Source organism: Podarcis bocagei (assembly GCF_964188305.1).
Source record: "Podarcis bocagei genome assembly, chromosome: 7".
Classification (NCBI taxonomy): Eukaryota; Metazoa; Chordata; class Lepidosauria; order Squamata; family Lacertidae; genus Podarcis; species Podarcis bocagei.
The window spans coordinates 83485832-83767620 of record NC_138132.1 but is presented as its reverse complement, the minus strand read 5'-3'; the positions used below and the strand labels follow the sequence as shown (position 1 = coordinate 83767620).

General features: G+C 48.0%; 10 protein-coding genes, 1 long non-coding RNA gene and 1 pseudogene across 24 annotated transcripts; 2 read left to right on the top strand and 10 right to left on the bottom strand.

The window, feature by feature from the left end:
- Positions 1–6344: 6344 nt before the first annotated feature.
- ZBTB17 (zinc finger and BTB domain containing 17) lies at positions 6345–26703 on the top strand. Its single transcript, XM_081202986.1, has 15 exons — positions 6345–6506; positions 8185–8391; positions 10595–10783; positions 12628–12792; positions 14392–14505; positions 14832–15094; positions 16508–16650; positions 17926–18226; positions 18350–18437; positions 19896–20012; positions 21397–21517; positions 22372–22502; positions 23466–23681; positions 24320–24409; positions 26158–26703. Exons 2-15 carry the CDS (start codon positions 8187–8189, stop codon positions 26427–26429), a joined length of 2415 nt encoding a protein of 804 aa, XP_081059112.1. The 5' UTR covers positions 6345–6506; positions 8185–8186; the 3' UTR covers positions 26430–26703.
- On the bottom strand, positions 10928–12304 carry LOC308591500 (small nuclear ribonucleoprotein E pseudogene; annotated as a pseudogene). The gene is made up of 2 exons: positions 12295–12304; positions 10928–11462 (listed from the first exon to the last, which is right to left on the bottom strand). The product of its transcript is annotated as a small nuclear ribonucleoprotein E pseudogene (transcript).
- Positions 26704–28022: 1319 nt separating the features above from the next.
- Positions 28023–98501, bottom strand: SPEN (spen family transcriptional repressor). Of its 4 annotated transcripts, none has more exons than XM_081202861.1 (15): positions 98228–98501; positions 80711–81031; positions 77076–77552; positions 52081–52241; positions 51142–51342; positions 50361–50512; positions 48335–48460; positions 47708–47821; positions 46596–46709; positions 41120–41220; positions 32536–40414; positions 30811–31224; positions 30122–30316; positions 29618–29776; positions 28023–29199 (listed from the first exon to the last, which is right to left on the bottom strand). In XM_081202861.1, exons 1-15 carry the CDS (start codon positions 98308–98310, stop codon positions 29068–29070), a joined length of 10629 nt encoding a protein of 3542 aa, XP_081058987.1. In that variant the 5' UTR covers positions 98311–98501; the 3' UTR covers positions 28023–29067. The 4 variants fall into 4 exon arrangements, with proteins under 4 accessions (XP_081058987.1, XP_081058989.1, XP_081058988.1 ...); XM_081202863.1 differs by lacking the exon at positions 98228–98501 and adding an exon at positions 96415–96584; XM_081202862.1 differs by lacking the exon at positions 46596–46709.
- Positions 98502–114666: 16165 nt separating this feature from the next.
- On the bottom strand, positions 114667–123830 carry FBLIM1 (filamin binding LIM protein 1). 3 transcript variants are annotated; one of them, XM_081203176.1, is made up of 8 exons: positions 123618–123830; positions 120033–120279; positions 118994–119157; positions 118258–118369; positions 117577–117746; positions 116262–116440; positions 115948–116065; positions 114667–114826 (listed from the first exon to the last, which is right to left on the bottom strand). In XM_081203176.1, the coding sequence occupies exons 2-8, from the start codon at positions 120271–120273 to the stop codon at positions 114713–114715; spliced, it is 1098 nt and encodes a 365-aa protein (XP_081059302.1). In that variant the 5' UTR covers positions 120274–120279; positions 123618–123830; the 3' UTR covers positions 114667–114712. The 3 variants fall into 3 exon arrangements, with proteins under 3 accessions (XP_081059302.1, XP_081059303.1, XP_081059301.1); XM_081203177.1 differs by lacking the exon at positions 123618–123830 and adding an exon at positions 121032–121324; XM_081203175.1 differs by lacking the exon at positions 123618–123830 and adding an exon at positions 120909–121042.
- Positions 123831–128459: 4629 nt separating this feature from the next.
- Positions 128460–137283, bottom strand: TMEM82 (transmembrane protein 82). The gene is made up of 6 exons (XM_081203133.1): positions 136932–137283; positions 136780–136852; positions 134694–134868; positions 133277–133685; positions 129889–130076; positions 128460–128910 (listed from the first exon to the last, which is right to left on the bottom strand). The coding sequence occupies exons 1-6, from the start codon at positions 137266–137268 to the stop codon at positions 128809–128811; spliced, it is 1284 nt and encodes a 427-aa protein (XP_081059259.1). The 5' UTR covers positions 137269–137283; the 3' UTR covers positions 128460–128808.
- Positions 137284–148243: 10960 nt separating this feature from the next.
- Positions 148244–156469, bottom strand: SLC25A34 (solute carrier family 25 member 34). 2 transcript variants are annotated; one of them, XM_081202682.1, is made up of 5 exons: positions 155735–156425; positions 153692–153757; positions 149830–149982; positions 149087–149221; positions 148244–148655 (listed from the first exon to the last, which is right to left on the bottom strand). In XM_081202682.1, the coding sequence occupies exons 1-5, from the start codon at positions 156191–156193 to the stop codon at positions 148479–148481; spliced, it is 990 nt and encodes a 329-aa protein (XP_081058808.1). In that variant the 5' UTR covers positions 156194–156425; the 3' UTR covers positions 148244–148478. The 2 variants fall into 2 exon arrangements, with proteins under 2 accessions (XP_081058808.1, XP_081058807.1); XM_081202681.1 differs by lacking the exon at positions 148244–148655 and adding an exon at positions 148693–148918 and having other exon boundaries at positions 149069–149221; positions 155735–156469.
- A 3510-nt stretch (positions 156470–159979) lies between these two features.
- Positions 159980–195537, bottom strand: PLEKHM2 (pleckstrin homology and RUN domain containing M2). 2 transcript variants are annotated; one of them, XM_081203492.1, is made up of 20 exons: positions 194979–195530; positions 186800–186906; positions 185368–185477; positions 184035–184134; positions 183189–183276; positions 181393–181579; positions 179048–179107; positions 177091–177328; positions 173920–174690; positions 172479–172548; positions 172030–172120; positions 170445–170509; positions 169171–169259; positions 167909–168041; positions 167005–167195; positions 166631–166696; positions 166366–166525; positions 165416–165595; positions 164165–164281; positions 159980–161471 (listed from the first exon to the last, which is right to left on the bottom strand). In XM_081203492.1, the coding sequence occupies exons 1-20, from the start codon at positions 195039–195041 to the stop codon at positions 161334–161336; spliced, it is 3024 nt and encodes a 1007-aa protein (XP_081059618.1). In that variant the 5' UTR covers positions 195042–195530; the 3' UTR covers positions 159980–161333. The 2 variants fall into 2 exon arrangements, with proteins under 2 accessions (XP_081059618.1, XP_081059619.1); XM_081203493.1 differs by lacking the exon at positions 179048–179107 and having other exon boundaries at positions 194979–195537.
- On the top strand, positions 161372–165060 carry LOC308592209. Its single transcript, XR_014010441.1, has 3 exons — positions 161372–161503; positions 162789–163598; positions 164817–165060. It is a non-coding gene; the product is annotated as an uncharacterized lncRNA (long non-coding RNA).
- A 7605-nt stretch (positions 195538–203142) lies between the features above and the next one.
- Positions 203143–218895, bottom strand: DDI2 (DNA damage inducible 1 homolog 2). 2 transcript variants are annotated; one of them, XM_081203774.1, is made up of 10 exons: positions 218634–218895; positions 214472–214601; positions 213091–213348; positions 212099–212225; positions 211346–211473; positions 210843–210971; positions 210002–210105; positions 208638–208827; positions 206729–206792; positions 205004–205141 (listed from the first exon to the last, which is right to left on the bottom strand). In XM_081203774.1, the coding sequence occupies exons 1-9, from the start codon at positions 218769–218771 to the stop codon at positions 206776–206778; spliced, it is 1221 nt and encodes a 406-aa protein (XP_081059900.1). In that variant the 5' UTR covers positions 218772–218895; the 3' UTR covers positions 205004–205141; positions 206729–206775. The 2 variants fall into 2 exon arrangements, with proteins under 2 accessions (XP_081059899.1, XP_081059900.1); XM_081203773.1 differs by lacking the exon at positions 206729–206792 and having other exon boundaries at positions 203143–205141.
- A 2037-nt stretch (positions 218896–220932) lies between these two features.
- Positions 220933–240496, bottom strand: DDOST (dolichyl-diphosphooligosaccharide--protein glycosyltransferase non-catalytic subunit). Its single transcript, XM_081203128.1, has 11 exons — positions 240273–240496; positions 238198–238308; positions 237606–237692; positions 236242–236345; positions 235333–235427; positions 233929–234022; positions 231705–231853; positions 230358–230505; positions 230143–230263; positions 222165–222271; positions 220933–221432 (listed from the first exon to the last, which is right to left on the bottom strand). The coding sequence occupies exons 1-11, from the start codon at positions 240463–240465 to the stop codon at positions 221283–221285; spliced, it is 1359 nt and encodes a 452-aa protein (XP_081059254.1). The 5' UTR covers positions 240466–240496; the 3' UTR covers positions 220933–221282.
- A 452-nt stretch (positions 240497–240948) lies between these two features.
- On the bottom strand, positions 240949–249376 carry SH2D5 (SH2 domain containing 5). The gene is made up of 10 exons (XM_081203131.1): positions 249244–249376; positions 248719–248852; positions 247401–247481; positions 247015–247089; positions 246586–246732; positions 245956–246204; positions 245348–245522; positions 243812–243917; positions 243047–243206; positions 240949–242419 (listed from the first exon to the last, which is right to left on the bottom strand). The coding sequence occupies exons 2-10, from the start codon at positions 248818–248820 to the stop codon at positions 242198–242200; spliced, it is 1317 nt and encodes a 438-aa protein (XP_081059257.1). The 5' UTR covers positions 248821–248852; positions 249244–249376; the 3' UTR covers positions 240949–242197.
- Positions 249377–254224: 4848 nt separating this feature from the next.
- Positions 254225–277034, bottom strand: HP1BP3 (heterochromatin protein 1 binding protein 3). 5 transcript variants are annotated; one of them, XM_081203072.1, is made up of 14 exons: positions 276884–277018; positions 274599–274838; positions 270291–270468; positions 269708–269810; positions 268530–268683; positions 268013–268172; positions 261377–261520; positions 260721–260801; positions 260031–260188; positions 258433–258523; positions 258131–258290; positions 256282–256393; positions 255593–255718; positions 254225–255443 (listed from the first exon to the last, which is right to left on the bottom strand). In XM_081203072.1, the coding sequence occupies exons 3-14, from the start codon at positions 270375–270377 to the stop codon at positions 255140–255142; spliced, it is 1680 nt and encodes a 559-aa protein (XP_081059198.1). In that variant the 5' UTR covers positions 270378–270468; positions 274599–274838; positions 276884–277018; the 3' UTR covers positions 254225–255139. The 5 variants fall into 5 exon arrangements, with proteins under 5 accessions (XP_081059198.1, XP_081059199.1, XP_081059197.1 ...); XM_081203073.1 differs by having other exon boundaries at positions 274585–274835; positions 276884–277007; XM_081203071.1 differs by having other exon boundaries at positions 274599–274835; positions 276884–277007.
- Between the last annotated feature and the right edge of the window lie 4755 nt (positions 277035–281789).

Here is a 281789-nt window from a genome sequence, read left to right as displayed (position 1 = left end):
CCACTGTCTCTCAGACCTTGTGGGGGGCTGGACTATATTTTGGGGGGCAAAATGAATGAATTCCTATGCCCCAAAAATAACCCAGAGGTGCATTTGAAATAAAAGAGCACATTCTACTCATGTAAAAACACGCTGATTCCCGGACCGTACGCGGGCTGGATTTAGAAGGCGATTGGGCCGGATCCGGCCCCCCCGGGTCTTAGTTTGCCTACCCATGGCTTAGGTGATACTGATGGCTTGCAAAATCCCTTGCCAGCCCAGGAACACACCATAAATGGGAGCTTCCCATAAGCAGAAGAATAAAAAAGCGAATATTGTAGAAATCAGAGTTGCTGGGGAATGATGGATCTGGGAGCAAACGTCTTTCTCAGTTTGTGGACCCTGGGGAAAAAAGGGGGAGTGAGGTGGAGATGTCCGTCCTTGATGCTCTGTCCCATGTAGGCCGAGGGCCAACGGCCTGAGAAGCGAGAGGGGCGGAAGGAGTGAGTCACTCTCTGGAAATAGCTGCCCTGACAAAAGACAGGCACTACTAGCTGGGAGGTCAGCTGCCCGCCTGTGCCTGGCTTGTCCACGGGCAGCGACAGGGTGGGCAGTAACCACATCCCAGTCAGAGCCACCTTGCCCTTTGGGCAGAAGACAGACAGAAGTCTCCCCCTTGGTGTGAATGGCACCAGGGGACTTCTGCCCAATGGCCCAACACAGCTACAGTTTATTCCCATTCTGTCCTGGCTCCATTCATGGCTGTTGGAAGTCCATCCCAACCCACCCAGCTGAGGAACACACAAAGTTCAGATCAGAGTCAACCCTGACCCCAGCCCAATGCAATTCGGAGACCTGGGAGGCAGCAGAGCAATCCTAGCTCCAGAATATGACTCGAGTGAGTGAGCCCAACTGCATACTCTAAGAATGTGGGAAGGAAGGAAGAAGCCAAGGGGATAAATTAGTAGCTGGCCTCAACTGGCCGTGGTCAGCATTTGAATAGCAAGACCACATTCCTGATTCCTGGTGCACAAAGTATTTTAACCGATAACAGAATGTAAGAGGAGTTCAGAGCTGCTAATTGCATCCAACAGCACACAAACAAATTTAAAGCCATAATTTAAAGCAGCCGCAACTGAAACAGAAAACAATTAGCAATGCAAATCTTTATGAACAGGGTCACTTGCACCCTGAAGGTCCTTAGAAATAAAAAACAGGTCTCATAGCTGGGGCTCAATTAAAAGAGGGGAGGGTGGGTGGGTGGGTGGGTGAGGGAGCCATATTGGGAGGGGGGTGTTTCACAAGCAGGACACTACAAAAAAACCACGTTTTTTGGGGAGGGGGGTGGTAGGATATCTAGGGAGAAAAAACCGTTGTCTTTTGGGGAACAAATTCCAGGGCAGGTGGTTGTGTGAGTCTGGGGCAGTCAAAACAGTGGCAAGGGTCTGGTGGCACCTCAGTGGGTTGGATGGTTTTATTTCGCAACTGGTTTATTTTGCAAGGAGACTCGCTGTTCGCTCTTGGGGACGAGATCCGAGGAAGACCTTGTTTGTGAGCTGAAGTGTGTCACGTTGACAGTTGCCATTAGGAAAACAATTCAAAAGATTCTAGAGCTGCAAATGAACCAAGAGGTGACACTTCTGCCCCTCACTGAAGTTCCTCTGACTTCCTGACAATTTACGGAAGCGTGGCCCTGGCCCTGTTGCCCCTTCCTTGGTCCAAGGCAAGACACAGCAATAGGCAGCTGTGGGGTGCAGTGGGGACACAAAGCTGCCTATGTAAGTCCTCTTCTGCATGGGAAGGGGGGGGGAATCCCCACACATAGAAATGAGGACAGTGGGGACCATATCAGGCTGGAATCCTAAAGCGCTCCATTTCAAAGTGCAAGGATTTGTTTTGATTTGCTGGTGGGGGTGGCAGGAAGCCGGCTGACTCATCTAACATCTATCCCCAACCCAGATGTTTTGGTGTCTAACAGTGTCCTGGAGGGTGCAATTCTGGGAGGCTGATCTAGCGGTTGGTCACACATGGCTGGAAGGGAAGTGTGCCCACCGGCCATTTCATTCTGTGAGGATGCCTCCTGAACTGCCTGGCAGGCGCCAAGAGAGATACCCCCTTGCTCTGAGGGCACCGCATTAAATAAAGATGGTTCCCCCTGGAACATTTGACTCGGCCAAAATGTGTGGGATTTGTGGGGGGGGGGGATGGGACGTGGGGAGGTCAGTGCACTTGCATAAGACTTTGGCCGGCCTCCCTAGTGGACAGGGCAGGTGAGAAAGAGCTGGCCTGTGTTTTGTCTGCAAAACAAGCCGCCGGCGCCTAGTGTTTGGCTCTGGGATGGGTCTGTTTATAGTAACACCAGGCACTCTTGGCATTGTGTTGGTGCAACAGGGAGAGGAGTGTAGAGGTCACCGTGTCCTCTCCCTTTCTGGAGGGGGGGGGACTGTCAGGAGAGGCAACAGCCTGCCATAATGGCACCAGAAAGGGAATCTACCTGGCCATCACAAAGGCTCCACAAAGCGGGAGAGGGCATTCGGGGCATGATTGTCTCAACCAGGAGTCAGCAAACTTTTTCAGCAGGGGGACAGTCCACTGTCCCTCAGACCTTGTGGGGGGCCGGACTATATTTTTAGGTGGGCAAAATGAACGAATTCCTTTTTTTTAAAAAAAAGATATTTATTAAAGTTTCAACATATTACAAAAATAAGCAAAAAAAGAAAGAAGAAATAAAAAAAATGAAAATACAAGATAAAAACAATTAAAAAACAGATTTAGTCTTTCCATGTCTTATCTTTCATTTGCTTGTTTCCCCGACCTCCTCACACCTCCCTTTTTTGTATTCCAGTTCAAATTAGTTAATTCAGCAAATCCTTTCCCTCTTTGATTTTATCTTAATCTTTTATCTTAAAATATAATAACTTTAAATTATCACCTGTTAACAATCCATTTTTACATATTTCTTTTAACATTGCTGCTAAAAACCACTTAACTTCAATCCAACATCATTCTAACATTCATTAATTTAGCAGTATTTCTGTAAATAGTCTTTAAATTTCTTCCAATCTTCTTCCACCGACTCTTCTCCCTGGTCTCGGATTCTGCCAGTCATTTCCGCCAGTTCCATATAGTCCATCACCTTCATCTGCCCAAAATGAACGAATTCCTATGCCCCACAAATAACCCAGAGGTGCATTTGAAATAAAAGCATACATTCTATTCATGTAAAAACACCAGGCAGGCCCCACAAATAACCCAGAGATGCATTTTAAATAAAAGGGCACATTCTACTCATGTAAAAACACGCTGATTCCCGGACCGTCCATGGGCCGGATTTGGAAGGCGATTGGGCCGGATCTGGCCCCCGGGCCTTAGTTTGCCTACCCACGGTCTCAACATTTGAATGTTCCACAGGTTAGCCAGGGTTTTGACTGGAGCTCCAGCTCCATCAGTCCCAAAATCACTCAGAGCCATCTGGAAACCCATTGGATCAATCAGCCTCTGAGGCGGCACACTGCGGAGTCCACCCAACTCCTCTGCAGAGGGCAAAGGGTACTGAAAGCCGAAATCTCAGCAGGAAGTGATCGGACCATGACAAGTTACTGATGTTAACACCCTCCCACACACTTTCCAATCACCTGATCGGTTGAGAAAACAAGGTCCAGAGTGTGGTCTGTCACATGCATTGGCCTGGTGACATGTTGGGACAGCAGCCCCATAATTATCATGGCAGCCATGAAGTCCTGAGCCACCCCAGAGCCAGACACCTGGCCTTAGATACTGAAGTCCTCTGAAAGCAGCAGACTGGGAGTCCTCCTTTGTGCCTCCAAGACCAGCTCTGTCAGCTCAGGCAGGGAGACTGCTGGGCAGCAAGGTGGGCGCTAAACAAACAGAATCCTCAATTGGTCCAATTGCCCAGTGCCAGGAACACACACACTATATCCCCCACAAATGGACAGAGAGCCAGGTGAGAGAGAGGATCACTAAAGACCACAGCACTTCCTGCTCCCCAACTCTCAACTCTTCCTTTTCCCCCCAATAAATTTTTATTATTTTCTTTACACAATCATTCTTATAGTACATTAATCAACATATAAACCTTTTTGCTCTGCCGAGCTTGCGACTTCCCTCCTTCGCTTCAGCTGGTATCCCTTAACAAATCCAAGCACGTATTTTAACTTTTTACCTCTTATCTACATTGTAGGAATTACTTCAGTCCTGCTAGTGTCTTTAAATTTTTACAGTTATCCTTTAAGTATACAATAAATCTACTCCAACTGTCCTGGAATTTCTGACCATCCTGATCCCGAATCCTGCTGGTCAGTTTGGCTAACTCCGCATAGTCCCTCATTTTCGCCTGCCACTCTGCAATAGTAGGCATTTCTTGTGATTTCCAGTTTAGGGCCAACAAAGTCCTCGCAGCAGCTGTACAAAAATAATCTTTGGTCTGATTTCTTAATCTCCTTTCCCATCAAGCCAAGCAAAAAAGCTTCTGGCTTTTTAGGGAAAGTATATTTTAATATTTTCTTTAGTTCGTTATAAATTGACTCCCAAAATGTCTTTACTTTATCACAAGTCCACCACATGTGACAGAATTCTGCATCCACTCCATCCAACATTTTTTGCCCCTCATCCTATACATTTTTGCCAGCTTTACACAGGTGGGCACAGCTGATACAGAGCAGATCAGCCTCCTCAATTGTAATATGATCGTGGATGAGTAGGGTCTTACTCAGAGCCAGGCTGGCATTCAGCAACCGCAACCGCATACCCAAGCATGGCACAGCATCAAAGGAAGGCTCCTCCTGAGGATGAGACGAGGCGCCGCGGCCATTGAAGCTTTGCGGTGCTGAGCAATGACTCCTGATGATGTATGCCCAACACGTGTCACACACATGATGTCACAGGTTCAGGTCACACGGCTTGGCCCCTCCAGTAGATAGATAGATAGGTAATACTTTATTCGGCTATAAGACCACCAGGTAAAACCAATCAGTAAATAAAATAGCATTTTACATTTTAAAATATCAACTAAAATATTTCAACGCATAATCTCCTTCACATTACATACAGTCTCTAGGTGCACCATATTGTGGCCTTGAATATAAAGATGGTGGATAGAGTTTACTAGATTTTAATAGTCATGCAGCATTCCATGAAGTCTTTTATATGAAAGAACAGAATTCAGGAATCTTACAACCTGTAATGTTCTATAAGAGTCAATAATCTAGAGTAGATAGGCTAGATGTAAATCAGGTGGTTTAGCAACAGTTTCCAAAATGATTGAACTCAGAATCCTTGATCGGGGAACAATATATAAAGGACAATTAAACAAGATATGATGAAGGGATTCTATTGATTTGTTGTCACATGCGCATAAAACAGAGGTTTTACCGTGGCCCCTCCAGTCTTCGGCCCAAGGTGGTACTTCTGGCTGGCACTAACTGCCTATGCCTGGTGCCCCTTACCTGGCCTGCCCCTGCCCCAAAACCATATCTTCCCCTGCCCTGAACCACTGTGATTGTGTCTCTCCTGCTCTCCCCAGCTCTTCTAATCTGAGATCAACCTATGTTCCTTAATTTAAAAAAAAAAAACAACCTCCAAATTTAAAAACACAGAAGTTCAATCAGCTTAAAACAATTTAAAACATTTAGACAGTCAGGATCACAACAACCACCACCTCTCTAAACAATACCCCAGCCCTTGTGATCATTCTGCTGTTGTCCAGCATTACGCCAGTTGTTTGTCCATTATACCGATAGTATTTACCTACCTGCCTAGCTGGAAAGTTTACTTTAAACAGCATTCTCTTTATCTTAGTCCTCCCTCCCTCTCTTTCTCTTGAAACTTCTTGTTTGCTGGCGGAAAATGAAGAGTGGAGCAAAAGGTGGCGAAAGGAAAAGAAAGTGTGGGGGACAAGAAAAAGGAACAAAGAAATGGAAAGAAGAAGAATGCATGGGCGAAAAAATATTTTTTAAAAAAAATGGAATTAAAAAATTGATGTTAGTTTTTTCACTGCGATTATTGCAGCCGTTCGGGGGGATGGGATTGTTTCAAAAAAGTGGTGAACAAATAGCAGTCGATCATGATGATCAATAATCAATAACAATAGGAAGAGGAAAATGTGAGGGGGAAAGAGCAAAAGAAGAAATGAATGGGCGCAGAAGCAGGCAACGGGTCCCCCTCAATCTCTGCGGTTCCCTAACCCCCGGAGAAACTGCGCTGCCTCTAGTGCTTGTCCCTGCCTCTGGTGTCATGGCGCCCAAGAGACGCTGCGGAGCCGCTGGCGTCACGTGCCAGCCGTTCCTTTGCCCCCGCACCTTTTCCGCCAGCGAGACTGGACGCGCCATGCACGCAAAGCGAAAGAGGGGGGGAAAATGCGCGTCGAGAAAGAGGGCGGTGGCTACGGAGACGCCGCTTCCGCCCGGGCCCAAGATGGCGGCGCCCTTTGTCTGTTCCGTGTCACTCTGAGCGCCGCCGCCGCCGCCGCCGCCGCCGCCCGGGATTATGTGACGCGCGCCGGAGAGCAGGTGCGGGGAGGTTGGGGGGGCAGGGGGAGGGTTCGTGGAAGGGGAGGGGCCGGGAAGGGGAGGGACCGGAAGGCAGCCGGGGTGGGGGGCTGCCTGTCAGGGGGAGGGGGCTGCTAGCCAGCAGGTGGGGGAATTGAGGGGGCCGGGGGCTGCCTGTAAAGGGGGAGCGGGGAGCTAATGAGGGGCATTGAAAGAGGCGGCAATCTGGGGGGGTTGGGGGGCCGGAGGGGAGAAGAAACAAGCAGGGGGGCAATAGGGGTGTGTGCGGTGGGGGATCGAGGTTAAGGGGGCGTCCAGGAAAGCGAGCAGTGGAAGGGGGAGAGGAGGAAGGGGATAACTGAGGGCGCTGCCCGCCTGTGGAGGCCAATTGCCCCCCCAACACACACACACACACAGCCGAGTGTCAGGTGCTTCTGAGGGTGAGGAAATTCAGGTCAGTAACATTTGTATTGTGTTTGGAAATACAATTTGGAATTTAAAAAAAGAAAAAAAGAAATGTGGGGTGGTGGGACTTACTAGTTCAGGGTGGGGGAGAGACACAAAGGTCCGGTTAGGATTATTTCTTGTGCCCCTTTTTTCCAGTGAGGGGCAGGAAGCTTGTGACAGTTTACTTGGGGGTTCAAAGCGTATTCGGGTGAGGGGAAGGGGCTGTTGCTCAGTGGTTGGAGCATGGCATGCAGAACGCCCCAGGTTCAGTCCCTGCTGGCAGCATCTCCAGGGAGGGCTGGGACAGAGACCCTTGCTTGAAAACCAACCGGGAGAGCCTTTGCTGCCTGTCCACTTTCTGCGTTGTAGTGGTGGGGCAGGTGATGGGTGCTCTTAATGGGGTGGGATGGGGAGTTTGGCCCCATGAAGGAGGAGATTGAAGGTGTTGGAGGAGGGGAGCTGGGTACAAGTCCCACCTGGGCCCCAGGACCAAGGAAATAAGTCACCTCAGCCTGTCTGAGTGTCTGTAAAATGGGAACAAGCTGATTTGCCTCATTTTGGGATTATATAATTTGTGAAACTTTAATAAATATCTTTTTTTAAAAAAATATTTGCCTCATCTTGAGAGCAGCAACACTTAAGGGCAGCAGAGCCCTTTGCAAATACACATCCTAGAAAAAGAGGATATATCTGGAAGGGTCAGCCTGTGTGGAGTGACAGCTGTCAGACTTCTTCAGATGTGCCTCAGGATTAGTGTGTTGATTTGCTGCAGGGGGATCCGGCCTCGCTTTTGCTGGGCTGTTCCTGGAAAGGAGGGAGATGCCCTATACTGAATCCCGTTGTTGTTCCATCTAGCTCAATACTGTCTACACTGACTGCTAGCAGTTTTCCAGCATTTCAGGCAGGAGTATCTCTCAGCCTTACCTGGAGGCGCCACTGTGGATTGAACCTGGGGCCTTCTGCATGCCAAGCAGGTGCTCTCCAACAGAGCTAAGCCCCATCCCCTTCTGTTGTGCAGAAGTGGTTGTCAACAGAATTGTAAAGTTGGAAGGTACCCCTGAGGGTCATCTAGTCCAACCCCCTGCAATTGCAGGTATCAAAACGCAAACATCCATGACAGATGGTGAAGGCTTGGAACTGCAAACTGCTTTTCTTCGGCTGGGCAGGGCATGATTCGTGGGGCAGAGGGAAGCCTGTCTAGTCAGAGGAGGGGCATCTTTGCTCAACGGCCTCCTGTCTCTTCCCCCCGCAGCCATGGATTTCCCTCAGCACAGCAAGCAGGTGCTGGAGCAGCTGAACCAGCAGCGGCAACTGGGCCTGCTGTGCGATTGCACCTTTGTGGTGGATGGCATCGACTTCAAGGCCCACAAGGCAGTGCTGGCGGCCTGCAGCGAATACTTCAGGATGCTCTTTGTGGACCAGAAGGACGTCGTGCACCTGGACATCAGCAACGCGGCAGGTGGGCCCAGCGGCGGATGGGGTTGCGGGATATTATCCCGTGCCTGAATGGTCTGTGAAATGCAGGCTTGAGGGAAATGACTAGCTGGCCAGGATAACTGTTGCAAGGGGCCCAAATGACCACCAGGCCCTGAAGCAGCCAGCCTAGGTTATGCAGGTGTCCCACAGGAAGGGGCCTGCAGAGCTGATGGATTGCATTATATCCAGCCTTTGTCTCTAAGGAGCTCAAGGTGGTTTGCATGGTTCCCCCCTCCTCAATTAATCACCACAACAGCCCTAGGTTAGGCTGAGAGGCAGTGACTGGCCCCTAGGGAGAGTGAGAGCTTTATGAATGAGCAGAGATTTGAACCCTGGCTCCTCCCAGAGTCCAGTCCAAGTCTCTTAACGAGTACAGGTAAGTCAAGCAAGGTGAGTCCAGAGTGAATGGCTCCAGGTGAGTCGAGCAAGGGACCCACGTTGCACTCCCCATGCAAGGCAAACAGCAGCAGGCCCCCTTCTGAAAACTATGGGGCAAGTTGTACCCTCCCACCTCTGGGCCAGAGATCCAAGGCAGAGTCAGGCTTGAGCAAAAACCACCTTGGGGGAAGTATGACTGGGCCCTGGCGGTGCCTCTGGGCCACCCAGTACCCTGTCCCCCGATGTCCCTCCTGCACCCCCGGAAAAGTAGCAGTGGGTGCCTCCTTAGTCCCCAGAAGGAGCCTAGAGATTTCTTTGAAGTTTCGAGGCGGCATATAAATTAAAAGGTAAAGGTAAAAGGACCCCTGACCATTAGGTCCAGTCGTGACCAACTCTGGGGTTGCGGCGCTCATCTTGCTTTATTGGCTGAGGGAGCCGGCGTACAGCTTCTGGGTCATGTGGCCAGCATGACTAAGCCACTTCTGGCGAACAAGAGCAGCGCACGGAAACGCCGTTTACCTTCCCGCCGGAGTGGTACCTATTTATCTACTTGCACCTTGAGGTGCTTTCGAACTGCTAGGTTGGTAGGAGCAGGGACCGAGCAACGGGAGCTCACCCCATCACGGGGATTCGAACCGCCAACCTTCTGATCAGCAAGTCTTAGGCTCTGTGGTTTAACCCTCAGCGCCACCCATGTCCCACCATATAAGTTACTTAATAAATAAATACAGAATTAAAATAAATAAAATTGGATACTAAACCACAAAATATAATTTTATTTTGTAAAACAACGTAACCTCCATGTGTGTGTGTATGTCATGTGCGACACAGGACTGGGTCTGATTTCTTCACATTAATCTGCATGAACGAGACATGTCCCCCCCACCCCCCCACTCCATCCAGTTTAGGTGGGAATAAGTCATAGAAAGGGAAGAGAAAAATGGCTAGGGTGGGTGGGGAATATGGGGTGTTTCTTGCCTTTACTGTTTTCATTTTTAGCTTTGTAAAACTATGAGATTCAGTTTTTAAAAGAAGAGTGTGCAGAGGAAGGTTCTGGCAAACTTCTGGCTTTTTCCCATGATGGCTCCTTCATGATGGCTTTCTATTTTTTTAAATCAAATTCTTTTAAATTGTTGGTGCCCCTGGTTTGCGGATGCCTTAAACCAGTGGTAGGTAACCTGAGGCCCGGGGGCTGGATGCGGCCCAATCGCCTTCTCAATCCAACCTGCGGACGGTCCGGGAATCGGCATGTTTTTACATGAGTAGAATGTGTGCTTTTATTTAAAATTCACCTCTGGGTTATTTGTGGGGCCTGCATGGTGTTTTTACACGAGTAGAATGTGTGCTTTTATTTCAAATGCCTCTCTGGGTTATTTGTGGGGCATAGGAATTCGTTCACCCCCCCCAAAAAAAAATACAGTCCAGCTCCTCTCCTTGCAACGTCTGAGCGGCCGTGGACCGGCCTACGGCTGAAAAAGTTTGCTGACCCCTGCCTTAAACTATGTGCTCAATTTGCCTGTTGGGCCATCCAGCCCTTGGCACTAGGGTTCACTCTGCCTTACTTGCAGTTGGGGGAAGTCCATGATGGTCTGTCATAAGAACATAAGCAGAACCATTGGCCGATCTAGTCCTGCCTCCTGCCAGCCACGCACCTATGGGAAGCCTGCGAGCTGGAATTCTCGCACATGAGCAGTTCTCCCCTCCTGTGGTTCCCAGAAACGGGCATCCACAAGCATTGCTGCCTCCCACTGTGGAAGGCAGAGCAGAGCCATTGTCCTGCGCTGACTGCCTGTCCATGCCTGTTCCAGGTCTCGAGCAGGTGCTAGAGTTCATGTACACATCCAAACTGAACCTGAGCCTGGAGAACGTGGAGGACGTCTTGGCTGTGGCCGGCTTCCTTCAGATGCAGGAGATCATCAGCGCTTGCAACTCCCTGAGGACTCTGTCGGCACCGGCAGAAACTGCAGTGGACAGCCCGGGAGACCCCCCGACAGCTGGTATGGGGCTGTGGTTGTAATTGTGTGAGCAGGGAGGTAACGGGGGGCACTGCTCTAGATTTCTGGGCGATCCCTGGTTAGATCTCTGGAGATTGGTCCATGAGCCCCAAAAGGGGGTCTCAGTCAAATATGTATTTATATTTGAACAAAAAGTTTTATTTATAAAGAACTACAATTCAACACCAATGTAGAAAAGCTATTGAAAATTATGCAAGCATGAATTAAGTAACTGGCTTCATTCTTCACTTTTCAGACACCAATGGTAGAATTGGGAGTGATACCATTAAACCACTGCATATTTTCTTCTATAGGTTTAAAGATTAAAATAATAAGCAGAACAGACTCGGTAGCTATTTCTAGTTATAAGCACTCAGTAGAAGAGTAATATTGTCTCCTTTTAACATGACTCGACCCAGCTGTTTCCTTGATTTTGTCTTGGAGTGAATCTCCTCAGAAACATCCAGAACCAAGTTCATATATTCATAAAATCCAATAATAGAGCCTTCTATCCTCATGTTCACCTGTTCATACAGCCACACCTGAATTCTGGACCTATTCTGTAGGTATCTGAAGGTGATGTTGATGGGCTGCACCATCACTTTCTGCACCTTCTGACCTTGCCTGCGGTACGCCACGGCCGGCAGCTGGGCTGGGAACGACTCCTGACAGGACGAGCCGACTTAGGCAGGACGGGGCAGCCAACGGTCAACTCCTCTCCCTCCTCGCTTTATCCCTTCCGAATATTTATTTTTGTTGTTGTTGTTATGATTATTGGAAGTGGAAGGGAACCCATGTATCATTTAGTCCAGCCCCCTACAATGCAGGGATCTCAGCTAAAGCTGAGATGGCCACACAGCCTCTACTTAAAAACTGTGCTGGACTTGTAACACAGGGTAAAGGAGTATTGGGAAATAATTTATAATGAATTGGAGGGGGAAATGTAAAAGTACCTTTCCAAAAAAATCAGAATCCTTCTTGTTGAGGATAATTCAGATGGAAATTCCCAGGTGTCGATAAAGACTATTTACGTATGCCACTCCCGTGTTTTGTTAGCCCCAAAATGGAAAACGAGAGAGGTCCCACCCAAAGAAGAATGGCAACTTAAACTGATAGAATATACACAGCTTGCAGATTTAACTTATAGAATAAGAGAACAAGAAGAACATACGTTTAAAGATGATTGGAAAATGTTTATTGAATATATGGGTGAAAAATTGTGTACATTTAAAAACGCTGGCAGTATTAGATAAATTCAACAGTGTAGATAATTTTTGATGGATCTAACAATGGAATACTGAATGGTTTAGCTTATGTAAAATATGCAGAGATTTATGGTATGTAAATTGAACCATGGAAAGAGAAGAAGGGAAGTTGTTGATTTAAGGTTGTTTAAATGAATATTCTAATATGTAAAATAGAAAAGCTTAATAAAAATTATACAAAAAACAAAAATCACCTGCCAAGGAAGGGGAGTTCTCTCAACTGTTCTTCATAAAGCTTGGTTTCCAGACCCTTGATCATCTTGGCAGGGCATAATACAGCCGCTGCATCACACAGCTGTAGGGAGACCCCTAACCTTGGCCTGATCCAGCAGGGCATTCCTCACCCTTCTCTCCCGCAGCACCTCCTCAAGTTCTTGCCACCTTGGCCTGATCCAGCAGGGCATTCCTCACCCTTCTCTCCCGCAGCACCTCCTCAAGTTCTTGTCATCATGGCAGCCCTTGTGCCCATTGTGCAGATGGGGTAAGTGGGTGGGGGCTCAGCATCTGGTAGCAGAGCTGCTCTCCTGGGGTCACAGCTGAGAGGAGCCTGTCCGAGTTGGTTTTGGCCCCTCTCTTTCCTAGGGCAGGAGAAAACGGCTGGTGGGGGTAAAGAGGCGACAGAGACCCCCCGGGATCTGGAGGAGACCCCACAGCCCCCACCTAGCAGCATCCAGAAGGAGGCGGCCATGGATCCCACACAGGAACAAGAGGAGGAGGAGGCTGAATGTGCAGCTGGCAAGGGCTCAGGTAGGCACCGGGAACCAGGGGTCTTGGATAGAGCCGGACTTAAATGTGTAAATCATATTTGTCTGCATTGTGGTATTTTCACAATCTGCCCTGGAACGGTTTAGTGAAGGGCACAAACAGTAAATAAGCAAATGAAAACTTTCGCTCAGTTGAAACACTCCTGCTTGGTCCTTGGAAGGTAAAAGGAAGCTCCGGGGACAGCTGGGAGGCGCAGCGCGTCTTCCCGCTGTCCCCAGACCTGGTCTGCAGGCGGGCGGCGGGGAGAAGAGCGCTTCTCCCCGCTGCCGGCCCCACAAGCGCCTGGGGGGGAAATAAATTTTTTTAAATTTATTTCCCCCCCAAAAAACTTGGTGCGTCCTATGGGCCGGTGCGTCCTATGGGGCGAAAAATACGGTAAAAGGAGGTGGACAACAAGTAAGGATTTATTATGTTTTCAGAATGTATTGGAAAATTTATATAGAAAGGTTTATTGTTTTGTGTACATTCGATTGTAAGATAAAATGTATGCAAAGGGACTTGACAGGAAGTCAAAGTTGAAAAGATTTTGGAAGATGTAAGGGGGAAAATAATTACTTTCATTATTATCATTTTGGGTGTGGGTGTCTGCACATACGTGTGTTTTTGTATGGAATGTTTGGGAGGAAATAAGACGGTAAATAACAAATAACAAACTAAATATTGATGTATGTAATTTTTATTTCTTAATTATATTTAGTGGTAGTATGGTTGTATTGTTTTCTGTAACATAGAATCATTCAATAAAAAATATTAAAAAGAAAGAAAGAAAGCTCTCAGAACAAAACCTAAAAATCTGTTTTGAAACCTTGGGTGCCTTGCCTGATGCAGTGAAATGGGCCAAAAATCCAAGTAGAGCTTATTTTAAGATGCTTCAAAAGTTTCTTACAGAGAATAAAAAGGTCCCACAAAGGCCATCTAGTCCAACCCCCTGCAATGCAGGAATCGCAGCCCAGTGATCCGTGTGCAGGACAGCATTCCCTCACAACCTGATTCCCTCCAGATGTGTTGGGTGCTGTAGTCCAAAACATCTGGAGGGCAGCAGGCTGGGGAAGGCTGGTGTGGGATCTGAAGACCAAGAGGAGGAAATTCAAACTAAATCTTTAGGAAGACTGTATTACTCAGCGAGAGCCAGTGTGGTGTAGTGGTTAAGAGCGGTAGTCTCGTAATCTGGTGAACCGGGTTCGCGTCTCCGCTCCTCCACATGCAGCTGCTGGGTGACCTTGGACCAGTCACACTTCTCTGAAGTCTCTCAGCCCCACTCACCTCACAGAGTGTTTGTTGTGGGGGAGGAAGGGAAAGGAGAATGTTAGCCGCTTTGAGACTCCTTAAAGGGAGTGAAAGGCGGGATATCAAATCCAAACTCCAAAACTCTTCTTTCATGAGGTCTAGCACCTTGGGTGGGACTTGATTTTAACATCTGCAGCAGGCTCCGTCTGATAGTCCAGGGTGTTTGTTTCCTTCTCTCCCCCATCAAATCCGGCCCTGCTTCCTGTTCCCTCTCTCTGAATTGTTGCCCCTTATCCCCTTGGCTGTTGGTCACTAGCGCTGAGGGGTATGTGACCAACTCCTCTCTTTTTTCAGCTGTGGAAGATGACGTCTCCTCCCCAATGCCCGAGACCTCGCAGACGGAAGACTCCTCCCCTGGGGAAAGCAGCGTTGCCCCAAAACTCGCCCTTTCGAGGGCTGCAGAGGATGGTGAGTGGCAACAGCAGCAGGGCGGAAAGCCTTTCCTGGGTGCTTGTGAGGGTGATCTCTGTGGGGGGGGGGAGGCATCGCTTGGGCATCCTTCTGTTGGGGAGGGGACTGTACGTTGCAAGATCCCGATCCTTAGCAGAGGGTCAGGCTAGATGCCCTCCAGAAACACCGCCCGCCTTGCTGATTTTGTGAATGTAATCCAGGAGGGTACAGGGGGAAGGGTTTTTGGGGAGGCAGCGGCAGCCGCCTAGACACTGTTGGCTCCCACAAGATGGCGTCTAGCGCAGGTGGCCCACTCGACTGCTTCTTTCTCTCTGTTTCTCTAGCTGAGCCCTCTGACCTGAAGCTGCCCTCTGAGATGGAGGTAGAGCTGGAAGGCAAGGGCGAGGGGACAGTGCCGCCGGAGGCCGAGGTACCTTCCCAGGCCCATGATGCCCAGCTGGCCAACGGCAACTCCCAGGATGAGGAAGAGTCGGGGGGCACGGACTCCGGGGGAGAGAACTCAGGGGAGGCCCGGCTTCTGCGCTCGGGGACCTACAGCGACAGGACCGAGTCCAAGACCTACGGGTCAGTCACCCACAAGTGCGAGGTGAGAGATTATCATTTCACGGAATGCATACCATGCTGAGCGCTGGATGGTTGGCCAAAGAGCATCTGTTGCAGCCACCTTTTGCAGCCTAACTTTCTGCAGCTGAAACATGATGTGGCATGGACCTTCTACCCCAGAATGTTTTACTTTGATGTTGAACCAACAATGATAGGACAGGCAAACCATGGTATTTCACTATCAGCCTTAAGTTGTTGGGGGTTTTTGCAACAAAACCTGGGTGCTGTTACCAACCACCTTGAATAGCTCACTGGGCCAATTTTAAGAAAGGCCAGATCCTGTCCTTATGGCCCGGGTGACCTGTATGCTTGATCAGTAGCCACGCTCCTCAGTTGTCTCTCAAGACAGGCAGATGCCAAACAGTAGGACAGATCCTTTATGACACTGAAGAGAAGTAAGAGGCTCTCCAGTTGAGAGTATGGTGGACGAAGGAGCCATTTTAAGTTCAGCAGCAACTTCTTGCATCTTGCCAACGTTACCTGTCCATTTGCTGTTGGACAAGGCCTCCCTATCGGACGCCATGATCACGTGTCACAGGGGGAACTCGGTGTGGAGGGCAGAAACCAACCAGATCAGCTTACGACTGAGCTTGACCTCTACCTGTTGCATCACCCTCCTGACTGGTGTGAACATTTGTAGAATTGCCTCTAATGGCCTGCAGGTGGGTTATCAGTGCCCTTCTACAAGATTACAAGCAATGACTTCAGGCTGGTGTTTCTTTCTTTGAGCCTTTCTCTGGAGTGAAGTAGTAGAGATATATTCTATCTGGCTCACTGCGCACAGAAGAAGGCGACAGTGGTGTGGCGGCAGCTGTGGCGCACAGGCCCAACGCCATATCTGATGCTCCGCAAGCATTATGCATCTTTAATGCATTGTACTCCGTCTTTTTATTAGAAGTGGAAGTCGTACTTGGTTTTCCTAATGTCAGTTCATGACTTCCATCATTTCCATCCTGAGCATCTTTGCTCTTCATTTCCATCAGCAGATATTTAATTTGATGGCATTGATGCATCCTGATTATTTCTGCTTATATTTTCTTGTCTTCTTGTTGCTTCTGCTCTCTGTCTGTTACGCTCAGGCAGACCTGGTGAGCCAATCTGATGGTGCAATCGCTTTTTGATGATTTTTATGCAATTTCACGCACATTTCCCCCCCCCCCCAGGAAAAATAGTAACGCAAGCTTAAAATCATTTAAAATTCCTCATATTTTTTTACATAGTGCTTTACCAAACTAAATTATGTTAACTAAACCACAATAGGTTTTGAATTCCTGAGTCGTGTAACAACTTTTTTAATCACCCCTAATTTTGAAAGTTGGAAAATTCGGCATGCGTCCACTTGCGAGGGGGTGAGGAGACCACTTAAGCCGCCGCCTCCTTCTCTCCCCCCCCCCAGGACTGCGGGAAGGAGTTCACCCACACAGGCAACTTCAAGCGGCACATCCGTATCCACACCGGGGAGAAGCCCTTCACCTGCCGCGAGTGCAGCAAGGCCTTCTCTGACCCGGCAGCCTGCAAGGCGCACGAGAAGACACACAGGTAGGTGGCCAGTGGCCAGCGAGGCTGATCCAGGAGGGGAAGGCATTGCGGTGGGACGGGCAGCCTCATGAAGGAAGAAGAAGAGAAGAGTTTGGATTTGATATCCTGCTTTATCACTACCCGAACGAGTCTCAAAGCGGCTAACATTCTCCTTTCCCTTCCTCCCCCACAACAAACACTCTGTGAGGTGAGTGGGGCTGAGAGACTTCAGAGAAGTGTTACTGGCCCAAGGTCACCCAGCAGCTGCATGTGGAGGAGCAGGGAAGCAAACCTGGTTCACCAGATTACGAGTCCACCACTCTTAACCACTACAGCACACTGAAGGGGCGGAAGGATTCCTGTTGGCAGTCATGGCGGCTGTGTGGTGCCCGTGCTGACAGCTCAGCCTTCCCTGCCCAGCTTCTGTCTGCATAAATGGCGCAAATGCCGACAACGGCCATCCTCCTCCCAGGGTTGTGGGGAGGCTGCATGAGCCTCCGATCTCTTGGTGGGCATTACGAGCAGATCTTCTCGGCTGTAGTTAAACAAAGCTGACGTTTGCACCCAGGACCACCTCCTGCCCGTAAAATCATGATTAGGTAAAGGTAAAGGCACCCCTGACCATTAGGTCCAGTCGTGGCTGACTCGGGTTGCGGCGCTCATCTCGCTTTATTGGCCGAGGGAGCTGGCGTACAGCTTCCGGATCATGTGGCCAGCATGACTGAGCCGCTTCTGGCGAACCAGAGCAGTGCACGGAAATGCCATTTACCTTCCCGCTGGAGTGGTACCTATTTATCTACTTGACTTTGATGTTCTTTCGAACTGCTAGGTTGGCAGGAGCAGGGACCGAGCAACGGGAGCTCACCCCGTCGCGGGGATTCGAACCACCAACCTTCTGATCAGCAAGCCCTAGGCTCTGTGGTTTAGACCACAGCGCCACCTGCGTCCCTTCAAATTTATTAAATTTGTAAACCGCCCAATACCCACAGGTCTCAGGGCGGTTCATAATATGAAATTGCAAGATGAAAACACAAAATACATAATTAAAACAAAAACAACCACAGCCTTTGAGGTGCCAGCCCGTCCTACTAAGCATGAAGCTGTTCTGTAAAACCGCCTTACTGTTGCGCCTCCCTGCAGCAAGGGATTCCATCGGTTAACGGCATCTTTTCTTTCTGCAAAGCTGTCCTTCATTCCCTCTCGCCCACCCTGCATTCTACGCTTCTGTTAGTTGTGGAGTCAGGTGGGCCGGTAGCATCGGTGACCCTTCCCTTTCCCCCGTTCTCCCCCGCCCAGCCCCCTGAAGCCATACAGCTGTGAGGAGTGTGGCAAGAGCTACCGCCTCATCAGCCTGTTGAACCTGCACAAGAAGCGCCACACCGGGGAGGCCAAGTACCGCTGCGAGGACTGCGGCAAGCTCTTCACCACCTCGGGCAACCTGAAGCGCCACCAGCTGGTTCACAGCGGGGAGAAGCCCTACCGGTGTGACTACTGCGGCCGCTCGTTCTCCGACCCCACCTCCAAGATGCGCCACTTGGAGACCCACGACACCCACAAGGAGCACAAGTGCCCCCATTGCGAGAAGAAGTTCAACCAGGTAAGGCTGGGGGGTTGGAGGGCAGCTCTCCTGCTCGGGCTGGGGGGGGGGGTGGAACGCCTGCGGGTGTTTGGGACCACCCCCCAGCCCCTCTCTAAGCCGGTCTCTCGCCTTTGCTGCCAGGTGGGGAACCTCAAGGCCCACTTGAAGATCCACATTGCCGATGGACCCCTCAAGTGCCGGGAGTGCGGAAAGCAGTTCACTACATCAGGTATGTGGCTCTTGGGTGGTCGCCCAGACGGGCTGGGTGGCCCCCGGCCTCCTTTGCCCGCAGCCCGTCTGGGGCCTGTGTCGAGGGAGGTGACCCAGAGCATAGTCTGTTTGCATATCAGAGAGAAACGAGGCAACGTGAACTCACTTGCAGTTCGTCGTTTTGTTAAGGAATCAGAACAGAAAACATCATAATAATAAAATTTTATTTATATCCCGCCCTCCCCAGCCGAAGCCGGGCCCAGAGCGGCTAACAACAGTAAAATAATACAGCATTCTAAAATCAATTCATTATAAAATCAGTTCAAATCAAATTGATGGCAACCATTGGGCTAGAGTTCTATGAGGATTACCAAAGGAGGGGGTCAGACTGCGCCTTGGCCAAAGGCCTGGTGGAACAGCTCTGTCTTGCAGGCCCTGTGGAAAGATGTCAAGTCCCACAGGGCCCTAGTCTCTTGTGACAGAGCGTTCCACCAGATCGGGGCCACAGCCGAAAAAGCCCTGGCTCTGGTTGAGGCCAGCCTAACCTCCCTGTGGCCCAGGACCTCCAAGATGTTTTTGTCTGAAGACCGTAAGGTCCTCCGTAGGACATACCAGGAGGGGCGGTCCTGTAGGTACGAGGGTCCTAGGCCGTATAGGGCTTTAAAGGTTAAAACCAGCACCTTGAACCTGATCCTGTACTCCACCGGGAGCCAGTGCAGCTGGGTGAATGTGATCCTGCAGCGAGGACCCCGTAAGGACTCGGGGACTCCTGAGATATACTCCACTATAGCAAGCAGTTGCTTGGGCTGTCTTGCACCTCCCACTTCGCTCCATTCCCTGTGTTTTGGGCCCCTCTCTGTTTCTATAGCAAAGAGGCTGTCGGCAGAAACACTGGCAGGGGTGAAGCTGCCAAGTCTGACTCCCGTCTTTATTCCGTGTTGGGACACCTGCTCGTTTCCCCCTTTTCACCAGCCTCCAAACTCCCAGCCTCTAGTACCTCCCTGCTCTTCCCCGCCTCTGGGGTGTGTCCAGTTGTCCACCACCAGGAGGCCTGGATCCAAATCCTCTCCCTCGGCGCTTTCCCTGGGGAAAGGCGGTTTCCACCACTCCTCCTGATCTAGCCAGTCTCCATATGTACAGAAATATACAATAATAAGAGTACATTCATTTGTAAAAAAGGAATGTACAATGGGAAAGACAGGAAGTCTAGCGTGTTGGTATGTATATGATTTGGGGGGGGGGTGTTTTTTCTCGTTCTTTTTTTGTTTGCTTGTTTCATTTTCTTTCTAGGTATAAAAAATTTGTATATAATTTTTGTATGCATGTTAGAAATTATAGTAAGTCCTGTAATGTAATATGACAACGTTTACCGATGTAATATAAGAATGTTAACAAATAAATAAAATGCAAATTAAAAAAATAAAAATCTAGCCAGTCTCCGACAGCCTCTCCACATTTCCTTCTCCTTTGCCCACAGGCAACCTCAAGCGACACCTGCGCATCCACAGTGGGGAGAAACCGTACATCTGTGTGCACTGCCAGCGGCAGTTTGCCGACCCGGGAGCTCTGCAGCGCCATGTCCGCATCCACACAGGTGAGTTTGGCCGGGGGGGGGGGTGTGATCAGAGAAGGCGTTGTAGCTGCTCTCTTCCAGCCGGGTGGCTCTCCCAGCCCTGACCTGCTGGGGCTCATAGGATCATAGAGTTCTATGGAGTCAGAAGTGAAGGAGAGTCCGCCGCTTTCCCAGGCCTCTGTCAAACAGCTCTTACTGTTGGAAAATTCTTCCTCGTGTTCAGTTGCAATCTCCTCCCTTGTCATTAGAATCTGTTGGTTCAAGTTACGTGGAAATTCCAGCTAAACATTGTGAGAATGTTAAGGATAGTAGGAAAGGATATATTGAATAAGTATTAGCCTTCCTTCACTCATGCTATGCCCGTCTAATGTTTGTATACACCTTGTCAAGAGTATTTTCTCTCCTTGTTACACACTGCCTTCTGGAAGAAGGTACAGGGTTATAAAGACTAGGACTAGCCACCTGAGAAACAGTTTCTACCCAAACACAATTCTGGTTTTAAACGCAGTATAAGGGGGGGTCTCTATAGGAGTATATTGTATTTAAAAATGGGGTTTCAGAGTTTTTAGGGGGTTTTGAATGTCTTATGTAGATTTTTCAATTTCATTGTTCTGTATGGGACAATGACAATAAAGATATCGTATCGTATCATAAAAAAGTGATGTAGCAGAGCAGATTGCCCTCAATATAGCCGGAAGCTAGTTTGCGAATTCGTTTGAATCTCTTAGTTAAGATTATTACCTGGTGTCCCCTTTAATCCCTCTTAAAAGAATAAAGACAAGAGTCTTTCTGAGCAAAGTAACACAACGTTTACTCAAATTTTAATTCATGATGTGATCCCTGAAAGGCAGGCTTTACTTTAGTGGTTACACAAACAAAGTGTGAGTTAATCTCATAGGGAAACTGAACTCATGAGAGCCAGCAGACAGCGAAATTACATTAAGATAACAAAATGGCTGCAGGAGAGCAGCATGGCAGCAAAAGAACAACAAGAAGAGAGAGAATAAGATGACTGAGAAAATGGCTGCATGACTCGGCTCTTTTATGGAGTCAGCCAGAGCCACGCGCATCGCCCAGGTCCCATGCAGGGGGAGGCTGCTGCAGACCAGTGAAACAGGAAATCACACTGACTGGGTGCCCCCCTGCCTGTGCCCACTCTTGGGAAATAAGGAATGTTGCCCTTGACTGTACCAATGGATTACACCCCACAAACATTAGGAAGATATGGGAGGGACAACCTCGGAAGATTGAACCCTGGACCTTCTGCATGCAAAGTTGGAGCTCGGCCCCTGAGCTGTGGTCCCTTTCCTTAACAATAAATCAAGCTTGTAGTCCTCAAGCCATCCAAGTAGGTGGCCATCCCTGCGCCCCCGTGATGTTACCCTCCCCTCCCTTCTCTCCCCAGGTGAAAAGCCCTGCCAGTGCCTGATCTGTGGCAAGGCCTTCACTCAAGCCAGCTCCCTCATTGCCCATGTGCGCCAGCACACCGGGGAGAAGCCTTACGTCTGCGAGCGCTGCGGCAAGAGGTGGGCCCCTCTCTTGGCTCTTGGCCTGGCCTAGGGAGAGCTTCAGGGTTCAGGGGTCATCTTCATCCATCCTGGGCTGGGGGCTGTGTTTTTGCATGGGGGGAGGAGGCGATCTGTGTACCCTGTGCTAAAACAAAGTATTTGTGTTGAGCTTTTTTTTGGGGGGGGGTTGCTAAACATGGAGGCAGGCGGGAGATTAAACTGGGCCCTCCAATTATTTTATATAGATATATGCTTAGATAGGGACGCGGGTGGCGCTGTGGGTTAAACCACAGAGCCTAAGACTTGCCAATCAGAAGGTTGGCGGTTCGAATCCCCGCGACGGGGTGAGCTCCCATTGCTCGGTCCCTGCTCCTGCCCACCTAGCAGTTCGAAAGCACGTCAAAGTGCAAGTAGATAAATAGGTACCGCTCTGGCGGGAAGGTAAACAGCGTTTCCGTGCGCTGCTCTGGTTCGCCAGAAGCGGCTTAGTCATGCTGGCCACATGACCCGGAAGCTGTACACCGGCTCCCTCAGGCAATAAACCAAGATGAGCGCCGCAACCCCAGAGTCGGCCACGACTGGACCTAATGGTCACGGGTCCCTTTACCTTTTACCTATGCTTAGAGAAGCCTGTCCGAATGCTTAGAAAGTCAAGCTGAATTTTAGCTCGTTTCAGTAGCTTACCTTTTTGGACTATTGTTGAAAGTAAAAGAAAATCTTGTTTCGTATTTTTGCAAACCACTTTGAGGTTTGTTGGTTTGTTTTACAGTCAAGCAGCCTATAAATTCTGTTAAATAAATCCAGGGAAACATTTTGAATACCTAGAAGTCCTGTACACGTTTCAGTTCTGTTTCTGTGCCCCCCCCCCTCAGGTTCGTCCAGTCCAGCCAATTGGCCAACCACATCCGCCACCACGACAACATCCGCCCCCACAAGTGCAGCGTCTGCAATAAGGCCTTCGTGAACGTGGGTGACCTCTCCAAGCACATCATCATCCACACAGGTGAGTCTGGCTGTAGGGAAAGCCCAGGGGCAGCTGCATCCAGCCAGGCCCACTCCGGCCTCCTGTCTGTTAGTGCATCAGCGCCACCCCTTTCTTCAATTCAGCAGAGTTACTCAAAGTCTTCCTGCACAGGAGCATCCGTCCAGCTTTCTCTTGGTAAACTCCCACATCAGGAATAACCACCGTGCCTATCCAGTTCATTCCTTAAATTCTTTATTATTTACATTGCAAGTTGCATATAAAATAAGAAACAGAACTACAGTGGCACCTTGGTTTTTGAACGTCTCCACCGATGAACATTTGGGTTTTCGAACACCATAAACCTGGAAGTAAATGCTTTAGTTTTCAAACACACCTTCAAAGTCGAACATGTTACGTGGCTTCCACTGAGTGCAAGATCCTGAGGCCTGGCTGCTGCCTATTGAGTTTCCGGTTTTCGAATGTTTTGAAACAGTTTTCGATCTTCCATAATGGATTACGTTCAAAAACCGAGGTACCACTGTATATGCAGATCTCTGCACCCTTCAGCTATTTGGCCAGAGAGACAGGCTCACAAACTTTCGCATATTCTGGCAGGCGCACTCCGCCACATGACCTGATAAAGATGCCTGTTGTTACAGAGAATTCTTGTTTTAGCCGTGCTTCAAGGCGGTTTGAAGTTTATTTTGGCAAGACACCAACACTGTCTTCCCGGTGGCCAGCTAGATGCCCCATAGAGAAGCCCACGAGCAGGACCCGAGTGCAAAAGCAGCACCCTCCCCACTTGGTATCCTTTGAGAGCGCAAACTGCCTCAAGACCGTGGAGGTAGAATAGGCACAGCGAGACTGCTATAGTCATGTGCAGAGCAGGGAGTGTTACGCAGTGGTGGGGCCCTGCTGGACCTCTCTGTGGGAGAGGCCAAAGTGAGAGGCAGCCAGCTGGCAGGTTGCTGAGGCCTCTGCACCATCCTGGACCCCCCGCAGGCGAGAAGCCCTTCCTCTGCGACAAGTGCGGCCGCGGCTTCAACCGCGTGGACAACCTCCGCTCTCACGTCAAGACGGTCCATCAGGGCAAGGCCGGGATGAAGGTTCTGGAGCACGGGGAGGGCGACGAGTTCAACATCGTGACCGTGGCGTCCGACGAGATGGTGACTCTGGCCACGGAAGCCCTGGCGGCCACGGCAGTCACACAGCTGACAGGTGAGCAGGAGATCCTGGCCTTGCCATTCTCTTACCTGAGAAGCCTGAGGGAGAACTCGGGTGGGGCTCTCCCCTTAAAAAGGAATGCTTGCAGAACTCACGAGCGCCCCAAGCAATTTGCATTTTCCTCCTCCCTTGCTTTATTCTTTATTATTATTAATCTATTATCCTTGGCAAATAGAGGAGGTTGCAAAAGAGCTGGGAAGCTGAATTTTGAAATCCAAACAAATGAAGCCTTCTGGTTTTCACCCAAAGTTGAATAGTTGTGGGCAGGCTGGCTTTTCTCCTCCTTTGTTCATTGCCTACGCTGAGGAGCAGTGTCTCCAGTGTTTTAAATGGGGACGGGGTGTTTTTCCCGGCTGGAAATGCTGCTGGAAACTGAATGCCTAGGACCAGCCTGCCAAGCAGATGATCTAACACACTGAAGCTACGGCCTCTTCCCTGTCCGTGGAACAATCTTTGCTAGGGTATTTAGTGTCTTCTCCCCCCCCCCCCGCCCCGTATTTCAGTCCCTCCTTAAGCCCTCCCCGCTGCTAGGAAGGGTCCCCACCACAATGCAAAAGGCCCCTCTGCTGGCTTGGGTGACCACGGGGCCTCCATTGTGTGCTGCTCAACTCCCCCGTGATTCTCCTCTGCAGTGGTCCCCGTGGCAGCGCCCGTCACAGCCGACGAGACGGAAGCCTTGAAGGCTGAAATAACAAAGGCTGTGAAGCAAGTGCAGGAAGCAGGTGAGCGTCCATCTGGGAGCGTGTGGGCCACTACCCCTCCCTCCAAAGGAGGCCCTTGGCTCAGCTTTCTTTGTCACAGCTCAGACCTTCGGTAACTGCACAGAACACAAAGCCGGGCTGTTTCTAGAAGCTTGCAGTATAGAAATCTGGCCACAAGGGTGCAGCACCCCAATGCGTGACCAGCTGTTTTATGCTCTTCCCCATTCTTTGGCCTTTCAGGTGATGGGGTTGAGCTTGAAAAGGGATGCAACTCTTACAGTTATCAGAGATGTTGGATTTCTAGAGGGTCTCTTTTTTCCTAGCATCCTTCAGTAATGCAGCAGTGTGTGCCCTCCAGCTGTTTCGGGCTACAGCCCCATCACCCTTTGCTGTTCATCCATGTACCCCTATATAAAAGAGGGAAATAGTAAAAGCCGGCTTTTAAGGTAAAGGGACCCCTGACCATTAGGTCCAGTCATGACCGACTCTGGGGTTGCGGCGCTCATCTTGCTTTATTGGCCGAGGGTCACGTGGCCAGCATGACTAAGCCGCTTCTGGCGAACCAGAGCAGCGCACAGAAACGCCGTTTACCTTCCCGCCAGAGCGGTACCTATTTATCTACTTGCACTTTGAGGTGCTTTCGAACTGCAAGGTTAGCAGGTGCAGGGACCTAGCAATGGGAGCTCACCCTGTCGCGGGGATTCGAACCACTGACCTTCCGATCGGCAAGTCCTAGGCTCTGTGGTGTAACCCACAGCGCCACCCGCGTCCCTGTTCATCCATGTATCCCTGTATAAAAGAGGAAAATACTAAAAGCTGGCTTTTAAATGTACCTAAATACAGGTTCACGGTGGTGGTTTTTAAAAAGGTGCACGTAAAGGAAAAGAACACGTGCTTAGTAACAGTAAGGAGCTTCACTCCTGGATTTACTCGCCTGCAAATAGAAGGGCTTCGGTCGGGGGGGCTTTGCCCTAAATTCACCTCTCCCACCTGCCATGCTGTTGGGTCTGCTTACCCTCCAGCGGGGCAAGAGGTGTGCACAAGTTTTCAAAGTGTACTTTGTTGTCAGGCTCAGTTGCACTAGACCAGGGGTCAGCGAACTTTTTCAGCAGGGGGCCAGTCCACTGTCCCTCAGACCTTGTGGGGGGCCGGACTATAATTTGGAGAGAGAAAAAAGAACAAATTCCTATGCCCCACAAATACCCCAGAGATGCATTATAAATAAAAGCACACATTCTACTCATATAAAAACACACCGATTTTCCGGACTGTCTGCGGGCTGGATTTAGAAGGTGATTGGGCCAGATCCAGCCCCTGGGCCTTAGGTTGCCTACCCATGCACTAGACATTTAAAATGCCGTGCCACTTCAAACAAGTCCTGGCATCCCCAAAATAATCCTGGGAACTGCAGTTCTTTGGTGCTAAGTGTAGTGCAGAGAGCTCCCCCCCCCCCCGAGCTACATTTCTTGAGTGGTTTAACACTTAATAGCTCTTCGCAGGGAACTCTAGGAATTGTAGTCCTGTGGGAGAGCCCTTCCACCTTGTCTCAGCACCTGTGACAAACTACACCTCCCTGGTTTCTTTACGGAAAGCTATGATTTGTAGGATGGGTGGCTGAGGCCGTTTGAAGCGATTCACCCATGGCCCTACTGCTCGGCCTTTCTGTATGACTGTCTCTGGGATGAAGCACTTTCAAAGAAAACAGATGGGACTGACCACCCCGGCTCTCCTGCAATTTGCTGTCTTCTGGCTTTGTCCTGTCTTTCCAGATCCAAACACCCAAATCCTGTACGCTTGCGACTCCTGCGGGGAGAAGTTCCTGGATGCCAACAGCCTGGCCCAGCACGTCCGCATCCACACAGCCCAAGCCCTGGTGATGTTCCAGGCGGACACAGACTTTTACCAGCAGTACGGTGCCCCCACCGCTGCCTGGCAGCCTGAACAGGTCATTCCCTCAGGGGAGCTGCTCTTCCGCACAAGGGATGGCAACGAGGCCCAGCCCACTTCTCTGCCCACAGAGGCCCCACAGACTGCAGAGTGAAGGGAGGGCTGGGTGCGGAGGGGCAAGGGGACCTGTATGGATTGTACTATACGCTGCTGTCGGGGGGGGGGGGCGGCATGTGTGGTTTGGTTTTAAGGTGCTGCTGGCTATTCCCTCCTTGCCCATCCAATGCCTCCAGCTTCACTCACAAGCAGCTATTTTAAGGAGGTGACGATGGTGTTACCAATGTAAAAAAAAATATTATTTCTGTATTTGAGAAGCTCCTGCATCTGTGTTAATATTTAGAAACAAAATAAAGGCCATTATTTTCTAACGTCTGATTCAAAATGCACACTGTTTGGTGGGTATTGTCTCGGCAACTTGTTGAAAAATCCCTTAAGGGTAAAGGGATCCCTGACCATTAGGTCCAGTCGTGACCGACTCTGGGGTTGCGGCGCTCATCTCGCTTTGTTGGCTGAGGGAGCCAGCGTACAGCTTCCAGGTCATGTGGCCAGCATGACTAAGCCGCTTCTGGCGAACCAGAGCAGTGCCCGGAAACGCCATTTACCCTCCCGCTGGAGCGGTACCTATTTATCTACTGCACTTTGACGTGCTTTCGAACTGCTAGGTTGGCAGGAGCAGGGACTGAGCAACGGGAGCTCACCCCGTCGTGGGGATTCGAACCGCCAACCTTTGGATCGGCAGCCCCTAGGCTCTGTGGCTTAACCCACAGCGCCACCCGCGTCCCTTAAAAATCCCTTAGCACTGTATTAAAAGAAAAAGTTTTCTCGTTGTCCAATTATTCGACGAGGTTGAGAAATGAGGAAGCTGGTTGTTGAAAAATGGCAGGTCATCAGTGTTGGGTCTCCTAGAGATTCTCCTCAGCTGCATTTGGTCAATATTTTGGCAGATGCAGGCGGCAGGGTAGAGAAAGATGCTCCAGCTAGGGAAGAGGTGAATTAAAACAACTTTACCAGCCTCATTTATTTATTTTTGAAGCTGGAGATTGAACCCCAGCACTCCCTCTGGCTGACAAAATGGTTTCTCCTTGAACATCTGCTGCTGCTTCTATCTCCATGAGCCGGGGGGTGGTGGTGGATGGGGCGCTTCATTTTGGAACTGGGCTCTGTCACACGGCCTCAAACCATGTAAGGTAAATGCTACAACACCCACATTTCTGCTCCGACGCACTCCAGAAAGGATAATAAGGAGTTAACCCACCCTGAAGCAAAGATATGCTATATTTGCAGAACCTCATGTAATTCCATTTTTTTAAATGGCATCGTTTCTTTGTAGGGTTGGATCCAGACTAAACTGCACTAAAGGCCCCACTGTAATCCACAAGAACGAAGAGCAAACATCCTCAAACCCCACCCCAGTCTTTTTCTCCTACATACACATTTCAAGTGACTGACAGAAAATGCTGAGACACCAGCCGTGGGCTCCATCTCCCGTGACAGGCAAAAGCAGGCTCTGACTGCCTGAAATTAGATACCTGGCATTTTAGGGTTAAGGGTGCTAGTGGGTTTAATAATTTTAAAGTACCAGATGAGAATCAAGCTAGCAGAAGGCAAAGAGGTTGAAAGTACAATCAATAAATAAATTGCGGTCCCGTCCCCTCGCCAGCTGCACACAGCACACCAAAGACTGGAATGTCTTGTATTTTTTAATAAAGTTTGTAATCCAATGGACACACAAAACAAAACGGCGCTGAGAAAACATTTCCATAAATTAATTGTTAGGACGACAAGGACAGGAGGAGGAGGAGGAGGAGATAAAAAGTCTGTACAAGTGTATAACACTTCCACATGTGAAGGAACAGGGAGAGGCGGGTAGGAGGCGGCAATGTCTAAATGAAGCACACTTACAAATGAGTGACAAATACAAAGTCTGAGTATGAAAATAAGATTTTCTCTGAAAACACATTTTTTGGCACAGATTAAAAAAAAGTATGTTGTGGGGATCAGATTTCTTTTTAAAGTCAGTATTATATATTTATATATATATATATATTATATATATATATATATTTCTATGTACACACACCCACAGAGTCCTGCATATCCCACCAGGAAGCGAAATAGTTCTCTCCCTTTTGTGTTTTGCTTTGCTTCAGTGTAAACTGTACATCCCAGATGATGGAGGAGGAAGAGGAGGCAACTGCAGCATTGGGGGAGGGGGGCAGCGCGCGGGGTCATCCGGGAGAAGGAGTGGGGAGACGCATCGTGAAATGCTCCTTGACCCGCAGACTGGAGCGGAAGTTCCCAGGTCCTGCGTTTTCTAAGTCCACAACGCAAGTCCGTGCGTGTATCGAGACATCCACCCTGAACGCCACAACAAATCTTTAACTGTGCAAAGGTCCAAAGTCACTGATTTAGTGCAAAGGCAGTTCTGGTTCCTCCTCCTTTTTTTGTTTTTAAGTTATTTCGTAAGTAAAAAAAAAAATAGCCTTCCTTTCATTCCCCCCACAAGGAGGCACCAGCTCCCAGGACCAGTCTGCCTCATTGAAGTGCCTCAGGTGTCTGTCTTCACTAGAGCAATATGTAAACATACAAGGTAGAATGGCGGCCACTACAAAGCCAGAGTTTCGGGCAGGAGGGTCCAATCCCTTCCGTCCATCCTCCCTTCCTTCGTCATTCACTGTCTCTCTGTTTTTGCTGTAGGGCCTTGGAGAAAGAAGTCCGTAACTGTAAGCCACTCAGACCGATGCAATGACAATCATCAGGTGAGGAGAGATGTTTGAGATACTGGCGAGGAGGTCTGGGGCGAGGCGGGAGAGGTGACTCTCGGAGAACTCACAGGGTGGGAAGATCTGTAGGACGTAGGCAGGCTGGAATAGAGAAAACACAAAGGAGAGGGAAAGGGTGACCACACAAGCTCTCAATGGCCAACACATTCGCCCCAGGCAGGAGCACAAAGGGCAGACCCTCAGCCACTTGTGCTGAAAGGCCTGGGCTCCTGTGATTCGAACTCAACAGGCTCCACCTTGCTGCTGCTTCACAAGTTCAGCTGTGGCATCCCCAAAAGAACAAAGCAAAGCTGGGGAGCGGGAGAGATGTGGTGGGGATGTCTCTCAAGCCTGCCTGGAAGAGCAGGTGTAGACAAGTCTCATTAAGTTCACACAGTGGTGAGGGAAATGCGTTCTGCGTATGCTCAGGCACTGCATTCTAACAACAGCCAAATAAGTCCTCGCATTTAAACACGTTATGGGGAGGAAACAAACCCATCTTTCTCTCCCTTCCCCATACCTGGTTGGAGCCGGGGTTGGGAACGTTGATGATGCCAGCAGCTTGCTTGGCTTGCAGGTAGCTAATGAAGGCTGCCTTGAGCGACTCCGTCTGGTTCACAACATCCTCTTGGTCTCGTCCACAAGGCAAGGCCAGCAGCAGGCAATAGTCGCTCTCCACCTGGAAGGCAGGACAAGACCCCTGAAGAGCACATCTCATGTGAACGTGCTTTGCTGCCCCATCCCTGCATTCCCAAGGAACCAGCGCCATATATTCCAGGCGCCTGCAAAAGCACATCCATCAACACACGTAATTTCATGTGCATTGATGAACAACCCCTGCTTTCCCCACAGGACGCAGCCATGCTCAGTCCTGCAATGTGCAATTCTGCTGCAGATTGAACAGGCCTCTGAAGCCTGGTCTCACAGACGCTTTGAGCGGCTGGAATCCAATGTAGACGTGCCAAGCGGACTCAGCAGGCGCAAGACCCTCCTCAGAAAGGAGCCTCTTGCTCCAGCCATTTACCATCATCCTGCGCGCCACACCCTCCAACTGCGACGCTTCCAGCCTCATGCGCTGAGCAATCCTCAGGGGAGGTCCCCCTTCAGGGGCTGGCAAGGAGCGGTGTGCCAGGACGTTATTGCCGGAGACGAAGTGCAGCTGGACGGCCGCCGTGTCGTTCTTCAAGGCCAGGAGCCCCTGCCAGACAATGGGGTATTTCTGCAAATTGGGGGGTGGGGTGGCGGAGAGAGAGATAATACTTCAGTGTAAATGACGAAAGCCATGGAATAACTGCAAGGAAGCAGGGCAGAGTTGGAGGGGGAGACCTCAGGCCCAGCCACCAAATGCACCCCCAAAACCCATCGTGTTTTTGCCCAGCTGAAATGTATCCTTGCCCCATGCACATTTGCCTCTGGCCCTGCCCATCGGTGACATGCGGCCCCCAGGAAGTTGCCTGGAAGAGAATGCGGCCCTTGGACCAAAAGGATTCCCCACCCCTGGAGGTTTCAACAACTAGGTGCAAGATTGGCGAGTGCCTCCCTGCCAGAGCCCAGCCTCTGTGGCCCACTCAGGGCCCTCCTCCTTCACAACCAGCCCCTCGCTTCCTGCTTGCACCTCCCTTTCCCAACTGAATGTTCATCACCAGGCCTCCCCCCGCCATCTGCACCCCTCCACAACAATAATTCAATCAAAAGCCAGCACAGAAAACTCACGGTCAGCAGCTGGACCATGTCCACCGGTCTCTGGGAAACAGGATGAGGTGCAAGGTCTTGCTTGAGCACCGACTGGGGCTCGGGCCGGGAGAGGGGCAGCCCCGGAGGAGCCCCAGGCCCAGAGGTGGTTGGGATAAAGAGCGCCGGCTTCTGCACTGGGGCCTGATGTGGGGATGGGAGTTCCTGTTTGACAGAGATGGCGACGGGAGACGGGTAGGAGGTCTGGCCTGCGTCCGCCTGGCTGCGCTGAAGGTGCAAGTGGGGGTCGATCTGCTGGACGTGCCGGTTGACAGCCACGGGGTGGTGAGTGGGGTCTGGTCCTGCCGCCTGGGCTCCCTTGGGCTCCTGGGTGTGCTGGGGAGTCTTGCTATGAGCTGGCTGGCTGGGGTGGGTGTGTTCCCCTTCCGGCAGACCCTGAGAGGCACAAAGACAAAATCAGGGCGTGTTGGAGGAAGAGGAAACACTGGTCTGGTCTTGCCTTCCTTGTGCCTGCTCTCTGAAAGAGGGCTCTGGCAGGCAGCAAAGGAGCCGCAAACTCCAAAGCTCTCAGAAACACCACCACACCCTCTCCCCAGAAAAGCAAACTAGCGCAGGTTTATCATTCTAGATTAAAAAAACTTGTGGCTTCTATCCCTAGGGTCTCCAACAATGGCTCCTCCTCAAGGATGTCTGCATGCTCAGCCATAACCTGCCTCTGTGGTGGTGGTTCTGGTTTCCAGAGGAGCCGTCTCTGGTTTCCAGGACCCTGATTTCCAAGCCCCCACATCTGTCGCCACACAGCTACAAATAAAGGACCACTGTAGGACCCCAAAAACACTCCCTGTGACCTGCTACCCTGTGCATCAAATGCTTGTGGTAGCTGCTGCTGGCACACTCCACTTCCTTCTGAGGTACATGCCTCCCAGCCATGCAAGAACTTGCCACACACATCCCAGCTGCATCAATCCCAAAATGTTTTTATACACAAGCCAAGAGCAGGCTTGGAAGCTGGGAGGAGGGGTGGGAACGGAAGACAAAAGGAGGGACTTGCTGGTGGCACTTCACTTCCTTGCCTCAGGCAGCCTGGAAGATGCACACCCTACTCCCAAGGCAGACGGGCAGGCAGAGCAACTCCCAGGCTGCGGAGAGGAAGGAGTCCGATTCTGGGCATGTCAAAGAACAGGAGCCAATTCCCACCTGGGTCTCTTGCAGCAAACACAACAGCCAGTCTTGCAACACAGGGACCCCTAACCTTTTGCGGCCCCAGGGGCACTTTTGATACTGTTGTAGGCACCACAAAATACCGATTTCACAGAAGAAAGAAGGGTGGTGCTCAGAATGCTTCCCTGACCCCAAAACAACTAGATGGGGAAAACTCCACACACCTCAAAAACACAGCAGACAAACCCCCCCAACACACACACACACACACACACACGGGAGGCACAGGAGCCTTAGCATGCACCATGAGAGGAGTTTGAGGGTGCTGTGGGTCAACATCAGGGACCTCAGTTAAAGAGGAACCCACTTCACTAAGCAGCTTGCAATGAACAAGATTTTCTTTTTTGCACACATTTTAGCCCCAACTGAATTTTGCAGACTGCATTTTTCTCAATCACTATGACACCTGGAGACATGGAACCTGGTCCACAAAAGCTTATGAAGCCATCCTAAACGCTACTAATCTCCAAGGTGGTACAAGACGCAGAAGCATCCCACCTATTGATCCCAGTGCCTTTAGCTTACCTGAGAGGGGGTCATACTCCGAGAAGGCAGCCCGATTGGCGATGCCCCGGAAAACTGAGGATGGCCTAGCTGAGCCGCTGGGTGGTAGCTCCTCATGTCCCCGTAGACCGTCCTGTAATCGTGGAAGGAGGTGCCCGCCGGGTGCATGATCTGCACGCCGTGAGGGACGACAACTGGTTGCGTCAGAGGCAGTCCTGGCAGCTGGCCGCTGAGGAGGCGGGGCTCACTGTGGGGGGAGTGAGCCATCTTGACTTCCGAGGCCTTGGGTGCCTCTTTGCCTGACGGGAGAGTCTTTGTGGCGGGAGGCGTCTTCACAGACCTCCCTTCTGGCGTGCGGGACTGCCGGGTTTCTGGGTGGTGGTCGCCTCCCACTGCAGCCATGTGCGGGTGCATCATCATCCGCACGTCCCGGGGCACGTTGTACTGATCAAGCCGAATGCCGGAGGGGTGCAAGCGGTAGTCTGGCTGCATGACGAGCACGTCCGACTGCACGGGGGCGGACCCCCGGCACACCGTGTGGTGGTAGTGCATCTCCTCTTCCGAGGAATGCTGGGAAGACAGAGGTGGCATGACGATCTCTCGGATGGGGGCTGGCTGCGGCGTGCTGGACCGCTGCGGCTGCAGAGCCGCCCTTGGGGAGTGAAGCGCTTCAGGGCGGATGCTGTAAGGCATGCCTGGCAGAGGAGGGGTGTTCATCCTGACCTCTCCTTGCGAGAGGTGCCCCAGGGAGACCGTCTGGGTGACGCTGTGGGGGGGCATGATCACAGACTGCTCGGGGTGCATGCTGGAGATGTATTGAGGCACTGGGATCCCAGGGCAAGGAGACCCCTGGATCCCTAGCATGGAGTTGTTTCCAGACAGGGCTGGGGAAGAAGGGCCGCCCGGATGACAAGCCCTTGGGAAGGGAGACGGAGAGTGCCCGCTTGTCCGTGGAGAGAGGGGCTCCTGCTTTGTGACCCCCAAGTGAGACACCACCCGCTCTGCTGGGGTGCTGGGCCCTGCACTCACATGATTGGCCTCTGGGTGTATCTTGCTAGACAAGGAAGGGTGATGAGGCCCAACCCCGGGGCTCAAGCTCGACGGCTGAAGAGTCTTGGTCTCCACTTTCAGGGCACCTGGGTCTGGAAGCTTTTTGTTGGTGGAAGAAGCAATGCTCTGTGGGAGCACCATCTGGTTGTGGACGAGGATGGATGGAGTGTTGGCAGACTGGGAAAGGACTTTGACTGGCCCCGACTGAGAAGTGGGTGCCTGGACAGAGAGGTGCAGGGGCTCCGATTTTTCCAGGCTGCCCCGTTCCTGCTTAATGGAGGAAAGTACAGGGGAAGGGCTGTACTGCTGAGCTCCCAGAACAAGGGACGATGGGGCTGAGACACTCCCGTACCCCGTTGGCGTCTGAGAGCCCTTTGGGATTGGCTGAGAGGGGCCAAGGGGCTCTTGCTTGATCTGGGACTTGGACACCGACTGCTGGAATTCAATGTCAACTGCGCTTGCTGGGGGGATCTGGCTGATCTTTGCTGTGATCCGCTGCTGGCCTTCTGTCTTCTGCTGGGAATAGCTCAGGAGCACGATTCCTTCTGAGGTGTTGACGCGAAGACCGGGGCTGGACCCTGTCTCCACCGGCCGATCTTCAATTACAGACATGGATCCCGGATGGAACCGGCTGTTGTCATTGGTGCTTGGCCTCTGCTTGTATTTTGGCGAGAGGGCGTTGACTAGGCACGTCTGGGGCGCTTGCTTCACCAGGGTTATCCGCGGGGTTTCCTCGAGGTCAATGCTGTGGGGCATCCTGCTTATCACAGAAGTGGCCTTGGGAGCAATGACAGTGATGACCTTCTCTTTCTCGGTGAAAACTGGGGCCTCTGCAACTGGCGGCTCCAAAGCGTTCATGGCTGGGACAGCTGGCTTCTCTTCTGATCCTGGCCGGACAACCTCTGCTGGAGGGTGCGGAGGATCTTCCTCTAGCAGACGAGGTGAACTCACAGGCTCGGCTAGGGCAGTCGTGACATGCGTTGTTGATGCCACGCTGGTTGCAGAGACGTACTTGGGCTCCATCAATATTTTCCTCAGAGTGCTGGAATTTGTGTCTATATCTGATGCCTTTGTGTCAGGGGGCAGAGCCGGCGGTGGGGTGGAGTGGGCCCGGGCCTCCTCGTGCTTCACAATCCACTCAGTCACCTTTGCTGTGCTGGAGTGAAGGGGGGCAGACCCAGCGGAGACAGGCTTTGCTGCAGCTGAAGATGGGGTTGCTACTGGCAGAGGTGTATTGGGGGTGCCTGGCGGAGGAGTCACTGGAGCACTGTCAGCCCCCGGCTGTAGTTTGAAGGCGCTCTGGCTCACCTCTTCAACAGGAACTGACGGAGATAGCAGGTCCACTGCTTTGGGCGGGGGGATGCTGTCTGCCACAGGAGGTTCTGGAGAAGCCCCCTCCAGGGGTGCAGCCTTGCTGGCATCAGGGGGACCCGGCTGGGAAGCCAGAGGAGAGCTTTTCTCTTGACTCTCTTCCTTCGAGGCTCCTTCTGACTTCCCTTTAACCTCGTTGGCCACTGGAGATTTGCTTTGTATTCGTTCGGGCTCAACAGTCCTCGGTTCTGCTGCTGTATCCCCTTTCTTGCTTGTGCTCCGCTTGCGCCTCGGCCGGGTGGTTTTCTGGCGGCCCCGTTCCTTCCGAGCCATGTCGGCCTCTTGCAAGGTTTCTGCTTCTTGTGCCGAATTGGAGGATTCGCTCACACTCACTTCCGCCTCTTTGGCAGAGTCTGCCTCTGGGGCAGTGCCAGGGCCTGGTGGGGCAGGCGGCTCAACTGAAGTGGCTTCCGACTCCAAGATATTGCTCACGGCTTGATCAGTTTCAGGCTCCATCTCTTCTCGTGCGGGTGGCAGCACCAACGGTTCTGCGGGCATTTCTGATTCGGGTTCGGTAGGATACGTTGGTGGAGCAGGGAAACTTTCGGCCTCTCCAGAGATGTCATAGATGATGGAGCCAATGGCAGCTGCGAGTTCTGTTTCGCTGGCCTGATGAGCAGGCTTGTCCCCGTCTTCCTCCGGGCGAACGTCTGACACTTCAGCCGCCTGTTCCTTGTAGGCTGCAATCGTCTGGCTTTCGGTGAGCTTTGCAATGTTCTCCACGGCCTGCTCCAGTTCGATCTGCTTGGCCAGCTGGTCTGCTTCAGGAGACTGTGTCGACTCACAAGCCAGATCTTTCTCTGCTTCCTGGAAGGGGTCTTCTGCCTCTGTCTTTATGAAATGGGGTGACAATTTGTCTTCCTTCCGGGGACTTTTGTTCTTGGGGGACGATGCCGGCACAGGCTCCGTGTCCTCTTCGCTGGGCCGCAAAGCACCTTTGACTTCATCCACATTAAGCCGGATTTCAACGCTTTTCAAGCTCTTCATCAAGGAGGCTTTATCGACAGCCTTGACATTCCTGGATCTTCCACGTTTGGACTTTGGAGTTCTCTCAGAGACAGGCTTTCTTTCCACAATCTCAACGGTGCAGGCTTCGGGGACATTTTTCTCCAGCTCGACTTCTTTCCTCTCTCGCTTCTGGTCGCTCAGAAGAGGCTCTTTCTCCACCTTGGGTTTGTTACCGTTTTCACTTCCATTCGAGCCTTGGCCAGAGAGGTCAGGGGGCTCTTCTGGCTCCACCAAATTCTCAGCCTTCGACTCGTTCTTCCCCCCTTTCTTGGCTTGAGGAGTGCTGGCTGCTGGAGAGTGGCTGTGTGCCAGCTTCTGGGATCGAGGTGACCTCCACCCCTCCACAGGTTTCGGGACTTCCAACATCTCTTTTGATTCTGCTTCTTCTACCTCAGGGTGGGCTGGTTCAGCCTTCACGGGAGAGACTTCCTCCTCAGGCTTGCGACGGGATTTGGGAGGCCTGCCTCTTCTTGGAGGGGTTGGAGTCAAGGCAGAGTCTGGTGGCTCCCTTTCAACCCTTTTCCTGGTAGATCTGGTGACCTCCAGAGTATCCTTCATAGGCGATGGGCCTTCGTGGTCCCCTGTGGTGGCATAAACTGACCGCACATTCCTGCGCCTTGTCCTGCCCACTGGCAAGCTAGGCTCTGGGTTTTCTGGCTCTGGTGCAGCACTTGGAGATTTAGCAGCGTTTCTCGAAACCTTCTCTGTTTCCACCTTCAGTGCTTCCCCACGGGGAGAGCCCGACCTTTTAAGTTTCTCGCGGTCAATCCTTTCACTCTTCCTTGTGACAGGCTTCTCTGCAACGTTTGCAACCGAAGTCTGGACAGGGTTTTTGGAACGTTTATTCTTGTTCGGCTTCTTATCTTTGATGACAACAAGTGGTTCGGCTTCCATTTCCGTGTCGGAGACTGGAGGCAGGACCTCCACAGCTGGCTCTGCTTTCTGCCCTGCACCAGCCTCAGAGTTCAGAGATGGTGAAACATTTTCTTCTTTCAGCTCAGGCAGTTCCTCGGACCTTGCTGCTGGTTTGAGTGGTGGTGGTGGTGGGATTATTTCAGGTTCTGGATCTGTGCAGATGTCCGCTTGAGAGAAGGAAGATCCGGGCGTGGGTGGCTTTGTGTCCAAATAGGAAGGGTGCACTAGGGATACCGAGTCTTCCTCAGGAGGAGTTGCTGCAGAAAGAGCAGGGTCCTTGTTGCTGTCTATTCCTGGCGGTGCTTCCATATGCTCAGGTGGTTCAGTTTTGACAGCAGCAAGGAGTTCTGGAAGAGGCTTTGGTTCTTCAGCCACAGGACCAAGTTCTAGCAGAGGCTTCTCTTCTCTCAAAGAGGGTGCAATGACTGGCAACTTCTCGTTCGTGACCTTTTCCGGCATGGCTGGCCCTGGTTCTTGGAGTACAAGAGCAGCTGGAAATGGCCCAGCTGAAAGCAGATGCTTATGCTCTGCCACTTTGTCCTCGGGCGCTGCTGCTTCTGGGCTTTTGGGCTGACTCTCCTTCTCCTCCTGCTTTTCTGCTTCTTTGGGCTTCTGGTCTTTCTCCTTTTCTTTTTGTTGCATTCTTGTGAGCTCCACAAACCTGCTGTGGAAGAGAACCACTGGCTCCGGCACAAAGTCTGACATGCCAATGTTCCCATCCAGGGATGCCTGCCGGCCGTACAATCTACCAGAGAGGAAGTCAAGGTCTTCGTCTTTCCTTTCCAAGTGTTGCAGGCGCTTCGAGTCCTGCTCAAAGATGGAGCTGTGCAGGAAGCGCGAAGCAAAGAGCTCCTGCCTCTCTTGCTCATCCTCCTTGTGGTCTTCCTTCTTATCATCCAGCTTCCCTTCAGAATCGGTTCGGATTTTCTTCTTTTTCATATACCACGAGGGGATAGGCCTTGGAGCAGAATCCACTTTCTCTTTGTCCTTATTGTTCCTAAAATTAGCAAATCTCGAGTCCCAATCAAGGAAAGACCAGTTCTCTTCTCTGGAGGATGAGAGAGATTTGGCTCTCTCAAGCAAGGCCTTTGTGTCGGGAGTGATTGTCTTGTCCAATGCAAAGGAATAAAACTTGTTCCTTTCCAAAGAGGTTGGCAGCCTCTCCTCTCGATCACGAAGCTTCTCTTCCCTGTCCCGTAATAAAAAAGACAACCTGGAGCTCTCCAGCAACGAAGGGGGTTTTGGAGAATGGGCTTTATTATCGCCGTCATCATCAGAGTCTGAAGGCACCTCTCCTGGCTCCAGATCCCGTATTGACCGCTTCCTTATGCCATCTCTCTTGACAATGCTGCTTGGGAAGGTGATGTCCACCCTCCCAGGCTCTTGCTTCACTTGGGACTCCCATCGGTTCAATTCCTCCTCACAACTCACAGAAGATAGTTTTATTTTAGCCATTTCTACCATCTGCTCTCTTCGACTGGAGTCGTAGGGGTTAAATTTCAAAGAATCCTCCCTTACAGCCACATTAGAATATGGAGGACCCTTTTCATCCATTTTAGGTGACTCTTTGGTTTCTTTCACAGGCACCAGCCTCGGGGACTCCAGCATCTCCTCATCCTCATGGAGAGGGAAGGGCCTGAGGCTAGGGGAACAGGCCGTCCTTTCAGAGTCCTCGCTCACCTGCCGAGAGCTCCTGTAGTTTCTCTCTCTCTTTGTGCTAATTTCAAAGTCGAAAGCGTCAGAGGATTTCTTCCGCTTGCTGGGAGGAGAGTCGTCTGTCACATCTTGCGGGGGTTTCCCCACTTCATGCACCAGGCTACGCCTCTCATACTCATCAAGGTCTTTCTTTGGGCTGCCAAACTTCTCGTGCTTTGCAATTTCCATTTCCATTTGCTGCTTCAACCTGCGACTCAGCTCCATTTGCTTCCGATAACTCTGTGTGTGATCAATGTCAATGGGAATCTTCTCAATATCGGATGATGGAGGCTTCTCTTGAGCTAGCTTGTGGTCGGGCACTTCATTGGGAAGACTGCAGTAGGTTTTCCATGTGTCCTCTCGCTCGGTTCCTTGGTCATCTAACAGCTGTGTATGCTTGTGCTGCAATTTGATGGAGTTGACCTTCCTTACAGGGATCTCAGGGGCTTCCCCAGGTTCCTCAAGTAGCTCCCCAAGCCTAGCCTGCAGCTCTAAACTGGGCCGTAAACCAATCCCCAGAGAAATACTGGCTGGCTCTTGAGCTTCTTTGGGGCTGGTCACCAAGGCAAGCCTTTCCAGCTTGGTTTTCTTGGATTCCCTTTTAAGAGTCTCTTTCCTCAAGGGCTTTCTCTCAGATTCACTACTTGTTAACTCAATCTGCTTTTTCAAAAACACACGCGCTTCCTCCTCCTCCTGACTACTCCTTTTAAAGTCCATTTTTTGCTTATCTGGCTTGAGGTTTGCATCCGCAAAGCGTCTTTTGCGAGCTTCCAGCTTTTCTAGATCTACTGGGTTAGTCACTTCACTGGGGAGCTCTGCCTTCAGGTGCTTCTTAGGCTTCAGTTTTGCATCCTTCTCGACCACTTCAATGTGACTGGCAAGCACCTTCTCTTTTGGCACTTTCACTCGGGCGGGTTCAAGTTTCAGCTGCTCTGACTTGGTTTGGTCTGCCTGAGAAATCTGCATTTTTTGTTCAAGCAAAGGAGACTTGAGCGTGTCATTTTCTTGCTTCCCACGCAGCTTTTCCAAAGCAGGCTGTTCAATTACTTTCCCTTCCTTTTCCTTGACTCGTGTTAACACGACACATGGCATCAGCTCCAGGCGGTTCTTCGCAGCTCCTTCTTTATCTGCTCTCTCCCGACTCCCTTTGCTGCCGCCTTTGACCTTCTCAGGGGTGGGCTCCCGTTCGGTTTCTGGGTCTGTTTCCGACGACTGAGAGCTGGGAGAATGATTTTTGGCTCTCCGTTTCTGCTTCTCCGCTTTATCCTTCTCAAGTTTTTCTGGTTTCTCCTTCCTCACCAGGCGCTTGTCTTTGTCCGTTCTCTCTTGCTCAAAGGCCCGCTCTTTTTCAGGCTTCTCGCTTTTTGTGTAGCGCTCGAGGCGGGCTTTGTCCAGCTTGTCATAGCGGGGTGGGGAGAGGGAGCTGCAGCTGCCACTCCGCTCCGAGGACCGGCTGTAGATCCTCCGCTCAGAATCGCTCTGCAGCCTCTCTGATTGGGAGGGAGATGCTCCAGGGCTTTGGGGCCGTCGGGAGTGAGCTGGGCTTTGGCTCCTTTCAATGGGCCTCCTTTCATGGTCCCGGTCCCGGTCTGATTCAAATCGCTCCCGCTCCCGTTGCCTGTAACTATACTCTCTTATGTCTTGCTCGTAAGGGTCACCCCTGTAATCTCTGTATTCCCGTGGGTCGTCGTAATACCGTGGGTCGTAATACTCTGCTTGGTAAGGATCCCAGTCAGCATAAAACTCCCTGCTACGGGCTGGATATTCTCTCCGAGGATCTTCTGGATATGTTCCTGGGGTGCGAACAGCCTCATAGTAGGTACGGTCAGCAGCATAGTCGTAAGATCCTCTCCTTTCATCCCTGCCAAACCCAGGAACATAAAAAAGTCAGCTTCTCCCCAGATCAAGACCACCATATACAGCTCGACTACTGTAGCTACAGGTTCAATCAAAAGACAAAAAGAACAGCTATTTTCTAAGCAGGCAGCCGATCCTTTAGTTCAATAGCCCCCACCCCACGTCCCACTGCTAAGAGAGGCTTCAGAGGCTTTTCCTAAGCCATGACCTTCAGCAGGAATGAGGGATGGAAAAAAACCCTTCTGCTCTAAGGCCCTTCAGCTTCCAGCCCAGAATCCCGTAGTCCCTTGCTATATATGGAATGTGTCTGGCAGGGCTGGGCGATATCTGTTGCAGGTGCAATTCTGCACCTTCTCAGGAAGGAAGGCCAACATGGCACAGGTGTTGCAGGTCACTGCAGCAGCTCCCTCATCATCCATGTCTCTTGGTCCAATGTACACCGTGAGACAGCACTCTGGGCCTCTCCCTCAAAATGTCCCCCTGTTGGTTATGAGCTGCAGTCATTTAAACAGAATTGCTACTGGCTGCTAACCCCTTCCTCAACTCACAATGGTATTTTGGATATCCATTGTAAAAATAAAAAAGCCAAAAAGAATTAAAATGACGGCAGGAAAAATGCAAAAAAAATAGAATTATGAATTGCTGGGTAGATCCACCCAACCTCCAGAGACCCATGTTGGGCTGCTGTAAAGACATCAGGGGCACTTGCCTTCTTTCTGCCAGCATTTCATAGAAGTCTCTGATATCTTGACCCGTTTTCTCCATAGATTGATAGAATGACAACTGGCTTTCACGGTTTGCAAAATCCACCTGAAAAACAAGAATTTTTAAAGGCCCGTTACTCCCAATAACACCCAATTATGAAAAAAGGTTCATCATCTGCATTTAAGACACAGGGAAAGGAGAGCAGATCGGTGACATGATTAAAAGTGCCCCCCGCCCTATTAAACCATCAGATGAGGAGAACTTTGCTTGCTGGTGGGGTTTAACGTAGATGCTAGTTTTAATAGAATATGGTACTTCACAGCTTAGATGTGGGTGTGGAAGTATCATAATGCCATACACATTATGAAAAAAGAACAGCAACCATACTGGGCCAATTCAGCAAAAGCCAACCAGATACATCTGAGAATATCATAAGGAAGGTGGGGAAGACAGGGTGCATTTAGCCACTGATAATCTTCAACATGTTAATGTGAGAATGATTTTTCTGTATGATTTTAGTCAAAAGGATCACCAGCTAATCATGAATGCATGTATAACTAGTGAGACGTTGTTCTTGTTCTTGCTGTTACTGTTGCTTTTCCCAAGAACTACAATTAAAATGCCTCTGGTCAATCTTACACAGCAAGCCAAACCCAGAATACTAAATCCACAGATACTAAATCCCCAAATGCACAGAGTATGGCAAACAAGCAAGATGAATTGGAGCTTTTAGCACAGGATAGCAAATATGACCTGGTAGGCATTACTGAAAACTGGTGGCTTGAGACTCATGACAGGAATGTAGGAATTGTAGGGTATAACCTGTTCAAAAGGAATAGACCGAAGAGGAAGAGAGGAACTTCAATTTCTGTGATATTTGTTGAGACTAACTCTGCTAAGAATTCAAGGTCCAACAAATTCCTCCACTGCCTCTCCGACAATTTAATTTCCCAGAAGGTGGAAGAAGCATCAAGGGGATCATCAAGAGGAACTGATCGACAAAGTGGAAGTACAAAGAAACGGGAGAAAGTGATCATGTTCTTCTGACTTTCATGATACAGAGGCAAGGGGAAACTGTGCAGTCGGGGACACACTCTGGATTTGAAAAAGGCCAATTTTTATAAAGCTTAAGGAACTACTGGGTGTGATTCCAACAGTTGCAGGGGGAAAGTCAGGCTGGCTAAAGCTCAGAATGAACTCAGGCTTGCAAAGGAGGTTAGAAATAATTAAAAAGATTTATTTGGCTATGTCCAAAGTAAGAAGAAGAACAAGAAAGTGGTGGATCCTCTCCTTGGAGAAGACAGAGAAAAGGGGGAACTACTCAACACCTACTTTGTCTCTGTCGGCACCCAAGAGGAAAGCGATGCCGAACCTGGTGATAACAGAATAAATGATGTAAGGAGAGAGCTGCGTCCCAAGATAGGAAAAGAGGTATTAGGAAACACCTAGTTACTTTAAATGAATTCAAATCTCCAGGGCCTGATGAGCTGCATCCAAGGGTACTAAAGGAGGTTGTGGATGTAATTTCAGAGCCTTTGTCTATGATCTTTGAGAAATCTTGGAGAACAGGTGAGGTCCCTACAGACTGGAGGTGGGCAAATGTTGTCCCCATCCTTAGAAAGGGGGGAAAGGAAGACCCGGGTAACTGCCAACCGGTGAACTTGAAATCAATGCCAGTGAAGGTTCTAGAACAGATAATTCAACAGTCGGTCATTTAGAAAAGGATGCTGTGATTACTAAGACCTAGCATCCTAGCATGGGTTTCTCAAAAATACCGTATTTTTCGGACTATTGGACGCACCGGTCCATAGGACGCACCTAGATTTGGGGGGGGGGGGAAATAAAGGCCAAAAAAATTTATTCCCCCCCCCGCCAGGCGCGGGGCTGGGGCGGGGAAGCCCGAGCTTCCCCCTCCCCCAGAACGGGACCCAGAGCCATGCCGAAGCTGCGCGCAGCTTCGGCATCGCTCTGGGAGCTTGCGGGGCTGGGGGAGGAGGAAGCCTTCCGCCAGCCTCCAAACCATGTCGGGAGACAGCGGGATGGCGCGCTGCGCCTCTCCCGCTGTCCCCCGAGTTTTCGGGGCTGGGCCAGCCTTCTAACCAAGTCGGGGGACAGCGGGAAGGGTGCGCTGCGCCCCTGCCGCTGTCTCCCGAGTTTGCGGGGCTGGCGACGGGGAGGAGCAGGCTTCTCCCCCCGCCAGCCTTCTAACCAAGTCAGGGGACAGCGGGAATGGCGCGCTGCGCCTCTCCCGCTGTCTCCCGAGTTTGCGGGGCTGGCGACGGGGAGGAGCAAGCTTCTCCCCCCGCCAGCCTTCTAACCAAGTCGGGGGACAGCGGGAAGGGCGCGCTGCGCCTCTCCCGCTGTCCCCCGAGCTTGTGGGGCTGGCGGTGGGGCTCTCCTGAAGCCTGGAGGTTGTGGGGCTGGTGGGGGGGAGAAGCAGGCTTGCTTCTCCCACCCCCAGCCTCCAGATCAGGTCGGGGAATAGCGGGATGGCGGAGCGCTGCCATCCCGCTATTCCCCGACCTGATCTGGAGGTTGTGGGGATGGTGGGGGGGGGGAGAAGCAGGCTTGCTTCTCCCACCCCCAGCCTCCAGATCAGGTCGGGGAATAGCGGGATGGCGGCGCTTCGCCATCCCCCTATCCCCCGAGCTTGTGGGGCTGGGGGGGGGGGGAGAAGCAGGCTTGCTTCTCCCCCCGCCAGCCTCCAGATCAGGTCGGGGAATAGCGGGGTGGCGGCTCTGCGCCTCCCCGCTGTCCCCAGCTTTTGGGTGCAGGCTGCTGCCCGCAAGCCTTGCGAGCCCGCGGGACATCCCGCCGGGCTTGCAAGACTTGGGATAGCTTCCTGAAGCCTGGAGAGCGAGAGGGGTCGGTGCGCACGGACCCCTCTCGCTCTCCAGGCTTCAGCAAAAGCCTGCATTCGCACCATAGGACGCACACACATTTCCCCTTCATTTTTGGAGGGGAAAAAGTGCGTCCTATAGTGCGAAAAATACGGTATGTCATGCCAGACCAACCTGATTTCTTTTTTTTTGATGGAATTACAAACCTGGTGGATCAGAGAAATGCTGTGGACATAGTGTATCTTGATTTCAGTAAGGCTTTTGACTAACCCCCCCCCCCAATATTCTTGCGAGGAAGCTGGTAGAATGTGGGTTGAACAAGGTGGATCTGTAGCTGGTTGACTGACTGAACCCAAAGAGTACTCATTTTTGGTTTCTTGTCATCCTGGAAAAAAGTGACAAGTGGGGTGCTGCAGGGTTCTGTCCTGGGCCTGTTGTTCAACGTCTTTATAAATGACTTGGATGAAGGAATTGAGGGGATGTTCATCAAATTTGCAGATGGCAGAAAACTGGGAGCAGTAGCTAATGCCACAGAAGACAGAATCAAAATTCAAAATGACAGATTGGAGAACTGGGTGCAAGCTAACAAAAATAATTTCAATAGGGATAAATGTAAGGTTCTGCACTTAGACAGAAGAACCAGATGCAAAAATATAGGATGGGGGACACCTGAGTGACTAGCAGTACATGTGAAAAGAATCTAGGGATCTTGGTGGACCACAAGCTTAACATGAGGCAACGGTATGATACAACAGCAAAAAAGGCTGCATCAACAGATGTGTTTAGATCAAGGGAAGTAATAAAAAGGTAAAGGACTCCTGATAGTTAAATCCAGTTGCAAATAACTCTGGGGTTGCGGCGCTCAGTTTTTCCGGGTCATGTGGCCAGCATGACTAAGCCGCTTCTGGCGAACCAGAGCAGCGCACAGAAACGCCGTTTACCTTCCCGCCAGAGTGGTACCTATTTATCTAATTGCACTTTTTGCCGTGCTTTCAAACTGCTAGGTTGGCAGGAGCTGGAATCAAGCAACGGGAGCTCACCCCATCGCGGGGATTCGCACTGCCAACCTTCTGATCGGCAAGCCCAAGAGGCTCAGTGGTTTAGACCACAGCACCACCTGCGTCACAGGGAAGTAATAGTACCACTCTATTCTGCCTTGGTCAGACCAACCCTGGAATACTGTGTCCAGTTCTTGGTGCCACAATTTAAGAAGAATGTTGAAAAGCTGGAACGTGTACAGAGAAGGGCAACTAGGATGATCAAGGGTCTAGAAGCCAAGCCTTATATGAGGGACGGCTGAAGGAGCTAGGTATGTTTCGCATGGAAAAGAGGAGACTGAGAGGAGATATAATTGCAATCTTCAAATATCTAAAGCGTTGTCACATGGAAGCTTGTTTTTTCCTGCTCTGGAAGGTAGGACTCCTACCAATGGCTTCAAGTCACAAAAAAAGGAGATTGAGATCTGACAGTAAGAGATGTTCAACAGTGGAACAGCCTCCCTCGGAAGGTTGTGAACTCTCCTTCCTTGGACGTTTTTAAGCAGAGGTTGGGTGGCCATCTGTCTCGGATGCTTTAGCTGAGGTTCCTGCACTGCAGGGGTCCCTTCCAACTCTATAAATTAGATTCAATAAATCCCTCTCTCAGGAAGTTGAATAAACAATCCTCAAACACCTGTTACAATGTCAAAAAACCCAAACGGCTAATTTTAATCAAAGGTCAGTAATTAAAAGGTTTAAGACGGATGCACCGGAAGACATTCTGTAATACTCCACAGCAACAGGGCAGGCAGACATCAAACTCACTGAAGCCACACAAGCTACAGAACTAACACACAGGAGGCTCAATGTTAAATTCATCCTTTACAATGCACCTTTAAGGTGTTCACCTCTTAGTGCAGTCCCCTGCCCCGCCTACCTCCCCCCCCCCCAAATATATGGTGCCTTCCTGATGGCTGGGGCTGATGTGAGTTGTGGTCCAAAACACTGGGAGGGCACTAGGTTGGGGAGGGCTATCCTACTGAGTGTGCGCAAGCAAGCACCCACCCACACTTCTGACACCAGGCAGGATGTCTTATTTGGAAGCAGATAACCAAGCAAGACAAGAGGAGACGACATTTCAAAGGCCGTCCTGGACAGTGCCCAATGCACCACAAGGACCACATCTTTCCTCTGACGTAGAACTTATCTCCATCTCGGAAAAAGCACCATGGGACACAGCACATGCCTTTACTATGCCCCAAATGGCACAGGCCAGGTGGTCATCGCACCTGGCACATCCATGTACACAAGGCAAGACTCTTGCGCTCAAGGTGATCTCTCCTTGGGAAGGATGCAGTGAGCCAAGAGGGCCAAGGAAATTCTACAGCTGCAGAGATGTTAGCGGCACAAGGTCCAGCAGCCAAAGAACTTAGGAAAGGAGAAGAACTGAGCAAAGCAAATGACAGGAAGGGAAAGGCTGCAAGCAGCAGTTGGAGATGCCCGCACAGCTCCACTCGGCAGGGGGGGGGGACGGGACAATAATCAATCTTAGAAAAACTTTGGCAAAGCATTCTGTGTCATTAAGCAATTCCCCTGTCTGGCCTATTATTTACTATTGGTTATTATCATTACTACTAATCTTTAGGAACTGAATTTTGCAGACCTTAATTTTATTCCCACCGATTTTCCTCCCCTTGGTCTCTTTTACAGCAGCTTGTGCATATTCAATTTCATTGTAGATAACGAGAGCCATGCCTTTTAAGCGGTCAAACACCACCTGTAAGAACAAAAAAACAAAACAAAACCAAAATAAGAGCCTCATCCACAGGACAGAAACGTCAGTCCCAGCAAACAAATGCAACTAGGGGCAGGGAGAATAGATACGGTTACAACACCAAATTTAGAGGCGTTTTCAGCCTTCCCCGCAACAAGGCATCTTGTAAGAGAGACAATAAAAAGGGGTGAAAGGGACTGCTCTAGGTTGAGAATCATGTGGCTTGAGGCATTGGTAGGCCTTTATTTTGTTTTTCTGTATTTTACTTATTTCCCTGCAGTTGCAAATTTTATGCCCGGAGAGTACAAGTTCTGTTTAAAAAAACAGAACAAACCACAGTTTCACTAAGGAGATCAACGTGTGCTGCTTGAGACACAAGGCACCAGCAGGCTCTGTGGAAGTAATGCCAAGAGTTCAAAATCCCACCCACTCCCTGCCTGCAGAGATTATGCAGGAGGCATTCCTGGCTCAAGCTTGTCCAACCCCCCTGCATGATTCATTCATGCAGAGGTGCTACATGACTTTAAGATCAACCTCTGCTCCAGAGATTAAAAGGCAGCTCAGCGCGTGTACCTGAGATACCTGCAAGGGGGAAGAGGCGAGATTAAAGGGGGGAGGCAGGAGAAGTCAGTTGCCTCTGCATTTAGAATGGGAGCCATAAGACAACTTCTGGAGACTAATCTGAGCCCTGTCACTGAAGTGGGCCATGCACCCACAATTTTGCAAAGGGGGGGGCAGGGGAGGAAGAGAAGGTGGGCAGACACACCAAGCACTCTCTGCACACGTTTGGCTTGCCTTAACATGCCATTTCCCCAACTGGAAAAAAGGTGGCGAGAGCTTTGGACCTCTCGGAAGGATAGGCTCAGCCCGGAGAGAGAGAGAAATATAGAGACAGAAGCAGGTCTTCAGGACGGAGCTTGAATGTGGGGTCAGAAAAGAGCAGGTTTATTGAGGAAGGAAGAGAGGAGACCTCTTCGTGCTGCAGAAAGCCTCCCACCTACCTTCACCACAGGACCATAGCGGCAGAAATGTCGCGTTAAATACTGATCCGTCACGTTTGTCGAAAGACCATCCAACCACATGCAGTTGGTGGGCATGCTCTTCCCAAAGCCCAGCTGGACACAAAAGGGCAAAACTTCCAGTCAGTCAAAGAATTCACAATTAAGCTCATTTAACAAGAGCAGGCCTAATTCTAAACTAAGATCCGTAGAGCAGGTGCGAGCAAGTACTAAGCCAGTTTTGGTTTTTTTAAAAGCCAGTTTTAATTAACATAAATTCCAGAAGCTTAAATGGACACAAAGTGTGGCCCCTTCCTATGGCAAGTGAATCAAGTGCAACTTGCAGTCTGTACAGGACAAGGAGCTGGAGAGAAAACTGTGAATGGGCAAGAAAACAAATGCCACCTCCACGCCCATTCAGTTTCCAGGTTCTGCACCAAGATGGTCAAACAACTTTGCCCATTCGTGCCATCTGGAGGGACTGAAAAATCCCAGAAACAATCCAATCTCATCTACAAGCAAACAGAAAGGGCATCTTATCCTTGCTTCACGACTCAAGCTGACAATCACTTAAAACCTCTGGAAACAAAAAACCCCCTCAAAGAGCAGCACTTCTAGGAGAAAATTTACCTTGAGCCGATTATTTCCGAGATATTCCCCATCCATCTTCTTGATCGCTTTACACACACTTGCAATATCACAGTACTGCAGGAATGCATACTGGGGAACCCCATTCACTTTCTTGATGTCAATATCCTGGTGGGGAAGGAAAGCAGTTCACACTGAGAGACAGACTAGGCCACAGGGCACCAAGAGGACTGCTGGTCAAAGAGAACGCCCTGCTAAGGAGGAAGCAGGCTCATAGTTTGGCAGGTTAGCCCTCAGGGATGCAGCTGGACCCCAGTTTAAAGCAGTTGTTGGCAAGTCAAAAACACACACATCCCGCTAAAGCTCAGCAACGTAAGTGGGAGTCTGCAACTGGTGGTCCTAGGTCAAGTATCCACTCACACCTGTGGACTCTCTTTTGCTTCCTAAACCAGCAAGGTCAGGTTGGGGTGTGGAAACAAGTGACAGAAGCAGTTTCCCCTCCTCAGCTTCTTTTTCTAAATGACAATGCCCCCAAACCATTCAGTGTTCCTGTCCTATTTTTATGCTCTTAAAAATACTGCTCATGGAAAACCACAACAATCCACTCTTCCCTCCCTTCCTCATCTTGCAGCTCATTCTAAACCAAGATGACGCACACAATAAAATCCAGATGAACAACAGCAACAATGCAACAACATTGTGATGCTGATTAGTTATCTGAATGCTGGCTTTTGTTTATATATATATATATATATATATATATATATATATATATATATATATTTAGCAACAGCTGAAATCTAAGTAGTGACTAAGATACTCTGGAAATATTTAAAGCCTGTCCTAGAGAAAATTATCTACCTGGGGATTTAATGGGCTTAGGCAGGCAGAAGGATAAACAACATTTTGGCCAGCCTTCACTCTGATGACTAGGAGCCGAGGCAGGCACAATGTTCTCTGAGTAGGACGAGTCATCCTCCCAAGCTAGAAATAGAAGCTGGACACTTTCTATTTTTGCAAAACAACACTCACTTCTGCCTTTGTGAGCAGTGTGTTAGGAGATTCAGGCAAGGAAGGAGACTCCAGCACCTTCAACAAGGACAAGAGGAAAAGATCCAGAGAAGACTTCCATTCCCAGAAGCCTTTGGCTCCAAACAAAGGTGGGGAAGCAAAGACTTGCCCAAAGAGGGGACTTCTCTAACACCAGTCAGTCTTTGTTCTAGTGACATAGCAGCATAGGAGCTTCCAACTTAGGGTGACTGACTTGCCGTGAGCAAGCAATTAAAGCAAAAACAAACAGCCACACCCCTAGGGGTCACTTTTCCATTAATGATGAGGCATTCGCACAACAGTGGATCTGGAACATACCCCACTGCCACGGTCAGTGTGCGCAAATGACAGTCTCTTTTCTCCCGGATGTCTCCTGAGTTTGCATGCAGTGCTTTTCAGGGCATGCAGGTGGGAGATTAAAAGGCCTGGCAACACTCAACCCAGGCAGCTCTCGGTCCTGCTTGCTAACACACTCTCCTTCCCCAATGCCAAACACACAGAAGCGGAAGCAGTTTCTGCTGAACCAGACTTGCATTGTTCAGACAGGGACACGAGTTTAGAAAATGCCTAGTAAGCAAGTGAAAAGGCTCCACCTCTTCAAGACAAAGCGAGAAGAGCTGCGCCCTTCAGGAAGGGAAGTCCCAGGGCTGCACAGCTGCCCCCAGTGCTCTTCCTCCTTGGGCCCTTGTAGGTGGGAAGGGCCAGGCAAGCCTTCTAACCATCTTCCTCAAGTGCCACCTCTTCTTGCACAGCAAAGGAGGCAGTCTCTGACACATGTAGGGCTCAGAGTATTCAGCAGAGCAAACAGGGTTGTTTTCAATGTAAGGTTGTTAAGACATTGCTACCCAGGGATACGGAAGCTGCCTTTCCCCCCTTCCAAATTTATTATTTCTAGATCATGGCTCAATAAGATCCAGTGATACTTATCAGATTAATGGACCTTCAGAGCTTAGAATTAATGAGCTGAAACATGCTTCTCTCTCAAATGAACTGATACAAACACACACACTGTACATACCACTATCCCTCCAAAACGCTGGAAGATGTTGCGAAGGTCATGATATGTGGTGGTTTTTTCTAGATTGCCAATGAACAGAGTTCTCGTTGCCTTTGGGTGGAATTCATCTATTCTTTCATCTAGAGGCCGAAATTCATTCTCGCTCTCTGTTTCTGGAGGCAGGTGATTTAAAAAAAAATTCTTTTAACATTCTGTGGTGTCTTCTCTCTTTAACATTCTGTAGTGTCTAAATCTCTCTACAGTGCCATGTCAGGAGGACTGAGCTTCATCCCACCCCATTTCAAGTGATTATGGATCTAGCAATGCCAGCAAATTAAAGGTCAAAGCAGTCTACCAACTCCTATTCAGTAAGCAGAAACTAAATTCAACAGACGAATCTGGAGGGAAAACTGAAACAAGAGCTCCCGCCCACTTCAATGGGATTTGTGAAGAGGTTCCTGATGGATGGTGCCAATGCACCAAAAATGACCAGCTGGCTAATGTTTTTGTTAGGGCCAACTTAAGCATCGCTAAACCTGAAGAAGAGCCATAGCTCACTGGCAGAGCATCTGCTTTGAAAGCAGAAGGCCCCATGTTCAATTTCCAACAACTCCAAGTTTCCTGTATTCAGTATTTCCTATGTAAAGCAACAGCAAGCTAGCTTTTTCACGAATTTTCTCCATTCTGGAGAACTTAAAAACCAGCTCATGGCCAAACTGTTGTTATTTGGATTTTCCTTTAAGGGGCCAGCACAAGGCTACCTGCCATTTTCAAGGGCCAGCAACAACCTCCTTGTGCTCACCTGGCCCTATCCAGGCAGTCACTTCAATCTGCATGCCAAAGAAGAGTTTCCCTTTGGAAGCATTGAGCGCTTTCTCCTGATCCTCCTGTTGCCGGAAGAACACCAGTCCGTATCGCTCTTCAGAGGCTCCGTGAATCTGCACAGATGTCACCTTCCCGTACTTCTTGAACTCGTGGAATAAACCATCTTTAAGGCTGGTGTCTACACCCCAAGAAGCAAAGCAGAAGATTCATGCTGATGGTTACAGAAGGCACTGTAGCCTTTTTGGAAAACGCAGCACAAAGGTTGCAGTTTGTACTCTTTCGTGTTGGGAGTTTCTATTTTAAAATGTATAGTGTTACATACACACAGAACTGCCACCTGCAGAACAAGCTGCTTGGGTTCACCCTTCTCCCAACCAAACATGCCACCTCTCCTCCCCAATTCCCCTCTTTTCACTGTGAACCATTCCCTGCATAGAGCAATGTGTAGTCTGCACTTGGGAGAAGCCTAGCAGAATCACCCTGGCAGAAGGGTACCTCAATACAACCTCCACAGGTATTGCTCTGTTGCTTCTTGCCCTTTTCCATGATGAGCAGAACCAGAACTGTGCAAATTTGCGCAGTCCTCTTTTGTGCAAAACTGACAAAACTGTGCACAGAATTTTGATTTAAAGGCACATACACAACCCTGTTTTGACTGTTATATATTGTTCACCTGTGGTAGGAAAATTCCATGCACCTTAGATTGATGAACCAGACTGCTTTAAAAAACCCTCTTTCAAAATTAATGCTGCCCCATTTGCAATATGACATATTTTCCACCAGCATTTGCGTCAGCAGTAGCCTACCAATGCAGTTCAAAGCTCATTAAACAGGGCTTTCCAGTGGAATATTATGGGCAGTCACAATATTGCTTTGGTTTAGCATTAATTATGGATGATGCCTCTTTAGCTCTTACCTGTGGAGCGCACTGGAAGATTCTGAACCTTAATCCCAAAACTTTTGCGGGGCTCATCTTTTTCCAGAGATGGAAGCAACTGGGAGGTGGGTGCTGGAACTGCCGTGGATTGAACTGAACGGGCCGGAGACTCGTCGCTTGAGCTGCTGCTGGAGTCACTGCTGTGGAAGGGAAAAAAGAATGCAAAATTCAGCAGAGGGAGGCTGTCAGGTCATTCATTGCCTTGAAACAAAAAGGTGCCCAAGGCCAAATTCTTTTACCCATCAGCAGAAAAGCAGCATATGTATCTGAGAATAGCATGAGGATGCCAACGTCTTCCCTGAAGAATAATCAAGGGTGTGGGAGATGGTTTGTTTTTTGTACCTGGGAAAAACTCAAGGGTCTGGTCATAGGGCAATTAGAAATTTGAGGTCTCTTTTTAGTCCTAAGCAGGGTTGGCATTAACAAAATAATTATGAAACTATCCTGTGATTAAGGAAACCCAATACAGTCAAATAACTGGGGAGTTATATAGACTCTTAAAGTTTATTGTAAATCTGGGCATACTGGTTGCTGCCTGCAAGTTAAACCCAAGATTCCAATGTTTCAATTCACAGGTTTCCTGAATAAAAGTGATTTTTTAATTGTTATAACAATTAATACATTAAATCCAAAAACTAGTCATTCAACTCACGTCTTTCACACTATATACAGGTAACCAAATGTTTACACGAGTTCAGTATGTATACAACTGTGTATACGCGCATCATGCCGAACCCGGAAGTGACCCAGAAACATCATAAAGACATCACTGAAACATCACCAAAAAGGCAGAATGGGGGCAGGGGAGGTCAGAACGAGGCAGGGCAGGGCAGAGCAGAGCAGAGCAGGAATGGGGTGTTTGCAGGATTTTTCAGTGGGTCAATTGTACTCAATTTCACTGGCAGGTTGGGTGCCTCAGAACATAACTCCCACATCATATCTGCTTACAGACAAGCTCATAATTAGGAAATTAATGTTCTGCCTTTTCTGTACATATACAAGGACACAAGGCAAAATGACTTGCCTGAAGAAAAGGGCCACAAACCAACACAAAGTTAGTTGGCAACTAAATGTCCAGAGCTGTCAGAAGACTGTTAATTACTAAACAAAAGTAATGGTTCTCACTGAATTGGTCACGGGGGCACGGAATAAGTCGCACACCCTTTTGGGCATAAGCTTAAAGCCCCAATCATGTGAAAAGGAAAAGGAAGCAGAAGATAAACAAAGATCTTCACAAAGCCAAGCAACTCTACTTGTCTTGGAAAAACTCCCTCCTCACAGCGTCACGTGAACTGGTGCTAACTGCTAATCATGGTGACACCTTGACTATGATAGGCTGATTGGTGCAATGGGTAGGACAGTTTAGAGCACTTCACGGTCAACCTTCCATGAGAAAAGGGGCGTTAGTTAGTTGGGATTAAAACATTGCAGGGTTATGGTTGAAAATTTTGATGGCTCTGAGAGCAGGTAGAGAAGCTAATGGACAGGGAGCCCCGAGGAAAAGAAAGCTATATGAAGGTGCACAGTGGGGAAACAAACATTTAAAATTGCATTTTTAAAATGCCAGTTTAGATGTATGTGTTGGTTTTGTTTTTTGATTAAAATATTGTCGCTTTGAGTTCCCATGGCAAAAAAGTGACTAGTACATTTAATAAGTAAAGAGGAGGAGGAAGAACCTGAAGGTAGAGTAGGAGTGGGGGAATTAAGGCATGAAAGGGCAACAAGGAGAAATTAAATCCCAGGAGGAATTTCACAGTGCTTAAGACAAGTAGAATTTTATTTGGGAGGTGGGAGGAAAACTAGGGAGAATGATCTAAAACAGTGGTTTCCAAACTTCCCACCCACAGTCCACTTGAAAACTGCTGAGCGTCATGGTGGACCGCTTAATGGTTTTTCTGCCTGTTGTTTAGGAACTGTAACACACTGTGCATTACAATTTTATGGAATTCAAACTGTAATACAATAAAATGCAAAATATAAGAAACAAAAGAAGCAAGAGAAATATAATTAAAATCAATATGAGTATTTAATGTGATGGATGTGCCGTCTCATGTCTTCAGCCACATCATGGCATGGATCACCTGAATGAAGTGTGAATGGTCTGTGGACTGCAGTTTGGGAACCCCTGATCTAGAAACATGATAGAGAAAAGAGAGGGAACAAAGTAGACATTGGCCTGAGGAAGTAATGGATGGTAGGGACATGGGAGTTGGAAAGGGAGTGTTAGAGACAGGAGGGTCTGGGTACTTTACACAGGAATAAAGGGAGCAGCCAAGGGGGCATATGGGTGCTTTGCCTATACAGACACATTTCATCAGTTATGACCTCTGCTATCACTGCAGCACTGTGAGCCTGGCAAGCAGAGGGACAGCGACACAAAGACTAAGAAGCAGCAGAGATGGTATGACTGAATTTCACACTAATTTTAAATTACTAGCCAAGTTTCGGTTCAGGTGCCCTGTTAACGGATTCTGCTAAGCACAATTATTTGGTAGTACAGCTCAACTTAAAACTAGGTTGGGTTACCTATCAATGGCATGAAAATTATGGTTTTATGTACAAATGGATGGCATCCGGTGATTCGATACATTAATGAGAGATTATTGTCTTGCGAGAAAGGAATGTCCTGGAAGATCCCATTCCTTTCCAATGGATGACTCATTTCAAGAATAAGATGTATAGCCAACACTCTGGTAGCATCACTGAGCCATGATCACGTCTCTGCCAAAGGCAGGGAGTTCAGGTTGAATGCTTCAGGCATAATGGAATGAGGCCAATAAACCAGCTCCAGTTAGGAAGTAGAATGCAAAATTGCACACATTCCAAGGGTCCAGACCCTCATTCACCTTATATTCAGTGTTCAAAAGACGCTGCTGTGCGCCAGCCAACCAGCTGATCTGTAGAGATGCCTTGTCAATGTTTTATTCTGGATTGCTTTATTTATGGCTTTAATGTGTTGTAACCCACTTTGAGATTTTTTCTTTGAAATACAAAGTGGTATAGAAGAGAAATTAACAACAACAAATTCCATTCAGGAAAAGAAATGTGACTAGACATTCCCTTTGTGGCAACTGTAACCCAGGTTTAAGGTGCCATTATTTGGTGATTAGCTTATATATCTAAGTTTCTAACACGGGTGTTACCAGCAGTTCCTTAAGCTTTTTGAAACTGGCCTTCTTAAAGTCCAGTGCATGTCCAACTACACTCAGTTTTCCCTTGCCTGTGTACAGTGGTACCTCTGGTTACGTACTTAATTCGTTCCAGAGGTCCGTTCTTAACCTGAAGCACCACTTTAGCTAATGGGGCCTCCTGCTGCTGCCGCGCTGCCGGAGCACGATTTCTGTTTTCATCCTGAAGCAAAGTTCTTAACCCGAGGTACTATTTCTAGGTTAGCGGAGTCTGTAACCTGAAGCGTATGTAACCCGAGTACCGCTGTATAATGAAACCCAGGAGGACATAATCACTTCTTCCCAAGGTTCCCTGTACTTTCATTTCTTTCCTTCCTGTTGGTGAGCACCAGGTCAAAGAGAGATGACCTGCTTCTGGGAAACAAAATTGTCAGCGAGGCAACAGAGGAATTTGTTCGACCTTTCATTCTTGGTGGAATTTTAGTTCCAATAGATATTGGATTAACTGAAGTCTGCCATGACTACTATATCTCATCTAAGTCCTCAATCTGGCTTGGAGGTCTATAAGCAGACACCCACAATAAGGTCACTGCTGTTTTCCTCTCCTACAATTTTTACCCATATACTTCCAATCTGCCTTCCATGCTCCAGGTCATGGATTTCTTCACAAGCATAAACATCCTTTATATATGATGCTACTCCTGCTCCTTCCCTGTTTGTTCTATTTCGTTTGAGTTGTACCCCCCAATTTCTACATTCCAGTCATGAGCATAGCTGTCAACGTTTCCCTTTTTTTAAGGGAAATTCCCTTGTTCCGAATAGCATTCCTCACAAGAAAAGGGAAACGTTGACAGCTATGGTCATGAGTCTCATCTCACCAGCTTTCAGTATTAGGTCATGTTTGCCATCCTGTATTAAGAGTTCAAGTTTTTCTTGCTTGTTTTCCATACTCTGGGCATTCATGTAGAGACAACTGAAACCAGGAGTCATTCATTCTCACACTGCTGCCTCTGTCTCCCTCCATTGGGAGTCACCACACATCTCTCCTCTGGGGACTGCAGGAATCGTTCTGTACACTATCTTCCACTTGGTGTGTTCTGAGGCCTGTAACCACTGTACTTGCTCCTCTGGCCATGAACTGGTGTCCGAGGTGAGGATATGGAACTGATTTTTTGGTTCCAGAGACACAGCTTGGCTCCTGACAGTCCTGCTTTTTCGTGTCACGCTCCAATCTCCTGCATCATTTCCCCTCCTACCGCTAGATGGCAATGCTCCTCTGTTCTCACTGTGTGTGTTTTGAATTTAAAAATCACCTGCCACTGGCAGCTTTTCTCTTGCCAGATTTCCCCCTTGCGCCATAAACTGCTTAGGATTTGTTACTCAGGATTTCAAAATACAGTGGATAAATTAAACTCTTGAACACCATACTTTCTGGCTGGTCAAACATATTTGTTCCACCAACTGCTTTGATCCTGCAAATCTGCTCTGGCTGCTGGAAGGAATCAGAGGGGTGGAAAGTGTTCTAGTGGGGGGATCTCTCAAGGTAGGGTTGCCATACATCCGGATTTTCCTGGACATGTATGGGATTCCAATGCCAGAATTAGTGTTGGGGGGGATTTCAGACAATCACCTAAATGTCTGGATTTTTTTAATTTCCCCCCAATAGGCTTAACAATGTTCTCCCACCCCCCAACAAAAAAAAGCTTATCTCAAGGGGACTTCTTACCCTCCCTCCCTCTACTCTACTTTCTGGTTCTTTTTTTATATTCTGTTGTTTGGGTTTGAGTTTAGTTTATTGTATTACTTTGTAGTTTAATCTTGTAAACCTTCATGATAGCGGAAAACAATTTCCTGGTAGCCATGAAACACATAGCAAGAGAAGTACACACAAAAACATAGATGGTGAGCATCTTGTGATGAGGATGGCTTCTTCTGTGAGACATACGTATACCATCCAGAAAGTTTTTTTCTTTTCTAAAAGTTAACAGCATTAACTTTTTTTCAAGCTGCAGGCAGATTCAGTTAGATTGATGGACATTATCATTTCTTTTAATTGTGTCACAGTCCTAAAAATACAGATATAGCTTTGTCCTGGGCCAGACATCATCTAGATTTGATTATCTAGTTCTCAGACTTAGATCATTTTTTCCTAACAGAAATTTGTTCAGACATTGTTTTGTTATCAGAGCTCAAGGAAGAACCCCAATTTATAAACGTTTTACATATTATTTTGATTAAATATTGAAGCACGGTGCCCTTTTCCAGTAGGAATAACTGGAGAGGGTTCCTTAGCCTGGTGCTTTCAGTGGGGGGTTGCCAGCGTGTTGTGTAACAGGCTGCAGTGTCTTCTAGCTTCTCTTTTCAGGGAACAGAGAACAGCAGCAAAAGCGGTCTCTGTTCTGAAATCAGTTTGAAGAAATGCTCATAGTCTGGCTCCTCAAAACAGCGTGCGTGCACGAGAAAAAGACACACACACACACACACACACACACACACACACACACACACACGAGGAGGCATGTTGTGAGAGGCTTGCAGGCATCCTATTACGCTGAATTATTTGCAGAATCTTTCATCTTCTTTGCTGTCACAGGATGAAAATAATGAACTACTGCATGTCAACACACACCCCTTACACAAAGCTAAGCTGTGCCTTATTTGCTAACCGAATAGAATGCCTAGTAAATATTTATGAGAAAAAAAGATATAAAAATTGTGAGAGATTGGTGTAGAAGTAAAAGTATGTATCTGGGAATTTACCATCAGTGTGGAATCTGATTCCTTGTGCAATTGGAAGCCTTCCTGGAAGTGCCCTTTTAGAGGGTAGCCCTATGTCCTATTGCAGAAGCATGGAGGCGGCTAATGATTCAGATTTGTTCAGTTAATTCTCAGTCAGTTGGCAAAATGCTCCCCATCAGTTAACATGAGAGTGCCAAAGACATTTATCTTGAAGATGTGAGTGTTTCTCTGCAGCCATTTTTCATTCCTTTTCACCGATTACACATACAAAATTACAAAGCTACTTTTCTTATTCTAACTCTCAGCAAACAATACATTGTAAATATAAAATACAGAACTCTTATTACAGCTGATGATCATTCAGTCCTGGCTACTCTGAGCCCAAAACCAGGTAAACAGACCCTGCTTAATTAGATCTTCTCAGCAGAATCCGTGACCAGGGAGAAGAGTCGGTGGAAGAGGATTGGAAGAAATTTAAAGACTACTTGCAGAAATACTGTAAAATTAATGAATGTTAAAATGATGTTGGAATGGAAAATAAGTGGTATTGGCAAAAAGACTATTAAGAATATGCAAATATGGATTGACAATGGTTGAAAATACGATAGAGGGCAAGGATTTGCTGAAAGGAATTTTAAATGGGAATACAAAAGGGGAGGTGTGAGGAAGTCAGGAATCAAGTAAATGAACTATAAGATATGAAATACTGATTTTTCTTCTTTTTTAAACTGATTTTTATTTATTCTGTGTTTTGTTTTTGGTATTTTTGTACCCTTTTTCTTTCTCTTTTCTACTATGGCTATTCTTTGTTTTTATCTTTTATGTTTAAATTTTGTAAACTTTTATTGTCTCTAAAATTCTAATAAATATTATAAAAAAAATGATTAGATCTTCTCAGATATATAAACTAATTGCCAAATGTCATCTTAAATCTCGGTTAAAGTCACCACAACAGTATGTCTAGGTGCCATTCTCACCCCGCCCCCCGTGAAACTTCTTGTTGTTAATTTCATTTCAATTCTGCTCAATGTTTTAAAGAAACAATCTCAAAGCAGTTTGCAACACATTAAAACGTCAAATCAAACAATCCAGAATAAAACAAATTCAAGCTTCAAGGGAAATATTTCAGATCCTTCTCTAAGTGACATCTTGCTTTCCCCATATTATTTACCTACTTAATTTATATCGCTGCCCCATAGCAGAAGTATTCTAGAAAGCCAGTGTGATGTAGTGGTTAGATTAGGACACGGGATCAGGGTTCAAATCTCCACACTCAGTCATGAAGCTCAGTCAGAGCCTCTTAACTACCTCACAGGGTCGTTGTAGGGATTAACTGAGGAGGGGAGTGAACCATGTACTCCTTGGGGATAAAGGTGGGATATAAATGCAGTACACAAGCTCTTCTGCTTACCTCCTTAAGAAAGTTATGGCTATTTGACAGTGGAATGGCCTCCACTGGAAGGTGGTGGACACTCCTTCATTGGAGGTTGAATGGCCATCTGTCATGGATGCTTTAGTTGAGATTCCTGCGTGGAAGGGGTATGAACTAGGGGCCCCTCGGGGTGCCTTCTAATAAAATTCTATGATTCTAAGTGCTGTGAGCTGGTGATTACAGGTATCACATTCACTTATCACATTACTACTTCCCACTGTTTTTTCCCTGAGATGTCTCACCCAACCAATATGTCCACTCTGGTGTGCAAGTCAAGAGTCATTTCCAGAAGAACTCGAGGATTACGTACCACAGTAACAAAGAAGATGGGCACTGCCAAATGCAGGTTCTTTCCTTGCATGGGAAAGCATCATTATTTAATAAAAACATGAATTTATACCCAGTTCACCTCTCACTGGAGCTTTGGACTGTGGTTTCTCAAAGGTCTGTAACCCCCTGCCTTTCACGGTAACCTGCCCCCTTTTAAAAGAAAGAAGAAAAACTTAGTTTCAGTGTGGTGCCAGTGTGGTGTAGTGGTTAAGAGCGGTGGACTTGTAATCTGGTGAACCGGGTTCGCGTCTCCGCTCCTCCACCTGCAGCTGCTGGGTGACCTTGGGCCAGTCACACTTCTCTGAAGTCTCTCAGCCCCACTCACCTCACAGAGTGTTTGTTGTGGGGGAGGAAGGGAAAGGAAAATGGGGGACTTCCGGGTTAGCGCGATCGACTAATGGCGGATTCCCTCCGAGCTCCGGAGGGAATCGGCTTGACAGGGGGCTGGGTCTTGCCGTGCCGGCGACACGGGGACCCTTAAAAACCACAGGCACGGAGCCCGTGGACATGGTGACTCGGCGGGCACCGCTAGCGCCCTCCCAACTCGTGAAGGAGCCTTTTTAAAGGCTACGGAACGGGTGCCGGGGAGTGGCGTGGTGCTGTGAGTCTTCTGCTTCCCCTGCCGAGCGAAGCCGCATGCCGTTTGTCAGAGAGCGCTGACTTCTTCCTACCAAAATTTGGACTTAAAATCAAGAGCAACAACCCGTGAGTAATTTGGAAATTGGATTACAAATAATTCGGTTCTGGATTCGGTACGAGCGGGGGAGGTGGAAAAAAAAGGAAGTCCGTCTCCCCCCTATTGTAAACAGTTTAAAGCAAGGATCTGTCATCTAAGGTTGCGAGAAGAATCGTTGTGATTGGATAAAAAATATAAATTCCACGGATTTAAAGGACTAAGCTAATGTGCTGGAGGACAAGAGTTTATTTGTTTGGATCAAGTACCACCTTTCTCAAGCCCAGGAGTAACCCGTGAAAAGAGCCTGCTGAGGATTTACAGAAAACTTTTGACAGCTGTCAAATTAGCTGTCAAAGTTGGGAAAAACTGAAAGCTTAAATTTTAACCGGTTATATTGTTACAAAATATTGAAAGTAAAGAAAGATTGATACAAATAAATCTGACTTTTGGATCGGAAGGGAAAAGAATACAAAGTAACTAGAATCCCTCTAGAGGGGATTCTTGGACATTACAAGAATGGAACTAGGTCGGGAAATACGAGCTGATTTGCAAGAACTTATCTCTCTCGTGGGAAAGCTGCGAGAGATGAGCGAGCAAGGCCATGTTTCGTCTACAAGCCCCATAAAACCGAAGTTAACAGAAAATACACCCATTGAGTTGGAAAGGGACTTGAGGCTCAAAACACAGGCAGCTGAACAAGAAAAGAAACCAAAAATTGAAGAGGAGGAAAAGACACCTGCTGAACAGGAGGAGCAGAAAGAAGGGGTGGCTGAAATGCCACAGAAGATAAAAGAGAGCCGGAGACCTGCCAAGATGAACTCTAATTCGATCAAGATGAAAGCAGGACCATTTGGGACATACAGACTCAAGAAGCAGAGCTGGAGCTCCATCTTTAAACAAGCAGGCATGGCTGGAAGAAGCATGGTCAACACTGAGAAGGTACCTTTTCAACCCTGGATGTTTAGCATGAGAGACTTTCGAAGAAGCCGGCTGAAAGGGACTGAGAGAGATTTGAGAGCCTCGGACATAAGGTTGCCAAGCTAAAAGGATGGACTAATCGGACTTTGGTTTGGGATTGAAACCGGGGAGAAAAGGGTGGGGGTTTAGAAGTCCAAAGGCGGCCTGATTTTCACTTTGCAGTGTAAAAATTATATGTTTTTTATTATTATAAGAATGGGGAATCCGTGGATGGGAATTAAGGACAACTTTAGGAAAGGTATTTTTTCTTTTGTTTTTATATTTCTTGTTTCTTCTTTCATATATGATTAAGGTATATATTTTAAAAATTGTTGAATGAACTAAATTAAGGATAAGGATAATAATGATAAGGCCTAAACTTACTATAGAATCATATTAACAAATCATGGTTAAGCAAATTAACAATTTATGGTTAAGACATTAAGGATAAAAACTTGTTTGAACAAACAACTGGAGTTGGAATACAATAAGGGGAGGTGTGGGGAAGTCATGAAAAGAAGTTATTGAAAATGAGATTTAAAGGGTGGAATCTTTTTTGGTTTTTTGTGTGTTTTCTTTTGTTTTTCTGTTTTGTTTTTTGTAACCTTTTGAAACTTCAATAAAAATTATTTTTTAAAAAAAGGGAAAGGAGAATGTTAGCCGCTTTGAGACTCCTTAGGGTAGTGATAAAGCGGGATATCAAATCCAAATCCAAACACTTAGTTTCAGCATTTGGTTCTCTCAGTCCATTAAGACATCGACTCCACAGGGAAATCTGCTTTCAAACTAAGGGGAGTTACAAAAGCATTATGGGATGTGGCATGGGATGGGGAGGCTTGTCTCATGGGCTAATTGAAGGCCAGTGTTGTGTAGCTGGCAGGTGTCCAATGTATTAATGTTAAACCCTGGTCTTCAGCTCCATTCAAACATGACCTTGGTGGCCTTGGGCTAGTAATTGCTGTAACTAACCTATTTCAGAAGACTGCTGTTAGAAATAACAGCATATGTGTCCCATATCTCTATTTCCAGACCCTCCTACGGGTCAATCACAAAAAAAACCCCACCTCAAATATCCATCCAACTTGGGTTTGCCTAAAGTAGCACTTTGGATCTGTGGGTCAGGGAGTAATTATTCCAGGCCTCCAGGCAACCAACCAAGGAAATTTTTTAAAACTTAAAACTGATCTCTCCCTCAACGCTGCATGCACCCTGCAACACGACTCCCCAGGCTCCCCCTGGCCTGGACCACAAACAACTAACACCAGCAAGTGTCCTAGGAATTTGGGATTTATCCTCCAATATTCTCTTCTCTTCTCACTCTCAGGAATATGTGAAGTGAGGCTAATGATTTGCTGCTACCAAAACTTGAGCTGATAGAACCTGCCATATGTTCACTTTGTGACATGGACTGTGCTTTTCAGGCTAGGTGACACACAAAAAACAGAGTTAAAGCTGCTGAATAGTTAAGTTAGCTTTAGCTCCTTGGTCAAACACCTCTGTTTAGCAACATCTGCAAAACTAAAGCATTACCGTCTTGGAGTACAAGTTAATTAACTCAAACAGCCTCTGAACCTAATAGCTTAGTAAACATGCCAAGAGCACAGGTACCTGAGGTGACCTAGTTTTCTATTAGTGCTGATCTATTAGTGTTGAAAAGGAAAGTGCGAAGATGCTCTCTAGGAAGTTCAGATGTAAAAATAAGGCAGAACTGAGAATAAAACACTCACTTAAACACATGACACATTAAAAGCAACTGTGCTTGCAGGCAAGAGAACACTTTTAAAAGCTGCAAACTGAGCTGCAGAGGAAAGCACTCCACAATCCAGTTTTAATACCACCACACTTTATAACAGCAGGTTAATCAGTTAACTAAATGGGGGGGGACACAGAGGGAAGCACGGAATGGAAACGGTCCCTCCCAAGTCAAGACCAACCAAGCCACAGAGCTTGTTCGGGATTGGGGTGGGGGGGAACCATCTGCAGACCCCCACATTTGTGCAGTCAACCTTTCCGCAACACCCTGGGGTCCATACAAGGTGCCAAACATGCAGTATGAAGATTAGATGCATTCTTTCATTCATTCCATAAATTTTATATACTACATGATTTTGGGGGAGGACAGCGGACCTCAAAGTGGTACATGAACCAAACTGTGCGTTTTCCCCAAGCTGACATACCAGATGGGATTCCTAAGCCTCTCACTTTTCATTTTCAAGTAAAGCAAACTATTAGGGCTTGAACTGCAGAGAGGAACTGAGAGAATATTCTATGTTCTGTGGAAGGTTCAAATTGAGGCCTGGGTGGGGGTGGCTGACAGTGTATGGGAGAGGGAAGAGAAGTTTCCATGCTCCATACCCTCCCTTCACAGTCTTTTCCAGGGCTCCTGCCCCTTATCAATCTTATCCTTGGACGTAACCAAAAAGCCGTAACTAGAAATCAAAAGATAAACTGAACTACTGCACTATCAGCCAAGTAATCTGCAGAAGGATCATAGGCATGAATGCAAATCTACATAATTTCTGGAACTGGTTTTACACATTTCTTTATGACAGAACTTAAGATTTCTTTCTGGCATAGAGCACTAACACAGCTCTAAACTCGGTGTATCATTTTCAATTCCGTTTTCATCAGGAGAGACAGCAAAATTTCCCTGTAATCCCTTAAACTCCAGAAATTCAAGCCCTTCCAAACCGCAAACAGGTTATTAGACTCTGATTCGCTCTTCATATACACTTACTGCCAGGGGGAGGAGGACCAGTGACCTCAGAAGAATTTTATTTACGTGCCTTTCTAATGAAGTCTAATCTGATTAGCCGACACATTGTAAAAGAGCCAATCTCAAGTGATCCAATAATCAACGTTTGTTTTCAGACACACGTAGACAGAAGTAATTACAACTAATTCCTACACACAAGTCCCATCCTTCTCCCAAAGCCTCCATACTTGTATAGGAGACAACACAGTAGAGTGAAATGAAGCATGTGAGACTTTTGAAACAAGATCAGGATCAGCTTTGAGAATTCACCTGTTTCCTTGGCAAGCTACTTAAACCTGAGTTTCTCTACCTGTAGAATGGGAAAAACTGGTGACCTACCTCAGAGGGATACTGGAGAAAAGAATAAGGAAGCGTTAACATCCATCAAGTCTTTGAAACAGAGTGAAATGTAAATTCAGGAAACAAGCAAGCAGCATACAAGAGAATATGGTCTGAAGATCCAACATATCCTTTCATCTAGGCAAACTAACTTTGTCCTCACAACTCTGACCTACATAAGACGGAGGAATCAGCTGGTGGCCATGTGTCACGTCCTACTAGTTAATATTGTCATATGACCGCGTCGATAAACAACTACTGTAATTCCCCCCTAGCTAAAAATAGGCCAGTGCTCAGGCAGAGTCCAGAGATTCTTAGTCAGGTGAGCACAACACACCGGTTTCTTGATTTACATACTGATTAGAAGGCAGCAGTAAAGGACTGGTTAAGCATGTTAATGGCCTCCAAATTTTGGACTTGTGTCTCATAAGCAGAATTTGGAAAACATCCTACAGGTAAACACATGTGCCTTAATTTGAAGTGGGTGGTGAAATACATTTAAGTGTGTTATTTCACCTGATATTCTTGTACAGAATGGCCTTAAAAGAGATATTCAAAATGCTTCCAGTACCCAGATACCAGGTCTTCCTTAGGACTATTATTATTTCAAAAACTCTAGTAGTATTGATTTACATAAGGTGCAACACCAAGCCAAGGGGGGGTGGGGATTACATATGATGGATATCTGGAGTGGGTTGGCAGGGGTTTTAGCAGTTTGTGCTAAAATGTAGAGATGATTTTTAAAAAATAAACAAACCTGTCCCACTCTTTAAAAAAAGTCTTTAAAAACAGAGGATATATGTGTTTTCTGGTTCACTTTATGTTTATACATGATTTGAAGTGTTGTAGTAGCTGCAAGCATGTTTTAAGCTGGAAATCTCTTGCTCATCTCTCACCTCTGCCATGCACTAACTGTGGGGCCTCAGCAAGCCACTCTGATTCAACCATAGTCTGCCTGCCATCTCTAATAGACGGGGAACCTACAGTCCTTCTTTGTGAGCCCACTGGTTCATCTAGATGTGTTGTACCAAAGCTGAGATGTTCTGGGAGCTCTGCAAACACCATCTGGATAGTCAAGTTAACTCTACAATTACTTTAACTGGTAGTTGTTCCAAGAATGAGCTGATATATAATCATATTTACTTGCTTTGATGCTATGCTTATCTCTGGGCCCTGGGATGCTGGGCTCTTGGCCCAGAGAGGGAAGCTATCATTAAGCCTTGGATATTTGCCACCTATGCCCTCACAGGTCAGGTGGTTTGATGGGAGGTTCTGGTCAAATTTGCTTATGCTGTTGTTTGTATAAGTAATGCTTACATTATATAAATTAGCACCTTGTGGACAAATCACAGTAACCTCTCACTTTTGTGGTGTCCGGTCCCAGGTCTGTAAAGCCAGTGAGGCTTTGTAAGCTGCATTGTAAGTTTACACCAGAGGTCGGCAACCTAAGCCCCATGGGCCGGAGGTGGCCCATGAGGGTCCCTTAACCGGCCTATGAGCAACCCCTGAACCGAGCTGCCCGTTCGGTGAGTCCCCGCATGCTGCGCTAAACTGGCACAGCACGGCGCGGGGACTCTCTTCCCTGGCTCCGGAAATCACGTCTGCGCATGTCTGCGATGTCAGAAATCACTTCTGTGCATGCCCAGACGCCGGAAATCACTTCTGTGCAGGCATGATTTCGGGTGCCTGGGTATGCGCAGAAGCAATTTCCAGCGCTGTGGACATGCGCAGGCGCAATTTCCAATGGCACCAGTTCAGCCCACAGAGGATCTCCGCGGGAGTGATCCGGCCCATGCCCAGTAAGCCCTGCTGACCCCTGGTTTACACCTTTCTTTAATAAAGCACTAGAAATGGCCACTCTGGCGTTTTTGACATCCTTGTTTGGTATCCCTGCATCAAACCACTCACTCAGGCTCTCTTTTGGGCCTGCAATTCAGAACACTCAGCAAGTATGGCTTACTCTGACTAGCACCAGCTCTCCTGGAATCTTTCCAGTTCAGCTGCCCAATAAGCTTTCAACTGAATATGATATCAGCTCTCCCAAGATTTCAGACAGAGATTTCCCATACCCCGAATCCTTTTGGTAGAGATGTCAGGTATTAAATCTAGAACTGTGAACATGCAAAACATAATGCTCCACTGCTAATTAGCCATGAAAGCTTGAAATTCGGGTCTCTTGGAAACATCCTTTCTATTTATGACAAGTAGTGCTAAATTCACACCAATATCTGGAACTGAGTTCATCCACAGTCTAATTCCCCAACTGGGAACGTGAGTAACCAAAGCAACCCAAGGTTATGGTCAAACTTTCCAAGAACTTCTGAGAATTGTCTTTCTTCAGCCAGCATAGCAGAAAAGAATCATTCCCAACCCTAAGGCCTGATTTTGAAAACCTGGTGTGAAAACTGAGCAGGTTCAGACAGTATGTCCTTAGAAGTTACTAGCCAGACTCCCTACAAGTTTACAGAAAATTTTTCAACCTGATCACCTGAAGACATTTCCTCATGGGAATCATGTGAGCAGCTATTTACAAAACCCAGGTTCACGTGTTCTGGTGATAAGCAGCAACAGTAGTGATGTGGCACAACCGTTTTTTAGTCTACCAAGCTGTAAAAGTGCTTTTTCCAATATATACACTCATGGGCACCTTATGCACAAATAAAATTTCTAAATGCAAGTAGCAAGCATCCATGCAGAGAACAGCATCCTCCAGATATAGCTATGTGTAGATACATGGACAGCAAATGTCAGACATTACCATTTTGATCAGAGTTGTCCTTGAACAAGGTTTGGGGAAAGCACAGAAGATTGCCACCCACACCTGCTGTTGCATAAACAGCAGCAAAAGACCCAGCAAGAAATGATAGTCATAAGAGCCAGACTGTCACACTATTTATGTATTTATTTAGTGTCTGTCAATGACATGCTAGGCTACGGGACAGGGTTATATTGCCCAAGACCAAACAGTACACTGTTCGTACCAATAGCTCCATTAACTATGAATCCTGAAATCTGGGACCCCCTCCAAACAGGCACAAAAATTTTGCAATCTTTTTGAAGCATGCTCAAAGCATAGTAAGTGATACATCAACCCGGAGCTTGTCATCAACACCATTCAAAATACATCATTCTCCTCCTATTTACTCCAAACTGGTGCCAAACGGTTGCAATTGTTTTGCAGTGCAAAACCCACATTTTGCAGCACTCCAAAAATGAGTAATTGGTACTCAAACCGGGGGTCACAGGTATCACCCAAGAAACCAACACTGTCCAATTCACTCCAAACCACTATCAACATTTTGCAGCTGCTTTGCAGCATTTTGTAGGGCAAACCCTACACTTTGCAGCGCGTGCCCTCCCCCCTCCCCCCTCCCAAAGTACAGTAAGTGATATATCTAACCAAGGCCCCTAGTTAACACCACTCAGAATCCAACAGTCTTGATTTACTCCAAACTGGTGCCAAAGTTCAATCAATGATTTACTCCAAACCTGTGCCATATTTTTGTAATTGTTCTCAGCATTTTGCAGTGCTCTTCCAGAAATTGACGAGAAACAAAAACCTTTATACCCACATTCAACATTCATGTAAACATACATACCAGCACCAGCTGCAAATATCTGCAAATACACATACACATCTACATACACATGGTCAATTATTGAGAAAAGTATTTATTAGCTAAAGTTGTTATCACCAAGACCTGCAAGAAATCCAGAAGTATAATGTGTGGGCAGTAAATGAAATAGACCAGACTGAGGAATGTGGGAGCTTTATATGCACTGATTCATTGTTTTTAAAGCTGTAAGGCACTATTTAGAAATTATAACATAGTGTAAAACTGAGTCTCCAAGAAGATAGCATGTTTCCTGGGAACATCCACTGAAAACGTTTACTGGCTCAGTTGCCAAAATATTTCTGTGTTCCAGTTTCATAAGGTTACAGAAAGATTAGTCCCAAATTTGTATGTTTCTATAAAGGTGTAAATCTGTATATGACAAACGATTTGCCTATTTTTACTGCATAATGACTTCTTGTTCCTTAGGTCACTGTATTCCTCCCACATGTCATCATGTCTCGGAGAATATGCTACATAATGCTCCATGACATTCAGAAGGATTGATTGGCTCCCTCGGAAACGCATAGCACCTCTAAGAACATGTCACACACAGCAAAACAAGTGATGCACTCTCTTAAAATGCCCAAAGTTTTTTTTTTTGGGGGGGGAGGGGGGAATCTATAGACAAAAATAAGTTCTACGGGATTAAAAAAAAATGTACAAAACTTTATAAATCTGAACCATTGGACTCCCAAATCTTCACAAAATTCCTAGAAGAAAAAAATAAATCCAAAATTTAATAAGACTCTTAGCAGAAATCCAAAACAGAAAAATCTCACATTTTCTTCTGAAATTGTTTCTTGACATACTGAATAGAGGCCAAATTCCTGAAACTTGGCATATCTTGTTTATCACAGTCATACCCAAACCACAGAAATAACTTGAACAAGTTGAATTATATAAACCTATTTCATTGATTAATGTGGGTGCTAAATTATTTACAGGCATAATGGTCAGAGGACTTTCAAAAATTTCACCCAACTATGTCCACCATCACCAAGTCAGATTCTTAAGGTCTTCTCTATTAGAAGGATTCAATACAATTTTTTTTAGAGTTAATCACATCCAGAATGTACTGTTTTCTTGATGCTGGGTGCAGTAAAGGGATTTAATGGTTTAAACTGGCAATATATCTTTACAATTCAATGTTCCTTTGGCATTAGTGCATTCTGGGTTGATATGCTTTATAATTTAAACTACTAGTCCACGTTTTGGTGAATGGGGAACTCTCTTCGACATTCCCCATTGGTCAGGGCACAAAGCAGGGCTGCCCACTTTCTCTCCTGCTTTTTACCTTGGTCAAATCTGCTATTAACCACTTTCTAAAATCAGATTTTACCATATGGAAGTAATGGAGACTGAACTTCTACCTTTTGATTCCCTCTTTAGTCCCAATAACTCAACACTTCCTTTCACACAGCAGCCAAATCAGGCTGATTTCCTAGGTGGGAAACAGTGGGATTATATAAACTCAGAGACTTCTACACTAATCAAAAGCTCCTTACAGCTCCAGAATTATTATTTTCAATTGGGAGACAGATAATATGGCTGGTTAGAGGTATACCAGATTATACATTTTCTAAATCAATCAAATATAAAGACTCAAGCATTATGCAGCTTAAAAAGTTTGGAGCATCTACTCAACTCAACCAACTCATCCACTGAGAAAGGTCGTCTCCCACCTATATAAAATCCTCACACAATTGGCTACCCATTCCTCTCACTTCATTAAGACTAAAACAGGGAAAGACTTTGGAGAAAAATTAGAGAAACAACTCTGGGAACAAATTTGGAATAAACTACCATTTGGATTAATCTCAATTAGAACTGGACAATTAAGTCCAGTCGAATTCAACTGTGGGGTGCGGCGCTCATCTCCGCTTTCAGGGCAAGGGAGCCGGTGTTTGTCCACAGACAGCTTTTCCAGGTCATGTGGTCAGCATGACTAGACAGCTTCTGGTTCAACGGAACACCATGATGGAAGGCAGAGCACACAGAAATGCCATTTACCTTCCCACCGCAGCAGTATTGCTTTCAAACTGCTATGTTGGCAAGAGCTGGGACAAAGAGTTCACCCCATCACGCACATTCAAACTGCTGCCCTTATGATCAGCAAGTTCAAGAGGCTCAGTGGTTTAGACCACAGTGCCACCCGTGTCTCTTGGTACACGTGCCTAGAAAGACTATAGAGAAGTGATCATAACACATTCAACCTTTGCTGGCAGAAATGCAATTTACCAGACTCTCTAGTATGTTGTGAACAGCCCTGAGATCTGCAGATGAAGGGTAGTATGCAAATACAAAAATAAATTAACAACACCACCACCACACATGTGGTGGTTTTGCCCAAAAATCATTCGCTTTTCAGGAAAGAAGTTTTTCAAACAAATAATCAAATGATGGGACAATTGCTACAACCAGACCCAAAATTAACCCTATTATCTTACATTTATCGGGGGCAGGGGGAAGACTCACACCTTTTATATGACATGGTGTCCTTTTATTAACTTTGTTAAGACAACAGAACATGGTTTCACCCTCCACTGACTCATGGAACCTTAAGGACTTGACTGCCTTGCTTAGACCGTCTAATACCACCATCAGCTCCTATTTTTCTTTTCTGTACAACTGCTAAGCTCTAGTTTCCTTGTATGGGAATGTTTTGTTACTTGAGATTAAGAATCAATTTAAAAATCAGTTCTCATTGTCCTTCAACTCTGCCACACAGAGTATCAGAGGTTCTTCTGCTAGGATGTTTCCATGCACTTCTTTGGTTGTATACAAACAGTGTGACTTTATCACTTCTAGCACATTGATGATACTCTGGCATGTGTGAATCACCTTCACGTTATCTGTCTTTCCTAGGTATTGTTACTGTATTTGCTTTTCTGTTGAGCATTGCCTTGAATAACATGTGATCCTGGGAATGTTCAGAAATCCTCCCCCACTAGGTTCAGAAGCACATTAAGTAGTCACCTTTTCTTGAACCATTTCTTTCCTATCGTCCTCAATGATCACAGATGTAGTTTGAGCTGCAGCAGCAAGCTTCCTGGTACCCTCTAATGACTGACTATGCCTGAAAATGAAGTCACCCAGATGCACAGGTAGAGTCGTATGTTTGAATTCTGTACACTCGAAATAAGCCTGACTGGAAGCACTGCAGCTGTAACACCACTATACCCATAGAATGGGACCATCACAGCTGTCCACAGTGGAATCAAATGTGAAACCTTGTCTAGAAGCATTTGCTGGTTACTTCTAGTTCCAGAACAACCCTTGTGGCAACAGTATTATTTTATTTCCTTTGCCGTAAGTGTGAAAGCTTCCCAACGGCGCCTTTCTATGGAACCAGAAGACATACCTCACTGCATTCTTCTTACCTCGCTTAACTCACAATCTGCTGGCACGCCTATATCCTTGCCCTCTCCCTCAGTTTCACTCATGACAACAGTGATAATTTTATATGAGGTGTTTGACCTTAAGTAGCAATACTCCTTAGGTAGAAGTGACGAGTAAGGCGTTATGGTCCTCACAGAGTAGGCCATTTTGCCATCAGGTTAATCATGTGTGCTATGTCATTCCTGATGTAGTACTAGGGCAAATTTGGCAATCCCTTATTTTCAATCAAAATCTTAGTACACTCATTCAGGTACTTATTATTATTTTTACTGGGGGAGGAACAGCACCTAGGCATTCTGTTGTGGTGCTCATAACCTAGGTTTAAGGTGCCATTTGGCGATTGGCTTATATTTTGATTGGCATTTCTAACACTGTGTGCCTTGCCTTGCCTTTTAGAGAGGCTTTTGGTGAGGAGTTCAAGGGAAGATCAGTTGTGCAAGCTGCCTACAATTCACACAATCCAATATTATTAAATGACCAGTGTTCTCTCACTTGCTCTGGAGATCTAAAGCCAGAGTTTCAGCTGTGAAAACACTTTTCCAGTTCAAAACTGGTCTTACTGATATCCATAAGGTCAATCCTTTATTCAAATCCTGATAGATGGAGAGTGTGTTTGAGTGGGAGAAGATATAGCTACACTTATTTTAATCTACAGACTGGATCCTGATCTTTCTTAATCTGGATTCTGTCAACGAGGGAGACAAAAGCTTCACTACTCCTCAAACAGCAGATTACAACAGGGGTGTGATCTGAAATGTCTTGTTCAATTTACAAGTGGGAGTGGTGCCTTTCAAAGCCTCCTGTTGGTCATTGTCACTTTAAACATCTGCACTCCAATGCCAAACTAATTTTCTGTGCCTTTAAGTGTCATCACATCTGCCAATGCTGCACAAAAATAAGGCAACATTATTGCCAGCTCCTGGGTACCAGACTTGCATTTGAGTCAGTATCCCAACCCAGAGAATTAGATGCTACAGATTTTGCCAGCTTTATGACAGTTCAGTATTCTCATTCAACTCTATATCCTTTGTAAGAGTAAGGATACATTACAAGAATTCTTGTAATGTATCTAACTTCCTAAGTAGAAACTCTACCATCACAGAACAGAAGAGATACTGGAAAACAAGAATTGTATGTCCCTTTCTAATTCAATGCTACCAATACCATCACTACCACTTTGCAACTCTTTCTGCCAAGAACAAAAACAATAACAATTTTATAGCAATTCTATCTGAGGTACACAACACACAAACTACACAATGATCAAATTAATCAGTTTTCTCGCATTAATTAACTCAAAAGTATCAGGAGTTGAGTGTCATACTATTCCCCCATCAGCCATGAAGTTCACTGAGCAACCTTGGGCCAGTCACTCCCCCTTCACAAATAAAATGGGGAGAATTATGTGTGCAAACCTGAGCTTCATGGAGGAAAGGGGGGGGGCAAAAATAGGATAAATAAAACAAACAAATAAATGTGCTCAGCCAAACCTGAAAAAGAGAAAGTAGAAGATGACAACACTGGGTGAGGGGTGAAGACCTGACAATATAAACAGGTCAATCAGGCAAAAATTCTAACTCTCCACATCAAATAATATTTGGAGTGGGGGTCACATAAACAAGTTCTAAAGTTAGGCCTCCTAGCTCTGGTTGGGGGTTGTTTTGCCCAAGCTCACTACTTTCAACAGCAAAATTCAAAACTGGAAGAAAAAAAGGAAATAAATCTTCAGTCCTTTGCTGCAGAGAAGGCAGCAGGGGCTAATAAAGAGAGAGCGTTTATAATGACTGAACACAAAAGATGAATAAAGCATAGAAGGTGCAACAGTCAGCACTTCAAAAGATGCTGGCTCTTTAGCGTGTGCCTAATTAAAGGTTTTCTGCACTGCTGTGTGCCTCGGAGAGTACACATCCCAGGTTAAAGCAGCCACCCCTTCAAATCCAGGGATCAGCCCTTCCCTTCTAGGGATGGCCAGAGGTCCCTGTCTGTCACAGCGGCTGAGGAGTTGCTTTTTCTCTCAGCTCTCTCCCACAACTTTCTGCTTTGTACAAACAAAACACCAGGCCGGCAGGACCTACATCTAACACAGCCTCTTGGGAGGTGGCACACGGCCAAATCCGACTGGATGATTCCAGTTCAGACTGGTTCTGGGAACACAAACAAGGAGGTCCTTGCACAGTCAACACTATTTGGACACAGCAGCTCCCACAGCATGCAAGGCTGCTCCTCGCTTATCAGCTGTGGAGACCTGAGGCCTGGTTTGCCCACATTTTTCTGGCCACCTTATCTGAGTGGAGGAAGGTGGAATACCAGTGTTTTTCTTTTAATTCGTTTCACTGTAATTATAATTTTTGCTACGCCACACTGGGAACTTGCTAAAGGGTGAGACAGAAATCAAATAAACTCCCTGCAAACATGGCTGATTTGCAAATGCACCTTGACTTAGACCTGTACAAATGAAAACAAAGCCTCAAGACGGAATTATTCAAGAAATGCTTTTGAATGCAAAGCATCTGAATGAACAATGGTCTTGGGTCCTGTCCTCCTGAAAGATTTTCAGATGAGATCTTCACACAGGAACAGAACATCCTAGCAAGCAGCCTTGAAAAGAAAGGCTCAACACAGACACACAAATCAACATGCCTGATAGCTACACTCCACACTGCTGAAGAGTAGGGGACAGCTTAAGGCAAGGAATGTTAACACCTCTGGAAGAGACTGAGCAGCTAAGGAGAGCCTTAAAGAGCAAGAGAAAGTCATATCTGACAAGGCAGCTTTTGAAATTACTATTCTAGAGAGAAGCTAACACAATCCGCAGTTTACAACCCTGCAACCGAAGCTAGCCAACAGGCGTTTAGTCATTCAGCTTCTGGCTTAAGAAAGTTCTCTTTGTCCTAAAAGAAATACATAAAAATATCATAACAACGTAATATGTAAAAATGAACAGGGCTCTTTCTCTTGAAGAACTGTGTGTATGCATGGAGGGGTGGGGGCAGGGACATCCAATATTAAATTAAGAAAGGAAGGAAGAAACTAGTCATGTTCCTGAATGTTTGCACCATTAGCATGGGGATGACAGCCAACAGAAACAATTCAGATCTTTTATACAAGGCTAATCTCTCTCTCTCTCTCTCTCTCTCTCTCTCTCTCTCTCTCACACACACACACACACACACACACACACACACACCCCGTTGTCAGACCATACCGTTCCTGCTGAAGTTCTCCACTCAAATTGCTTCTCCAGGAGCAAAAGCACATGGAAAATGGCCTTTGTTGAGCCTAAGTTCTGAAGCAGTTTTCCCCAATTGTCCCCATGAACAAGAAGCACCTAACCCACCCACACTCCACTAAATACCATTTTAAGCAAGTGATTCATCCTTAGTTGGCAAATTCCAGAGCAGGAAAGAAAGGAGTGGGTGCCACAGGAGGGAATGGCCAGTATTATGTAATGCAATAAAGTTTGCCAAAGTCTACTTTCACTCCAGGAGAGGAGGCTGGTAAGCAAGAGACAGCAACCAATCTCTCCAGCCAAGTCTCAGGAAGCCTGAATGTTAAGTCATGGTGGTTTTTCTAGCACTTTCACTACAGTAATTTTCATCTTCATGTCTCAGGATACATGCAAGTAATCAATTTTTTAAAAATCCATGACAAGGGCAAGTTTCAACAAAGAAGACAAATTCTTTCTAAAGTTCATCTGGTTTAACCAAAGAGTCATAGTCCATTAATCACAGCAACTACATTAGAAAACACAAAAATTAATTCAAGTGGAATTCTCGAAACACATTCTAGATAAAAAGAAGCTCTGTGGTCTCTACAGTAACATTACTTGAAAGCTGGGCTTCACCACAAGTATGTGAGTTTCACAAGCCCAATGTGAAATAATCACTGTTTGAAATTCCCCAGGCACTAGGCACGTTCTGCAACTGCTACGGGTCCAACTGCAGAGGTTGACCTCTGACATCTCCATCTGACTGGCCCCTCCAGCTTTCTTAAGAAGGTGAGCAGAAGAACTCACAGTCTTTATTGCATTTATATCCCACCTTTGAGAACATGGTTCATCCTGCTCCTCAGTTAATCTACCTCACAGGGTCACTGTAGGGGTTAGGAGGCTGTGAGTGGCCCAAGATCACCCAGTGAGCTTCATGACTGCATGGGGATTTGAACCAGTCAGACACTCTAACCAGTACACCACACTGGCTTCCTAGAGTACTTCTGATATGGGGCAGCTATATAAATTAAGCAGGTAAATAAATATAGGGAATATTTCCCTTGAAACTTGCATTTGTTTTATTCTGGGTTGTTTAATTTTCTGTTTTAATGTATTGTAAAATGCTTTGAGATTTTTTTTTCTCTTTGAAATATAAAGCAGTATACAAATGAAATTAATAATAATAATAATTTCATTGCAAAACAAATGGGGATTGTAACCTAGATTTAAGGTGCCATTTGGCAAATAGCTTATATATCTAATGCTGGAAATAATACATTCAGCAACACAAATCAGTATTTCAGGCAAGTATGCCAGAGTCAAGTCTGCAAAAACCTTGTACTAGTGGTCAAGCACTAACTAGAATAAGGAAGACAAAAATTAGTTTGATGAAACACTGAAAACACATTTCAGTTGGTGAGATTTTTATAGACACCAATAGAGGATAACATTGCAATGCTAGGCCCTTCTTTTGCAAAGTCCTTTGCTGATTGGAGAAAATTAATTTTCAGAGCTACCAATTATTTACAAGCATCTATAGCACTTTTCCCAAGTACCTGTAATGAACATTTTGGACATGGTTCACATAAAACACATAGGCAAATTATGGCTTTGCGAGGACAAGCAAGTGTGCCAGTACATACAAGTGTGCCTCACCCTGTCCCGTTCCACCCCCGTTCTGCCTTCTACCACGTCCAAAAGGACCCAAGCATCAGCGACTGTTCATCAATTGGACATGCCTAAAATGGCTATCGCCTGTACACACATGCAATTTGACTGGGAAGGAAGATACAGTCCTTTAAAACCAGTTTCATATGATACACATTCTATTCCAAAAATTCTCTCATTCTCCCACAGCTCTTCATTGAAAAATAAAAACAAAACAAAAAAACCCTTCTATCAAGTCCTTGCTAAGCTTGAACAACATTATTTTGCCACAGTAATCCATTCAGCTACAGCCACAATTTAAAACCAACACTCCATTCATCTCTCAGGCGTCATTACTAAGAGAAGGTTATTCCTTTAAACTAACAAAATTTGCTGGAAAAAACACATGCAGGCAGGGGGTGGGAGAAGAGAAAGCAAGGCAGACAATGACTGATAATTGGCACTGGATTTTAAATAGAAGTGGGAAAGCCGTATGAAACCAATCATATTAACTTTGTTCCATGAGGCACCATTTAAGTTGACACATTTTGAAATGTAGTACATATAAATGTCAACAACTTCATTCTTAAGCAGGGGCTCAAATGCTGAAGGTACAGGTCTTCAGGGGGCACAGGGGAATAGAGCAATAAGAAAAGGACACTGCAATATCCCATAGGTAATCCTTGGGAATTCATATTCCAGGATGAAAACATGGCAGTAATAAATATGACAGGGGCGTTTACATACCTGTCACTGCTGGTACTGCTACTGCTGCTGATTGAATCACTGCTTGATGATCTGCTCCTAGAGCCGCTGCCACTAGGGGACCTAGTAGGTCTTGACGCTTGGCTCGCCAGCCTCTGAGGAGACTGGGTCCTAGACTGGGATGAATGTGGTGACCGGCTCCTGCTGTGCTGGTAATTCCGCTCTGGCCTCCGGCCTCGTACCTCCCGTGTGAGATCATCCCTGTAGATATCCCTGTGTACCACGCTGGGCAAAGTAAACTGCTCCCGGGCCCGAGGCTCGTAACGGGGGTCATGAGCATCAAAACGGCTCGGGCTGCGACTCCGAGAACTGTAATAGAGTCCATGTTGTAAAGTCCGCTCTCGAGGATCTCTATAGTAATCCTGATCATAATGTCTTGTCCGATCAAATCCTCCTGTCCCCCGTTCATGGTGTCCATAGGCACTATGTTCATAAGCACGCTCCCTGTTATCTGAAGCCCTGCATTTAGGAGGGGGAAAATATTTATGTCAATCAGAGATGGAGGAGAAGGTCCCAACATCATGCAAACATTTAGTGTGGCATTGGCGATCTTCACAAGTAATATTAATAATAAATGACTCTAAATGACTATAATGACTATAAAGCAAAACCAATGAGCTTGGTTCTTCCACACAACTCCTCAGTTACATCTAGGTACAGCACAGCTTGGCACTGATTCTGCTTCACTGAATAAACTGGGCTTTCATGACCAGAGTTCTGCATCACAGAACAAACTAATGATCTTCTGGGCCCTGAATGATTTTCATATAGTGTTTTTTTTTTAAAAAAAACCACCAATTTAAAATATAATTATTCTAGGAGCACAATGCTCTAGGATTCTAAATAATTACAACTATTCATATTTTTCATTGCATGGGTATGCTGAAGATCTTTTGCTAAATGTTTGGCTGGCCATGAAAGCCCCTGTGAAAAGCATGAGTCCAGAAAAGGCAAGTTACTGTTAGCATTTTAGTTGCTAAGATTCCTTGGATATAATGTCAAAACAGCGAATGCTCAATACATTGATCCTATTAATTATCCAAGAGGTAGGTACTTTTAAGTGCCACAGACAATGTGAAGACAAAGCCATGCCCACAAAAGGCGTTAAGTCCCCAAAGCAAGATTTACTGGTAAGCTGTGGGCATTTTTCTAAGCAGCTTTGAATCAAAGAAAAGTGGGGTATTAATATTTAAAGAATAAAGCTAATTGCCACAGTTTCTATACTCCACATAAATAATCAGCAGTTTGCTCTACTATGTACTTCAGAGTTAATGAGAACACTGTGCCTGTGACTCAATTCTATGGCCCAGAACACTGATGAGTATTTTCATAGGATAGTATTTCAAAACAGAAAGCAAAATGACCCAGAAGGCTTCCAATAGTTTAGTACTCTAATTTATTAAAAGTAAAAGGATGGCCAATCTTTAGTGGCATGGCTAATCAAGAAAAATAGTAATTCAACAGGAAATGTTTGTGGATTTAGTAATAAGCCAGAGCCTGAGTTAGTTGCAAAATTTAAAGCCCCATTTTAGGAAGAAGGGTTTTAAGCCATCTCCCTTTGTTCCAACAGTCTTCTTTGAAAACCAATTCACAGCTACTTCAGTTCTAGGCACTCAATCCTCTCCCACCTCCACCCCCACAGTTCCTCCTCTTCTGCTGGGTCCCAGGACAGATCTTCTCAAAAGCTTGAACTCTTTTGTATTTTTCTTTTGTTTAGTCTTAAGAGTGGATTAGAATCTTCCTTGATTATAAATTTCTCTCCTTTCCTACACATGCATCTCAAGCACAGGGCTAGTAATCCCTGAGATGAAGGTGCTTGATGAATCTTAAAGGCTTTCTTTTCTCTGAATTCCTGCCTCTTGAGCAATTCAGAGTTGTCTTAACAGAAATGCAAAGAAAAATTCCAAAATGCACAATATACATTTCCAATTATTTGCAGCTACATGCAAATAAGGCAGCAAACTGTTTCCAAATGTGTGCACGTGTTGTGTGCATGTGTGTCTTCTTCCTTAAAAGAAGAAAAACAAGCAGCACTTTGCACCCTATGGAACATTATGCCAGTGAGAGCTGGTGTAATAAAGGAACAGAAGCAATACTCCTAGAGGGTTACTGGTATAGTAAAAGAGCTCCTTATCCATTAGAAGGACACAGAAGACAGACAAAAGAACTAGCAGAGCTGAAAATCTAATGACTACAGCAGTGCTGATTATCTATTAGTACTAATTACTACTGGAGTTAGTGGAAAGAGGGATTGACTTGGGTTAGGAGAGGAGCTAATATACACAGGGCAGGACATACCAACCTTTTCCAAGTGTGGAAACACGACCTATATTCCCAATTAAATCTAGGGAGAGAATTGTGAACATAACTTCCCCAATTTTGGCCCCTCTTATAGGGGTAATCCACCTTCTTAATGGGCAAGGGTGTCAAAATGATATTTTAGATGAGCGAGCAAGAAAAAAAATCTTAGTGACAAACAGGGAAAAAAATCCACTGGAAGCCAGTTGTCCCAGATTGACATGAGGACTCTGTAACCCCCAGACTTCATTCTTCAGGCAGCAAATCACGTCTAGGTATATCCAACAAAAGAGAGTGACTCCAGCTCTAAGTCTGAATCAAACAGTTGGTAGAAAATACACCAAGATATGAATAGATGAATGTCTCACTGCTGGCTAGCAGACATCCTCTGTCCATCTTTGTAACCATCCAACAAAGTCAATTTTCTCTTTATGTATCCACAAGCTGATTATCAACAGTCTTTAAAGCTAAAGTGCCTTTTAACTGTACAGTGACAAGTGCGCTCTTAACAAGTCTAGATAGTAATCCACTCCCCTGGGCCACTGGGATCTTGGCTGTGTACCATCCCACAAATTCGAGGTAGTAGCCATTATTCCAGCACCTTAACAGACGGCCTGTAATTTCCAAGATTTAGCAGTGTCCATCTCCTTCACTTTTGCCAATACCATGAGGAACAGTAATCCCAAGATATACGGAAGTGGTGTAGATCCAAAAGTGGAAACATCAAAAGCTGCCTTCTGCTGTCTTCACCATACCACAATGTATTCCCATGGCTAGAGGTTGTTTGTAGAATCCAAGACGATGAATGCATAACTTTTAAAAAGCCTACTAGAAATTTTTGGAATCAATCCAATTCTATACATAAACTATGCACACCAGAAAAACCCTGAAAAAACTAGCCATGAAGCTTCTCCAAGACTCTGTAGGTTCTACATTCTGAAGATACTCCATACTGGGTTTTGAGGCTTGCAGTAACGAAATAGCTCCATTTGATAATAAGGATACATCCGAGTAAAGCCTTAACGTTATCCAAGAATGAGATTGTTCTAGAAGTTCTAGAAGAATAGCTCCATAATCGAGGATGACCATCGGAAGTCTTCCGTCTTAGGACCAAGTATCCAACCAGCTGCAGGAAATATCCTCTACAGATCCACAAGATACCAGCCACTGGGGCGGGAATCACTTCCGTTTCCAAACCCAAAATAGGAAATGCAGATAAATCCCCAAATTTTAAATCCATCTGGGGGCCCTATACAGGAGTTTGTGTTTCTCACCACATCAAATACAAAATACCTGCCTAGTGAAACCTTGGAACTTACCCATCAAGTCTCCGCTCATAGCGTCCTTCCCGTGCATGAAGCGATGGTGGTGGGCCATACGTGGGCCCACCACCACCTCCTCTGAACCCAGAAACCTCTCTACTACGAGATGCTATGGAAACTGTATCATCCAATCCCCGAGCAGCGCTAGGAATGGTTCCCGGTTCATTATAATCCGTCCGAAGGTCTCTATCTCCCATTTTGTTGACAGAGTTGTGTGCCTTCTGGGCACTCTTGATGTCCACAAAATCCACAAAGGCTGCCACGCCACCTTCTGACCCCCTTTTGGGGAGAATTTTGACACTTTCAACACGTCCATATCTAGGGGAGAAAGAAAGAAAAAGAATATGTATTAAAGGCTCACACAGACATAACATGTTGTCAAACCACATTTTAGTTGGCTGAAATTTCCAGCACTGAGGCTGTGATGCTAAGCATATTTATTCTGCAATCCATATGTGACTCCCCTCTGTTTTATCTGTCCTTGTAAACAAAGGTTTCTGTTAGATTTGCTTATGATTTTATTGTGTATTTAGTGTCTGTCGATGTTAGGGATGATGTCGCAACCATTGGCTCACACAATAAAAGTTTGACTTGCATATTTATTTTGAATTTATTCCTGTTAAACTTTCATTGCAGTAACTGTGCTTCACATCATGGCTTTAGTCTGTTAGAAACAAAGTTTCAAACAAACTGCTTTTTTACTCAGCTGCTCCTATCCTTCCCCTCACACTTTATAAGTAAGTAAACAAACAAACAAAGCTGTGATACAATATTCAGTTTTGAATACCCCTATATATATATATATATATATATATATATATATATATATATATATATATATAAAATTATGCTTTATACTGAAAGAAAAAGTCTTTTACATAAAGGTATGCCACAGCTCCAATATGCTTCAGCTCAATCAGCCTTAAAAGTAACCAGATCAAAGGATTTATTGAATGTGTGTATTTCCCAACTTGCTCACAGTTTAGTAATAATATTTATTATTTGCAAGGCACTGCTATACAGTTTTAAAAAATAGAACTAATAACCAAGTCCTGCCCATGGGCTTAATATCTAAACAATGCTGTAAATCGCAGCTTCAGCCAGGTTTGGAAGAATATTTGGGAATTCCTAGGAAAAACCAGATAAAACATTTCATATCCCTGGATATCAGCACCACAGTTTGCACACACCAGTCAACCAAGGAAGTTTCTGTGTTTTTTGCAACCCCAGCGAGCAGGGGATCTGTTTGACCACTAATTTACAAATGTGGGTTTGAAGCCAATACACAAGATAGTCCTATTGAAATCAACAGACATGTCTGCTTTGAGTATGACTAATTTGATACAGCCCCTGGAAATATTTTTAATGTTCCCAAACTGGATAGACAAGATGGAAGTTCTGAAATAATCCAATTTTAATAAATCCACCTGTAAAGACCCTTTAACTGAACTCCCAGCTCCTTTGAACAAAATAAGTTACTGTATTTTTCGCTCTATAACACGCACCAGACCATAACACGCACGTAGTTTGAGGAGGAAAACAAGAAAAAAAATATTCTAAACGAAATAGTGGATATATGATTTTTGCTGTGGCCACAGACATGTGATCTGACAGTGAGTTTGGAGTAGCCCAATGCAGAAATCCTGAGGATCCATGTGGATCCATGCTTTGTAACCACGGAGGAGGGAAGGAAGGGGAACCATGGATCCTCTGCTCATGACTGCAGCAGATCCCCCCGCCACCCGCAGGCATTCGCTCCATAACACGCACAGACATTTCCCCTTACTTTCTAGGAGGAAAAAAGTGAGTGTTATGGTGCAAAAAATACGGTATTCTGTAAGCATTACAGTTCCACAGATGTTCTATAAATGTTCCTTTTCAAAACAGAAAATAAACTAACCTGGAGAAAGATGACAAAACAGTGCTATCTCACTAGAGAAAGTGCAAGAACAACCAAGGTTGTCAGACAACCTTCATGTATCTTTAATTACCCTTTAATTATAGCTGAGAAAAAGAACCATCCAGCTTCCAATTTTGACACACCTGACTCCATTTTCAAGAGTCTGAATTAGAAGTTTTGGGCCCAAGCAGTGAAAGAACAAGAGTCAAAAACCCAGAAACACAGTTACATGGACTAGCCACATGGCAAAAACAGTGTGTCAGCAGCACAATTCCCTCAGCGTCATTCTCTCTCCAGGCTCATAGACACTAGCGAAATCCACAGATTCATCCATGTGTGAGAACTGGCACCACCAAAGAAGTTCCACAGGAAGGGAAACCTGCTGAGTATTGCCAGGAAAGGCCCTACATCTCTGCCACAGGGAACAAGGGGGCCACTAATGCTCTTCAGTAGAAGCAGAAATCCCGCCACAGAATTTGATGGTTATTACTTGCTTCAAGTTCTCCAATGCTAGCTGGTCTAAGACTCATGGGGTGCAGAAACCTCGTACAGTGCAAGGGGTAGTAGAGCACGTTCTGTTCAGATGACTCTTAAGTGTTTTCAAAAACAACTGATGGGGCGATGTAGGACTCCCAGCCTTGAAATCTCTGCTAGCTACACAAAGCTCACTGGCTGCATTGGAGAAATCAGCACAGCCAATCAAAGGAGGAGGGGGGACCACAGCTCCGTAGCAGAACACATACTTTGCATGTAGCAAGTCCCAGGCTCAATGCCTGGAGATTTCAGAAGCAGGTGACGGGAAAGGCCTCCGAGTCCAAGAGCCCAAAGGGCCACAGCCAGTCAGAGAGCCTAATACTAGGCTAGATGGATAAATGGTCTGTGCTGGTTTAAGGAACTTTCCTATAATCAGAGGCACAGGCCAAATTTACAATATCTGTGGGAGGAATGAAACCTATGCAGTCCAATTTCTCCATCTACAGTTTTAAAAACCAGGCACAGCTGGAGACACTATTGCCAGATTACTACCACAGAGATTGCCCTATTTTTTTCAGCCCTAACACAGATTGCACAATACTTGTTCACCCACACCTAAATCTCAGGGCTGTGTAACTATTTGGCACAGCATGTCTTCTCATGCAACAAGCCACTGGGATGCGTGTGGCAGCTGCTTTTCCAGGAGGAGAGAGTAAAAGTTACACATCCTCAGCAACATACACAACCCTCAAGACAAAGCAGCTGTGCGAGCAGGAAGGCTTTCAACGCTCTGTGCCCTAGCATCGCCTGCGCCTTTTTAATTGCCCATACCTTTTAGTCACCCACCGTGAAGATTAATCTGCCTAGTGATCCAGCCCAGCCCCACCCATTGGCTACTCTCCAAACTGCTCCTGTGGTGGCAGTTCCCGCGGGGAGGGGAGCTGCATTGCTTCATGCTATCTGATCCCGAAGGGAGGGGAGGGAAAAGATCTGCAATGTTGCATCACGGGATCATTTACTGCAGCAGAACAATGCACTGCAAGGAGAAGAGAGGCTTTCTGAAGGGCTGCCGGAGGACAGGCAATGGAGGAAAGGGAGAGCATTTTTCACGGTGGCATTTGCAAGAGCCACAACAAGGAAGGAGAAACAGCAGAGAAAAGCTTTTGTGAGGGTAACCTTCGTTGGGAAAGAGACACAAAGAGGACAGGAGCCATCATGACCTTCACCATGCTGAAAAGAGCCCTTGTGAAAACGCTTCCTCCAGCTCTCTTTACTTACTTCAGCCTTTCCAAGAAGCAAACAGATAAAAAACAGAGCAAGGGGGGAGAGGGGGGATTTGCTGCATGCTGGCTCTAAAGATCCCCATGAAAACAAAGCTCCTCTTGTTGCTCTTTTTTAGCAACCTTCCCCACCTTGCATAATTCATGTTAATCAGTAAGTAACTCGCAGCATGTCAGACAAGCTGGTCTCATTGTATGGTTTGCTTTTCAGTGGCTTCTATGAAGCTCTTTCTGCAAGTAGAATCCTCTGGGGGGCATGAAGCCCTTTTCTTAGTTCTCTGGAACAAGTGTAAGACCTTTCAGTTGATCTGTTCCTTTAAGGCACCTGAAGGCTCCAGAAGACAGAACAGCAAAACTGGGACTCAGGGCCCCTTGTCAATTACTCAACCACAAGGCCACGCTAAGCCAGTTTTTCTGGACTTAAACATGATCAGCACATTCACCTTAGACCAGGCTACCACAAAGAAGCCAACAGGGCAGCTGTGCTGCCCCCTCTCCTCTTTCTTCCTCCACAATGGATCCTGGGGCAGGTGGTATTTTTCCAGGCTTAATTAAGTAGATTTCTTCATTGTCATCCTTAGGCTACGTGTCACCATGAGACAAGCCTCAGCTGAACTGGGGAAATGGGGAGACCTGAGGAAACTGTCTGCAATAATCCATCATCACACTCCATAGCAACCTAAGTTAATGATGTGCATGTTGGCATTTTTGTTTGTTAACTATAATTAGTAAAACTGATTACAAAAGATTACGACACTGAGGACATTAAATCTGGGGCGGCAGAAGTCTGCAAAGGCCACCAGAAAAAAATAGGACAGCTTAACAAAATATAAACGGAAAGAGCAAGAGCCAATGTGGGGCTGTTTTCCAAAAATAGGAATTTCATGGTAACAGGGATATGGTGACCGGAAATTTAAAAGTCAATATTCCATCACTGAATCTGACTTAGTTAGTACTCATTCCAAAGACTAACACAATATCTAGATTTCACACATGCATTTTATACAGTCATTATTGGTCAATTTAGTCCTTTTTAAAGCATAGCTGTGAAAGAGAGCTTGTGGTTTGCAAAACTAGGTTCTCCCAAGCTACTGAAAGCAGAACTAAACTGCTGCTGTTTATTTGCTGGCAACAGATTCCAAGGGCTCAAGGCAGAAATTGGCTTAATTAACAACACTGATTAGGAGAAAACCATATTCACAACTGCTGCAATGTGTGTTTAACCAAAAAGAAAGTGTGCTAAATGTGGCGGTTGTGGGGGGGGGGGAGATTCCAGAACCTGCCATTCACATTTTTACAAGTCACTCTTCTTTAGACAAACACCAGCTTTGCTCAAATCTATCACGGAATTGGAGGAGGGTGCGTAGACACATGTACAGGTACTACAGGCTCTTGCTAAGCACTATAGGTGTGTTCATATTGCTCATCTTTGTTCATGCAAACACAGCCCAACCAAGTGAGGTCAACTACTAACAATGTGAATGCATATATTCTATTCAATTAAAATCTCTATCTCCCCCCCCCACACACACACACACTATCCCATGGGCACATAAGCTGGTTAGCAACACACGCATTTAAAAAAAACCAATGCCCAAACAAATTATAGGTATTGCAGACCTGGAACACCTACAGATACACTGATTTAATGGCATGCACAGAGCAGGGCAATAATCTTATGTTCCCTGTTACCATTTCCCATTAGTCTGCTTGCATATGTCTATAAAAATAGGTAAGGAAGTTGCAAGCTCTTTCCTCCATATTTCCTGGAGTCCTAGTAATTATCTATGTTAATTTCAGGCAAGTACGGGCAGCTCCATACCATACATTTAAAGCACCTGGCTTTCCCCAAGGAATACCAGGAACTGTAGTTTGTTATGGGTACAAAGAACTGTAGGTCTGTATGGTGAAAACTACATAATTCTTTTGAGGAAGTTGTGTGCTTGAAATGTATGTTGGATCTGTTTTAAATGTTTGGTGTGGATCTGCCCTAGCTCAAGAGAAAATTCTATATCACATAAAATTTACACAGTTAAGATGATAAATCCAGAGGAGTTTGGCATGCTGAAGGTCTTCCAGGCAAAGAGTAACAGTACCTACTTCTTCACTATAAGCTCCATCAAAACATCAAACACTTGTTTCATGTTACAGTTAGTTGCTAAGCAGTTGTTGTCACAGGCATGTAGCAAGCGGCTAGTTTTATCACACTGACTGCACTGCGATAAATGCTGAACATATAGCAAAAAAGCATTACTGTAAAGGAAATGGCACTTGGCCATCCTCAGAACTGTTCTCCAGGACAGTGTGCATCCTTCTTTCAAAAACTATGCTTAAGTTCAATGCCCTCAACATCCAGGGCATGTTTGGTTAACCTAAAAGAGAGGTGTTGCAAAAAAAAAAAAAAAAAAAGGCCATTCCATATAGCTCTCCCCCTCTAGCCGGATTAAACACTTCACATTTTCCCTCACATCAAGGGATAACTAGCTGGAGGTGGCATGCCTTTGAAAAAACAAGAAAGCCCAGTTCCAAAGAAGTCTTCAGTGGCATTAAATTGAACTGGTTGCAGCTCTAAGCTGCCAGTGCATTTTGGCTTTCACCACAGACACATAAGGAGCACACAGCAGCTCTTCCTGGCATCCACAGATCTGGGTGGCCAGTGCCAGTTTTCAAGCTGCTGACAGAATTTCAGACTGTGCATCATTCCAGTCTATCCTCGAAAGAATGGCAGATGACAGCTATTTTCAAATGCAGTATACAACCCACCCACCCTCAAGGATCATCAGTGCACCAGTTTGGAATTAAAACACACACACCCCACACTTCCCATGAAGCGAAAGAGCACAGGCATATTTTTTTAAGGGGAGGGGAGACAGTGAAGGTGCAAGTATGCAAGACTGAGGTTTTTGATTAGTTTGCCAATGCATCAATTCAGAGTGGGGAAAATATTGGTTGGTTGGTTTATACAGCACCTTTATCTTCCAATGATCTCATGGTTCTCTTCCTCTCTACTTCATTCTCACAGCAAACCTCTGAGGCAGGTCAGGCTAAGAGATGGTGAGTGGCCCACGGTCACTCAGTGAGCTTTATGGCTGGGTGGGGATTCAAATCCAGCTCTCCCAGGTCATAGGTGTGCAGTTCAAGCACTACAAGACTCAAGGCAAGGCATGAGCCTAGCAATCATTTTGACACGAGACTTCCCGCCACGGAGAACGAGAGTTCGTTTCTGAACATGGCATGGCACCAGTTGGGACTGCATAAGACTTGCACTGGTATATGGAGAAGCACATGTGGGCACACAGAGTTCTACCTGAGTCTTCAAAGAAGTTGTAAGTTTTAGAAATACAGGCTGGGCCCCTGAACAATAAGGACTATGTTATGTCCTCCAATTGCTCTTGCAGCAGGCACAAATAGGTTTTCCCATTGTAACATGAGGCTAAGGAGACTTACACAAACAGAAAAGAGGTGTTCTGAAAATCAAGAGGGAGGAGCAGGAACCATCAAATGCATCAGCCAAAAGACAGCCCAGCCATATCTACCTGAATGTAGCTCACAGTCAGGTTGATGTCACTCAAGTGTCCTAAAGGCCATCTTGGCACAGCCTCATCAGAGATGTCCTGTTCCCAAGTGAAGAGAATTCCCTAACATGGGGAAAGTTAGCCAAAAGGGAGATCACCCCACCTACTGGTTTTAGAGATTCTCTTTTGCTTTCCTTAAAAAATTGTGTTTCTTCAGACTGATGGCGAAACCAAAGACCGTTACCACTTGTGGGGCTGCACTTGCTCAAGGCTGCTGTCCACAGACCACAATGAAAGTCTCAGGGCACCACAACACATGTCAGAACAGCTTCTGTTGCTTTAGAAAATGTTTCACAAGTGAATCAACTTGCAACCTTATATGGTTGTATTGAACATTAGTCCTACTAAGAACAGACCCATGGAAATTAATGGACATGACCAACTTACTAGGTTTAATTTTCAAATGTTTTGATACTCAGCACTTTTGCTTTTTAAAAAAAGTTTCCCTTTCTACAAAACATAACATAGCTTGCCACCATTAAGGCAACATACTTCCTACATCTGTGGTTTGACAGAAGCAAGGCCCCCATGACCTCTGCACAGTGTTCAAAACTCCCATTGTTCTAGGCGCATTTTGTGACAGGGAATTTCATTAGGGCAAGCAGTTTCTGAGCTCTGGGTGCAGTAAAATTTCAGTAAGCCTAAGATTTCAGATTAAAACTGCAGAGTGGAAGGAAAGGAGGACCTTTTTCCTGCCTTCCCACTTCCAACTACTCTTTGAAGACTGGAGAAGAGCCCCTCTGAAGAATATTAGAGGGAAGGACTAAACCATGTGAAAAATGAACATAATATTTCATATTTCAGTTTTTAACACTGCCTCTGCATAGTTCTAACTCGGAGCTAGTACCATGGGAGCAATTATGCAGGAGTCAAATTGCAATGACTTCCCCATATAAGCCAAGAGATTGGAGGCAGTATATCAAGACTAGTCCTGACCCAATACCAGACACTAAGTGCTGTCTTTGAAGGACAAACCAGATTTCCCACAAGCCAAGGCCCTTGGGGATCAGGCAGTGTCCCCCAGAATCAGTGTTGAGGATCAAAGGAGAAGGCGGGAGCCCCGCTCCCTGCATCTGCTGGCACCAAAAGGTCCAGTTCTGGGCCAGACTGACAACAGAGCATACTCTGTGGACCCAAAGTCCACAGAGCCTCATGAGTCAAGGGCATCCTCATGAGCAAGTAATCCCTGAAACTCCTTCACCACCAGTAACTGTGGTTAGGGTGTGGTCTAGGAGGTCTGAGTACACAAAGTCTGCCTCTTGAGCCTCCGAGTTGCAAGCAACTTCCCATATCGCTGGTTCCTTGTTTCCAAGCCTCATCTCCCCCTCCTTGTTGTGCTGCACTTTGCCTGGACTCTCTGAGGTATTGACCTCGGACTGCTGCCTGGCATAGCCTCTGCATCATGCTTTGCACCTGAACTGATTCCAGGTGTCTGACCCTGGTTTGTTTGGACTGGACTGCACCTTCAACCTTGTTTTCCTTGGCGAGTGTTGCTGTAAGAGGCTTACAGCTCCTGGAACTGGGACCCAAGCTCACTGAAGAACAACAACACAGTAGGGTGGGGGGTGGGGGAAGAGAATGAAATAAATTCCTTGCATCAGATTATAAGGAACATATGATCATGTTAGTTTTCCATACCACTTTTTAAGAGCCAAGGCAATATATAGCAAAATATAAACCAACAACCATTAATAAAATAGGGTACCCAGCCTTTAATACACTAGGAGGGATGCCTTAATCTCAAGAACAACTCCATTTTACAAGTGTTGTTTTATTAATGTTTATTCTATGCATTTATTATTGCAACTCACCGTGGAGTCTTATGACGAAGGGTGGAATATTAGTTTTAAAAATAAATTAAAGAAACCTTTCAAGAAGTGCTCTGGGAATGTGTGTGTATAAGTCAGTGGTATGGATGCAGCCCATGGGGCCTCCCTATCCAGCCCCCAGTGTCCCCTTTTCACCCCCGCCACAATTAAGCTTGGAAAAAATCTGTCTAGTGGCTCAAACAGAATGTGTTTTCCAAGAGTAGTTGTTGGGGTTTCTTCTGGGGGGAGGGATGGAGAACTGGGTAATCTTCATGGAGAATGAAGCTAAAGAAAGGTCAAGCCTCCCAGCTGTAATCTCCAGGAAGATCACATAACTGGGCTCCCATAAAGGAAAGCCCATAAAGGAAATGCTTTTTCCAAGCCTAACTGTTAAGCAGGGAGAGTGAATGTGTATGCTGGATGTCTGTGCTCAGTATCTCTACCTACTTTGGTCTTTGCCATGCCCACTGTTGGCATTCCCCCCCCCCAAAAGGTTAACCAAGGAAGTATGCAACCTGAGGGGTTCCTCTCCATGCTAGGCAGGTGTATTATCTCTCATACACACTATCCAACAGGGATCTAAGTAAGACCGTCTACAAGTACTAGTCATGCTTCCAGTTTCAGGATACAATTTGATGCACCAAAACATGATGCAACACTAGCTTAACTAGAGGCCACAGTGGGACATACATGCACATATGCCATTAGTAATGACTAGCCTACACCACTGCCCTTCAGTATCTCAAGTAAACAGATACACAACCCTTTCTTTATCTATTCATTTGTAAAAATGAAGCCAACAGATCATTAATGCATGTAATTAGCAGTCAACTTAGTTTGTCAAGTTTAGTCACACTGAGTGAGAGTATGACCACCACTCCCCTCCCACGCCAAAAGCACAAAAATGTTTGCGGAATAAGAACATTTACTTCTATAGTTCAAAGACTTCAGGCTTTGCGACAAGGAACCCATGAGCCCATCTTGCAACACTAGTGACCTTTGTCTAAAGCTTTACTGCATACAACCAACCGCAACAGAGATATTATGAACTCAGCATCATATTTCTTGCCCCTGAAAGAATTTCAGCCTTCCTAGAAGTTTTACATCTGGCAGACAAGGAGATAGTTTACAGCTAGAGATTATAATGATTGCCTTCTCTCTCAGCTCATTTAATTACCTCCTTATCAGACATGTCCAGTTTCACAAAAGTCAGCTAAGATTCCTGGAGCTCACTTGGGTTAATTAGAAATTTGTAGAATACAAAAGGCTGAAATCCTAGCACAATTACTAGGAATCAAGTCCCATTTAATGCAGCGGGGCTTGCGTCTGCGTAATCAGTTTTGGGATCAGAATTCAAGGCTGACTTTGGGAAGGTTATGTGCTTCAGTGCGTACCTTTCTCAAATAGCCAAGCCACTTGCAAAACAGGGTGCAGATCACATTGCGGAATGTCAGACATGGTATCGCTTTTATGGTATCATGACTATTTAGAAGCAGGCTCTTCTAGAACAAGAAACAAAGCAGCTATGTGGGAAGTTTAAGAAAAATACAGCCCATGAAGTTTCATCCGTTGACACAAACTTTCTAGAGGTTTGGCTGCTTTGTGGCTTTTATGCGTTTTGAAATGTTATTTATAGAACACTGTCACAGAATGCAAAGAACTGCTCCCCAAAGGAAATTTCAAGGCTGCCCCCACTTTACGGGCATGAGGCTTGCTCAAGGCTATCCAAAAATCCACAGCTGAATCAGACGATGTGAGGCTGCCCCTCCTGTTCAAACACTCATTTCATGTCCAGTGGGCTGGCAGGAAGGAAGCATCCAAGGATTTCTCCGGGGAAACGCACCAGCAGCCTCAAGCTGTGTAACAAGCATGTAGATCTGAGGAATCCTACACATCATAAAGTGGCAGAGAGCAGAACAATTCTGTCAGCCATAGCATAGCAATGATCCCAAAGCTACCTAGAACCTGGAGCACTCTGCTCCTCTTCCTCCAAAAGATAACAATGAGGGTGTGGGTAGAATTCAAAACACAATAGCATTAAGGCAGCAAACCAAACTTTGCCAATTACAATTGCAGTTATTCTCATAGGGATCTCTGTCCGTCTTCAGAAGGAAAGCCTACTTTCTCTGCTACATCCTTCCCAATGACTCATTCCCTCTCTGCACCAAATCCTCCTCCTGTCAAGTCACTTGCAAAACAGGGTACGCAACACCACGCAGCTGCAAAATTTAAATGAAGGTGGTAGTTTACTTAGGGAGCCATGTACAAGATCCAGATCCAGCCTTCTCAATCGGTACAGCCTTGGAAGCATGTTTAGGCTTTCATTAGTCATGTAGAGGCAGAACAGTGAACAGAGAGACTAGACAGCTAGCATCCAGCTGTACATTCTCCTGTCTGTGGGGGATGAAAATGCCAGAAGGCACGCAGCTTGCGCTGCTTATGTGCATTAGTGCAAAGGTAGACAACATGGTGCCCTCCAAATGTTGTGGACTCCAACTCCCATCAGCCCCCTCGCCCCCACCTCTGCCAGCACGTCATGGATGATGGGAGCTGTGGTCCAACAGCAACTGGAGGGCACCACATTGGTAGAAAGGAGGAGGGAACAGTATGCGACTTGAAGTCACCAAAAATAAAGAATGTACAGGAAAAGGCCTTAGGGAAAAACAGGTCTTAAAGGATACCAAACTGGTGTTTTTCTCCCACAATAAGACTCAGGGCCTAAAAAGGGTAAAATGAAATGGGAAACCTCAAATGTCACTTTTCATGCATCTTGTGAACATGAAGCAGCACAAGCTCTTGAGAAGCACTCATTATGTTTGTGACACCCATCTTTAACAGTCACCATTTTATTAATGGACTAAACACACACATTATCTTATGTACTTAAAACAGAAGTAGTTGAGAGCAAAGGTTCTTATTTTTCTCCTCAAGTTAATCATGGAGAAACGTGGACATTTGGCATTTGTGCAGGGGAAAAATGTTACTATATTTAGCCTCCTTCTCTTTGCAGGCTGCCATGCTTCTGTTTCAGCAGTGGGAAATTGCTTCAGTACTTCAATGACTGAAATGATTTGGATGCATTTACACTAGCGAAACACTTTCAGTTGCAACTAATCAACTCCTCAGGCCCTGAACAGAAACCATGAAAGGAAGGGGTACCTTAGCAGTTTCAGATGCCGTTTTAAATACGACGTATAATCTGTATGCACCAACTTAAAGAGACTTAAAAAAAAGAAAATATCTGTATTTCCAGAATTACAATATCACCTCCACCATACCTATCACATAGCCCCCTTACTAGCAGTCATGTTTTAGACTAAGTTCTTTGGGGTAAGAGATCTGTTTTTTCCTTCTAAAACTCTGTAAAGTGCTGTGTACATAAAGGGCACTGTATGTATAAGAAGAATAAAATAGTATCTTTGACACAAACAAAACCTCAGGGCAGTTTCCCCCCCCCCAAAAAAAAAGGATCACAAGAACTGTCAAAATTACAGGCAAAACATTATTCGGATATTATTGTAACAGCCCCCAAATATACAAAAACACAAATTTACACAAACTAATAAAAATGGTATGTACCCAAATTCATTTTACAGAATTCAGAAGCTTACAACTTTATGACATTTTGCTTGGTCCTAATAAAGGCATTATGGAAAAGGCAGTTTACTTGAGACTTCCAAGCTTCTCTCCTCAATTCCCTTTATAAGGTTTTAGAGTTAGGAGTCCCATTCGGAAACATTTTTTTTCCTCTTTAACGAGTCATTCCTAAATGTACTTTTTTTAGAGTACATTTTTTTTAGAACCCTGGAATGAACAACTTGAATGTGTTTTCTTCTGAAATGAGAATGTATCATCGGTACCAACTAGATGACTACACTTCACAGTGGTGTGCTGCTAACCTTTTTTTACCTTTTGCTGCTAATAGAGGCTAGTATTTGGCTATGCCTGCCATTTATGTCCGGCAATACATCAGGTAGGTTTTTTTGCCTCTGCAGCTAAAGGATGATAATTACTGCTTGCTCAGACTCTGCATATTCTTTGTCCTATTTTCAGACTGGGGGGATGGGTGGGAACTTTGCACAGCCCAGCTAAATCCAAAAAGGCTCTTTTCCCTCTGAACTAAAAGAGGTCCTCTCCTGTAATTAAACCTTACTCATTGTATAGGCAACCACTATCAGCAGCCTTTCAAATATATATGCAAAACACAGCTATCCTCCAGCGCACTGATCTGATCTTCAACTGGCAGGTCAGGACTCACTAGTGGGTCGCAGCATGATCCAAGGTGGGTCATAAAAGGAGCACTACCATCATGCAAATTATGGTAAAAGGATAATAAATGGGTCCCCAGTTGTATGTCTGGGTTAAAAGTGGGTCCTGGGCCTGAAAGGGTTGACAATACCTGCACAAGACAGCCAGGCAGTTATTGTGCAACTGGGCTCTGCCCTTCCCCCACACAAGCCAGGGACATACAAAGGAAGGGCTGCTCTATTGTCAGTGTACAGTACTCACAATGGCCTCCTCCTGCCAACCGAAACTCAATTCAACAGATATCTGATAGTGAAAGGATTCAGTAATCCAAGTAGCTAGAAGCAGATGGAAAACACTTTTGCATATTTGGCCATATCAATTCTGGAATGTGCACCTTAGTATTTACCAGCTCCCACCCACCCCCAATTCCAAATGCAACAGCCAAATAAATCTGATTCTGAAATCCAAGCACATACACTAAATTTCAAGACCTATATTTAAACTGATGGCACATTCAGAAAAATGAAAGAGCCACTTAATTCAGATCCTTCCATTTTTCTGAACCATCACTAAGCAACAGCACCATGGCAACTTTGTCCAGCATTAAAAATGCTCTGTGAAAACAGGGTGAAGACGACACTGAAAAGTCAGATTTAATTCTCACTGGAGGAATTCTTTGGCAATCTTGGTGCATAAACCCATCATGTCTTTTTTTTTAAATCACCACTCCAAAATCTAGTCTATCACTACCCTGCAACAAGCATTATTAAAAAAAACACCAGACAGGTCTAGTTGTACATATCATTTTAAGCTCCGATTATCTGTATTTCCTGTGTAAGGCATAATAAATAATAGGGCAACTGACCATTTCTTAATGGGAAATAAGGCAGATGCTTCAGTTTTATGTAACAGCTACCAGGATCTGACTGGCTGGATTATGCCCCTCTTATACCTAGATTTTAATTCATTCAGATTAATTTCTTAATCCTTTGTCTGCCATTCTGTGTTTCATGCCACTTGGCACAAGGTTATTCTTACAGATTTGGCCCTTTACAAAACCTGGGAAGACTGTTTGCAAGGAGGGGATGTCCCTCGTGACCACAAATGCTGCAGCAGCAACTGCTCTTTTCTGCGAAATATTTTCCCTCTGCATGTTTTGGAGGAAGCTCCGCAGCTCAGGCAACTGTAACAAGGGAGCTGGAGAAATTCTCTCCTTACACTGCTCTCCTAGCACTCCCCCACCTCCCTGTGTGCAGCCCGAGATCAGCTCTGTTCTTCCCTACATAAACTGGGCCGCCATTTTAGAAAGGCATTCACACCAGCCAAAGCACTGCACCAGTCACCACTTCAGAAAGGGAGTCCTTTCCCTGAACATTTCCTCCCTCCCAACCTATGGAAGATGAACAGGGGAGAAAGCAGGAAAATGTCTCTAGAAACAGGCAGCGCTGCTAATGAACAAGTCAAGCTACATGCTGCTGGGCACAGCAAATCCTGCAGCACACAGTTTGCCTGGATGTGTCTCTTCCTCTCTCAGCCACAGAAACCAACACTAAGAAACAAGCAACGCATAGGGAAACCAAGCAGAAATAAAAGGAACCATTGTTCCCATGCATGTTGCATTTTGTATAGAGGAGCACTGTTAAAACCTTTCCCCTCCCTCACCCCCAACACAAAAACAAATGAAAAATTAATGACTGAAGAAAGAACAAATACTAGTTTATCGGACGTAACGCCACTGGTCTTCCTCCCCACACCCAAAACTGCAATACGTGGGAAGGAGGGAGATAAATGATCTGCTTTAAAAGTTGCAAAATGAGTTAACTCTGACAAATTCGGAATATACGTAAAACACTGATGAACAAGCGAAGGCCAAGTAACTAGAGAGCTTCCCTTTAATAAAGCAGGGCAGAGTTCTACTCTCCTTTCTCCCCCTGCTTCACCAGCCAAGCTTGTTCCCCATGAGGTAGCGACCAAGTCTATTTTTCCCATGGTGACTCATTAGGTTCACTCCATAATTTTCCTACTCTAAACATTAGCAAGAAAATTACAAGGAAATTTACAAGCCCTTTCAGAGTCTCAAACTGGAAACTATTTTAGCTGACCAAAACACTTGTCTAGAATTCTACCTATCAGTTTCCTTCCACAATGCCATTAACAGGCTTCCACTGTAACAGCAGAAGTGAGTTGCAAACATGGAGCTTACTCCTGCAATCATATATCACCTAGGATCCATCCACTACTAAGAAGGCTTACAAATCTCTCTCTCTTACACACACACACACATACATATATGTTGGCGCTATTAATAATTATTAAGCCAAATATGACCTGTTGCTAGATAAATAAGAGGCAAGGAAATATTATTTTTGTTTGACTGGGCCTAAGGCAGCAAGAAAAATATAAAAAGTAACAATACCAATCTGGTCTTCAGAATTAGCCATGGCAGAAAACTGTTCCATCGCAAAGGAAACCAAAGGAAGTTGGGTTCAAGCAGGATTTCAGCTTCTTCTCCCTCAAAGTTGTGCTTGAATTGCCAGGTCCCAAACATTTCATTCATAAATTGTTTCAAGAGGCAAGCAAGCAAAATCAATCAATAAATAAACAGTTCAGACTGACACTTGTGCACCCCTGAAAGCAGCAATAGTTTATCCATGTTGTGTTTATGATACACTGAAAATCCAAAAAAAAAACCCAAGAAAAAAACCCACAGTTCCATCAGTGGATAGTGCTGGCACAAAAATAGGGAAGAGAGGAATTAGCAGGCCTCTTCAGGTAAAAGTTGTTTCCATTCCAGAATGCCCTTAGAAAAATCCAATCCACAATGCTGATGGCACTTGGCAGTATCCTTCTTCCTCAGACTCTGGAGTTTCTTTTCTGAAGTTCCTTCCTTTAGGTTGTCAAGGATTCCAAGTGCAGGAGGGGATCCTTAATCCCAGCCCCCCTGAACTTCCTTCTCTCTTGGATCCAAGGTATTCCAATTCTATCAGATCCGTAGGGGCAAGTAAAAGCAGCAGCTGCTATAATACTCAAGACAGGTTTTCCCAGGCACATCTGTGGCTTGGCCTGTGAAAGGGCTCTCTCATCAGGCACTCAATTCCAGGTCCAATCTTAGGTTTTCCCTTCCACATGGACAACCATGAAACTCCCTTCCCTTCCTAACACATCCTGATTTATATCCATGCCTCCGCAGGCACCCCCTCCCAAACTAGGGGTATTTGATCTCTCTCTCCCCCACAACCCTCCCACCTTCTCTTCTGCTTTCACACAACTCCAAGAGGAAAAGGTTCTCCCCTCAATCCTGGAAGTGGCACTTTATGTGTTGTGGGGTGAGAGTAGTCACCTTCCTCGTTCTTCTCTTGACATCTTGAAGATTCCTCATAGTTGCCATGTCCCTGGGGATGGTACTCCTTCCCTCATTTTGCTAACCTCTCTCCCTCAATGATGTGAAATGGAAGATTCAGCTGCCCTACTCTTCCTCCCACCCCACCCCCACTTGTTTGCTTATGCTCTCCTGAAACCAACAACCCTTCATTATCTGGAGGAGTCACTGTTCCCTGCCTTCACCTCCCAACGCGCTCTCAGAAGCAACTGCCCTTGTTATAACTTAGGTCTTGCCTCAGTTTCCTATCCCCCCCCCACTTCCTTAAGTCTGGAATCCCCTTCTTCCACTTTTATCTAGGGGCTGAGCTCATAGTCTAGACTCTTCCCCTCACTCAGCCTCTTGCCTTTCAAACGTTAAGGATTTTTCCTTTCCCACCAGTGCGTCTCTCTTCCCCTATTTATACAGAGAATTCGAGGGTGGGGAGTGTGTTCATCTAATATATATATTGACTCGTGGTGGTAAGCCCATCCACCCCTCTCTCCCTCCCTACCTGCCTACCTAGGTAAACCCAGCTGGAGCGCTTATCTTCAGCTAGGCAGGATTTAACTAAATGTAATGTAAACCGCCCTGCGGCCTTCGGATGAAGGGCAGTATATAAATGTAACAAATAAGTAAAATACACTCTTCCTCTCCCGCGTTGGTTGAAATTATGTGGGGGAGCGGAAAGATTCCTACACGCACCTTTTCCTCTTACGTTGGACTGAAACGAGGAACCCTTTCCCCCTCCTTTTGCCTCCCCCACCCGCCTTCTATTTACCCCCTGCTCTCCCCCCACTTCTTCCCCCTGCCCTTTCGGGGATGTCCTTCTGACTCCACCACCAGCCCCTCCCTCCCTTCCTCCACTCACCGCTTGAAGTGCTCGATGATCTTCTCCTCGCGGACGTTCTCCGGCAAGTTGCCCACCCAGAGGTGCCTGGTCTCCCGGACCATGCTGCTGCCAGGCGATGGGGGCTCCTCCGCGGCGGGCGTTGCTCTCGCCGCCGCCGCCGCCCTCCGCTCGGCTCGCCTCAGCACCGCGAGCGGGGGAAGAAGCAGAAGCAGCTGCAGCCTCCTCTTCTTCCCGCCGCCGCCGCCGCTCTTCGCCGCCGCCGCACTCGGCCTGTGCCTGCCGCCGCTGCTCCTCTTTCGCCGCCGCCGCCGCCTCCTCCCTCCGCGGCTCCGGTGGGGGGCACCATCCCACCGGGCCCTCCCGACACCCGCCGCCTCCTGCTGCTGCTGCTTCTCCTCGCGGCTGTCGCTGGTGGTGGGACCGCTGCCGCCGCTCCTCCTCCTCCCTCCGCGGCGCTTCTTCCCAATTTCTCCTCAGTAGCAGTAGCAGCAGCAGCAGCAGCAGCAGCAGCAGCCCCCGCGGCGTCCCCCGCTCGCTCCGTTCACTCGCTTGCTCGCTGTCTCACCCCCCAACCACCGCGCGCGCGCATGCGCCCTCGGCCGCCGGCCGCCACCAACCCGGGTCCTCGCGCTTCAAGGCTCGCTCCTCATTGGGCGGCTGGGCGCGCGGCGAACCAACGCGTGCGTGTGCGTGTGTAAGGAAGAGAAAAAGGGGCTTGTGTGAGAGAGAGGGAGAAAAGAGGAGGAAGCGCGCGCATGCGCTCTCGGGTATTGTGCGAGGAGCAGGGGGGGCCGAGCGCTGCGAGCTCTCGGAGGCCGGGAAAGGAGTAGGTAGGTGGGGTGGGGGAGGGGTGAGAGAATCCCGCTGTCCCCAATACGCCTTCTCCGCGGGAAGCGCGCAGGCGCACAACGCTCGCCTCCCCGCTTCGCTCGCGGTCTCAGGCTCTCAGGCTGTTGCGCATGCGCCCTCCAGGCTGGGGCGCCGGTGTTGTCTTCCCCTCCGAGAGCCTCAGTGAGTAGAAAGACCTCAAGGGAGGAGGAGGGTTGCCTTTCTCTCTTCGCTCCTCGCGCGCGCCATCAGTAAGGGTCACAGAATATCCCAGGCATGGCAGGGCTTCCCCGCTCCCTCGCACTGGTATAATGTCCCATCATCTGGAAATAACTATTTCCACCATTCAAGTCGCTACCAGAGTTATTTGTTGGTTCCCAAAACTCAAATCCCAGCTCTTGGAAGCGGAAACTTAAGAGGAAAATGGCGCAGGAGGTCTGTCCCACCATCGCCGACAACCTCTAATTGGGCATTTCCTTCGTTTTGGTGCCACTTCCGTCGCAAAAGCTGAGCTGTGAAGACTTGGCCGGCCAATGCCAAGACTGCTGGGGATTCTCGGGAGCTATGAACAGTTCCACATATATGAAAGCCATGGCGCTGCAATAGGTTTCCAGTTATTTTTTATACCATATAGCAAGAAGAAAATCTGTTGTTGATCTGTGTTTCGGACTGTAGGCTCCTTGGGAACAAGGACTTATAAACACTTGCCCTGCCACCCATACCCACATCACCTCCATACAAATAAAGTTTGCTTTTTTCTGTAGGAGAGTTTTTCTCATACGTAACACTATGGAGATTAACAGCATAAACCTAAACATTTACTCTCAATAAACACTCGGAGAAGCTTATCCCTTAAGGCTGCAATCCTAAGCACACTTGCTTAAGAGTTAGGTCTTGCTGAAAGGATGCCGCCTCTGAGTAATTATACATAGGACTGCTGTGTTCATCAATTAAAACTCTGCCCTCAATTCATGTGTGGCAATGAGGCCCAGCCAGCGCTCCTCTGCATGAACCCCAGAACCCTTTGTGACACAGAGGGATTATTTGGTGGAGGTTTCCCATAAAGGCTGGGAAAGCCCAACACAAGAACAATGGCTGCTGCGTAAAATGCCACATTTTAACAGATTGCTGTAGAGACTTCCCAACCTACAAAGAGTTTTCCCACATTCAAAAAACAATAAATGTAACCAACAAGACAAACACAGAGGAGATCCATCTCTCCTGGTGTTCAATTCCAGCAATTTGGGATGAGCAATACCTTGAGAATTAGGTTAGATTTACTGATCAGCTTGGTTATCCTAATTCAGAGATTAATTATTTTTAAAGCTCATTATGAGTGAACCACTGGGATAAGAATTCCTTTGTGCAGAAGGTCTATTCCCCTCCATCCATTATTTTTTTAAAAGAGGGGAGATTCCTCTCTAGACCATGAAAGCTTATGGCATAATATATTTGCTAGTCCTTAAGGGGCCACAAGAGTCTCTGTTGTTTTTGCTGGAACAGATGGGAACACAACCACCCCTCTGGAAAACATATCCTTGCTCTCTGTTCATAGATAGATAGGTAGATAGATAAATAATTGGGTCGGTATAGTGAACAAATTAACTGCTGACATTTTTATAAAAGAGAGACCAAAAATCAGTAAAGATTAAACAATAACTACTATTTGCAGCGAATTAGTATTAAATTAATAGATGCACAGAAAGTTGCTATATTCTTACAAGTGGTAATGAAGTGCCTCTGAATATGTACCAACACTTACTGGTTTGGAAATTAAGGCCCAACAACTACCGGTACTTAGGGTGTAGCAGGTTTTGAAGTTTTCCACAAAGGCAACCTTCCTCCACATGTTAGTGTTTCTTTTCAGCTGCTATTGCTGGGATGAGAAAAGCTAATTATCGGGGCTGATACCTCAGTGATGGTCATTAATGGGCTTGGATTGCAGCATCACCATTGAGTTGCAAGCCAGATGGGAACCCAACCCGTTGTTCCCTGCTGAACAAAGGCAGAGGGGAGGGAGGGGGAGAGAGAGATGGCATTCCCAGCCACATCCTCCCCCTCCTCTTGCCTGGGGTTATAATTAGCAGAGGCACCCCAGGTGGCAGGAGGATGCCCCAGGGCACTGACACCAAACCTGCTCCACAGCTGCTTAATCACAGGGGCATATTAAATGTACCAGAAGGCAAGGAAACGTTCTGAGCATGGTTTTTCATGGGAGGCTTACCAAACCTCTCCAACCAGCCTTCCCAGGTTCTCCCTTCCTTACCCTTCCCATCATCCATCCAGAGTCCTCTGGCCAACTGTTGTAGTAACTGCTGGTATTAGGGCAACTCACAAGGAAACATGGCATCCTGGATTCTGGCTAACAGGCCAAAGGTGGATTGGATCCCATTAAATTAGGGAGCTAGGTACTGTCAGACGCTAGTCGGTTATAAAACAATTGTGGATTGTCTTCCAGCCCTTAACTCAGTGATTAAGAGAGAGAGAGAGTAGTTAAGCACAACAGGAGAAATAAGGACTCTGGTGAACCCAGTCACCTACCCAATGGGCGTAGCCAAGGGGAGGCAGGGAGGGGCAGCTGCCCCCCTAAATAAATAGAAATCAATACAGAGCCAACTGAGGTTCTGGCCCCACTAACAAAAGGTCTGCCCCTCCAACAAAAATCCTGGCTACGCCCATGCATCTACCTGCCACAACTCTGGATGTGATACTGTTCTCAGCTCCCTGCATCAGCCTATGCTGATAATTCTGCAGTTCAGAAAGTTTAAATAATAACAACACCTGGAACCAAATGACCTTTTCTGGAGCACAGACTATGATCACAAACCCTCCAACATTCCTCAGATGAAAATAGGGACATTTCTCACTCTCCCTCAACTGACCCTCCTTGACCACCTATTTTTTGTGGCCCTCCTCACCTGCAGAGTATTCCCTATCAGAAAAAAAGACAAGTGTCACCACCACTACACCAATCGGACACAGCACACATGCTCTCCATCATCCTAAGAAAACCCCTTAATCCTAATTTTATTTTATTTTATTCTTTGGTAGATTTACAAAAATAAATAAATTTTATAAAGGGGCCAGGTTAGATGCGGACACACAGAGCATTTTTTTAAATCAAGACTCCTTGCGCTCTGCTCCCTGTTTCTTCCCACCCAGGTGGTCCTGCCCTCTGCCTGTCCCTTAGAGCTGGTCTGTCACTCAGGTCTGGATGCCTGGCACCATCCTTGTCGGTCCCTAGGCACTTCTTAGTTTACCCAGGCATTTTGTAACTCAGTTGCCTGTCACAGTGGTGCTCTTTTAGTGGGATGGGTAGGGCTTGACCTTATTTGACATCTGAAGGCAGCACTGTTTAGGGAAGCTTTTAATGTTTGATGTTTTATCACTTTATTATTATTAATAATAATATTATGTTGGGAGCCACCCAGAGTGGCTGGGGAAACCTGGCCAGGTGGGTGGGGTATTTATATTTTTATTATTATTATTATTATTATTATTATTATTATTATTATTATTATTATTATTATTTTTACTGCATGAGCATTTTATGTATTTTGTATTGTTCCTCTTTACCTCCTTTTCCAGTTTTGTACTGATTGTATTTGTTGTATTTTATCCTGGCAAGCTGCTTTGATATTTTTATTTTATTTTGTATAATATGACTGATAAATGAAAATAAAAATAGGATTAAAACTCCTACACTCTACTGTAGCACTACAGAAGACAAAGAAAGGGTTAACAAGGAGCCATTCCCAGATATAGCCATGTTGATGAGGCTGCCCAAGAGAAGGACATTTTAACTTCATTTTCCTTGAGACATTGTTTGACAACATCTGCAGGTGGGGAAAGTAACACCACTCTTTAAATATCTATATATCTATATCTATAGATATCAAGCGGGATTTCTGAGCCTGGGGAATTTAGGACTGATATGCCCAGGACTGTTTCCCATTCCCATTTCAGATGTGGAATCATTTGGCTTTCACAAATGCTTATGTAATAACTCCCAGACTTGCTCTCTTTTTTCTCTATGGAGAAGCAGACAGAAAATCACTGTGACGGCAGAGAAAACTTAATTGAATTTTGTGGACATGAACTTTCATAAGCAACAGTCTAGTCCACTGGATGCAGAAGGGGAAAAGGCAACACTCTTGACAACTTTGTACTGAATTTCCCACTGCTGAGGGAACAGAATAATCCCATAACCTCACCAAAGGCATGTGTTAAAGCTGTATCAGTTGTAAATAAGCCATAGCCCCTCAATTCTTTCCCCCAAAAACGTTTTTTAAAAATTAGTTTGAAGTCCATGCTTCTGAAGGCAAAATCTTAAATGAATCTAAAACGGATGAGGTTGGGCAGTGTAAATTAGGTGTCCTCTTTGCGTTAAAAAGCCCGTTTGGTGGTTTGAAATCCAGAGGGAGAAGAATGCACACTTTAAATAAACAAAGCACAACATATATTGCAATAAATCTGGCTCATAGGTCTGGGGCTTGCTTTGGAATTAAGGCAATGATCTCACCGTTTAGTGAATGCCAGCCCATCCAGAGCTGGTCTCTTTTCTTCCAAGCTGCCAAGGATGTGTTTTCAAAGTCTCACCTACCACCCACCAAGAGAAGGGGTTGGGATGCATTTGCCAATCTTGCTGAGGGGTTAAATTTGGGAGGAAAAGGCTTGATCTCTGAAAGCATTGGAGGGGTGCTGAGTCAACTGTGGTGCTTCCTATCCCTGTGCCCCAAGTAAATAGAGGGCTTCCCATTCAAAACACAGCATGACCTGCTCTTAAGGCTTTATTATAATCTGCAGAAATCTGCAGTCATGAAGATGAATGCTGTTATTTATGCCAACGTGTAAATAAACAACACACATTATTTAGTTCCCCCCCTCCACAAAGGCACTCATAATATCCATATCAATGTGTCCCTTTTATTCTCAAGACAATTCTGCAGGGTGGCTTAGGATGAGAGTGGGACCAGCAAACCAGCTCACCCAGCAAGTGGTTACTTGAACCCGAGTCTTCCTGGTTTGCAACCACTGCCCTAGTATGTCTGCACATCAAGCGAACAATCTGACCATATGGCCAGGAAAAAGGTAGGGAAGTCTCAGCCCCAGCTGCAGTGCCAGAGAATTACCGCAAGTACCCCTTCCAGATAAATGACCATTGTTGCTTATCTGAAGACGTGTTTCACATATCAACTATAACTGAAAATGTAAACTGGAATTTAAACCACAGCTGCAATTCTAAGTATGCTTACTTGACAGTTAACTCCATCAACACCAATACGACTTACTTCAGAGAACATTATGCTTAGGATTAGGAAGGAAGCAACGGGAAATGCACTGAAAAAGAAATCTAACGTGGGATCATGTGGGTCCCATTCCCAAACACACTTTGCTTGTGTCTCATCACCCCATTGTTGTTGTTTTTCTAACAAGTCTGTTGCAAACTAATCCCCAATTCCCATAAGTGCAACATTACTAAAAGAAAAGCCTTATATCACCAACAGTCCGTCCTATAATTAAAAATCAAAGTCTGCCCTGAGTTTTGTGCAGCTTGGCAAAGGTGTAAAGGAAGAGGGACTTGGAAACAGCAGCTTGCTACAAGGGTGGGCTGGAAGAAAAAAGGAGGGTTTTCTCCGCCGCCCCGCTCCTCTCCCATGTCTCGTTACTCTTGGGCTGCTGAAATGCTACTGAGCCTGTGGTTTATTTTTTTTAGCAGCCTAACAACTACGCTTTCTTTTCCTCTGTTTCCTTCTCGCCGTCCTTCCTCTCCCCTGCACTGCAGCCAACCACGCCTACACCACAATGCGGCAAAAGGGCCGCCTCTGCAGTGGGTGAGCCTCCCGCCCCATACATTCCCTCCCCACTGTTCTGTTTCCCCTGCTCCCGCCCCTTGAGAGGCCACAAAGGGCAGGGCAGCCTTGCATGCAAAAGAGAGAAAAGGGTGTTGCTGGCGGTGGGGGGTAGGACGGCTGCCTCCCCCCCCCCCCGTGCTTTCCTGAGCAGCACTTCCCACTTTAGAAACTTCTGGAACCAGGCAGCCAATCTAGGGAGAGGAGGAAAGCAGGAGCCCCCTGGTTGATGCTCCTAGAGGAGGCAAGCCAAGAGTACCAGGCAAATGCTAAGATACTCGCGCTCTCTCTCTGGGCTCAGCAGTGCCCACAACCACCACGATGCCTCGTCTTCCTCCTCCTCCACATTTCATGATTCTTTCAAAACAAAAGCAAAAACAAAGCACACCACGCCAGTTTGGAGGAATGCCTGGCACACTAGCAATGGTGGATTTCAGAGGAGCCTCTTGGAAAACAATAGCCTGCCATTAAAACAAACAAACAAAACCAAAAAGGCTGCACGTTTCAATCCTTTTGAGGGCTTGTCTGCTATGGAATATATATCTCATTCCTTTGCAACGCCAGGGAGTGATTTCTTCTTTTCTCTCTTTTCAATTTTTTTTAAATAAAACCTGCCTCTTTCCTTAGGACAAGCCTGCATCTCAGTGGATTAAACCTGAAAAATAAAAGCCAAATCATTCCTGGATTATGATGATGATTTTTTTTAATTAAAAGGGTTGTGTCTGTCTGCTCGGTATTTTTATTTTTTGGATGGTGGTTTTGCCTCCCCGGCTTTGCCTTTCTTTTAGGATACATTGTAGTTTAAATGCGAACGGAGCGATAACAAAGGTAATAATCCAGCAAGTGTAACGTGTGTGAGCTGAAATAGACAGTATTTTAAGGAAGAGGGGTTTTTTTGTTTGTTCGTTTCAAGGGTGTTTGTGCGTGTGTGTCCACTTTTAAACGGTTTTTATTCGTAGGGAAGTACTGTAGTGGGTCTGCATTGAATAATAATTAAAAAAAATATTAAGATTTCAAGTTTATCCAAGTGCTTTTTTTAATAGCAAAATGGTGTCAGGGAAAGGGGTTGCGGGGGGTGGGAAACAGCATGTTTGTTTTGAGTAAAAAAATGGGGCTGAATCTGATCACTTTCGCGGTGACTTAATAAATCCCGGGAAGATCTCGTCTTAGCTAAAAACAAAGGCATTGTTTGTGCAAAGACTCGGGTTTTGTTCAGAGATGTAAACTAGTAATGAAATGGGGGAGGTTAGAATGAACAAAGGAGCCATTATTATTTTTTTTGGTAAGGGACAAATTCCAGCCGGAAAGATTTCGATGTTAATGTTGCAGCGAGGGTGTGTGCTTTTAAACCGACTCAAGAAGTTACAAAGGGGTGTATTCGGACATGGTGTGGCAGAAACGCAGCCGAAAAGCGGGGATGAAAACGAGGTGGTGAAATTGTGTGGTAAAAGGGTTGTGGGGACGACGACCTGTTAACAACGTTGAGTAAAAGCACGGTGGCTATTTTCAATAATGAACAGAACAAAGTACAACGCTCCCTTACAACCCATGCTGGATCGCAGTGGGTAATATGGGGCCTCCATTAAAACACGTATAGAAGTATACATGGGGGGGGGGAGTAGCTGTGCGAATTAAAATTTGGGTAGCATTGCTGCAATTTCAGACGGAGGCAGCGGCCCTTTTATTCGAAATAACTGGAAACGGAAGAAGCGTTTTCCCTTCGCATGTTTTGAACATTTTTGTTTTTTTTACAAACAAACCCGCAGTGCAGCTTTTCCAGCTTTCCTTCCTTACACCGCCCCCCCTCCCGCCTCCACCTTCTCTTCCTTCTTCGTCCTTTTGCGGGCGCCATTTTGTAGCCTCCCTGGGCGGCCATTTTGTGGGCAGAGAGAGGCCGAGAAAAGCCCGCCAAAGGCTTTCTGCGCGTATGCGGCTGCAGTACCCGCGAGAGGCCACCGAGTGGGAAATGGGGGCGCTGCCGCGCTCCTCCGCCACACGCGCCTTTGGTGAAAACGCGCGAGATCTCTTGAACGGAGGCCTTCCCCACTCCATGGGTGGTTTCCAGCTGAGTTCTCTGGGCAGCGCCATTAAGACCAATGGGTCTACTGCAAGCAGAACCAGCATTGGATGGAACCCTTAGGCGCATTAATTTCTATGAATCTACTCTTGAATTTGGAGTAGCATTGGTTACAAAGTGTTACTAATTGCTCTGTTATTAATTCCCCTCCCCCCCCAAATAGTTTTACTGGCACACATTGAAATATTTACAAATGTTTATACCCAATGCTAAACATCTTATAATATACCAGAATAAAATAAATATTTTTAAAATCTAATCTAAAACAGGAGCAAATAAAGGAAAAAAACAGAAGAACAAGAAATGAAAAGACTTCGATTATCTCTCAGCTAAATATAGTAACTTTTCCCAATAATTCACTCAAATTAGCATCATGGAGGTAGCCAGAATTTATGGGTTGGGGGGGCAGATCCAAGCTATCTGCAACACGATTGGTCAGTTAAGTACTTTTAAGTATTTATTTGATTGAGGGGGGAGCTGCCTCTTCCACACCCATGACTGACATCCAACTGTTCAAATTTACTCTAAGCCATTACTTTTTCATTCTTCAAATCCAGATATTACACTTTCTCTTTCACGCAAAAAGTCCGTAATAAGTTTCCAATACTTAATAAATGTCAATAATGATTTTTCTCCAATTAAACACGTTAATTTGTGCATATAACAGCTTGCCACTGGGATCATATATTGAAATAATCTTCCATAATCCTTTTCCAATTATGTACCATTAACCCTAAAAGAAAAGTTATGGCTTCAATTTAATATTTAAAATCTGCTGCATCAACATACAGTGGAAGCCGAACGATTCAGAACCCGAATGCCGAAAACCCGGAAGTGAATGCTTCCATTTTTGAATGCGCCTCGGAAGTCAAACAGCTTCCAAGGCGCGTTTCTTCATTTTTCTCAATGGAATTTGCCAACCGCCCATTGCGCCTCAGTTGTCAAACCTTTCAGAAGTCGAACGGTCTTCCAGAATGGATTACGTTCGACAACCGAGGTACCACTGTATTGGTATCCAATATTTTTTAGCCTTTATATCTGTACACCAAGCATGATAAAATGTCCCTTCATGTTCTTGACACTTCCAGCAAACATTTGAAACATTCCAAATAGTTTCTCAGGAGTTAAGTACCAATGATACATCATTTTACAAAAGTTATCTTTAATATTATAACACAGTGTAAATGTTAACCCTTTGGTCCACATATACTCCCACTGTTCCATCTATATATTATAATAATAACATTTTCCCCATTTATTCATTCTTAAACTGGTTCTTCTGTTTCAAATTTCAACAAAAGTTTGTACATTTTTGCAATAACATGTTCATAATCTCTACACAGTTGAATTTCAAATTTGCTCTATACCAAAAGTATTTTTATCCAGTTTAGACCTACTGCTAATTGCATATGAGGAAACCACTGCAAACTATAACCTTTCACTATCAGTTGTTCCCTTGTTTTAGTTTTATAGTCTCCTTCATGCAATTCTAATACAGTAATTCTTGGTATGTTGTCTATTTCTCTTTGCCTGTCATCTATTCTCTGTAGAAAGCTTCTAGTGATGAAATCTAGAAAGCTGTGTTTTGGCACAACCCAGGTTTATATTTATTCCAGATTCTTAATATGGCACGTCTAATAAAGTGATTTTTAAAGTCCACATTAACTTTAACTTTGTCATACTGCAAACGTCCATGCCATCCCAACCTTAGGTCATGTCCTTCTATTTCCAAGAGTCCTTATTTCTCAATGTCACCCACTCCTTCATCCACACTAAAGAACAGGCTGCAAAATACAATTTTAAAGTGGGTGTGCCCAATCCTCACCTTTCCTTTGCGTCTTGTACAACAGAAGATTAAAAGACCTTGATGGAGAAAACTGAATTTCAAATTGGAAAAATTAAAATATTTGGATGTCACTATCCAAAGAATTGTATGTTGTTTCAAGACATGTTAAGACATGGACAAGACATGTTAAGACATGTTAAGATGGGAGACATGGACAAAAATTTTAAAAGATTTGTTAAGATGGGAGAAATTAAAATTGCCACTGTTGAAGAGAATTTATGTGATAAAGATGAATATATTGCCCAGAATGATGTTTTGGTTCCAAACACTGCCTATTATAGCTAATGACTTACCATTTAAACAATTGCGAAAAGACTTATCCAAGTTTTTATGGCAAGGGAAAAAACCATGTGTTAAATTTAAAATATTACAAGATGCAAAGGAATGATTTCTTATGATTAATCTTAAAACCTGCTAGCATGCCAAATTCATTTAGTTTATTCGTAAGAGTCTCCACTCCCTGTAATGGGTTTTCCAGAACCATAATCAGATAATGAGCAAAGGTCCATAATTTATAATTTTCTTACAAAATCTTTGTCCTAATAATTATCTCATCTTGTCTAATGTCTCTAAGCAAAACCTCCATAACCAAAATGAAAAGTAAGAGGGACAATGGACATCCTTGCCTTGTCCCTTTCTGTATCTCGGGGTTTTCTCACTTCTCCATTAACAATTCTATGAGCTGTCTGTGATGTATAAAGCAATTTTACCCATTTAATACAATTATCTCAGAGTTCATTTCTCGCAAAACTCTAAACAAAAATATCCAATTCATGTTATCAAAAGCTTTTTCTGCATCCAAAGAAATCAACACAGCTTTGCTTCTCATTATTACAGTTCAAATACTCCAAAATGTCTAACGCTTTTCTGACATTGTATCTTAATTGCCTTTGAATCCACTTAGATTGTAAATCTTTCTGAAAAAAATCATTGTAAATAACTTATAGTATTATTCAAGAATGGAATCGGACAATAATTTTTAGTAAGGTCAAATCTTGTCCCTCTTTAGCAATAAGCATAGTGCTAGCCTCTTTCCAGTTATCTGGTATCTTACCATTCTGTAAAATATTGTTCATTGTAAGGGTTTTAAAAGTTAATCTTTAAAAAAATGATAGTAAACAGCTGATAAACCATCTGGCCCTGGTACATTTATTTTCTTATGGTCTGTGACCATAATAAAGATTTGTATTGTACAACTTAAGTAAAATTGATGAAATGGTTTATTCATAATTTGTGTTATCCATTATTACAGCATTTCCCTGCAACTTTAGCATCACTTTCCTTTGCCTCTCTTTTTGGTATTTCCCTGGTTTATTCAGGTTAGGTTTTAGGTTAGATTTAGGTTGGAAGACATTGAAGGGTATGGAGTTGAAGCCCAACAACATCTGGCCTTACTTGTCCTCCAGCTTTGCCCTCTTTCCCTTAGTTCTAAGGATATTATAAAGCAGTTGCAATGGTAAAAATAATGAACCTTGCCATTTGGTTTCCCATCTGTGCTGGGGCTTTTCTGTGTGAGGTGTTGGCTTCTGCTATGAGGCAAATTAAATGTGCTGCGTTTTGAGGGAAAGCGGCAAAAAACAAAAACATTTTAAAAAAACTGCCACTTACTAAGTTCACCCCCACCCCATGGTCGGTTAAACACTTTTTATTTCAGGCATTTATTATGAGTTTTTAACTGATTTTATCTATATTGTATCTGTTGAGCTTGATATACACCAATCAAAGACAATTGTAATTAAGAGGATGTAAACTAAACATAAAACTATTTTCTCTCACCACTACTTCAAGATGAATGTTTTTGAAGGGGCCAAGCGGTGCTTTTTTTCTGGGGAAAAAGGTGCAGGAACTCGCCACAAAGTTTGTTTGTTTGTTTACTGTGGGCCCAGTCACAGTGCTAAATCCCTGGGCAGTGGATAAATGTAAGATATAATTAATAAACTCAAGCAGACAATGATCTGGATTAGAAATGGCCACGACTTTGATTACTTCTATAGGTGGATTTTTAGCACAGGCATTGCATGTATATCCGTTCCAGCCCGCCCACCCCATAAAAAGACAAAAAATAATTATTATTTAATTTTTTTAAGTTAAGGCGACTCAGTTCCCCTGAGCTCTTGCTCAAAAAAACACCCCCTGGGGCCACGTCTGTCTGGAGTTCATTTAGATGCACAATTCTGCCTTCACCGAAGAAAAATGCTAAAGGTGGGCAAGCCAGTAACATTTTTTAACATGATGAAAAAGTGGCAGCCACTGTCTGCTGAACCCCAGCTATGCTCAGCCTCTTAAGTCTGCAGTCCTACACACACTAACCCCATTGAGCCTAGTGTAACTTACTCACAAGTAAACATACATAGGCACCTGCCACTCCTGATCTTACACAATGCTTAGGTGATGAATACTCTTGTTTCACACGTACCAAACATGTCAAGGCACATGCAGAAGACAGATTTGAAGAGACCCAGACTGCACCCTGGGCCCACCCTCTTGCCTTAAGACACCCAAAGGATGGTTGCCAGGAATGGTTTTTTAATCTACTTTCCCCAATTTAAATCTGGGGCATTTACGCAAACACCAAAAAGGGCATGCCAGGAACAACCCTATTTTAGGGATTTCCAATTGCTGGTGGCAAAGGACCCCCCTCCAATTGCGCTGGCAAAATACCTCGATCCAATTCCACACTAGGGTTACAATTGCATCTTCTTCCAAGTATTGCATCAAGGGAACATTTCAAAAGAAATGCGGGTCGGTCCGTAACCTTTCGTGAAGTGATTAGTTGTATTAACATGTAACAGTGGTATGATATTGAGGAATAAATGGCTTGAATGTCAAAGCTGGGTGGTGAGCACAGACCTGCATATCTATTTTCAGAAACATTATTTAATAACTCCTTGTGTAACTTGCACTATCAAGCCCCACCAGCTTTTTCACAGCAACAACTGTGTGCACTGAAAACTTAGGGCGACACTGAGAAATAATTGCACATGTTTCTCTTCATTCAAGGCCTGATTATTGTCCCACCTTTCTGTCATCCGTGTATTTATTTTTGTCTCTCTTAGTCTGCATCTGTAATAATGGGATAGGATGACAGAAAAAATGACCTACTTTACTAATTAGATATAAAGAACTCTTGAGATAATGCGCACGGTAAGCTTTCAGCCTTTAGAAATGGTGCCTCAGCGAATGTGTTTTTTTATGCCACGAAAAAGCAATAAGGAGACATTACTTGATCAGTCTGGGATATTAGAGCCATGGTTCTTCTGTTTTCATGTTATTGTGATCTCATGTTTTAAATATTTTGGAAATCCATTTATCTCTCTTAAGATATCTCACATCATATCCGGAGATCAAGTAGGAGGTTTTCATCTATGTTTGGATACAAATGGATGACAAAACCTTTCAAAACTGCCGATTTTAACCAATGATTTCAAAACTGCCCTGATTTATTTATTTATTTTGTTTCTTAGTATTACTGAGCAACGCTGGATACAAGGTTGCTGGTTTCTTGTATTTGTATCCATTTAAATTGAGAATTTAAATCACTGGCAATGTAACAACAGTCCTTGAATGGCCTCCGAGAGTGTTCCCTTTCCCCCTCATTCATTTGCTCCAGTCTGGGGTCCTCTCTTTCTCTCCCCCAGTATCCAATTTCCTTCCCCAGTGGGCACTTTTGCTGGTATATCTGCCCCTCAAGTGACATGGGCAGGGCACAGTGAGACCATGGCCACAAGCATAAGATGAGGCCAGCACATCTGTTTCGAACTGCATTTCCCAGCAGGTCAGCATGGTCATTTTGGACTAAAACTCCCGACAGCCCCAGACAGCATGACTGGACAGATGCGAGTAGTCCAAAATACATTGAGGGCTCCAGGTTGGGAAAGGCTACAGCATACAGCTTGGATCCCTGTAGCGTTCTCACCTTGTGTGTATTTTTAATTGATTTAACCAGAAAATCACATAATGGCATTATAGGATCCATTTACAGTGGTACCTCTGGTTATGTACTTAATTCGTTCCAGAGGTCCGTTCTTAACCTGAAACTGTTCTTAACCTGAAGCACCACTTTAGCTAATGGGGCCTCCTACTGCTGCCGTGCCACCACCGCGCAATTTCTGTTCTCAGCCTGAAGCAAAGTTCTTAGCCCGAGGTACTATTTCTGGGTCTGTAACCTGAAGCGTCTGTAACCCGAGGTACCACTGTATATATTTGCTTGTAACATCAAAACAGAAGAAAGCCATTGCATTTGAAGTCAGGTTTAATCAAGTTTGCATATATGTGTGGTAATTTTGACGCCAGCTACGGCTTCCTGATATTGTTTCCAGAGGGGAATAACTCAAGTCAACATCAGCGCAGTCCAGCAGACAGACAGGAAAGATATCAAAAGCATACAAAAATCATAATAGTCATAACAATCCCACACCCCGTACATTGTTTCTGTGCATTAAACAACTGATTGGTACAAATATATATATATATGATTAAGACTGCAAAACAATTTTTGATACCGTGACAGTTTCAGGCTAAAATGAAGGTGGAAAGACCCTTTCCCCCATACCTAATAAATAGCCTTTGCCAGAACCTGCTATTAAGGTAGTGTTGCCTTGTGCTGCCCCCTGGCGGATAAGATGTGTGTTAATGGGCTGGGCAAGGTGCCTTCAGTATGCACAAGTGAGTGTGCATATAGACACATACAGCCTTAATTTTTTATCAGGCAAAATGAAACATTTGCCAGGTTGATACTGGTGCAAGCATTTGAGTCACAATTAGGTGTTTCTCAGAGATTGGTGCTCCAAGCAAAACCAAAAGTATCGCACAACACAGCAAATCTACAGATGGCAAGGCCCAGTTTATAATCCTTTGCTTGTGGTGTGTTCTGTATTTGCTCAAAAGCAGGCTTGCCTTCATGACCACATCACATGTTTTGAGCCTTGCCACTGAGATCTGGTCCTGGAGCTTAGCCTTTCGCCCCCAGATTAAGCCTGATGCATTTGTGAGGTCATGACACACCTCAATTTGTTCCAGGCTTCACCCTCCTTCCTTATCACCTCTTCAAGCAAGGCGGATGACAGCTGGGAATGCGGGCTTACATTGTTAAAAAACCCTGTAATAAAGCTTCCTAACAACTTACTGTTCAGTTCCCCCCAGAGATCTCCCAGATAGAGGTGACCCTAAGGCTTATAATCCCCCATGCTCAATGACAAGAAGCTATACTCTCAGCCCTGCCATGGGATTTCAGATAGGGCTCTGAAGAACAGGGAGGGAAACATAAAGTCAGGAAAAGAAAGGTGCTTGTAAGGTTCTGCTGCTTTTATACCAAGAGTCTTGCTCCCAACAACCTTGAGGCTTTGCTGGACTGACGAAGCAAAAGGTAGGGAACAAATTCCGAGTGAAGAAGTTTGGAATCCATCAACCAACTTGCAGCTGAGTTGCACACACATCCATACTGTGTTCTGCTGGCTGAAAAGAGTTCCGCACATTATATATCTAGCAATTGGCCCTCTTTGGAAAAAGATGCTCATATATTACACCAGTGGAAAGCAATTGGCAGCCTGCAGGGGGGGGATCTCACCCATGGATGATTGACAGTTGACCACCTTTCACATGTGCCCTCTAGTGGTTAAAAAACCAACCCTTCTCCTGGCTCAGTCTCTCTCCCAGGAGAGGCATTGCACTGCTACAGGCTGTTACAGCCAAGGCCACTGGAAGGAAGAACAATGCGGTAGGGGGAGATTCCTATAACTCCACCCTAGACTTTTAGCCAGCCTTGTTGCCAACCATTGCATTACACACAACCCCAGGACTAATCCCCAACACTGAAAGGTTCCCCACCCCCACCCCAAGGCTCAGTTGAGCTCCTGTGCTCTGTGCTGCAGCGTCTGGAAATATGCTTGTGATTCATTTGCTCAGCAAGAGGATTCTTCAGTGTGTCTGATGTGGCAGGACTTGCAGAGGAGGTGGCTTCCCAGAGGGTAGCAGCCCTCTTCTGTGGGTTCTGGGGACAGCAAGACCCAACATCTCTGCAGAATGAAAGGAACAAATAGAGTGTTTGTAGCTCTGTGGCAGAGCACCTGCTTTGCATGCAGAAGGTCCCAGGTTCAATCCCCGCTGGCAGCATCCCCAGGTTGGGCTGGGAGAGACCCCTGCCTAAAGCCCTGGAGAGACATTGCTGCCAGTCAGCATAGACAATACAATACTGAGCTGGGTAGATCAATGGTCTGACTAAATATAAGGCAGCTCTCTGTGTTCCTGTGTCACAACAGTTTAAAGCTATCTGTGTGGACCTTCTTTATACAGATCCCGAACACTCACACCTTATTACCAGTGTTAGAAACTGAGACATGAAAGCTAGGAGCTAAATGGCACCTTAAACCTAGGTTTTGGGCACAACAATGGAATGTCTAGGTGCACTTTTTTATAACAATACAAAGCTGAAAATGAATGAACTGCAGCTAAAATATTATGTTCATTTTTCAGGTGCTCTAGTCCTTCCCCTGCCTACCCCCCTAATATTAATATTAATAGGGTCTCTTCTCCAGTCTTCATCAGAAACTAGCTGGAAGTTGGGAGGCAGAAAAAGGTCCTCTTTTCCTTCTATTCTGCAGTTTCAGTCTGAAATCTTAGGTACAGTACTGCACCCAGAGCTCAGAAACTGCTTGCCCTAATGAAATTCCCTGTCGCAAAATGTGTATAGAACAATGGAAGTTTCGAACACTGCTTATTACCTATTTACAAACAATGCAAAGAGGTTCATACTAGTCCTTCAAATACAGCTCTAGTGCATTTGTTCATATGCCCCCTCTTTTGTTATAAAGGAACTATCCATAATATTTTGTCCTGTCCACATTCATTTGGCGAGCTGCAACTTGGGAGTCCTGGAGATGTTGGGACCTTTCACATTCAAAATAGACGCTCCACCACTGAGCTGAGCTGCAGTCCTTCCCCTGATTCTCCATCTCTCTCTGTTTTTCCTCGTTTACTTTTGATGTATGATTGAAAACCTTTGAATTGTATTTCACATTTTAAAGAATGGCACTCGCCTTCACACATGGCTCGCGGTGATGATCTTGGCTAGTCTCCCTCCCACACATCTCACTGCATGACCTCAGCCATTGGACTCCAAACCCACTCCCAGGCTTACTTCACAGCGGTAGCAGTCCTCATGGAAGTTTTGCCCCATGCACTCTATCTTGTATGAGTCCCTTCCGTCACTGGGGATAATGGGCCTCTCACAGGCACTGCACACAGAAGCATACTTCCTGAAGGGGGAAAAGACAGGTTGTGACTGTGATTCCCTCTGCATGTCCATGGCACAAACTTTATCTTATCCCAAATACTTCTTAAACTCTGCATGCTTTGTGTGCGTCATTCAGAGCACCCCAGACGTCAACTTTGTTGGTATGAGGAACAGATTAAATCCACCTTCCAAGAAGTGCTTAGTTCTTATCGCCATACCTGTAGAAGTCATCCAGGCAATGCACAGCATCGTCGTCGCCAACAGCAAAGACCTCGTCGCCAATGGCCCGGTGGCATATGACACAGGTGAAGCACTCCGGGTGGAATCCATGGCCCATGGCCCGCACAATTTGGTTCACGATTAAGGCCTGGCACTTTCTACACTTCTCCAGGGTGTTCTGGGAGGGCAGGATGTATCCGGAATGAAGCAGAGAGATGTTAGATCTGCAGATTTTCAGTGTCCTGATTGAAAGGGGTCAATAGCATGCATTCTGATGCTTTCCTCAAAACACTCAGTGTGTAAGACACCACGGGTTGTGTCAGGGAATTGCCATCGGAGCCAAGAGTGGAGGTAAGGCTCCCCGACCATGCAGGAGAAGGGACCAGTAGAGGGAGAGAGAACACTCCCTTTGGGGAAGGTAATCAGCGTGACACCGGGGAGGAAGGGGATCAGGGAAGGACTTCGGAGAGAGGGCTCCAGGACTCTTCCACAGAGACCAGCGGGGAGAGTCCAGGACCTCCGCTGGCTACGCCTACTCTGCGCAGGAAACTTCTGCGCAGGGAGGCTAAGCGGAGACTGGGCGTCAAGGAATTTTTATGTTGGAAGAAGTTCAGGAAACGCCCACTGACGGATTCTGCCAGTGACTGACACAGCCATGGAGAAAGGGCTGTCCAGCCAGGGAAAGGTTTAGCCAGGCAACGTTGCCTAGAGCTTCAGCATCCTTTACGCACGAGCAACCCCAATTCCCATTACAGATTGTATCCAACCAAGACCTACTCAGAGTAGACACACTGCACTGCAGGGGGTTGAACTAGATCAGGCATAGGCAAACTCAGCCCTCCAGATGTTTTGAGACTACAATTCCCATCATCCCTGACCACTGGTCCTGTTAATTAGGGGTGATGGGAGTTGTAGTCCCAAAATATCTGGAGGGCTGAGTTCACCTATGCCTGGACTAGATAACTCTTGGAGTACCTTTCAACTCGACAATTCTATGAATTTAAGGAATCTAAGTAAGTCATGGATGGATTTACTCAATAGATTTACTTTGAGGAGGATTTACTACCCTCCCCGTAAAAACCAGAAGCCCGGTAAGCCATAAGTCTGGAATCTAGAAATAAACACTAATGGCACCAGGCCTCCTTCCCTGGGGAGACTATTCCACAATCAGGGAGCTACCACTGAAAAGGCCCATTCTCATGTTGCCCCCCCCTCCACACCTCTTTTGGAGAGGGCACACAAATAAGGTCCTTGGGTGTCCTGTGGACCTTGAGCCACAAAGCAGGGGAGAGGAGAAGAGGCAGAGATATTTACCTGGTAGCAGGTGACACACAGGGGCCGTCCCTCTTTCTGGTAGTAGCGCTGCCCCACCAGGGCACTGTGACATGTTCGGCACGTGAAACAGTCAGCGTGGTACTGTTTGTTCATCGCCTCAAGCGTGGGAGTCCCAGGAGAGATGTTTTTGTGACAAAAAGCACAGATATCTGGAAGAAAGAATCACATGGGCTTCCATCCGACAAAGTTTTACTCATAGCAGACCCACTGAAATTAATGGGCTAAGCAAGTAATAGACATTAACTTCAATGGGTCTACTCTGAATAGGACCAGCACTGGATACAATCCTATATGTTTTGAGTCAGTGGGTCCCTTTCTCCCAAGGTCAGTCCATGGAACCTTTGTAAAGAGTACCACCTTGGAAATACAGGTGACTCAACTTACATGGGTGTTACGTTCTGGGGGTCACATGTAAAACCAAAACTGCACTTAGTCAAAACACATTGGTTTCAACTGCAGGTAGGATTGCCAAAGTCATTTTCCCTGGACTCCTGCTCCATTTCCACCCCCTTTTTAATTTTTTTGCTAAGTACGTAAAGCTACACACACACTAATTAAATGTGCATAAGTTGTGAGCTACCTGTAATAATTCTATGGAGCCCCCATATGAACCGATTTCTACACATACATATTCCTTCTTGGTGTGCAGTTTATTCTCACCTTTTGCAACAGTATTCTCCACCTTCCTCTCTGTCTGATGCTCACCAGCCCAACCAAGGGTTGAAGTCATAATTTTAGGTTGCCTCAGTTCTGCTGCAAAGGTTGAAGTAGTCTAGAAAACAGGAAGAAGTAGACAAAGGCAGGCTGAGCACCTTCACAATATATTTCTGGGTGACAGAGGTTAGCTTCAAAGGTATGAGCAAATGAACCACAACTGATGCTTTTAAAGGCTCTTGTGCCTTTAGTGAAAAGTTTACTTTTTGCAAGTTCAGACCACTTTATTGCTTCCTATTGATCATGGTAGAGGATTAATAGCCTCTTTTAATGACCTCAGTGTCAGTTTCTGTCCCTGTGGCCAAGCAGGGGGAGCTTTACTAGCTACCCCTCTCTTTCTTTTTAAAATATTAAAGAACCTTTGCCAAATAGGACTTATTTATGAACAAGCATTGCAGAAGGATCTTTGCCACAAGTAGAGATATTGCTGGATAACATAGACTTATATTAAATATTTGTGTAGATGTTCTAATTCAGCCTCCAGCTAATTGTAGGAAAACAATGCCTCAGCAAGGTTTAAGGGCTCAAATAAGGAAGCAACTATCGCCTGGGTCCTCGATAATAACACAGAGAACAAGCTGATATGAAGTCATGTGGAACGAGCCCAAGAGAAAAGAAACCACCCACTTATTGCATTAAAAGGTGACTGTCCAGATAGATCCTTCAACAGAAATAAGGTTACCTGCAAGGATGTGGGGGAAACTGATGTTTGTGTCTGGAGATCAGGACCAAGTGTTTCCACTGAGAAAGGTTTAGAACATGGTGGTGGTGGAGGAAAGATGCTATCCAGGCTAAGGTCCACTGCATTACAGGACAGGATGGGAGGAGTTGGCAAGGCAGCACAACCTGAAACAGACACAGAACAACAGCTGCCTTAAGGACTCAAAACTTGGTTTAATCATCTTTGTACATTTTAAAAACAAGAGGTTTAGCAGCTCAAACTTGTTCGGAAGATATGCTAGGCGATACCAAGAAACCCCAATCCCTACTGCTTAACCCTAGATAGCGTGGGAGGCTAAGGGGTTACTCTTAAATATACTCTAAACAAGCTGAGGGAGCATTATTACTCTTCCAGATGCTGATGCCCAGAACTGAAAGCAGGAAGGGGCCACAGGTCAGCGGTCGAGCCCCTGTCTTGCATGCAGAAGGCCCCAAGCTGAATCCCCAATGGCATCACCCAGCAGGGCTGAAAAAGACTCCTTGCCTAGAATCCAAGACAGCTGCTGCCAGTCAGTGTAGACCATCCTGAGCTAGAGGGAACAAAGGTCTGCCTCTGTCAAATGCAGCTTCCTCTCTTCCTACTACACTCTAGGTACAGTTAAGGCCTACTGCCAGCACTTTGCAAACACCTATTGGAACACAGAAAGTTGCCTTATTCCAAGTCAGACCATTGAGTCCATCTAGCTCAGTATGGCCAACACTGACTGGCAGCAATAGCTCTCTAGGGTTTAAGGTAAGGGATCTTTTCCCTGTCCTACCTGGAGATGCTGCCGCCAGGGACTGAACCTCTGCCACAGAGCTACAGCCCTTAGTTGAATGCTTGTATTTTTAATTGATTCACACTTCTGGTCCTAGATATGGGGTCCTCAGCTGAGCCTTGGCTAAAGGGGAGCACTTCCAGGACAAGGGTCTTGGCCAGCTGTCCTCCTGTCCTCTCTGTGCTTCCCCTGCACCTGGGACAGACTACGGTGTCACTTCACTGTGATTTCAGTTCCTCTCACCTCCATTGGAAACGCCCACTGTCCCTCCATAGCAGCCTCTGCTCCCTTTAACAGCACCAGAAGATGTTTGGATCAGGGAGGGAGCAGCAGACTTCAATGCCTCCTTGGAGAGGCTGTTGCTGGGTGGAAGTTGAGTCCTCTGTGACTTTGCTTCACTTCTCACCATGTGGTCCCTCCTGGGTGGAGTGAGGGTGATGAAGATGGATGAGGCAATCCGTTTCTCCACCTTGTTGGACAGCATTTTCTCCTGGGACAAAAAACAGAGGCGTTTGGGGTTGTGGTCCTGCAAGGCCCCGTTCCCAGAATCTTTCCATCCCTCCAGCGGTTTGGTTATTTGGGGGGCTCGAATGAGCAAGCGAGAGAATGACATGGTGGGAATGGGTGGGGAAATTTGGGTCTGGGAAAGCCGTCTTCCACCCCATCTCTGCTGCAGGCTCTGTGAAGCCACCAGCCTCACTTTTTACATCTGCAAAACATCAACAGCTGCATTATGGTGAAAGGAATCAACATTTTGGGCCAAAATTGCTCAACCAATGCTCCAATATAACTTTGTTCCATGTCCTGTATGAATTCTGCATGTTACAGCAATTTTGCAATCACAGAATTGTAAAGCTGGAAGGGACCCAATAAAAGGAATCAAAGTTAATTTGCATACTTGTGTTCTGTTGCATGTGGCAAAGGAAGGCAAAGGGCAACATTTCCCTTCTTGTTTCCTTTTCCATCCTCCCAGCTCCACCAGGCATTGCCCACGGAGTGGCCCATTTCATGAACACAGCTTAAAGAGGACAGGGGACATTGCCTTTTTGTAACATGAAAGTTGAGTGTCTCAAGATGCTGGGTCCAACAACGGCAGATGCACAAACGAAACAAACCTACCATGCATGAAAAACGCTTCACAAAATTTAAAGCAGAATAAAGTGGGAAGCAATCAACACCACCACAGAGCAGTCACTGCAAAACAAGAAGCCATTTCTCCCTTTGGCACTCCCGTGCACCAACCTTCCTTCCTCCTTTGCTTCAAAAAAAAATCTTCATTCCTGGGAGCAGGGAAGGAAAGGAAAAGCTGTTTCTCTGCAGCAGAACAAGACCTGACAGACCAGGGAGCAGCGTTTCAACAGGAGGCCTGACGTGGAGCCAGCCAAGGGATTGCCACAGCCCAGTCCTGAGGCAGCTGCTCTGAGCCACAGCTCTGCCTCATCACCATCCCACAAGGAATGGGGCGGAAGCGATAAGGAAGTGGGCAAAGGGCAGCCCTGCTTCAGGCAGGTGCTGGCTCCGAGGCTCGTCCCCAACGCCCAGGCTGTGTCTGCTGCACTGGAGCTGAACGCCATGGGTCTTTTTTACTCGTGCCCCTCTATAACTTGCTAAAAGCATTCCTGCACTTCCCCCTACTGGGGTGGCATGTGAAAGTTTGTGGTTATGCATAGTTCTGCTCTCCTGTGCAGAATCGGGGGGGGGGGGGGAGGCAGCTGCCAGTTTAATTAAATACTTTACCTGTCCCCACCCAAATAACAGGGAGCTTGACCTTCTAATTAAACAAGCAGGCCACGCCGCGCCTTGGGGTCTTCAGGCTTCTCTGGGCGACCATGGAAGATTAACCTGGACACCTCTTTTATCTCCCTGTCCCCTGCCACCCATAATTTCTGGCATTCCTCTGGCTTCTTTCCAAACTCCTGCGCCTCTTGAAAGGCTTGCGGCTCTGTCTGGCTCAAGGACCCACCATGACTATCTCTTTAGACTAGATGCCTCCCTCATTTTCTGGAGTAGGCTACTCTGGAGCAGGGAAGGGCTATGAGGATGGAGGAGCTATTTGTCAATTTTGATTTATCACAATTCCTCATTTTTCCAATATTAAATTCAGTTTTCTACATTTCCACACCAGTCTGCAATATTTCTTAAGAAGTCTTCATGGGAATTCATAAGCATATTAGTGTGAATTTCTTCTGTAATAGATGTGTTTGTATGCCACACTGCCTAATAAATATATTTCCGCAAAACAATATTTATAATGCTACTCTGGATATTTGCTGGTTGGAAGCATATATTCTTAGCTGGAGAGCTGCATTGCAAATTCTGGAGAGGTGCAAATTATGAGGGATTGCTGTGTTTCGGTTTACAAATTGTTTCAGAAAGTGTGAATTAGGTAAGTTCACTTTTAAATGTGAACTGAATTGAATTTGCTGCCCCTGTCTAGCTATGATGGCCAAAAAAAAGAGACCCCTTCCTCTCCAGCCACTAATTCTATTGTAACACTTTGGCTTGCAAAGGAACTAATGCTATATTGGCTGTGAAGAGCAGAATAAACACAATAAATGTACAAATGTACAAAGCAACATCATTATTATTATTGCAAGAGGAAGCAGAAAATTAAGATTCTGAAGGTGCTAGAGAGATGATGCTCTGCCTTGCACCCTTGTCTACAGCCAGCCTGTGGGTGGGTGGGTGGCCCATTTTCAGGGTGAAGCCTCCAACACATTGGTGGAAAGCCAGCCACTTCCTCATCTGCCAATGGAAGAAAGCCTTTCTGCTTTGCCAGACCTCACAGCATGCACCCCATGTCTACTTGGGAGTAAGTCCCCTTTGTATTCTGTGGGGCTTCCTCCCAGGAAAGAGTCCCTTGGATTGCAGCCTTTCCCTCTAGGACAATATTGGAGACACAAACTTCTAAGCTGCACATGCATGCTATTTTCGTTTTCAAAGTGCATAGGTTTTTGACCTAAAGACAACCAACACCTTCACTTAAACAAGGACACCTAAGTTATCACCTTACCAGGCTCACAGTCCTGGCAAGCAAAAGCTAGAGTTTCCCTTTACCAGGATCATCACGCAAGCAGAGGGTCCTGACAAGGCCACCCCCGCCCCCCCCAAAAAAAGAGGAAACGAGGCACAAGAGTTTGCAATACTAACGTTCTGTAGGGAGAACTTTAGTGGGGATAGTCATGCTAGGAATCAAGACAGCTGTATGCTTTCTTAGGGTAGGGGTTTGTTTCGGTGGGGGGCCACTCCCTGCACCGAGGCTGTATCTGTGGAGAAGGAAGAGGCGCCCCCAGTGGCGGACCTACATTTGTGGGAGGGGTCCCTGAAGCTTGAACTGTTACGAGGGCCCCTTTGCAACCAGCAGCAAGGTTTGGGTAACCACTGTTATCTTCTTCCGCGACAGGTCACAACACCTTTGCAACATCTGTGCAAACTTTGGGATCGTTGAATACATGCAGCACAAAAATTCAATCAAACTTGGCCTACTAGACCCAGATCTTATAAGCAATGTAGACTAAACGGGGGCCCTGAAGCTTCATCAGTTTGATCATAGTAGATCCACCCCCGGGCGCTCGCCCCCCATCTCCGCCCTGGCTCCCCAAAAGTCCTCCGGGACATTGAATGGGGCAGCTCCCGGCTAGATGGCGAGGCAGGCAGGGCTGTGCCCACGGGCGCCTCCTGCAGGGGGAGGCCCCAAAGAGCGGGAGACCCGCCGCGCCCTGCTCCGCGGTGCGGGAGCTCCCTCCAGCACCCTTCTCTTCTGGCGGGCCGGGGAGGCTGCGGAGGGCCACCGACAAGGGCGCCGGACGCCCTTGGACGCCACCCTACCTGGATCCGCGGCAACGCTGGTCCGGCCACTTGGTACCTGCCCGGCGGAGCGGAGAGGGGCAGGGAGGGAGGCGTGTGCCAGCGGAGGGAGAAAGGGAGGCGGGCCGGGCTGGTGGCCCCCGGCTGATCTCGCTCCCGGACGACGGGAGGGAAGGGTCTGCTGCCCCGCCTGCTGCGTCCTGCTCGCCGTCCTCGACGGGCGCCGTCTGCCCGCTTCCCGCCCCTCCTCGAACAAAAGGTGGCCCCGCCCGCGCGCTCCCCGCGCGCCCCGCCCCTCCCTCCGTCCCGCTACCTACCTGGGTCCGGGGGCTTCCCTCCTGCAAGCCCACCCCTTTCTCCGGCAAGCTCCCACATGCCGGCCCGGCCCGAGGTGGAGGAGCAGCCCGCGCCAGGCAGCCAGATCAGGCCACCCAAAAACGGGGCGCCAGAGGTCGGCTGCCTCTGCTACTGACTGGGGGGCAAGATGCAGCCACATCGGGACTAGTAGTAGCCACGGAGAGCTACTTAGCCCCAGTGGCGTAGCGTAGGTTGTCAGCACCCGGGGCAAGGCAAGTAATTTGCGCCCCCTAACCCGTGGATTTGCGCCCCCTAACCCGTGGATTTGCGCCCCCTAACCCTAACCCCCAGATGTTGTGGCCGGCCCCCCCTGCACCCCCCACGCTACGCCACTGCTTAGCCCCCACCCGCCTCGGCATTTGCGCCTTTGGAAGTCCTCTCCCCTAAGACCAGCAGAAGAGACTTGCGCCTCCCTTGGACGAAAAGCGAGCCCAGCTAAGCCAACATCTTAGGAGCCAACATCAGTGGCGTAGCGTGGGGGTGCAGGGGGGCGGCCGCATGGGGCGCAACATCTGGGGGCTAGGGTTAGGGTGCACAAATCCACGGGTTAGGGGGCGCAAATTACTTGCCTTGCCCCGGGTGCTGACAACCCACGCTACGCCACTGCCAACATGTAGGGGCCAAGGTCCCTTCGCGCACCCCCCTAAAATATTTAGGCATTGCCATTCAAATAGTGTGTGTGCACTGAGTCATGTGATCAATTATGCAGGGTGGGGCTTACCCGGGCCCCCCCATATTTTATTCCAAGTTGGCACCACTGGCCCCAAAGACTTCTCCTGGACACACTCACTGATACCCTCTGCCACACACGGGTATCCAGGCCCTGCCGTTGAAGCCAAGAAAAATAGGTTTAAATTCTCTTTAGCCCAGTGACCGCAAACCTTTTTGGACCTGGGGGCACATTTGAAATCCTAAGAAACACTCACAAGCACCGCCATTTCACAGCACGAAAACCGGCAATCCTCAGACTACACAAAACTTCCTACACCAGGCATAGGCAAACTCGGCCCTCCAGATGTTTTGGGACTACAACGCCCATCATCCCTAGCTACCAGGACCAGTGGTCAGGGATGATGGGAATTGTAGTCTCAAAACATCTGGAGGGCCGAGTTTGCCTATGCCTGTCCTACACCCTACTCCCAAAAGAAGGCAGGTGAAACACAGACAAAAAAAGTAGGCACCTCACCCCAAGAACCCGAATTTATTCTAAATTAAAATGAGGAGGAACAGGGTACAGGATCAGTAGGTGCCAAGGGGGGAGGCTGAGAATGCTGTGGTGCCCGCTGGCAGCAGATCCCAGAAGAATCCTGCTGGAAAAGTTGATAAAGACTCCCATCTAGGCCAGCACCTCACAGTGGCCAACCAGTTGTCCCAAAGGGAAGCCTGTGAGTGAGACCTGGGCACAACAGCGGCCCTCTCCCCACTAGCAGCACGCTATCCAAGGACAAAAGGAAACAGTGCTTCAGGTGCTGTGGAACTCACCGCCACAGGCTTTTGCAACGAAAGACAGCTGGCATAAGAAGCAAGCGTTGCAAAGGACTGGGTAGGCCTAGTGACAGTCTCTCTGTCTCTGGCGTTCCCCTCTCATGCCTTGGCCCTGAGTCATCTTTGCTGCTCCATGGAGACCACTTCCCTCTATGGGAGACAATGTTTTCTCCAGCCTGACCTTGCAAGGGGCAAGGGTACAGATGTGTTTCCCAACTCCCAAGCAGAGCTCAGACGCTGCGTGCTCTGAGTCATTGGCCAGCCTTGGAATGAACCTTTGCAAATATGCTCCACCGCAAACTACAGGATAGAACAAAGGCCTTCGACTCCTTGTGATATTTCACACAGGAACGTAGGAAAGTGGCCTTATACTGAGCCAGACCCTTTGTCCACCTAGCTCAGTTTTGCCACTAGTCTGGTGCCCCAGAGAAGCCCCCGCCGTCACCAGCAAGACATGAACACAACAGCCCCCTCCCCACTTGTGATCCCCAGCAACAGGAATCACCCAGGGGGGCTGCCTGCTTCCAATCCTGGAGTGGACATTCAGCCACCATGCCTGGCAACCTTTTGGAGGTCTCCATTTGGCACGTTTCGGAGACAAATTCTGTGAGATTTAGGCTGCAAGGCTAAGCAGGACTACCACCCTCTCCTCCTCTGTGTCTCCTTCAGTCATTTTCTGGAGTGGGGCTGAATGTTTTTATTTCCTGGTCTGCAGTGGTTTCTTTCTTTTGTCCAGCACTCTTGCGGAAGCAGCTGAGCTGTGTCAGCATTTGACAGCTCATTTGAGTTGCAGTGGTGAAGCCTTGAGTCAGCTTGAGCTGGCGTGGGGAGGAGGTGGGAGAGCCATTGAGGATTCCCATATAAGCCTTGCTTTTCGCCAACCAGACAGGCAGACAGGAAGTGCAAGAGTGGGAGGCCTCCCCCCTCCACACATAATCGTGTATCCCCATGATTACGAGGGCTGGAGGCAAAGGGAAGGGAAGGGAAGGGTGTGGAGCACAGCACTAAGAATATAAAGGAAGGGCATGCAAGATTAGGCTCAAGGCAGAGAAGGAAGGAAGGATTGATCAAACCCCGGTTTGCAAAGAGGCTTCTGGGTAGGTAGAGGGTGTTTGCACACATGAGGATTAAATCACTTTGTGGTTTAATCCGTCTGCAACAACACAGCCGTGGATCTGGCTCTGCCCAGCCAGCTTTTCCCACACTCCTGATAACGTACAATTCCCCCCATAGCTTCCTGAACAGCAAGGCATTTGTAGCACAAAGTGCAGCTACAAGTTAGTTAAGCACACTAAAGACCCCCACCACCAAATTTCAATGGGTAAGAGTTAAGGACATGGGTAGGCAAACTAAGGCCCGGGGGCTGGATCTGGCCCAATCGCCTTCTAAATCCAGCCCGCAGATGGTCCGGGAATCAGCATGTTTTTACATGAGTAGAATGTGTCCTTTTATTTACTGTAAAATGCATCTCTGGGTTATTTGTGGGGTCTGCCAGGTGTTTTTACTTGAGTAGAATGTGTCCTTTTATTTAAGATGCATCTCTGGGTTATTTGTGGGGCATAGGAATTCCTTGCAACCTTGGCATTATTTCGTTCATTATTTTTTTTCAAAATACAGTCCGGCCCCCCACAAGGTCTGAGAGACAGTGGACTGGCCCCCTGCTGAAAAAGTTTGCTGACCCCTGGTTAAGGAAGTCCCTGGGTGGCTAGTCAATAAGAGTTAGACAAATGCACTGGGGATAAGGGCTGTCTGTAGCCACTAGCCACCATGACTATGTTCTACTTTATTATTAATAAAATTACTTTTGTGTTACCACCGTGTTATAAGTGAAAATCCGGACACAAAAGTTGTTGAGCTGAAATTCACCAAAATCTACACTTCCGACATGGGCTGCCATTTTCCCAGACAATTCAGCTTTTTAAAAAACCCCACAATAATACAGATAATCACCCAGGTGGCTGATGAATCCATGATTAAACAGGTAACAGGCCCTGCAGGTGCAAAAATGTATTCCAGAAGCGAGGTGGCCTTGGCTGAATCTCTGCTGGTAGGCAGACTGGTGACACTCCATGCCAACTTCTGGTTGGATAACCATTCTTGCAAGTTAGCCCCTTCATAAGTAACAAATAGTCTTGTCGGCTACCAAATGTATTATGGAAAAAGCAGATACAGAAAGTGTGAGCCTCAGCAAGCATAGTACCTGGGTCTATTCAGTAGCGTCTGAGTGTGGAGAAGGAGACAGTAAACTCTGAGGAGAGGGAAATTAAATGCCAAAAAAACCCCCCAAAACCACCCAGTAACAAAGCAACCCCAACCGCAGGCAACATTTTGCACATTGGACTCTGATCTACAAAAATCTTATTTCCATAATATAATTCCATAGTTTTTCAGCTGCTGCAAGACTCATTTTTGATGCATGAATGCTATATCATTGTTAATGGTCAGGTTACAGGAGTTTAAAAACAGTTTAAAGCAAATTACAGTCATGCGAATAAGGTGGATCCTGAACACACACATCTGTTGATCTATTGAGCTGAGGTGTCAAAGGCCAGGGAAAGCGGTGCGTCTTCAGCAAACAATTGAAACTACACACATAGGAAGATGCAGGAGGAATGACGGATGAGAAAAAGGGCTGGAGGGGGAACAACTTTATTTAGGAAGGTGGGGCGTGCAGAGAGCATGAAAGAGACTCCAGAGTTTCACATAAATATTTGTTGTTGTTTAGTCATGTCCGACTCTTCGTGACCCCACGGACCAGAGCACGCCAGGCACTTCTGTCTTCCACTGCCTCCCGCAGTTTGGTCAAACCCAAAATATAAGTCGCTTTATTCCAGTTTTTGTCAGAAGCCTTTGCTCCATAGGCACACCAGCTCCTTCCTTAGCTATCAGCACAGTACTTTAGTGTTTATTTAAGACAAGGGGGGGGACATTTTCAGCACCCCCTGCAACACACATACATGAAGCACATCATCCCTTGGTGCAATCTGCCCACCTACCAGCCCCTGTGTGGTCAGTGCGTGGTATTTTGGTGGCATTCCCAAAGCAGGCTGACTTTAAAAGGGGTTGGCTGTTTGTTCAAGAGAGGAGATAGCTTAAATTGGGGGGTAGGAGGGTTGCAATTAATGGGGTGGGGAAATGCAATTGGGCAAGGCAACAACTAGCATAGAAATAAATAAGTCACCATTTAGTAAAGTGACAGGCATGAAATATCTATCCCATATCCAATGCTGGGCCAGAAAGTCCAGAGCAGCCCAGCACAGTGGATCAGATGAAATCAAGCACTGGGATGAAATCCAGCCCCTAGGATTTCCCCACCTTGGACCTGCAGACACTGGCTCATATCAGCCTCCTCCAGAGCCCGCTCTGTGTTTCAGGATGTTGCCGTTGCAGAGTGGGATTTTGAAGGGTCTTTGTAGTGTCTCGAGGGCTTTCGGGAGGCAGAAGCTGAGGGCGAGAACCTTTGAGAATAATCCTGAAGCGCCACCACAAACAAAAGAAAAAACAGAAATATTAGGTTCTAGAAAGCAAATCAATGACATCGTTTAGCCATCTTCAAATAGCTCAAGGGCTGCCACAAGGAAGATTTCTTGTTTTCTCCTGCTCTGGAGGTGAGGACCCAAACCAATGGCTTCAAGTTACAAGAAAGGAAATTCTGAGTAAACATGGGAATAGTTTTCTGGCAGTTAAAGCTGTTGGACAGTGGGACGGACTCCCTCGGAAGATGGAAGGCTCTCCTTCATTGGCGGTTTTAAGCAGAGGTTGGGCAGCCATCTGCCATGGATGCTTTAGTTGAGATTCCTGCATTGAAGGCGGTTGGACTAGATGACTCTCAGGGCCCCTTCCAACTCTACAATTCTATGATTCTATGATTAGGAGGAGATTTGTGACAGGCAAAGGGGAGCATTTCTTTCATGAAATAGCTGTTAAACTTGTGGAGCTCATGATCACAGGATGTGGCCTTTTGAAGCAGATTAGACACATTCATTGCGTATATATAATCCCGTCTCTCCTAATGCTCTGGTGGCCATGAGACGCTTTGGACTGTGGCTCCCATCTCTGCCTGGGTCTGAAACATCTGGAGGGGCACTAGGTTGGGGAAGGATGGGACAGGCTATTTGCCAGGAGAGCTGGAAATGTGTCCTCTGAGTTTAGAGACAGGAGCAGATATTGGAGAGAAACCCCAGGGATTGGCTTTCACCATCTTCCTCAAACTGAGAGCTTTCCAGACCTCCGTGTGACAAAATGGTGGACCTCTGGTATGATTCAGTGTGACTGTTTCCAAAAATGGTTTTTTAAATAGGTTTTAAAATATTGTCTCCTCCCAAGGTGGTGGCAGCCTCCACTGAGGTCCCTCAAACTTCCCACCCCAACAAAGCCCACTGTTCCTCTCCCCTCCCACTGCCATCTTGGAATACCTTCCTGATGCCAACACTCTCTTGCTCCTCCTCACCTGCTTCCTGCAGATATCCAGTATAATTCCCGCCCGCATCAGGCACCAGATCTCCCCAACCAGTGAAACGAGGATGTTCACAATGTCCATCCACCGGCCAACGGTCATCAGCAGGATCAGTAGGCCCCCCATCCTGACAAAGACTGTCTGGTAGGCCATCTGTTCTGTGGGGTTCTGCCGTTGCTCTTCTGCCATTGGACAAAGGAAAGATAAAATGGTTAGGTTTATGCTGGTCAACTTACATACAGTGGTGCCCCGCAAGACGAATGCCTCGCAAGACGAAAAACTCGCTAGACGAAAGGGTTTTCCGTTTTTGCGTTGCTTCACTAGACGAATTTCCCTATGGGCTTGCTTCGCAAGACGAAAACGTCTTGCACTTTTTTTTTAAAGCCGCTTGAAGAGGCGCAGTTGCGACGGACCGTGCTTCGCAAGACGAAAAACATCGCAAGACGAAAAGACTCGCGGAACGAATTCTTTTCGTCTTGCGAGGCACCACTGTACAATGCCAGTACTATTCAGAGGAGACTTGTTTAAATTAATGAACCTAAGAAAGACTCACATTGGATACACTCTGCAAATGAGAGGGCAGGGATGGGGAACAACTGTGGCCCTCCAAGTGTCAAGGACTGGCTGGATGAGGAAGAGCAGTGGGAGCCCAAGAGCCCCCCAGGGAAGACACAGAAGATGACGACTTAGATCCTGGGTCCTGGTGGTGGGACCTGGAAGAGCAGTCTGGGGAAGGGACGAGCTGGGAGGTGCTAGAAGCAGGGAGTTTGAGCGATCCAGGGGAGTCAGGAGGAGGAGACACCTTCCAGGACAGGGTTTGAGGCCAAGAGTCACAGTGTGAGCACAGACTCAGACAGAGAGGAGTCAGAGGTTGCCCTTGCTACCCAGTAGCAGGGCAGTCTCGGTCCTCCTGGCTCGCCTCCCGCTCTGACACCCCAATCGATGAGAATTCTGCACGTTGCTGAGCATTGGGCCAGACAGGCCCAGAGGATGAGCACTCCCTCTTGACGTAGCCTTCATCTGCTTGGGAGGGATCCAGAGTGAGAGGCTAGAGGGGGAAGCAAAGGGCTAGTGGTCAGTTTCAGCAACTTCTCAGCTGGATTAAGATGAACCAGAGGACTCTGCTGTGTTGTTGTTGTTTAGTCGTGTCCGACTCTTTGTGACCCCCTGGACCAGAGCATGCCAGGCACTCCTGTCTTCCACTGCCTCCCGCAGTTTAGTCAAATTCATGCTGGTAGCTTCGAGAACACTGTCCAACCATCTCGTCGTCCTCTGTCGTCCCCTTCTCCTTGTGCCCTCCATCTTTCCCAACATCAGGGTCTTTTCCAGGGAATCTTCTCTTCTCATGAGGTGGCCAAATATTGGAGCCTCAGCTTCAGGATCTGTCCTTCCAGTGAGCACTCAGGGCTGATTTCCTTCAGGATGGATAGGTTTGATCTTCTTGCAGTCCATGAGACTCTCAAGAGTCTCCTCCAGCACCATAATTCAAAAGCATCAATTCTTTGGCGATCAGCCTTCTTTATGGTCCAACTCTCACTTCCATACATCACTACTAGGAAAACCATAGCTTTAACTAGACGGACCTTTGTTGGCAAGGTGATGTCTCTGCTTTTTAAGATGCTGTCTAGGTTTGTCATTGCTGCTGTGTTAATAAAAGCGAATTGCATTCCGTGCCTCCTGTGTGTACCTGCCCTGTGGTCAATCTGGGCTCGCTTGGCAGCTCCTGGACACCAAGTGATGCTGGTCTCCCAACTCCAGCAAGGCCAGTAGTCCAGGATGATAATGGGAGCTGGAGGAGTCCACAGGCGCCCCCATTCCTGCCTTAAAAGGATGCAGAGTAGTGATGGAGGCATCTGGGGCAGTGAAGGCAAGTGATGGTCTAGTTAAGGGACAGAGAACCTGTGCTGCCATCCAGACCTTGCTGGACTCCAGGTCCTAGCAGTCAGCATGGGCAAGAGTCAGGGCCGGAGCTGGGAGCTGGAGTCACAACATCCGGAAGGCCACAGGCCCACCATCCCTGCTGTAGGGATAGCTCAGTGAAAACAGCATGAGTCTCTTAATCTCAGGGTTTCTGGTTCAAACTCCACAATGAGCAAAAGTTTCCTGAATTGCAGGGCATTGGGAGCAGAGGACCCAACTCTACAATTCTACGATTGTATCATCAGCAGAACCAGTCCAATTCTCTCTTCTATAAAAGACAAGAAACTGAACTGTCATGTCAACTTAGGAAGAGGCCTTGTACCAAGTTGATACTATTTTGCCAGCCTTGCAATCTCATGTCCTTTTGAGTAGGGCTGAACCCGGGGTCTCGTACGCAGCAAGTGTGTGCTCTGCTTTCTGCTCTTTATTTGGGGCTTCCCCAATAAAGAGGCCCCAAATGAGCAAAGGACCAGATCATCAGATGCTTTCTCCGTCTTTCTCTTGTAATTGGCAGAAGGTCCTCAAGGTCTCTGGCAGGGTGTGTGTGTGTGTGTCTTGTACACATCTTTGTATTTCTTCTTTCTTTGGTGATCACTCGTAGCTGAGTAAGATTGTCTTCCATGAACATGGCTTAACAATGTGTCCGTAAGTGACTGTGGAGGTCAATTCTGGATCCACACATCCTTCCACAGTAGGGACATAGGTTTATGGGCGGGAGTTGATAATGGTGAGGGTTTGCCAAGTGTGCCTTCCTCTTAGCACGTTTCTCCCTTTCATCCTGAGTTCAAGAGTCTTCAAAGCCCATGACACCTTTGATAAAGGCTGTTCTCCAATTGGGACGGTCGCAGGCCAGTGTTTCCCAGTTGTCAGTGTTTATCCTACATTTTTTTAGATTTGCCTTGAGAGAGTCTTTAAACCTCTTTTGTTGACCAACAGCATTATACTTTCCATTTTTAAGTTGGGAATAGCATAGTTGCTTTGGAAGACGATAATCAGGCACCCGCACAACATGACCAGTCCAACAAAGTTGATGTTGAAAAATCATTGTTTCAACACTGGTGGTCTTTGCTTCTTCCAATACACTGGCATTAGTTTGCCTGTCTTCCCAAGAGATGTGTAAAATTTTTCGGAGACACCGTTGATGGAACGGATCTACAAGGGATCTTTGTATTTAATGGATCTCTGTATTTAAGATCCCACTAGCTAGAAATGCCAGGAGTTTCACCTGGAGACTTCCCCCCTTACCAGACATTAGTCTGATTGCCTGTGATGCTACGGAACGTTTGCAAACATTCCAACCGCTCCAGGAAGGGAAGGTGCCAGAAGCGAACCATTCTGCAGGAGGAGGATGCTTGCTTGCTGCTGGGGAAGGAAGCCAAAGGCCAATGGCCGCCCACACCTACCAACCTCCCAAAGATCTTGCCCACTGAGCCAGAGGCCTGCGAGGGGAGGAGGAGCTCACCTTGCATGTAGATGACAAGCAGCGTGTAGCAGATGGTGAGCGGGGTCCAGAAGCGGATGGCCTCCGAGGTGGTGAGGAAGTCCCGGTTGATCAGGGCCACCGCCGCCAGGTCGGCCACCACGAAGGTGACCTTGAGGGCATTGCAGAGGAGGCGAGGGATGCCATGCCAGGTGGTCAGGAGGAAGAGGCAGGCCCCACAGTAGCGCTCCTTGCAGTGGAGCTCGTACATGGTGAAGATGTGGCGCGTCAGGCGCCAGACATAGTAAGTTAAGAGTCCTGCCAGGCCGACGCTGAGGAGCAGGTTCCACGTGCGATGGGGCGCCCCCTCCTGGAGGTAGCTGAGGCTGCAGGAGATGCCGCAGCCCAGGGAGTACTGGCAGAGGAGGTAGAGCTGGCTGCTGTGCGCCCCCTGCAGGATCCCAGTGGAAATTGAGAGATGGTAGCATTAATTTTTTTTTTATTGAAATAATTTCAATTATAAAGAAATAGAGTGAATCAAAGGGAGGAAGGGAGGAAGTAAGGGGGGGAGAACAAATGTGTGTGTAAGAAAGAGAGAGAGAAAGAAACAATACACAAAACTGCAATGCAATATACAGTCGTTCCTTAGATCCCAAACGCCCTGGAACTCAGACGTTTTGGCTCCCGAATGCCGCAGACCTGGAAGTGATTGTTCCAGTTTGCGGACGTTCTTTTGGAAGCTGAATGTCCGATGGGGCTTCCACAGCTTCTGATTGGCTGCAGGAGCTTCCTGCAACCAATCAGAAATTGCGATTTGGTTTTCGAACGATTTGGAAGTCGAACAGTCTTCCAGAACAGATTCCGTTTGACTTCCAAGGTACGAATGTACTCCCATACATTCATATATTAATTGATATGGACGGTGGCAGTGTGTTGGGGGATGTTTATTTTGATTATATATATTTTGATTTTAGATTTAGATTTTGTTCTGTCAACCACCCTGAGACTTCCATGTATAAGGGCAGCATATAAATTCAAGAAATAAATAATAGTAGTTAGTGTGTCGGACTAGGACCGGGGAGATCAGAGTTCAAATCCCCACTCAGCCATGGAGCTCACTGGGGGACGTTGGGGACCAGTCACTGCCTCAGCCTAACCTACCTCACAGGGATGTTGTGGGGACAAAATGGGGAGGAGAACCACCACATACAGCACTTTGAACTCCTCAGAAGAAAAGCTGGGGTGCAAAAGCAGTGAATGAATAAATAAAAATCCCTCAATCCAAATGGCAGGATAAATCTCGACTGTGGCGGGAATTCGCTTCCTTCTATTGCAGGGCTCCTGGTTACTTTACTCCACTCAGGTGCTTGTTTGGGGGTTCCCCGCCTCCCCTCCACAGCAGGCATGTGTTCCCACCTCAGCCCGCACATGAAGAAAAGGGAAAGAAAGAGTCGCTCACCTTGTCAAGGGAGAGGACGGTGGAGATGGCCCGAAGGGAGAACTCCAGCACCACCAAGGCAGCCACACGATAGCCCACCACCGTGAAGGTCCCCGTCAGCACCAGGAGATGCAGCTGGTCCAGCAGGGGCCACTGTTTGCGGATGATCTCCTTCTCCTTCTGCCGGTCGGGGTCGCTGGGGCAGAAATGAAGGTCTCAAGAAGGGAAAGGCAGGCGCAGGAGCAATTTATCCACTCAAACCTGGGAATCTACAGGGACTAGCTGGAGTAAACACACCTTCCCTTTGCCGAGTCCCATCTGAGTACTTCCAGGAGAGCCTAGAAGCCTAGTGGGCTTCTCCCACCACCAGGTCTCCAAGGTTGGCAGGAACCTGATATCCTCTGCATTTACTCCAGGAGAACCATCTTGTGCCTCTCCCAGGGGCAGAGAGGTTTTGGGGCTCGCACATGTCTGGAAATACCCTTTGGCCTTGCAACAAAGCAACCTCACAGGCTTTGGGTAAATTGCGCATGGGACTCTATACATACTCAGAGGGGGTGCTCCTCTTCTGTACTGTTTCTGGGGCCTGAAAAGGGTCTTCTTGGGGCTTGGCTCCGAAAAGACCCTTGGAAACGCAGAAAGGTTTGTTCGCTGGCAAACACAACCTCCCTGGCTGCCTTTCCCTGTCTCAATCTTGGGGCGTGTTAAGGTCCTCTGTGATCATTTCACATTTCCCAAGTTGAGTTTGGTCACCAAGATCAAATGAAACCTGCTCCTAATTAAGCTCCCGGTTCATCCTTGGCCGAAACTGTTCCCAAATCCATAGGGATGTGTTTGCGATGCCCCTGCCCTCATACAAAGAATCATGGCTAAAGGACAACGTCATCCTCTGAAAAATAGTTGATACATTGCTGAATACTGTTTTCCATTGCCTGTGCTCATTTGCTTTGTTTTCCAAAGCTGAAAAGATTAAGGAAATGCCTGGCAATCTTTTTCTCACCAATACAAAAGGCATCTTGCCAGCCAGCGTACAAAGAAGTCAGCTGGGCACTGCCCAGGTGGGGCCATGCTTGTGCCCTGCCCTGGAGATAAGATGCTGCCACTCCAATATTTAACTCCCAGGGATTCCTGGGACTCCAAAGCATGGGATTGGTGGACGCTCACATGAACCAGATCTTAAAAGGGGGTTTCTCTTTATATATATATATATATATATATATATATATATATATATATATATATATATATAATATTTATTAAAGTTTCAGAAAGAGGAATTACATAAAAACAAAAAATACAAAGGTAAAAGACAAAAATAAAAATAAAAGAAAAATACAGAATAAAAAAGTAAGTACACTTACAGAAAAAAGGGGGAAAAATCAATCTTTCCATATCTTACATTCATATCCTTGTTTCCCTGACCTCCTCATACCTCCCTTTTTTGTGTTCCAATTCAATTAATTAATTCAGCAATTTCTTTCCCTCCTTATTATCCTGATCTTTAATCTTAATATATTGTAACATTAAATTTTTACCTATTTAGAAATCCAATTTTCCATATTCTTTTATATCATTACAGCTAGAAACCACTTAATTTCAATCAAACATCATTCTAACATTAATTTTGCAATATTTCTGTAAATAATCTTTAAATTTCTTCCAATCTTCTTCCACCGACTCCTCTCCCTGGTCTCGGATTCTACCAGTCATTTCCGCCAATTCCATGTAGTCCATCACTTTCATCTGCCATTCTTCCAAAGTGGGTAGATCTTGTGTCTTAAAAGGGGGTTTCTCAAAGGCAAGACCAGAAACAATCCACTTCGCAGGAGCAGAAAATCTGGGCTTGTCCCTATTGAATTAATAGGAGTGTCTGAGATTCTTTCTGCAGACAGACAGCCATCAAAGCATCCGGATTCAGGAGGCAAATGTGACACTAGGCAGATCGACTTGCTGGTCTTTATGGCTCCTTCCCTCCACCTCCACCACCCAGTCAGCACCTTATCAGAGCCCTGCAGGGGTTAATAGCCACCCCAGGGCTGCCTGCAAGGACAGATTGAGGAAGCGACTCTCTGTTTAGAAATCTCCGCTCTGCCTAACAACCACTCACTTCAAACAGTTGATGTAGATGTAAATCTTCATCAGGCTGCCCAGGATGGAGACGGCACAGGCGCCCACCAGCCCTGCAAGGAAGCAAAGGTCAGAACGGGGGTAGGGCTCAGTGGGTGGGGTAGGCACCCCCCGGGAGGAGGAGAAGCTCACCTTGCAAGACGGAGTCCACCAGATCGGAGCCCCAGGCCAGGCTGGGGAAGGCGGGCAGCCAGGAGACCAGGTAGGAGTAGAGGCTGGAAAGCATGGTGGTGCCGTGGGGCAGGGTGAGGGGGGGGGGTGGCTCAGCCCTGGCCTTCCTCTTCCCGGCTGCAGGCTCAAAGGTCTGCTGGTGGAGGGCTGGCGAGAGCCCAGGGACCTTGTGCTGGTGTTGCTGCTGCTCTGGTAAATCATTGCTGCCTCTTTGCCCCTCCTGGGGAGGAGGCCACTCAGCCAGAGCCCTTGCACAACCATTTCTGCTTGGGGAGAAGCAAGGCAGAGGGGAAATCATTTCCTGGGCCAGTAGTAGCAGCAGCTGCAACTCCCCAGAATGAAAGCAAAGGGAAACACTTAAGGCAAGGAGGTTTTTGGGCTCCAGCCCAACTGCAAAATGTTGTTCTTTTTTTCCTTCAAATTTTTTATTACTTTTCACAAGATTATAAACAAAACAAATAAACAAAGATACAAACATAAATCATAACCTTGTTAAAATTACACTTATTAACATTGTTAAGTGACTTCCTCGCTTCCCCTTGGTTGAATTTCCATGCATATCCTTTGAACGGCTTTCCAAATCATAATTCTTATAAACTTCACTTAGTCTGTTAACATCCTTATATCTTTTCATATATATTTTTAATAGATATTTATTAAATTTTCACAAATTATAAACTCAAACATAATACAAACAAACACACACAAAGACAAACAAATATACCGTATTTTTTGCACCATAACACTCACTTTTTTCCTCCTAGAAAGTAAGGGGAAATGTCTGTGCGTGTTATGGAGCGAATGCCTGCGGGTGGCGGGGGGATCTGCTGCAGTTGTGAGCAGAGGATCTATGGTTCCCCTTCCTTCCCTCCTCCGTGGTTACAAAGCATGGATCCACATGGATCCTCAGGATTTTTGCATTGGGCTACTCCAAACTCACTGTCAGATCACATGTCTGTGGCCACAGCATGAACCACAAAAATCATATATCCACTATTTTTTTAGAATATTTTTTTTCTTGTTTTCCTCCTCTAAAAACTACGTGCGTGTTATGGTCTGGTGCGTGTTATAGAGCGAAAAATACGTAATTTCAAATCCTTATTCTCTTAAAACTTCCTTCACCGACCTCCTCATACCTCCCCTTTCTGCATTCCAATTTCAAATATTTAGTTCAGCAAATTCTCACCCTTTATTTTTATCTAATTGTAATCCTTTATTTTCTTTTAACTTAATCTTTACAGCTGTAATCCACTTACTTTCTATAACCGCAACATTTTAACACTCATTAATTTTACAATGTCTCTTAAGATAGATCTTAAATTTCTTCCAATCTTCTTCCGCCGTCTCTTTCCCCTGGTCTCGGATTCTGCCAGTCATTTCAGCCAGTCCCATGTAGTCTATCACCTTCATCTGCCATTCTTCCAGACATCCTTATATCTTTTCAATTCAAGATTAAACATGTTCGACATCACACCAGCTGCAAAATGTTCTTGCAGGTGTTGTCATCTCTCCCTGTTGCTGCTTCCCTTGAGCATCTTCTGAGAAGCCCCCTTCTTTACAGAAACAGGTGCCAAAAAGGAGATCATGTAGGGAAGTGGTGCTGAGCATATTCAGAGTGCTTTCCCCTCGCATCACTAGTGAGTAACTTTAAATGAAGGAGGAGGACTCTCATGTGGGCCTGAGCCCCAGAATCCATTTTTCTTCTCAACAGACAACTTTTAGGCCACAGCACTTCAGAGCTGCATTTGTTTTACTTGTGATATGCGAGTTTTTATGCATACTCCGACAGACGGCACGGCACACATTACAAACGCATGCAAATAAATGCATCCGGACAAACAACGAGCCCTTGCTTGGACACACCGCATACCAGAAACAAACCCCAGGTGCCAAAGTTCACTCGGTCTAGCCCAGCTCCCTTTGCACAATGGTGAAGCAAAATGTAACAAAGACCTGTCAATCAAAGCAGCAGGATGCCTTGTAAATCAGCAGGGTTCCAACCACAGTACCAGCGGTAATAATAATAATAATAATAATAATAATAATAATAATAATAATAATAATAATAATAATAAAAAATTTATTTATACTCCACCCATCTGGCTGGGTTTCCCCAGCCACTCTGGGTGGCTTCCAACAAAATATTAAGATACAATAGTCTGTTAAACATTAAAAGCTTCCCTAAACAGGGCTGCCTTCAGATGTCTTCTAAAAGTCTGGTAGTTGTTTTTCTCTTATTAAGCTTCTTGTTAAGGCTGTCAGATAAAGAGAAACCACTCCCCTTTGTGTAACAAATATTTATTTTTGTACTCAGCAGGGGTGCCAAGTTGAATAAAATATTGGGGGGCGGGGGTCCAGTAAGCCCTACCCCACATAACTGATCACATGATATGGCACATGCACAACATTTGAATGGCAATGCCCATCAACTTGGGAGGAGCCCTCAAATATTTTATGGGGTGTGTGTGAAGGGACCTCAGCCGCTAAGAGTTGACTCCTATAGTACTCAGTATATGTAAAGATCATAACCAAGGAAGTTGTGGAAACTTTGCATCTTGAATTTTTATACTGTCTTGAAAGTCCCATCTCAGGTGAGCTGTGGAGGGGTGAGGCTCCTTTTTTCTGATCCTGAGGTGGTTCCTGCTAAGAGGGTCTTCCCCAACTGCATGGTCGGTCCTGAGTTTGAGTTTATCTCCACTGAAATCAAGGGACACTGCCAGGACAGTGGTACCTCGGGTTAAGTATTTAATTCATTCCAGAGGTCCATTCTTAACCTGAAATTGTTCTTATCCTGAAGCACCACTTTAGCTAATGGGGCCTCCTGCTGCCGCCGCGCCGCCGGAGCACGAGTTCTGTTCTCATCCTGAAGCAAAGTTCTTAACCTGAAGCACTATTTCTGGGTTAGCGGAGTCTGTAACCTGAAGCGTCTGTAACCCGAAGTACTACTGTACGTACCGCCATGCAAACCCTCCTTGACAAGCTTTCTGTCAAAATGTTTTGCAAGGACCAAGTAACAAAAGCAGCAGGGTCAGTTCTGGTGCCAGAGGACCCACATGGAAGCATGCAGACCTTTGAGCTAACTTCCGTTTGGCCTTTGCATCCTGAGCCCTCATCCCAATTTCTGGTCCTAAGGCAGGGGTCTGCAACCCGCGGCTCCGGAGCCACATGTGGCTCTTTTACACCTTTGCCACGGCTCCGGGACGGATACTAGCGAGGGGAGGAGGCGCATTGTGCGCCCCGACACTCCCCACTGTGCCGGGCGCTGTACTGGCTGTGACGTCGCATGGGGGCGGTGCGTGCGTTAGTCACGCACCGTCCCGACGTCACCTTCCCGCCCGCTGTCAGATCGGAGGGCAGCGGCATGCATGCTTTAAATGTCGCAATGGTTTTGCGGCTCCCAGGTTGTTAGTCACGCACCATCCCGACGTCACCTTCCCACCCACCCGCCCGCTACATTGTAAGGGGCATGTACGCTGGTCACTGCATTGAAAGGGGGCATGTACGCTGGTCACTGTTTTGAAGGGGAGTGAAGAATACACACACACAAAAAGGTAACTTGTTAATTTAACGTTTATTTCTATGAGGAGTAATTCTGAGGGGTCAAACAAAGAAATAATAAAAAGTGAGAAAAAGGTTATTTTTATAATGACGAGTTTTGTGGCTCCCAGTTTTTTTTCCCTTTGGAAACGGGTCCAAGTGGCTCTTTTTGTCTTAAAGGTTGCAGACCCCTGGTTCTCCCTTCTGCTCCCATTAACCACCTACAGTTGGTGCCAAGGGTGCTAATCATGTACACCAGCTAGAGCTCACTGGACAGGGGGGAAGGTGATATATAAATGTACAGTGGTACCTCGGGTTAAGTACTTAATTCGTTCCAGAGGTCTGTTCTTTTTTATTATAAGATATTTATTAAGATTTTCAGAATATTACAAAATAAAAAGAAAAAAAGAAAAATACAAAATAAAAATAATTAAAAACAACTCAATCTTTCCATTACTTATTTTTCATTAGCTTGTTTCCCGGACCTCCTCACGCCTCCCTTTTTTGTATTCCAGTTCAGTTTGTTGGTTCAGCAAATCCTTCCCCTCTTTGTTTATCCTAATCTTTAATCTTAAAATATTATAACATTAAATCTTTACCTATTAGTTATCCATTTTTCATATTCCCTTACAGTATTGCAGCTAAAAACCCCTTAGTTTCTATCCAACATCGTTCTAACATTCATTAATTTTACAATATTTCTGTAAATAGTCTTTAAATTTCTTCCAATCTTCTTCCACCGACTCTTCTCCCTGGTCTCGGATTCTGCCAGTCATTTCCGCCAGTTCCATATAGTCAATCACCTTTATCTGCCATTCTTACAGAGTGGGTAGATCTTGTGTCTTCCAATACTTTGCAATGAGTATTCTTGCTGCTGTTCTGGCATACATAAAAAAAGTTCTATCCTTCTTTGGCACCAATTGGCCGACTATGCCCAGGAGAAAGGCCTCTGGTTTCTTCAAGAAGGTATATTTAAATACCTTTTTCAATTCATTATAGATCATCTCCCAGAAAGCCTTAATCCTTGGGCACGTCCACCAAAGGTGAAAGAATGTACCTTCAGTTTCTTTACATTTCCAACATTTATTGTCGGGCAAATGATAGATTTTTGCAAGCTTGACTGGGATCATGTACCACCTGTATATCATTTTCATAATATTCTCTCTTAAGGCATTACATGCCGTAAACTTCATACCTGTGGTCCATAACTGTTCCCAGTCAGCCATCATTATATTATGTCCAACATCTTGTGCCCATTTAATCATAGCAGATTTCACCGTTTCATCCTGTGTATTCCATTTCAACAGCAAGTTATACATCTTTGACAAAATCTTAGTTTTGGGTTCTAGCAATTCTGTTTCTAATTTTGATTTTTCCACCTGGAAGCCTATTTTCTTGTCCAAATTATATGCCTCCATTATCTGATAATAATGAAGCCAGTCTCGCACTTTGTTTTTTAGTTTCTCAAAACTCTGCAATTTCAGTCTATCTCCCTCTTGTTCCAGAATTTCCCAATATTTCGGCCATTTGGCCTCCATATTGAGCTTTTTCTGTGCTTTGGCTTCCATCAGTGACAGCCACCTTGGGGTTTTGTTTTCCAATAAATCCTTATATCTTATCCAGACCCAGAGGTCCGTTCTTAACCTGAAACTGTTCTTAACCTGAAGCACCACTTTAGCTAATGAGGTCTCCTGCTGCTGCTGCTGCGCCACCGGAGCTTGATTTCTATTCTCATCCTGAAGCAAAGTTCTTAACCTGAAGCACTATTTCTGGGTTAGCGGAGTCTGTAACCTGAAGCGTATGTAACCTGAGGTACCACTGTAATAAATAATAATTGAGGTTTGGGGATATCTTGTTAATCGCTTAGGACTGCAGTGATGAAGTCAAGGCCCTCTGCAGGTGACAAAGCAGCTCCTTCTGCCATGTTAAAAAAATGGAAGCGTCTGCTAGATCCATTGAGTCCGGCAACCTATTCTCAGCTAGAATAAGCTTTGACCCTCCGGCCTGAATGGAAATGGCACCTAGAGTGCTTCTTTAAAAGCAATTAGAGGTGCTTTGCCTGCAACACTCATTATTATATGCCAGGCATCATAACCCTTGGTGCAAGCCTCAGCTAAAAAGCTTTCGGAAGAGCTTCTGCTCATAACCCGGACCACGAAACGAAAATCGCATAGAGCAATTAGAGCCAATCAATACCAAGTGATAAAAGATACCATTGTGTAATAGTCGGTGATGGCACCGGGGGGGGGGGGGAGCTGTGTGTGTGTCTGCTGAAAAGGCAGTGTGTTTGTGCCAGGGGAGTCCGAATGTGGCGTTGCATCTGAGATTTTTGCTTCCTTCCTCATCATGTTTTCTCTTAAGAATATTGCGGAAACTTATGGGCTGCAGTAAGTTGGCCCATGGGGGGCTGATGGGGAAGAGAGGGGAATCGGAATGAGAGTGGCTTTGACAGTGGCTCTAGGGTGGAGTGCAAGACCCAGTCGAGTTGAGGGAAATCCACCTCCGCCCTTGGTACATTTTAACCTACCCTGCCTTCTGTTTTTGCTACGTAGTCTTCCTTCCTTTTTAATATTTGCAGATTGTCACAGTCCTATATTATGCAATGATAGTTTTAATTACATAAGAAAAGAAAAGAAAAAATTGTTTTGGGCTTTCCCTCTGCTGCTGAAAAAGGGATGCAGGTGGCGCTGTGGTCTAAACCACTGAGCCTCTTGGGTTTGCCAATCAGATGGTCAGAGATTTGGGTCATGTGGCCAGCATGACTAAACCACTTCTGGCACAATGGGACACCGTGACAGAAACCAGAGCGCATGGAACCACTGTTTACTTTCCTGCCACAGCAGTACCTATTTATCTACTTGCATTGGTGTGCTTTCGAACTGCTAGGTTGGCAGAAGATGGGACAGAGCAATGGGAGCTCACCCCATTGCGGGGATTCGAACCGCCAACCTTCTGATCGGCAAGCCCAAGAGGGGTTTAGACCACAGCACCACCCCCGTCCCGCTATTTAATATAAACATAATTTTGGCTCGATGTGCTTTAACAGTTCTCCTCTAGGCAGACATATGCAATTGTGAGCATAATGTATTTTTGTGGGATGGATGAGTTTTTCTTGGTGGGAGATGATATATTAATTGAAATTTATCCCTCCAGGCTCCCAGATGTGTGGATTTCAAAATCTAAAAAGCAAAGGAATTAAGAATGGAAAGCCTTGTTTTGAGCAAGTCCAGCTAACAAAGCAAGCTGGCTTCCCCCTACGCTTAACAAAGAATCAGGCAACAACTTGTAAAGTATGTTTAAAAATAAGATTATCTGGGAGAGGGGAAGTGACACTCTACCACTTGTATTCCTATGCCAACCTACTATCAGCAATATAGCTCTGTGGACTTAGCCCCTTCTCAAGCTACGGGTAACTAGCAATAATATGCAGTTGTTGGGTTTGGCTGCTAATCTCCCAAAATTTTATGGATGGGACGCAGGTGGCGCTGTGGGTCTCAGCGCCTAGGGCTTGCCGATCGAAAGGTCGGCGGTTCGAATCCCTGCGGCGGGGTGCGCTCCCGTCGTTCGGTCCCAGCGCCTGCCAACCTAGCAGTTCGAAAGCACCCCCGGGTGCAAGTAGATAAATAGGGACCGCTTACAAGCGGGAAGGTAAACGGCGTTTCCGTGTGCGGCTCTGGTTTGCCAGAGCAGCGATGTCACGCTGGCCACGTGACCCGGAAGTGTCTTCGGACAGCGCTGGCCCCCGGCCTCTTGAGTGAGATGGGCGCACAACCCTAGAGTCTGGCAAGACTGGCCCGTATGGGCAGGGGTACCTTTACCTTTACCTTTACCTTTACCTTTACTCCCAAAATTTTAATAGTTTAATTGTGTTTAATGTGCAGCTGAGCAGTTAATGTGAAGAGTCACTGGCCATTGTGCACTATCCTGTGAGGAAAAGTTGTAGCATTTGGAGCTTTTTAGTTTACAAAAAAGATGAGTAAGAGGCAACATGTTAGAAACTTTGTCTAGGTCATAATTTTCTGAATTTGTGATGTTTTGATGATTTTGTTTGTAGCAGGAACCCCCCACCCCAATCATTCAGTTTGTACAAACTTCACACACACTCACACTCACACACTACATACACCAGGCTTCTGTTATAAATTCATAGAAAATCAACCATACATCGGATTTGCACTGTTCCATTTTTATTTTACTCCATATGACAAGGACTATCAGAGGGGGGTGGCTTGGTTCTGGTCAGCCATAATCCCTTCCCCATCCCAGCACATCCACAGGAGCCCTGCCCAGTTGCTATGCCAACCCTGATGATCCCAGACAGAAGACCATCAAGATCACAAAGAACTTGCATATGGGAGTGGATTCAGCACAGACTGAAACAAAGGACAATAATCAGATCTTCCCTCTGGGGGCAGGAAACTGCAAACTCCCCTTTGTCTCCTGGAAGTGACTCATGGGCAGGGGGAAAGGAAGAACCAGCCAGGTGACAGGACACTCAGGTTACCACCACAACTCCTCCCTCAACCCCTCCTTTTTGTAATGTATGCATGATGTTTCTGGGGGTGGGCTTGACCTAGAGGATGGGAAATTCAAAAGTTTTTATAAGGTCTGGCAGACCATCTTTCTGGGTCTTTCCTCTCTCTTGCAAGTGAGGGCAACACCCTGTTGCAACAGTTCAATAAAGGCCAAGCCTACAGGCTGCTGTTTTGCTCCAAGTTATCCTGGTTGGTGTCTTTGTTTTGTCCAAGGGAGCCCTCGGATTTTTCCGGTAACATGTTCAACATGGTGTCAAGCTCTTTTTAAAAAATGAGTCAGTTGTTTATAAATAAAATAGCCATCATGCGTATAGAGAAATTTATTTTACAACCTTCTGCTAGATGGCAGGAGAGAGGTTTGTGGACTTTGTGCAAAGCAGATTAAACTGGCTAGCAGGGCAGCATTGTTGGCTGATGACTATCCTCTGCTGCGTCTCTTTTGCTATTTGCGCACCTCGGCCTTCCTCAAGCCGATGTTTTGAACTACAGTGCCCATCAGCCCCCAGCCAGCACAGCTGCATGGTGCTGGGGCTGATGGGAGCTGTAGTCCAAATAGCTCAGAGGGCACCAGATTGACAAAGGCTGGCCTTGCTGATGACAACAGTCGTGCTGAGCTCCCTCCCGCCCTTCTGTGTGCCTTGCTACCTGTTCCCATCCTACAGAGGCGCACCAGCGCCTCCAGGTGGGACCAGCCCTTCCCTGTGAGCTTTCAGCCAAGGGTACCTAGAGAGAGTCAACAGTGTATACCTGGTGAGGTGGCACCTTCTGGTGGATTTCTGGTGTGACGTTGACAAAGGTGCCTGTTCATGTGCAAAGCTGAAAGTCCACAGGAGGGTGCGGCTGTTCGTCTCGTAGCTGCTGTTCAGAAGTGCCCAGCCTGTGAAGAGGGAGTGCCCCCCTCCCCATTGCCCCGGTTAGCACAACTCCCTCTTCCCTTCCCCAAACACACTGCTTCTCTGGCAACAAGATGCCCAGGGGAAGCCCACATGCGGGATATGAAGACAGCAGCAGCAGAAACTCTCCCACCTTTGCTTGAGGAAAAAACTGAGCTTGGTGCGCCAGTGGGCTGGAGTGGTTTTGAGGCTGCCAGACTATTGAAGGGGAGACCCGAGATCCAATCCCCTACTCAGCTGTGACTGCCAGTTGCTCCCTCTCAGCCTATCCTGCCTAACAGGGTTGTTGTGGGGATAAAATGTGGAGAACGGTCTTTTTTGCCACTTTTGTTGTTGTTTAGTCGTTTAGTCGTGTCCGACTCTTCATGACCCCCTGGACCAGACACGCCAGGCACTCCTGCCTTCCACTGCCTCCCACAGTTTGGTCAAACTCATGTTGGTAGCTTCGAGAACACTGTCCAGCCATCTCGTCCTCTGTCGTCCCCTTCTCCTTCTGCCCTCCATCTTTCCCAGCATCAGGGTCTTTTCCAGGGAGTCTTCTCATGAGGTGGCCAAAGTACTGGAGCCTCAGCTTCAGGATCTGTCCTTCCAGTGAGCACTCAGGGCTGATTTCCTTAAGAATGGATAGGTTTGATCTTCTTGCAGTCCATGGGACTCTCAAGAGTCTCCTCCAGCACCATAATTCGAAAGCATCAATTCTTCGGCGATCAGCCTTCTTTATGGTCCAGCTCTCACTTCCATACATCACTACTGGGAAAGCCATAGCTTGAACTATACACTTTTTGCCACAACCCTGAGCTTATTTGGATGAAAGGTGGACTAGAGATAAGAAGTGAGAACAACACAGAATGGGGAGGAGGGACCCATTGAAGCCTCTTACCTGCGGGGCTGCACAGGTGAGTTCTGTGTAGGCAAGAGAGTACATTGCAATTCCATCTCTCTCTCTCTCTCTCTCTCTGACAGTGTTTGCACAAAGGGATTTATATAGCGCTCCCCAATATTACCACACCACACACACCATCGTCTGAGTGACCCTCACAACAACCTTGTGGGGCAGGCCAGTCCCCTCGTTCCACCCCTGAATTTCTAAAGGCACTTTAGCAACTCATGGTTCACTTGACTTTCTAGATTTGTGCTGATTGGGGGATGGGGGCTCCCTGCCAACTCCCCTGGAAAGAAAGCGGGGGACAAGGAGGCCTAATGCGGCCTAGAACCCACCCCCAGACCCATTTGCTGAACTGAACATTGCCTACTCATCCATGGAACCCCCCCTCCAAATGACACCTCCTGAGAGAGGGCTATAAATACAACAAAGTAGAAACAATCTTTATTGGGCTTGAGCTCTGCCCAGCCACTGGGCTCCAGTTACAGCAGCTGTTGGAGGAAACAAGATCACCTTGCTGATCAAAGCTGCCACCACCACCCTTCCCCAGTCCCGGCAGGAGGGGGGTGCTCTGCTCTTGGCAAGGTGCAAGGAGGACAGACGGGAACTTGGCAGGGTCCAAATGTCAGAGGCTAAGGCGTTGCCTGCGTCGCAGATGTCTCCGGAGGATTTTGACCTCGACCCCAAACACAGCTCTGCTGTTCCTGAAAGTGGCCACAACTGCTCTCCTGCTTGCACTCCTCGAACTCCCACCTGATGGGTTCAGAGGTTCAAAACAGACCTATTGCCAGCTCTCCAGGGTTTCAGGCTGGGAGACTGAACCTGGGACTGCCTGCAAATGGCAAGGAGGCCACAGAGCTACAGCACCTTCCCCAATTCCTGAGGACTGAATGGACTTCGTGAGGGCCCTGCCTCTAGGACAGAAGCCTCCACCTCTTCAAAAAGCAGGAGCCTCTTCTGCTAAGGGCGACACACTTTTGCCTCTCATTCTCCGCCCATGTGTTTTGTCTTTCTGCTCACCTTTCCCTCTCGCTTCTTTGGCTTTCTTCTCTTCCCCTGGCACAGGCAGGGGGACGTGCTGCAGTCTACCTTAGACCCAAGCTTTGGAGCCTTTTGCACTGGCCCATCAGGCCTCATAACTGGGAGAGCCTCACCGGGCCAGCCTTCTCATGCCATTTACCCTTTACTTTTGGTCTGTTAAGGCCTGGTGCCCATTCTCTACCCCTTTGGTTGCAGGGAGTGTGTGTCCCAAGGCAGGGAATGGACAGGATACTGTTTCCAGGCCACGAAACACCCAAATCTGCACAGGTGGAGCTGCAGCTAGTCTGGGGATGCCCCTCCCTGAGCAGCCTCACCCCCCAAAAAAAAAGGTCACGTTGATGTGAAGCTGCTGTTTGGCTCAGAGGCAACCGTCCTTCTCGGGCCGGTTGCTCCCAACCGTCTCCTGGAAGAAGGGGCTGTATGACCGCCCCCCACCCAAGACCCCTGGTCCGGGGAAAAGAGGACAGGCAGCGCCAAAAGCCCCACTCTTCATTCCAGAGCTGCCTGGGAAAAGACCAGCCTCCCACCCCAAGTTCTGGTCCCATCAGTGAGGCGGGGAGAGGGAGGAAGAGAGCGGGCGCCCCTCTCTCTGGAAATGTTGTCTTTTCTTGCAGGGTTTTCAAGCCCCCTGGAGCTGGTAGGTGAATTTCCTCAGTTCGTCCCAGAAGAGGAGGCTGAGAATGGTGTGTGGTCCCAGGCGGAGGTAGGCAGGCCCCAGGCCCTTGTAGAAGGCCAGGACACCCTCCTTGCCGGTGACTTGCACCACGCAGTCGAAGAAGCCGCGGTAGTGCTTGCCCTGCGGGTGGCAGAGGGGAGAGAGCCTGGTTAAAAGCCGGACACACGCCCTTCGGAACAAGGGTGCTGCAACTCCTCTCACCATCCCTAACCACTGACTGTGCTGACCGGTGGGAGCTGGGAATTCAGCAACACCTTGGGGGGTGCAGCTGCTCCCCATCCCTGAACTAGCCCCAGGATGCTTCTATTTAGGCTCAGAGCCATTAAACTCCTCACCTCCCTCCACAAACGTCTTGGGGTTTCTAAGGCTGCCAGTGACCACCCCTGGCATCAGTGGCGTAGCGTGGGGGGTGCAGGGGGGGCCGGCCGCACCGGGCGCAACATCTGGGGGATTAGGGGGCGCAAATCCACGGGTTAGGGGGCGCAAATTACTTGCCTTGCCCCGGGTGCTGACAACCCACGCTATGCCACTGCCTGGCATGAGAGACTTACCATGCCCAGCTCGTCCACTGGCTGGTTGTAGAGTCTGGTGCTCACCACGTCGAAGGGCGTCATAGCCACAGCAACAGCCACGCTGCTGATCATGCCACCAGCAAGCGCCACCATCCAGCTGTCTTCCTTGAACCACTGTGGGCAGAAGAGGGCAACAGTAAGGGGGGGAGAGTCGGCCGCACCCCACCCGCTCTCGACAGCATCAGGATTGAGCAACAGGAAAAGCCACAAAGGCTGAATATTGTATTTATTTATTTAAGGTATATACCACCTTCCTCCCCAAAGCAGCCCACTGCGGCCAACACACAAGCGATGAGACAGTTAAACCATGTAAAGATAAAGCAGGATAAAGGTCTTGAATTAAAAGGTTTGTTGGAAGAGGAAGGTGTTCAGCAGGTGCCAAAAGGCAACAGAGACAGCGCCTGTCACACATTTAATGGGAGGGAATTCCAAGGGGTTGGTGCCACCACCCAAAAGGCCCGTTCCTACCCTGTGTGGAACGGATTTCCTGATGAGCTGGCCACTCTCTGCAGAGTGCAGGGATCAACTGGGGTATAGAAGGGGTAAGAGGGTCTGCTAGAGGAATCGAACAAGTTAGCAGGGCTCATCCTGGAAAGGGGCTTAGGACGGGGTGGGTCTGAGGCGCTGCTGATAAACTAGACCTTTGTTCCAGAGTCAATGACAAAACCAGAGTCGTGTAACTGCCACAGCCCATCTTCCCCACCCTCTGGCCCCCTCCTCACCTTTTGCTTCCTGACCCACTCTTTGGCGGAGGCGAAAGTGGCCAGCTGGATGGCCGAGCCCACCATGACGCGAGGCACGGCCCCGTTCACCCCTCGCCACAGTCCCAGGAGGCCCTGCTTCTTGTAGATGGTCTCAAAGGCGCTGGAGACACTCTGCGGGGGGAGAAAAGCTGCAGGGGTTAGTCAGCAGGGGGCAGCAGAGAGCAGGGGCAGCTGCCTGCATTGCACCACTGTGGCAGGACACTCATCTGTGGCTTTGCCCCCCTCTTCTCAGTCGGGGGGGGGCAGGAAGGAAAGCCACCCCCTTCTCAGGCTTCAAGCAGATCCCCCCAATAAACATGGGAACTATAGTTTACCCCTTACAGAGCTACAGTTTCCAGGATTTGGAGGTGATGTGCATTAAATCATAGAAATGTAGAAATGGAAGGAGTCCCGACGGCCATTTAGTCCACCCCCCTTAAAATACTGCCCCTATCCAATTTACTGTCCCTTATCCCCTATCCAATTTGAAACCATACCGGACCCTGCTTAGCTCTGCAAATGTGCTAGCAGTTTTATTGCTTGCACCACTAGGATGACTAGTTTTGTAGCTCCGTTCTCTCTCTTTCAAAGAGAAACACCATCATGCCAGTGAGAGACCATCTACTTCTGTTGCCTTAATCCGAAGGCAAAAGGGCCAAGCCTACGAGGTGAAATTGCAGTTCCTCCTCTCTTAGTGATGAAGAGCTGCGCTCCAGACTCCTGAGGGGCTCAGGAAGGGTTTCGACGGAGTCCAAATTACCAGGGACACCAAAGAGCACAGGATGCCCCCATCCTGACCCATTTTGCTTTGGACAAAACAACAACAAGAACAACCCTGCCTCACCCACCATGGCTGTTGTTGTTGCATGAAGCAGGCGGGAGAAATAACAACAACAACAACAACAACAACAACTCTGGGTGGCTCCCAATCGAGTGTTAAAAACAATACAGCATTAAATATTTAAAAACTTCCCTAAACAGGGCTGCCTTCAGATGTCTTTGAAAGATAAGCTGCTTATTTCCTTCACATCTGAAGGACTCTGGGGTTGCGGCGCTCATCTCGCTTTATTGGCCGAGGGAGCCGGCATACAGCTTCCGGGTCCTGTAGCCAGCATGACTAAGCCGCTTCTGGTGAACCAGAGCAGCACACGGAAACACCATTTACCTTCCCGCCGGAGTGGTACCTATTTATCTAGTTGCACTTTGACGTGCTTTCGAACTGCTAGGTTGGCAGGAGCAGGGACCGAGCAACAGGAGCTCACCCCGTCGTGGGGATTCGGAATAGGATGCTGCAATTTTCACTGGAGAAATGTTGGTGGGTATGAGTCTGAAACCTCTGATTTACAGTGTTATTGAACGCTGTGGGTTTACTCTGCATAAAACACTTGAACACAAGTTGAACCAGGTGAGGGATGGAGTGTGGTGGATACTATCCAGGCCAGAGCTCTGAATCTCCTGATCTGAGGTTGGCAGGGCTCTGGGAGAGAGGGTCTTGCCCTGTGCCAGGGAGGGCAAAGGGAGCTATATCAGCAGGAACCCCCTGGCCGCTGGGTCTGGGACCAGAACACACCAGTGGCACAGCTAGAGGTTCCTTCCCCCGGGCCCTTTGCTTCCGCCTCCCTGCTGGGAGAGAAGCCAGCCGAAGGGAGCTCAGGCCAAGGGGGAGGGTGCAGGGAGGACGTCTGTGTTTTGCAAAACAAACATGCTGAGGTGGTTGGAAAGCAATCCGTGCGAAGCGGCACAAACAGCTGACGTCACCTGAGCTCAGGAACAAGCCAACGTCACCCTCTGCCCTCTCTCTACCTTCCCCAACTCCTCCCATTCGGCAACTCTGGATGCTGTAAAACACTCGCTTGGTTCTCAGGCTGGCAAAGTGAGAGGGCTGAGATTCTCCTTAAAAGCAAGAGAGCCCCCCACCCCTGTTCCGTTCTGCCCCGGGAATGGCATGGGGGAAATTCAGCAGCAGAGGCCAGGCATAATCCAAATTTAAACCTAACGGGGCAGAGAAAAGAAGCAGAGTCTGCTTCTAACGTGCCATAAGCCATGGGTAGGCAACCTAAGGCCCGGGGGCCAGATCCGGCCAATCGCCTTCCAAATCCGGTCCACGTACGGTCTGGGAATCAGCGTGTTTTTACATGAGTAGAATGTGTCCTTTTATTTAAAATGCATCTCTGGGTTATTTGTGGGGCATAGGAATTTGTTCCTCCCCCCCCAAAAAAATATAGCCTGGCCCCCCACAAGGTCTGAAGGATAGTAGACTGGCTGAAAAAGTTTGCTGACCCCTGCATTAAGCTGTCTAAGATGGCACACTAAATATTGGCGTGGTGGGCATATCAGAACCCTCTGGAAGAAATAAGAATAGCCCCTGTTGGCTGGAGCAGGGCTGAGCAAAGCCAGACAATATTGCTGGACTTCTGGCCACCCCTTATACCACCCCTTATACTGAGGCAGTCCATGGGTCCATCTAGGTCTGTCTCATTTATACACTGACTGGCAGCAGTGGCTCTCCAGAGCTTCAAGACAGGGGTCACCCCCAGCCCTACTTGGAGACGTTGCCGAGTCTCGAACCTGTGACACTGTGCATGCAAAGCAGAAGCTCTGTCACTGAGCTATGGCCCTTCCTCGGCCATGTTGGCAGCTGGGAGTTGGAGTCCAACGCCATCACCTATGGGGCACTGCGTTGCCCATCCCTGCTCTAGAGCAGTGTTTCCCAACCTTTTTTGGGCAAAGGCACACTTGTTTGATGAAAAAAATCTCGAGGCACACCACCATTACAGCCCCGTGACGTCAGCGCGCAGCGTCACGCCGGGAGGGACGCACGAAAGTGTAAGTTTCAATTTTTTCCCTCCCCCTTGCCGGGGAACCTCCAAGCTTTGGGGGTGGGGGGGGAGGAGGCAGCAAAGCGAGGCAGGAAGGAGAGCGTGGCTTGGCTGGGTGAGCTTTGGCAGGGGCAGGGAATGAGAGCCGCGAGGCGGGTGCTGCGGACGGAGGCGCTGCCCGCCGAGCTCGCAGGCAGCCAGGCAGGCAGACGGCGAGAGCCCCGCGCTGGGCGGCCTCTCCTCGCCGCCGCCGCCCCGCCTCTCGCCGCCCGACTCGCCCGACTTCCTCCAGGCAACATCTCGCGGCACACCAGGCAACATCTCGCGGCACACTAGTGTGCCGCGGAACAGTGGTTGGGAAACACTGCTCTAGAGGCACCTCTGGCCTCTTTGTCAATGAATCAACCCTCCTCTGCAGCGACTACTAGGACTGGGGACAGTGGGCAACAAGGAGAGCTGCTCCAAGCCATTTTGCAGCCTCAGGAAGAAGTGGCACACATACACAGGTGTAACACATCACTGCTGCTGCTGCTGACCACCCCACAAGCACCGCCTGAGGCAGCTGCCTCACCCTGCCTAATGGAAGGGCCGGCCCTGGCAGTTACGGTGGCTGCTGATTGGTTGGCTGTCATTTATACAGAAAGTGCCCAGACGATGCTGCCAGAGCCTGGTAGCCCTCAGCCCAAAGGCCTTGGGTGTGCTCATCCAGTGCTTTCTTCCTGGCTGGCTGTGTCCACCAATCCTTGCTCCTCTTCTCTGCAGCAACAAACCCCTTCCCCTTTAAATGGTCCCAGCTGGGGAGGTTCTGCTAGAGCATCTGCTCTGCATGCAGAACTTCATTCCCAGTATTGAAAAGACCCATTGGCACTGATGGCTAGGTGGCCTGGCCTGATAGAAGACGGTTTTCTGTGTTCCTCCTGCATACACAACGGACTAGACATCACACACACACCCAGAGGCCACCCCCTGCAAATTCACCCCCCAAAGCCTCATCGCCGCCACCCTCCTGACCCCCAGCTCACCTGGTGGTTGTGCTGGTGCCCCACGGCGATGGCGGCCAAAGTCTGGGCCTGGAGGTGCGTCTTGACCTGGAGTCGCAAGCAGAGGAGCAGAAAGGTCAGCGAGAGCAGAGGCGGGTGGCAGGAGTCTCCCCCCTCCCCACAGATTGTTTGAACCACTGGCTCCTTTGCAGAAAGAGGAGGACTCTGCCCGACCTTGCAGGCAACAAGAAGGCCTCCACCTTCTCTGCTCTGTCAACACCCTGGAGAGGTACCTTGGGGACAGTTACATAACTCTACCTGGCTGGTGATCAGACTTCTGGAGCTCAGTGGGTGTGCACTCCCTGAACCATGCAGTGTGGATATTGTAGACTTTGCTAGAGTTTAGCGGAGCCCTGCCAGGTGTGTCCACTTGCATAAAATATTGGGGAAGGAGCCCAGGTAGGTCCCATCCCACATAATCACAAGATGCAGCACACACATTTGAATGGCAGCGCCAATCAAATTTTTCTGGGGGGGGGGGGAAGCAGCCCCTTCAAATATTTTATTGGGGCGGCTCCTAAGCCTGCCAGGTCTTGGCCTTGTCTTCAGAAGTCCTGAGCTCCTCTGAAGGGTGTGTTAGGCTGTAACACAGATAGCAAAATAGCCACCCTTCCTGTATGGCCCCCAGCTCTCTAAGCATGTCTTAACCACCAGGTCTTCAGAAAAATAGGTAACCCGCCCCCCATCATTTCCTCATTGGTGCTCACTCTGTGCCATTTCTTTTAAGGTGCACAACTTTCCATTTGTTCTGTGCCGGACCTCAGCATCCTCTGAGCTACTTGGGATTCTTGTTCAGACCACGGGTTGGTGGGTGGAGAAAGGCTCTCGCCTGGGCTCCTCCGACATCAGGATGGGGCCCGATGGGAATTACAGCCCAAAACACACTAGAGACAAGCTTGATCCAGGGCGGCCAGCGCAAGACTGATAGGCCATGCATTTCACATGCACTTAAAAAAAACCTCTAGCAAAGAGGGGTTCTGTATCCCAGGCAGAAATGAGCAAGATTGCCCCAAGTTGGTGCACTTGATCTCTCTTTTGGGCAAGGAGGAGGAGGTTGTGAGGTGGTCAGCCATCCCCTGGGAATCTTGCTCCTACGCTGCCCAAACACATTTCGCAGCCTGCCTTCGCTGGGACAAGACTCTGGGCAGCTTTACGAAACAGGAACAGCTTCTCAGAATGCTGCAGAGCAACTTTTGCAACCCCACACAGGGCTGGTCTCTCCTAAAGCTCTAGGACGGACGGTTGAACAGACAGACCCAAGCAACCAGCAGCCATTTTCTGGGGTGGTTGGTAGCTGTTTGTGGAAGAAACTGCTCAGCCCTCCAGGGTATTTTCCATTTCTGTCCTGCCATTCCTCCAAGGAGCTCACAGCAGCGGTATATGTGGCTCCCTCCTCATTTTATTCTCATATCTACCCTGCGAGGTGGGTGAGACTGAGACTGGCTCAAGACTATACTTTCAGGGATCATCCAGTGAGCTTCATGGCTGTTTGGGGATTTGAACTCGGCTCTCCCCTGGTCCTAGCCCAGACCTAACCACTTCAGCACTCTGAATCTCAATGGGCAAGGGGTGGGGGACGCCACAGCTGTTCTACAGACCACCAGCGGGTATTTGAGAGACACAGCAAGAGAGGCGCAACCGGAATGCCTCGGATGTGGCAGACCTGGGCTGAAAAATCCCATTTCTGACACAAGCTCAGTTCATGGCCAGAGGCCAACTGCCTCAGCTTCCTGCTCTGTAAAATGGGAACAAGTCATGTGAAAGGGAGCCACCTGATGCACGGGCAAAACAGGACAAGGGTTCAAAACAGAATTACTGCAGATTTGTGGGGCTTGGCCAGCTTTCTGCCTGCCTCAGTTCTAGCTCTGCAAGATGGGGATAATGAGAACTGGCCTGTGTGCAAGGTTCAGATGACAAAATAACATATTTCTACTTGCTACAAAGCAGGGGTCACAGAGACACAAGGCTGCCCACTGCCCTGAAGCCAGCTCGGCTTGCCAGGCAGAGCATCGCCAGGAGACTCACCAGATAGGCTGGGCTGCCCACAAAGGCACCGAGTGCCCCGGCCACGGCCCCCGCCACGATGGTCCCGCCTGGCTGCTGCGTCAAGCCAATGTCTTCGGCGTGGGAGTAGAAGAAGAAGCGCACACCATTCATCAGTCCTTGGTAGAGCAGCCCGGCTGTCAGGCCTTTCTGGAGCCCCCGGAGCCCGTCCGCCCGGCTGACAGCCACCATGGCGTGCAGGACCCCCCGGTAATGGCGAGGGTAGGTGCCCCGCGAGCGGAGCTCCCCTTGCAGCTGCAGGCGGGTCTTCACCACCTCCAGCGGGTTGGTGAAGACGCAGGCCATGCAGCAGGCCGTGGCCCCCAGGACGAAATCCACTGGAGGAGAGATGGAGAGCATGTCTGCCGCGTGGCTGCGGGGGGGCTCCATGGTGTGGCCCCCGCTGGCCCAGCTGTTGACAGGGACGACCTGGCAGGACATGCAGGGAGATCTCCTCTGAAAGTGAGCTAGCAGAGCTCTGTCTCCAGAGAAGTTTGGTGGGACTGCAGGTGGACCCCGGCAGGAGCCTGCTTGGCCAGTGCCAATGCCACCACCAACTCCCCCTTTCCTGGGGAGATCAGCCCCTCTCCTCCAGCAACCAGCCCCTCTCTTCCTGCCCTGCTCTCCAGCTTGCTTTGTGCCAAGCAGGGCTGTTTGTGCCAGTTGAGTGACACCTTTGGGCTTATATCGCTGGCCAGCCCCCTCCCTCAGCTGACTCTCCGCCTCTGGGAGGGATGGTTGGGTGGTGCCTTCCTCTCTACAGTATTTGCCTGGGTGCCAGGGAAGGGGTTGGGCAAGGGAGGGAAGCAGGCAGAATGTAGGGGAAAGTTCACACACACACACACACACACACACACACACACACACACACAACCTTCTGCCTGCCTCCCTCTTTTGTTTACTGGAGATCATTTTGCTCCTGAGCTTGCAGGAACACACTGCTCTGCAAGTGGGAGGCGGGGGGGGGGGGAGAGAGAGATATTCAGCGCTTTCCAGACCAGAACAAAAAAAAAAACCCAACCCCCAGCGGCCAGCCTTGAATTCCTGAAAAAGTGTGATTAGTGGGGTGCATTCCTTGCGGGAGAGCAGTCCAGTCAGCTAGGCAGGCAACACACACACATGTGGGTGTTTTTTCCATCATGTACACATACCCAGAGTCATCCAAGAGGAATCCGTATCATCCAATTTTTATCAAAATTCTAAGGTCTCAAATATAGAATTGATGCTCATAAATGTACACGTGTTTGAAATAGCACAGAAGAGCAATCCTGAAGCCATTTTGACTCTCCCAATTTCTCTGCAAGAAGGAAGGAAATGGGAAAAGCTTTCCTATTGTCTTTGGACTGTAGGGGCTTACACCTTCCTGCAAATACAGCCTGGTTAAGCTGAGCAAACTATCAAAATGTGTAAGAAATTCAGGAACTGAAGTATTTGCCATCTCTAAGGAATGGCCAGGCTACCCAGAAAACGCAATCAAGTAAGTCATTATCAGGAATCCTGGCAGACAGAGGAGAAGCGACACTCTCAAATTTCTGCTGGAGAATGTATGTATGTCTGTGATGTATGTATGATGTTTTGGGGGGTGGTCTTGGGCAATTTCAAAAGTCTTTATAGGGTCTTGCACACCATTGTCTCTCCTACCTCCTTGCAAGGGGCTGGGGACTCTGTTGCAACAGAAAAATAAAGATCCCCCTTGGTTTCTATGGATCTTGCCTCCATCCATTCATCTCTGACCGATCATGGACTTAGGGGACTCAGTCACTTGGGGAGTTGGGCAGCAAAAAACAACCCCCCCCTATTTTTTCTATAACACAATGAAGCTGAATTTGGGAAGATTCATAGAGTTGGCAGGGACCCTGAGGATCATCTAGTCCAATCCCCTGCTGTCCCTTAAGGGGATCGAACCTGCAACCATGGCATTTTCAGCACCACGCTCTAACCAACTGACCTATTAAGTCTGGAAAGGCAGATGAACAGGCCCAGTTAAGACCAACGTAGATAAGAATCTGAAGAAAGCATGGAAGCAGTGGCGGAGGAAGGGAGCGGGAGCGGCAGTCATCTCTGGGGGGGGGGGTGACAAGAGGGCACCCCACATGGGGCTTGGCCCACCACTCCCGGGTGCAGCAGTGCGAGCCATCGCCATTGGGCCACTGCCGCCGCGTGTGGTTTCCTCCGCTGCTGCTGCAGCCACGAGTGGAGGATCCCTCTGCTGTCTGTATGGTGCATGTGCAGCCGCGCATGCACTGTATGTAGTAGTGCTGCGCATGCACCACTAGGCGGTTTGCTCCGCCCCGCTGCAGCCACGAGCAGAGGATCCCACCACCATTTGTACATAGCGGCACCGCGCACGTGCCGTACATAGCAGCACACATGCATGTGCTGTACATAAAGCACGCACATGCAGCGTATGCAGCACTGCGCATGAGCTGCGGGGCAGTTTAACCGCCCCTGTGGCCAGTATGCCCCACCTCTCGACACCCCGCACTAGGTGCCGGAGAGCCTTAGAATCATAGAGTTGGAAGAGACCACAAGGGCCATCGAGTCCAACCCCCTGCCAAGCAGGAAACACCATCTTCCTTCATTCCTTCCTTCGCCCCTGCCTGGAAGCAGGTGGATCAGGCCAATGTGGGGTGGGGGGTACCAGGCCTAGCCTTCTGTCCTCTCAGTGGTCAACCTGGTGCCCCACCGGGAAGCGCCAAAGGAAGGCTGAGGGCAACCACCACACTGTTGCGACTCTCGGCCACTGGGATTGAGAGGCGTTTATGGCCTCCAGCTGCAGAGGATGGCTAAGGATGGCAGTGCCGTGGCAGGTCCCAAGACTGGGTGTGAATCTCTGCAAACGACGCACCAAGAATCTGGCCTGAATAGGCCCCGGGCACACAGTGCCTCTGCTGCTGGGCATGCGTGGCCCTTCCACAGAGGCAGAGCAGGGGCACGTCTTGAGCACGTGTCCGAGGAGGACCGGCAGCAATCCCTGTGCCCGAAAAAGAGCAGCTGGCTGAGTCTGGAGGCGTCTTCTTGTCAACAGCTCGAAATAGCACGTCTCAGGAGAGTGTGGCATTGCTGATGCTTGCGTAAGATGCACTGAGAGGACAAAAACATGGAAGGGTTCCAAGGAGGAGGCGGGTTGGGAACTAGGGCACAGGAGGGGGCAAAGGGACCCCTGGCTGCCCTTTGCCCTGGTCGTGGAGCCTCCTGCACCCATCTGGGGGCACCAGCTTCTCCTGCTCTTGGGTGCGGCCCTGAGGCCTTACTGTGCAAAAGGCACATGAGGTCTGTTTCCATTTTGGGGTCTCTACAAGTTTGCACTTCCTGCCAGGACTGCAAAGATTAGAAAAGCCTCCCCCCCCCCATGGCACTGGACTGGATAGCCTTGGCCTCAGCCTCCTCCCTGGCATAGGAATCTGCCTTACACTCATTCAGACCACTGGGTCCATCAAGCTCTCTATTGTCTACACTGACTGGCAGCAACTATCCAAAGTCTCTCCCCCAGGCAGAGTCCTTTCCCAGGCTGAAGCCTATTTACCAAATGACACCCGAGGCTCCGCTCCTCACCTTAAAGCACAAACAGGTAACCAACAGAGGAAGGAGACGAGAGAACAGAAGCCAAGATTAAACTGAGATAACAATTTGTCAAATCCCTTTGGAGACGAAACAGCCAGAGAAGAGCAAGCTGGTCCTCCTGCCGCCCTGGCAAACCCTACAACTCTCATTGGGACGCGGGTGGCGCTGTGGGTTAAACCACAGAGCCTAGGACTTGCCAGTCAGAAGGCCGGCGGTTCGAATCCCCGCGACGGGGTGAGCTCCCATTGCTCGGTCCCTGCTCCTGCCAACCTAGCAGTTCGAAAGCACGTCAAAGTGCAAGTAGATAAATAGGTACCGCTCTGGCGGGAAGATAAACGGCGTTTCCGTGCGCTGCTCTGGTTCGCCAGAAGCGGCTTAGTCATGGTGGCCACATGACCCGGAAGCTGTACGCCGGCTCCCTCGGCCAATAGGGCAAGATGAACGCCGCAACCCCAGAGTCGGCCACGACTGGACCTAATGGTCAGGGGTCCCTTTACCTTTACCTTTACCACTCCCATCATCCCTAGTTAGCAAGACCATTGGTCAGGGATTATGGGAATTGTAGTCTGAAAACAGCTGGAGACCCAAGTCTGGGAACCACTGAGCTACAGGGAGCTTTCGGGTCACCCCCTTGATGTCCCAGGCAAGCAGGCAGACTCAGCATTAACCAAGGAGTGTTTATTACAGGGTAGGAGGGGAGATGTATGTGCAGATACATTCTGCCACACAGGCCACCTCTTGGGGGGAGGGGAGACCCCCTGCATGAACGCATATAATACATTAGCAAGTCTCTTCTCTGTTAAAGAAAATTTAAAATAACAACAGCTTAAAAAAAAACACACCACCACCCTCCTCAGGCAAATAAAACCCGAACCCTGCCTATCATGGCTGGGATAACCAATGCGGCCCCTGCTTCCTATAGATTTGCTCTTGGCATAAACAGATCAGCACCACCCACCCAGCTCCCTTCCAGCACCCCCCCCCCCCGCCCTCAAGCCAGCCAGGAGGGAGGCAGGCACAGAGGGACTCCCCTCCTGCAAAACAACAGGAATGTGAAGAGGCAGGATCTGCACAGACCAGCAGCTGCCAGGGCAGACCGCCCCCCCCCCCAAGGAAGCTTCTCTGGTTGCAGGGGGCAAGGAGGAGAAGATGATCTCACTGCTCCAGGTCAAAGCCCACTCCTGACAACAGGTCCTTTCCTGGGAAACTCCACTCCACCCATGGAAAACTGGGGACAGAGTGCCACCTGCTGGCCTAACAGAGGAAGCTGCCGGCGCCGCCACTCCCACCCTGGCTGCTCCTTCTCAGCTTCCTTGAAGAGATGGCGAATGCCTAGATCCGCTGTGCCAGCTTTGCCCGGTAGCCTGCCGAGACCAGGGCAGAGGGGCTGGAGACAGGCAGAGATCCCTTCACAGAACGAGAACACCTGGGGGACGAAGGAGAGATGGGAGAGCAGCAGGCGGAGATTTGTCTGTACCTCAGGGTGGGGCGAAAGTGGAATAAGACCGGCGAGTTTCCGCTTCGTTTTGACAAGAGAAATGCATGCAGGGTGTCCGCCACGTCCCAACCTTGCCTCATCCTAACAGCTCCAGACCTCCCGGCCCGGGTCGTGTCCCTCTACCCCATTCCCGTTAATAAGAGATTAGTATTCTTCGAAGGTGAGGCCTTGCCACCAGGCCCCTGGCAGGGCTGCCAGCGGAGCGCCAGCAAGCCAGTCCTGTCCATCGCTGCCGGCAGCCCTCGTACCGTAACCTCCAGCTGAGATGTAGCAGGAGAAGGCGAGATGCAGCAAGGTGGGCCCGGTGAAAGTTGCTCAAGGATCGCAGTGCTTCATCGGCCTATTATTACACGTGCACACTCATTCACCCACACGGCCCCCTTTCGTCTCCAGCTGGATTCTGCTGGCAGCCAAGTAGCCGCCGGGAGGCCCAGCTCCACTTCAAGCAGCCTCTGGCTCGTGAAGATGGCCAAAGCCCACGCTGCCGCAGAGTCGTGTTTTTCCCTGCCGGCCGGGAGGCTAACACCAGGGGTCCCGGGAAGCCCTCCCGCGGCAAAGGCTGTCACTCCGCTGCCAGGCGCTGTGGATCAAGCTCACGGCGTCCTCGCACTTCTTCCGGATGGAGGCGTCCTCGATCGGCTTGTGCAGGAGGTCCACCTGTCAGGACAAAACAGGGGCGGGAGAGGAAGGTTTGTGGTTTGCTAAGACCAAAAACAGGGAGTTGAGTGAGGCTGAGGGGTGAGCCCTGCTTAGTTAAAGCCCCAGCAGCCAAACCACAGAGCCTGCGGCCACCTGGTCCGCAGGATGCGACAGTAGCTGTTTCTTCATCACAGATAAGGGACTCAAATGGTATTGATGTATTGTATTTCTATCCCACTTTTTTCTCAGAGATCAAGCTGGCATACATAGTTTCCCCCGTTCCTGAATTAATCCCCAATGTAGGTTAGGCTGAGATGCAGCAACCAGCCCCAAACGTTGTCTAGTGAGCCTCCTGGCCGAGTGGGGGATTCGAACCCTGGCCTTCTGGCTCTCAGTCCAGCCATGCTGCTCCAAACAGCACCTGTATTGAACTAACATACACTTTCAACCATATACAAAAATGACAAAGTTGTTTCCTCGTGTGCACCATCATCCAAGCTGGAATCTGGGGACAAACTCCAGACAGACAGACAGACAGACAGACAGACAGACACACACACACACACACACACACACCCTGCCAAGGGATTAGAAGATATCAGTCTCCTGAAGGAACTTGACAATTCTTCGTTGAAACAGATGTTTCAGTGATTACCTGTATCATAGAACTGTGGACTTGGAAGGAACCCTGTGAGTCCTTGACTCCAAACCCCCCCCCCCCCACAATGCAGTGTGTATTGTTGCTGTTTTGTATAGCTGAAATATTCTATTAGCACAAGCAGCTGTGCCCCCACTCGCTCGGCTCACCAAACCCCCTGCTACTCCCCACCCACATTAACACCCTCAAACTTCCTCTTCCCACCCAATGCAGCTACCTAGCTCACTTTTCACCTTCCCAACCCCACTTCTTCTTGCAAATCTAGGATTATAATGCAGCTGTGCAAATCCTCCAGTGGGCGTGGTTGGGGTTGCGTGATCACAGAATTGTAGAGTTGGAAGGGACCCCCCCTGCAATGCAGGGATCTCAGCTAAAGCATCCATGGCAGATGGCCGCCCAACCTCTGCTTAAAGCCGCCAATGAAGGAGAGCCTGCCATCTTCCGAGGGAGTCCGTCCCACTGTCCAACAGCTATAACTGCCAGAAAACTATTCCCATGTTTACTCAGAATTTCCTTTCTTGTAACTTGAAGCCATTGGTTTGGGTCCTCACCTCCAGAGCAGGAGAAAACAAGAAATCTTCCTTGTGGCAGCCCTTGAGCTATTTGAAGATGTCATTGATTTGCTTTCTAAAATCTAATATTTCTGTTTTTTTCTTTTGTTTGTGGTGGCGCTTCAGGATTATTCTCAAAGGTTCTCGCCCTCAGCTTCTGCCTCCCGAAAGCCCTCGAGACACTACAAAGACCCTTCAAAATCCCACTCTGCAACGGCAACATCCTGAAACACAGAGCGGGCTCTGGAGGAGGCTGATATGAGCCAGTGACTGCAGGTCCAAGGGGGGGGGAATCCTAGGGGCTGGATTTCATCCCAATGCTTGATTTCATCTGATCCACTGTGCTGGGCTGCTCTGGACTCTCTGGCCCAGCATTGGATATGGGATAGATATTTCATGCCTGTCACTTTACTAAATGGTGACTTATTTATTTCTATGCTAGTCATAGAATGTTTCTATGCTAGACATTTTTACTTCTTTTTATCTTTCTATTTTATTCCTTTATTATTTCCTTCAATACTCTCTTTTCTTTTCTTTTCCCTTTTCTCTGCTTTCTTTGTGTTGTTGTTCTGACCTGGTCTTTTGTAATTTTTGTGGTCCTCGACTCAGGATTAAGGAGGGGTTAACATGGATGGATGGATGAAGGGAAAAGAATATCTCCCAGGGTGGGAGGATGGAAAAAGAAAGGTAAGCTCCCAAGTGAGAGTTGGGATGGCCCCTCCCTTTGAGTGGGACAAATTAAGATTTGCCTGTGAAAGAGGACTTCTTCTTTCTCTGTTTTTGTTTAGATTAGTTTGTTTTTTTATTGCAGTGCATTATGTCTGAATAAACCACATTATATAAAAGAGGAAGGAGTGATGAATGTGCCCAGAGTCTCATAGTCCCTTGCTATATGTTGAATCAGAATGTGATGACAGGCTTATGTCATCAGTACAGGTATGATTTGGATCTCTTTATTTGCAACTAGGAGAAGGAAAACTCTGCCTTGTAGGATATCTTCAAGAGAAGACAAGGTTAAGGAATAAACCCTACTCAAATCTGGGGAGAGGATTCTCTAAGATGGTTGGATGGTGCCTTGTACACCTCCTTCCAGCAACTCCTGCAGCCGCTGGTGCCAAATGTATTGCTCTGCTTTCCTTTGCTCCACGGGGGGGGGGGGGAGGGCTTGTCGTCTGGGCATCCCAGAACATCCATGCACACTGTCTAGGCTTGCGCCCCAGGGAGGTCACTTCGATGCTGCCAATGCAGCAGTTTGACTTCACCCCTGGAGGTGCACTCCATTGTCTCTTGAAACAGAAGGATGTCAACAAAAGGCCCTTTTTACCTTTAGCAGCAGCAGCAGCAGCAGCAGCAGCACAGCCACCCCTATGGTTTGATGGCAATGCCACTGTAGGAGCCAAGACACAGCGTGGGCCTCAGTGTGCAGGAAAGGGAGGAGATAGGCAAAAAAACCTGGCCGCCTTTCAGAGGAGTGAGGCCTGCCAACAGCCATGCCAGCTTACCTGGTATGTGCTTTTCCACACTGTGTCCAATGCCAGGAGGAACCTCTCCAGTTCTGCTATGCAGCTAAAATAGAGCACCCAGGAGGGCAGGTACTGCTTGCGGTCCTGGGCAAACTCCTAGGGAGGGAGAGAGGGTAGAATCATAGAATCATAGAGTTGGAAGAGACCACAAGGGCCATCTAGTCCAACCCCCTGCCAAGCAGGAAACACCATCAGAGCACTCCTGACATATGGTTGTCAAGCCTCTACTTAAAGACCTCCAAAGAAGGAGACTCCACCAAAGAAGGGTAAGACACACATCAGTTGAGGGGAAGGGCACCTGCTTGGTATGCAGAAGGACCTGGGTTCAATCTCCAATGTCAGCATCTCCAAGCAGGGCTGGGTATAGGCTCCTCCTGTCTGAAAACCCTGAAGAGCTGGATAGCTTAGTTGGCTAGAGTATAGTGCTGGTAATTGCAAGGCTGCCCGTAACGGACAGCTGCATGTTCCTGCGTCACAAGGGGCTGGATTAGATTATCCTCAGGGTCCCTTCCAACTCTAAGCCTTTGGATATGCTTATCAGTAATTGACAATAATGAGCAAGACAGAGTACGGGCCGGACTTTGTATAAGGCAGCTACCTATTTTCTTATTTAAATCGGCCCTTTATTCAGAACTATGCTGGCTTGGTCGTGGTACATAAAATGAAATATGGCAGGATCCCCAAGAACGCTACGCAGAGCTGCCTTCAGGACCATTGGCAGACCGACTCTGCGTTAGGAAGGTGTCTGCAAACGAGTCACGAAGGTTGGCTTCATCAGTGGCCAGAGAAGGAATGACTGCTGGGAGGAGCACACAGAGAAGACATGCCATGGTGCACCCGCAGTAGCAAAATTTGCCCCACCTGCAATAAAACAGGTCTCCAGCCACAGCAGTCACTGTAACTCTCCAATGGTCTGACTTCATTCCCAAAGGTGTCTTCCGAGACAGACGAAAGCCAATCATTATTCAGAGCTTACTTTATTTACGCTTTAAGAGAAGGGTCATAGCTCAGATTTGGATGCAGAAGGTGGCACATTCGGTCCTTGGCAGCACCTCCAGGTAGGCCTGGGAATGTCCCGTGCCCAAGAACCTGGACAGCTACTGCTGCCAGTCTGTGTTGACAATTCTGAGCTAGGTGGACTGATGGTATGATCTGGTATAAGGTGTCTGTAGCCATTGCTGGCTGGACACACCCATGTGGCACACGCCCCCAGGTCAGCCAAATACTCACCAAGATACAGTATTCCCGGCCAGCCTCTGTGGAGACAGAGACCACGTCCGCCAACTCAGCCGTGGCCAGCGAGCGAAAGAAGCTGGTCTGGCAGTCCTCGTGGCAGGTGAAGAGTTTCTGATCTGTCAGCACCAGGCAGCAAGGGACGCAGGGGGCAGGGACCACACCCTGGGGGACAACCTGGAAGAAGGCAGAGATTTCCAAACTTTTCATGTCGGTGACACACTTTTTAGACATGCATCCGTTCGCAAAATAGTATATCAGTTTTATTAGCAAATTAAACTAACCCCTTTCCAGCCCGGCAAGAGTTTGCACAACACACCTACACACTGCAGTTGACACACTAACAGTGTTTGGAAAGCTCTGGCATATGGCGTGTGTTGGTCCTCCAGTTCTACTCAGGAGTAGACCCACTGAAGTTAATGAACATGGCTAACTTGCAGTTATTCATTTCAGCAGGTCTCCTCCTTTACTAGGGACGCGGGTGGCGCTGTGGGTTAAACCACAGAGCCTAGGACTTGCCGATCAGAAGGTCGGCGGTTCAAATCCCCGTGACGGGGTGAGCTCCCGTTGCTCGGTCCCTGCTCCTGCCAACCTAGCAGTTCGAAAGCACATCAAAGTGCAAGTAGATAAATAGGTACCGCTCTGGCGGGAAGGTAAACGGCGTTTCCGTGCGCTGCTCTGGTTTGCCAGAAGCGGCTTAGTCATGCTGGCCACATGACCCAGAAGCTGTACACCAGCTCCCTCGGCCAATAAAGAGAGATGAGTGCCGCTACCCCAGAGTCAGCCATGACTGGACCTAATGGTCAGGGGTCCCTTTACCCCCTTTACTGATGAGGGCCAAAAGTGGTTTTGTGGGGCCACAGAAGCCCAGGCTGCCTAGGACCCCTCCTAAGTGGCAACCCCTGTGAGTCGTACTGGTCTGATCTGGAAGCAGAGCTCTTTCTCACCCCTTTGGAGACCGCCTGGCACAGGTACTGCATCCAGTCAGCCATCTCCTCCTCGCTCTCGGCACTCAGCTCTAAGGAGGGCCGGTCGGTCAGAATCACCTGGAAGGAGTGGGGGCGGTCCGTCCCGTTCGACCTCCGGCACCCTCCACACTGCTCCCCACTGCAAGGAGGGCCAGAGAGGGTTGCGAGTGAGTGGGGTGAGTATGGGTGGGGAAGAGGGAAGAGGGAAGATCTGGAAGACTCCTGCCTCATGGGGCAAACTCACCCCATGGTCACGGAGAGAAGAAGGGTGACGTCCGCACGGTCCGGGTACTGATACAAGATGCCATTGCTGTGGAGAGAAAATGCAAGAGCCGATTTCGTCATGCTATCCTGTCCTGTGTTCAGGACTCAGGGTGGGGAGCTCAATCACTCCCGCAAAGGGTGGCCGCTCACGGCAGTTGCTGCATCAGCTGTGCAGCTTGGTGCTGATGCGAGTCGCAGGGCACAATGTCCGACAGGGGCGGGGGGGGTCATTAGGAAGGCAAAGGGGGCTGCACATTGGAGGCACAAACAGCAAGAGAAGCAAGCCCATGGCGCTTGCTCTGAGCCTTTTGAGCTCCCATCCTCGCTCACTCTGCAATCCTGTCTCTCTCTCACCTGAGCACCACGTAGCAGGTCTTCCAGTTCTCCTTGCCCAGGTAGTTGGTGCCTGCCTTGTAGCTCAGGACACCTTCCTTTGTGATGGGATGCTCGGCTAGCATGTAGTCCGAGGGGGCTGGCCCCAGAGTCTCGTCCATGGGGTCTTCCCAGTGGATCAGGCCGTAGAAGCGGACCACCACATCCGAGATCTAAAGGAGACCCCGCCCCAACCCACAAGTGGGGTTAATAGCTTCATAGCACAGGGCAGGTGCCTGAAAGGCCCTTTGGTGGGGGGGGGGCAGAGGGTCTGGAATGCCAGGGGGACCCCTGAACCAATCCTATTTGTGGGGGAAGGAGGACAGCAGCAGCTAAGTATCCAGGTGGGAAAACTGGCAGAGAACAAGACAGTCTCCCTCTTCTTCCCTCACAGATGAGGCAGGGAACCTTGTTGGCACATTCAACCCCCCCCCCCGCCAACGTCATTATGATGTTGTGTGACCCCTGCCCACCAGGGTGTTCCCAATAGGAAACAGGCTGGCAAGACTGAACTCTCTGTTCACCAGCTGACGAGTGGAGGATTGGCTCCTGTTCTCTGTAGGGGGAACACTCCTCATGGGGAACTCCCTGGTGAAGCAGAACCCAGCAGGACTGACCTGCCAACCAGCTGGTGTCACCTGGTGATGTCAGCTGACTGACAGGTGGGTGTGGCTTGGGGAGAACAGCCCCCCACCCGCAGCCTTATTGCATATGGAATTCTCTCAGACGCAGTGCAAAAGTGGAGCTGCTCTTATTCTGATCCCGAGGGCCACCTGATCGCTGTGCAACATGCAGACACTAGCCATGTTCTCCCCTTGCTGAAAACAGGTCTTGCACTTAAACTGCCTGCAGTTGGCTGGAAAATGGCCCAGAGTGCCCTCCTCACCTCCCGCTTGGATTCCTGAGCCACAAACTTGGCCAGCGCCAGCTTCTCCATGGTGGCGTCCGTCAGGATGCTGGGATAGGGCGGCTCTCGGCATCCTTTGATCATGGCTGACTTGAGGCACACCAGGAAAAACCTGGGGGAGGGAGGGGGGAATACAGAGGGCAAAAGCGGGAGTCAGGGGGTGAGGATTCATGCCCAGAAATGGGGGATCAGGCCAGAAAACCAAAGCTGATCCAATAATAAATAATAATAATAATAATAATAATAATAATAATAATAATAATAATAATAATTTATACGCCGCCCATCTGAGTGGGTTTGCCCCAGCCACTCTGGGCAGCTTCCAACAATTAAAACATTAAGCACAGGAAAACAATGAACATTAAAAACTCCCCTATACAGGGCTGCCTTCAGATGTCTTCTGTAAGTCAGATAGTAGTTTATTTCCTTGACATCTGAAAGGAGCGCATTCTACAGGGCGGTTGCCACTACCAAGAAGGCCCTCTGCCTAGTTCCCTGTAACTTCACTTCTTGTAGTGAGGGAACTGCCAGGAGGTCCTCAGTGTCAGGGCTGAACGATGGAGGTGGAGACACTCCTTCAGGTATACTGGGCCGAGGCCGTTTAGGGCTTTCAAGGTCAGCACCAGCACTTTCAATTGTGCTCAGAAACGTACTGGGAATGTACTGAAATCCTCCCCATCCCCCCTTAGTAGCATTTAAAAGGTAAAGGGATCCCTGACTGTTAGGTCCAGTCACGGACGACTCTGGGGTTGCGACGCTCACCTCGCTTTACTGGCCGAAGGAGCCAGTGTACAGCTTCCAGGTCATGTGGCCAGCATGACTAAGCCGCTTCTGGCAAACCAGAGCAGCGCACGGAAACGCCGTTTACCTTCCCACTGGAGCGGTGCCTATTTATCTACTTGCACTTTGATGTGCTTTCGAACTGCTAGGTTGGCAGGAGCAGGGACCGAGCAACGGTTCGCAGGGATTCCAACCACTAACCTTCTGATCGGCAAGCCCAAGAGGCTCAGTGGTTTAACCACTACAGCCTTACTGCAGTCAGTAAGCTCTTCTGAGGCCATCCCAGAAGCAAACTGGTAAGGGAGGAGCCCTTAAAATGTGGGGCCAGTCCCTTTCTGCGCCCCAGCTGGCACACTGCTCTGCCTTGTGCAGGGCAAGAGCACCCAAGGCCACAAAGCGGGCAGCTGCCTCATAAAGGTGCCAGGAAGGGAGCAGGCATGCCTGGCTGGCGCTTTACTCACTCAGTCAGGGTGACATCGGCTGTGTCCAGAAGGAACTGCTTCCTGCGGTTGGTGCAGACCAAGGTCACTGTCTGCTGGTCCAGGCCCACCTGCGGGAGAAGGAAGGCACCCCAGGTCAGGGAAGGAGCCCCAGGACCAAGGAGACCCTCTTATCCTTTGAGCTGAGAAGCTGCTCAAAGGGGGGCTGCCCAACTGAATATTTACAAACAAACTGTAAACAGGTAAGAACACTGGCGGGACTATTGTAATAACCTGCAGTTTTATAAGAGTATGCATTTAAAGTAGATGAATAAATGATTAAGTTAATATGGAATATGCATTTCTGAAACAACAATGGGATATTAGCTCCGCCCAAGGCATGATGGAGAACAGCAACAAGCAGGAACGACAGACACAACATTTTACAAGGACAGGGAAAAACATTAGGGACAGAATAATTGTCACACACAGGAAGAACAAGGACATAGTTTGAGTGCCTGACTTGTAGTTTCATAAACCACTTAATGTGTCAATACGAATAGAAATTAACATTGCAGTTGTTGTATATGGGATTATTATTATGACAGAAATGTAATTGAAATTAATAAGATATAAAGAAAAGAATCCAACCATCAATTCTAGCACGTGGGGGAGCCACCTAAATTATATCATTTGGTATTTGAATGATAGGTGTTAGTAATTGTATTATAATTTCGCATTGTTATAATGAGGCTATTAATGAAAACTAATAAAAATATTATTAAAAAGAGTTAATTTGGAATATGCAGAAAATGTATGAAATAAATTTAAAGAACCACAGAAAGAGTGGGAAGGAAGTCGAGTTTCAAAATGTTAAAATGATTGTAAAATTACTGAAATGTATAAAATAGAAAATCATAAAAAAATTAAAAAGTGGGCTGCTCAAAGGTGGGCGCTGGAGGGGGGGGCTTGGTGCTGCAGAGCCTGGCATCATGCCCTCTGTGGCCACAACTCTGCAATCTCCAGGGCTGCCAAGCAGCTTCAACTGGTCCAGCTGCCCCTGCTGCAGTCACACAATGGTGTGTGTGTGCCCCCTCCAGGCAGCAGCCAGCAGCTCACCATGGCAGCTTCTGTGCCTTTGAACCCGCACTGGTAAAAGCCCCACCTCTCTTTGGGAACAGCACCCTTGCCCTGGAATTCAGAGCACTGAAAACATGAAGGCCCTCTCCTCTCAGGTGTACCACGGCTGGATCCAGCTTCTGTCCCAAGAGGCGCCAACACTGTCCCCCTGGCCCAGTCCCCCTTTCCCAACTCACTGAGATGTAGTCCAGCTCATTGTAGGAAACTGCTTCCTCCACCATGTAGGGCTTCTCAGCGGCTCCTGAGCCAAAGAGGGTGAGGGAGCAGGGAGGAGGAAGAGAGAGAGAGAGAGAGGGAGAGAGCCAAGTCAGTCACATGGTTTGGGAAAGTTGCAGCCCACCCACGAGGGTCTCTGGATCACCTGGCATGGCCTCTTGCAGCTCAGTGATCAGGCCCCAGGTGATATTGCTCAAGCAAAGCAACTACAACAGAAGGCAGGGGGCTCGTCTGGAAGCCTCTCTCCCTGGACACAGCAAACAGGGAGGCAGGCTTTGAACTGAGCAAGGCAATCTGCCCTTCCCCACCAAGATGAGGAAGGGCTGTGGTCAGCAGCAGAGCACCTGCCTGGCGCACAAAGGACCCCTGGTTCAATCCCTCGCAGTTTCTTCAGGTAGGGCTGGGAATGCCTCCCCCAATGCCTGCAACCATGGAGAGGCACTGCTGCCAGTCAGCGCAGGCAACACTGACCATCAGCAAAGCCCACCCACTAAACTGCCTCCAGGGCAAATTTAAATCGGGATGCCTCCACGCCAGGTTCTTGGGCTGGGGTGATGGGGAGAGGGGAGGGTTGTTGCTGTTGGGGTTGGGGTTTTTTTTGCATTTTTATTATAGATCTTTTTGTGATTTATGTGGAAGCTGTTCAGTTGGGTTGTGAATTTTTTTAATGTTTTATTTGTTGTTTATGGCTACAGTGGTACCTCTGGTTGCGAACAGGATCCATTCCGGAGCCCCGTTCGCAACATGAGCAGAACACAACCCACTTCTGCGTGTCGTGATTCGCAGCTTCCGCGCATGATGTCATTTTGAGCATCTGCATGAGCGGCGAAACCCAGAAGTAACACTTTCTGGTACTTCCGGGTCGCCGCGGGACACAACCTGAAAAGATTTAACCTGAAGCAAACGTAACAAGAGGTATGACTGTACTATTGTCATGTTGTAGCTATGTATTGTTTTCATTTTGTAGGTCACCTTGAGCATGGTTTGAACTGTGGAAAGGCAGCATACAACTTAAATTATCATAGAACTGTAGAGCTGGAAGGGACCCATGAGGGTCATCTAGGGACCCTGATATTTAGTCGGATTCTCCTTTCTTGTAACTTGAAGCCATTGGTTTGAGTCCTACCCTCCAGAACAGGAGAAAACAAGCTTGTTCCCTCTTCCATGCGACAGCCCCTTGAACTATTTGAAGATGGCTGTTATGTATGTATGCCACCAAAACCCTGCCTTTGGAAATTCCTGTGGCCCCAAAGAAAGTAAGACGGGGAGTGCCAAGTTATTTGTGGGGGGGGGGAGGGATAAAGACAGGTGTATGTGGGGTTTATTATGTGAGACAAATACTTTTTGCGACTCCAGGGGCCACAAAGGGAGCAGAAGGGATGTGTTAAGCAGCCTGGTAAAAATGCTTTTTCAATCCACCATCTGCTGCCGCCTGCCAAATAATCACCCCTGAAACATCACTAAATGGCTCCTTTGCAAGTGCAAAGCCGGGATCGGGGCCTGTGCCTAGAGGAGGGAAGAGACTGGGCCAGCTTGGCAGGATACCTTTGCGGAGGAGGTAGACGTAGCAGTCGGTCAGCAGCACGTAGACGAGCTGGAGGTTGCCCTCCATGTGCCCAGAGCTCATGCGGATCATCTGTGGGGGGGGGGGGAAAGAGAGAGGCGCCCCGTCAAGGCTTTGCCGCAGGGGCTCTGCGAAACACACCCACTGGCCACAACTTTGCCACTGGGGCAACACTGCCCATGGAACACTGCTCTTTTGCTGCAAGGCGCGTCCAAGATCCTCCCTGCCCCTGATCTGCTGGAACTGCTGGTGACTCTAGGACGGAAAAGAGTTCTTCCCCTCCAAAGCAGGCTTTGAGCTGGCTGGCATCAAGCCCCCCCCCCTTCACTTTGCCTCTTAAGGACAGGAGAAACCGAGTAAGTAGAGAGGGGGACATCCCAAAAGGAGTGTGGGAAAGGGAAGAGAAGGCGGCAGCACCTCACAGACCTACCCGGAACAGCTGCTCCTCATTTTCCCGGAAGACATGGATCATCAGAAGCAACAAGTGGTTGTTGTCTACCCTGTGCAGAGAGAGAGAGAGAGAAATAGATGAATCCCGAAAAGCATGGAAGGTTTAGACCTCCCACCTAATATCTCAGGGCCAGTGGGAGAGGGGGAGATTTGGGCCTTATGAGGTCATTCCCACGTGGCAATTTAATATAGGACTATACTATCCAGCAATGCTTCCCTCACACAATGGTCAATATTCTTCTTCAAAGTTGACCCTTTTGCATTTGGGCTGGAAGGAGCAACACCTCACCGTCACCCCAAGTCAAAAATGTAAGTGCTTGCATGCCACTAAGGACAGAACTCTCCACAATGTTTGCTCAGAACAGGCCTTTGAACAGGTCTCCTTCATACTGAGTTAGAAGCTTCCTCCTTGCAGCTTCTCCCTCTCAATACGGATGGAACTGCCCCTGGCTTAGTTCTTGTTTCCCACAGAGGAGGGAGAGACTGTTTTCTTCTCATTCCTTCCCCCCCCCCAGTAATTATATAATACAATTTCATGATAAAAAACAACAACCCCAAGTAAATAATGAGAGGAAGCCAGTAAAATTAAAGAGGCTTTGCCTGGGTGGGGAAAAAGGGATGATTAACCAAGGAGCAGTTCAAAGGCAGTTCCTTGTCACTGAACAGGAAGGAATGAGAGGAGGAAGTCGCACAGGGGAAGCTCCTAATCAAATGCACAGTACAGTGGTACCTCGGGTTAAGAACTTAATTCATTCTGGAGGTCTGTTCTTAACCTGAAACTGTTCTTAACCTGAAGCACCACTTTAGCTAATGGGGCCTCATGCTGCCGCTGCGCCGCTGCTGCATGATTTCTGTTCTCATCATGAAGCAAAGTTCTTAACCCGAGGTACTATTTCTGGGTTAGCGGAGTCTGTAACCTGAAGCGTATGTATCCCGAGGTAGCTAGAAGCCTCAAATGAATTCTGCCAGCCCACCTTGGGCAACACAGCACCTAAGTCAGAGAAGCTGCCTGGGTTTTCAAAAACACAAAAACTACACAACGCAATGTTTTGTCAGCTACGCCATCTGGATTCTTTGTCATCAGCAAGCGAATGCAGCCAACAAGAGATTCCAGGCTGAACGGCTCCACCGGGAGGTGAGCAGGCCGGAGTGACAATTTGCCAGACAGATAAAAGATGACTGAGAATCACACACACACACACACACACGCACGGTCTTTTCTCCTTGTCTCAGGAGACCCAGCAGGAGACCCAGCCACCATTTTCTTCTCAGGTAGAGAAACCCATATACCTCATTTATAAGGGGAATAACCGTTTCCCCTTCCCATCCTACCCTGCCCGGGGTCAGAAAGGTTCCCACCTTCTTTTGCAGGACTGGATTTCCTGGCAGCTTTATTTGGTTCCCTCTGCACAGCCACTTACCTGAACTCAGAGGGGTGGGCTGCCTCAGAAGGGCTCCCCTGGCCTTCTTCCACGCCAGAGTCCTCAGCGCTGCTCGGAGAGGGGCTGGTCCTGTCTCCCTTTAGCTTACCGAGGGCCTCCACACTGCCTGCCTCAACCACCACCGCCACCTCCTCCTCCTCGTCCTGCAAGTCCGTGGCTATGCGTGGCCCAGCCGTCTCTTCTCCTCCTCCTCCTTCCTCCTCTTCTCCAGCAGCTTGAGGGCCACCAGGAACATGTGGCGGTTGACCATCCCCTGCAGCGTCATGGCGGCCACCACCTGCCGAAGCAGCGTTTGGACTCTCGACGGTAAAGCGGTAGAAATCCATGGGGGCCGAAACCCCCTCACTAACGCTGCCAGAGGGTGGCCCCTCCGAGGGGGCCTCCTCTGGCAAGACGGTCCGAAAGGACTGGTCCGGGGGCTCGAGGGAGCGGCTCCACCCCCCGGCATCGTCCAGGGAGTCAATCACCCTGCTCAGAGATTGCCCCATCCTCTCCATGGAGGTGTCCTTCATCTCGGGGATGCACAGACCCAGCTGGGGAAGGGCGGGGCTCCTCTCGCTGCTGACATCTGGGCTGGCTTCCAGGCCAGATTCCTGCCGCCTGGCTCCGGTGCCCGACTTGTCCCCCTCGCCTGCCCCTTGGGTTCCAGCCTGGGCCGCAGAAGAGTTGGGAGTGGTGCTGGAGTCCTCCTGTCTGACCTCTTCGGTCTTGACCTTTTTCTTCTTGCCTGTCTTCTTCTTTTTAGCTAACCTACAAAGAGATGGAGAAGTATTAGATAGATAGATAGATAGATAGATAGATAGATAGACAGATGTTAGATATCTAACACCGAGTAAATTGGCAAAAATGTATAACTCTAAATCAAGTAAGTGTTGGAAATGTAAGGAGAAAGAAGGTTCTTTTTATCATGTGGTGGTCTTGAAGCTTCCTGGGAAATGATATATAATGAATTGAAAAAGATGTTTTAAATAACGTTTGTAAAAAAACAAACCCAGAAAATTTCCTTTTGGGAATTATAGGGACAGAACTACCCAAACTGTACAAAAACGTATTCATGTATGCTACTACTGCAGCAAGAATGTTACTTGCCCAAAATTGGAAAGAAGCAGAAGTCCCGCCGAAAGAAGAATGGATACAAAAACTTATGGAATATGCAGAAATGATGAAAGTTACTGGAAAAAATAAGAAATCAAGATAGCAACCTTTTTTATAAAAGAATGGAAATGGTTTATTGAATATAAGAACACTGGCAAGATTATTGTAATCTGCAGTTTTAAAAGAGTACATATTTAAAGTAGATGAATAAATGAATAAAGTTAATTTGGAAATGCAGAAGATATTAAAAATAAATTTAAGGAACCGCAGAAGGAGGGGGAAGGAAGTCAAGTTTTGATATGTTAAAATGACTGTAAAATTGAAATGCATGAACCTGAAAATAAAATAAAATAAAATAAGAGATGGAGAAGTAGAAGCACTGTGAGGCATAAGGGCAGCGTCAGGGCACGGGGGTATTGGGGGGCAGCGACAGCCCTCTAGAGAACGCAGCCACTGTGAATATTTGGTCCCATACCGAAGGACATCTCCCTAGGCTTATTAGGAACAGAAGCAGCTGGCTGGGGCTGATGGGAATTGAAGTCTAGCAACATCTGGAAGGCCACGGCTCCCCCAAACCTAAACTAGACAGTCATTTGCCTCTCCTGCCCCTGCCTACCTCCATCACAACTCTGCCTCCTCTTGAACGCAGGGGTGTGGAACCTGTGGCACTCTGGGTGTCGGACTCCAGCTCCTTCCATCTTCCCTGACCACAGGCGATGCTGAGCCTGGAGGGAGTTGGAGTCAAGCAACATCTGGAGGGCCACAGTTAGCCCAGCCATAAGCAAGACAGAGCAAGGTACTGCCACTTTCATCCAGGTAATTTATAATATGTTTTAAGGAGGGGACAATAGCTCAGCAGTGAAGCCTATCCACCTCCCTGGTATCTCTGACTGCAAACCTGCTAACTGTCAGGAGTGGAGGACACTCAGCTAGATGGAAGAATGGCCCAATTCAACAGGAATGCTGAAGATGTACTCCTTTACTCTGACCTCTGACCGCTCAAGAAGCGAGGTTTTTTAGGACATACTCTCTTCCTCTGACTTGCTTCAACTGTTAATATAGTACTGAATTTTAAATTGCTGCCCTGGGATGATGATGATGATGATGCTAGTCCAAAGATGGAAAGCACAACAGTTCCAACCAAGGAAGAATGGCAAGCCAAACTGAAATGCTGAAACGGCAAAACTGACTGGGAGAATCAGGAATCAAGAAGATAATGACTTTGAAAAAGAATGGGGGGAAATTTATTATTTACTTAGGAGACCATATTAAACAAATAAAAGTGTTAGCTGGACTTTTAAAATAACTTGCAAAGAAACGAAAAATATGGATAATTTAGAGAAATGAAAACTGGAGAATGTAATTGTCAGGGAACTGACATCAGAGCTAGAAGCGGAGAGAAGGCTCTCAAATGATGCTGGAGAAGGGCCCAGCAGGGAGAGAGGCAGCTCCGCAGATGGGGAAGCAAATCAGCGCATCACCAGGAATATAGAGGGGCTGATGGGGGAATCGGCGAGAGGGCTCCAGGACTCTTCACCGGACACCAGCGGGGAGAGCACGGGTCCTCCGCTACCCACGCTCACCCTGCGCAGAAGACTTCCGTGCAGAGAGAGTAGGAGGAGACTGGGTGTCAAACAACTTTTATGTTGGAAAAGATTTAAGAAACACCCACTGACGGATTCTGCCAGTGACTGAGGCAACCACCATGAGAAGGGGCTGTGCAGTCAGAAAGTTTTAACAAGGCAAATTAGCCGAGAAAGGCACCAGTTTACGCACGAGTAACTCATACCCATTACAGTAATGATATGTAGTTTTAGAAAAATCATTTTAAGCACCCATGCAGGGGACGTGGGAAAGTCACGAGATTCAGAGAATCTCGTATATAGATGTGGTTAAAGTTTTTTCTCCTTATTATTTTGAATTTGTTTTTGTAAAAACCAATAAAAATATTTTTTAAAAAATATAAGGATAATGATAATTATGATAATAAGCAGTTTCATAGGATTCTAACTGGCCAGGGAACCCTGGACTTTCTGCCTCCCTCCCACCACTGACCTTATGACCTCCAGCTCCATGCAGTTCTCCGATTGGTCGGTGCCCTCCGTGGTTGTGAGGTCTGCCTTCTCTTGGGAGGCAGAGTGGACTGGGGTGGTCTCAATGGAGGACAATGCCTCTGCCTTCTCATTGAAAGGGTTGTAGCGCTGCTGAGTTGGGCTCTTGGCCGACGCTCGGCAGTTGTTCACCTCCGAGGCTGTGGAGCGCGAGCAGCTGAGGGTGTCTGTTAGGTCTCCGTCTGAGCAAGAGGAGGAGAAAAAGCAACAAAGTGTGACTCAGCTCCCCCCTCCCTACGAGAAAGTCCTGAAGCCGAAAGCAAAGCCTGGGGAAAGAGTGGCCCATGAAGGATCCCCCAGCAAAGGGTTGGTTTTTGGTGCCCCCTGCAGACCTCCGGAGACAGCTCAGGGTCATTCAAAGTAAGCAGCCAGGAATCAGAGGAGGACTTGTCTACCTCACAAGTGCTCATTGGTTTCGGTTTAAAACTAGTTTTGGAAAGTTATCACAGATTGCGATACTTATCATCGTTCAGCCCGGACACTGAGATCCAGCGCCGAGGCCCTTCTGGCGGTTCCCTCACTGCGAGAAGTGAGGTTACGGGGAACCAGACAGAGGGCCTTCTCGGTAGAGGCGCCCGCCCTGTGGAACACCATACCCTCCAGATGTGAAGGAAATAAGCAGCTATCCTATCTTTAAAAAACGTCTGAGGGCAGCCCTGTTTAGGGAAGTTTTTAATATTTAATGCTGTACTCTTTTTAACACTCGATTGGGAGCCGCCCAGAGTGGCTGGGGAAATTCAGCCAGATGGGCGGGGTATAAATAAATAATAATAATAATAATAATAATAATAATAATAATAATAATAATAATAATTATTATTATTATTATTATTATTATTATTACATGGCATTATTCAGCACCCCCTGATGTTTTAATGCCTGTTTAGACAGAACTCACAGGTTTTCAAGCTTGTTCAGTTATTTAAAGAACTACAGCAATGTAGTGCAGAAACGCCACTGAGTGCTGAGCTGCCTTGGGATTAGACTTGGCTCCAAGCAAGGCGAGAGGAGCAGTCCCATTCAGCTGCTCTGTAAGCAACCCAACATCAGCCATGAACAGGTGCCCCAAACCCTGAGCACCGCAGGGTTGGCAGGCAGATTGCTCTTGGAAGAGAACGCAAAACGGGCAGGAGGAGCCTCAACTCAACGTTCGGAGCACCTTCCCACTGGCAATTTCTGCTGTCCTGTCCTCCCTGTTTCCCTTTCCAATCATAAGAACTAGAAGCTCGCCTACAAACAAGACAGAGAGCAGCTTGTAATAGAGAGTCCTTGGTTTCCTTCTGCTGCAAAGCCCTGTGAGGAGGAGGTGGCACAGAGTCCGAGGCAGCCCATAAAAGGGAGAACAGAGAAAAGAGATGGGCTTGCAGAAGCCAGCTTAAAAAAAGAGGCTGCCGGGGGGGGGGAGGGGGGTTGGTGGCAATCAAATAAGTGATGGCTTCTTTCGGGTCTTTCCCATGCACTGTTGGAACAGAGAAAGTGGTTAGTGGCCCGGGAGAAGGTGATCACCGACGCCTGTGCAGAAAAAGAGGGTTTGGAAGGCTTGTTAATCTGGAGACGAGGAGGACACCCAGCATCTCATGCTGCCAGAGACAAAGCCACAGAACAAGGAAGGATGTTAAAGACACTCAGGACTGGCCCCACCGGGAGGGAGAGGGAGGTCAAAGGCTGCGGAGAAGGGCCAGCAAGGTGGAGAGCCCTCGCTCCCCAGTGCCAAGCCCTTGTTTACCCCACAAGGAACGGCGGAGGGAGGGACCTCACACTCTTCTGAGCCGCTGGTTCCCCCTGGGGGCACCAAGCGGCATTAGGGGCCCATAGCGGGGCATGCAGGCAAGCTCTGACGAAGGAAACAAAAGCGGCAGAGAGAGAGCACGGCTACGGAGAAGCGGGCGAGCTCGTCGCACCTTCCCAGGCTGTGGTGGGCATGGACGGCACTGCAGGGAACACATCTCCAAAATCATAATCTACAAAACGAGGGATAAAAAAGGAGGGTTAGAAACGGAGGCTGAAGGAAGGGGTGGGGAATAAATGGCCAGTAGTGTGTGCGGCGGGGGGGGGGGCGTCAAGGGGGACAGAGGCAGGGTGCTAATTCATTGCTCTTATTATTTATAGCATTTATATCCCGCCTTTTTTCTCCAAAGAGCTCTAGAGTGGTATACAGTGGTGCCTCACAAGACGAAATTAATTCGTTCCGCAAGTCACTTCGTCTTGCGAGTTTTTCATCTTGCGATGCACGGTTTCCCATAGGAATGCATTGAAAATCAATTAATGCGTTCCTAGGGAAACCGCCTTCAGACCAGGTCCGGGGACAGTCTGTCCCCGGACCTCTTCTGAAGGCTGGGGGGGGGATAAGGGCTTTTCTTCCCACCCCCAGCATTTTAAAAAACCCCGGGACAGCGGAGGACTTCTCCGCTGTCCGGGCAATCTTAAAATGCTGGCGGGCGGCATTTTAAAATCACCCCGGGACAGCGGAGGACTTCTCCGCTGTCCGGGGCGATTTAAAAGCCCCTGGGAAGGCAGGCAGGGGGGACAAAGACTTTTGCCCCCCGCCAGCCTTCAGAAGGTGTTCCCACCCCCCCGCCCCACTTCGGAGCACCGTTCCGAAGCGGGGCAAGGTGTTCCCACCCCCCCGCCCCGCTTCGGAGCACCGTTCCAAAGTGGGGCGGTGGGGGAAGGTGTTCCCACCCCCCCGCCCCGCTTCGGAGCACCGTTCCGAAGCCGGGCGGTGGGGGAAGGTGTTCCCACCCCCCCCGCCCCGCTTCGGAGCACCGTTCCGAAGCGGGGCGGTGGGGGAAGGTGTTCCCGCCCCCCCCGCCCCGCTTCGGAGCAGCGTTCCGAAGCCGGGCGGTGGGGGAAGGTGTTCCCGCCCCCCCGCCCCGCTTCGGAGCACCGGGAGAAGCAATCTCCCTGCAGCCCCTTGCTTCAAAAGAGGTCCGGGGGCAGCGGGGAAGAAGCGCTGCGCTTCGCGCTGCCCCCGGACCTCTTTTGAAGCAAGGGGCTGCGGGGAGATCGCAATCTCCCCACCGCCCCTTGCTTCAAAAGAGGTCTGGGGGCAGCGGGAAGCGCTTCCCGCTGTCCCTGGACCTGGGGCTGTGGGGAGAAGATCGCTTCTCCCGGCCGCCCCTTGCTTCAAAAGAGAAGACCCGCTGTCCCCAGGGCAAGCTTCGTTTTGCAAAGCAAGCCCATAGGGAAATTCGTCTTGCGAGGCAACTCGAAAACGAAAAAACCTTTCGTTTTGCGAGTTTTTCGTCTCGCGAGGCGTTCGTCTTGCGGGGTACCACTGTACATGGTTTGCCTCCTCCTCATTTAATGGCCACAACAACCCTGTGAGGTAGGTTGGGCTGAGAGGCAGTGACCCTGTGAGCTTCATGGCCAGGCAGAGATTCGAACCCTGGTCTCCCAGGCCCTAGTCTGACAATCCGTCCACTACATCATGCTGGTTCTTCCCAGCAGCACAGGTCTACAGAAGGGGCAGAGGAGAGGTGGGGAACTGTGGCTGGATTATACCACTCCAGGCTGCAAGGGGGGGGGGAGCCAGTTTCCAAATGCTCCCCCAAATACAAAACTTCCAGAAAGGAAACGCCATCATCGCCAGCAACAAACACGGCAGTTTACCAGGGAGGAATATTCAAGTTCGGCCTACTCCTTAGTTGTGCCTGCCTCCTATTCCTCTGGGTCTGTTCCTGCTTGCTTGTTCGTTTTTTGAACACAAGAGGGCATGAAAAAAGTGGTTCCGCTGACTGGCTCTCAGATGTGGTACAGTCCAGTCTAGCACCTCGGGACTACCCAGTTCATTCTACAGCACAGGCTTAACCAGCATCAGGTAGGGAGAAAACCGTGCACACCCCCAGCATGACATTTTCAAATACCTTATTAAACACACCACTCTGAAAGAAGTACTCCATTCATGTGTATCCAAGAGGAAGCCTTTTAGGCCATGGAGAGACCTGGCTGCAGGTAACTCCCACACCCTGGGTTTTGCCCACGAAGACGAGATGCCACCCATGCTCTGGCTCTCCAGCACAGAGGGCTGGAATACCCTACCAGCGAAATCACCCACGCTCCCTCCCCTTCTCTCTGCAGAGAAACAGCACCACTACTAGATACCCAAACTGGATTAACTCTCTGTGCCTTCGCCCCAAATTGCTGTTTTGTGAGCGAGGAGGGATTTCTGCCTGCAGACTTCAGGCACTGTGCAACAACCCCCTGGCCTCCTCCAGCCCTGTTCGAACACTTGCACCCCACTTACCCTCGCTGGAGGGGGCAATGGCACTGTCGTCCCATTCCAGGTTGGTGGAGGTGACGGAATTGAAGGAGTTGAGGGAGAGGCTGTCAGAGCCATGGACTGAGCTGGGCAGGCGGTCCTCGAAGTCTAGCAGGTACTGAGGCTTGTAGTAATCCGGCATGTAGGGCGCCAGGTCCAGGTAAGGGGCATCCTGGAAGGGCCAGGGAAAAACCTGGGGTTACTGTTCATCTAGGGCAGTGTTTTTCAACCACTGTTCCGCGGCACACTAGTGTGCCGCGAGATGTTGCCTGGTGTGCCGTGGGAAAAATTGAAAAATTCAAAAGATTTTTAAAAAATAAAAATGTCAAATTTTCGCCCACTAGGCGGGCGCCGGACTGTGTCCACCCTATTTTCCATCCGTCCTGGGTGGGGATCAGATCGGATGGGATCAGATGAGAGCGGACAGGCGGTCCGCTCTCATCTGATTCCCCATAGAGAGCAGCGGGGCTCTGACATCTCCCTCTCCGCACACAGTGCGGAGACGGAGCTGTCATCCGCCGGCTCAGCGGGGATCAGCGAATCGATCCCCGCTGAGCAGAGAACGGTCCACAACGTTCGATTCCAGCCAGAATATCAGCTTTGTGTTCAGCCAAACAGGCCCAGGTTGCGCACTGAATAAAGTATTTTATAATTTTTCATATTTCTGTTTACTTACTATTTCATAATAAAGTAATTATAAAATACTTTCTTTGTGTTTATTTGATTCCTATTCAAGAGAATTACTTTATATAGTCAATATAGGCACAGAGTTAAATTTTTTAACATTTCTAATGGTGGTGTGCCTCGTGATTTTTTTCATGAAACAAGTGTGCCTTTGGCCAAAAAAGGTTGAAAAACACTGATCTAGGGAATGGAGAAACCCACCTCCTGACCTGCCTCCCCTAGGGAACCCTGCTGGCAGCACAGCTGGCTGCTCACTGCTGCCACCATCCTGCTTCCAGGCGCCACCTCTCTTAGGGCACCTGCATGTGGCCAGCTGCCTCCAAGCACTGCAGAGAACTGGAGCCACAGTCAGGCCAGCGCTCAGAGGGCTGTTTATTAAGGAAGAACAAGAGGGGGTAACTTGAATAGGGGGAAGTCTCAGTACCCAGAGCCCTGGGAGAGGCATCTTTGTGGGGAAAAGGTCTGCTTGCAGGCTCCTTGACACTGATGCGCCTAGTTGGCAAATTAATTGAAAAGGGCTTGCCACTAAAGCTCAGAACACACCTCAAGGCACCTAAGGAATAAAAGGAAGGTGAAATGCTGCTCCTCTTTGGTCCAGACTAAATCAGAAGGCTGTAGCGAAAGGGGTTTGAACAGCCAGTGTAATGAAGGGGTCCCTCTTGAGTCTCTCTCTCTCTCTCCCCTGCCAGCCCAGTAAATCACTTTCCACACAGGGCTCTTAGTCCTAGTCTCTAGCAAAGTACTTCTTAAATGCTGCTAATGTAATACAGAAGCAGCAAGGGCCTTTCAAAATGGGGAAAAAATCAATGCAGCATCTTTATTTGGCCATAGATGCAGGAAATTGAACGGTAGGCCGGAGGTGGATTAAGCTTTCCTTGTGGCACCAAGAAGATGCTGCAACTCAGAAGGAGGCATGGAAATTTCCGTGAGTGTATTCTAAGCCTGAAGGAAGTTGTGATGCCAAAGACTGGGGTAGTCAAATGGGGGCCAGGGGGATTGAAAAATACCGGGCAGGTTTGCATCAAGAGTTTGTTCTTTGCTGCTTCTGTGTGTGTGTCTCTCTGCTACTCTCTAGCAAGAGGAGAAGATTTGCTCACCAGGTCCAAATCAAAGCGGATGAACTCCAAACCAGAGACCAGCGTGAGGAAGAGGGTCAAATGATGGTGGCTGCAGACAAGAGCGTTCCTGTGGGAGAGAGAAGTTGAAGCTGGTCATCCAAGAACCCAGAGGTTTCATGGCCCACCCAGGTAAAAACAAAGCCCAACCTCTTCCCATCTGATCTTTCCCTTCCTTCTGCAATCCAAAAAGACAAATTCTGCAAGTTCTGCAAGGAAGGAAAGATTGAAAAGGCTTCCGTTTAATATTCCAAGTCACGTAAGCAGATCTGTCTGTTTTGACTCCTTGCAACATCAATGAAGGCAAATATGTTGGTTTTCCAGAAAATTTTGAATCAGAAAGTTTTCCTTGTCTGGTATTCTGAACTGAACTGTGTTACACTGTTGTAAACGTTTTCCTTTTGCCTATCTTGTTTAAATAAAATCGTTAAGTTTTTATTTAAAAAAAGAAAAGAGAAGAGAAGTCTTCTGGCACCCTCAGTCAAATGGAATCTGAATTAGTGTGTTTATTTGACTTCCATTTAGAAAAAATGAAAGTAAGAGAGTCACCCATGCTAACAAAATGTACCGTTTAAACCTTTTCCCAATAACCCAAAGTCTGTTGAACTGCAATATTCAATTAAGTGGGGACACCCAATAATGTAAACTTTGTGTGTTTTCTATACTGCATTCAAAAAGACGATTTACATAAGAAACCAATGAACTGGAATAGTTGTATGTATTTTAAAACATGCCGACTCAACAGTTTGCACTTCCCTTACACCGTTTGAACATTAAGGGTGGGGGGGAAGCGCAGCTGTGCCTTCTCCATCCCAGTGCCAGACTCACTTGACGTAGTACTTGTGCAGCAGACTCAGGTTCTCCTGGAAAAGGCGCAGGTAGCTCTCCAGGGAGTTCTCATTGAGGGCCAGGTACAGCCATGCTCGGCCTGCAAGGGGGGGGCGGAAAAGGAGAGGGCTTTACGGGCACTGCTTGAGGAGTAGGCAACCTCCCACCCACCATGGTTAAATGTCAAGAGCAACAGGCTCAATGCACAGGCTTTGGGTAATGCCTCCGAGGTGTCACCATGAGACAAGGCTCAGCTGCTGCCAAGAGGTGCTGGGAAGCCATGCCCTGCTCCTTAACCTCAGGTTGCAGGACAATACTGTTTTTTCTGTATTACACAAGGCCAAGCCCATCAAATGTCTCAGGATTAAGCCCTTTTGAAAAAGGTGCCAGCCTTAAATCAGCCCCTGCTTTAACCAGCAAAACACTATGGGATCAGAGCATCCTCGCTCCTGTTAAGGAACCTGGTTCTGTACAAAGCTGGCAGCCTGGCGAAGATCTCAGTGCAGCTCAGAAGCTTGCATGTCCTTGTGTCAGCAGAGAGGGGTCTAGGGAACACAAATTCCCCTCCCCGTCCCAACGTATTTCAGAGTCAACACAACATGGTTACAGTAGGCCTGGGGAGTGCCTGGATGGGGGACCCCTGTGAGGAGGAGGACTGCTGAACCAGCCAATGGCCTGGCAGCTGGAAGACTGAATCAGTCCTTTGGATAGGAGCCCAAAGGGAGCAACAGCTTAGAACAGGATATGTGTTTCATTCATTTCAGAGAGTTTATATTCTCTCGTTCTACAGTAAAGAAAGCAACAATGGCAGTGCTCAGGGCAGATTTAAAACCCCCCGAAACAACAGCAATATAGCATTAAAAATAATAATAAAAGACCACAGGAAAAGAGACAACAGCTAAAATAACTGGAATAGAGCCATTAAAAATCCAGAATTGTAGCCAATGCTAGCCCTACTCTGAGTAGACCTGTCAAAGTTAAGGAACATGACTACTTTAGGTTTTTTAATTTAAATGCATCTCCTGAGTAGGACTAGGACAATCCCTAACTGGTCAAATTAAAAGATAGCCTAAATAAAAGTATCCTACCTGAGTGGTGGAAGGCAGGCAGAGAGGGGCCAAAGGGACCCCCTGAAGGACAGAGTTCCCTAGTTTCTCTCCTGCATCCTGAGAGCTCTAGTCGTGGCAGCAGCCAGGATGCAAAGGAGTGGTTTGTCTTCAGATCCTAGGGCGCAGGTTGGGTTTAAGTTGAACCAGAAAACATGTAACACAAACACTAGGCTACATTACATCCCGGGAAGGTGGTTGCCAGCCAGGCTCTGGCCCGCACTTACTGCGCCCCAAGTTGGTGGCCACGTGCTCCAGGACCTCGATCTGCTCAATGGCTTCTCGGCGAGTGAAATGGACCACCAGGACCCAGTAGCCCGAAGGGAGATCTTGCAGCCTGTGGAAACGGAGGAGTAAAAACAGGGTGATGGAGGACAGCCACTGTGTCAAGGCCTCGGCCTCAGAGCTGTTTAACAGAGCAGCCTGCAATATGAATATTATTTATCTGTGTAGCTGGGGCCATTACAAAATAATAATAATACACAAAGCAGAATAAAATACATTACACAGTTACAATAATTATTGAAACCAGGAATTCTGTCAGACAAGAGTTTGCTCCCCTGAAGAATTTAACTCATCATCCCAGCAAACTTTTCTCTTTAAAACGGGCACTCTAAAGGCAAAACAGGCCACTTTTTTCGAATTGTAAGGGGGACCTGCTGCACAGCCTGGAAGGCACATGGACTTCCTTTCATTGCCTCCGCAGCCCCAGAGAAAATGTTCAGGAGAGATCCAGCCCAGACCCAAAATATCTAACTCAACTTGCTCATGAATTGACTCCAGGTACCACCTGTCACCTTACAAGAACACCAGAGGAGCTTAGCTGCTGGATCAGGCCAAAAGCCTATCAAGACAAGCATTCTGCCCCACAGCAGCCAATCTGGTTCTTCCAGGAGGCTCACAGGCAGCCCCATGGCTGTTCCCCACCAGCTGGCATTCAGATGGCCTGCCATCTCTGATATTGGAGGAAGGCTGTGGCTGCAGTAGCTAGCAATTCCACTGATAGCCCCCCTCCTTCCGCTCGATGAATATCTGCCCAAGGTGGAGTCCATCACCACCTCTGGGGGCTCTGTGAGAACTCATAAGCTGCTTCTTCTTCCTGCCTGTCCTGAATCTCTCACCATTCAGCTTCTGCGGGATCTGAAAAGCTTCCCCTTGCCCACTTTCTCCATGCCTCTATCCCATCTCTCCACCTTTCCCCCTCCTTACACTAGCAAGTCCCAAACATGGCAACCTCTCTTCACAGGGGAGCTGCTCCATCGGTCATTTGGCTTTTCATTTTCAGACCCTATCTGAGGTGTGGTGATGAGAACCGTACGCAGTACTGCAAGTAAAGTTGCACCTTGGATCTGTAGAAGCGCACGGAGATATTGGCGACTTTAATGTCTGCCTGGCAGCCTTTTCCTGTCTGAAGCTGGCAGGGCTTTTACGCCTAGCCTGTTGCTTTAAGAGAAAACGCTCACAGGTTCTCTCATAAAGTGGGCCGAACAAGGAAGGGGGGGGGGACGGTAAGAGCCCTTCCCAAGTGCCACTCAAACAAGCCAGGTTCTTAATTCACGAAGTGTTCCTTCATCTTTGCAACATTTTCAAAGAGAGGAGTGGCACTGGGGGTTGGGAATATTTTCAACACCGAACTGGAAAGCGGTTAGGAAGGCCTACCCATACAGCAGCGCATGGTCAAGGTGCTCGCAGAGCCTCTGCAGGACCTTGTCGTGGTTCCTGATGGCCGGAGTTTCATCCTCACAGGCGGCGAAGTAGCTTTGCAGCTAAGGGTGAGAGAAAGAGAAAAAACACGTCAGTGAATGAATTTTGGGAGAGAGCATTCTGCCTTGTAGAATTATAGAGCCGGAAGGTAGCAATGAAGGAATTGTGACACCCCTGAGGGGTCCAGGGGGCAAGCACCTAGGAGCTGAGATGCCTCTGAAGGGCTCAAAAGGCTTTTCCCAGCCGTGCCTGAAGATGCAGAAGAAGAAGAAGAAGAAGAAGAAGAAGAAGAAGAAGAAGAAGAAGAAGAAGAGGAGGAGGAGGAGGAGGAGGAGTTTGGATTTGATATCCCGCTTTATCACTACCCTAAGGAGTCTCAAAGCAGCTAACAATCTCCTTTCCCTTCCTCCCCCACAACAAACACTCTGTGAGGTGAGTGGGGCTGAGAGACTTCAAAGAAGTATGACTGGCCCAAGGTCACCCAGCAGCTGCATGTGGAGGAGCGGAGACGAGAACCCGGTTCACCAGATTACGAGTCTACCGCTCTTAACCACTACACAACACTGGCTCTGCTGATGGGGATTGAACCTGGTGCTTTCTGCTTGCAAGGCAGGCGCTCTGGCCGTGAGCTATTTCCTGCAGGTGACAAGAGGGGTCCAGCTGTGAAGCAAGCGGGGGGGGGGGCAGGGAGATATTTATTGTGGGTACCTTCCATCAGCACCACTTCTGTATGCCTGCTGGGATACAGTTGTGTATGCAGACAGTTCTCCCGGCCAATCAGACGCACAGAGCAAGGTGGGAGGGACATTTTCTCCCTAAGCCAGGGTTCCCAGCCTCTCCGGTTTTGGGAGGGACACCCAAGCAATGCGCTGCCTCAGCTGGATGAGGCTCCTGCGACGAGCTGATCGGATCGCAGGGAGAGCCTGAGGCAGCAGAGGAAACACCCCATAGCTCCCGTCGCCCATTTTGCAATTGCTCACCCAAGGGGTGTGTCCCACAGTGTACCTGCACAGAAGCTCTCCAGCACAGACTGCAAGGAGAGGAGGGGGGGGGGCGCAAGGAAGAGCTGCTCCTGGCCTGGAGGGGGTTGGCCTGTCTGCCTCTTGGAGCTCTGCCCCCTAGGGGCTAATGGCAGCAAGTGCAAGGGAAGCAACACTGAGGACACACAGGGAAGGGGGCTCGGCGGCAGAGAATCTGCTAAGCTTGCCAAAGGTCCCAGGCCCCAGTAGCGTCTCCCCTGCTTGAAACCGAGGAACCACTGAAGCTAAAGGACTGAAGTTAATCATGGTCATTAATTCCAATGGATCTACTCTGAATAAATGTTAATTGGATACAACTCTTTCTTTCCCAACCATAAAGGAAATCTCAGAGTCCGACCCCACTACTGGCTCTAGGCCTGGCCCCAGTACAGCAATACCCACTGTACCCCACTATCACACCCTTGGTGTGGATGCAGAACAGCACCCAAATGGTGTTCAAAACTAGTCATTTTGCACCTGGCTATCGGTCACTTGCGATAGTGAAGTGAAGATGCCTGGGCGCCAGGATGGTGCCTGACATCTCCAGAGGTGCATGCCTGGGAATCATTGGATCTGGACTGTTTTCACACACTAATACTCCATCCTGTAGAATTCAATCCGTTATATTCTATCTGCACAATCAGAATGGATTTTAGGAGCCAAAATGCTCTTTCTGGAAAAGGAGCAGTGAACAACGCTATAGTTAACTGTTGTCGCTTGTCTTCACTTCCTCCATCCCACTGCCCTGCTCACAGTTGTGAAGAATATTCTTATGTTATGAATGGTCTGTGTAACCATTAAAAATAAGAGGTTGGAACAGGACAATATATGTGGACTGTCCCTGGATCAATGACTTTTCTTCTTTAAGTTCTCAACGTTCTACACCTAGTTCATGGTTTCCATCTGAACTAACCAAATGTTTAACCGAGAATTAATCACAGTCAGTCCATCATTTGAAAAATAAGACTTCAGAGCTGCCTGGCCCAAAAGTGGCAACTAAACATCCTGTTTACTTTGGTTTAAGGAGCCATTCGGCACCTAGTTTATATATCTGACTTTCTCACACTGCACCCAATGGGGTAAAAACTGCATGTTCTGGTAAAAACACCTGCTCCAGGGGGGCTGAAAAATCCCGACCAGCAGGAAAGGCAGGAAGCTGGACCTCCCTCCCTGATCAGGGTGTCAATTCACGTGTCAACTGGATATCCTGCCAAGCAATACTTGACTGATCAGGTTCTGCCCCAGCTGATGCCACCAAGCAAAGCTGACCCATAAGGTGACAGGGCAAAATTTCCTCCTGTGGGAATGCTGGTCTGGTGAGTCACAGAGCTATTTATAAACCCTTTGACAAGCAAAACAAACGGCGTCCATGTTTAAGAGACACCCATGTGATTGCCCAAGCACATTCACAGGCAGGACACACAAACAGAGAGAGCACCGTAAACAGACGCCTGAGATGTTCGGCTTGAACCCGGCTGACTATTCAGAGCTGATGGAAAATACCCCCATGACAAGAGGTCAGTCCCAGCCTCCCCTGCCGTATGGAGTGCTGAGGGGCCTACTGCTCTGTGGAATACTTTCCATGAACACCTAGTCCCCAACTGGGGGTGGGGTGGGGCCCACAACTGCTCAGACCAGGAAGGAAGCAGGGGCTCTGCAACTTCCACACGTCACCTGGACAGAGGGCCGGTATCTCATGCTTTGCATGCAGAAGGCCCCAGGTAGAAGCAAAGTGCCTCTCTCTGCTGGATACCCTGGAGAGCTGCTGCCAGTCAGAGCAGGTGACACTGAACTAGATGGATCAATGAATCAACACCAGATAACTCAGCTTGCCATCCTCCTGCTCTGTGGGCACAGGGGGCCACATGGGATGGGGGTGATGCCCACCAGAGACCCTTTCATGGCAACTCTGAGCCAGTTTCTTCAGTGCTCAGCTGCCAGCGCTGGGCAGATTCCAAAGACTGGAACCAGAAAGGCAGCGGCTGGTGCAGCTCATGAGCTGAGCAGGCTGAGACTGACGCAAAGCATATGACTGCTCCTTCGAGGACGGAACAACCACTTCACAAAGGACGGAGTGGGGGGTTGCAGGGAGGCCACAGATCCCCTGCCACGCAGCAAAATCCTGGAAAGCACACTAAGAGAGGACCCTGCAGAGAGGAGGAGGAGGACTGTGGCCTGCTCACTGAAACCCCCCTAGAGGAAAGGGGCTCCCCGCTTAAGTGGTCGGCGGCCAACTTCTGCAAACTGGCCCTTGTACTGATGTGAAACTCGCTGAGAGAGGAAGGAGGGAATGTGCTTTTGACAGCATTCTCTGCTCACGGCAACAGCTGGAGGAAACTCTGCTGATGGTAACGCGGGAGCTGGAAAGTTGCTCTTCACCATTTCGTTCTTTCGGTGGCCATTTGGGTCCTGCTCTACAGCCAGTACCTGGGGGCCCTGTCAGAGCTCAGAGCTGATCACACAGCAGCCCTCCTCGCTTTCGCTGCCTGGATGCCAACGTTTGCCCCTTCCATGGCCACATGCCATGCCTGACTGGCCGCAGGCTGCAGGAGACAAGGAAGGAATGACAACAGCTCCCTCTCCCAACTCCCAGCCTTGGCCTCCCTCCTCCTGTGCCCAGCAGCCAACATAGCCAACAGCTGCTCTGCTCCTACAAGGGGCTACTCTCAGCACCTTTCTCCCTACTCCTCTGCATCACAGATCTTCCATGCACCTGCTGGTGGCTGCCCTGACATGGCACCCAACGCACAGGCTACACAGTCTGGCACCGGTGGGAAACTCTTGTTTTATAAAGCAGCCCAGTAGTTGTTAAACATAGAAGACCATGCTCCTGCCACTGAAGCTCAGGACAGGACCCTTTGACCAAACCTCATTAATGGATTTACCTGATATGCAGCTGTTCCCCATTCACCTCAAAGAAAGAAATCAAGCCTTTAATACCACTCTTCATTGCAAATTCCTAGGACTGAGATGAGCTGCAGCAGCCCCTTCCCCAGGGGACTGTGTTTCTTGCTGAAACGACAGTTTCCAGGGGTTGCATTCCACATTAGTCCTCCTCAGAGTAGACCCACTGAAATTAGTGGGTGTGACTAACTTGGGGCCATTGATTTTAATGGGTTGACGCCGAGTAGGACTTACCTAGATACCACTCCAGGGTGCTTTAGGAAAGCCCACAAAAGGTTAGCATATATGCAATGGCAAAGATCACAACTCTTTGCCAAAGAATTTTGCAATACTCCTTCACGATTTCAAGTCCCCCGCAACCGCTGCATTATGCCACCCACTTTCAAACAAGAGGGATGAAGGAGTTGCAGCAATGCTCTCCTCCCAGGGTGGAGTTAGGGAACATTTGGGCATCTTATAAAATTAAGCCTAGGCCCATCATCTGATTAACTAGTTCAGTGTTCCCCAACCTTGGGTCTCCAGCTGTTTTCGGACTACAATTCCCATCATCCTTGACCACTGATCTTGCTAGTGAGGGATGATGGGAGTTGTAGTCCAAAAACAGCTGGAGACCCAAGGTTGGGGAACACTGGACTAGTTTATGAAATGTATATTCCACCCTTCCCTCACAAATGAGCCCCGGGTGATGCGACCTTACAGTACGAACTCATGGAGACCCAATTTTATGAGGAAAAAACTACCGGACAGCAATTTATGAAGGTTTTGAGGTCTCTACCTGCTTCCTTCAGAATTTTGGAAAGGAGTTTACAGGGGTTTTGCATTTTCTCTGCTTTGCAGCCATGGGGAGGAAGCAGGGGGCATGGCCAAAAAAACCACATGGGCCAAATGGGGAGGTCTGGTAGGCCACAGGCTGGAGATTCCCCAACCCAGCACTAGAGTTTATGCAATATTTCGTGTTGAGTGGGAAGAGCTAGCCATGAAATACTGGCAATTTGTGCAACTGCTGTGGGACAAGTGGAAATGGATTTGCCTGGGGAAGACAGGAGCGATTATGTGGAGCAAGGGGCTGACGGGGGGGGGGGGTGGAGGAGTTGAGCGAGTGAGAGGGGAAGAGAAGATGGAAGCAAGTCTGAAGACATCTACTTGCTGGTATCTAAGGTGCACTGCTAACTGATTGCTTTAAACGGTTTTAAGTTGTGATTACTTTTTGTTGCGTGTTACGCTATCAAAGAGGACCGTGTAGAAACAGTGACTAACCTACCAACAATGGCTAAGGTGTTCATTATGTACTTTCAGAAGAAACCCCACTGTCCTGCCTGCATTGGACCGGTTTTTAATAGAATCTGAGACATCCCGATGACGCCAAAATGAACATATTGTTCCTGGATGTGGAAAGGACTAAAGTTGAGCAAAGAAACGGTGCATAATATCTGCAACATCCTGGAATGACAGATGTCAGGGCAATATTAGCCTTATGCACGCACACACACAGTTATATGAACATTTTAAATATTTGCATTATACAGGTGTATCTCTGCTTTGGATATTGCTGTTTGACTGCACATATATACGTATACCACAAAGGGTGAGTTACTTTTTGTTATTGTTTTGTAAACCACTGTAAGAGTCTCCAGTTTAGGATTAGGGCTGGGCGATATCTGGTTTTCAACATCGTGATATGTCACCAGCTAAACGTTGCAATATACCGCTATATCACAGTGTCTGAAATAAGGATGGAGCTATGTAGAGGCATTGCCTGCTTCAAAGTTTTTCCTGCACCATGATTTCTGCATAGCACACACACACGTGATGATTCACGACATATTGCCAAGTCAAAAATTATGAAACCGGTATCACAATATTGGCTTCAATCCAGTTTTGGATGATATATTGCCAGCCCTAGTTAGGATTAAAGCTAAGGATGAGCATTATAGGGTATAAAGAAATCCAAAGGCCAGATCTAGTAAAAGGATAAAGCCTTTTTAAAAAAATGGATTTCAGTAGTGAATATAAAAGGCACAGTTGGTAACAAAGAGGACAGTCTCACCTCCGGTTCCCTACAGCCAAGCAAAGTCATGGCAAAGGATAGCCAGATCTAGATAGTATAAAACCCTAGTTCTGCAAACTGAATATATTATCCAAAGGCACTTTCCCTTCATATTACATCTGGCTGCAGATATTGCATGGAATAGCCTGTGCATTTGGATAAGTGGGTTATTATGGGCTTGGGGGATGAAAGTCAGGGGCAGGGAAAAGGTTACAGAAGGCAAAGGAGAAGAAAGAATGACTGGTGAATTGGATGATGCAGTGCTGGGAAACACAATTAATGCAATTATGAGAACTACACACTGCTGGCTCTCCTTCTTGCCAATCAATGGGTTGTTTCTTCAAGCAGCAAAGGACCAGCAGAGAGCAAAGTGCCTCCCATCGAAGGCATCTGCTTGTTTAAGAGGTTGGGAGAGATAAGCTCCACAAAACACTGAGGCTTTCCTGCTGGGGAAAGGCCTGACATGGTGGGGAGCCATCAGGGTACCCTGCAGATGTTGCTGGACTCAAATACCCACCATCCACAGCTGCATGCCAAACAGTCAGAATAGCAGCTGCTGAGAAGCAAAGCAGAGGGAAGATGCTGTTGCACTCAGGTCCATCATCTTGCAGACTTTCCAAAGGAATCTGGTTGGCCACAGCGAGGACAATTGGCCTTACGTTCTTAGGATGGTAGACCCTTGGTCACCTGGCTCAGGATGACCCACACGGACTGCCTAGTGTTTTGAGCAGGGGATTTTCCCACCTGGAGATGCCATGGACTTTCTGCACAGTAAGCAGGTGCTTCACCGCTGAGCTGCAGCCCTTCCCTTCAACCTCGGTTTGTTGTCAGTAAAATGGGAACAGAGGCTTCTCTAAAAACATCCATTGCTGAAGAAAGCAGCCCTTTGGCCCACTGAAATTTCAACACGCGCTGCAGCTTGCTTGTTGCAGGCTTATTACAGTCCAGCTAGCATAAGGAAGCAAGAGAGCGCAGTAGCTGGGCTATGGGCGCAAAGGCAGACCATGCGGGAAAAGAGATGTACAATTGCAACCAGGGAAGCTGGTTAAGTGATGTCATATGGTGCTAAAACAGAGGTGACAGCTTTGTTGAAATGGTCAGAAAGCACAGCTTGAGCAGTTATCATTAGCATGGGGTGGGCCCTGATAGGGTGCTCCTGGGTGGGTGGGTGGGTAGTGTTCAGAAGAAGCCACACCAGCAGGAGAATACCGTATTGTATTCTATGACAGCTTCCCTGCCCCTGACTTTCTTCCCCCACGCCCACCACAATCCCCCAGCATAGAAGGCTTATCAAGAGAGAGCAGGGAAAGGATTGAGAAATCTGCAACGAATTTAAAAAGGCTGATTTAACAGTATTATAAGTAATACTATGCTACTGTAGCTAATCACATCAACAACATGTGACAATGATGAAACGACGTTACTAACAACACTATACGTCAACAATGGGCTGCGTCCTCCTCTGAGAAGACCCACTGAAACCAATGAGCCAAAAATCCACCACACCTATCAACTTCAGCGGGTCCCGCTCTGAGTATAAGTTGTACCGGATAGCACCTCTTGATTTTATTTATATTGCATTAAATCCATAACCTGCCCTTCCTCCCCGAAAGGAGCCCATGAAGCAGTTCTTAAGTGACTCAGATTCCTGTGACCTACCCTGCTCTTGGTTTAACTGCTTTTAATTTTGAAAGTGAAGCGACGGCTGTAAGCCTGGAGCCTGCCTGTCAAAGGGGGGAGGGGAATAATAAATAATAATAATAATAGAATTTATATACCGCCCTATACCCGGAGGTCTCAGGGCAGTTCACAGAAAAGGTAATAAATCCAAGAACGCCAATGATGGTAGCAAAAGGACAAGAAAACTAACAGATCTTAATAACAAATCATAATGATTGTGAATAACAGCAACAACAGCGAACAAGAATAACGAGTGACATGTAATAGTAATAACAACGAATAAGAATTGGGAGTAAGGGGAGGTTGAAAGGAAGAGAAATATCCTGGGATGGGGATGGCCGGCTGTGTGTGTCTGTTGACGGCGTTAGGGGGCGGTTAAGTGGGGCTGGGAAGGGCACCCTTGTGGCGGGATGGGGGGGGGAGTCTATGGGTTTCCCCCTCCAACACCAACCCAATAAAACAACCCCCTCCGCACCCCGCTGACCTTCTTGACGGAGAGGGAGATGTTCTCCAGGATGCGGTCCTTGACCTGCCCGGGGGGCTCCATGGCCGGCGCCGACGCGCTCCTCTGGCGGAGACCCCGGCCGCCCCGACGGCGAGGACGTCCGCCCCCACGGCGCTGCGGACCCCTCGCTCCCTCCGTCCTGAGGGTCCCCCGGGGGCCACGGAGAGGAAGGTCCTCCCCCAACCCTCAAGGCCCGCCCCCCACCGGGGGCACTTCGGGGGCGGGGAAGAGGAGGACGAAGAGGGCCCTCGGGAAGGATCCTGCGCGGAGCCGAGGAGCGGGACCGGCCGGGGAGGAGGGGGAGGGCCGCCACCGCCGCCGCGGGGTGGAGCCGCCTCGTGACAAGCGGGGAGGCGCCCAGGGAAAGCGCCGGGACCGGCCCCTCTCGCCTCGGGCCTCCTGCGGCCTGTGAGGAAAGGGAAGCGAGGAGGACAGGCTGGGCCCGGCAAGGCGGGAGAAGAAGTGGCAGCCACCGAGACCGCCGCCGCTGCCGCTGCCGCTGCCGCCGCCTCTGCCTCCCGGCGGCTGCTGCAGTCCGTCCCCGGCCAGGCCGCTCTTGGCCCGCGCAAAGGACACCGGGAAATGTAGTTCGCCGGGTCTGAGGGGGAACAAGGAAAGCGTATATAGTGTGCCTAGGAGGAGAGGGAGAAGCGAGAGGGCTCTTCAGGGGCCCCTTTCCCACTCTACAATTCTGCCCTACCGTGGTGGACTCTAGACACACACACTAAAAAAACGCTGTGAAAATGCTTTAAAAAAAGACACGTTTTGAAAACTATGTTGAATCTGCCGTAAGCTCACCACCGCCATCTAGTGCCACATTTGTATAATGCACTTGGAATGCTGTATTTGCAGATGTATAGCTGAGTCCATATGATTATACAGTAATTTTATATCTATCATCTGTCTGTCTGTCTGTCTGTCTGTCTGTCTGTCTGTCTGTCTGTCTATCTATCTATCTATCTATCTATCTATCTATCTATGTTTTCCTTCTTCTCATAGGTGAAGGACTTTGGATTCCATTGCTTTAACTGTATCAATGTTTAATTGGTTTTTTTTATAATGATTGTTCCCTTCCCCTCCTATTTCCCCCCTCCTATTTTTTGTTTGCCCCCTTGTTTTTCTCACAAAACCCTGCGAAGTAGGCTAAGCCAAGAGGCAGAAGGGCACTGCCTGCTAATTCTCCTCACAACAAACCTATCAGGTAGGCCAGGCTTAGTGTGAGGCACCCGGCTCCTTTTTAGTCCTGCGACCACCCAGGGAGGAAGCTAACAACAAGGTCCACCAGCACAGCTTTGAACCCAGATCTCCACCATGCAGACTTCTGTTATTGTTAAGATAGTTTTTAAAGCTCTTGAGAGATATATTTTTGCAAGCTGCACGGGGTAGGAACTGACCAGAGAAAAGTAGGTTCTAGATACCAAAATAAATTTTAAAAACCAATACTCTCATGCCAGCACCCCCATCTTTGGTAAAAAATTTCTTCAACCCTCAGCTCAGTGATGCAAACACTTCTTTTCCCCTTCCGCTAACAAAATTATATGTGTGTAAATATGCATGTGCAAATACGTGACCTCCTGCCCTCAACACACATGGCATTTTCCAAATTTCAAGGGAGGGTAAAGTCCCAGCCCCCAGCAAGTTTACAATCTAAAATTTGGTATGTGCTAATTCACCCCCTTCTGACACTGGATGGGAGCTTGTTCACACATTTTATTGTGTGAACACCCTTCCAAGAACTTCTACCTATTCAATTCCTTCTCCCTCCCAATTCGTTTTCCTTTTGTGCTATGTATTTTGGGGTTGCAAGGCTGTCCTTTTTTTAAAGGGATGTCCTTAATTTAAAATCTGCAAGCACACCTCTTACCAGCCTTACAAGAATTCCAGCGTTCACCCTGGGGAAAAAATACTTGCATTAGGCCAACCAAAACGTTTTACAAAACAGTGTGTGCAACGTGGCAGTTGGCCTAATGAAGGTATTGCCCCGATGTGCATTTTCTTACGTGTTAAGGTAGCTCTGTGTGTCCTTGCCATAATGCCAATTTCTATTCCATTCCAGAGGCAAAATGCAAGCTGGAGTTTGGCCCTTCTGTCAGCTTGTCAAGGCTTCACCAGTGAAATCCGTGCCTATTTATTAAAGACAGAGATGAGTCATACCACAAGACAGCGACTAGAGTTGGCCACCCTACTTGGCGTGGAAGAGGAGAGCAAGCCCAAACAGGTAACTCGGTGGCCTATTTCTTGGGGTAAGCTTGCTAACTCGGTGGAGTAAGCACCTTGGAGGTGTCACACACCCACAGATGCTAAGCTGAACCTGCCTAACCACTTTATAGGGTGCAGTGGGAAAGGTGTGCAGAAGTGCTTGAGGGGATGCAAGCAACAATACAAAAGTGCTCCAGCATCAGCAGTGCGCTACTGGATCAAAGGCCTGTGTGGACCAATATCCTAGACATGGGTGCAGCAGCACTCGCCAAGGTGTGTCTAGGCTCCCTTGTGCCCTTGGCAAGGAGCTGTATTGGTGCTCTCCTGCCAACCCCTATCTGGCTTATGCTCCACCAGCAACAGATATTCACCCTGCCTCCAATACTGGAGGTAAGATAGCCACATCCTCCTCTATGGTTTTGTTCAAGCCCTGATCTGGCCACAGTGATCCATTCGATGGTCACCTCCAGGCTTGATTATCGTAACTCGCTCTACGCAGGGCTGCCCTTGAAGGTGACCCAGAAACTCCAGCGGTGCAGAATGCCGCAGCGAGGCTCCTTACGGGGTCCTTGCCGCAGGATCACATTCATCCAGTGCTTTACCAACTGCGCTGGCTCCTGGTGGAGTACAGGGTCAGGTTTAAGGTGCTGGTTTTAACCTTTAAAGCCCTATGCGGCCTAAGACCCACACACCTACGGGACCACCTCTCCTGGTATGCCCCGCGGAGGACCTTAAGGTCCACAAATGACATCATTTTGGAGGTCCCAGGGCGCAAGGTGGTTAGATTGGTCTCAACTAGGGCCAGGGCCTTTTCAGTACTGGCCCCAACTTGGTGGAACACTCTGTCACAAGAGACTAGGGCCCTCCGGGATTTGACATCTTTCTGCAGGGCCTGCAAGACAGAGCTGTTCTGCCTGGCCTTTGGTTTGGACTCAGTCTGACCCTTATGTTTCCCTCCCCTTTTGGTTTTGATATATGGGCTACTTTTAAAATGAGGCTGCATTTAAAATTGCATTTTAACCTGTATTTTAAATTGGTTTACTCCCCTATTATGTTTTTGCTGTAATTTTACTAGTGTTAGCCGCCCTGAGCCTGGCTCTGGCTGGGGTATAAATAAAAATTTTTATTATTAAAGACATCCAATTCAGCACTCACTAAATCCTGCAGCAGTGTGTTCCACAGATTAATTATGTGCTTTGTGAAGAAGTCCTTCTTGTTTGTCCCAATTTTTCTCCAACGTTCAGCTTAATTGGATGAGGCCCCCCCAGCTATGTTCCATGTGTTTTTTAGTGAGAAAGGGAGGAAAAAATCCCAACAACCATTATGATAAAACTTTGTTTTTATTTTTAAAAATGTTTTTACATGTTTTTCTTCTGATTGTTTATCCCCAAGTATTAAAAAAAACACAAAAGTGGGCTGCCAGTGGCAGAAACAAAAAACATAGCTTGATCAGAAAAACAGCAAGGAAACTCCCAATGCTCCCACAATGCTGAAGCTGTCGGTGGCAAGAACAACCCAGCCCAAACAACTAAGTTGATAGCCCAGAAGGGTGCATTGAGCACTCCTGAGAGACCCAGACCACTGGAAAAAGCCTGAGCTCAAGGACAGACAAGTTCTACTCAAGAATGGACACACTGAAATTACTGGGCCCAAGTTAGGTGCGTTCATTCATCTCAATGGGCCTACTTCGAGTAGGGCTAACGTTGGATCCAGCACCTTTCCTCTGTTCAGCATCTATCACACAGGGTTTCTGTTCTTATGCAAGAACTACCATATTTTTTGCTCTATAAGACTCACTTTTCCCCTCCTAAAAAGTAAGGGGAAATGTATGTGCGTCTTATGGAGCGAATGCAGGCTGCGCAGCTACCCCAGAAGCCAGAAAAGCAAGAGGGATTGCTGCTTTCACCGTGCAGCGATCTCTCTTGCTGTTCTGGCTTCTGAGATTCAGAATTTTTTTTTCTTCGTTTTCCTCCTCCAAAAACTAGGTGCGTCTTGTGGTCTGGTGCGTCTTATAGAGCGAAAAATACAGTAAGCATTAGGGAGAACTTTCTCACAGTAGTAGCTGTTCCAACAGCGACTCCTTTGGAAGGTGACAGAAATTCCTTTATTGGAGGTTTTTAAACAGAGGTTGGATGGACACCTGTCAGGGAAGCTTCAGCTTTCCAGCTCTACATTTTTTTGATTTTGTATCCAGACAGGCATTGGACATTTTCTCCATCTTGGCCCGTACACTAGAGCAGAGCTTTCCAAACTTTTCATGTTGGGGACACACTTTTTAGACACGCATCATTTCACGACACAGTAATTCAGTTTTACTAGCAAACCGGAGGTTAAACGTGCCCCTTTCCAGCCCCGGGAGGAGCATTTGCACAACACACCTACACAATGCAGCCAACACACTTAACGTGTCGTGACACACAATTTGGAAAGCTGTGCTCCAGAAGTATCCCTGTGGCATGCCAAGTTTCAGCATCCTCTTGTGAGCCATCACTACACCTTGCAGCAGTGAATTCCACAGTTCCACTCTGCGCTGTGTGAATAAATACCTGCTTTTGTCTGCCCTCTCACCATTCAACAGATGATCCTGTGGGGTTCTACTGTTCTGAGATAGAACTACCAACACCACACATTTTGGGTTGCCCTTTTTTCAGCTTCACAATATCCCATCGGAGCCGATGAAAACAGAACTGTGCCCAGCATTCCATAGAATCACATCGTTGGCACTTTTGTTTTCAATCTCTTTCCAAATAATCCCTAGCGTGGAATTCTCTCTCCCCCCCCCCCAACTGCCACCCTGGACTAGGTTTCCACTCTAAAAGCCTTCTTTGTAAGGATTTCCCTCTTTTACAGGAGGAAGAGATGAAGAGGCGGCAAAGATGTTCCTGGGTATGACAAAAGAATCCCCCCTATGCCATTACAAAGACGGAACAGAAACATTATTCAGACTTCCAGCCCAATTCTTGATTTCAGGTCCCAGCTCACACCTACAATTGGAGCTTTAATTAGGTTTAAGCCCTAATGAAGAGACCTCGGGTTGTGTCAAGAACCACGGGACAAAACAACACAGCTGCCCTGCCCATTGAGAAATATAAAAGCCAATTGTCATTCCTATCAGTTCTAGTGACACTCCACACACACAGGTTCCTGGTGAGGCAGGGAGCAGAACAGAAGGAAAGCAAGACAGCTTTTGTATTAACTAGCAAAGCTAGATGGATTTGTAGTGGGGCCATGTTTTGCTTTGGGTCTGCTCTCTGCCATAAAGGGGATCTGTAATGTCTGAATGATATAAGGAATAGAATAGTGGGGTGGGTAGATTGGAGTATTGTTGAAAAGAGGGTGTCCGTTCTTTTCCTTCTCTCTCCTAGTGCCGCCTCAATATTGCTTTGCTCCCAGGACAGTCCAGCCTGATTAAGTCTGATCTCACCCATCCTTTCAGCGGTGGAGTCGGACATTTTCATGATCCTCCAGGAACGTTTTCTTCCCTGTCTCCACCATTTATTTTCTTTGCAAAATATTCTCTTAGCTGTGTGGTTCACCCAGTGCAAACAAGCACTCCAAGTGCTCATTGCTTTTCAAACCCCAATGTAGCCGTGCACCATTTTGGTCCACTGGGAACTAGATAATCGCCATTACAATGTAAACAGAGTACTGGACAGTGCAGCAAGATAGTTACGGAATGAAACACCCAAGCTGCAGAGTACCCAGAATGACAGAGAATTCACTAGTTTAAACCTGAGTCTCTTTTCATACGCAACAAAGACAGTTTCAGGATTTTGCAGGGCTTGCAAATATAAAGCGGAGCTCCCTGGCTTGGGTCCAGGGGACCAAGGTCTCCGTCTATGGCATTCCCATGGCAAACACGATACCTGATGTACCTAAAAGCCATTTCAAGAGGGGATGCCTGCTGGAGAAAAAGGCTTCTGGGTTCCTCACCTCGGAATGGGAGAGGTTTATACATACCGTATTTTTCGCCCCATAGGACGCACTTTTTCCCCTGCAAAAATGAAGGGGAAATCTGGGTGCGTCCTATGGGGCGAATGCAGGCTTTCGCTGAAGCCTGGAGAGCGAGAGGCATCGGTGCGCACCGACCCCTCTCGCTCTCCAGGCTTCAGGAAGCTATCCGCAAGCCTTGCAAGCCCGGTGGGAGTACCCGCGAGCTCACAAGGCTTGCGGGCAGCAGCCTGCAGCCCCCGCGAGTGTCCGCAAGCCTTGCGCGCCGGCAGGAGGTCCCACCGGGTGCGCGAGGCTTGGGGCAGCAGCCTGTCGCCCGAAGCACGGGGAGCCCTCCGGAGGGCTCCCCCTGCTTCGGGCGAGTGTCTGCAAGCCTCCCGCGCCCGGCAGGAGGTCCCACCGGGTGCGCGAGGCTTGGGGCGGCAGCCTGTCGCCCGAAGCACGGGGAGCCCTCCGGAGGGCTCCCCCTGCTTCGGGCGAGTGTCTGCAAGCCTCCCGCGCCCGGCAGGAGGTCCCGCCCGGTGCGCGAGGCTTGGGGCGGCAGCCTGTCGCCGGAAGCACCAGGAGCCCTCCGGAGGGCTCCCCCTGCTTCGGGCGAGTGTCTGCAAGCCTCCCGCGCCCGGCAGGAGGTCCCACCGGGTGCGCGAGGCTTGGGGTGGCAGCCTGTCACCCGAAGCACGGGCAGCCCTCCGGAGGGCTCCCCCTGCTTCGGGCGAGTGTCTGCAAGCCTCACACGCCCGGCAGGAGGTCCCGCCCGGTGCGCGAGGCTTGGGGTGGCAGCCTGTCACCCGAAGCACGGGCAGCCCTCCGGAGGGCTCCCCCTGCTTCGGGCGAGTGTCTGCAAGCCTCACGCGCCCGGCAGGAGGTCCCGCCCGGTGCGTGAGGCTTGGGGCGGCAGCCTGTCACCCCGAAGCACGGGGAGCCCTCCGGAGGGCTTCCCCTGCTTCGGGCAGGTGAGCGCAAGGCTTGGGGCAGCAGCCAGGGCTGGGGAGGGAAATAATTTTTTTTAATTCATTTCCCCCCCCCCAAAAAATGAGGTGCGTCCTATGGGCCGGTGCGCCTTATAGGACGAAAAATACGGTACACACCCATTGGGGCCCAAATGTCATCTCCCACCATGCTAACTTCGGGACGCCTTCAGAAATGGTTGACAACCCAACAGCACCACAATCTAGCCCTCCCCCTTGAACCCAAACACACACCAGGAGAGGCCCAAACAAAAAATAAATAAATTTAAAAATAGGGGGAAGGGAAAGCGTGTTTCAAAATGGACAACTCTGCTGCCAAGATTTGGGTTCAGTGTTTTTTTTCTGGGGGGACACAGGGGTACACCCCCCCTAAACATTTTGTGAATCTTTGTACTTTTGTCCATTTACTGCATTTCTTTTTCCCAGATCTGAACTATAAAATGGTGATTTTCTTGAGTCAAAATGAGAGTACCCCTAAACATTTTTTTTAGGGGGGGAAAGCACTGTTCCTGCTTCTAAGTTGCCAGCCTGACTGCTCATCAGCAAGGCAAGATACGGCAGCAGGAATCCAACCCAACAGTCAAGCTTGCAGGGGTGGCCCCTACCATTCTACTGGCTGCGACAGATTTAGGGGCTCTCCTTAACCAGCCTAAGAGCATGCAAATGGAGTATTCTCTCAGGGACCTTTCTGATCACCACACCCGATCCATGCAGAGCGTGGATGGTGGCATTCTTGGGGGAAATGGAGACGCTTCTGCCAGGGTCTTGGCAAACTCATGAGCTCACCTCCTCAGCTTCTGGAGCTGGCCCTGGCTTGCCCACCCCTCCTTGCAAAGCTGCATAAAGCACCCCATTGTGACACTCTGCTGCTTGCTAAGCACCCAAGGTTCTGCAGCCCCTGTGAGCATCAACCCCATGGAGGCAAAGGATAGCCCAGAGAGCAGAGATCCTCCTGCCACGCCTGTTTCTGAGAGATTTGATGAAGAAGAGGGACTATGAAGTTTGGCCTCTTCTTTTAAAAAAGGTTATTTAAATAAAGACTTTATTCCATTATGCATTGCCTTAATCATCATCATAATCATCATCATAAAAAGCTACTGTGCTGATACATTACCAATGCTTTGCTCCTTTTAAAATGCCTAAATTCAACAAGGGAAAACAAGACAGAAGATATTTTGGCTGAAAATAAATGGTATTCTCTCTCTTTTCTCCTTTTTCTTTTAAGAAAAAAAAGTGTGGCTCAATCATCGAAGCAGAATATTCTATGTAGTCAAGATACAGACTCTTTTTTTTGGGGGGGGGGGAGTATAGACCAGCAAGCCAGGCCGCCTTCCTGCCACGGTTACGTAGGAACGACTATATTCTTGGCTAGCAAAATGAGGAGGGCAAGGTCTGCGTTTCCGCCGGCATGCTCCAAAGCCTCACCAGCTTCCTGGGGTGTAAAGCCAGCCCCCACAATCTGATCAATGTCTGCAGCAGGCAAAACAGAGGGCCAGGGGGGCACGAGATCTGGGAAACCCAGAGGCAGCAAGGGGCCAGTTGGCTCATCGAGTGGCCCCAAAGCACCTGCATTTAAGGTGCCTGGTGGTCCAGTTTCTTCCGGGAAAGAACTCTGAGAGCTCAGAGATGCATCTTGACCCATGCTGAGATGCTGGCCCTGCTCCAAAGTTTCACCACCCAGAACTAAATGAGGAGGCTGGCTTTCAGAACATTCACAGTGCGGAAGCTGAGCAGAAGCTGCCGACGGGCTCAGGGAGAGGGAAGTGCTCAAAGTAGAAGATCCTTGGATGACCAGAGCCTCCCGTTCGGACGTCACAGCCAACCTGTGGGCTTCCTGGAGGTCAACGGACACTTGTATCCCTGCACTTTCAGGGATGGGGAGTTCCACATCCTGGCTCTCAAGGTGTGCACATCCGTGTTCCTCTTTAAAAATCTCCCCACCTGCCGTTTGCTCTTCAGGGGCAGACGCGGACGGGCTGGTGTCTTCATGCCAAGGAACGCTTAACTCCCCTTTGCAACTGACAGCAAGAAGTTGGTGAAGCTCCTTTAAGGCAGAGGAGAGGGAGACGTGCGGGTCTTCCGCCTGATCGGTCAGTTGGCCGCTGGGAGGGGTGGCGGGTGTATCCGATTCAAAAAATGCATTTCCTGGCTGCATCAAATCAGCGGCCGGAGTGGAGTCAACTCGCCTGGCCCATTCCACCTCCATCATGGCACATCCTGAACTCACAGCAGCCAGCCCAAGGGAGCTCTGTGGATCTGAAGGGTCCTGGGTGGCTCCCACTGCAGGCTGCTCGGGCGGCAGACTCTCTGAGCTCCTTCCCTCCCCTGCAGAAAACCCCACCTCCCTTTCCATGGGGACGTTGTCAGGGCTCTGCTCTCCATCAGCAGGGGATGGGGAAACAGCCATGTCGCAGAGAGGCTCCTGGCAATCTGGTACCTTCTGCACACCCAGAGGCTGCTCATTTCCAAGGGTTTCACGTGCCTGGAGGTCTAATTGAAGCTTATGTGTTTGTTTCCCTTCCTGCTGCTCTGAAGCGAAGGGTCCGTCCAGATCCTTTGGCCACCCACAAATGCCCAGCAAGTGGCTTCCTCCCTCTCCTTCAACAGCAGGCGCCAGACCAAGGGGATTGTCTTCAGCACTGGGCTTCTGCAGGCTGCCATGAGCAACTGGCTCTCGGTCCTGTGAATGAGGACGGGACCCCGTGCCAGTTTTTTCAGCCGGGGAAGCATCGGAATTGGCAGAAGCAGTATGATTTGGTGGAGACAGAAGCGGCTCTTTGCCTTCCAAATTGGTTGGGCATTCAAGAAGAGAGTCCATGGACTTGGCCGCCTTGGGGCTAAGAGTCTCACCCTGGCTGCCCTCGTGGGAGAAAACAGAAGGCGCAGAGACTGAACGGTCAAGCAATTGGCTTGCCAGGTCACCGGCCTTCGGACCCATCTCTGGAAAACGGACTGGACGTTTCGCCCCATCAGAAGTTGGTAGCGATGGCATTTCTAGTGAGGTAGTTTCTTTGTCACTATTCTCTGTATAAAGGGCAGAGGAGGAAAGGGGGGAGGAAGGAGAGAGAAATGGAATGAGATTCTCCCTTTGATACATTCCACGAGGGTATATAAAACCTTCAGGAGGTACAGCCCATTAGCTTGCCTCACCAGGACTTGCTTTGGGGTATGCACTCAGGGTGCTGTTAAGAAATGACTGGAGGCTGGATCAGGCCCAAGGGGGCCCGTCTAATCCTCAGAGTGCTCAACCAGACGCCCCAATGGGAAGCCCAAAAGCAGGACCTGGGTGCAAGAACACTCTCTTTTTACATGTGATTTCCAGCCACTAATATTCATATCTGAACTGCCTCCGAAAGTAGAAAGGAACCACCAAGGTTAGTAACCACTAGGCAAGGCTCCTGTTTTTCCACCCAAGTATAGTAACACTGGGGGAAGAGAGGCAGGGACAGCCTTTGCCCTTGCCTCGCAGGGGGTTGGACTAGATGACCATTCTGGCCCCTTCCCCACACTACAATTCTATGGGTCTGAGATTCCACTGGGTTGGTTTGGGACAAAGGGCCACTTGGCTTCTGTCAGATCTGCCTCCATCAAGCAGCCACCTCACCCCACCTGTCATTATTCTTATTATGCAGCATGAAACCAACAGCTGGCACCCAAAGAAGCACCAGATCTCTTCGTCCTCCGCCCCCTTCTTGCCCTTTTGGCAGGAAGCTGCCCATACTGCATTGGCAGAGACACAGCATATAAATAAGGCTGACAATCAAGAGTGGCCACAAAGCTACAGGTTTCACTGTTTTCCGCCCATGCTCCAACAAGATGTGATTAGTGAAACCAACATTCTTGCTAACGTTTTAAGAGTAGGCTATAAATATCCAAAACTGGGTATTCTCCCTCTTGGCCATGTTTTAAAATATATTTTATTTCAAGCAGCTCAAAATCGTCTTGAAAGACAGGCGTATTAGAAGCAGCCCTCCCGCCAGGCTGATTTGCTCAGCACTAGGCAACCTGTTAGCAAGATTCGGTTTGAGCTCGGGGGTCATCTAAGCTCCTGAAGGTACAGATCTGGATATGAGCCTCTTGCTCTCTGGTTAAGTCATTCTTGTGAGATAATCAATCCCACAGCAAAAGGCGTTAAAAGTTTTGCTAGCTAAAATAAAAAGAAATGACACTGCTTTTTTGACCTGAGTTATTTGGCAAACAGTCTTAAACAAGCAGCCGGTTCTGAGGTCCGCTTTGCATCTACTCACCTGAGAAACGCCCCGGAAACCAAACGAAACAAAACTCCTGCACTTCCCCCCACTTATCGGTTCTGGGGTGAACATCCAAAAAAGAGGCCGAGTCTGGCCAGTGGCGAGTTAATCCCTCAGAGAGTGGTGTTGAGTGTTCAGCTCCAGGCACCACCAAAAACTACTGCGCTCAAGTTGTCAGAATCGAGCGCATCCACACAAATATGCCCCCTCTGCAGTTCTCTTCTCTCTGCAGCAGACGCTGGGAAGATCCAAGAGCCTGCTCCAAGCCGACCAGGGAGGATGCCAGAGTAGAAAGGAGCTCCTTTAAAGTCCCCACCCCTGCAACCCCCCGTCAAGGAGATGGAAGAGCTCGGTGGAATACCTGGTCTGTGGCCCACTCCAGCGGCAGCAAACCCCACACAACATGCATCAAGGCTTCTGGCGTTCTGTTTGGATTAGGAGACAAACACACCAAACTCGGGTTAGCACACACGCACATGCACCATGACTCGGGAGGTGGCTTGCAGCCCTTGCGTGGGTCCTCATGTCACGGTCTGCTTTCCTGTCCCCCTCCCTTTCCTGCATGCAACTTAGCAGCTCCTCGCGGCTGGGACTTCTTTCCAGGAACGATGCTCAGCTATCTTAGCCTCACAATGCACACTGAATAGCTTTTTAGAACAGGTTGGCTTGCAGGAGTTGCTGGAAGGAGGCTGACAAGGCGCCATCCAACTGCCTTAGGGACTCCACTCCGGATTTCTGTTTACTCTTTAGCCTTACCTTCTCCCAAAAACATCCAGTGGAGGTTTTGGATCCAAGGTTTCCTTCTCCTAGTTGGCCTACCTACCCAGGTAGACAAGCCCCACCTGCCCCATCTCAGTAGGTTCCCATATAAATATGGGTTTTATTATTGTTGTTGTTGTTGTTGTTGTTACTACTACTACTTTGCACCCCCTCGGCTGGGTGCTCTGTGCAGTGCAACTGCTTGCACTGCCCTAAATTCCCTCCAGATGTTCTTGGGATGCTTAGTCCCTGTTTGCAGGGCCAGTGGTGGAGGATGATCTGCATCAGCCTGCCCGCTGCTGAAGCCTTCTTTCTCTGCCCCTTTGCCACAAGCCCTTGGGCCCCACAGAAGCCTCAGCCCAGGCTCCCGGGCATGTTCCAGGGTTTACGTGGCACGTGAGCAAAAGCCTATCAGGTGATCTCGTAGGTAAACAAGCATTAGCTTCTGGAAAGAGCATCTAAGCTGCGTTTCACTGCTATGGGCGAGAACATGGTCAAAGGCTTTCCACATCACCCCACATGGCAACCAGTCAGGCCTGGTTCAGCTTTACAAGACTGAATGTGTTGTGGAGTAGTGGTGAATGTTAGAACCCACCATTACTCCAAGCACCTAGCTCCTAAACGAAGGGGCACCCTCCTTTTCCTGAAACACCAAAAATTCTGGTGCATTTCAGGTAAAGAATTATAATGCCACAAAATCACAGCAGCCACTAGTAAGGAGCAGAGGGGTCTGCCCACTCAAATGCCCGGGCAGAAGCACTGGGGGATGGGGAGAAATAGCCTGGCAGAGAGAAGGGGGAGGAAGACAAAGCTGCTGCTTCATCAAGACAGGCATGAAGGCTGCCTGCCCCACCCCCTGCCCTCCTAAGCACTCCTGTCTCTCCTCGAGGTGGGCAAGGGGTCTCCGAACAAAACTCGAGACTGAGCTAGACGTGTTGGAATGGGAGGCTTTTAATGTCTTGCAGCCGAGCCTACCTCACAGGGTTGCTGTAAGGCTCAACCACCACCGCGCTCCTTGGCAAGTGGGTTACAAAGGTAACTGCGATTCCTTTTATAAAATTTCTCAGCAAACAGGGTTCTGCAACTTTCAACTGATCAACTGATTAGGTTAATAAGGGTTTAATGGATTAACAAATTAGAAAGTCACAGGCACCATCTCTAGGAGGCGTAAGGAAGACTTGGCATGCTCTTAAACCAGGTTGGAGCTCCCCGAGTGCTGCAGACTACAACTCCTCTCGGTCTCTGCCTTTGCAGTGGCTTGCACAAAAACAGCCAGCAAAGGGGAGACTTCTGTCGACAGAAACACAGAGGAAGCCGCCTTATGCGGAGCCAGAACCTTGGGCCCATCTAGCTCAGCACTGACCTACACTGGCTGGCAGCAGCTCTCCAGGATGGCAAGCAGGGAGGGGCTCTCCCAGCCCTACACCTAGGGATTCCAGGGACTGGGCCTGGGGCCCTTTGGCATGCCAAGCAGGTTTCTTGCCACTCCACCTTGCGTATCCTTGCAGTACCTGCTTCGTCGACGGACTTCTGTATGGCTTCTGCCAGCTCCTGGTCTGCGATCTCCTCGGGCTGCACGTCCTCTTGCCCCGCCCCGTGGGCCAATCTCGCGCACTCGGGGAGCTCCCCCTCCGGCAGGAAGGTCGTCTGGGATCCGGTAGTGCCAATCACCAGCACGTTCTTCTTGAGGTCTATGGAACACTGGTGGTGGGTGGGAAGGAGCAGAGATCCTGGTTAGGGGACAACAGGGGAGCTTCATTGCTCTTCAACTGCAGGCAATGCCCTAATGCCAGACAGCTTCAAAAGCACCCAGGGAAAAACAGGGCAGATGGCCAATGCCCTACAAATGAATGTGACAGGTAAAGCATTCAAATGCCCTGAATCCATTCAGTTACCTTCCCTCAGTATAATATAGAGTCCATGGTTTTTAACCGTCTTGTTTAACCCCTATGTCTATGCCACAAGTAGTTCGAGTTGCAACCTTCCTTGCAGTCACATACCCGTGGCTTAGTTATTTGGCTTTATTTTATATTTCTTTTTGTTGGGACAGTGAACAAAAATAATTTTATTTTTCTTATAATAAATTCCTATTGAATTTTCAAAAAAATATCAACATAATGAATTTGTCTTTTCTCTACTTCCCGCCCCATTTTCCATGGTGTTTTAATTTCTGCCCCCTCTGTTGCCCACTGCATTCTATTTCTTATGCCAACACATCAATACTGTATTCTCAAATTCCTTCTGTGGCTCATAATTCAAATCCTGCATGCGGGGTCATCGATCTGTAATATCTCCTTAAGTAGTCCTAAAAGGGCTTCCATACTTCCACAAAACTATCATTGTTAGATTCTCTTATTCTGGCTGTTAACTTTGCCAATTCTGCATAGTCCATCACCGTACTTCTCCATTCTTCTCTGGCGGGAACTTCTTCCTTCCAAGCGGTCCTCAATTGTATATGGACTATGTATGCTGCTATCAAATCCTGATAGCAGTTAATATGCAGGATTTCTGTATGACGCTTAAAAAACACCTATTGAACACACGGTGGTACCTCGGGTTAAGAGCTTAATCTGTTCCAGAGATCCATTCTTAACCTGAAATGGTTCTTAACCTGAGGCGTGCTTTCGCTAATGGGGCCTCCCGCTGCCGCACAATTTCCATTCTTATCCTGGCGCAAAGTTCTTAACCTGGAGCAACCACTTCCTGCTTAGTGGAGTTTGTAACCCGAAGTGTCTGTAACCCAAAGCGTCTGTAACCTGAGGTTACCACTGTATTTCTTTTTTTAAAAAGGGCAGAAGCTGCTGGGCAAAGACCACACACAGAGACACCCACACATACACATTTCAGAGGACGCGGCCCCCTTTGCCAGCCTCACCTGGTGCCTCTTCAGCATGTCCAGTCCCAGGAGCATATCCATGGGCTGCTCCTCCAGGATGGAGAACGAACAAGGCAGGAAATCTCCTTCAATCTGGACCTGAGCTAAAGCAGGTTGGGGGTGGGGAGGAGAGAGACTGGCATATTAACCAAGCCAATCCAATTCAAATAACTCCATGGTTCTAGCCGTTGGCCACGACAAGTCGGGTTAACGTAAGCAGCTGCCCGAAGCAGGATCAGGCTAGAATTCCCACCCAAGTCCAGCCCCCTGTTCTCCCAGTGGCCACCCACAAGCAGGATTCGAACACAAGAACAACGTTTCCCTAATTGGGATTCCCAGCCACTGGCACTCATAAACATTCAGAGCAATATTTCATATCACTGCAGACATATCTGAGATCATGGTATTTCCAACAAGTGGCTCCTGTCCAGGTTTGTTAAATGTTGTGAGGATCCTATGCCATTTTAAAATGTGAATTTTGGGGGGTGGGGGATTATCGGGTTGTTGTTTTTATTTTGATTACGCATTTTGCAGTTTTATATTTTGATTTTTATTCTGTGAACCGCCCTGAGACCTCCGGGTATAGGGTGGTATATAAATTCAATATATAACAATAATAAAATAAATTTCCCGCCTCTGGCAGCAGAGGGAACACAGAGCCTCTACCCTCCTCTGTGAATCTAGCTCATGCTCTCTGCAAGTTGGTGGTCATCACTGCCTCCTGTGGGAAAAGAGTTCCACTCTGTTCTGCCTGCAGCAGCCTCGACTCTGGCTCTGGAAGCAGGGAGCTCCCCACCCTCCCTGCCCCACCAGCCAGCTGCAAGGAATCTGCCGCCCTTACCCAGGTGGACCCTGCCAATGATCTTCTGAGTCCCCACGCCTTTGGCAATGCCTGCCCACCTCCGGTCCACCAGCCGCATGATGTTGCACCTCTCTGCGCACGCTTGGCTCATGATGGTCATCTGTGCCCCTGCCAGAAATACAGCAGCCGGTATTAAAAGGCACACCCAGCCTCTTCCCAGGGAGCAAAAGGGGGAGCTGCCCCATACTCTCCCCATTATGGGGGCAATGCTTGGGAAACCATTTGCCTCTGGGGGCAAGGCTCTCTCACAAGCACAGCAGAGATTTAGCATTAAGTGCACAGGACCAAGGCAAGGGGTTGTAACCAACAGAGGTTTAACTCAAGAGTAGACCCAGCACTGGAAGCAGCCCAGTGCCTTGTTGGGAGACAAAAGCAAGTTTGGCATAGTGGTTAGCACGTGGGACTAGGATCCTGGAAGCCAAGGTTCAATCCTCGCTCAGTGGGTGACCTTGGGCCAGTCACTGTCTCTTGGCCTAACTCACCTGAGTCCACAAAGGCTTTCACAGGGTGGCCGTTGACCTTGCAGTTGATGTAGAGCATCACTACCTGGCCAAAGCTCTCCGGGGCCTCCTCCATGGCGATCGTCATGTTCTCCTCGATGTTCTGCTGCCTGGATCCAACATCAAAACATGGGTGAAGGGCAAGCATTAACCGCCAGCACCATGGATTGGGCTGACTGCCACGTGCTCCATGCCAGAAGCAGGGGCAGAGCAACCCCCCTGGGCCAGAGGGTGAAGCTGACAACAGGGCTGACCCACAGCAACACAACAGGCCTGGCCTCGTGCAGGGCCCCCGAGATACTTGACAGCTTAGCTCTCTGTGTGCATGCATGTGTAGAGATGCCGCCTGAGATTCCTTCCCACCTGCTCTGTACGGAGTCAGACCCTTGGGTCCATCTAGCTCACTACTGTCTGCACTGACAGGCAGCAGCTCTCCAGGGTTGCAGGCAGGAAGTCTATTCCCAGACCTATCTGGAAATGCCATTAGGAGCTGAACCTCGGACCTTCGGTTTGCAATACAGACACTCTGCCATTGAGCTACAGCTTTTCCTCATAAACCCAACAGGTGTGGGTTTGAGGATACCTGTTGTCCCCAACCCCCTTAGAGGTCAGGGAGCCGCGGGAGTTCAGAGAAGGCTCAGCCAGGAGGCGACAAATCTGCACTACGTTTGCTCCAGGTTTGAAACCGACAAGCCACTTGCACACCTCAGTGGTGTCTCCCCGACCTTTGCCTACCTAATATCCTCTTCGATCTTGGCCTGAGCCTCAAGATCAAAAGGGTCGGCGGACAACAGACGGATCCTCTCCTGCTCCTGGCGGGCTCGATCTTGCTGCTGCTCTACAAGCACCCGGGTGAACTTCTCTAGAGTAAGGAAACAAATTTACAATAGCGACTAAACAATTTATTATTTATACCCCGCCCATCTGTCTGAATTTCCCCAGCCACTCTGGGCGGCTCCCAATCAAATGTTAAAAACAGTACAGCATTAAACATTAAAAACTTCCCTAAACATGGCTGCCTTCAGATGTCTTTTAAAGATAGGATAGCTGCTTATTTCCTTCACATCTGAAGGGAGGGTGTTCCACAGGGTGGGCGCCACTACCGAGAAGGCCCTCTGTCTGATATTCTGTAACCTTACTTCTCGCAATGAAGGAACCGCCAGAAGGTGATGGATCTCAGAAAGAATGATGTTAACTGACTAAGTAAATTTTATGTGGACATAGTTTTGGAAAACTGCTACAATGATTTATATGGAAACTCAGCCAGAGAGATTCGAGGAAGTCACTTAACAATGTTAACAAAAGTGGAATTATTCTAGCCATGATAAATGTTTGTTTGTTTATTCTTGATTTCCCCCCCGTTTGTTATAAACTTGGAAAACTAATAAAAAAAATGGGGGGGGGGAATACAACAGCGACTGGCAGCCACAGCTAGCGTTTCTGCGGCACGCCTCAACAGCTCACAAAGTGCTCCATGTGTACCACCCAGCTCCAGTTTCTTTCCAAACACTCCTCACTTCCCTCCTCTCCCCAAATCCTCGTCAGTCCGGGATAGTGCAAAAACCAGGAAGTCAAACCATGCACACACACACCCATCTGAGCGAAGCTATGAGGCTAAAGCGCCCATTCTTCTGCCCGTTCTTCAGCCTTCCAGCAAGTCACCCCAAAGAATCCAGGGGGTTTCTTCTCCTCTGGCACAAACGCCCCACATCGGGGGAGATACTCACCCAGGTCCCCGCTGAGCAGAGCCTCTGCTAGGGGTGGATTGCGCTCCTTCAGCAGGGAAAGCTCGTGGGGATTGGCCAGCAACATGTCTCTCAACAGCGCCGGGTTGTCCAAGCCCTGCGGTGGGGAGGGGAACTCAGAAGGAGACAGGCCAGGCTGCGAGGAGGGCTGCTGCGCTGGGGATGCCAGTGAGGGCAGCTGGGGAGGCTGGCCTGAAGTCCCAGGAACCGTGATGCTGCTGAAGTCTATCCTGGGCAAACCTAGGCAGAGGGGAATTGACAGAACAGTTAATACTAGCCCTGGTGATTTATACCGTATGTGGGAGGGGACCCTAAGGCCCAATACCCTCTGATACACACATACACCATAGCTGCCAACTTTTCCCGTTTCTTGCAAGGAATCCTATTCGGAATAAGGGAAATTCCCTTTTTTAAAAAAGGAAAACTTTCGACAGCTATGCACGCACACACACACACACACACACACACACACACAGCCATGCCAAGTATCCAGCCTCCACAATGTAGTTCAGCAGGTTGACAAAACAATAGAATCACAGAACTGTAACGCTAGAGGGGACCTCCAATGGTCATCTAGTCCAACCCCCAGAAATGCAGGAACCACAGTGAAATAATGCTGGACAGGATGGCCATCCAACCTGTGCCTAAATTCCTGCTATGTAGGAGAGTCCACACCCTTCTGAGAGTGTTTGGTCCACTGTCAAACAGCTCTCCCTGCCAGAATGTTTTTCCTGATGTTTAGCCAGACTCTCCTTTCTCGTAACTTGAACCCAACGGTTCAGGTCCTGCCCTCTGGAGCAGCAGAAAACAAGCTTGCTCCATCTTCCATGTGACAGCTCTTTAGATTTATGAAGATCCAGTCAAGAGAAACAGCAGTGGTAGCTCAGGGATCACAGCAGCCTCTGCCACGAGGAATCTCCTGCTTTTTCCTCCTGGGCAAGCGATGGCCGGCTCCAGGAAAGAGGAAGCTCACAAGTGTCCTTACGGTCTCAGCATGTGCAGAGCATGACAAGGAAGCAATGCTCAAGAGTGGAGCAGTAGGAACAGCGGTGAGCAGAAGGCAGTTTCCCAAAGCAGGACAAGAGGAAGAGGCTGGCTCAGCCCACAGTTTCATAGAGTTATAGAATGCAGGAATCTCACCCACAGCTGCCCCTGGGTGGGCTCGAACCACCAACCTTCTGGTTAACAGTAAGACACACTGGCTCAGAAACCTTTTAATGAAACCGTTATTTAAGACAGCGAAGTTAAACGCTCAGAGAATCAACAGACTCCTAGGCTCAATGTGACCTGAGTCCTGTGGACAGCCCAGACCACGGAGAAGTCTGCCAGGGACAGGGTGGGGTGAAGAGGGAGCCTTCCTCACCGGGAAATGGGGCTGGGGGCCGCACCCCCGCATTCTCCACTTGCTGCAGGATCACCACGTCGCCGTCTTTCAAGCCGTAAGAAGCCAGCGACCGGTGGTTGTCCGTCAGGGGCTGCTCTGCGTAAACAATCTGGGAGACAAGGGAAGGGTGGTTAATAAACAACTCACCACATCTGACTAGGAGAAAAGGACTGCCAAGAAAGCTCAGGCACAAGAGAGAATAAATGTCCACACTCCACTGCTGCCCAGACACACACAGGATGGAAGATCCCCAGAGGGAACTGTGAGGACCAGGCCTTAAGCAGGAGAGATTCAGCTTGCCTCACTTTTGCCAGCCAACAGGGTGCCAGAAGAATGAGGACTGGGGGCTTGTGCTGTGCTTTGGACTGATTCAGGACATGTAATGCAATGTTTCCCTCTGTGGAATACCCTCCAATCAGATGTCAAGGAGATAAAGAACTACACAACTTTTAGAAGACATCCGAAGGCAGTTCTGTATCAGGAAGTTTTTAATGTTTGACATTTTATTATATTTTTACATGTGTTGGAAGCTGCAACCCAGCTGGATGGACGATATTTTTAAAAATTAAATTATTATTATTATAAGAAACCTGGCATTTGTGGGGGGAACTCCTTCCACATTTCCCTGCGCAATCACACTCAAAACCACAGATAATGCTATCCTTATCTTGCTTTGCTTCATGAAACCTGCACTGGAAGTCAGTGGCCTGAGAGATAACACTCAAGCACAGGACTGCTGGCTATCAGGTGAGCACCTTATGACAGCTTTGCATCTAAACACTTTCAAGGCAGACAAGAGGTGGCAAGAAAATGCCATGTCAGCAGGCTTGATGGAGGCGGGAGAGAGGGCTTTGCTGAATTCCCCACACAAAGCCTCAGGCAGGTAAGTATCACTTTCGCTTTCCAACTTACAGTCTTGACATCCCATGGCACAGTCCTGGGCAAAGGCAGCCCAGGAGCAAAAGAGCCACACTTGACTCAAACAGTTCACAAAAGAAGCCAAGGCAGCGGCTCTTCTCTGAACTGATCCAGGTTATGAAACACACGCTATTTACACCAGCCAGCCTGGCGCGGAGCAGGGAGTTCTTTGGCCTCCAGGAAGTCGCTTCTCCTCCCAGTCCCAAGACACCATTAGGAGTTGGCAAAAGTCGTGCACACCTCTACTATGGGATGCGTCATTCACAGTGCAAGATGGGAATTCAAAAGCAGCTCCTCCAGAGCCGCCCACAAGCCTGAGCAATCTTGCCCAACTGGCACAAAGGATTGTGGGTGAGCCAGTTCTATCAGAGGCAGGAGCCACCTCCGTCAAGGGAGGGGCGCCAGGAACGCAGCAAAGGCAAGTGCAAGGGGTTCCAGTACCAGGAGACACCTGGCCAGCTCTCTGGGAGGTGGGCATGGAATGGGATGGATCCCTCAATGTTTCACTGGGGGAACATCTCCCCCCCTCCCGCAACCCACCAGCCCTGTTCTCCTCCAGCTTGCTTCTATCACCAGTCCATAATGTGCAATATGAGGAGGAGGCAGGGAGAGAGATTGAGGAGGCAGGACAGAAGGGACGTAAAAGGAGGCCCAATGAGTCAAGGGGGGCTCTCTACTCTGCGACAAGGATCCGGGGGCCCATCTGGGAGCTCCACGGTGTTTACTGCTCCATGATGTTTACTGCCTGCATGAAGGGAGCAGTTTAGCTATGGAGGCGGGAGAGAATTCACAGCTTCCCACTATCTTAAAATAGACGGTCATGATACTCTGGTGCAAGAGTCCGGGGAAAGACCTCACGTTGCCAACCCAAGATGAGCCGGACACTCACTCCTCTGTTCCAGGCGGTTGCCTCATCCTGCAAAGCCCTGTTGATTGCAAGAGACTTCCAAGCTATGAGGTCCCCATTTTGACTCCCTACCTTCCCATGGGACAAGGTTGATTCCAACTAAGCTCTACTCCAAACAAGACCCACTGGCATTGGTTGGTCTTCATTCTTTTCAGGTGTGCAGGGCCTGATGCACTCCTGAGAAACATGAACCACACCACGGAGACTCCTCTGGGTGGTTACAGGGGCCAGGTCAGCATAACTACCTTCCAAGCTGAATTATTATTTATTTAAATTTACTACTCGCCCTTCACCCTAAGATCCCGGGGCAATTATTTAAAACACAACATTAAAAACTGTTTTAAACAACTTACAATCACAAGAACAGGGTCAAAGCCCAGGGTAAAGAAGGCCCAGGGTAAACACAGCCAATCCTAAAAACCTAGCCTCTCTACCTTAGTGGCAAAGCCCCTGCTTGGCATACGGAAGGTCCAGGCTCACTTTCCACCAGGATCTCTAGGTAGGGCTGCGAAAGACCAAGGCATGAGAGCAGCTGCTAGTCTGTGTCAGCCACACTGGGGCAAACCGGTTGACTTGGCCCAAAGCAGCTTAAGCTGCTTTCATTTTTACAGACCCACAGCTGGAGAAAGTGGGCCCCACCCCAACCCCTGATGCAAGATGCTCCTAGGAGAGATTGGCAGGGGCTTTCCTCTCCCACTCTGCTTTTAACAAGCTGCACACTGTGGCACGCAGAGACCGCCGACACCGCCTCCTTTATCAGTCTCTCGTGAAAAGCCAGGCAGAGTTTTATCACATATCTTGAGGAGCCACCAACAGCACAGCACCCAACAAACACCCCACCAAGGATGCCTCCTACACAACCAGAGCACCAGTCGTTGCTGGGCTACCACCCCATCAATGGCCACACTGGGAACTGGGAGTCTGACAATACCTGGAGAGCCACCAGTGCCACTTGCTTTTACTGCCCCAAGCTACCTCCCAATGCTATTTTTCCTTCTTTTAACGCAGGGACTGAGAAACTGCAGCCCCCCAGATGCTGCTGGCCTTCAGCTCCCTGGTCATGCAGGATCACTGACGGGAGTCCAGCAATGTCTAGAGCAGTGGTGGCCAAACTTGGCCCTCCACCTGTTTTTGGACTACAACTCCCACCCTCTCTAGCTAATAGGACTAGTGTCCAGGGATGATGGGAATTGTAAAATTGGAGTTTGGCCACCACTGCTCTAGAAAGTTCCAGGTTGCGAAAGGGTGCTTTGATCCACCTGGAAGACACCCATCCAATGTTAGCTAGGCATACTTGAGAATAGACCACACTGAAGCCAATAATGGGCTTATGAAGCAACCCCACCCCATTAGATGCAAATGGGTCTACTCTTGAGAACAGGTGGCTAACACTGAACAGATACTGTCCATTTGGTTGTATAGCCAATGTGGGTCCTACTCAGCAGAGTCCCACTAACAATAATTGAACAATAATTTATTCATTTAAAAAAGTCTGAGAAGGGCTAGGATTGTATTTGGACTGTGCTTGGCACTGAAATCTGTTGATTTCTTTGGCAACGCTAACCCTACATTGAGTGGACACACTTTTAATTAATGGACATGGCTAAGTTTGCTCCATTCCCTTCAATGGGTCTACTCTTGGTAGAACTTACATGGATATGACCCACGGGGTTGGGCACCCTGAAGCTTTTCGGAGGGGGATAACCATCCCCACCACCGCTTTACTAATCCTACTATCTTTATCATATTCACATACCACTTTTTTGCCAAAGGTGCCCAAACCAAATTAGTGTTTAAAAGGCAAATGCCACAACATGTAAAGAGGCGATTTGCATGTGACTTACACACAGGATAATTATTAAAAAATAAATAAAACATGACTAAAACCTTAAGAAAGCAGATATATGAGTGGGGGGGGGAGAGGGAGAAATACACACACCGCTGGGTCAAGCCGGACCCATGCAACCAAACGGTGAGCCCTACTCAAGAGGAGACCCTTCCATAGGCCTGCAGAGCTGGAAGGGGCCAGGGACTGCTAGGGTCATCTAGTCGCACCCCCGCCCCGCCCCGCCCTTGCAATGCAGGGACCACAGCTAAACCTGAAGCTGATTAAAAAGCAAGGGAGGCCGGATTAAGCCGCCCTCGTTTTAAAAGAGGGTCTACTCGGAGTAAGAGGGGGAGGCGCGCGAGAGCACACACAGAGAGACACACATGCCCCTTTGGCCTCGCCTTATTTCCCCCCCTCCCCCCTCAGTTCTATTCATGTCCCAGCCCCGGGCACGCGCACCCCTCCCCCTCCCGGGCGCGCGCGCTGACCTGGCTCTCGGCGGCGGGGATGCCGGACTCCAGCTCACAGAGGGCGCGGAAGTTCTGGAGCTCGAAGTCGGCGTCCACCTGGAGCGAGAAGGTGAGCTCGGAGCGGTCGCGCCGCAGGCAGAAGACCGTCAGGAGCATTGCTCGGCCGTGGGGTTGCCGGGTAGGAAGCGAACGCGCGAAGGACGGCAGAGTGGATCCGGAGCCCGCCTGACTGAGCCCCAGCTCGCCCGCCTGCCTCGCCTCAGAAACGCCGCTAAGCAACGCCGCGTTTACGGCAGCACCTCTTGAACGCTCCGCCCCGCCCCTCCGTCGCAAAAGGACGGGCAGGTGGGCGGGGACAGAGCTGCGCCAGCGCGGCGACGCCCCGCCCTCGGGGCGGAGCCCTTAGGGGGTAGAGGCGGGAGGAGGCGGCCACGACGTCCGGCTCCGTCGCCGGGTGCAGGGCGGGACCAGAGGGGGGGGGAAGGTGGTGTCGTTGGTAGAGTTGCAGCGTCTCTGCTGTTATTTTATTTTTCCAGGTCGCGATTACAATTTTAGTGGAGGCTGTGGATTAAATTTAATGATTACTTAGTTATATATGTTAAGTTAAATTAACTGAAAACAGCTTGCAGATACTTAATTGGCTCAGGATTTTATTTATGTTAAGTGTTGAATTAATATGTTTAATTTCATAATGTGAAGATCTGTGGATGTTAATGTTTAAGGTAAAATTTATAAGAACTGTGATTTGGAAAACCATTAAAAGGACATGCAATGAAATTCAACCAAGGGGAAGCGAGGAAGTCACTTAACAATGTAAACAAGTGTAATTTTCAATAAGGCTATGATTTATGTTTGTCTTAAGTGTTTGTTTATAATGTTGTGAAAACCAATAAAAAATTTTTGGGGAAAAACCCCACAATTTTAATGGAGGCTGAGTGGAAGGAAGGTAAAGGATCCCTGGACGGTTAATAATAATAATAATAATATTTATACCCTGCCCATCCAGCTGGGTTTCCCCAGCCACTCTGGGCGGCTTCCAACAGAATATTAAAATACAATAACCTATTAAACATTAAAAGCTTCCCTAAACAGGGCTGCCTTCAGATGTCTTCTAAAAGTCTGATAGTTGTTTTTCTCTTTGACATCTGATGGGAGGGCGTTCCACAGGGCGGGTGCCACTACCGAGAAGGCCCTCTGCCTGGTTCCCTGTAACTTGGCTTCTCGCAGGGAGGGAACCACCAGAAGGCCCTTGGTGCTGGACCTCAGTGTCCAGGCAGAACAATGGGGGTGGAGACGCTCCTTCAGGTATACTGGGCCAAGGCCGTTTAGGGCTTTAATGGTCAGCACCATCACTTTGAATTGTGCCCGGAAACGTACTGGGAGCCAGGTTAAGTCCAGTCAAAGGCAACTACGGGGTTGCAGTGCTCATCTCGCTTTCAGGTCAAGGGAGCCAGTGTTTGTCCGCAGACAGCTTTCTGGGTCATGTGGCCAGCAGGACTAAACCGCTTCTGGCGCAACAGGACATTGTGACGGAAGCCAGAGACGTTGTTTACCTTCCCACTGCTGCGGTACCTATTTATCTACTTGCGCTGGTGTGCTTTTGAACTGCTAGGTTGGCAGGAGCTGGGACAGAGCAACGGGAGCTCACCCCATCACGCAGATTTGAACCGCTGACCTTGCAATCAGCAAGCCCAAGAGGCTCTGTGGTTTAGACCACAGCGCCACCCACTCCCTCTCCCAGTACTATCCAGGTGTAACTCAAGGCTTCTTCCCACTGCTGCTGCCGCTGCCACCCTCCTCCCTGAAGCCTTCAGTCTCTGTTGCAAACTGGGCTGCAGAGATCCGGTGCTGGTCAATTTGTCCCAGGCTGGCTGACTGTTGGCGAGGGTGGCCTTTTCTTACTGTTGGGAAGCACAGTTGCTCCAAATGTAGTTAGATTGCATTTGTTCAAAACTCTGCTTTACATTTAAATCAAAATATTACATAAAACACCCAGACTGAAAACAAAACTAAATTGCAGAGTCATGCATTTTCAGGATTCAGAAGCTATTTCTGGTTCTCCCCTCCTCAAAAAAAATGTGTGCCCTATCTCATCACTGAGCAAGTTTCTTTAGGTTATTCAGGTACTCCATGGCAAAGACATTCCAGAAGATGCAACTTGCCCCTCTTAGCTCATATGCATCTTCACATTCTCTGTACACATCCCTCTCATTGCCTGTTGCAGCTAATTGTCGTTGTTCTTATTTATTTCCCACCTTTCCCCCCAAGTTGGGATTCAAGGCCGCTCCCAAATTATTTTCAAGAAAACAACTACCACTGGAAGGTGAGGCTGCTTTATTTCAGAAAACAAAATTCAAGTACAGCAATCTTTTGTTGGGAGACCAGAAACAAGTCACAGTGGCCGTAAGCATGTTTGGGAGACGTCCACAAAGGAACTGACACGTGGATTCTGTAAGAGTTCATTCAGGGGGGCTGCTCACTCTTCCTTCTCTTCCTCCAAGAGGCATCTGCTTCCCCTTGCCCACCCCCAATCCCCACCCACCCGGGCCTGGTCCCTCGATCCTGAGGACTTCCAGTCTCCAAATGTTGTGTGTACTCAGCGCCTGCACTGCTTGGGGCCACCGCCACGGAAGAGGTGGGCTCCCTACTCCTCCTGCTGGGAGACCCTCAGTCTGATTTCTCCTTCTCCTTCATGTGGAGGAACACGATGCTGAACAGGAAGAGGCCCACCATCATGGAGAAGGCGCTGGCATAGTAGGGGTACGCCGAGGGGATGAATCGCTCGTACTGCGTGTGCTGGAGGGGACGCACCGATACCTGGCAAAGGCAGGAGATAGCAGAGCAAGGTGTGAGGAGGCTTCTTAGCAGCCACCCACACTCACGGGTGGGGAGTTCTGTCTCCCACCTTACGGGCAACAAGCAGGCTTCTTGCAAAGCACATACCCAGCAGAGAAAAACGACTGTTGAGTCAAAGATTTAATCACTGTAATTAATAAATATATCCAGCTCCTCTATTAAAAGCACACAGACTGCAGCATAATCATCAAAGGCCTGTGGTGTTAGGAGGGCTGGAGAGTGATTCTGCCCCTCTCAAAGGGCAATTGCAATGAGAAGCCAAAACTGCCCTGAATCATTCTCAGCTCACTGAGTTCCTCCAATGAGAGCCCTGTCCGGGAGCCCTTCATCTCACATTCCCAAAGGGAAAGGGATCAGGATAGCTCTTTGGTGGCCCAGGCACTGTGGGCCAGGGATGGGGAATCTGCAACCATTGGCCATGCCACCTGGGGTTGCCTATTGAACATAAGAACATCTAGCCCAGCATTCTGTTCTTACAAATGGCCGACCAGATGTCGGTGGGAAACCAGCAAGAACAACTCTCCCCTTCTGTGATTTCCAGCAATTATCTTCTAATGGGCTTGTCTTTTTTCCTGTTAGCTAGCTTGAGAGATTGGGGAGCCCAAGATTTACAGGAGGCACCATCCATGGTATCTTTCCACCAGGCTCTTGGGCCAGAAGCTCTTTCCTTGCCCAGGCCAAGGCTCTTCTTACCTGGGTGGAGGAGTACAGGTGGGTGTAGCCCAGCCGGTTGTAATCCACTTTGAACTGGAAGACTCCATAGACGTCGGGCAGCTTGAACTGGACACTGTACTTGCCTCCTAGGAGCCAAACACATTTCGGGGGGGCTCAGGCCAACTTGTGGTCAACATGCAAAGAAAGTGAAGGCGTCCCCCTCCTTCCCCTGTGCATTTCAACAACCTATCCTAACTCCTGTCATTCTGACCTGGAAGCGTAATAGTTTCTGCGGCTCCAGTGGCCAGACTACCCTTTTTTTTTTTTTTTTAAATTTTAAAAAAAGTTTTTATTATAATCCAACATTTAAAAACACATATACCTTATTAACAAAAGCAAAACAGAAAAGAAATTACAAAAATCAGTATACAATCTTTTATATTACATAGCTTCCCACCACCACGACGTGACCTTAATCTCAACACTATATACCGCAGTATCATTTGTTAATCCGGATGCTCTACCTCACGGTTTTTATATTATACCAACTGTTATTTTGACATTTCCTGATGTCTTCTCTATATACGAAAAAAATTTGTTCCACTCGTTAATAAATTTGGTATTTTTCTGTTGCCTAATCTTCTGAGTCATTATTGCCAAATTGATATATTCAGTTAGCTTATTTTGCCAGTCCTTGATTGTTGGAATGTTGGGTTTTTTCCAATTCTGTGCTAGAAGTATCCTAGCGGCAGCTGTCGCATACTGGAATAGAGTTTGGTCGTCTTTGTTGATCTCGTTCCCCACCATTCCCAGAAGGAATGCCTCGGGTATTTTGGGAAAGGTGTACTTTAGGATCTTTTTTAATTCATCATAAACCGCACCCCAGAACCTCTTTACCTCATCGCAGGACCACCACATATGGAGGAAATCTCCCTCTTTCTTTTTGCATTTCCAGCAGGTATTGTCTCCAGTTTTATACATTTTAGCTAATTTTGTTGGGGTGATGTACCAGCGGTACATCATCTTTTCCATATTTTCACGGAGACCAACACAGGCTGAAAATTTCATATCTTTGTTCCATAGTTTTTTCCATTTTTCATAGTCTATGGGGTGTCCTAAATCTATAGCCCACTTAATCATAACCTCTTTAATTTCCTCATCCTTGGTATCCCAATCTAGTAGTTGGTTGTACATTTTAGATAGGAGTTTAGACTTCCCTTCTACTATTTCCAATTGGAATTTAGACTTGTTCTTACACATACCGGCTCTTTTGTGTACGTTCCATAACGAATTAATTTGGTGGAAATGCATCCACCCCGATAGTTTGTCTTTTAGTTCATCATAAGGTCTAATTTCCCATCCTTTCTCAGATCTTATCAAAAGGTCGGCATATGTCCACCTTTTACCTTCCATATTTAGTTTTTTAATTCCTAGAATGTCGACGGGTGACAGCCACAGTGGAGTTTCATTTTCTACCAAATTCTTACATCTATTCCACACCTCTAGCAGTGCCCCTCTTATGATATGGTTAGAAAAACTTTTATGCACACTCCCCTTATCCTGCCACAGGTAAGCATGCCACCCAAACCTAGCATTGAAACCCTCTAAGTCCAACAGGTCAGTGTTGTCCAAGACTATCCATTCCTTGACCCAGCATAGACACGCGGCCTCATAATATAGTTGTAAATTCGGGACCGCAAACCCACCTCTATCTCTTTTATCAGTAAGCAACTTATATTTAATTCTGGCCCTTTTGCCCTGCCAGATGAACCTAGAGAGGGTCCTCTGCCAGTCCTTAAACATAGTCGTGCCCCTGATTACTGGGATGTTTTGAAATAGGAATACCATTTTTGGAAGAATGTTCATCTTAATGGCCGCCATTCTCCCCTCCCACGACAGGTGTAGTCTGCTCCAACTATCAAGGTCTCTTTTACATTCTTTCCAAACTCTGCTATAGTTGTCCTCCACCAAATTTATATTTTTAGTTGAGACCCAAATACCCAAATATTTAACCTTTTTTGATATTTTTATCCCAGATTCCACCTCGATTTTATTCTTTGATTGTTCGTCTAGGTTCTTTACCAGCATTTTTGTTTTTGTTTTATTTAGTCTAAACCCCGATAACTCCCCAAATTCCTCCATTAAACCCATGACTGTATTTATTGTTTCTAACGGTTCTTCTATTGATATTACTAGGTCGTCCGCGTATGCTTTGACTTTATATTCTTTTTTGCCTACCTTGATCCCTCTTATTTCTGATGTTCCTCTAATCTTATTCAATATGACTTCCAGGACCATAATAAATAACAAAGGTGATAATGGGCAACCCTGTCTTGTGCCCTTTGTAATCATGAATGAGTCTGTTAAATTACTGTTGATAATAAGTTTCGCCCTTTGGTTTGAATAGATCGCTCTGATGCCTTCTAGGAATGGCCCTCTTATTCCTACCCTTTCCATACATTTAATGAGAAATTGCCAGGATACATTATCGAAGGCCTTTTCGGCATCTATGAAGATTAAGGCGGCAGGAATATCAATTTTAAGGTCCAGATACTCGATTATATTGACCACATGTCTTACATTATCTTTTGTTTGTCTACCAGGCAGGAATCCGGCTTGGTCTTTATGAATCACTCTATTAAGATATTTCTTTAATCTATATGCCATTATTCCTGCGAAAATCTTGTAATCTATGTTAAGCAGAGAAATTGGTCTATAGTTTTTTATATTAAGTGTATCTGAATCTGCTTTGGGTATTAATGTGATATACGCCTCTCCCCACGAGTCGGGTATTTCCCCTCCTAGGAGGATATTGTTAATTACGTCACGGAGTACCGGAGTTAAATAATCCTCTAAAGTTCTATAATATTTTTGCGAAAGGCCATCTGGGCCGGGAGTCTTCCCGGGTTTCATTTTCTTAATTGCATCCCTGATCTCATCTATTGTTACCGGCTCGTTTAGAACTGTCTTTTCTTCGTCTGATAGCTGCGCCCCTTCGTTCCTCTCCAAATACCTTTCTATTTCAGCTGTATCTTCACCCTCTTTCTTCTTATACAGGGTTTCGTAGTATTGAAGGAACTTTCCCTTGATCTCACTGGGGTCCTCTATTAATTGATCTTCGAATTTAATTTTGTTAATCACCTTTGTTTTTTTTTTCTTCCTCAGTTGCCATGCTAGCAGCTTACCGGTTTTATTTGCTGATTCAAAGTACCTTTGTTTCATCAATTTTATTCCCCACTCTATTTCCTGATTCAGCAGTGATGAGTATTGGGTTTGTAATAATTTACAAATTTGTTTGAGGCTCTCATCACCGGGTTTTATTGTTAGTTTATCCTCTACTTCTTTTAATTGTCTGATTAGTTCTTCCTTCTTAGCCTCTCTCAAGGTTTTCCTATATTTGTTCTGTTGAATCAGAAAGCCTCTAATGACTGCTTTGCTGGCATCCCAAACCACATTAATCTTAGTTCCTATATCCAAGTTATGATCAAAGTATTCCTTCAAGATGTTCTTTGCCCTGCCAGTAATCTCGTCTTGTTCCATTAGGTAATCGTTCATTCTCCATCTGTATGTACCTGATGGGATACTCTTTATTTCCAAAAGGATTGAGCTGTGGTCCGATAATGTTCTGGGCTCTATTATACATCTCCCTGTTCTTAACAAGAGGTCTCTGGAGACCCAGATCTGGTCTATTCTGCCCCAGCTCTGATGTACTCCGGAGAAATGTGTGAACTGTTTTCCTGTTGGGTTTTTGTGTCTCCAAACGTCAATAAGGTCTAAATTTTCTTGAAGGTCCTCAAAGGTTTTGGGGAGTTTCCCCTGTTTCCCTTTCCTTCTCTTTTCACTTCTATCTATTTCGGGTTTAGGGACTCCATTCAGGTCACCTAATAAAATTAATTTATAGTTTTCTAATTCTAGTAATATTTGTTCTAGTTTTTTGAAGAACTCAAATTTTTTTGTATTAGGGGCGTAAACCGACACCACATTAAACCTTTCCCCTTGGTGGGTGATTTGGATCCCTAAAATTCTCCCCTCCTCATCTTTACATATTATTTTGGGTTCCAGCTTCTCTTTAGCATAAATGACCAACCCTCTCTTTTTATTCACCTCCGAGTTTATAAACTCCATTCCCAGCTTTTTATTAATCAATATATGTTTATGTTTTTTGGCCACATGAGTTTCTTGGCAGCAGATCACGTCACATTTTTTATTTTTCAAAACTTTCTCTACTTTATTTCTTTTTGATTTCTTGTTTAGACCATTAACATTCCAAGTTAGAAAGGTTAAAGACATAGATTGGGTAGAGCGTTACGTTTATAACTAATTTCAATTCCTAGTTTCTTCCTCTTCCTCTGTTTCCTCCTCTTCCGCTACGTCTTCCCCCTCTTCCTCCTTTCCCTCACCCTCCCCCTCCCCTCTTCTCAACCTCACCCTCCCCCCTCCCTCCCCCCCTCCGGTATCCCCTCTATCTGTTAATCCATCCTCCTTTCTACTAAGCTCCTTCTCATATCTTCTCAGGAACTTTTCTACTTCCAAGGAACTAGTCAGTTTAAATCTCTTATCTTTAAAAAAGAACGCAATTCCCTCAGGGAATTCCCATCTAAATTGGATATTGTTCCTTCTTAAGACACCTAGTATATGTCTATATCCTTCCCTCTTGCGTAATAATCTGACCGGTATCTCTTTCAGGACAATTATTGGTCTACCGCCTATAACTAGTTTTTTATGATAACTTGTTTTAAGTATCAAATTTCTCATTCCCATTGAGTTGAACATTACTAAGCAATCCCCGATGGGTTTCTTAGGTTTGTTCTGGTATGTTCTCATTTTAATTCTAAAGGCGTTTTCGATCGTATATGCGACCTCTTCTTCTTTTATTTCTAACCAGTTCGCTAATTCCAAAGTTATTTTTTCTTTGATGTTCTCTCTCGTTTCTTCTTCTATACCTCTAAATTTTAAGTGCATTTGTCTTTGCCGCATTTCATTCATCGCTATACTGTCCCAGATCTGTTCCTGTGATTTATTAAGCTCTCGCATCTCCTCCTTCATTTTCTCTGTCTCCCTCTTCTGTTCTCTCACATCTTTTTGGATTCTTTTGTTAGTTTCCTCAAATGTTTTCGCTTTGACTGTTAACTCTTGAACTTTCTTCCCGAGCTCTCCTATAGCTCCCTCTATTCTTTTGTCTATCCTCTCTTGCATTTCCTCTAGTTTATTTTCAATATGATTTTCGTTCTGCTTAAGTTCCTCCTTAATTTTTAACCACAAAAAATCCAAGTCTTTGATTTCTTCTTGCCTAGAGACCTTCCTTTCACCAGGAGTCCCCCCTCCCCTTTTTCCATTCCTCCCCTGCATTTTAATCCTAATTATTCGTTAACCTCTTCAGGGGTAGTTCTCTCCCATTAAGGGCTCACACTCTCCTTTATCCACACCAAACAGCTTACCCCAATAATCCATATAATTACACCCAAAAAAAGGGGTACAGTCGAAGGCGAAGAAAACTACTACGGTTGGCCGCTTCTATGCCAACCACTGTCCTGTAGAGAGGATTCAAATTATATTTGTATTACAGCCTGTATCGTCTTCTTTTCAAGGTTGCAGGAAAGTCGTTACCACATTATTCTACTCGTGTTTCGCAATTGGAGACTTAACAGGGCGTCAGATTACACGTATTCCCAAAAACTGAGAGGATACTCAAAGGTGGACAGGGGGGGCAGGGGGTAGGAGGGAAGGGCTACACAAAATGGCTCTATATGGTTTACAAATTAGGTAAGGGGGACAGGCAGAGGGACAGGAGGACACCTGTAATTATGAAGTAGTCAGAACTACCACAAATTTAGCTGGGGAGGAGAGGGACGGGGGGGGGAGTGAGGATAGCTGGGTGGGGAAGTGTACAAAGATATCCCGGTAGCCAAAAATTACTATCAATTTAAGTCACTAAGTCACTAAGAGATAGTGTGCGTAAGTATATCTGATGCGTATATATAATTATCAGTCTTTGCCGTTAGTCCCACCGTTCACATAGGAGTCTTACGCCAGTTCAGAAGATCTCATGTGTCCTCGGCAGGGAAGGGAAGAGTCCTTAGTCAAGTCTATACCAACTCTCAACAGTGGCTATCCTCAGGGGGCAGTGACCATACCTTTAGCCTCTTCCTCTCCTCTCTCTATGCTCCTCCAGTCCTCCAGTCCACTTATGAGTCTTTACAGTAAAACTTCCCTCCTGTGTGAGCTTTTTAAATTGCCCCTGAAGACTCACCGAAGGGACTTAGCCAAAACTCAAATGAAAATCCAGATGCAAATCCAATACAGGACCGCAACAAAGTTCAAACCGGCATGCATTTAACTCAGGCAAACAGTCTTTAAACTTTCTATAGCTGGAGGCTCAAATCGTTCTGTAAGTAAAGGCTCGATTAGCTCATTTAGTCTTGTAAAAAGAGAAACCAGGAAAGACCTCCTCCTCCTTCTGGGCATACACAGTTCGGCCGTTATGCTCTACTCCGCTTTCTTGCTAGCCGTGATTCTTAAATCTGCGCCATTTTCGTTCTCCGTCGGGTGGGACCATACACTAAAAACAAATACTACCCGGACTCACCCATCTAAAGTCACTATCTTCGGCACTACCCCAAGCCCAGTCATGATGGGGAATCCGTTTTTAAGCCTTGGTAGTCCGTCGCCTTATTCGGTGGAAGCTTGAGGCATCGTATCTCGGAGGCGGCGTTCTCCCGATTGTGCGCCTGCGGCTCCGCCCTGTCTCTCCCCTCCGCACAGAGAGGGACCACGGAGATGGAAACGCCGCTCCTGCGCTGCCGGGAAACCTTCCCCCAGGGGTACCCCCCCTGGGCTTTCGCTTTTTTAGGGGGCGCAGTGCCCTTGCGACACCCCTATTCACCGAGATACTCGGAAAACCCTTGGCGTGGCTTTCCGCGCTTCCCTCGCTGTCCGCGACCGGAACCGGAAGTCTATACCGGCCAGACTACCCTTAATCCAGTAGAATTTGTGCCCATTATACAGTTGGGAACTGGAGGTCGCCTCCCAAGTAGGAAATTCAAGCTCTGCTCAGAGCACACCTGCTGAAATTCATGGACCTAAGTGGGTCACACCTCGAGTAGGACTAGCACTGGCTGCAACTCTCAGCCCCAGCGCAAATTCTCTGCACATATCCCTCTCACTGGCTGTTGCAGCTAGTTGCTGTTATTTTTATTCTATTTCTTTATATCCCACCTTTCTCCCAAGTTGGGATTCAAGGCAGCTTACAATGTTATGAAATGCAAAATAAGAAAAGCAAACTAGCTATAAGACAGTAATTCAAACACAGTCATACCTCGAGTTACAGACGCTTCAGGTTGCGTTTTTTCGGGTTGTGGACCGCCGAAACCCAGAAGCACTGGAACAGGTTACTTCCGGGTTTCGGCGGTTGCACATGCACAGAAGCACTAAATTGCGCTTTGCGCATATGCGCCGAATCGCAACCTGTCCGTGCACAGATGCACCGCTGCAGGTTGCGGACGCATGCTGACAGAAGAGTAGGAGGGAGCCAGTCTAACCTCTCTTGGAGGGGGGCGAAATTCCACAATCAGGGAGCAGCCACTGAAAAGGCTCTCCCTCTTTTTCTTTCTCTCTCTTCTGTCACCACCAGCTGTGCTTCACGTGTTTTTGGGACTGAGTTAAGGTGCCCAACCTGTGGATCTTAGCAGCTGGGTAGGTTCAGACAGTATAGGTGGCAGGTCTCTCGATGTGTATCAGAATTTCTCAGCGCCATCCAACATCACTATGACAACATCACGTGAAGGTGTTAGGATACTGCAAGCCTGGGTCATAACTGACTGCAAACCTGCATGCAAGCTACTCAACTCAGGCCAGAAATGAATCTTTTCTAGAAAGTAACAGAGGTGGTTTCACCTCTCCCCCACTCCTAGGTCACAGTGGAGGGGGCACGAAGGAATACAGGCAAATGGGGACAGCAGAAATTCTGAAATTTTCAAGGGGCTGATAATGCACGGCTGAGAAAACGGAACCAGCTTACCATTCCTCTTGAGGAAAGTTCTCACAAACGGGTCGATGCGGACAAATTCGAGCTGGATATCATCGCCATCAAAGGGGATCCACTTCCCCTCAGAGAGCTTCTCAATTACGATACTGTATTCCTGAGATAGAGGGGGGAGCGAGTGTCATCGGCATGTGCAGACTGTGAAGGGAACTCTTAAGCTCCGGCTGCAAAGGATGGTTTTAAAATCTCACCACCAGGTCTGTGACGGTGTAGGCACTAGGGGGCGCGATCTCCCCCACCCGGTGGTGGGACACCTCTCCCACACGAAGGACGCCTTCCTCCTTGAACACCCAGCGCGACAAAGCCATGGCCAGCTCGTAGTTCCCCGTCTGGGAGTACCTGAGTGAGTTGCATAGAAGAGGAAGCCAAGGAATGAGAGTTAACATTTGCTCAAGGGATGTTGCATATCCACAGAAATTCAACTCCAGCACAGGAAGATTAATCAGCGTTATTTGCACGGCAGATCTAGTACGGTCTGCATCAACCTTCACCAACCTAGAGACATCCAGGTCTTTTGGACTACAAACCTAGCTGGGGTGGTGGGTGTCAGTTGGCATTTCTTAGCACAGTACAGAAAATATTGATCTGATGCGTAGAGATCTTTCCTATTCTAATTAATTCAAGAGGGTTCTGGAAGCTTCTCTGTGCGAAAGAAGCAAGCAGGAGGTTACTGATGTTTGGGTTATTCCTTCAGCTGGTTTAAACTGGTTCTGTTCTCTCTTTCTGTCAAGGTCATGCTGCCTATAAAAGTAGGGTCAGAAGGAGTCTGAGTTTCACCCTCTCTCTTTTTGCTCTGGTGTGGTGTTCCGTATATAGTGTTACAGTTTAGTCTTATTATAAGCTATTGTAAGGTTTAAGTTAAGTCTGCTGCAACTGGATTTCTTATGGACAGTGCCAATCCTGAATGTATTGGATTTGTGACCATTATGCACATTTGCCTTCAGTAGCAGTAAAGCTCTGCTGGATGAAATGCCTCTGGTCTATTTTTGGGAATCCTGCAATGTATTTAACACCTGATGGCTTTTAGCCACCTCACAAAATACCTTTCTTATTCCAGCAGCTGTTTAATCTTTTGGTTGCCGGTGCTTTTATGCTTTCATGCTGTACGGACTTTATCCTCTACTCTGGATTAACTGGTAGGAAACTGTTAGCTATTTCCAATAGCGTTCCAATGGTTACTTGAGGGCTCGTTCTCATGTACCGATATAACCGCCCTCAGTGTCTCTTTTGAGGATGTAAATTTCCTAACATGGGAGACCAGGGTTCAAATCCCCCCACTTGACCACGAAGCTCACCGGGTGACCTGGGGCCAAAAATTGCCTCTCAGCCTAACCTACCTCCCAGGGATGTTGTGAGGATTAAATGAGGAGGGGGAGAACTATGTAGACCACTTTAAGCAACCTGGAGCGGTAAGATAAGTAATAAATAAGACAGAATCGTCTCTGTCAAAGGAGCCTCCATGGGCTCTGTCCCTGCTCATGCACACAGAAGGTGGGCATTGTTTGAAATACAAGAATGGAGTAGAAACCCGACTGTACCTTTGGGAGCCAGGGGTAGCTTTCTGCACAGCAGAGTTGAAGAACGCATCGCTGAAGAAATCCAGGGAACCGCTGAAAACAACACGGGCGTTATTCCGGGCCTGGAGACCTGCAATCAGGAGCGTGTTCTTCCCAACAGCATGAGGATACTAAGGGATAAAAATGACTGGTCAGTGCAGGTGAACCATTTTTCTGAGAGGATGCCAATTGCCACCAGTGGCAGACTTTGGGGTCTCAAATTTCAGGTGTCCTGTGCTCCGTCCTACAGCATTGTTTTGGCGCCCCCTGCAGTCCCGAACCAAAAGGAAAGCAATTGGAGCCTGGCACCAAGGTACCGTATTTTTCGCTCTATTGGACGCACCGGACCACAGGACGCACCTAGTTTTTAGAGGGGGAAATCAAGGAAAAAAATATTATCCCCCCCAGCCCCAAAGAGCAACGGACAGGCTGCATGCAGCCTGTCCACTTCTCCCAGAGCTTCTTGGGGCTGCGGGGGAAGCCCGGGTTCCCCCCCCCCAGCCCCAAAGAGCAAAGAAGCCAAGACAGTGTGCGGGATCCATAGCCGCACAACCTCTCCGGGGCTGGACTAGATGACTCCTGGGGTTCCCTTCCAACCCTGCAATTCTATGACCTCGGAAGGTGTTTGGGGTCTCCACCACTGGAGGCTTTTAAGCAGCGGTTGGGGGACCATCTGCCTGGCGTTCTTTAGCTGTGATTCCTACATTGTGAGGGGGCTGGGCTAGATGACCCTTGGGTGGCCCTCCCAACTCTATACAGTCCTACAGTTCTGCGGCAGGAGATCCACAGCCACTTCACACAATGCCTATTCCCAATTTTCATCTGAGAGACATGTGTCTCTCAGTACCCCCTCCTACCTGCCACACTTCCCCCACCCCACTTAAGCTGAGGGAATTCCTGCCCAGAGAAACTCCCAGCAATCAAGGAGGAGGAATCCGCTGCAGCCGTGAGCAGTGGAGGATCCATGGTCCCCTTCCTTCTCTCCTCCGTAGTTGCTTTGAAGGAGGAAAGTGGGAGAGGAGCTGCTTACACGAGTGTAAGCTGCTCCCCTCCCACATTGCCGCTTCAAAGCAATCACGGAGGAGGGAATCCGCTGAAGCCTCCAGCAGCGGAGGATCCATGGTCCCCTTCCTTCCCTCCTCCGCAGTTGCTTTGAAGGAGGAAAGTGGGAGAGGAGCTGCTTACACGAGTGTAAGCTGCTCCCCTCCCACTTTGCTGCTTCAAAGGGAGCCCGGGAGGAGGGAATCTGCTGCAGCCTCGAGCAGCGAAGAGGATCCATGGGTCCCCTCTTTCCCTCCTCTGTGGTTGCTTTGAAGCAGGAAAGTGGGAGAGGAGCTGCTTACACGAGTGTAAACTGCCCCCCTCCCACTTTCCTGCTTCAAAGCAATTACGGAGGAGGAATCCGCTGCAGCCTCCAGCAGCGGAGGATCCATGGTCCCCTTCCTTCCCTCCTCCGTAGTTGCTTTGAAGGAGGAAAGTGGGAGAGGAGCTGCTTACACGAGTGTAAGCTGCTCCCCTCCCACTTTGCTGCTTCAAAGGGAGCCCGGGAGGAGGGAATCTGCTGCAGCCTCGAGCAGCGAAGAGGATCCATGGGTCCCCTCTTTCCCTCCTCCGTGGTTTCTTTGAAGCAGGAAAGTGGGAGAGGAGCTGCTTACACGAGTGTAAACTGCCCCCCTCCCACTTTCCTGCTTCAAAGCAATTACGGAGGAGGAATCCGCTGCAGCCTCGAACAGTGGAGGATCCATGGTCCACTTCCTTCCCTCCTCCGTAGTTGCTTTGAAGGAGGAAAGTGGGAGAGGAGCTGCTTACACGAGTGTAAGCTGCTCCTCTCCCACATTGCCGCTTCAAAGGGAGCCCGGGAGGAGGGAATCTGCTGCAGCTTCCCCCACCTCCCGCAGAAGCCGCGCACTCTTTAAAGGGGCTGTGCGGCTTCTCCTGGCTTTTCTGGGAGGTGGGGGGAAGCAGCCAGTCAGTCCCTTCTCCCTCCTAGAGAAAAGCCCGCAAGAGCGCACGAAGCTTGTGTGCGGCTCTTGAGGGCTTTTCCCGCCTGCCTCCCCCCTGCATTCGCTCCATAGGACGCACACAAATTTTCCCTTGCTTTTTAGGAGGGAAAAAGTGCGTCCTATGGTGCGAAAAATACGGTACTTTTTGCCAGCAGGTTTTGTTTAAAAAAGGCAAGCCCCCCCCCCCCTCTTTCATATCATACCTGTGTGATGGGTTTGTCTGGAAAGAAGGAGTAAGAGGTTGAGGAGCCAGTCAGGATATCTAGAACCAAAGGGTTGTCAGGATCAGCCACCATCCTGCAGGGGGGAAAAAACTAGTTGTGAGAAGATGTCCGACAGCAGGGGAGAAGTTTCCTTCAAGACTCAGTTCAAAACGCCCATGCGACCTTGCTGAATCTGGGATGCTAGGGATGGAGGGACTCTTGGCCCAGCAGGAAAATGAGCCTTTGGATTTGACAAATGAACTTGGAAAAAACCAGATTTGGAAAGACAAAGTTTGGATTGACTTGGAAATGGGGGGTTGGACTGACCCCCCTATGCAGGGATGTTTGGACTTTCCGAGTCTGGCAATGGGCCGTCAGAGGTTTGGAGCTGTTGGGACTTCCAATTTTGGAGGGAATTTGAAACATGTCTTAAAATACCACATGGAGCTTAGTCTGGACTATGGGAAAGGGGCTGATTTGTTGAAAAGGGTCAAAAACACTACCAAGCTGGAGTTCCCACGAGTGAAAGGAAAATATGAAGAAGAACTGTGGAAGGGACATGGAAGAGATTTGAAGGCCTCAGATATAAGATCACCAGGTTAATGTGCCAGACTAATGGGATAAAAAGGACTGACAATCCCGGGGCCGGGGGGAGGGGATGCTGGAAGAAGATTGGATTGTCTTTATTCTCTTTTTTATCATTAGAAATGTTTTATGAACGTTGGAAAAATGTTGAAATGAAATTACTTGGCTCTTGTAAAAATGTTTAAAGAATTAGGTAAAAAGGTAATGGTTATGAGAAGCTGGTAAAAATAAGATTTAAGTTTTAAGGTTTTTTATAAGATAAGATGAAAATAGAGCAAGGTCATGTAATGACAGAATATTATGAATTATGGAAAGGATTTGCTGTGACAATTATCAATCAAGATACAAGAGATGGGAGGAGGAGGAGGTCATGGAAAGAAGGTTATGAAAGTGGAGAATTTGAAAATGATGGTTTTATTTTTTATTTTTTCTGTTGTTCTTTCTTCTTTGTAATTTTGTCTTTTTTTTCTTTCTTGTAATTTTAAAAATTCTTTTTTCAATAAATATCATTATAAAAAAAACAAAAAAACCCCGCCCATGCGACCCCTCCAGGTGGGAGTCCCCAAATATTAATAATGTATTTCTGGAAAGCACTTGGTGCAAGACCCAACACTATCTTGAAAGGAGGATCTTCTCTTTATGATTAGGATTTAAAATTCAGTAAAGATGAAGAGAAACCATGGTAGTTACCAAATTTTCTTGTTGTCTAGGTGAAGACATAGTCTCTTCACTCTTTAGTACACTCTTTCCTAAACTGGCCAAGAGCACCAGCTCCTATAGCTGTGGCCAAACACAACCCTCGTGTTACGGGAGACTCACCCAACTCCCCGAAAGAGGATGGGGTTCAGAGGCTTCTTCCCCACAATAGTCGGAGCCTTCAGGAGGTTCTCAGAATCTGCCACGATGAGGGTGTGCTGCAAAGAGACCGCAGTTAAAACCTTTTGGGGACTGCCAACTCTACAGGCAGGTTCAGCCAATGCTTCATCAAATGAAAATGTGGCTAACACTTTGCCTTAGAAGAAGCCATAATTCTCTGCCCACCAGCCCCAACTCCGCCTTTCTGCCCTCTCCAACTTTCTCTGCAAACACAGAAGGCTGCATTTGGATGGTTACAGCTCAGCATCACCAACCAACATATGCAAAAGCATTTGCATTACAAGGGCAACCCCGTCACGCACAGCACAATTCAACCAAGTAGTCTCCATATAGCTGCATTTCATCTGAGTCGGACATTTACAGTTACTAGCCAGAATATTTTACCATAGTTTGAACTATATTTTGGATACTGGCTTGTTCTGACGCGGGTAGCCGGAGTTTCCAGGTTCCCCATAAAACAGGAAAAAATGGTTAACCGCAGTTCTCCTCATTTCACTGCAAATGGAGGAAAGAGAAGAGGCTGCAAAAGTTGAGAATGTAGCCAGTGGCTGCTGGCATTCTATTTCCATGTTGGGGCCGAAAGCAGATTCTTTTGATCAATTAACTGTTAAATTGGCATATGTTCTTTGTTTTTCAAATATACATGTAGATGCTGACGCAAGCACCATCTTGGAAGCAGCTTTCCCCCCTCCATGGCAGTGAAGAGGCTGTGGCCTTTTCTAAGATGCTGGCTGCCAGCTGCACCCTTCGTAAGAGCTTAATGGTTAACGCAGGCAACTGTTTCAAAACAACTACATATTTACTGCCTAGAGGAAAGCCAGTCTACCCAACACTTTGCATCCTGCTGCTTACCTGACCCAGATCAGAGACATCGTAGTTGTGATGGTCAATGACAGCTGTCTTCTCCTCATCAAATTCTATGCCACATTCACTTCCCAGCTCTCGAAGGGGATCGCCTAAGAATTGTCAACATTGTACTTGTTTAGAAAAAGGGGAGCTGCTTATAATTAAAGCCACAAGTAGCCTGGCATCTACTTAGATGATACGCACACAAATCAGTCTCTAAGTACGAAGAAATATTATATGCATAGAAAAAGAGGGTGGAAGTGCTCAGAGCTCTATTTTATGACACCACAAATGTTTATTTAACTCTGTTCAAGACAGCAGCTTCCAAACAGATGCAAAAGAAGTGGGGGGAAGCATGCCACCTTCAAAGATGACAGCAGACAGAAACAGACCCTTTTGCTTTCCTTTGAGATAATGGCTATATAGAGAGAAAAGGTGCTAATGGAAGAGCCGCAAGGAAGTTGCGGCACCCTGGGTTTGTTGTTTCTTAAATCTATACTCATTCATCACTCAGGTAGAAGTAGTAAGTCAACTCCTGCCAACCTGGTGCCCTCCCATTGCAACTCCCATCAGCTCCAGTCAGCACAGCTGCCAATACCAGTCCAAAGCACCTAGAGGGTATTGGGTTGGCAAAGTTTGGCTTAGGAGGTACAGTGGTGCCTCGCAAGACGAAAAGAATCTGTTCTGTGATTCTCTTCGTCTAGCGGTTTTTTCGTCTTGCGAAGCAAGCCCATTGAAGGATTAGCGGATTAGGGCTATTAGAGGCTTTTAGCGGCTTATCTGCTGATCGAATCAGCTGATAAGCGTCTTAGCGCTATTAGCGGCTTATCTGCTGATCCGATCAGCTGATAAGCGGCTTAGCGCGATTAGCGGCTTTTAGCGGCTTATCTGCTGATCGGATCAGCTGATAAGCGGCTTAGTGGCTTAGAAAAAGGGGGGGAGGAAAAAAACCCAGCAGGAATACATTGTCGTCTTGCGAAGCAAGCCCATAGGAAATTCATTTTGCGAAGCACCTCCAAAACGGAAAACTCTTTCATCTAGCGAGTTTTCCATCTTGCGAGGCATTTGTCTTGCGGGGCACCACTGTAAATTATCCAGCTAAATAGCAAAAGGTTCAACACATTTACAGTAAGCATTCACACTTTAAGGTGGTTAGAAAGAGTGCATTGTCCTGTATTTCCTATTTAATTTACAGTGGTACCCAGAATTCCAGGACTGCTATAGCCAAATGAATTCTAGGCACAGGCGGCTCAACCGAACTACAAAACAAAATGGCTGATCAACAAGAAGTTCCCCATTCATGGTGGGAATAGGGAGAAGCTCTCTTCCAAGTCAAAGGCTCTCCGTTGGATAAAGTTCATTTTACTGACCAATATCTGAACTGGCGGCCACAAGGACGCTCCCCCCTCCATCGATGAAAGCAGCAATGGTCTCCACGTTGATGTTGCCTCCAAAATCTGAAACGAAGGGCCAATGATGTTTAAACATGTCAAAGCAAAAGCTAGATTTGCAAGGAGGGATAATATCTGCCGTGCACACAGAGGTAGGTGAAGCAGCTGGACTTCAGGGCTACACACCACACAAATGACTGATTTCCAGCAGCCAAACCCCCACCCTCAAAACTCATTTTAAAAAACGTAAATGTTTTTCTAGCAAAAAGCAACACGCAGTTGTATTTATCCGTCATGCCTATTGTAAGGGTGACATAAAGAAATGCCTTCCAATCCAACCAAAAACCCCTCAAATGAAGACCACTTCCTACTCAACAGGTGAAAGATAAGCTGTTTAAGGAACAGGTGCAGAAAGCAAAACAGAATAATGACACACAAGTATTATTTATACAATAAGCACTGAACAGTTCAAGGAAATAAAGCTTGAACAAACTTTGTGGTCTTCACTTCTGAATAAACACAGCATAGGGTTGCACTCAAACTTCTTTACATTGCTTCATTTCTGTCTTACCTTCTACAGATGGAGAGAAGATAATCAGGTTGTCATACAGGAACTCTCCATATTTAATGAGAGACAACCCAGGGTCATCTGCAGTCCTGAAGGTGAGATCAAAGCCCCTATCTAGATTTAGAAGTGCGGGAGAAAATAAGTGAATTGTAATATTCCCAAGCACAGAGAGAAATCCAGGAACCACTAGACATTGCTAGGTCCACTAGACATTGCTAGAAGACTGATGGGCAAATCAGGGAGTTCCAAATTCCCATTTTCCCTCTGCTGGGTAATATTAGCTGGCCTGAAACAACCCCCACGGTGCCTCTTTTATTCCCCTTGTTTGCAATACCTGCCCCACATAATTATTCACGCCAATTGTTCATTTATCCTAAAAGCATTTATAAACCACAAAACATAAAATTTCTTGAGCTGCCTAAAATGAGCTTGAGGGTTATGATATTAAATAACAAAGTTATTACTTGGAACAGCCTGGGAATAAGAACAAATCGTGTCCTACTCACGCTTCAACCAACCAACACTGCCTTCCACTCCTAACCCTCTAAAGCAGGCTTAGGCAAACTCCAGCCCTCCAAATGTTTGGGACTACAATTCCCATCATCCCTAGCTAACAAGACCAGCTGTCAGGGATGATGGGAATTGTAGTCCCAAACACCTGGAGGGCAGGAGTTTGCCTATGCCTGCTCTAAAGCTGAGGTGAAGAGTCAGATGTAGCCCACCATGCTTTCCTCAAGGCCACATCCCACACTAACTCTGCACCCTCCTTTGAATGTTTTCTATTCGTTTCTTTTTTACATTTATAACTCACCAAGGAGCTCAGATTGGAATATGCGGCTCTAACCATCCTCCTTTCATCCCCTCAGCTGCCCTGCAAGGTAGGTTCGGCTAAGAGTGACCAACTGGACCGACGTCAGCCAGTGAGTTTCATGGCTGAGAGGCAGTGGGGATTTGAGTGCTGGTTCTGGTCTAACACTCTTAACCACTGTGCCACACTGGAACATGTGCTGGGACTCTGATAACAGTTCCCACTCCCCTGAATGGAGGGTAGAGAGGTGCGTGTGTGAGAATCTGTGCATATACATACAGCCTAGTGGTGTAATGATTCAGAGTGCAGGACAAGCACCTTCGGAGAGGCGACGCTCTGAATCCGCGGCTCAGCCATGAAACTCACTTGCAGGTGGGCAGTCACAGTCTCTCGGCCTGACCTACCTCACAGGGTTGTTGTGGGGATGAAATGAGGAACAAGAGAACCATGTGCGCCATCCTTGATAAATGTAATAAATATTTAATGTAAGTTACAGGAAACCAGGCAGAGCGCCTTCTCGGTAGTGGCACCTGCCCTGTGGAACGCCCTCCCATCAGATGTCAAAGAAAAAAATAACTACCAAACTTTTAGAAGACATCTGAAGGCAGCCCTGTTTAGGGAAGCTTCTAATGTTTAATAGGTTATTGCATTTTAGTGTTCTGTTGGAAGCTGCCCAGAGTGGCTGGGGAAACCCAGCCAGATGGGCGGGGTATAAATAATAAAATTATTATTACTACTAGCAGTAGTAGTAGTAGTAAAAGGTAAAGGGACCCCTGACCATTAGGTCCGGTCGTGGCCGACTCTGGGGTTGCGGCGCTCATCTCGCTTTATTGGCCGAGGGAGCCGATGTACAGCTTCCGGGTCATGTGGCCAGCATGACTAAGCTGCTTCTGCCGAACCAGAGCAGCGCATGGAAACGCCGTTTACCTTCCCGCCGGAGCGGTACCTATTTATCTACTTACACTGGTGTGCTTTCGAATTGCTAGTTTGGCAGGAGCAGGGACCGAGCAACGGGAGCTCACCCCGTCGCGGGGATTCGAACCGACGACCTTGTGATGGGCAATCCCAAGAGGCTCTGTGGTTTAACCCACAGCGCTAGTCACCGTCCAAAGGTAGGAATTCCACGTGTTGACACACACACACAAACACACACCCCGCTGGCACGTCCCTTCTGGGAGGTTGCCTTGAAGGGAATGCTGCCCTGGCGCTGGAAAAGGCTCCCACCCCCACCCCCGTCTGCTCTAAAGCGCTCCCCGCTCCTGGGCCAGACCTGCCAGGCTGCGCATGAAGAGCGAGTGCGTGTCCTTCAGGTTCATGTTCTCCAGCAGCACCAGCGTGCGGGTCCCGCCTCCCCCGGCCGCCGCTTCCCGCGCCAGGCATAGGAGCACCAGCGCCGCCGCTAGAGAAGCTGCCATCGACCTCCGCCGGCGCAGCCCGGGAGCTCCACGCACTGCCGCCGCCATCTTGCCTTCTCCCACTCTCCGAGCGACGCGGAAGCGAACTCCGCCGCAGCCGCCAATCAGCGGACGCCGCCCTCTCAGGGAAGGCGGGCGCCCAAGCGTCTATCAGCCAACCAACAGCAGGCGACGGGGCAACGTGGTGCGCGCGGGAACGAGTGCCCGCCCTGCCTTCCGCTTTCAGCCAATCGGAGACAGACAACTCTCGACACTGCCGAGCCTTCCTGCCGTTGCTCCCCGCGGCCGGATCTGCCAGTCCGAGCTCGGCCCTTGGCGGAAGCCAATCGCTGCTTCTCTTTTGCTGCTGGTATCCAATCAAGCATGAGCGCAGTCATGGCCAATACAGCGCGGAGCTGAGCGATTGTTGCTAGGCAACGGAGGCATCTAGGCCTTAATGGCCGCCATTGATTTCGAAAACTAACATTTTAAAGGTCTTCTCCTCCCAGTCACGTTTTATTGCCATTTCCCAACACACTCTCACACACAAACGACAGCTAAAATTTAATCATTTTGGATTACAAATATATTTTCCATAACATTTATATATAAACATATTTAAAATATAAGTTATGTATTCATATATTGGCATGCTCACAAATATTTCCCTCCCAAAAAAATATTTCTTTCAAAATATTCAGGCAGCAGCAGGTACATAAACCCCCATAAGGAAAACAAGGGATTGTAACCAACTAAATTCTACTGAGAGTAGACCCATTAAAATTATGTACATTAACTTTGAGTAGGACCCACATTGGACACAACCCAAGGAACATAAACCAGGAGCATTAAGTGGGAAAGGGGGTGTTGTCTTAACTGACCTGCAAGAGCCAAAAACTACTTGCAGAATTTTATTTAGATTAAACCTGGAGTTATCTCTGACCTCTCAACTGCTCAGTTAATTTGTTTGTTTTTATGATAAGTGGCAAGAATCTGGTAAACCAATGTTCTAATTGAAGGAGGATTTATTTCTGAGCTGCAGCCCAAGATAGGAAAATAGGTGGTGAGGGAACACCTAGCTACTTTAAATGAATTCATAGTTGAGATTCCAGCATTGCATTGGGTTGGACTAGATCAGCCTTGGGGTCCCTTCCAACTCCACGATTCTGTGATGCACGATTGAGACAAAAAGTGCAACTCTAGGGTACTTCTAGTCAGTAGTAACTCCAAGACCAATGGGGCCTTTGTGCTTGGAAAGTAGGCTTGCCACACGTCAGGAAAATTCCTGCCATGTCCTGGTTTTCAGGTGTAAAAATGTTGTCAAGGGGGAATTCTGCCAAATGGGCAAAATGTCTAGAGAACACGGAAGTATTGCAACACAATGGAAAAAGCTCAAAAAGCTTAAAATAACTATTGGTTTTCCCAAAAAAGCTAAACAATTTGGGTTTGTTCCCAAATTGGTAGTGGTTTCCTTAAAAAAGCTCAACAACTTTGCAGGTGTCAGGAATTTTACTTTTTTAAAATATGGCATGTGCAGGATTTCAGCCGCTGATGAAAAATCTATCTCTGAATGACCAGGGGCATCAGCGCCATGGGTCCCTTTGGCTAGAAAAGTTAAGACTAGTTTGCCGTTCTACTAGGGGGCAAGAGGGAAGGATTGGATCAATGCCATGAAGCCTAATCCCTACCATATCAGTATGAGAAAGCTAGCCCAAGTGCAAAAGTGCCACATAGCTTGAACACCACAAAAAGAGTTAGCGCAGTTAGCATGTGGAAGGCAGGAAAGCTAAGCCCAGATTCCTCATCCCAGTTCCTGTGGGACAGCCAGAGATTTACTAGTGCCATGTAGCCAAGACGCCTGACGGCGGCTTCTGTCTTCCTTCCAGGGATCCTCCGCTGCGCAGTCTTGCTCCTCGTAACAGTGGTTGATCCGGCCTGCAGCCAGAGAGCAGAACAGGCCTCCTTGGATTCCAGAGTAGTGATCCAACAGAGCTTCCATACTGGGGAACTCCACATTCAAATGCTATGAGAACAGGAGAAAAGGAAAGAAATGATAAGAGATCGAAAACTGGCTGTTGCCCGCAAACCACCCCTCATTGGACGAGCTTCTGTGATGTCACATAATGTTCCCACACAATCTAATTTGCAAAGGGGAACAGTCCCTTGTGGAATTTCAACACAAATCAATGCAGGAGCTATTATTGAGAGGTAAGGGAAATATTTATTTAAAGGGGGGGGGGGAATGTACCAGATTGGGCTTAGAGATGGAGGCTTTAGGGACAGGAAGAGCTGTGTAGTGTTTCTATTACTATTGTCATACTTTGTTCCTGGACTGCTTTTGGCCAAAAAGGTCCCCAAAGGAACTCAGAAATGTTGGTGAGTGCTAGGAGAATTTTTATTGTTTTCAATATTTCAGTTAATGTTTTAACATTTTAATCTTTTAATCCATTGATACAAATCCAACTAGTTACCATTCCTTCTGGCTCCTGGAAACTTGCTTATCTCGTGCACCAAAGTGATGAGACTGTGGTCCAATATATTGGCAATGTTGTATGACAGGAGTTTAAAAAAACCTGTCCGAATGTGCTTGCAACAACTGAATCAGACAGAATCAGGCAGAGCTGGCATGTCATTTCCCTCAAGTTCTCACCTCCACAGAATACTTCCCAAGCTGGCTCCTGTAAATCTGGTAAGGGATGATTCCACATCTTGTCCTCACTGTAAGACACCACTGATCGGTGGCCCCTGGCTCAGCCCAGAGGAGGAAGGCTCCAATTACATCATTCCTGAGCAGTGCCATCCCAGCATCCCTGAAAACCAGAAGGGAGTGTGGAAGAAGGGACCTCTGAGCAGGAGGAAAGCAGCCCATCGAACCAGGTTTCTCTCTCTGGAGCAGAATCCCTCTCCCCGCTCCAGCCCTTCCACGTCTGGGAATAAAGTCTACCATCCAATGCGCCCTTCCCTTGGAGTAAGCTGCACTGGAAACAGCGGGACTTACTTCAGAGTAAGCATGATTAAGTTCGCACCACAAGTGTGGGAAATGTTTGGCTACTTTCCTTGGGTCATTCAACAGCAAGCAGTGTCAGTGGCTACTAGCCATGATGGCAATATGCCTTTTGCTGGGAATCACAAATGGGGACAGCATTGCTGTTGCGCTTGGGTCCTGCTCACATTGGGATTGGGCCCTATGAGAACAGGATGCTGGACCAGACAAAGCCATCGGTCTCTTCTAGCTGCAGGGCTTCTCTCACGTTCTTACCAATTTGGCTCCAGCAACAATGAATTTATATGGGAAATCTTTGCTTCCTTCTTGTGGTCAACCACCTGTGCAGTGCAGTTTACTTCCATTCCCCAATCTACAAGCATCCTTGCAGGCCTCCTGTCACAGGGCACACAAGGGGAGACCTCCCCTTACCTGTCGATGCCCGCAAAAGACCACACGTTCTCCATCAGACTGCTGTCGTTATCCAGCAAGCAAGCCAGGCTCCCTCTGCTGCCTTTGCTGTCGCAGCTGGTAAGAACTGAAGCCAAGAAGGAAGCAGAGGGGGAGGTTATACAAAAGAGACCACCTCAGCAGCATAGATGCTTGAGCAAAATCTCAACAGAACAAGGAAGGAGGACTTCCAGGGAGAGGAATTGGTGGTTCAGCTGTCTCTCTATAAGCATGCCGCAGACAGAATATAATTATGTGGTGATTGATAACAGAATAACAGAAAGGAAAAGTGGACATTAAAGTGTCTAAGGAAAAGTGACGTGTCTGATTTATGTTTGGCAATAAAGATTAAATGGATGGAGGAATCCCATGTGTGAAGAATCATTAACACTTTTTCTCTTGCTTCCCACTAAAGAGCTGAAATAACTGAAAGTAAACCAGCAATTACTCCATTATTCCAGCCATGGAAAGAATTTATTGTGAGAAAGGATATGCTGGTTGTGAGCTTAACGTGGAAATATTAAGGTAGACTGAGTTGCTAATAATATTCAAAACATCAAAAGCACCCAATATGGCAAATGTACCTTTGGATCTCCCAGTGACCGTTGGTATTGTTCAACAGTTAATGGCTGAACAATTAAAAATGATCAGATCGGTGCATGATGAAAGAGGGAAAGAAAAGGAATCTGAGAAATATGAAATGAAGAATACTTAAATACTTCATACTGAATAGATGAAAAGCTGGCAGGACTGGATGATGAAATAGCTAAATTGAAAAAAGCAGTTGCTGAAATGGAAATGCCTTGCATACAAGGATTTGGAGGAGAAAATCACAAATGGAAAGATGGGAAATTAAATGGATATGGCATCAATGGAGCTGAGAGGATATAAAGCTTTGGGAAAACTTCAATCCTGGCTTTTCTTCAGTTCTAGCAGATAAAAAGTATTTTGCATACAATTTGGAGCAAATTCAGAGAATGATGCTACTAAATTTATGCTACTCTCTGGGAAAAGACTGGGGGGGGGGGAAATCGAGATACTATCAAAAATACATCAGGAAATGGAAACACAACAGGAAATGGGTGAGACTCTGGATGAGAGGTAGGGGAATGTTGGTCTCCGAGGATGAAAGACTGGGATGAGAAAATATCTCAGGTGAGAACCGGGATGAGCTACTATCTTCTGTGGTTGGTAAGGGCTAATAATTACTTTTAAGAGGACTCCACATTCTACTTATTCAATTGGTTTTTTTGTAGCAGCTATTTTACAGTATTATGAAAAAAATTAATAAGACTCTCATTACAAGAAAAATAAAGAAATGAGGAATGAGAATGCAAAAGGAGATGTAGGAGGCAAGCTATCCTCTGAAAAACAGGGACAAAAACACCCCAGAGACACACTTGGAAATAAACAGAAGCTCTTTACATAGCTGGAATGCAACATGGATGAAAGAGCAGCACAGGATATTCTCTTTGTCTCCCTGAACAGCAGAATCTTCCGCATTCCCCGAATACTCACACATCTCTCGGGCGCTCTGCTGCAACTGAGCCTCAAAGGTGCAGCCCCGATAAGCTCCGGAGCGGAGGGTTTTGCTGCGGATCGCCTTCTTCCGCACCAGGATTGGAGAGCAGTATGGATTCCCCGGGCGAGAGGTGCCCAGGCTGCTCCTTTCCTCCAAATCCAGCCTCTCTCTCTAGGGATACGAGACAGAGACGGATGGACACTGAGCAGGAGAAGCAGAATTTGGAGCTGGCGATAATGTTTAGCGGGAAGCTGGATGGCTCAAAGTTCCACCCCAGCACAGTAGGTCACCTTGAATATTCAGGCAGTGCCTTTTCTCCTGGCACTCTGGATCAGACTGAAAGTCTTCTTTTGGAAGGTGGTTTCTTCCTGATCCAGGTCTGGACATAAGAAACTGCCTTACACTGAATCAAACCATTGGTCAATCCAGCTCAGCATTGCCTACACTGACTGGCAGCAGTGGCTCTCCATGGTTTCAGGCAAGTAGTATTTTTCTAGCCCTACCTGGAGATGCCGCTGGCAAGGGCCTTTCTTCCACTGCCAGGTGCAGCTGGGCTCACTTCCTCAGCTTACTCAATGGAGAACCCCAGAGGGAACCCACTTACCACACTGATGGAGGGGCCAAAGTCAGCAGGGCACGGAAGCCTCCGGAAGGACACCAACGCATTGACGTTTTGAGATACATCCTCCGGATCGAGGGACTCCCAGGCCACTCGGTTATCCAGAGAGGCTCCCAGCAGCCTCCCAGGCTCCTGCTGTGTGGAACCACTGGGGAGCCATTCTTGGTCCTCAGGATGCATCAGGAGATAGTAGAGCTGGAAGGAGCGGCAGAGCAAGAAATGCAAAATCTGGACCTGTAGGGCAGAAAACGCAGGAGGCACATTAGCCACCACCAGCGCCCCCCCCCCCCGTTCCCCTTCCAGGCAATGGCTGAAAGCAGCTTCACTCCTGAGTGGCACATTTCTGTCAGGAGAGGAGCAGGCACTAAACACCTCCCTTCATGGGGCAGCAGGATTAATGCTCTCCAAGTTTTCACGGCGACCAACAGTGCTCACTGTTTCTGGGGGGCAAGAGGCAGGGCCTCCTTTGTGGTGACTTCAGTTATAGAATGTTCATCCTCTAGTGGGTAAGGCAAATTCATGGACGATAAGTCCGTCAATGACTGCTATTCAGGGTGGCTGTATTTCTCCTCCACTGTCGGAGATGCTATACCTCTTCCCCACCAGCTGGCCTACCTCACTGGGCTGGCTGCCCACAAACAAGTGGCAGAAGAGGCTGCTGCGAGGGCTGCGTGGGTTGCGAGCCACAAAGGCGAACTGGCACTCAGTGGGTATCCAGGTGCTATACAGGATGCGCTTGAGGGCATGCGCCATAAGCAGAGCCTGCAGGAGGAGAAGAGGAGGAGGAAGGGGCAATGAGGTCAAGCAGTTGGCAACCCGCGTCCTCACCAACCAACCATTGGGCTGCCTCATCCAAGCAGAGAAGGCCTCCCCAGCTCCTTCGTCCTCAGGATATCCTCACCACAACCCAGCAAGGTGGGCCAGCCGGAAAACAAAACGGGACCCCCACCCAGCCTGGCACAAGCCCCAGTTAACGCCTCATAAGGCAAGATGGCTCCTAGGTCCGGCATGCTGTCGTGCATCAAGCCATGGCCCCGCTCCTACCTCCCCCTCTGCGTTGTACATCTTCAGGCCCTGCAGGCAAAACTTGAGGACGACGGATCGCCGCCTGGGGCAGTCCTGTGTTCCGGGAGAGCAGGATGAGAGATGGAGAAAAGGAGAAACGGAGTCAGAAATGGCACACCAAGGAGACTCGCTTGGCTCTTCTAGACGCACAAAGATTCCAAGCAGTGACAATTCCCTTTTGCTCCCCGCACCTCTAGAATTTTGGGGCCTTGTAGCATGCACATCCCAGGGGCTCAGAGACAGAGCTGGTTTCACAGTGCCAGAGTAATGACCCCCCCCCCATATAGGGGGAAGAAGCATTGGGGCTAGTGCCTCTAAGCACGTGCAGAGGGCTAATGTGGCCACAACCAGCTCCAACTGCTTACCTTCAGGCGTTGGAGCTGCTGTTGGATGGCCAGAGCTTTTTGCTGGAGCTCTGTGTCCTCGACGGTAAAGGAGCCCACATACTGTTGGCAAGGGAAGGAGGAGAGTGAGAGAGGAGAATACCCTGGGGAGCCCTTCTAAGGACCCACGTGGAACACCAGGGAGGACCGGGAAGATGAGGCCTCTGGGGAGCAATTAAGGGAGATGCACCTCAAACCTCCACTGCCCCCCTTGCAAAAAAAGGGGGGTCTGACAAACTCCCTAGACTAGAAGCTGAGCTAGGGTGGCCCTCTCCTTTCTCTGGGATTCTCTCTTCCTCTTCTTTGATCCTTTGCAAGGTTTTCAGATGGGATGCGGGTGGCACTGTGGGTTAAACCACAGAGCCTAGGACTTGCCAATCAGCAGGTCGGCGGTTCGAATCCCTGCTATGGTGTGAACTCCTGTTGCTCAGTCCCTGCTCCTGCCACCCTAGCAGTTCGAAAGCACGTCAAAGTGCAAGTAGATAAATAGGTACCGCTCCGGTGGGAAGGTAAATGGCGTTTCCGTGTGCTGCTCTGGTTCACCAGAAGCGGCTTAGTCCTGCTGGCCACATGACCCGGAAGCTGTATGCCAGCTCCCTCAGCCAATAAAGCGAGATGAGCGCCGCAACCCCAGAGTCGGCCACGACTGGACCTAATGGTCAGGGGTCCCTTTACCTTTAGGTTTTCAGGGGAGTGGGCTGAGCAGCAAAGCAGGCTTCCACCCAGGCTGAATGGGAGGAGGAGCTATGGGCTGCCTCCGTGGGCACAGGTGCCCCTGCAAAGCCAGGCAAGGCAACAGAGGAGGCAACCATGCTCTCTTTCCAGATTCCTGACCATGGGATCAAGGCAGGCAGGATCTAGATCAGCCACTCTACCCCACATCCTCTCCTCACCCTCCCAAGTCCTCGCCCTCTCTTTCATAGACACCTAGACAGCTGCCATCCATGTAGCCCAGTACTGTCTACACTGACTGGCAGCGATGGCTCTCCTGCATTCCAGACTGAGGTTTTACCTGGCTTGGAATTGAGCCTGAGACCTTCTGCATGCAAAGCAGATGCTCTACCCACTGCCCCCCCCCGAAAGCTGCCTTATACTGAGTCAGTGTTGCCTACACTGACTGTCAGCAGTGGTTGGCCATGGTTTCAGGCAGGGATCCCTCCCAGCCCCACCTGGAGATGCTGCCAGTGGAGATTGAATCTGGGACCTTCTGCATGCCAAGCAGCTGCTCCACCCCTGAGCTATTACGATCCTTCCCCCCCTCCCCCCCCCCCACAAGAGTGAAAGCCCAGCCCAGCCTCACCTCCGCCAGTTTGGCGATGACCCGCCCGCCCCTCTGCTGGTGGTGGTGCGGGGAAGCCAGGGGCTCTGGCCCTCCCCAGTACTCGGAGCGCTGCTTCTTCATGGCGCCGCCGGCTGGGATCGCTCCGGGGGTTGCTGCGGGGATGGAGACAGGGAGATGGAGGGAGGAGACGGCCTCTCCCCGAAGAGGCACCGCGGATGCCCAAGCGGCATGGGAGGAAGGGGCACCTCCGCCCCCGCACTGGCCCCCAAAGAAAATGATGGGGAGGGGGCGCTGGGTGCCAGGAAAGAGATATTGGGGGGCGGGCGAGGAGGAGGAGATGCCCCAGGAGCAGTTCCTGGGGTCCCCCCACCCCATAGGAAGCCCCAAAAGGAGAAGAGCTCCTCTTCCCACGACGGGAGATCAAGGACCCGGGGGGCGCTCTGCACGCGCCCAGAAGCCTCCTTCTCCCATCCTGCCACAGGAGGAGAAGGATGGAGAAAAGCCGCCGCCCTCCCTCCCTCCCTCCCTCCGCGCAGCCCTCACCTGGCAGAGGCGGCGTGGGAAGCCGCCGCCGCCGCGCATCTCCTCCGCGCCCAGGCGCTCCGCTCTCCGCAGCTGCAGCAGCAGCATCTTCCCGGCCCCTGCTCGGCCTCTCCGGCCCGGCTCACCTGGACGCGCCGCCTCCGCATCCCGGCCGACCAATCAGCGGCCAGGAATGCGAGCCCCCGCCCCCGGCTGCGGAGATGTAGCAGCGGGTGGGGGGCGGCGGCGTAGAGCGACCTGCAGCGCTTAGGCCTGGCGAGAGCTCCCCACCCGCCCTTGCTGGGCACAGGCCCACAGCCCCCTCGCCTCGCCCGCTTCCCTTTAGAGCAGCTTCCCATCCAGGGAAGCTCTGAGGTCTTGTTACCTTCAAAAGAGACAGGGCACCGCACAGAACAGCCCTCCCCGGCCAGCGAGGGGGCGCCCCCAGAATCATTTGCAACAGAAGCAGGGGTGCCAACTTGAATAAAATACAGGGGTGGGTGTCCAAGTAAACCCCGCCCTGCTGCCAATCAACCACATGACGTGGTGCATGCAACCATATGAATGGCAAGTCCCATCAACTTTGGGGGAGCCCAAGCCCCTCAAATATTTTATTGTGCGGGGGGGGGTGGGCAAAGAGATCTTGGCCTTTAGGAGTTGACTTCTATGGATGCAAGCATTTCCTCAGAAGGAAAGGGGGTACACTTTTGGGGGGCTGTGGACCCTTTTCATAATCTGATGAAAGCTATGTGGACTGCGGGACGCGTTGCTGGGTCCCTGCTCCTGCCAACCTAGCAGTTCAAAAGCACGTCAAAGTGCAAGTAGATAAATAGGTACCGCTCCAGCGGGAAGGTAAAAGGCATTTCCGTGTCCTGCCAGAAGCGGCTTAGTCATGCTGGCCACATGACGTGGAAGCTGTACGCCGGCTCCCTTGGCCAATAAAGCGAGATGAGCACCGCAACCCCAGAGTCGGCCACGACTGGACCTAATGGTCAGGGGTCCCTTTACCTTTACGTGGACTGCCCCTCCCCCACAATACTTTGCATATTTTTATGGCATTGGGAAAATATTTTTTTGGGGGGGATGGGGCAATTCACAGACCCTTTAGGGATTTGTGGATGAAAGGGGAACCCCTAGTCTGTATGGAAAGCAGCCCATTCAAATAGCCCAGGGTGGCAGGGCAGAGTAGGACGGTTTGAGCACTTAGGTGGCCCTTTAACCAAAGGGCACCTCCATGGTTCCTGCCTCCTGCCCCAACATGTGCAGAAAAAGGGCTCATTCCTTGCATGCCTCCATCCCATCCTGAAAGGCTGCACCTGTGGAACATCTGTCTCGGAGCTCCTGAAGCCCCTTTCCCTGCACAGCACGCAAAGTAAGTCACAAGAACATAGGAAGATCCTTGCTAGATCTGGCTAATAGTCCATCTAGTCCAGCCTTCTGTTCTCTCAGTGGCGACCCAGATGCCCCAATGGGAATTCCAAAAGCAGGATTTTGGAAACCTGTATCCCCAAATACAGGGACACGGGTGACGCTGTGGGTTAAACCACAGAGCCTAGGACTTGCCGATCAGAAGGTCGGTGGTTCGAATCCCTGCAACGGGGTGAGCTCCCATTGCTCGGTCCCTGCTCCTGCCCACCTAGCAGTTCGAAAGCACGTCAAAGTGCAAGTAGATAAATAGGTACCGCTCCGGCGGGAAGGTAAACGGCGTTTCCGTGCGCTGTTCTGGTTCACCAGAAACGGCTTAGTCATGCTGGCCACATGAGATGAGTGCTGCAACCCCAGAGTCGGTCACGACTGGACCTAATGGTCAGGGGTCCCTTTATCTTTATTCCCAAATACAGGCTTCCAGGAGCCTGTATTCAGAAGCATTGCTGCCTCCCACTGTGGAGGTGGAACATATAGCCCCATCCTCCTGGAATTATTTCCCTAATCTTTGGAAGCCATCCAAGTTGGTGGCCATCAATGCGTCTTGTGGGAGCGAGTTCTAGAGTTTAAGTATATGTTGTGTGAAGTTGAACAAAAAGAACAAAAAACTAGGATGGACAAAATAATCACAACACCCCACCCCCCAGAAGTGACCTTGAGGCAGAATTTATTTTTGCAGACAAAAGAGGACAATTTTGTCAAGGGGAGACTGGAAACAAGCCACTTTCCCGGGAAGAATTAAAGCACCAGATTTGGGCCCGAGAACATTGCCAAGACAGAAGGGACAGATGGTTCCTGAACACACAAAAAGGGGGGCGGGGCAGAACAGGAGCAGGAAGTGGTTCGAAGTTAAGGAAGGAGCTGGGATAATGTGTGGAGGAACTCTTATTAGTGAAGGTTGTCAGGGTGACAAGACATGTCTGGCTGTTGCAAGCTGCCCTGCAAAGATTCTGCGGGGGGGGGGGGAGGAAATCTAGGAAGGTACCTCTACCCTTAAAGGCAAGGTAAAAGGTAAAGGGACCCCTGATGGTTATGTCCAGTCACAGACGGCTTTGGGGTTGCTGCGCTCATCTCGCTTCACTGGCTGTGGGAGCCGACATTTGTCTGCAGACGGCTTCCGGGTCATGTGGCCAGCATGACTAAGCCGCTTCTGGTGAACCAGAGCAGCGCACGGAAACACCGTTTACCTTCCTGCTGGAGCGGTACCTATTTATCTACTTGCACTTTTGTGTGCTTTCGAACTGCTAGGTGGGCAGGAGCTGGGACCGAGCAATGGGAGCTCACCCCTTCGCAGGGATTTGAACCGCTGACCTTCTGATTGGCAAGCCCAAGGCTTAGCGGTTTAGACCACAGCTCCACCCACGTCCCTGTCTTAAAGGCAAGGATGCCTCTAAATACCAGTTGCTAAGAATCACAGGTGGGGAGAGCCCTGCTGTTGAGCTCAGGCCTGACTTGCAGGATTCCCTTTAGGGCATCTGTGAGACCTAGATAGATTGGACTGGACCAAGGTTTCCCAAACTTTGGGTCTCCAGCTGTTTCTGGACAACTCCTATCCTAGCTAGCAGGAACAGTGGTCAGGGATTATCGGAATTGGTAGTCCAAAAACAGCTGGAAACCCAAGACCTCAGACTTAGGTTTTAAGCTGCAAAGCAAGGACTCTGGAGAAACCAAGATGCACCTGGGAAGATCTTCACCAGCATATTCCGGATCTTATATAGCAAGGATGTTAGACCTCTGGCCCTCCAGGTGTTGAGGGAACAGAATTTCCATCAGCGCCAGGCAGCATGACCAACGATGATGATGGGAGTTGTGGTCCAACTTGGGGAGCCCTGCCACCGTTCCCGCAGCCTTTCCTTCTAGTGAGCCCTGGCAGTGCTGCTGCTGGACTCCTTCCTGTTGATGGTACTTTTATGACCTGACTTTGTGGGATGTGCTTAATCTGAAGTAATGCCCGGAAAGGCCAGAGGTTCAGAATGACAAGGGGAAGACAAAAGATCTTGGGAAGCCCGTCTGAAAAGGGTAACATTTGTCCTTGAGAGATGAGTGGGGTGGGATGAAGACACACTGTGCCTGTGATATCCAGCAAAGTGGCCATCTCCAACGGACAGGTCAGACTTGGTTTTGTCCCAAGCTCTTTTGCCAGTTTTCTTAAGCCAACCCTGCTTGTCACCCAAAGGAGGCAGTCAGCTTTGCACTGGGCTGTGAATGCCAAGGAGAGAAGGAAGTGCTCTAGGATGGGATCTAAATGGAGGATGGGGAGGTAACATTTTCCAACTGAAGACTTTGGGGGAAAGGCATTTGGATCACAGAACTGCCCCGTCGCTTTGGGCTGCTGTTCTGAGGGGGCATTCAGCCTTTGGCAGACCATGGGTGGCTGCATGAGTGGTTTTGGTAAACCTCTTGTATCTGGACTCAAGCACTGCTGCTAAAACAGATGTCGGGCCATTTAAAGTCTTTTCTCCCTGCCCTGTAAAGGCACACGGGTCTCCACAACAGGGTGTGTGTGTCTCTACCGTGTGCTCCTGTACATTTGTGCACCATCCCAAAGTGTTAATGCCAAGCGAGAGCCCAGATGGCCGACACCGCCTGCATTTTCACCCTTGACCCTGGATCACAGGATCCCCGCTGCCCAGGGTGCCGCCCGGCTCAGTTTTACGTGTTGTAGTATGGGTACACAAAATGTGTTTTATTTATAAAAGGAACCTTCTAAACCTCTGTGAATTAAGGAGTGAGGAGCAGGAGAGCGAGGGTGGAATGTAGCAGACAAAAGTGAGATCCTGACGTTTTCTTAGAATCATAGAATCGAATCATAGAATCATAGAGTTGGAAGAGACCACAAGGGCCATCGAGTCCAACCCCCTGCCAAGCAGGAAACACCATCAGAGCCCTCCTGACATATGGTTGTCAAGCCTCTGCTTAAAGACCTCCAAAGAAGGAGACTCCACCACACTCCTTGGCAGCAAATTCCACTGTCGAACAGCTCTTACTGTCAGGATTCTTGAAATGAAGGTGGTCATCTGCAACCTCAACACTTCCAACAGCTGCCTGCCTAATCCACCAACACTGCCATCTCTCCCGCCCCAGCCATCTCCCCCCAAAAAGAACTGGGCCAGAAATGTGGGCATCTGATAAAAGACCCAGGTCAATGCAGAGCACGTGTTTTGCATGCAGAAGGTCCCAGGTATGGCTGGGCAGAGATGCCTGCCTGCAACCTTGGAGAGTCACTGCTGCCAGTCAGCAAAAACAACGCTAAGCTAGATGGACCGATGGGTCTGACTCAGCACGAGGCAATTTCCTATGTTCCTAGGGTTTCGTGGAAATGAAGAATTTAATTAAATCCAACCGGGCATCATCAACAACTTTGGGAAACAGTGGCCAAAAGATTCCCAAGCCCTCTGTTGAGATGGTGCTTCAGGGCACTTCTGAGCTGCAAGCAGGATCCTCTTGGCCCATGAAAGAGCTGGGGCTATCCTGGGATGGCTCTGGGGAGCAGGCTTCTCTCTCCCGCATCCCAACCCCCCAGGCCCCAGCCCCACACTTTGTGGGTGTCTGCAAAAGACCACACCCCAGACAGGTGTCAAGAGTCTACTTTTTATTTTAACAAACAGCATGTTCCTTTGCTTAATGGCTCTAATCATTTGCTCTACTTAGATTGTTCTCGGTCATTTTCTTTTCTCTTTTTTTTCCTTTAAAAAAAGGGGAGAGGGAACAAATGACGAAACCTGGTGTTCGTTTCCCCCCCTCTCTTTCTTTACAGAACAAGTTTCAAAAGCTGGATTCAAGAAGAACTTTATGTAAGCTTGGTTTTCAGGCGACATTGAAACACTGGGGGTCGGGAGCATCTAAGCTAAAAAAAAAAAAAAAAACCCACAAGAAAGCACAACAAGGTAATGAAGAAGGCGTCTGTGGGGAAGCCCCCCGCCCCCCCATCTGGCACCCAACTCTTCTTTTGAGAAGACTTGCTCACCCCAGGGGGTTCACTGGCCTGCAAGAACCAAGCAAGGCACCCAAAAGGCAGGAGGAGAAGGGAGGAGGAGGAAGAAGTGCCCTGTTCAGAAAGTCTTCCCGGGGATCCTTTCCACTTTCTAAAAATATAAAAATTTTCTTCTGCAACCTGTTTCAAAAGCCCAAAATTCAAAGGCAAGGTGACCCTGTACAGATTAACCTTCTCCTTCTTTTTTAATTTCAAAAAGAACAGTTCTATGTTACTGATTAAAGGTTCTGGAGGGGAAGGGGTCAGGTAGATGGGAGAGGGGAAGAGGGTGGGTGGCGAGAAGGCACAGAGGGCAGGACCTAGATCTAAGGGGAGACGCTTGGATTATTAAGTGCCACTTTGACTGGCTGGCTTTCACCGCTGCTGAAGGAAGTGGGGGGAGAAGAGAGAGATGTTTGAAAGCATCAGGAGGAAGAGACAAAGGTGGCCTTGCACTTTGCAAGCAAGCGTGTGAGATCCCCACCCCCTTGTGCCCTGCCACTCCGGAGGGAGAAGGGGTTACTTTTTGGCTCTCAGGGACTTGCGCATGGTGGTCTTGCTCTTCTTGGCCGAGGGCTTCAGGTCCTTCCTTGCGCTGGTGGCTGAGGAGGGCTTCTTGGGGGCAGAGAGAGTCTTGAGGGCCGGGCGGGGCGGGGCAGCTGGCTTGGCTTTCTTGGCCTTGGGGGCCTTGACCTTGGGAGGGGGGGCTTTGGCCTTCCCACGGCGGGCCACGGGGGCTTTGCGGGGCTTGGGCTTGGCCTCCCGCCGCTTTGCCAGTGGGGGGGCCCTGTTCCGGGCCTTCGGCGGGGGCCGCTTCTGCATCCTGCCAAGGAAAGGAAAAGCTCTCAGGGCGGGCCCTGCAAGCCCAGAGGCAACCTCAGCCCCTGCCTCTTCACAGCAGGCCAGGTGGCCCAGGAGGGCTGCCACGACTGTTAAAACTACCTGGACCCAAAAGTGCCCCCCAACAGATACCTTTTCCTTGGAGGGGGCTCTTCCTCCTCTGACTCCTCCTCTGACTCCTCCTCTGACTCCTCCTCTTCCTCTTCATCCTCCTCTGACTCTTCCTCTTTCTGTTTCTCTGGAAACAGGACACCGGGGCTGCAGGGGGGGAAAGAAGGAACACCCCCAAGAGGAAATAATCAACTCACCAGGTGGGAAAGTGGAGCTCAATGGGAGCAAAAGGGGCAGGATCCTCCTCTCTCCCATACCTTTAACCACCCAAGGCTTTAGAACAGGGTGGGGGAACTCTGGCCCACGGGGGGTGGTGGTCCAGTTTTGCCCGCAAAGTCACTTCCCCAAACCAGGCCCACCTGTCAATCATCTGATGTCAGCTGGTAGCCAGGGAGAAGTGGGAATCAATCCTGCTGAAGGCTGCTTCACTAGGGGGCTGCTACCTATCAGTCACCTGACATCAGATGATTGGCGGTTAGGGGCCTGCGGGGTGGGAGATGAAACGATCTGGACCCGCCAATCAAAAAGGTTCCCACTCCTGCCGTTAAAGAGAGTCAGCTGGAGGACAGGTGTGTTTGTGAGAATAAGGTTGGCTCGAGTATTTAAAGCACTTCCTCAACTTCTTCCTCACCTTGCCCTGTCCCGCCTTGCACCTTGGAATCTCAGGTGCTTCCTCCAAAGGCAGAGGCTGCCCCCCTCAACCCCGTTACCTGGGATAGTAGGGGAAACACAGCTGGAAGGTGCCACTGAAGCCCTTCCCGGAAATCTGCTCCATCCAGCCGTACTTCTCACACTTCTGCAGGGTCCTCTTCAGTAGGTGGACTGTGGGGTGGGAGGATGATGGCATCAGGAGGGGCACCAGCCTCTTGAGTTTTGCACACCCCAACAAATCCCTTCCCTGCCACGGAATGGCCTCTTTTGCAAGCCCCATTACTTGGGATTCTGACAAAGAGGCCAATTTTGAGCCGCCTCTGTTCTCAGGAGTTGGGGAGGGGTTCGAGAGTTCAGGCCAAAGTTCCAAGGCTGGACCTCTGAGCATCCCAGCCTCTGCTCTTCCCAAGAAGCCGATTCCGCCCCCCCCCCACGCTGCATGGCTGTCAGAGCAGCTGGAAAGCTTGCCTTCATCTACCTAGCAACAGTTTATGCTAAATGCCTCCCCACTCCACCCCTGCTCCTCCCTCCTTTTTTTTTTTTAAGGTGAGTACCTTTGGCTTGAACTTGCACCCAGTACATTCTCCCTCATCTCTGGGTAAAGGAAAACACACACACACACACACACACACACAGACACACACTTTGAAAAGTGGGTGATGGGGCAGGAAAGCATCTTAAAACGCTGTTCCCAAAGGGAACAAAAATCAGATTCCAAACTGCCTCCCTCTAAGCCCTTTCAAAACATAGGTCAAAACTGGGCACCAAAGCCTTTCTATTTCTCTCTCCTCCCCCCCCCCCGGTCTCTGTCTGCTCCCCTATATTTGCAACGAGTATTCTGAGCCAAGTGGAGGGGCTTTTGCTTCAACCACTGCCCCTGCCCCCAAGATGCCTGAGGCAGGGCGGAAAAAGCACTCTGGCTTTGTGTTGAAGGAGGAAATAATCCAGGCACAGGCTGTGAGATATGAGCAGCAGCCCACGGACTTCTCCTTGTGGAGAAGGACAGAACAGGCTGCCTTGAAAGGGCAGCTAGAAGGGAGCCCATGTGGAGAACTGGGGTGTGTGTGTGGCTTCCATTAAGCCCTGTGTCCTTGCCAAGGCTCAGTGTCTTTTCAAGAGCAGGCGCTCTCCTGGAAAAAAAATATGCGCGCGCGCGCGCACACACACACACACACACACACACACACACACACACACACAGCCTGCACACGCTTTCTCCCAGCAGGTCTCCTGCAAACCTCACCACTGGGCTATTTTAAAACCCAAGATCTGAGAGGGGGAACCTGGGCTGTAAAGGCAATCAGTGGAAGAAGGGAGTGAGGGAGGATCGCACAGGAATTTCATTTGCCAAGGCTCTGCTACTGCAATGTAACCCCTTGTCCTGGTTGCTCTTTGAAGCCCTCGCCCTAAACCCACCTAACCTCCAAGGCTCTTCTCTGCAGATGTAAATGACCTTTGGCAGAAACCAGGGGCCCCAGTAATCCAAGCATCACCCACCTTCCCTACACCTGACAACAGGTGGCGATGGCTGGTTGCCACTCTTGTCTTTTCCTATTTCTATAGATCTGGGCGCCCCAGAGAGATAAGAGGAAATACACTGGGGGGGGGGGTTGAACTAGATAACCCCCAGGGTGCCTTCCAACTCTACAACTCTGCGATCTACGCATTAGCCCCAAAGTTAGGGGCTTGTAGCCTGCGCACAAACCAATGAAATGTGTCAGTCTCCTTCCCACCCCTGCCGCACCCCACGGCTGAGCCCTGCTGGTATTCACTTTGGCCAGTGCAGGACCCTCCCAGATGACAGGGGGATTCTTTAGCTGCGATTCTTGCACTGCAGGGGGCTGGACCAGATCATCCTTGCCTGCCTGCGTCCGTGGAACTAGGTCTCTCCCCTCTGTGTCTCCTTACCTTGGAAGCTGGAGTTTGACCCTGGGTGATTCTCCAGAACATATTTCTTCAGAGCAGTGGTGGAGCAGGTCTTGGGCTCATTCATGGCCGCAATGGCGGAGAGGATGGCATCTTCCATCAGGCTCCCACCCAGAAGGGGCTTCTCCCCAGATTTCTTCAGCTGAAACAGACAGTCATTATGGTAACCCCCAGCCCAAACCAGACACAGCCCCCTAAGCTGCTTGCTCTTGGCAGGCCAATGGAGGAGGGGAGCCAGAGGGAATCAAGTTAAAGGGAGCTGGGCTGCTCCCCCACACACACACCTGGAAAGTTCCAGAAGCTCCTTTCCCTGTGATCTGCTCCAACTGGCCCTTCTCCACTGCTCTCTGCAGAGCATTCTTCAGCAACTGAGGTCTGTGGGAGGGAAGAAAAGGAGCTTTAAGGCCATGATTGGCAGAGAGAGCGGCAAAGACCACACAGTCCCTATCTCCCAGCAGCAGGGAGATCCTGCTGAAAAGAGGGAGGATGGCTGAGACTGCCTCCCAGGAGGAAGAGTGATGCTTCTTTCCTGGGCCTGAGGCTGACACAAAGCCCTCCTGGGTGGCCCTTCCTTGAAGTGGAGGAGATTCTTCTCCCTCGCGGGATGCAGAATGGCTTCTTCTGTCCACAGGCTGTGAACTGGAGCACCAAACCCTCGCACAGACTACCAGCCAAGTAGCTACACCCTCCTTTTCCCCTCTTGTTTTAAAAATCCAACTACAGTGGTACCTCGGCTTACAAAGGCTTCGGGTTACAGACTCCACTAACCCAGAAATAGTGCTTCAGGTTAAGAACTTTGCTTCAGGATGAGAACAGAAATCGTGCTCCAGTGGCGCAGCAGCAGCAGGAGGCCCCATTAGCTAAAGTGGTGCTTCAGGTTAAGAACAGTTTCAGGTTAAGTACAGACCTCTGGAACGAATTACCGTATTTTTTGCACCATAACACTCACTTTTTTCCTCCTAGAAAGTAAGGGGAAATGTCTGTGCGTGTTATGGAGCGAATACCTGCGGGTGATGGGGGGGATCTGCTGCAGTCGTGAGCAGAGGATCCATGGTTCCCCTTCCTTCCCTCCTCCGTGGTTACAAAGCATGCATCCTCAAGATTTTTGCATTGGGCTACTCCAAACTCACTGTCAGATCACATGTCTGTGGCCACAGCATGAACTACAAAAATCATATATCCACTATTTCGTTTAGAATATTTTTTTCTTGTTTTCCTCCTCTAAAAACTACGTGCGTGTTATGGTCTGGTGCGTGTTATAGAGCAAAAAATACGGTAAGTACTTGACCCGAGGTACCACTGTATACTTCAAAACATTTGGAATAAACCTAGAAGAGTTTAAGGATTCCTTTTTTGTGGGGAGGAGGATCACAGGAGCAGTGGGACGAAACTAATTTTGAGCAGGAGTGGAAGCTGCCTTCTACCAAGCCTGGCTGTCTGACCACTGAGCTCAGAATTGAGCTTTCTTTACAGCTCAGTGGTGGAGCACCTGCCTTTCATGCGGGGAGCCCCAGGTTCAGTCACCACTGAGCTGTAAAGAAAGCCATTTCCACTGCTCTGGCTACAATGGCGGGACACTCTGAACATAGGAACACCCCATAGGTTCATGTCTCAGGTGAGAACATCAGTTCGTACCCAAAGATAGTCCTACTTGAGTAGATGCAACTGATGGACATGGCTCAGTTCCTCTCATTGAAATGGGTCCACTTCTGTGAACATGGTACCACCCGTGTTCCCAACAGGGAATAATCCTTTGCTGCTAATGCCAAGTCAGAAGTTGTTGAAGAGTCACCTGCTGTCAGAGGGCAGAGCCTAAAAGCAAGAAGTCCTGGCTGGTTGGCCAGCCAGTGCCTCCTTCCTGCCCTCCCCCTTCCAGCCCTACCTGATGTCCACCTTCAGCTTCGGGTAATACTGGGAGACATATTTCTTGATCAAGCTGTAGGAGGCCTCCTTCGGCTCGCAGAGGCGTGTAAAGGCCAGCGGGAGGATGTCTTCCAGCTTCACCTGCTGCTCTGGGCTGGACGCCGAAGAAGAGCTCCGCTGTGGAGGAGAGAGGTCGGAAGCAAAGCAAGTCTTAATTTCTTCCAATACATTCCTAGCCCCGCTTTCTACATGTTCTGTTTACAAAGCAATTGTCTGTTCTAACCATCACGCCCACATCACATGCTTAAAGCACATCCCACTCCCCAGCAAAGAATCCCAGCAACTGTAGTTTACCCCCACAAAGCTACATTTCCCACAACCCTTAAACTACAGTTCCCATAATTCATTGGTGGAAAGTCATGTGCTTTAAATGTATGTGGCAAATGTGGCTTTTATCTCAAAGGTTATGTACATTTACTGTAATCCTTTGCCATCAACAGACATGGAAAAGGGTCTGCCACTAGTTCTTCGAGTGCTTCCACCACTGTGGAACGTGTGCCTTCTTCAGAGCTCTTGAAGGGATACAAAACCTGATTCAGACAAGATCCCTTGTTAGTTCTTTCAGAGAATGGAGGATTTCAACTGTGCACACTAATTACGAGCTTTGCTACCTCAACCCCTAAACCTCCCCCAGGTCCCTCAGCATTACCTTCCGGTCCCTGGATTTGGGGGCCGTTTTCCCTGAGTTCGGGGCCACCACAAAGCTCCCAGAGGCTCCTTTTCCTTTCACCTGGCGTGGAGAAAGAGGGGTCCAGTTCAGGCACCAGGCAAACTTTCCTTAGGAGGAAAGGCTGGGAAAACTTCCCTATGCCATGCTGGCAGATGCTTTCCTCAGACCTACTGTAAATTGGTTTTAGTGGTACATTTAACACCTTTGTTCCCTGCCCCTGAATTCTCCTTGGGACTGAGTGTTGGACAAAACAAATGCACTTCCTTCTCTTAGCTTCTAAGATGCTACTTTAAACCACATCAGGGCACTGTTTCTCTAGTAATCTATCCAACATTTTTGTAGTCTTTTTGTCTAAGTTAATTGTGCCCCTAAAAGCTGAGCCATTTTGTTTCTCTCCCCCAACTTGTTTTGACAAGATGTCTGCCATTTCTCTCTCTTTAGCTCTGCTCATCCTGCAAATAAATACTTTTTGCCAAGACAAAGCTGCTCCTGCATGAATAAAGCCTTTGAACTCTGGAAAATGTAAGTGATTGTTTCAGTCTTCTTAACACACCCAATCTGCGAGCTCTCCTAATGCTGGGCAGGCTAGAGAGAAATAAGCAAGCAAAAGAACCCTTGACCCACACCCAACTCACCTGCCGAATGACCCCTCGCTCTAGCTCCCTCTTGAGGGCCTGCTTGAGGAGGTAGCCTCTCCTCTCCAGCTCCAGTGAAGGGTACTTATGGATGATGTACTTCCGGATGGCGACAACTGACACCCCGCCTTTCTGATAGCACGCCTGGAAGGAGAGGAGGCACCTGTGACTAGGCTTACCCTATGCCAGTTGCTGGGAAAAATCACAAGCAGAGAGAGCCCTACTTGTGGGCTTCCCACCGAGGCGTCTGCTGGGTATAGTGAGAAGAGGAGGATGGCCTGATCTTGCTGTATCTTTCTTGCACAGTTTCAAGACAGGGTGCTTCATCACCCTACCTGGAGCGACTAGGGGGTCAACCATCTAGCTCAGGGTTACCAGATGGACTAGCAGGGGCTTTTCACTCGCAGGATTCCCCCAGGACGACTAGCAAAGCCCAGGCTGCTCATGACTTGAGGCATCCTCCCTTTCTGACTCAAATCAGGGTGCTCTCATAGCCATACGCTGCCTTCCTAAAGTGTGTGCATGTGTGTATTCCCCCCACCTCCAGGTGAAATGTGATGGGGGCAGATTTCTGACAGCATCCCAAACAAAGCCCTCTATAAAGACATTTTAAGCCTGGAGGACTTCCTATAGGAAACTGGGAGGTCCAACTGGCAGCTGTCCAGGGCGTCTCGTGGCCCAAATGCTGAAATCTGACCACAGCAGAGCTGTGCCCTTTGAGCTGGGAGGGCAGGGGTGTTTGCACTGGTGCTGACGATTTATTAATCGCCTTCTAAACAATCCGTTTCAAGGCGATTACAGAAACAGCAAATATGTTTTTTTAAAAAAATATTTATTAAAGTTTCAAAAAAAAAGAATTACATGAATTAAAAAAAGAAGAAAAAGACAAAAATAAAAATAGAAGAAAAAATAAAAATAGAAGAAAAAATATAAAATACAAAAAAAGATAAAAAACACTTTGAAAAAAAGAATACATCAGTCTTTCCATACCTTACATTCATTTCCTTGTTTCCCTGACCTCCTCAAACCTCCCTTCTTTGTATTCCAATTCAGTTAATTAATTCAGCAATTTCTTTCCCTCTTTGTTTTTATCTTAGTCCTTTAACACAATATATTATAACTTTGGATTCTCACCTGTTTACAGTCCATTTTTACATACACCTTTATAACATTGCTGCTTAAACCACTTAACTTCATAGAATCATAGAGTTGGAAGAGACCACAAGGGCCATCGAGTCCAACCCCCTGCCAAGCATTCATTAATTTTGCAATATTTCTGTAAATAGTCTTTAAATTTCTTCCAATCTTCTTCCACCGACTCTTCTCCCTGGTCTCGGATTCTGCCAGTCATTTCCGCCAGTTCCATGTAGTCCATCACCTTCATCTGTCATTCTTCCAGAGTGGGTAGATCTTGTGTCTTCCAATACTTTGCAATAAGTATTCTTGCTGCTGTTGTGGCATACATAAAAAAAGTTCTGTCCTTCTTTAGCACTGTTTGGCCGACCATGCCCAGGAGAAAGGCCTCTGGTTTCTTCAGAAAGGTATATTTAAACACCCTTTTCATTTCATTATAAATCATCTCCCAGAAAGCCTTGGGCACGTCCACCAAAGGTGAAAGAATGTACCTTCAGTTTCTTTACATTTCCAACATTTATTATCGGGCAAATGGTAGATTTTTGCAAGCTTGACTGGTGTCATGTACCACCTGTATATCATTTTCATAATATTCTCTCTTAAGGCATTACATGCCGTGAATTTCATACCTGTGGTCCATAACTGTTCCCAGTCAGCCATCATTATGTTATGTCCAACATCTTGTGCCCATTTAATCATAGCAGATTTCACCGTTTCATCCTGTGTATTCCATTTCAACAGCAAGTTATACATCTTTGACAAAATCTTAGTTTTGGGTTCTAGCAGTTCTGTTTCTAATTTTGATTTTTTCGCCTGGAAGCCAATTTTCTTGTCCAAATTGTATGCCTCCATTATCTGATAATAATGAAGCCAGTCTCACACTTTTTTTAATTTCTCAAAACTCTGCAATTTCAGTCTATCTCCCTCTTGTTCCAAAATTTCCCAATATTTCGGCCATTTGACCTCCATATTGAGCTTTTTCTGAGCTTTCGCTTCCATCGGTGACAGCCACCTTGGGGTTTTGTTTTCCAGTAGGTCCTTATATCTTATCCAAACATTAAACAATGCTTTCCTGACAATATGGTTTTTAAATGCTTTATGTACTTTGACCTTATCATACCACAGGTATGCATGCCATCCAAATACTTTATTAAAACCCTCTAAATCCAAAATGTCTGTGTTTTCAAGAAGCAGCCATTCTTTCAACCAGCAAAAAGCTGCTGATTCATAAGAAAGTTTAAGGTCTGGTAGAGCAAATCCCCCTCTTTCCTTTGCATCTGTTAGTATTTTAAATTTTATTCTGGGCTTCTTGCCCTGCCAGACAAATCTAGAGATATCTCTCTGCCACTTCTTGAAGCAATCCATTTTGTCCAAAATTTGCAATGTTTGAAACAGAAACAACATTCTAGGCAATACATTCATTTTTATCGCAGCAATACAGCCTAGCAGTGAAAGCTTCAAATTTGACCAAATTTCTAAATCTTTTTTTGCTTCAGCCCAGCATTTTTCGTAATTGTCTTTAAATAAATTTCCATTTTTTGCTGTCATGTTAATCCCCAGGCATTTCACTTTCTTAACCACTGTTAAACCTGTCTCATTCTGAAACCTCTCTCTCTCAATCGGTGTAAAATTTTTCTCTAAGACCTTAGTTTTTAACTTATTCAGTTTAAATCCATTAACACTTTTTTTAGTCTTTTAGCCAGAATGTCTGCAAAGATTTTGTAATCCACATTGAGCAATGATATGGGGCGGTAGTTCTTAAGCTGCGTCTTTTCAGTCTCTGTTTTCGGTACAAGTGTAATATACGCTTCTTTCCACGACTCTGGTGCCCTTTTCCCACCCATTATTTCGTTACAGACTTCCTTCAAAGGTTGTACTAACCATTCTTTCAAGGATCTGTAGTACTTAGAAGTCAGTCCATCCGGTCCTGGAGATTTACCTAATTGCATATTCTGAATGGCACCTTCTACTTCCTGTTCACTTATTTTATAGTTCAACATTAATTTATTTTCCTGAGAGATTTTTTGTAATCCATTTGTTTTCAAAAATCGATCTAAGTCAATTTCTTTCTGTGGTCCTTGTGTATATAGTTGTTTAAAGTACCTCTGGAAACAGTTTCTAATCTCAGCTGGGTTCTGTATGTTCCTTCCTTCCACTTCTAAATTTGTAACCGTATTTAATTTTTGTCTTTTTTTCATTTGCCAGGCCAACAATTTCCCACATTTATTAGCCGACTCAAATGTCTTTTGTCTCATTTGTTTAATTTTCCATTCTATCTCCTGATTCATGATTTTCATGTATTGTACTTGATATAACTTTAATTCTCTCAAAATCTCTTGCGACTTTGGTTTTGCTCTCAATTTCTTCTCAGTTTCTTTTATTTTCTCCAATATTTTATCCTTCTTCTCATTTTGAATTCTCTTCTTTAATGCATTCTGTTGTATCAAGAACCCTCTCATAACAGCTTTGCTTGCGTCCCAAATTACTCTTTTTTCCACATTGGTATTCATATTTATCTCAAAATAATCTCTCAAGGTTTTTTGGGCCTTCTTAATCACTTCTTCATCTCTGAATAAGGTGTCATTCATCCTCCATCTGAAGGAACCAGTTGATATTAGTTTCATCTCCATCTTCACAGCATTATGGTCGGAGCAGGTTTTTGGGCAGATTTCCACTTTTCTTGTCTTTGGTGCCATTCCTCTAGTTACCCATATTTGGTCAATTCTTGTCCATGTCAGTTTGGCTTCAGAGAAGAAAGTTCCCTCTCTGGCCAAGGGATTCTTTGTTCTCCAGATATCAACTAAGTCCAAGTTGTCTGTCATCTCAAAAATGGTTTTCGGTAGTCTGCCGTCCTTAGTGACTACCTGTCTTTGTGCCTTGTCCATATGCGTAGATACCACTCCGTTCATGTCTCCCATCAAAATCACATTATAATCCAAATAGTCCATCAAGGTCTCATGCAACTTTTTAAAGAATTCAGATTTCCCCTCGTTTGGTGCATAAACTCCTACTATCAAAAATTTCTCTCCTTGTGTTTGAATTTCAATTGCAATAAATCTTCCTTGGTCATCTTTGAAGATAAATTTCGGTAATAGTCTCTCCTTTGCATAAATCACTACTCCTCTTTTTTTAACCTTGTCTGAGGAAATAAACTCCTGGCCCAATATTTTATTAATCAATACTTTCCTGTGTAGCCTTGTTACATGTGTTTCCTGTAAACAAATCGAGTCCAATTGTTCCTTTTTTAATAAATGAAACACAGTTTTCCTTTTCTGGGGGGAGTTGAGACCATTACAATTCCAGGTTAAAAGTTGCAGAGCCATGATGTAGTTACTTTGCTTCTCCTCCAACTGCACCAAGTGCCTGTTCCTCTTCTGTCGGTGGTATCACCTTCTCCAGGCGGTCTTTTAATTCAGGAGGTAGTCTTGGTATGTCTAAAATTCCTCTTTCTAGTGCTCTTAACTCTTCTCCAGCTTCTTTCTGCAGGTCTTCTCCGTGGTCTCTTAAAAATCTGTCTTTGTCGTCCTCTGATCTTATTTTTATCTTTCTCCCTTTGTAACTGAAGGATAGGCCTTGGGGGAATTCCCACCTAAAGATAATTCCGTTGCTTCTCAACAGGGCGACCAAATCTCTATAATTGGACCTAAGGTCCAAAAGATATTTCGGATTGTCCTTAAATATCTCCACTTTTGACTGATGTATTTCCAAAGTCTTCTGGAAGTGTAGACTCAAGATTTTATCTCTCTCCTCTTTTGTTCGGAGGGTGATCAAACAGTCTCTCACCCTGTTCTTCTTCCCTCTTCTTCCAAGCCTAAAAGCACTCACTATCTTAAAGTTTTCCTTCTCCAAATCTGGGTTCCAAAAGTCTGCAAATTCCTGTGTAAGAAAGTCAGTCAGATGGTCTTTCTCAAGTTCAGGTAAGGCCCTCAAATTCGTTTGCTTCTCCTTCAATTCAATCATAGACAGTATTGACCTATGGTCTTCAAGTTGTTTGTGAATCGGTGGTATCTTCTCTTCTACAGCAGTTGCTATTTCCTTTGCTTCTTCAGCTGTCTTTCGGGTCGAGGTAGATTCCTGTAATAATTTCTCAATAGTTTCTGTGTTAGTATTTACCTTCTGTCCCAAATTATTAATACTTGTGGTATTTTGATCAATTTTAACTGATGCTTCAGCTACTTGTTTACTTATTCTTTCCAAAGATTCATTAATTTTACGTAATGCCTGAGCCAAAACATCTTCGGATGCCATTCCTTTGGGTTTAGATTGTGCCATTGCAGCTCCTGTTGGTAATCCAGAAGGGCCAGATGTTGATGCTCTTCGCTGCAGCCCAACGTCTGGACGAAATGATCTACCAGACCTCGTCATTTTTTCCTGAAGCAAATCTATTTTCTCCTTTCCATCTGCCATAACACTCTAGATAAGGCCAAGGTCAGTCCCACAATCAGAACTTGTTTTGAAGTGGAAAATTCCCCTGGCCCAGCTGTTGTTGTAACAATTTCAAACTTCCTCTAGGGGGACACAGTAACAGTCAAAAATTGTTGCCTTAAAATAATAAACTTTTTTTCTTTCAATCCCCCAATTCACAAAAAAGACGACAGTTTCAATTTCAGTTATTTTCCAGTTACTTTAAAACCAGGAGAAGCCAGCCAGAAATATTGTATCTCACTTGTATCTCACTTGCAGAGTTAGCTGTCAAAAAGTACTTTCACCAACAGCGCATTCACAATACGGCATTCTTACAGTTCACTGGCAACCCGTTCCCAGGTTTTAAGCGGTGGATTTTAGCTTCCCTTTTCTCTCTTTTTGCAGGGAAATACAGTTCAAACCTTTCCCCCCTCCTCTCCTGCAATCAAGGGGGGAAATCGCTTGTTTGATGTTAGAATTATAGCCCTTTTCAAATGTCTTTCAAGGTTTTCGCTTACAAGATCATTGCTTTGCTCTATTTACAAAAAACGGAAGGCAGACTTCCTCTGTTTATGCCTCTCTGCTTCGGTGTTAAATTGCTTCTTTGTTCCTTTATTTCCCAAATAAGCCTACTCACAGATAGTTGTTTTGTAGGCAAATTGTCCCAGGAAAAAGGCAGCGCTCTCCGGTAACGGCTGTGCAGCTTCGCTCCACGGAAGAAGCAGTTGACTCATAGCACCGCGCTGCTTCCCCGCTCCGCTCCCCGTAATCGGGCTCCTTGGCAAGTTGGGGGGGCGCAAAAGGTGCCCGAGTCCCACGGTCACAGGCTTCACCCGCCTGTGATTTTTTCACGGGTCCCCACTTCGCCGCAGCGGAACAGACCCAATTTCTGCAGAGCTGGTCCCTCCGGATCAGAGGGAGTCTGCCATTACCGATGGCGCCACCCCAGAAGTCTCTAAACAGCAAATATGTTTAAACCAGCAGTGCAATTGGCATTCTATTCCTGGGGAGTGAAAGGTGACAAAAAACACCACATACCTGGGGGAAGAGACACAAAGAGAAAGGAAGAGCAGCAAGAAGCCCACCCTTTGTGCTCACCTTGATTGCCTCAATCAAAATGGCATCCATCTTGGGGCGAGAAGAAGCCGCCATATGCGTCTGCTTCTGTGCTCTGGCTAGCTGGCTGGCAGAGAGAGTGGCCCAGGCAGGGATGGTCTTCTTGACTTTCTTCTTCTCCTCTTTGACTTGATCCTTCTCCCTTTACACACACAAAGGGAGAGACTCAAAACTCATGCAGGAATCTCAGAAGCCCAAATACATTTTCTGCAGTTCAGGGGAGCTCTGATTTCACTGAAAAGCAGAGCGCTGGAATCAGAAGAACTGGGCAACTGAATGTTGAAAGTGGCCTTATACAAAGCCACTTCCACTTAGCCCAGCACTGCACCCCCAAATTGTCAGGGAAGGATGGCAGCTCAGAGGTTGAGCACCTGCTTGGCATGCAGAAGGCCCCAGGTCAATCCCTGGCTGCATCTCCAGGTAGGGTTGGCAGAGACATTGGCATAACCTTTGCCCCCGGGTATGGACTGCCCCCCACATCAGTGCCCCCACCCCTTACTCCTTTTTGGCTTCCTCGGCAGGCTTCGCCTCTCCTTCCTTTTCCTCCACTTCAGGCTCCTTGGGTGGCTCTGCCTCATTAGGTGCGGCTGGTGGAGTTTCATTCTCTTGCTCCTCTACAGTCGAAGCAGATTCCTCTGAGCTGACATCAGGATCTGAGAGGGAAGAGGAAGAAGAGGGCCATGTGCAAGTTACATGCGAAGGACAAAACACACCCGTTGCAGTTGGGCAAATGGGCCCTGCCTGAGGAATGCCACAATGGGACAGATTGACCATGGCCCCTTCTGCTATGTCTCCTGACTGAAGTGACTGCTCACAAGCAGGCAGGATGGCAAAAGCCATCAGCTGGTAGCCAGAGGCTGACGTGGGGGCCGACCACTGGTGGGCTATTGGGAACCATAGGTAGTGATGGAGTTGCCTTTTTGGTACCTTTCAGCCTCCTTCACTTATAAGCTGATGAGTTGGAGGGCAGCCACTGGCTCAATTGGCAACTGGGGCTCAGTTTCCATCCCCAATACTCTGCAGGGTGGGTGTGGTGGTGAGGGCAGGCTATAGTTCAGGGGCTGAGCCCGTGCTTTGCCTGTACAAGGTGGTCTTCTTGGTGGTACGACCACGGGGGAATACCCAGTTGGCAGTGAGCCCGGTTGGCAGGGCCTTGCTGGGGACGGTTCTCACCCCTTGTGGAACGCTCTTCCTGGTAACGTATGCCCGTTTGTGCCATTACTGATTTTCAGGAGGAAATCTAAAAACATCCCTTAGCCTTGGATGGCTGAAAGATAATGTTTCAGGCAACTCTGAACTCACTGGCTGGGGGAACACTTTTCAAAACTGTTTTTAGAACACTTCTCAAAAAAAAAAAAAAAAGGAAAGGAAAGAAAGAACCACTTTTAAAATATTGTTCCTATTTTTCTTATTAGGAAGGGTGGGATGCAAACTGAAATAATAAATGCTATTAAAAATAACATAATGCATCTCAAACACCAAACTTTCCAAACTCCCATCTGAATCTCTCTGTGTGTCTCATACACACACATACAATTTCAGTAGATCCCCAAGGGTCAACTTAGAAAGCAGTGATGGTTCTCTGGCTGAAAGGACAAGGCTGCATGCGAATCAGCCCTACCATCACCACTTGACCACAGACCAAGGAGGACAACAGGTGGGAGTGGGCGTCTTTACCTGGCTTGGCCTCCTCCCCTTCAGCAGGTTTGCTTTTGGGAGGAGTTTCCCGAGCAGAAGAATTCACGGCCCGGCGGATGGGCATGGTGGCGTCTTCAGCCGTCTGGAAGGGAAACAGTGGCAAGAGCGTCACGAGGAGAGCCCAGGAGGTGCGGAGTAGGCTGGGGCAGGGGGAAGGCTCCAGAGGGAACTAGGGACACCCAGAAGGAAGCCACCATCACCCCACCATGTATTCCACCTAAGATGGAGGCAACTGCGCTGAGGATCCTTAGGAGGCAGATGGCTCCAACTTCCTGTTTCCATCAGAACTTTTGAGCATCACAGGATGTATATACATTTTAATACGTATATATTGCTTCTGTTCAGAACGAGAAGAGCAAAGGGACCCAGCGAGGGAGGTCTCAGGGGAAGCAGGGGAAGGGATCATTGCTTTGGGGTGGGGAGGGGAGGGCAGGGCAAAGGGAAGGGGGGGTGTTGGAGGCAGCCCCAACCAAGATTCCTAGAAGCAGCAGGGGAAGGAAAAGTAGAGCAGCCCTCGCAGGGGCCAGTCCAAGGGCGAGCGTGGGGAAGGGTCGGCCCCTACCTCACTCAACTTGTCCGGGGGGGCTCCCGTTAACAGTGGAAGCGCCTTACGGTGTGCGGGATCAGCTTCGGGCAGATCAGTCGCCATTTTAAATTAATGTATAACCCCAACGTGAGGGTAACACTTTGGAGCCCCAGGTTTTAACCTCAAGGGGAGAGGACTTCCTAACACAGACAACCTGAAGTGCAGAAAAGATTTGGTGTGAAGGTTAACAACGAAACAAAAACAAAGGCAACTTCATCTACCTCCCTATTGTGCTACTGAGCAGTCAAAGCAAAAGAAAACAACAAATTAAGCAGTTGCAGAGGAGGAGGCCAGGAAGCCCACTTTGTTGGTGGTCCAACAGAGAAGCTGGAAGCTCCCGTCAGAAACCCCTGCAGGTGGGAAATGGGTTTTCCTTGCACAGATTGAGGGAGGGGTGAGGGAATGTCCTCCTCCTCCGATGCCCCTTGCCCAGCACCCAACAAACCAAGGATGGAAGTGGAGGCCCCAGGGTAGGCAACCCAAGCAGAATGCAACCAGCTGGCATGTTGTGGGTGGAAACGTCCCCCTCCAGCCCCAAGATCTTATTCTACATGTGGGACGTTTAAAGACAACCCCACAGCGTTCATCAGCAGAGGCCTGAAGAGCCCAGCCGACCAGCTTCCACCCATTTTTACCGCAAAGCAGCTCATTGCCCTCACCTTCACCAGCTTATTTTTAAATGTCACAAACCTCCAGGCAGCAGAGGGCTACCTTTAAAAACAATCCCGCCAGCCACCCCCCTCTAACAAACAAGGAGTTGCAGCAACAGACCCACACAGCTCCATGGCGGGACAGCAGGGGGAAAACAAATTTGGAGTTTCAGCCTCCCATCCAGTTTCTCGAAGCAGATGAAATGTGACACTCAGGGGAAAACAACTTCTCAGCTCCACTACACTGTAATAGATCTGAAAGTGGGTGGGTGGAATCCTCATTTTTCAGAATTACAACTTTTTTTGGGGGGGTGAGAGGAAATAATTAAACTGCCTGGCGCATAAATCAGTCTTATCCCCTCCCCCCTAACCTATTTGAGGTGTGGGAAGGATGTGGGTCCGACGAGGGCAAGACATGCAACTTTAATAAAAAACAACAACAACCCATCAGGTTAAAATGCAGGAAATGAAAAACAGCATGGTGAGGTTCTAGGCCCACCGCAGGGCAAATTCCCTACATTCCTTCTGGCCTCAGGCCCACCGACAAGAAAGGTTTTACGTCCTCTCTAGAGGGGGGGATTGAGCCTTGATGGAGCGACAGGGAATACAGGGGCAGAGGGGGGGAAAGCAAATGCAGGAAGACCATCCTAAATTTATCTCCCAAAGGGAACAATGCCCTGCAATCTTTCTGAATGTTTACATCTGGCAGAAGAGACTGGAGAGAGAGACTGAGAGATCTGGGTGACACTGGGACACCTCTGCCTCTTTGAGCTCTGGCATTGTAGGGCATAGGTCCCCTTGGCTGGCATAGTCCTGTGTATGGATTTGCAAAATGTACCTTCTTCCCCTCCTCCAAAAGACCCAGAAAAAAACCTTAATTTTTATTTTAAAAAACAACCCAGATAGCCTCAGACAGCCAACATGTGTGCATTATTCCTGGTATGAAGTGTAGTAACCCCTCCACCCAGGCTAGCAACTGCCACCGCCTCCGTCTTTGCCTACAAAACACTCTTCTTCAGGCTGAGATTCCGAAGCATGTAACCCGTAAATTTCAAACCTTTGCTTAATCAAATTCAAGTCCCCACTCACCGATTTTACTTTTCTTTTTTTTTTTGCATTAAATTTTTATTCATATTTAATAAAGAACAAACAAATATATAAACAAGTAAGTTTACATAACAAACAAGTTGACAATTACATAAGTTGATTTTCCCATTTCCCGTTTTATACAAACAGAAATTAAACATACAAAATCATAAAGATAGAAAATGTTTTATACTCTGTCCTTTGACTTCCCTCCACCCTTTTGGTAAGTTTCTAATAAATTCCATGGTTACGTATTTATTTTTAATCTTATGATTGTCGCTGATAGAGTTTTTCTCTCCCCGCCAGATCATCTTATAAATCTGTTCCAATATAATTCCAAAATTTACTCCAATTTTTTTTGAATTTCTGTTCATCTTGGTCTCGTAACCTGCCTGTTAGTCTATCCAGCTCGGCGTAATTTACCATTTTAATCTGCCAATCACTTATGCCAGGTACAACCTCCGACTTCCAATTTTGTGCCAGCAGAATTCTTGCAGCTGTGGTGGCGTAGAGGAATATTATTTTGTCCTCACTTTTTATTTCTTTGCCCATTATACCCAGCAGAAAGGCCTCAGGTCTCTTGGGAAAGGTATATTTTAGTATTTTTTTAAGCTCATTATAAATTAATTCCCAAAAAGCCTTCACCTTGCTGCATAACCACCACATATGATAAAGGTCTCCCCCCACTTCGCCACATTTCCAGCATGACTTATTCTTTAATCTATACATTTTGGCCAACTTTGCCGGCGTAAGATACCATCTGTATATCATCTTCCAGACATTCTCTCTCAGTGCTGTACAGGCCGTAAACTTAATATTACTGTTCCACAATTCCAGCCACCTCTCAAAATCTATGTTATAGCCAAAGTCAATTGCCCATTTAATCGTTGCTTCTTTCACCTCCTCATCTTTTGTGTACCATTCCAACAGCATATCATATATTTTAGATAGTGTTTTGTTCTTTCCTTCTACTATCTCTATGTTAAATCTTGATTTTTTGTCATCAAAACCTGTTTTCCTCTTATCCTCTTTTAGCAGGTCGTTCACCTCATGATATTGTAACCAACTAGTAAATAAATGTTTTGTCTCTTCATATGGTTTAAGTTTGAGCCCTTGTTCTGTTTTTCTTACCAAATCTTCGTATGTGGCATTTTCCCCTTCCATATTAATCTTCTTAATTGTTGATACCTCTATTGGTGAGATCCACCAGGGTGTCTTTCTTTCAAGGAGATTTTTATTTCTCTCCCAAACCTGGTATAGCGGTCCCCTAAAGATATGATTTAGAAAGCCCCTATGGACCTTCACCTTCTCATACCAGAGGTATGCATGCCACCCGTTTACTTTTCTAAAGAATACCGAAAGTGAGCATGATGTTCAGGAGCAGGTTTCATACATTTCTGTGGGACCAAAGGAACTCCTTAGGCTTTGATTTTGCTGGTGCTTTAATGCACTCTTTAAAAAAAGAGAGCTGCCCCTCCAGAGAGCCGCCGTGTTTGAATCTTGCAAAGCTTTGTCTGTCTCTGCACAAGGCTGGTTTCAAAGCGTGGAAGCTGCTAACAGGGTTTTCCCTCTGGGAGATTAAAACCGCTATTGCACCGGAACCCCTAAGCACAGCATGAGAAGATTTTCTTCTACCTTTTTTAATCTTGTCAAGCTGTAGTAGATGCTAACAACAGTGTGGTATGGTGGTTAGAGTGTTGGTTTAGGATCAGGGAGGTCCAGGTGCAAATCTCCCCTCAGCCACAAAGCTCCCTGGGCAAACAAGGGACAGTTGCCTAACTCTCTCTTAGCCTCACCTACCTCACAGGTAGCAAGACCCTCAGGCCATGGAAAGGATCTGTTTGTCCCTGTATGTGCTAGAGCTCTCACAGAGCTCTGGGTGCGTCTGAGCACCTTCCCTGTGTGGAAGGTCACACTGCAGGTGCGTTTCAAACCACATGCATTTTTACAGGCAAAAACGAGAATCGTACATAAGACTCCAAAGGCCCAGATTTAGCTAGAAGCTTTTACATCACAAGTCATGTAGGGGATTTATGACGCCAACATTTCAAACTAAAACTAGGTGGCAAAACTACAATTGTTCCGGGAGACTTTCAGCACCTACCCAATACTCTGATCATGTATCCCAGTCCCCCAGATGTATTGGTCTACAACTCCCATCATCCCCAGCATCATACAGCTGTGCTGGCAGGGGGCCGATGGAAGCTGCAGATCAAAACACCTGTAGGGCACCAGAGGTTGGGGAAAGCTGATGGAATCATTATTTTGCATTTATAAATCACCTGCTGTTGCAGCCCTTATAGCTGTGCCCCCCCCAGTGGTAGATTAGGGAGTGCAATAAGGTTGAGAGACTTGTCTTAAGGCCGCCTAACAAGCTCATAGCAGAGGCAGAATTTGCACTGGGGCATCCAAGTTGGCAGTTCAGCCACTGAGATGCTACACTCTGCCATTTCTCAAAAGAGGTTAAAAGCGTTTCCAGGAACAATGTCAATGCCTAAATCAACACGACTCTATACTTTCCTGATGAAACACACCTACAGGAACACACCTTCCTGTGGCCCAAGCTAACTTCAGTTGGAAATTCTGTGCTGGATTAAAATAGTCCACATGGACAGCATTTCTCCTCTTCCTCCTTGTGACAGGCCTCCTGGTATCTCTGACACTGCTTGCAGGGTGGGGGAGGGATGCCTCTGTGCGCATATTTCCTGCTGAATCCAAAATGAAGCGGCTGGTCGAGCTGAATTTTTTTTGCACTGGAACCTTAAGGAATCATTGCTTGTGGATTCTGCTATAGGCAAGACAGAGATCAGAGACCACAATGGAATCACCACAATAATTATATATGGAGCCAGGCCTCTGGGTCCATCTAGCTCCCTGTTGTCTACACAGACTGGCAGCAATGGCTCTCCAGGGTTTCAGGCAGCGTCACTAAAGATGCTGTCAGGGACTGAACGTGGATATTCTGCTTGCAAAGCAGATGCTCTTCTACTGTGCTACGACACTTCCCTAATTAAAATCCAAGTACAGCAGTCTAGATTTTAGCTTTTCTACCAGAACTTGAGGGGTAGAAGCAGCTCTTGCCTGCTTCAGCCATCAGCCCAAAAGCAGGAGGTGGTAGGCTGGAGGAGGAAGGAGCTACAGAACCACACCTAGAATGTGATTCTGGAGTTGCTACCCCCACCTGATAAAAGTTTTCAAGATTCTTCTGTGTCTTGCCCATCATCCTTGAGGTTTCCTCTTCACCACCCTCAGATCTACTGCTCCTTTATGTAACTCCCATCATTCCTCCATTGTTGCTCCTTATGCCCAGAGCACCTTACCACACACCTGCACACCATCACCTCTGCTCTATTTCATCCTGCAAAGTCTTCCTCAACACCCACCTCCTGGCATGACCCTTACCTCTCCCCCCTCCCTGAAAGTAAACCAGGGCAACAGGCTGTGTGGAGGCCCTTCAGATGTTGTTGGACTCCAACACCCATCAGCAATGATCAGGGATCCTGGACCCACCAATCTCTGAAGCCCCTGACTTGCCCCGAATCCACATTATTGGACCAAACAGAGAACAGCTGCCCTTCCTCTATTTACTGCTGCCTCCCCTTTTCCTTGTGTCTCTCCTGTACAGCATTATGCCTTCCTCAGATGCCCAGCAGCCCCAGCAGCATACAAATATCCTGGCTGGGGCTGATGGAAGTTGTAGTCAAAAAGCTTTGGAGAACACCAGGTTCCCCCTGGATTTAATAATAGATTACATTCATACAGAAGTTGCCAATGTGGTGCCCTTCAGATCTCACTGGGGTCCCCAATTCCCACCAGATAGCATGGCCAATGGTCAGGGTCAATGCTGGGAGTTGCAGTCCAGGGCACCACATTGGCTGCCAGTGGAGGCTAGTCCATTAGAAGAAAAGGAGCACTGTCCTCTGCCAGTCCCCACCTTCCTCCTTACTTACATCCAACTCCGTAGGATGGCTGTGCCTATCAGTTTTCCCTCCTTGCCGTCGTCTCAATGTTGCCCTTGTGGAACTCAACAGGGGGATGAATGGGTACAAAACTAGAATTTAGTTACCTCTGTCATTGGCTCTGGCGCCGCCTACTGCTGAGCCTCCCCCTCCTTTCCTCCCAGCAGCCTGAAAAGGCACTGCTGTCAGCTCCCTTGGAATGACAAGCATTTCAAACTAGGGGGACCCAGGTCTTTTTTTGTAAAGTGCGATATAAGCACTGGCGAGGCTGCATACGCAGCACGCACATTGAAAAGCTCACCCTGCTCAAAGGCTCCTGGGAGCTGCAATTTGCTAAGGATGCTGGGGATTATTGTAGCTCCGTGTGGGCAAGCAAACTTTGGGCGTGGGGAACGTGCTTCAGCTGCCACCTAAGGCAGGTAAGCAAGGAGGAGAGAGGCTGGAGGAGTCCGTCTTCTGCGCCAGCCTGTCAGTTAGCCAGCCATGGAAACGGACCTCTGCGGGTCGGTGTGTGTCGCTTTCTGCCTCTCGTTTCTCTCTGCGCAGCAGCAGCGAAGAGGAGGATGCGCAGGGGCTGCTCCGTAGGTCCAGTCCGGGGTCGCTGCCAAGGTGTGCCATGAGCCCCGACTCCTCCCCTCCGGGACAGAGGGGCTGGCGCAGCAGCCGCGGCCACCGCCATCCAGGCCCCACCGAACGAGCCTTCCAGGGAACCGGGGCCGCCCCGCCCCCCTGCCCGGCGCGCGGCACCGAGACCAGCGCAGGCCTCCCGAGGCCAAAAGCGTCACACGGATACAAAAAAAGTGTTATGCAAATAGGAGCGCGGGCCCAACGCGCGACCTTTGACCCCGCCCGCCTCTCCCCGCCCGCCACTCACCGGCTTCAGGGCCTCCTCCTCTCCCCTCACACCCCTCTCTTTTTCGGTGAGCGAGGCACAAAGCGGCGGCAGCGGCGGCCCCTTCAGCGACGGTAGCAAGAAGCGGCGGCGGCGGAACCGGAGGGGACGCTGGGGGTTCGGCGGTGGGCAGGAAGAGGCGGGGCCTACCGGGCCGGAGCAACCAATAGCCGGCGGTGAGCGCCTTTCGAACGCGCGGCGGCGGCCAACCGGCGCCTCCGAGACGCGCGTGCGCCGCGCCGCCACGCCCGTTTGTGTTTTCTTTCCCCCTCCTTTTCCTTTTCGAATAAACAAAAACGCAGCCCGGCTTTGAACAAGGGGGGAAGGGCGCATGCGCGCTTTTGCGGCTGGGAGGAGGGGGAAGGGGAGGAAGCGAGCTTATTTTGGCGGGAAAAAGTGTGATTCCCCCCCCCCTTCAGGCGACTGCGCTCTTGTCTCGCGGCCAGCCACGCCCCCACTCCTGAGAAAGCCTCGTTCGCGTGGGAATTTTGTACATGCTCAGGAGACGGTGACTCTCACTTACCTCAAGGGGAACGAATCCCCAGCAACCCGGGATTCCTTCGTGAGGGGCAGCAATCTTGACAAGCTCAGAATCTCACCCGGTCTGGTGGTTTAAAAAAGCGGGTGGGAAGGAGTATATAGAACACTGTACATATTTTAATCCTTAAGAACAATGAGCTGGTTTATGCATAGAAGGACTCGCGCCAGAGAAGGCACGAGGCCCAAAGGCGAGTGGAATTTGCTGGCTCTCTGCACATGCCCAGGAGATAATCAGGAGCCCATCGAAAGCAGGCGCAGAGAGGACTTCTGAACCCCATAACTGCGCTCTCATTTATATGGACATGTAAAGACTGAGAGCTAATAAGGGGAACAGGCTCATCTTTGCTTGACACTTAAAAAGAGATAAGACCTGTTGTAGCGAAGCAGGGAGAAAGAAAGAAAGAAAGAAATGGTTCTGTGGCTGAAGACAAGCTCCTTATAGAAGTTCCAAGGAGACACCTGCCACATGAAATGGGAAAAAAATCCAAGGATTTTATAGAGCAGGCTTAATGGTAGTTTCCAGTGCTTGTGGTTCCTTAGTTGTAAGTAAAAAGCAAGCCCATTCATTACCAACTCATATTCACCCCCCTGTGACAACAGCCCTGCAAAGTAGGCCACTGTCTTCACTGCTGTAGCCAGACATATAATTTGGTCTCTGCTCCTCCCTCTGCTCAGGAATGGCATGCAGGAGAACATGCAGGACTCCGGGTCTTGGGTCCTACGACACGTTATGCACAGGAATGCCCCTCCTCACAAATACATGTGTGAGCATATGCAGAGTTTTTAATGAAAAATGAAACTGTTATGAAAAACGAGACTCCTTTTGTTCCTGCAAACCAGTTAAGTCACAGCCAGGCTCCTATGGTGGAGTAAGCAAACAGTGCATGAAAGACTATATTTTGACATTCTCAAATGACTGCAGGCACTAAATATATAAAACTGCAACCTTTTTGGATGAATTCAAAGCCCTGCCAAGTCTCTGCATTCTATTTCCTTGCCGCTGGACCAACCAAATGTAGAGAGCCCATGAACGAGGCAGAAAGGCTGCTATTCTCCCTTTTTTAGCAGCCCTGTTTAGGGAAGCTTTTAATGTTTAACAGACCACTCTGTATTTTAATACTTTGTTGGAAGCTGCCCAGGGTGGCTGGAGAGACCCAGCCAGATGGGCGGGGGTATAAATAATGAATTATTATTATTATTATTATTATTATTATTATTATTATTATTATTATTAGAGTGAGGCCATCTAGGTGCCTTCAACACCCTACATGAACAGGAGTATACTCAAGCCAAGCTAGTACGTACTAAGGTACACTGCACCTGAAAGTGGAGGCTCCATCTCTTGCTCACAGCTGCTGGTGGAACCATCTCAATACCACAGGTACTACCTTGCTGGGATAGACAAGCATCTTGTTTCTATTATCGGACAGTTGGTTGTAATGCAGGAAACCTTGAATTAGGACATTTTGGAAGGCTGGGATAGGGAGATGAGGTACCCTCTCCAAATGTCTAACAGCACCTTGCAAGCTATTCTCCGACATTTAATACATAATTTGTTTTAACATTTCTAACCTCCTGCACTGAAAGATGCAAGATGGGGTTTCATCAATCTGAAAAAAAGAGCCACTACCACATATATCTTATTTGGCAGAATTAAGGAGTAAAACCACCCCATGGGCAGCAGAATCTCATCTTAGTCTGCTGACTGACTGAGCCATGGCCATTAAAAGCAAACCCTCCCATATGCAAAGGAGGCAATTTTTAGTGATGTTCTCTCCTTTAGCTGCTATAAGTGTTTCCCAGGTTTTATTGTAGATTTCTATGATTGTTAACAGAGAGGAAGGGCAAATTATACGTTTTGATAAATCTATTCCACCATCCTGTTCTATTAGGGGCCAACCAAAGGCCTCAAAAGAGAAGCCCACATGTAGGACCTGGGTGCAAAAGCCAGCACTCTCTTCACTCACTCCTCACCTGTGCTCGCTCGTGACTTGGATTCAAAGCCATAGAATGGCCACTGACTTAATTAAAATAATCCTCTGCTAAAGCCATCCAAGTTGGTAGCCATCACTGCATCTTGTGGCAGTAAGTTCCATAGTTTAATTATTTCTTTTCGTCTGTCGTGAATCTTCCAACAGTCAGCCTCACTGGATGGCTCTTTTTTGGTTCTACTATTATGAGGGAGGAAAGACTCCTCTCTCTCTTCACCACATGCATACTTTTATAGGTAAAGGGACCCCTGACCATTAGGTCCAGTCATGACCGACTCTGGGGTTGCGGCGCTCATCTCGCTTTATTGGCCGAGAGAGCCGGTGTTTGTCCGCAGACAGCTTCCGGGTCATGTGGCCAGCATGACTAAGCCGCTTCTGGCGAACCAGAGCAGCGCACGGAAACGCTGTTTACCTTCCCGCCAGAGCGGTTCCTATTTATCTACTTGCACTTTGACGTGCTTTCGAACTGCTAGGTTGGCAGGAGCAGGGACCGAGCAACGGGAGCTCACCCCGTCACAGGGATTCGAACCGCCGACTTCTGATCGGCAAGTCCTAGGCTCTGTGGTTTAACCCACAGCGCCACCTGTGTCCCATTGCATACTTTTATGCCCCTCTATAATTTCCCGCTTACAATTTTTCTACACTTAAAAAAGCCTGAAATGTTGCAGGTTTCCCTCACACAGGAATTGCTCCAGCCCCTGGATCTTCCTGCACCTTCTCAAACACTACAATGGCCTTGGGTTCTTCCTAGTCCTAGTCCTACTCAAGAGTTGACCATTGAAGTTTATGGGCTTGGCCAATTTAGGGTCATTCATTTCAGTGGGTTTGCTCTGAGCCAGACTTAAGCTGGATCCAGCCTCTTTTATAAACAAATTGGCATTAACAAGGCTTCCCCCACCCAACACCACCACTTTCCAGCTTCTGCTCAAGATGGTGCATGCCATTTTCACCATTCAAGTGGGTGATCTTGGGCCAGTTGTTCACTCTCAGCCTAACCCACCTCACAGGGCTGCTGTGAGGATAAAATAGAGAGAACTATGTACACCATGTGGAGGAAAGGTGAGATAAAAATGAAATCAATCACTCTCTGGCCAAAGGCAGCAAATGATAAGCCCAGAAATTTGGCAAAAGCTTAGTGCAATCTGGGCCAGGCGCATTGTAAAGAGGGGGCTGTATCCAATGCTATTCCCTCTCTTGAGCAGGCTCATTATTCCAGCCAGTCTGCTCTAATCTACTTGGAAACTATCTATGACTTTTGTTAGCCGAACAGGAATTGCCAATTTCCCCTCTGCTCCAAGAGTGCTTTAATTTTGCTGAAACTGCAAAAGCTGTGGGGAATCTGCCTCAACCCACTATGCTTTCATGCAGAAATGCCACCTGCCTGCTTCATTAGAAAGGTTGGAGGAACTGGAAGATGAAGTGCAGGATTGGGGGGACTTCACCACCCCCATCATCCCTGACCTGTGAGCCTGCTGGGAGCTTGGAGTCTAGCAACATCACCTGTAAGGCTACTGCTTCCCCATCCCTGTCCAAACTCAAGGAGGATCAATTCTGCCTGTCCCCAGCAAGATTTGTAAAGGAAGCAGCTTTTACCTTCATGGTAACAGAAAGCTGGAGTTTGTGAAGAATGTTAGGCAGGGTGAGATTCTTTTGGTGTGTGCGCACACGCATAGAAGCCCATTGTTTATGACGGCTCTGTTGACATCAGTACTTTTCATAGAACCATTTTTAAAAAGGACTCGAAGCTTCCTGACCCAAAGCTGCTCTCTCTTTCTCTTTCATTGTCATTGTTGCTAAGCTAAACCAAAACCCAGAAATGCAGGCTTTAAAGCCAGTTAGTATTAATAACTTTGGCATGTACTTTTGCATGTTCTGCTCACTTCTCTATCAATACTCCCATTTCTTCAGACCTGCTTCCTTCAGCTGTAAAATTCTAAAAACCAAACAGCAGAGCCACAGGAGGCTGTGCCATTTTAACTGAAGCAAACTGTGCCACTTCTAAAACACCCAAACTGTTCAATAGCTCTAAGTGTTTGAATGTGGCTGTGGCTTAATTAAAATCCTTTCACAGCCACCGCCACAAGCAACTTCTATATTTTTTAGCTTCTTGCAATAAGGTGGCGGCCAGCCCCCAGGAGTTGAAAGGAGAAAATGATGCAAAATGCTCACACACACACACAATGGACTTGGGTTGCCTGAAGCAAACAGTGTGGGAATCCCCAAGGAAGTGCTGTAGAAGACAAATACCTGTAGGTGCCAACTGTGAAATTAGCAAATGTCTGTGACACTCTTTGCAAGGCAGCGGCCTGGGTCAGCTTGTAGGCCCTGCTGGAAGCCTGTGCACCTGTACCCCTGCT

What these genes read in the sequence shown, in the direction of transcription:
- ZBTB17 (XM_081202986.1), top strand. Translation starts at nt 8,187, where the DNA reads ATGGATTTCCCTCAGCACAGCAAGCAGGTGCTGGAGCAGCTGAACCAG. An exon ending in TTCGAGGGCTGCAGAGGATG is followed by an intron (nt 14,506 to 14,831) that starts GTGAGTGGCAAC and finishes CTGTTTCTCTAG; the next exon opens with CTGAGCCCTCTGACCTGAAG. An exon ending in CCATGTCCGCATCCACACAG is followed by an intron (nt 20,013 to 21,396) that starts GTGAGTTTGGCC and finishes TTCTCTCCCCAG; the next exon opens with GTGAAAAGCCCTGCCAGTGC.
- SH2D5 (XM_081203131.1), bottom strand. Translation starts at nt 248,820, where the DNA reads ATGAAGAAGCAGCGCTCCGAGTACTGGGGAGGGCCAGAGCCCCTGGCT. An exon ending in GCAGAGCGCCCGAGAGATGT is followed by an intron (nt 243,918 to 245,347) that starts GTGAGTATTCGG and finishes TCTTGGCTTCAG; the next exon opens with TTCTTACCAGCTGCGACAGC. An exon ending in TCTTTTGCGGGCATCGACAG is followed by an intron (nt 243,207 to 243,811) that starts GTAAGGGGAGGT and finishes TCTGGTTTTCAG; the next exon opens with GGATGCTGGGATGGCACTGC.
- DDOST (XM_081203128.1), bottom strand. Translation starts at nt 240,465, where the DNA reads ATGGCGGCGGCAGTGCGTGGAGCTCCCGGGCTGCGCCGGCGGAGGTCG. An exon ending in ATGTCTCTGATCTGGGTCAG is followed by an intron (nt 235,428 to 236,241) that starts GTAAGCAGCAGG and finishes GTCTCTTTGCAG; the next exon opens with CACACCCTCATCGTGGCAGA. An exon ending in AACTTTCCTCAAGAGGAATG is followed by an intron (nt 222,272 to 230,142) that starts GTAAGCTGGTTC and finishes TTTGGCTCCTAG; the next exon opens with GAGGCAAGTACAGTGTCCAG.
- SLC25A34 (XM_081202681.1), bottom strand. Translation starts at nt 156,193, where the DNA reads ATGTCCTGCCAGGTCGTCCCTGTCAACAGCTGGGCCAGCGGGGGCCAC. An exon ending in TGGGCAGCCCAGCCTATCTG is followed by an intron (nt 153,758 to 155,734) that starts GTGAGTCTCCTG and finishes TTGCGACTCCAG; the next exon opens with GTCAAGACGCACCTCCAGGC. An exon ending in TGGTAAGTCTCTCATGCCAG is followed by an intron (nt 148,919 to 149,068) that starts GCAGTGGCATAG and finishes CACTGATGCCAG; the next exon opens with GGGTGGTCACTGGCAGCCTT.
- PLEKHM2 (XM_081203492.1), bottom strand. Translation starts at nt 195,041, where the DNA reads ATGGAGCCCCCCGGGCAGGTCAAGGACCGCATCCTGGAGAACATCTCC. An exon ending in ATGGAGCTGGAGGTCATAAG is followed by an intron (nt 174,691 to 177,090) that starts GTCAGTGGTGGG and finishes ATCTCTTTGTAG; the next exon opens with GTTAGCTAAAAAGAAGAAGA. An exon ending in ATGAGCTGGACTACATCTCA is followed by an intron (nt 169,260 to 170,444) that starts GTGAGTTGGGAA and finishes CTTCTCCCGCAG; the next exon opens with GTGGGCCTGGACCAGCAGAC.
- TMEM82 (XM_081203133.1), bottom strand. Translation starts at nt 137,268, where the DNA reads ATGATTTCCCCTCTGCCTTGCTTCTCCCCAAGCAGAAATGGTTGTGCA. An exon ending in GGTGGACTCCGTCTTGCAAG is followed by an intron (nt 136,853 to 136,931) that starts GTGAGCTTCTCC and finishes GCTTCCTTGCAG; the next exon opens with GGCTGGTGGGCGCCTGTGCC. An exon ending in GCTTGTCATCTACATGCAAG is followed by an intron (nt 130,077 to 133,276) that starts GTGAGCTCCTCC and finishes GTCCAATGGCAG; the next exon opens with AAGAGCAACGGCAGAACCCC.
- SPEN (XM_081202861.1), bottom strand. Translation starts at nt 98,310, where the DNA reads ATGGTCCGGGAGACCAGGCACCTCTGGGTGGGCAACTTGCCGGAGAAC. An exon ending in GACTGCCTGGATAGGGCCAG is followed by an intron (nt 50,513 to 51,141) that starts GTGAGCACAAGG and finishes ACCTGCCTCCAG; the next exon opens with AAACAGAGAGCGAGAATGAA. An exon ending in GTGTGGCGCGCAGGATGATG is followed by an intron (nt 29,777 to 30,121) that starts GTAAATGGCTGG and finishes CCTGCCTTCCAG; the next exon opens with GTGGAGAGCGACTATTGCCT.
- FBLIM1 (XM_081203175.1), bottom strand. An exon ending in AGTGGGCGTTTCCAATGGAG is followed by an intron (nt 119,158 to 120,032) that starts GTGAGAGGAACT and finishes TGTCTGTTTCAG; the next exon opens with GTTGTGCTGCCTTGCCAACT. An exon ending in TGCCTGGATGACTTCTACAG is followed by an intron (nt 116,066 to 116,261) that starts GTATGGCGATAA and finishes TTCCCCCTTCAG; the next exon opens with GAAGTATGCTTCTGTGTGCA.
- HP1BP3 (XM_081203070.1), bottom strand. Translation starts at nt 270,377, where the DNA reads ATGGCGACTGATCTGCCCGAAGCTGATCCCGCACACCGTAAGGCGCTT. An exon ending in AGGGGAGGAGGCCAAGCCAG is followed by an intron (nt 268,684 to 269,707) that starts GTAAAGACGCCC and finishes CTTCCCTCTCAG; the next exon opens with ATCCTGATGTCAGCTCAGAG. An exon ending in CCAAATCCAGGGACCGGAAG is followed by an intron (nt 260,189 to 260,720) that starts GTAATGCTGAGG and finishes TCTCCTCCACAG; the next exon opens with CGGAGCTCTTCTTCGGCGTC.
- DDI2 (XM_081203773.1), bottom strand. Translation starts at nt 218,771, where the DNA reads ATGCTCCTGACGGTCTTCTGCCTGCGGCGCGACCGCTCCGAGCTCACC. An exon ending in TCTGCTCAGCGGGGACCTGG is followed by an intron (nt 212,226 to 213,090) that starts GTGAGTATCTCC and finishes TCCTTACTCTAG; the next exon opens with AGAAGTTCACCCGGGTGCTT. An exon ending in ACATGCTGAAGAGGCACCAG is followed by an intron (nt 208,828 to 210,001) that starts GTGAGGCTGGCA and finishes ACCCACCACCAG; the next exon opens with TGTTCCATAGACCTCAAGAA.